Consider the following 223,970-nt stretch of genomic DNA (forward strand, 5'->3'; position numbering starts at 1 on the left):
AGGGAGCATGCAGAGGATTTAGACATAGGGTATGAGAGTATGAAAAAAGTCCATTAAGTGACTCGTCTAGCTTTGCCAAACACAGTCACACCCAACTCGAAGGATCAACTAAGTTCCACCACTTGTTCACGGCCAACTGTGAATAATTAATTTCATGGATCAAAACTGAAATCTCCATTTAAGTGAGTGATTGGGGGAAATCCAGGAGAACGTTTTGTTAGAAGTGCGTTCTCTTTTGGTCAGAAATCACTCAGCTTAGATTTCACAAAGTGAAGGATTTAAACAAAGCCAGTGTGCACAGGTGGCTTAGAGTGAGAAAATGCAATGAACACCCGTTTTTACAAGCCTCAAAAACCCCTAGGTGTATGTTGTGTGCCTCATTCTGGGTTGTGTTTGGACTGTTTTCCTGGCCCATAAAAACCGGCATATTTCAAGAAAAATGTGTGAAGCACAGAGCTTTTAAAGGCCCTGCTGTACTTTTAGAAATTAAACTCCACGATGGTTTCCTCAATTTCGAGTGAGAACAACTTGGGTCGTCTTCTTTACGATGATCATTGTTGACCTTTAGGCGAATGAACAGTGACATAACTGTAAGCACACGAAGATGTGAGCTGAGGCTTAAACCTGCCGTTAATGATGTTTTTTTTGGACTACTTGGAGGGAGCGGAAACAAGCTGTGAGCACAAAACCGACGTGTTATTATGTTTTAAGTTACCTTCTTTGCTAACAGCTTCAAGTCCAGCAGATTTGGAGCGCCATTAGCATTCGTTTATAGTCTTTGTGTCTGCCTGCTGAATCAAAGTTCAACAATCACTCACCTATTAATTCTTTTTACTAACCCCTGAAGAAAGTATGTTGCTGTTTAGTCGCTTAATTCTTGGTTCACCACCTGGTCGCTAACTTTATCTGTCTGCTGTCTGGTACGGCAGGTAGGGTTAGCATGCAGGGAATTTTATTAGCTTTTAACAGCTGCCTGCTGCAAGTAAAACTGTTGCTCAAGAGAGTGGTAAGAGTGAACCAACAATAGTTGAAAGCTGAAAACAAAAGAAGCTGGAAGAATCTATGATGGTCCTGTTATTCTCAGACAGTATGCATGGCATGCTATCCAACCATGTCCGACATCAAGTGTTTGATCTGAATTCACAGGGTGAAAAGCCAGCAGCCGTTAGGACTATTCTCGCAGAAATTCAGGGAAAAAATACAACAGTGAAGGCTCGCCATTACGTTGGCTTTGCTTTTATACACTGAACCAAACAATGCCAGCATGATGCTGGCAAAGTGAGTGATTTTAGATAGCATGCCACCGTTCTGCAAGCAAAAGAGACATGTCAGTGTCGTCGTTTAAAGTGATGTGTGACATATGACAGCGCTTGCTAGGGAAAGTAGCTCCCTGACTTTTTCCTGTTGCTGTTCTTCATCTTTGAGTTGTAACTGCTGGTAACTTCTGCTGCTAACACACGTGACCTGTTACCAAACATCAAACCTCTGTCCCATCCTGTTGGCTCACTGTTTTTACAGACACAGTTATCGCCATGTTGGATCTGTTGCTGTAACATTCATAGTTAAATTTGCTGCGGGACCGTCGTTGCAACTGACCCATCACATTTTGAGACCTGGGAAGTAGACCACAAAAAATCCACGCATAGGAGAAGTTAGCATTTGTTTATTTATGCAATACAGCTAATCTGGATGGTGAATTTCTTTCTGAAGTTTATGTGCTTTTTCTGGTATTTTTGTGTCTTTAAATACTATATTTGACCCCAAAATATTGTTGCCATGATCGAACAAAGCGAATGATTGTAGCAGCTACAGGAGACGCGTTTACCTTAACAAGTCCTCGTTCCCTTTTCTGTGTCTGTACTCGGCAAGGTGCTTCCCCCCAACAATTACAACCAGATGCAAAGTGGGGGTCAAGAGGGGTCAGTCCCTTTTTATTAAAGGGTTTATTAAAAATAATACCGGGGGAGGAGTAGAATCGTACTTCATCATTCTTTTCGTGGCTATTTTTTCTTTGGCAGCGCATGCAGCCATGGCAGGTGCAGACATTCCTCCTCCACTTCTTCTCTCCGTTCCAACCCTCTCTCACTCTCTCCTCACTTTATCCTCACTCCCTCTCTTCCCTCTTATTGTTCCCTTTTTAATTGCAGATATAAAAATGGCCAAATGCTGCCCTTTGATGGGACGGGACATTCCTGGCGTCTCTCAGATGTCTGCGCTGCTTTGCTGTAACCCAACCTCGGTTGAAAGCATTTTCCTGGGAAAAAGAGGCGGCTCGCGATCGACGGGGCACAGGGACACCTGCAGCTCCGGCGTAGCGGCGACTACAGATCAGCCCTGGACGTGACTCAACACCGACCCGGGCGCACAAATGCACGCACACACCCTGACACTTGCATTCACACAGAGAAAGTACTCCAGCCATCGCCTACGCTTCCACACATTCCTCTCCGCGACTTCCCCCACCTTTGCAACTGCCTCTCCAGTTCATTCAGTGATGTCCAGGCTGATGAGAAGTAATACAGTGAAAATGAGGACAGCTGCTCCCATAAACCCTGTCATCAATTTGTCCCGGTCATTAAAATTGTCTGTAATTGGCCTAATTGTGGTCAATCATGCTTTCCAATGGTGCAGAAAAGTGTAGGGTATCCCTTTACAAGAAGAGTGGATGATGTAGCCGGAGCGGGCCGCTCTGCTTCGGAACAATGATTGGTAAGTATAATCTTTGTCTAATCCTCACCGCAAATGGCCTGTTTGATCAAAAGGAGCACAAATGATGCCCTAATGGCACACAGGTTGAAACAGCATGAGGCCGTCTTTTTGAATGTCAGCTATGACTTACATAATGCCCTCCGAACAATGTCTTATTTTTACTCCTTAATCCAACTCCGTACCGCCGGGCTCTGTTTAAAGTCAACATATCACTTGATCAGTCGCAGCGCCTCGCGACAGCAGCCGGATTACATTCTCGGGTCCTGCATGGCGAGGTCTGCCGAGACAAAACAGTTTCAGGTACTGCGAAACTCGATTCCTCCGGCGGGGCCGTCGACTGACACTCGCGGCCGTGAGATGATTGACTCCCAGAATGCCTCTCTCCTCAAACATCGCATTTCTTATGCACACAAACACGGACACATCAAGCGTGAGGGGAATGTGACAGGCGGGCCGTGAGTGACAGCTAAGCATGCTGGGAAGCTTGGCGAAGGGTGTGAGTTTCTAAGGGGAGGTGTGCTGGGGCAGCTCAGGTCGACCGGGACACATGGCTGCGCTGGGAGGAATTTGTATTAAATTCATCCCCCCCCTAAAATTGTTTCCAGCCCGCGGCCATCAAAACGCTGTCAGATCACCGACGCTCTCGGTGTCTTCTCTCCCTCTTATTCTCCCATCACACACACACACACACACACACACACACACACACACAACCCTTTTCGTTCTCTCTCTACTTTGAGCTTTCACTTGCACAAACAGTCAGAGGAAGAAAAAGGAGGGGTGCTCGGGCAGTCTGGCTGTCTGAGCTCTGGTTCGTGTGTGTTCAAGCATGTGTGCCTCGGCCCGTATTGTTTATGTATGCATGAGCCATCAGGAAAGGTCTAACCGCTAAAACGCGGCGCTTGGAATAATTTAGGCGCAAATATGTCTCGTGATTTCATGCATGCTTGGCGGCGGTAATCAATCTCTTTGAAGTGGTGGCCTGTCTCATTTGGAAACCAAATAAATGGGCAATTTCGCTGAGTTGTTTGACATCAGGTTAACTGATTGTGGAAAATAGAAGCATGATTTTGAGTTTTCGTGTCATATCATATCAAGTGGCTCTCTTTGTTGTCTGCGCAGTTATCTGAACTGTAAAGGGAAGCCTTTCAGCACGTTTCAACAACCTCCAGTGAAACTCTAGTTCACATTTGCCGCCACCACCGTCCAGGCATCTGACGTCACTCCTGGAGGATGTTTCCTCAGAGTTCTGGTCCCAGGTCATGGTTCTGGGTCCCAGCTGTGAGCGGTTTGATGGTTGGCTGAGCTCAGACAGCAAAAACAACCTCTCTCCCTGCTTCTCAGGCCAAAGGTACAAGGCTGTGTGTGTGTGTCAATGAAGGAAGGGAGAGGGAGCTCCTATTCACCGCTTCGGGATGTGGAGATGCTGCGTGGGGTTACTCGGGGCGACGGGCCACGCCTGACTGGGGGGCCCCAGTCAAGAGGGTGGAGGTCAATTAGAAGCAAATGTCCTCCATCATGATCGTTCCATTGTAGTGCACGGTGGAGGACTTGATCTGACCCTCGCAATATCACTCTCACTCCATATCACTCTCAATAACCATCATCCATCCTGAAAAAGCCCATAAAATTCAGAAAACCTTTTAAAAAAGCGCCATAGTCCCTGTAATGCAATCCCGTTGTTGATCCTGCGATACGGAGAGACCAACTCAACCGCAGCCCCCCACCATTTTGCTTTTAAAGACGGCCTGCATTGGCTGTCAAAATTGAAAACACTTTCAGAAACTTTTCATTGTTTCCCTTCGGAGCCGCGGAAACATCCAGCATTACTGTAAACAGCAGCTCGAGACGAAATAAGTTCCGTGAGGTGGACGGGTCAATAAAGACATCTCCTTTTCAGCCATCCCCCTTTTATCATGCTAAAGCTCTCAGCACCAAGACACCACGTCTCCTTCACACTTGGACACAATTATGCTTATAAAACTGTCTCTTGGAAAGGCAGTTTCTTACCCAGTCGCCCACACACACATACACACACACACACATGCACGCATGCCTTCAAAGCAAAGATCTACTCCAGATTTGAACTTTTTAAGACCCCTGACAGTTATAAAAACATACAGTATGTTTCTCTGACCCCTGGTGGTTTAGGATACAACTCTTACCATTGACGTCCGTGGAGAAGGGAGATGTTTTTGGCATGACTCTCTCAAAGCAGTGGGATGTGGGACGTAAGTAATACATCCTGCAGTGACACAGTTGCGATGCTCCTGTAGGAAAATATTTCAAAGATTTTACTCCAGAGTGGATGACAAGTACAGCGATATCTGATGTGTGCAGGGGAGACAAAAGGAAGAAAGGACTTCATCAAAAAGGTGAGACTGTATAGAAAAGATGTTGGCAGGGGATATGAAAAGGAAATATGAATTGTGAAAGAAAGGAAGACTGCTGTCAAAGGAGCAGGAATGGGGGCAAAGGCAGGGCTGATGGGATAGATGAAGAGACACAAGAGAAGGGCTCGGGGTGAGACGGAGATGCAGATAGAGTAAAAGAGTCTGTCCGCATACGGTGGATTAAAACCACATGTGTCTGCCTGAGGTGAGGACACCGCAACACTACGCACACACGCGAGGAAGACTCACTCGCACCCACCGGGGGCACCGCACGCCTGTTTTCCAGAATTTATTTCTCCTGCCAACTTTCTGCCGCTCGCAAAAATGTGTCGTCTCCGCCGCGTCCTCCGTCGCTTTCACCTCGCAAAACAAATAAATAAATACACTCTTTTTGTTGCGAGGTCATCTTCCCTCTTACTCGGCCCGCTAACAGAACAATACTTTGGAAAAGCGTTGCCATGACAAGAAGCTCCCTGATGAAACCTATGCGGTCCGAGAAGTCATGGGAAGAGGGCAACGGGGGAAACCGGATGCCCGGGACGCACTGGAGGGCCCGGTAGTGCGAAGTATGTGTACCATGCTGTGAATGTTTCTTGCTCCGGATCTCTTTATGAATTCGATCGTACGTTCTTCACTTCCCTGTTCCCTCCTGAAAATACATTTGTCAAAATTAGTCTTTCGAAGAACTGACTAATTCTTGGATTGAAGTGGTCCAGATTTTACATTTGAATACATTTAGCATCACTTTAATTTTAATCAGCTACACATATATTGACATGGATGTTCATGAATTATACCCCGAGATACCCCGACTTTATACACATCATCTGCAGCAAATGCGTATTTAGGACAGTTGGAAGAGTGAGAGGGAGGGAGAGATGAGAGGGGTAGCTGGGAGAAAAGGGGGCGAGACGGCCATGCTATGGGAAAGTGTTTTGGGGAAACCAAATTAAGGGGAAGAAAGGCCGGACACAAAGGCCTTTGAAAGCGGCAGACAGTTCCCTTGACATGTGCCTTAAAAGAGATGCTGCCGCCGATGCCAAGACGGGGGGAAAGGACAGAGGAGAGAGAGAGAATGGAGAGAGAGCAAGGGAAGGATAGACCAAAAGTAAAAGGGCGACGGAAAGTGAGGGCAAGCAACACAGAAGGGAGAGCGGAAGAAAGAGGTTGAGTTCATGATAGGTGTAATGAGTGAGAATAAAGGCATCAGTGCAGGCAGAGCTGTAGATTTCAGGGGGGCGGGGTGGAGGGGACAGGTCCTCCTCAATATTTAAAGCACGTGCATTGTCTTCCCCAATAAAAACATTAAAGTAGCAGAGGACTTGTATTCCTCCCTGCCTTACTGCGTTATTTTTCATTATGTTCTGAATTTTCACCTTGCGCCTGTATTCTGTTTTTCCCTACATACATAAATAAAGACATTTCCACTATAAACTGATGCAGAAAAGACACAAATCTGTGTATTCAAAAATCACCTGAATGCAGGAAATGTAGTGTCGAATGCTCAAAATCCAAGCGATGACTTCCTCTTCTGTGTGCCAGTCATTATTTACAGTCCAATCAACAACTTAAGATGCATGCAGCAACGTTTCAGCTAATTTCTTTAAAAAGATATCTGCATATGAATTCAGATAAATTAAAATAAACCTAATGGAAAAATAAATCATCATCAGACAATAGCCGATGGGTCCTTTTTAATTTAATTTCTGCCAATGTGTTCCGCCTCTTTTGCTCTCCACACAGACTGGTTTCCCCATGTTTGAAAAAAAATGCAGCTAAACTGCCCTCTTGGATGCCCTTTCAGTGCCCTTTCTCTGAGCTGGTGCCCCACAGCATACATGTGGTGCCCTTTTAATTTTTTCTCGCCCTTGCTCCTCAAACATCGGGAATCCACCACTGGTTAACCTGCTTGCAACCAAAGCCTCAAACGGATACCAAAACCTTGTCCCTTGCCAACAGATTCTCCATTCATATGCAGATATTATTCAATGGTTAATAAAGATTTAAATTTAGTTCAGTTACATTTTATCAGCATTCATGGAAATACACATATCAATTCTGGTTTAGTGTTCCACAAATCCCGTCTTAGATCTGTCTGATGCTGACTGACACAGCGAGTGAGAATAATGGTTGTAATCTCATTGAAAATATAGTTCAATGGACGTGTAGTTTGGGAATCTGTGGAACAGAAATAATCAGTGAACAACAAACACCCACTTTTTTTGTGGCGCTGCCTGCTGCCGATGTCAACAGCAAAATAGCATCATGCTTTTTCTCATGCAGATCCAGCCTCTTTGATGCAGGTCGGCCCCTCTCCTCTCCTGTCTCTCCCTCTCTCCTTCTGCCATTGTGTGCCCCTCAGAATTCACACTGGACTCTCTTACTCTCCGTCTCTTCCTCACACACACACACACACACACACACACACAGACAAACACACACACAAACATGCACACACACACACACACACACACACACACACACACACTCACACACACACATATTATCCCTTCCTTGGGGCTGTGTCTGACTCCGGCATGAAATCAATTTCGGAGCCTGCACCCTCCCACCACCCTTCTCCAGCGCCCATTTTCTCTCACCATGAAGCGAGACCGTTGCTGTGCCAGCCTGAGAATGAGTATACCCCCTCCCCCCCTCGCCTTAATGCCCCCGTCCCAGAATCCTTCAGTGCTGTTGCCCTCGTAGCGCCCGCCGTCGTCATCCAGTCTCCCTTCCTTCATTCCTCGCCGTCACCCACTGTTCGGAGTGGCTCTAGGGCCCTCATCTGTCCACCATTTACCTCATATATGACTGTATTTTAGATTTAAATATAAAAATGAAACTCACACAGATAGATGAGACCACACACTGTGAATCAGTAAAACTATGATTCATTTTCACCCTGAGCATGCTGTTTTACTACCAACTGTATGTGTTGAGTACCTGTATAAATCAAAGACTTACTCAGCTATATAATAAAAAGCTTGCCTTTGATCAGCAAAATGCACTAGTGGGACTAAATGGGAGCCCATTAAACTAGCTCCACATCAAAAAAAAATTGAAGCTTAACAACAGTTTGGCAGCATGAACGCAGCATGAAAAGGTTTGGAATCCCAAAATTGGTATAAAGTGACAAATAGTGAGTAAGTTGAAAGAGGGATGGACATGCAGAGGTGCGGCGGCACGGCTTTTATCACCGTCATTCCCTCCGCCGACGCACACCGCTCCTTCCTAATCTGCACTGACAGAGTTTTCATCGTCTGAGGAGGTGGGGACGACGGAGGACTGGAGGGAATCGGGAGGAGGTGGGGGACTTTCCTCCGCTCTCTCCCCAGTGGCGTTGCGCCCCGAGCGGGCTGCAGCCGGGGCCACCAAGGCCCCCTTTGTGCCGGTTATCACCAAGTGGTGAGTGATGGCACCGCGGCCTCCCGCTCTCAGGAGAGGGAGCGGGAGGAAGGGAGGGGGTGAAGAGGAGAGGGTGAAGAGGAGAGGGTGCACATGAGGAGCAGATTGGAATGTTCCCAGAAGAGACAGAGAGTGCGAAAGAGAGGAAAAGAAAGGAAAGAAAGAGGCTGTAGTTGTATCATCTGGGCTTGTCTCACAGGTGCGCCGCAGGAGGAATGTGCTTCGCTGTGATGACTCAATAGAGCTCGAACCATCAATGAAATAGTGAAGAGAAAAAAAACTCCCAGCGTTGTGGGAATGGTCAGGATTTCACTCATTATCTTTCTAGTTCATCTCATAACCTTGTTTTATTTGACAGGCTCCAATTTAACAAGCTGATGTCATCCGAGCGCTAACTAGACCCGCTGCGTGTTTCCTGCTATGATTTCATGTCTTGACTCAATTATGCTCGCCGAGACGCGGTCGAGAGAGCACTGAGTGACGGACAAACGTCTAGACAAAGAGCAGACGCTGAGACACATCCGAGTCGCTGCAGATGGATCTTGGGAGCTGCCCAGACGATGAAAAGGGTCAAAGGTCAGGTTACCCCCCCTCGCCGCTGCTCTTCTCCCTCCTCTCGTTTCCCGGCCTTGTCCCACACTCCCACCATCACGAACACACCTGTGTCCTCGCTCGCACCCAGGTCCCTATTCTCCCCTATCTCTGTCACACACACAGAAGCATGCATACACACAGATACCAGTGTCACAGACATCTCCCTCTCTCTCTCTCTCTCTCTCTCTCACACACACACACACACACACGCATTCCTTGCCTTCCCAGCTGCCTGTGCACCTGGGCTGGCAGCTGTCATCGCCGTGGTAACTGGCATACAGCTGGCTGTGTCACTATCACCTGGCTCATCTGCTTCTGACAGAGAGAGAGAGAGAAAAGTGGGCAGAAATGGGGAAAAAGATTGAACAGGAGAGTGAAAATGGAGTGAAGGTGTTTGTGAGTGAGACAAAAGAGACGAGGGGAAATAGAGAGAGGACGAATAGATTCTTCATCTAGAGAGACAGCAAACTGAGAGACAAGGACATGCACAAACAAAAGTGAAAGATTATCTTAAAGACAAAAGAAAAAACAGGATACGTCGCTGCCGTCTACAACCACCTTTACGTGCTCCTCTCTTCTGCCTCTCTGTCATTTCTCCACCTGCCCACTAGCGGTCACTATCGAGTTTCCCACCTCAACTCATCACTTCACCCAGTCAACTGCTCACTCAGCTGTTCCTCGTTTGCCAAAAGCCACAAAAGGACAGCTATCAATCACTTCCTGTCAGGATGCCTGTGCTGGCTTAGTGGTTCAGCTGTTAGTCTGGCGACTCTCTCACACCTGAAAAATAAAAAAAAAAGTATTATAACAAATGCTTTCATTCAGGGCAGAGGCACTCAATGGTTTAGTATGCTATGTTGATCAACTACGTGATATTGCAGTGGTGCTGGAGAATCTATGCAAAACAATATCGCTGATTTTGCTGCTTATGCGACATCCGTATTTCTGCAAGTTTTCTGAAAGCTTACGGATACAGACCAACGGTGCAGTACCTCTGGTAGTCATGGGGGGCAGTGAAGCAGTGTTGCAGTAGCAGTTTTAAAAGTGGTGAAACTTTTTGATGAAAGTTGTTAGCGGCCAGGTTAAGGTAACTTGCCATTTTCAGTATGTAGGTTGCCATAGTGGGGAGGATCTTTAAAATGGTGATACACAGCCTGCGATTGGCACCTGAATAGTCAGCCAATAGCAGGCTTATACCCACAGTCTACATCCAGTGAGTCACACTAAATGGCAAAAACAATCACAGCTTAGTGGCTAAGCTAGGTAACCGACAATGTAGTCAATAAATTAGCTTGTTCTGTACAGTGCAAACACTAGCTTACAATAGCAACGGCCACCATCATAACCATGTTGGCACCCCCTACTGGCCTGGAGTACAAATGCCCAGAAATTACTTTAATCAATTAATTAAAACACCTATCGTCCCTGAATTTGTGTTTTTATGACATCCTGCCTCCTGAGTCTGCCTTTAGGTACAAGGTCTGTGATCTAGTGCTAACTTCAATGTCATAGTGAGAGATGAGATATTCACTGTTTCTGGAGTTGTTCTGTATTGTTATTTGGTCAGCACCTGTCAAATGCTTGATGGACATTTACTATTAACACAGCAGAAAAACCACATCACCAGACTCCGGCCTTTATCATTTCAACATATTCCACAGTGTTAGAAAAAAAAGAGCCTCACCCGCTCCCTCTTTAAAAGGTCAGGATCAGGGGTGTAGCAAAACAAGACTTTTAGAGACCCCCTGCATGGGCGGCTTTAATTACAGCTGAGGAAGTGGCGCAGCTTAACGTGAACCACCCTGCTTGGCTGTTACATCCCATGACTCTGAATGAAAGCAGAAAAGCAGTTTAATATCTTTTAATGTGCCTGTGTGTGTGAGAGAGAGTTGCACGCTAGCAGTGTGTGGCAAACGCACCGTGTAGCATATGGGCAGGCATGTCTGCACTGCCTGTTAAGCGGTGGGGACATCAAAAGGTGGGTTTTAACACACACACACACACACACACACACCATTGCCACCCCTCACTATAAATCCCACCCCAAAAGGAGCCATTTATGGGACAATAAGAGCCTATTTATGGGCCCCCAGAAAATGAAGGCAATTCAGAGGTGTAGGATGAAAGATGACAAGGGCTTTCTTGGGGCTAGCTGGTAGCTCTGTGTTTCCTCACAACGTTCTCCTGTGTAGCCTTTGTGCTATGCAGGCTTTCCTTCAAAAATCAGGTCAGTTCCAGGCATAAATGTAACCTGTAAGAAATCATTCGAGTATTTTTTACTGTCGCTTTTGCAGAATGTTTTTATGATTTTCTGAAATGACTTCAGATATCACATTTTACCCCAATCTCGCATGACGTCACTCATTAGTTTTGAAGCTTCTGGTTTGGTCTTACAGCGTTGCCATCTTGGTGACTGTCACAAGGTAGCCATGCTCTAAAGCATACCCTGCTTTATTGTCTATTTTACTCTAAATGGGACCATGATTTACTAAATAAACGTCATGTTGTATTAAAGAAGGCTTGAAACTTTTAATTGAGTCCATAAACTCATCAGGAAACTGTTTACTTAGGTGACAAATCAAGGGAGAAGTATCGTCATTTTCTCATAGGCTTACATACAATCTGACCTCTTTTTGAAACCAGTAGAGTTGCACCCTGTTCCCCATTAGAAGAAATGCAGTTTTAAGGCATTTCCACATTGGCTTTACTTCTCAGACCTGGAAGCACCATCCATATTTTATACATTCAGTAATTTTATCTTGTGGCTGCCGCTGCTGGACGACCTCTCCTGTCCCCTGGAGGTCACAAAACGCCTCCAGTTGAATACATACATAAAGACAATGGGATTAGCAGCATCACACAACCACACACATAGAGGCACAGAAGAAGACACAGACACATCTGCCTCAGACTCACTCAGGTGTGGTGAGATTGCTGGGAAACTGACACGAGACGTTGGGGGGAAATCATGGAAAAGGCCTGTGCCATGCCCTGACTGCTCAAGCATATACAACTGCTCTCTGGCCTGTAGTGTGTGTTGCTGATGGATGTAACAGCACATCAGGCGGAGCACCTCTGGCTATTTTATCTGTCTCTAGGCAGACGCAAAAACACACTTTTTCACTCAACAAATAAAACCGACTTCCACATTGCTTTAAGGTTGCCCAACAATGAGTCAGCTACCTACATTACGTCTGGAAACAACTTCTTAAGGAATCACTGTTCGCTCCGCTCCCCCCTTCTCTTGCTCTCGTTCCTTTCCTCTTTTATTCATTTAGTTTAATAGTCTGTAATAGTTACCAAGTATCATTAAGGCCAACCTCTGTGGCTTCTAACAGCGCTGTAGGCAAGCCAAGTGTTTGTTGTCGGCACTTTATTGGCTTCCAGGGAGGAGGGTTGTTGTTGTTCAGTGTAATCTTGGCACGCCAATAACAGGTTTCAATAAAAGCAGCTGCTTTCTTATGGTAGTTAAGCCGCTCGCCTCCCTCCTCCCTTTTAGAAGAGTATTGGCTGGAATAAATGGAGAGCTACCTGTAGAGAAGACTGGAAGTGTCTCCGTTTGTCCTCACACATCTGCAGTACTTCTGTTTCCCTTAATCTCTCTCTTGTCCGACATCTGAAAGTTCCTTTTTTGGGATTTTTTTTAAAAAAAATGTATCTTTCTCTGTTTTTATCCGTTTCCTAAACAGGTTGCTGAGGTTTTATGTTGTATGCTGTGACTTCAGTCAGTGATAACTGGTTAAGCTTGACCACACTGCCCCCTTTAGGGAACTACCTGCTGTTGCAAGTCAACAAAGCTAGAAAGGCAAAGAGGCAGAGGCTGCTAAAGACAAGGTGATATAAAGGCCATACAGTCTGTAAGTCAAAATAATGTGGTCCCTGTTAGTTGCATCTGCCCTTTTTTGAAACACATACAGCGGTGAACTAATAAGTATGATGCAAATTTGAGGTTATCCAACGAAACGCAGTGAACTAAACTAATAAGTTTCTCACATTTGTAACCAATTAGTCACTGTTCCCACACATCTGCTTTTAAACATTTTCATCCCATTAGACAATGGTGAAAGGAATTATTTACACCAAGACTATTTCTTCATCATGTTATCAATGTTTTAGTAATAAAAACAAAACAAAAGAAAGATCAAGAGTGTTACATCTTGTCCAAGTTGTGCTTTTCCTATTAAAACATTGTTTTAAAGGAGACATATGTTGCTAATTTTCAGGTTTGTCATTTCATTTTGGGTTACTATTAGGATAATTTTAAATGCTTTAATGTTCTAAAGATGTGTCTGTTTTCTCATACTGTCCAGTGCTGCAGCTCTGTATTCCCCCTCTGTCTGAAATGCTCTGTTTTAGCTCCTGTCTCTTTAAGGCCCCCCCTCCTCAATACCCAGTTTGCTCTGATTGGTCAGCTCCCACATGCCTGAGCCAGCACCACTAACAACAACAGAACTGCTGTGCTTAATTAGTTCTTACCTGCCAAACTACCTTCTTGGCATAAATTATGCTAATGTTTCGACAAGGTGATGTAGTGTGATGTCACAAAGTCACAGAATTAAAGGCGGTACTACTGACGAGGCATTTCAGGAGCAGAGTTCTCTGTGGGAGAGAGGAGCTTTGGGCTTTGGGCAGACTTTGGGCTTTTAAACTTTACTTTTCAAACACACTGAAGGAAAGGAACAAAATGAAAAAGCATGATAGGTCTGCTTTAAGCCCAAACTGTCTTGATCAGTGCCAGATCGTGTCAGCATTGATTATAACATGAGAACACAGCATGGATAAAGATGTAGTAAGAAAGGGAGACGAGGGTGAGAGGAAAATTATGTGAAGAAAAGTGTTAAAGTAAGAAAAAAACAGGCAGTGGACCAAGTAAAACGAGGAAACGAGGGGGCATTCGTTCAGTCTGATGTGGTGTTTGACTGGACACGAGGAGAACATTGGGAAACACTTGAAGATCTTGTGTAAACAGTGTGATTGATAGTAAACAGTCATGCAAATATAATACGGCAATAACTACAAATTTCGGTGATTGCAACATTTTCCAGTAACTCTCAGGAAGAAAAGGACACGGGTGAATTATGTCTATAATATCCCTCTGATTATATAACTTGAAGTTGATACAGGGCAATCATTTAGGAGTTAATGGAACTCTGTCCTGTTTATGTGTTTTGTCATCCCTAGTCATTTATGTGAAATAACAATACCGGCCGAAAGGAATATAAATTGTTATCTCACTCCTCTGCAGCATGAGGTTTCTCTGAATACATTTAATCTGTCATATAAAACGACAGACCTGACACAGGTTGAAAGTTTGAATTTAAGTGAAACGCTCCCTGTATTGCGTTCGTCCATAAGATCTCTCATTTTTCTTGGCAGTGGAGTTTGATTTGCCACCGCATTCCACAGTTAAAAGGTAAAGGAGTAAGAGTCCCTGTGTGGCTGAAAGAGTTCCTGTCTCTCATGTAAAATTAAAAAGCACTCAGACAAACATTATTGAACCTCTACTGGAGCATGAACGTTCCATGATGTCTTGGCTGACCCCGACACAGGTTCATGTTTCCTCTCATGGTTTTCTCGGGGGGTTTTGTTTTTTCTCCTCCATCAATCATCCCTTATTTTCGAACCGTCTAATCGTTATTTCAATGCGCAGAGGTGGCACGACGAGCGCAGGGTTCAGTATTTCTAGCCATGCTAGCAGCACGGCTCTATGGAGGGCAATGTCAGTCTGACGGTTGTCTATCACTTTAGTCCAGACTGAATTATCGCAACAACAACAACTATAGGATGGATTGAGATTAAATTTAATCCAGACAATCACGTCCCCCTAATGATGAACTGCAATCACTTCGGTGATCCACTCACTTCTTCCTCGACAATATAAACATCACCAACAGGTCAACATAGACTCTGGTTTATGACTGAATTCCTGCATAACTGATGACATTCTCATCAACTTTAGCTGTACTTTGTATTTAGTGCAATCTAGCATATGTTAGCATGCTAAAATGCTAGATTAAGAAGTTGAACACACTGCTAAAGGTCAGCAGATCGCCATCTATCTATCTATCTATCTATCTATCTATCTATCTATCTATGTCACATTCAGTTCCATTCAGTATGAGGTCAGTGGGTAGTGAAGTGGAACATTAAAACCTTTGTCTGTCCACATTTACGCAGTGGCTCCGTATCTACTCGGTGCTGTTTTTGAAGCCTTAGTTTGAACCCTCTGCTATCAGCCCCCGGGGAGGTGAGTGACAGCTTTTATATGCCATAACACATGTAACTGATATGAATTACCATGACTCATCCAGAAATGACACATCACTTTCCAAAAATTTCGGTTTTCATACACGTCCCTCTGCACTTTTATTTTCCTTTTATCCAAACAGCTTTTTGACATAAACACAAGTTCATTTCCATTGTCCTTGGACCGCTCGGCTAATTTGACAGGGCCAAAGTGAATTCACCAGCGACCACCAAAGTCATCACGAAATGTTGTTTTCATGCACCGTTTCACAGGCATTTACAAGTCAATCACATTGTCAACTGGTCCTGTCGTCGCAGCCCTGAGCGGCCAGATCCCTGAGTGACAATATGTTCTGGTTGCATGGAGTGTATCCTGATGGAAAAGGTCTCCAGTCCTGCCAGTTAACATCCATGAGTTTCCAAGAAAAGCCTCACATTGATCCAGTTCAAAGTAGCAGCTTGTTGCCATTGTTGGAGCCATCTTTGCTAACAGCTGCGCTGTGTAAATCCAGCACCCCATCACTTACGACACTGATCGTGGGCTGTAGTTTGGCCTTTAGATGTAATCATTTGTTTCTTGCACAAGCTGTTTTGCAGGCAGGGATGATGGGATAAGCCTGTTTGACCAGTTGAGGCTTCTGAAAAGGAAATTTTAAGGCGTAAAAACCTCTTGTGTGTGTGTCACGTAGCTAAATCACTGTATTTAAAGTTTCCATGTTTGTTCATAAACATATAAAATACTCTTGGGGGGCTCAAAGTATCTGTAGGTCAATAAGGCAGGCAAGGACTAATATTGAACTCTGGGCAAAATTAGTCATCTGTTTTGATCAAAACCATTTACGATGTAATTTTCTAGTAAAATAACTCAAGGAAACATAATTAATCTTGCCTTCGGTGACTTTTTCCCACTCTAAATGACGCAAAATATGCGTTTGAAAGACAAACAATAAGGTTTTGACTGGGCTGGTGAGGTGGGGGGGAGCTGAGGGGGTTTCCTAAGTCAAAGACGGTTGGGAACCAATGGTTTATATGACAGTATAATCATGGTCATATGGCTGTGACCTCCCAAAGGCATCCAGAGGTTATCCATGATTCACTCAGATAATGAGCCTCATCACTTAGGCTGTCACGCGCTCTCCTCCGAGGCCCGGGCTAATATTTGAAGCCAGCAATGCATCGAGGGGGTTACATGAGCGGTAATCCCATGCAACGCTGACCAGTGTGATACATTACTGTGAGAGAATGAATGATTAGATACTTATTTAGCATAATATTGAAGTGCACTGTACTGTGATCTGGAGCAAAGTAGAAGAAGTTGAACACTGAGGATTATATGGCTTAGGAGTGGTGCAACTTCTCACGTATATTCATTTAAATACACCTTTTCCCTAAAGTGCACCATTTTGCTTAAGGGATCAAGGAAAAGCTACAATAACAACAGCGACTTCACTCTGCGTTATGAGACACCAGGCCTTGAATTCAGTAGTACTTGTGAAGTAACAATAATTAAGTTCTGGTTCCTGAGTAATAAATCAGTCTTATCCATAACAACTGCACAAGACAAATCTAGCAAGTCGATCCAGACTGCCACATTTTACACGTTTCCTTGAAGTAAACATGGCACAGTTTCTTTCTTGATTGATCCCTGAATAGTTGAATGTCCACTTCCTTTAAGATGGAACCTTATCACTTAATGTGTTTGTGGTGAATTAAAACAACATTATGTACCTTTTTTTTACCTTCAAATCAACATTTTCATGGTACAGTGTCTCGTAATAGGGTGAATGGTGTGTATGTAGGATCACAGCGTTACATGTTTACTTCACGATTCAAGTTTTCAACACACAACATTGTTACGACGTAATGACTTTTGTTTGTCGGTAGCACCTACATTACATCTGACAAATTGTTACAGACCTGAGATTTCTGTTATGATGCTAATGTTGCACTTTGAATGCTAACTGAAATTATTCCTTCACATTATTGGAGCACTAAAATGATTTTCAACCCATATCAATGTGCACATGATAATAAAATAGAGTGCAAATATTATTTCTTTCAAAGCTTGGTTAACATGGAGCCTAATATTCTGATTATAAACCCAAAGAGAATAAAAATGCTCCTCAATCAGAACAAACAGGCCCAGCCTGAAGACAATTTCAATCAGTTGAAGAGGGGTAGTTTAAACTTTTCATTGATTATTTACCAGCGTTCCTTTCTACGTCAACCTCTTGATGTAAATGGATAGTGAAGTACATTTCTCGATGGCTTCTAAGGTGAACTGGTCTACAAACTCTTAAAGAACTATATAACATCACTTTTGCACATGTCACACAGCTGTTCTGATTAGATTTGTTGTTGTACGTAAACACCAGACGACATTAATCCCGTCCCATGTAAACAAGTGACCCAAAATCTTCATTCATTGGAATGATTTCTTTAGGAATGAAGAAATATTGTCCATGTAAACATAGCTAGTGCGAGATCCACCAACAGGACCACAAAGATTTCAGTCATATTGGCAGGACAGTCTCTCGTCTTTGGTCGAGATCAATTCTTTAACGATACAGTATGCATTGCAGATTGGCTCTTTGGTGCTGTCTTCATCTTATCACCTTCTTCCCCTTCTCTTCCCTTCTGTTTTTGCTATTTCCTGAGTTCTTTTATGTTGTTTAGAGGCAGTCAGGGCAAAGTGCCACCTGCCCTGGTAGGTGAGCCCTGCAGGGACACAGTCTGCGATGTGAAGGGTCGGAGCCGGCACAACTGAACAGCAGAGTCTCCTGCTGGAGGCCACAGTGTCGACCCCAAGGACTGTAGGAAGGGAACAGGTGGTTCAATTCCTGCTTCATGCTGGAGCAGCCTATCCCGAGTCTACAAAATGGGAAATGTAAGCATATTTATTTGCGTATACTGGCGACCTACATCCTAAAAGTAGATGATTGCTGATTTCTCACCTGTTGAATGCAGCAGGATTGTTGAGGTGGTGAAACAGAGCGGGCTCACACACGTGGGAGGAGCGTCGACACACTTCTACACATGACTGACCCAGGGGACCCAGGTGCACCCTCAGAGCACTTTCTGGTGGCCAAGCAGGGACGGATTTACTGCAAAGTTTCTGGAGGGATTCAAGAAAAAGAAAGTTGAAAATGTGGAGAGGTTGAACTAAGCATGAGCTAAATAGTTTCTCTGTTATCCAAAACCTTTAGCAGAATGGAAAAGCCTTAAAAACGTCTATTATATGTCCAAGAAACTCCAGTGTTGGGTCGGACTATTGTAGACATATAAGCGTCAACGATTCCCAAAAATACAGTGTAACAGGTCTATCCTGTGAGGCTCGACTCTGTACCTGATGAGTGATATAAGCATGAACCCTCTCCAGCATTCCCCCACATGTGAACTCTCGCGGAGTGAAAGGCTTCACCTGCAACAGCACACACACAGACTCTTATTTAGTGCTACTGAAATCAGTCAATCACAATCAAGAATCACAAAAAGTGTGTCTGTATACATTCATATATACCACCTCCATGTGTAGAATGGCTCTGACCGCCTCCCGTACATCAGTCTTGTTGTTCGCATCTACACTCCACACGTGGGGTTTGCCGATGAATGTTTCAGCGTACGGGTGTTGGGAGGAGATCTGTGATCCAAAGTCATTTATTATGATATTTATATTTAATTCAAACTATCCTTTCTTCTCAGTTGAAGGAGATGCCTACCTGTCTCGTGGTGGGCTTGCCTTTGTAGAAGTCATTGTTGTCTGATGAGTGTGGTGGATGAAATCGTGGCTGAAGGAACACACAGCCTAGAGCTATCGCCTCAATGGGAGCTGGACCCTCGTAGGGGAACCCGAGGCCGACAAACACCTGAGGGAAGCAGCAGAGGGAAGGTTATTTTGCATCTTAATGAGGATCCATCATGGTTAAGCTTATACAATATATACACTAGATGCAGATTCACCGGCTCTTATCTGACCTTGGCTCTGCGGAGAAGTCGTAGGAAGCGTTCCTGAGTCAGCAGGCCGTGGTTTGTGATGAAGCTGGGCAGGTTAGAGACGTGTCCTGGAGGCTGGTAGACTGTAGCGTGGGTCTCCAGCTCTTCACTGATCACCCCCACATACTCAGATTTACCCTGATATATATACACACATACAGAAACACGCACATAGAGCAACCAGAGTGTGTAGGCTTCAGTACAGCAAGAATAAAAACACAAGGCTGTCTTTGTGAAATCTTGACTTTCATGTAAAATGGTGTAGTATCTGGCTTCTTGATGCATTTCTTCTTGACTGGGAGGGCCTTTTTATATATGCACTAAAACATTAGGCATTCCTATACTTCACTATATCAGTCATTATACCTGCCACATGTAGTCCTGTTTGCCATAGACGACCGCTATCTTGTCTTTCTTGTAGGCGTCCGCCTCCAGCTCTTCCTCCCTCGCTTCCTCCCTCACTGCCTCCTCGCTCACAAAGCCCAGGAAGGAGTTATCAGGAGTGTGAGCTAGAGATGACAAAACACAAAGCGGTTAGATGATACATGTAAAGATAAATAAATTGCATCACAGATATTGTTCTCAATGTCTATAAGAAAGGTCAGGACTCTGGGCTAGAAAGTCCATTTTGTCTTAAAAATGTCCTAAATTCAGCAGTTGTTTTACCAAAACAACACAAAGATGGTGAATGCCTTTGGACACATCTTCCTTAAAAACAAAACACAAAATGGAAAAAAGATATTACGTCAAAGAGGATCGATAAAATTACAGTGGACATTGATATTACTGAGAACATAAGCCAAAAATATAACGGCCGAGATTAAAATTCTGTGCGAGAGGGAAAACACGCTGTGCAGAATAAATCAGCAGTGAAAGGAAATGAGATGTATAAGAGGTTAAACGTCTGGCTGTTTGGAGAGGCAGCTGCCACCCTGCTGCCCTCCGACACACTGAGGAAGGTGTGAAAGACGAGTATTTACTTTGCTAGGAATGTGCCAGCAAAGGTGTGTGTGTGCAAGCATCTGCAACATTTGTGTGTGTGTGTGTCATTCTCCCCTGTCTCGAGGCAGACAGACTTTTGCCAAATCTCTTACAGAATCTCCCCACTTGTCTCTACACCTGGTTCACCGCCTCACACACTCATCTATCCGATGAGCAGAGATATGCAACAGCGCAGATATGCAACAGCACACTGATATGATCAAGAACATGCAACATGCGGGGGTCGGATAAGAAGCTGTGAAGGAATGAAGTTTCTTGTTTGTATCGGTGTCTTCGCCCGCCTGTTTACAGTTCGGCTTCGTCTGCTTGTTAGTTCAAACCCTTCAATCGACCGTCTTCCTCGCCCCCATTTCAAAACAGAAGCATAAACAGCGGCCCGCAATCTCCTCAAGCTTCTTTCTTTCCATTCTCCTTCCTGAGTCTTTTGTTTCTCTTTCGCTGTCTCTCTCTTTTTCTTCCCTTTTCCCCCCGCCATCAGCTAACAGCCATCCCTCTCTCCCCCTCCGCCGGACAAATAAACAGTGTTCCAGGCTGAGACATGAAGGGTGGCTCTCGGCCCAGCGCGTCCAGCTTGTCTCCATCTCCCGGCAGGGTGGGAAAGATGACAGGGAGAGGTGTTGGAATGAAAGCGCTGTCTGGGCACTACGTTTATTTAACCTCAGACATTAATCCTCTCGCCGAGAAGACGCTCAGAGGGGTGTACGTGAGGGATCAGTGCTGCGGCAGCAAGATATAAATGTGCGTAAATGTGTGTCGACAAGTGCATTGCTGAATCAATCTACTGTGCTAAGTCACCGACACACAGCTGTGTTCTCACACACGTCGAGTCACATGTTCGCATGATTACAGATGTGCACAAACTTACGGAACATGGTCATGTACTGCAGAGGTTGCAGACCCCAGCTGCCCCACAGTGTTTTATATCCATGGCTGCGTGCGTAACTCCCCAAGTTAAAGGCTGGTTCCGTGCCAAAAGAGTCCAGGATTCTGAAGCGACACCTAGAATGATTAAAAACAAAATGTATCCTACAGTGACACACGCTGAACACAAAGAACAAATGGTGTGTAATGCTGCCTTCGATATTTAGTATTTGTTTGGTTTATCTACTCACCCCCATTGGCATGGGGGTGAGTAGATATTGGCCAGATTTTCATTTTTGGGTGAACTGTTCCTTTGAGTGTACCCGTTAAATATCATGGCAAAAGATATTAGAAATATGGAAACAAAAGTTGACATTGTACTTTGGTACTGTACAATGTGAATTATGCAATAAAGCCACAGTGTGCTTACACAAATAAATCAGTGTCACACTGTAATGCAAGTTACATTAAATCATTGAGAACGTTTTTGTGGTTGTACCGATAATGCAAGAAAGCCAGTCCCATGGCGCCTTGAAGGTGAGCAAGGCCGTGGTAGTCAGTATAGATGAGGTCAAAGGTCAGGGGCCTCTGGATTGGACAACTGCCTTGGCCTGGAGCAGCACCTATCAGGCTGGACCAATCACAATAAACACACATCACATCACTACTTTCTCAACGTGATTCAGCATTGATCTCTTGGGTCTCTGCAGACATCCATGAATACATCATATGTCAGTTGTGTTTAAATCCTACTCAATCCAATACACTACTACCTGTGAAGTTGGTGCTGTGAGGTGCTGAAGGTTAAGTTGTGGCCCAGAACTGTCAGACAGGCACTGAGGTCAGCCCACTGAACCAGCTCCCCTAGAGGACCCCCTCTCTTCACCATGGCTTCAAACTGCTGGCCAATGCTCCCAGCCAGGGCTCCGGGATAAAGCAGCACCTAGAGGACGGCAGATGTGGATGTTATAAAGACCAACATTTTATATGAAAAATCAGAGTTGACATGCTGGTTTATACCTTCATCAGGGTCGGGACCGTCTTGTTGCTGCTCTGCCTCATCCTCAGACCGGCCTGTATCCACCGTTCAGACATCCTTTCCACTCTGGACCGGATGAAGTTTACGGCAGGACCACTGCTGTTGCTGATGACCTCATACAGCGGCCTTAAAGTTGTATGTATCTCAGCCTGTGTACAACAGTGGTATGAAACAGTGAGGATGTGCAAAGCATGATAGAAATTATTGTTGGGTAGTGTTTTAGTAAAGTAGACTGGTGCTCAATCAGTCAACATCAGACAGTGATATTTTGTAAACACATTTATTTTTGCCTATTTTTAATTTTAAAATATAGTTGTTAAAGGTGCAATATGTACGAATTTTAGTTGAAAACATTAAAAAAAATATATCCACAGAATGTGAAGTAGTAACAGTTCTGACGATACACCTTGATTATGTTAAAGAGCTATTCACTAAAGTTGCTAACCAGCTAGCTAACCCGCTCATCTCAGGCCGCCCATTCAAAGCTTCCGTGTTAGCAGTTTAAGCATCAACACCCCGGACCGCAAGCTACATGCTAACTAAGCTATCTAGCTAACGGCAGCTACAGTTAGCAGCGATTATCAGTTTCTCTGGTGATATGCTGCCCCCTATTGGCCAATCTCTTTACACATATTGCACCTTTAAATAATGAAATGCTTTATTACTGTTTCTGTGACACTTGTCCTCCACAGTTGTGGTCGTACCTTCTCTGCGTAAGCGTGAGGTTTTTCGTGCCATTGTGGGGAAGAGTGTTTTCTTCCAGGACGAGGGGGACAAAAGTCCTCTATTTGGCTAAGATAAGTCAATATGGAGCAGGTGGTGCCATCCACCCCATAAAAGGCATAACAGGGGTCCGACTGCCAACGGGCCCGCAGGAACTGCCAGAGAGACAGATGTTAAATCAAAATAATTATAAGTCAAAACAACAGCACATGTTTTTGGTTATGTACAGTAATTCATCATGTAGATTAGCTTAGCTAGTCTATAAGGGTCTTTTCATATCCAGCTCATATACTTGGAACTAAATATTACACTTTAAACTTTAAGTGGAGCCACACAGTTCATGCTACCACATACAGCATATTTCCACTTTCTCACCTCCACTTTCTCCGCACACACCGGATACGCAGGATCCATTGGCACCTCGCACTTCTCGTTGGGCCCTATGGGTGAGATATTAACCGTCACACCATTTTTCTTGACGTGGACGTTTTGAATGCATCGTTACTCCACATGCCTGGCTTTAGCAACAAAAAGAACATTGTAGAGTTAATGAAGAACAGTGGATAATAACTTTGATATACAACCTCTCCACTCACAATGAATAGCAGCCATCAGCGCGATGTATGGTGCGGCCATGCGTGTAAGAGGCATTAGTAGAGGCAGTGTGTTCTCAGAGGCCCCTTCCCGTAAGCCCCCCACCATCTCTAGCCAATGTCAATCAAGTGGAATGAACACACACGCTCACACACACCTGACCCACCTGCCTCCTACCAAACATACCCTTTTTACAATGCTAGCCCATGCCAAAATACACAGTGTTTAACTATGTAAAACAACCTAGTAAAAAGGAAAAGAGATGAAAAAAGATAAGAAAACCTGCAGCCGTAGTCGAGGTGTGAAAGCCAGAAAACAGTGATATGCTATAGGAGCGCGGCGAGAAAAAAAATAAAGTGCTCCCTCTGCAAAAACAAGTATATGAGTAGACAAGTTGGTGAAAGGACTCGTGGGTAATTCAGTCGTATTTTATGGGTGTGTGAGGTAATGTGAGAGGAAGAGGGTAGGGGGCGAACAGGCTGGTGATGGCGGAGTGTGTGTTTGTGTGCATGCGGGTGGCATGTGTGTGTGCATGTCGACAAGTGTGCGCCCTCACATATGCACAGTATGGTGTCTGTGTGGCCCGAGCTTTATGAATTCCCCTTTTTTTCAGCAGAGGAGTTAAGCATGTACCCACTCATCCCCACTGCCCACACACACACACACACACACACACACACACACACACGATCGCTCGCGTGCCAACCAGGGTGCGTAACCTGACTTTCACCTGACACCTCTCGGGAGGGTCATAGCATAGACGTAAACTTTTTTTCCTCCCCACGGCCAGTTGACCGACACTGGCTCTGTGGGACTTGTTAAACTTCTATTCAAGGACTTCATCCCCCATAACCACCTGCACCCACTGCCCTTTAACCCCCCCATTCACACCCTCCATTATCACAGCTTGTTAATTTCACTGTGTGGTTAACCTCTATTGAGGCTATGAACCGTGCGTTTGGCTCGGAGTATCGCACTACCGCAGCAGTATACCACAGAAAAGCTTGCAATTGGCCAATTATTGAAGCTGGCAACATGTAGGGGGGGAGGGAGTGTATTCATTTGGTGTACAAGAATGTAGAATCATATTATAACTGGAACAAATCCTAAAATCACTGTTTTTGTGCAGGACAATGAAATGGTTTTGGCACAGTACACAGTAAAATTAAAATTGAAACCCAGCCGATCCTCCCTATCTGCTTTAATCAAATTCTTTGGTTGGGTATGGCCAGCACTTGTACACGACAGGACATGACAAATCTAAACTAAGAAGCCAAATAGAAACTGTTTCCTGAAACACTATCCAGAGAAAAGTGGGTTTCTTTCGCCTTTCTTATCTTTTCCTTCATATCAAAAGCATAAAGGTTGGTAATCATGAGCATGCTATGTACGATTTAGTGAAATAATGTCATGTAGCACCCAATAATGCAAGTATTTACTGAAAATGTAGTAAAAGTCGCACTAAAAGTGATTGAAATTGTAATAAAAAATGTAATATCAACATTTTCACCAATAATGTAACACCTTTCAGTTGAATCCCTTTTCAAAAAGGTTTTTAAAGACTACATATGATATATAGGCTAGGTATCTGCTGGGCTTTACCTGTGTGTAGTCTGAGTTCATCATGCGGTGACGGTGTGTGAGACTGATGGTGATGGTGACGGCTGAGCTGGTCGAGCCTCTGAGACACTCTCTTCAGCTCCCTCTCTACCAGGTGGGCTAAGCCTTGCTGGTCCTGCCTAAAGCTGGAACAGATATCTTCATGTAACCACACTGTATGACGAAATATAATAAACTACATCTGTATTTTCATTATCTTCTGTTTGCATGTTACCTCTGCAGTAACAGACTGAGATCTTCTCTGGTCAGTTGGGTGACGTCTCGCTCTCTGCTCAGCCTCTGCACCTGCGTATTCAACGCCTCCAAGCGGAGAGCCAGCCTGCGAACGCCCAGACCACGCTGACCTATGATGTAAAGTGTAAACAATATGGCACAGTATGTCATGTATGTACAGTATCATATGCTACCGCCTATCATAATGTTTAAGTAGTGATCCTGGGTATTATGTCATAGGAAATCTTGATCTGTCTCATGAAATAGCAGGGTTATGTAATGCTGTTTTCTTAACTTGATCTTCTGTAAATGAATCAGCACTGATGATGGGGTGTTTTCCATGTTCCAGCGGCAACTAATCATTTTCACAGAGGTGAATTTCCCTGAATGACAATTTTATGACGGATAAAGATGGTGTTGAGTCATAATTTCTGACAACCACATCTTTCCTAGAGCTTTGCAGTCATCTCATATTGCTTTTGTGGATTCAGAGACAGCCCCCCCACATGTACAGGCACGTACACCTATATGGACATAGTGAATGCTATGTTTATGTGAATGTTTTCACACCTTCACGGTTAAAGCATTAAGCTCAAATTGCTGACTTCATATGCTGTTAAGGTTATATTTCAACGTGTACAATGACGTCAGGCTATTCACAAACAGCACACTGTCCCAAAAATGTTCAAACTTTGGGGAATTGTATTCAAAGTAATCGTGCGTTTCATTTGGAGCCCCTTCTGCTGGACGACCATCCTTATTTGAGAAAAATGTACGTATGATAGTGAATGACAGAAGAGAAGCTATTTTTTAAATTGTTCCGTGAATTACACTTACGTTTTCCATAAAACGGTTGAAGTATGAGACCTTGAAAGTAAATAATTAAAAAGAGCACACATCCAACAGTCGCATAAGTGATGTCGTCTTGTTCAACGCTCACCAGAACCCATTACCAAAACCTTGTAGACCCAGTCCCGTATATTAGCTAGCTCACTAACCTGACTAACTTAGAGTGACTGCAGTTGTACACAACTATCTTTCTACTATCTTTACGACAAACTGACTTTCTTGACCTGCAAAACTATCTTAAAAATTGACAAAAATCATATGTGTAATTCATGGCACAGTTTAAATGGGATCAAAAATAGAATTCGTCACTCTTCATTGACTACTTACATTTTTTTTTTTCGCAAATAAGGTCCCATGGGGCACACCAGAAGGGTCAGGCCTCTATGTATCCCCTTGACCCCAAGCCACCAGGAAGCTGATTTAACATAGTGGCCAATCAGTGTAAAAACTAATTTTTTGAGTGACACAATCCCACAAAATAACACATTCCATTCGATCATGAATTATTTTATTCCCATTCAATGAAATATTAAGATTAAAATTAAATCGTTATACTGTGAACCTCTGGGACAGTTGAAAACAGTTGTTGGGAAAGACTGCTCACACTGTGCTTTCTCTATTCAGTGAGGCGGGTGGCGTTGGTGGAGTGAGGGTTGAATTGCGGTCATAAGGATCTCCTTGGGAATTGAGGTTTAACCTGCACAGTAAAATCCTGCAGACTGGTGATGTCACTTCATCTCTGTTTGCTCAGCTGACTGTCAGCGTATCACTACTTACATGTACAGGGGCCCGTTGGGTACGGGTGCAATGAAAGATGAATGAGAGAGAAGAGGTGGGGCCCTGGAACAACTTAATGCCAGCTAGGTGAGATAACCATAGCCAAACAATTTCTAGACTCATAAAGGTGTGTATGTGACGCTTATAAAATTGTGTGTGTGTGTGTGTGTGTGTGTGTGTGTGACCAGAAGCAGAGGTCTACACTTGGTTGGTGTAGAATGCGAGTCCACTGTTGGCAATGTTGGGATGTTTGTGTGTGTGTGTGTGTGTGTGTGTGTGTGTGTGTGTGTGTGTGTGTGTGTGTGTGTGTGTGTGTGTGTTACTTACTAGCTATATCACACACTAGACAATATACTATAAGTTATTTCTACAGAGTGTCAGATCACATGGAAACTGAAAGTGTGCAGTACAAAGCTCCTTATTCTGTGTTTTCCAAACACAATAATATGTTTTTATGTTAATATGTTAACACTACTATACATTCCTCACTGTCAGTGCCAACATATTTCTTTTTCATTGACAAAATCCCTTCACGAGGAACATCTGTAACTGTCTCATCACCCGCCACCCCCAGTGCTGGAGTGATCTTTAAATTAAAGATAACTGTAAATAAACTGACTTGGTCAGACAGATGATTTTTCACAGAGATTGGTTGAAAACCGAGCATCTTTTGGTAATAAATTTGAGCTGTAATTAACTGTGTGTGCTGACCAACAGCTTCCCCCATGTGGTGTATTTTCCAACACAACCGTCGCCGGGTGGCTCTTTATACACAAGTCGTGGTGGGTCTCTCAAAGCACAGAGCAATTAGGGGTCTGTGGCTGAGATGCACCCGTGGGTTACATTGTCAGCTAAAAACTATTTTCCTAGAATTTGAGACGAAAATGATCAGGATGTTTGGATAAAAAGTTATCCTCTGGGATTACATTTGAAACTGATGCAGTTGCCACATTGTCCACGTCTTTCACAAAAATTGTTGAGAGTTTATTCTGTCTTAAGTTAAATCTGTGTATTATGATATTATATCCACAAAGCTATATTTACTGACAAAACATTGCTTTGAATTGAGAAAAACAATAAAAACCATCATGAATCAGGATCTGTGCTAGATCATCATTTTTCATTTGGGGTCTAACGCAAAAAACTAAATATCATCAGCAACTATTTAAATGATTCAAACGTTCAAATGCTCAAAACAAAAGCAACATACAAAAACTGTAATGTTTATTTGAGACTTCCTGAACACCTCAAAACACCGAGTGGAGCTTGTTGAGTCTATTTCCAAATTGCTCCTGATGATGTCTAAGAACAACTGTTGGGAGAGGCACAGCACCAGAATATTTCATATTTTTCATTTGGTGCTTGATGAATGCTGATTTTACCAAAAAAATACACTTTGGAGAAGATTGTTGACGACATTTGTTGCTTCCTTGTAAACCACAAAGAAGGCTTTTGCCCAGACAAGCTTGTCTACTGCCCTCTTAAATACCTTGTTTAGCTACAGTTTAAAGAGTATTGTATTAAACAGCAGTATCTATTTCTTTCCCGCAAACCCACAACTATCAAACACATGGGAGGTCCCACTGCGATTGTGTATAAAGCTTTATCTAACATTGGTACTGGTATACACTACTGTTGCCCTATTTCCCATTTAATGCCTACTAAGTTGCTATTTTAAAAGGGCTTCTGTTGTTTACCAAGGTCCTGTCCTAAGCTAAACCATGTGCGTCCATGTGTGTTTGTTACCTTGTTCTTCAGGTGACCTTCCTGCAGGTTCATCGCGGGTCATCTCAATTGGCACCCAGAGGCTCTGCAGCAGCAGGGTGAGCACAGACAGGCACAGACAGAGCAGCAGGCAACCACTAGAGGGCACAATACACAATAAAAAACCTCTCTCTTCAAATGCTATACATCAAGCAGCATACAGTACATCAACTCAAGTAGTAGTGAACTCAAGTAACCAATGACAACTAACTTTAAAAAATAAAAAAAAGCTGCCATTACCTGTTTCATTGAGGCTAGGCTACATGTTAGCCTACTCATAGCTATTTATTTCAACCATTTATGCATTAGCTATTAACCTGTTATCTAACTAACTAACATTGTTGCTAACTAGCTTTAGGCTTTCCTGCTTGCTGGCTAACTAGCTTTCAGCACACTCTGTATTTCAGTTGTTAATGCTCATTTCTGACTCAATATGCAGGTATATCTCTTTACTCAAATCCTTCTGTTTTCTCAGTTGAGTTAAATTAGCTTGCTATGTTTCCACATAGGAACCCCCTCACAACGGCACATGTTCCCCCCAGGGAACTTGATGGAAGACCATGTCCAGTGCATCATATTTTTTCATGAGTGCAGAGTCAGCTCTGTGTGCAACTCCAGATATGTCATTGTCATATTTTTTTAGTAGGTTTAATGGACACATATTGGACATGACATAAAAGGTCACTTTTAAATAAGTTGTGTCGAACCAGCCAGTTATATCTCCTTTTAATTTAATAGATTTGATTTTAAGAGCCGATTTGAAGCAGTAAAAACACGCCGCTTGACTTTGCCTTCAAATACACTGAGAATGTGGAGAAATTGTTCCATGACTTCAAGTGAGAACCCTGGTGTGTCAAAACAAATATCTTGAGCGCGATGTGCCGCTATAGCGTGCCTCTGCTCACTGCTCGAATGGGCTCCCAGCTTCAGTTTAACTGGGGCAAAGAGAGCAATCACTTTGCTCTCACTTTCATCAGGCCAGTAAACCCACCACCCTTACCTGAAGAAACACGGCGTAGCCAAGCTCAAGTACATGCACAAACAGTTTCAAAGCTCTCCTAATGCCTATAAAGCTCCCCATTCAGATCCAGACAAACTATTTCCATTTTATTCCATCAATCTGCATTTCGTCAAAGTTGTCAGAGCACTCGTCACGACATAGCATGTCTTCGGTTGAGGGCATGTACAGTATGGAAAAGTAGCACAACTATAAAACTGCACAGGAGGAATCATATTAAACCAGACCACCACAGAAAGGTATGATTACAAAATAATAAATGACGTTATATATTTATACGTTATATGCTTGGTCACAATGTGAGACCATAGTTGTCAAAATGAGAATGAGAATTGCAATTTTTTGCTTGCAGTCGGTTAAAGTAAAGCCAAACATCACACTGCAGGGCATGACTGAGGTGCATCAGTTACTTCATACTGTGCATTTGCTTCCTGGCCGCTTCCTAGACACTAATCTAATGATGCTGAGCCTTACCTGCGTGGCCGCAGTGCAACATGCATGGCCCTCTGTTCACAGGATGTTGAATCTCACTGTCAAAACAAGGATTGCATAAAACAGTAAGTGCATAATGCTCATTTATTAATGCATTGTTATTTGTTTGGCAGAGAAATACATAATTGCACTGTTGTAACACAATTACATTTTCCATTCAAATATTCAGATTAACGCAATAACAATCCATTTTTTCTATGAATTGGAATTGAATGGTCACGATTTCCACATGAACTGCATCAATATAGCCTGTAGGCATAAATTAATTAATTTCAAGGTAATGTTATCGCCAGCATTTCTGCAAGTGTGTTAAACATGTCCAATAAACTGACAGAAACACTGAACCTAAAAGAAACTAAAACTGTCACCAGGCTGTTATGTGTGTCAATGTGAGACAGATACAGAGATGTCAGCGGTTGAGCGTGGAAGACAAACCAGCACACGCACAACCACACACACACACACAACCACACACACACAACCACACACACACATCCTCACCTCCTCAGCTCTCCGTCCCAACCCACTGGCAACCGTCAGGCCTGTTTTCAAAACACACAAACTCAGAAAAAAAGGAAATAAAGTTGGGGCTGGGAAGTATCTTGCCTCCTTTTTTGTCTCTTTTCGCTTTCTTTCCCTCCTTCTCTGGCCGTGCCTTTTCTCTGTCTAAGAGCCTATGGGTAGGCATCCTGCCGTTGTCAAGGTAACCTGACTCCCCTTTAAGGAAAACAATACCCAGAGTGCTGCTTAGGCCTTTCAAAGATACAATGGAGCCCACGCTATTGGGTGACACAGTTTCTTTCAGTCTCGCTGGCGAGAGTTAAGCCGTGGTTGTGAATTGATCCTCAAGCAGGGAGCTCATTTAAATAGCTCAAATGGTGCAAACCTTTGGCACTGAATGCACAATACAGACAAAAGACAGTACAAATTTAATGACAGTAAGAATATAAAGCATTATAATGGACCCAAGAAAACACCCAGTGGAACCTTTATAGATAACAATTAAAAGTTGGTAAGTTAAGTTGTAATTCTGACTTATTGTGTTGTAACATTATTGACTCACATAACTTAATCAGACAAGAGTAAGCATGTATTTCCTTTGATTATTATTTTGGTTCTTAACGCTAGAATGGAAATGTATGAGAAAGAACCACCTTTTTAAAAGACACGCATGTTTCACTGACCCTCAAAAGTTCTTTATTTTTAGTCGAATCACTGGTAATCATGCATGACTGACGTTTGCACTTATGTGGACGAGCACAAGACAATCTGCACAAACACAATAATTCACCATGATGTAAAATGGTGATATATAATGCAAAATTACTGATAAAGGAATTTAATCCTGCATTATGTTTTTAAAACTGAAATCTAGACATTGTTAAGTGGAAAATTCGTAATAAATTTAACCTGCAAGTTACACTTGTAATCATCTATTGGCAACAAGTGGAGAAGCTACACAGATTGCAGGAGAGCGGAGGCTCCCAGGTCCCTGAAGAGGGCGCCACTGTGCCAAAGTGTGCCAGTGCCAGAGGCTGAACAGGAATGTGAGCAAGATCAGGAAATACAAATGTTTTCTCAAAGCACTGAGACAAAATTAAGAACCGGTGTTGACAGTTTAAAGAGAAAACCTCTAATTTGAGTTAAAGCTGCATAAATTCCTGCTTAGGAGACGGACATAATTCAGGCATGAGTCATAGCAAATTAACTCCACAAAAACTTAGGGAAGGGAGGCAGAAACAAAACTGGTATTGTGATCGCTTTAAATTTGGCCTCTGATCATGAGAATGAGCATGCAACATCAATTAGGAGGACTAAGGATCACACTGCCATACAGCATGACAAAAGTATCCACACCGCTTAACTAATTAACAACATCCCATTCAGACAGGAATAGACAGGAGACATATGTTACTCGGACAAGGATTTTCTTGCTCAGTCAGTTGAAATATATACACATATACACATCAACTTAAGGGCCCAGATGTCATACTGTCCTTCCTTTAACAAGTAAACAGTCACAACATCGAACCCTGATGGGCTGATGCTCCTCGGTGTCCGTTTAGGTAAAACCTCCAAAAGTTGTCCAGGGAGAACGCCACGTCAAACGCATGCAGCAAACACCCTGATAAAAACATGTGTGACGCAGAGCGCTTCAGGAAGTCATTGCTTGTAGTTGCAATTAGACTAGCTGACCTACCTTTTATGGAGACGGACTTACAATAGAGCTCCAATTAAAGATTATTTAAACTATTATCTCTTGATAGTCATTGTTCATTCAACATGTTTTAACATGTTTGTTAACATGTTTTTTCTTATTTTTTGCCTGTTTATATTCATTTTTGTACATTTTTCTGACCAACAGTAAAAAAAAAAAAAACTAAACTAAAAAGCTGTCAATTTTTACTGGCAAATTACAAACAGATTAGCATAGTTGGCATCCATTCAGTTTTTGTTGATAACCCATTATTTAGGCGGGAAGCTGCACAGTGCAACTTGAACAGTTGCAGACTTAGTGCCTGTGAAAATGGACAGTTATCATACAATGTATATTTGCTTATCTACGATATTGGATTCTACCGTGTTAGCATTATTTTAAAAAAGAAAATCAAGATTATATCAAGTTCTATAACTGTCAGGACAGAATGTTTTATAAAATTATAATTAAGCATTTCTTCAACCAGAAAAAAACCCCTCTGTTTTCATTCCCTTAAAGCTGGGGTCGGCTTCAGTCATTATCTCCTCACCAATGCGTTGTAGCATCCTCCGAAACAACGGAAGTAGATGTTTTTAGGGTCATTGTAGCTGATAACAATAATTGTACAATACTGTAATACAGTAAAATAGGGATGTTTTTACTGAAATGGTTACAGCATGATGAAAATCTCATAACATTACAACACTGCCCACTTTATCCCAGTCAAAGTAATTTACCAGAAGTCTTTGATATCTCTCGGCTACAGAGGGGTATTTAATTCTATTAATGTCATTGCACATCTTCTCTGTTTACTAGAGTACAACCTTGTTCTTAAGTGTGCATGTTTAGAGGAAACCACCGGACTAACTGGTCTAATATGTGGAGATGATCAGATCTCACAGTCTACTGTAGGTCTGATATGAAAGAACAGTTGTATGTAGAGTGTGTGTACAAACGAGTGTGTGTTCATGTCTATGCATCTGTGCAGCATTGTGTGTGTGTGTGTGTGTGTGTGTGTGTGTGTGTGTGTGTGTGTGTGTGTGTGTGTGTGAGACAGGAAGATGGGGTGGGGCTGGAGTGATGTCACGTCACGCAGTGTGTGGGAGCGAAAGGATTTGATGAGCATAAACCTCCATAAGCTAGGACCTAAAGGCTTACTGGCTTTGCACCCATCTGTCTGTCTCTCTCTCTCACACACACACGCACACACACACACACTGACGACCATTCACACCCAAATTTTTTGGTCATTTTTCCCCGGTGTCCTTCACAATCACTCACATGCCATCACATGCATGCAGACAAACACACTCTTTGTCTCAGATTGATCCAAATGTCACAGGCTGAAACTAAATATTAAATCATCATAAAGATATGGAGTTCCTGCAGATTATACAGTATATGCTCTGCATACCTCTTGTGACACACTCAAAAGCCAAAGAGATCAGCACAAGCTAGTCAGAGGTTGGGGCGCCACCTTGGCTATGAAGATCTTCTGTATCTTCAAGAGCGGAAAAACACAATCAGTATCATTAAGAAGCCTCATACTGCACAATGACTGATTGCTGAGATGTAGAAGGATTCATCTTTTGACTCAAGCTTCCACCCAAATGCTGCTATATCCCTGGCATAGACTTAAGGATTGACTATCATCTCAGTTTTAAGGTTACACTCTGTAAAATCTGAACATTCAGATGTCTAACTTTGTAACTTTTCTTATAATACAGTCCTAAGAAGGTCACAGTGAACGAGGCCATGAAAAACATCAGCCGGAGCAACGAGACGAGGCCAAACAACATTTAACCCCGAGTTGTTGTGCAGGGCAGTGATGGTTCCACAATTTAATTATCAGTAATAACTGTCATGTGTTGGCCGGTTGCTTTGAGTGCAGGACAAAGGCAGAGTTTGTTGCCCTTGCAAGGGTACTTCCTGTCCTGTCTTGTCCTGTCCTAGTGCCACGGCTTATTTGACAGAGCATGTCTGCAAATAAGCAAGACAAACCAGATACTGTGATCTGTCATGCAACCTCTGCACGGTCACAGAGAAGTGAGAGTTGGCTTCTGGCGGAATATGAAGATATCTGTGCTGGGGTTGCTCTTTGATGCAAAATAAGACATTATGCTTTTGATTGTTTTAATAGAGATTTTATGGAAGTGCATGTATATTTGAATGTGATTTAAGTGGTTAAAAAGGGTATGTAGAGCACTGTTTGATTACAGTATCTGATTAGACAATAATCCAGTTGGTTTTCTTCATTTATTATTCAAATCCTGCCAGTTTTCTAAGAGAAGTTCAGCCACTCTTGTGACCACACTGCACACAGAGGTGGCTGTAGTATGTAACCAGCCCACCTGAGCCCCTCTCATGCGCACAGACGCGGACCGAGACGGATCGGAGGCACTGCGCATGCGCGAGGCAACTTAATATGAATGCAGCCTCACGTCTCAAGACATCTCACATCCAGGTAAGGATAACGCCAGTTTTTCTTGCTCTCAGTCATGTATCGTTTGCTCACCGGTCTTCTGTGCTGTGCGGTAGAGGTAAGTCTTCCTCCCGTCGTCGGCTTTGTGTTTTAAACGCATCGCTCTTCCACGAATTGAAGCCGAAATCTCCTCACGTCAACAAACTCCAAGACAGCCTGCGGACCATATTAATTTGTGGTCGGTAACGTTCATGCTAGCTGCTGCAGCAACGTTAGCAAGCATATTTTTTCTAACTACGTTGTTTTGTTGTTGGTCAGTATTTGCATGGTGTGTGTGTGCGCGTGTTGTGTTTGTCAGGTAGCTAACGTCAGCTTTGTGTGTGTGTGTGTGCGTGTGTGCGTGTGTGTGTGTGTGGTTGAAGTCTCGTTAGCTGCTGACATGCACTGACAGGGTCAGCTTGCAGCTAGCTAACGTTAGCAATGCTAACTTGGCAGCTGTGAATGGAAAAGGGTGCATCAGATTTAGTCGGGCGGTAATGTTAAATACCCTGTGACCCGTGTGCCTCCTCTAACGTATAAGCTACGTGTTATCGCCTCAGCTGGCTAGCTAACGTAAAATAGGTTGTTCGGCTAAAAATACCACGCAGCTTTGCGTGCATTTGCAGCTGTCAGTCCAGTTTCTGTGTACACACCTGTACTCACAGATACTGTAATATGGCATTAGTTTTTCCTATGCTCATATCTTTGTGTTTGCTGAGCCTCCAAGATATAGATATGTCATATTAAAATCCCAGATTCCCCTACAGCAACATTACCTAACCCCGCTGTTCAGTTTTACAGTTGCACAGTTCAAGTTCAGGAAGCTTTCCTTTTAGCTTCCCTTTTCTAGTCAGTGTCTAAAGTGTTGGAAATGTCATTTGCAATAGATCAGTCACCTTACGATGACCTATAGCATTGGAAGAATAATTCTGATTGTAGCTTTTTTTGTGTCTCTAGATTTTGGTACAGGATTTTAACAAAATGCATGAACACATGCTGATGTTGTCATCTCTCATTTACATGTATTGGCTGCAAATGTTGTTAAGCATATAGCATTATGGCCAAAGTGGCAATCATAATATAGCCTACTGTAATGCCATGATAAATACAGTAACTGTTTTAACAGTAAGGCTAAGACAAGATTCTGTTACGATATCCTTGGAAACATCTGTGTCCTTTGACTGGACTTAATCCTTAGCCAGGAAGCCGAACCTAGAAGTACAATCACAAGTATAAGGATACAATTCTGAAATGGGACCTTATGAGTAAGAATGTAAAGTATGACTGAACACCCGCTGGTGTTTTATGAACCATACAGGCCATGTCTGAGGCCTGGCTTTCAGTTCTCATTTCTCTCTTCTCAAAATGTACTTAGAATCGGGTACATATCCTGGTTTTTATCTAAGTAGCTCACTTATTTTATTTGTTTTAAATTGTTGTTTATTATTGTAGATTTTTATTTTGTGCTTCTTGTTTTTTATGATTTCTTTGGGTGTTCTGTTACATTTTATTTATGCAAAGCACTTTATTTTTAAAGCACTTTCCAGATCAAAATACAAAGTTTATTATTATTGTTGTTGTTGTTGTTAAAACAAACTCTTGGTTCCTGTATGGACCATGGCACAGACAGTATTCAGTAGCGTAGACCCAGGCGGTAGGAGACATGTTGTACCAGATACTACTCTACTCTGTAGGACTAGAGCTCCAGCACCCTCAGGAAACAGTATGCAAAGTTAATCAGTTATTATAGGAGAAGTGTCTAAATGATCAGCACTAAGGTTAAAGGGCTTGGCTGGTTGACTGGAAGTAAAAATTGCTCAATCTGACGTCTTACTAAACAGCATTTGAACTTATATGTACTGAATGCAGTCATGCCTCCCTTTGCATGGATACATGATGTATTAGAAGACAATGTTTCAAGGCTTTGGTGTAGTGAACCTTCATCTAAGTGATTCGCAGAAGGCATATATTGCCTGATTCTTAATAAATTGACTAAAATGTCAAAGAGACCTTTGACCAATTCAGTTTCTGTACGCTGAACTATGTGGTCAATCAATCATATTGTGGTTAATTTGATAGATATTGTGATTAGTGGGGATGATCATTTTTGTATCACAATCTTCATTTTCACAGAAAAAACTATTAAAATCAGGATGATGTGACATTTGTTGGAGTCTGTACCAGACTCTTTTCATATATAAACATGTTTTCTTCCACTCAAGAAACAGGTTTTTAGCCAAGGCATCTCTGCAGTACTACAGTACTTCATCATAATTCTGTTTTGTCATACATTTTACCTTTATCGAGAAAATTGCAGCTGTCTGTGATTTGGATATTGCACTTGCATCTCTTCGATTATATTTTGAGTAATTGTGCAGCCCTAGATTCAAGTGTACCATTGAAAAATTTCATCATGTGTCAAAGGTAAACTGGCACCATTGGGTTAACATAACTTCTAAGTAGGACAGTTAATCTTTCTTCAGACTCGCCATGAATGCTTCCAGTTTAAATGCTGGAATGTATTGGTATGCACCTCCATGTGACTTGCTGGACGGCAGTGTGAAATGATGATTTTATGACTGTCATCTTTGGTATATTGCCAGTGATCTTTGGACATGCGTCCACATGTGACTTGTTGAAAAGCAGTGTTAAATGATTTGATGATTGTACGAAAACTGTTCTCAGTACACTGTATATTCCTAGTGATCTTTGGACATGCATCTCCATCCATGTATCGCGTGGTTTTCTTTAGCGGAAACTAATTAACAGTGAATCAGTTTTTAAATGTATTGCTTACAGCGTACAAAAAGTTTACATTTCCCTCAGCACCAGAGATACAGTACCGGTCTGGCCAATTCAATTTACCAAAGATGCATCTCTGCATCATGGGTCATCTATGAACCATACAGGCCATGTCTGAAGCCTCGCTTTCAGTTCTCATTTCTCTCTTCTCAAAATGTACTTTTTATCTGAGTAGCCCACTTATTTGATTGGTTTTAAGTTGTTGTTTATTATTGTAGATTTTTATTTTGTGCTTCTTGTATTTTATGATTTCTTTGGGTGTTCTGTTGCATTTTATTTATATAAAGCATAAATGGTATCACCACACTGTCATATGGTATCGTTATTGCTAAAATAGCTTTGGACTGCATTCCTTTCCAGCTATGGGTTTACTTGATTTGTTTTCACTTCAAAGTGTCACATGCATGTACATGCTTTTTTTCCATCTGAAGATCTTTACAAGAGCATTAATCAAATCAGTGAAATGGGCTAACGTTTTTCAGTACATATTTAATATGCCTAGTTTTTGATAATCGGTTTGAGTAAACTTTTTGAGAAAAAAAAGAGATTTTGGTGTTTAACTTTCTTAACTTGATGCTGCTCAGTATGAAACATGCCTAACTGTAGAAAATGTAAGTGTTTATATGCTCAGATTTTGCAGTTATTTCATAATAACCTAACCCTAACCCACATTAATCTCCTCTTTTTCTCCTTTGTGTCTTCCAGTAACCATCATGGGCAGTTTAGAAAAATAGGCTAGTTATCTGCTGTGGGGAGGACAGAAGGTTAGTAACACCCCGGAGCGTCCCTTCTCTCTTCCCACGCGGGCAGTCCAGCAAGTTTCCAGCACCATGGCCGAAGAAGAATATGGCAGCTTTGTGGACTGGAACCAGATGGGCGATCTGGCCAACAGCAGCGGGCCCACCAAGGTAGACTGTAAAGACCTGAAAGAGTTCAAACAGATGGCCCGGCAGGGTTACTGGGCCAAAAACCACAAACTTCGGGCACAAGTCTACCAGCAGCTCATCAAAGCCATTCCCTGTCGTACAGTTACCCCAGATGCAGAAGTGTATCGTGACATTATGGGAAATGCAGGCACAAAGAAGCCCTCCTCCCACATCCCACTTCCAGATTTTGTGGATGGAAGTCCTGTGCCGCGGTACTGCCTGAAGGCAGAGGCAGTAGCCTCAGCACATCAGATTATCAACTGCGTGGCTGGACAGTTTCCAGATATCTCCCACTGCCCATCACTACCAGCTGTCACGTCAATGCTCCTGCACTTAAGCAAAGACGAAGCTCAGTGTTTCGAGCACATCAGCCGCATACTGGCCTGCAACGAGCCGGGCAAACGACTGCTGGACCAGACTTTCCTGGCCTATGAGTCTAGCTGCATGACCTTTGGTGACCTGGCCAACAAGTACTGCACAGCCGCCCACAAATTGATTGTGGCCACAGCTCAAGATGTGCTTGAAGTCTACTCAGACTGGCAGCGCTGGGTGTTGGGTGACCTGCCTTTCAGCCACGTGGTCAGGGTCCTGGATGTCTACCTAGTGGAGGGCTACAAGGTTCTTTACCGTGTAGCTATAGCCTTGCTCAAGTTCTACCGCAAGCATAAAGTCCAGGGAGGCCAGGGCAGCCAGCAGCCACAGGATTCAGACAAAGTAAGGGCGGACATTCAAGCTTTTGTCAAGGGCATTGCCTCCACCGTCACACCGGACAAGTTACTAGAGAAGGCCTTCTCCATCCGTCTGTTTAGCCGCAAGGAGATCACCCTGCTACAGCTCACAAATGAGAAGTCCCTGCAGCAGAAAGGAATCACTGTCAAACAGAAGCGGTACAGTCAATAACATGATTTTTGTCTGGTAAATTGTGAGCATCTTTCTTTTGCCTTTAATGTAGAAACTAGGACAGTGTTTCGTGTGGCCTTACCTAGCAAATCTACTGCCTATCTAGGATCAGAAAGGACGCATGATCCATCGCATGGATATCTTTCTGGTGTATGCATCTATAATATTTGTAGGTTATCAAGGGCGTAGCATTGTGTCATTTAAGAATTACTCAGCTCTCCTGGGTATTTTCTGGTTTTCCAGTCAGATTTTGGATAATTTTGATATCAAACTTAAAGATTTATGGATTTGACAGAGGCCTTGTGAGACCGACCATGAATTCAAAATAAAGCTGCCACTTTCTTCCTTTTCTTTTGTGTTTGGGTAATCTTATAATAATGTCAACCCACAGCCCTCACTTTTTGCGAAGATGACTTGAATACAGTATATTTACTGATTTGAGATGACAGGGGCACAGTATGAATACTTAAATTAAATTCAATTTAACGTGTCTGTTGCTCTGGTTACATGAAGACACAGTTTCTGGAGTTTAAATTAAATCACAGTGGTATGTGGAGAATGAGAGGAATGTGATGTTGAAACAGGACTATTTTAGACTATTTTGATACAATTTATCCCAAGTGTACACCAGAGAATATAAGATAGATTTCAGTAGATGAATGATGTAATCAGTTTTATTTGCGTCACTGGCTTGAATGTCCTTTTCATGCTTTATACTCTGCCATGCTCTTAGGAATGGTTTAAGTTGCTCTTGCATTCTTGTCTCACATTCTGTTGTTTCCTTCTTGTTTGGTTTGTGCCACGTTTTTCCATCCACCATCTTCTGTCTCGTCTTCACTCCACTCCTGTGTTTCCTTCATTGGTTATTTCACAGTTCTAGGTGGGTTTACACACTCCATCTGCTTCAAATGACTTTAAAGCTTTGTGAACCACCTCACGTTCTGTACCTCTTCGTCTCTTTCTGCGTTGTCTTTAGGCGAAACGTGCAGCTGGCTCTTAACCCTGACACCTTCTCCTCGGAGATTGTCAGTGCCAAGGAGATGCGAGACATCTGGTCGTGGATCCCTGAGCGTTTTGCTCTGTGCCAACCACAACTCCTCTTCACCACCGCTACCCACGGTTGCAGCCTGAATAGGTACACTGTCCAGCGCTTACCTCAATACATTGATCCATCTTTTGGCTGCTGCTCAACGTCAATATTGCAGGCCCTGTTTAGTATCGAGTCTTTGAATTTGCTACGACCAAAAGGCTGGAAAGAAATGCCAGAGCAAAGAAAGGCAAGAAAAGGTTGTATACTTGGAACAAAACTGCAAATAAGAAAGAATTAGCGAGGACTGCTGTCATAAAGTTTCTTAGATTTTTTTAGTGTCCATTTGTATTAGGCAGAACACATGCAACTTGATAAAAGAAGAAAAACATTTTAAGTTTGCACACAGGCATTTCTTTTACTTTTGTGCTTCTAGTATGAAAGATAAAAAGAAGAAAATATAGTCAACATTTATTTTTTTTTGCGGTTTTTTGCCTTAACCTGTTAGACACTTATATTCTGTCTGCAGTAACCAGGAGGCCTGCCTTTACTATCATGCAGTCATTATATCAAGCATCCTTCACCCACCTGTTCGTTGGTTCTATTTCTGTATGGAACAGATCTAATTAGTCTCTAATGAAGTAATTAAGAAGCCACTTAGCTGTATTTAACCAGAGCTTTACCTAAAGGGGCGGTTTGTAAGATATGGCGTGTTGATGTTATGTCTATGTACTGTGTTGCAGAAGACGCACTTCATTTAAACTTGACATAAACTAAATAAAACCCAAGAAAACCATCTTGATTTGTCTTTCCACAGTCACCTCTGGTTTGTTCAAGATAAATACTCAATCCACAGGGTGAGATGTGAAAATACTCCTGCTGTAAATCAGCTCCGTTCTGTATCTCCTGTCTTCATACTGGCATAAGTCGATCTCAGAGGTTCAGAGTTCAGTCTGGTGTCCAGCTGTGTTCACTGGGAGATGGCTTTGCCTCGCTGCCCACTGTGACTCCCACGTGACCTGAGGTCATGGTGCAGGCAAACTCCTGTCAGTCAATCGAACCACTTAGCTCCATGTCTTTATAAGCTCCTTGCTAACAGCAGGTAGTCGTAACATACAAATATAGCAACAAGTATAATGAACAGCAGTTTTGCTGCCCCCTATAGTTTTTAAGCTACCTGGCCATTTCTTATAAATTGCACCTTTAACTGTGCATGCAAACTCAACCCCAAAGTACATGTCTGTTGTAATGACATAATCTATGATATATGTTTAATATTAGATTCAGTAGTGGGTGTTGGAATGAGTTAAACTTTCACATTTTCCTCCAGATTCTACTCACATTGTGAAGGCTACGAACCTACTCTGCTCCTCATCCGGACCACAGATGGCGATGTAAGAAACACACACACAGAAAACAAACTGTCTCATGAAGATGCTTATTAATATGATTGAAAACACTTTCAAAGATTTAATATCATCATGATGTGATAACTATGGGAATTCATAATGATTAATTTCCCTGACATTTAAACATGGACTAGATGACAAGTCTAAAAGGAAGAACGCACTCAGAATCTAAATTAAACACAAATACTTCTAAAGGTTAAATACTTTCTGAAGAGCTACACTTTCTGTTTTGTACTCAGCCTTAGTCAGTGCAGAATTACTTTGATATTCAGGCTACAAAGTGAGGTCAAGTGCAGTCGCAGCAGCGCTTCTTGTTTCAGACTCTTTATCAGTAAAATGTGGAACATGCTTGTAGAAAACTTGCTATTGCTCGTGGTGTCTGCTTCAGGCAGTTATGTACTGACCTACACAAAACTCCACAGTAATTTTGTCCACTTGAAAATAGACTCAAGTTTTATACCAATCCTGAACTGTTTGAATCAGTGACAGAGGTGATAATTGCACGTTTAATTGTCGTTTGATCCCTTTGTTAACCCATAATCGAATCAAAGTCCGAACACTGGCAGCTTACAAATAGAAATCTTCCATGAGTATACATTTTGAGGTGTTCTTTTGAAGAGATAAACCTACTGAAGCTTTTTTTTTGGTTTGCCACAGGTATGCGGAGCCTTCCTGTCCACAGATTGGGAGGAGCGAAAGAGAGGAGGAAACAAACTAAGCTTCTTCGGAACAGGGGAGTGTTTTGTCTTCAGGGTGAGTTCAGTTTTAGTGTTTTGACTTACTTCCTCTAAGCAAAAAAACAAATCTCGTCTTCTTCTGTTGTCATTCATTTAAAGCAGTAGCACCACTATAACCACCAGAGGGCAGCATCCACTCTACTTTTATATGTTCTTGATTACAGTGTCACTGGCCCTGGTTCATCTGTCTGGCTCTCATTTGGAAAAGCCTGCCTAGTGGGTCACAACTGACCAGTCTGACAGTACTATGTCTTCCTCTGTATAACAACCACACCTCATGCTTTTCTGCCAAGCATAACAAATTGGCTAGGAATAGAAATATCAAACCAGCCTGGCTCTCTAATGCCTTCTGTATAAATTATTTACTTGGCTATTTGTGTTGATGCACAGCTGTTGGCTGTGGGAGCCCACACACCAGAAAACAGTCGTCTCACCCAGTAATACCTACGTACACGCAGATCGGAAACTCCTGTAACTTGATCCAGTAGTATCTGTCCTGGTCTTTACCTGACACCTGACGGAAATGGAGACAGTCTGCAATGACTGATGATGTCTATCCAATGTTTTTTTTTTTTTTACGTTTTATTTAATCCTTTATTTAGACAGGTATTCTCATGGAAATCGTGATATGTTTTTCAAGCGAGACCAGTATACAAGAACAAGCATACAGCATAGTATTTGAAACCAGTTCTTTAAAGCTCAGTTTGAATATGTGGTACAGCGACTTGACAGTACTTGATATTGTAAGTACTGTATTCATATGAGACCAGAGAGCAGAGGTAAGAAGGCTTAAAAGAAGAGCCTTATACCACATTTACACCTGGTATGTATCTGGACATGTTATCCAGATAACAAACAATGCAATCTTGCCTTTGTGTTTGCCTTATATCCTCTTTGTGATCAGATCTCTGTCCTTTAGAAGAAAACCTTTTGCATGAGTAGTTTTAGGTGGTGATAAATTGGTCCCAGACTCCCTTTTTAAAAAAATGAGTTTTGGGAATTGTTTAGTTAGGGAAAGTTTATCAACTTTGGGAAACGCTGTCTTTGATAAATTCTTAAATATTTGTCCCCTTTTGTAAATACAGCAAATAAAATACACTAAATTATTCCTTTCTTCATATCAAAAAATATCGTGTCAGTTTGTCCTGGTGTGTTGCAGAACAAGTGCACACAGTCGCACCCACAGTTATTTGTTTGTCATTCATTGCCTGCCCATATTGCCGTCCTTTGTCTTGTGGTCCTGTTGAATAATGATTTTTTCGTGGCAAGGAGTAGACACATGATCAGTAATCGCTTGCTCGCTTTCTAAATTTGACCAACAACCTATATTTTGTGTTAGTTAAAAACAGCTGTTAGTTGAAAACAACTGGATGTTGTGTTCTAATGCCAGCACATTGTAAGTGTGATTCCTTATCCTGATAACATGTCCGGATACAGATTGTATTTTAATGACCAGGTGTAAATGGGGTGTCCCTTCCAAGTAATCAGGTCACCACATGAACTGCCTGATGAAGAATCAGGGGAATTGTTTGTATTATGATCATTTTTTTTGTCACCTTCTATAGCTGTGATTCAGCGAAAGGGGTATTTCTTCTTAAGTAAATAAATGTGCAGTACTGCTCTGTTGAATGTGCAATACTAGGTTCTGTAACTGATGATGAATGCCTGTTTCCTTTGCCAGCTGAAGCCAGAGATGGAGCGCTATGAGTGGGTGGTGATCCGCCACCCTGAGTTAGCATCCTCCACCAAGACTCAGGACCAGGAGGACACAGCCTCCTCTGAGGGCCAAAACGCAGAGAACAACAGCTTACAGCAGCCGGAGAAGCCTGCTGGAGACCTGTCGCCCTTCCTGTCCGCCCGCCACTTCAACCTCAACTCCAAGAATACTTCCATGTTCATGGCTGGCAACTTTGACTCCATCATCATTGGTGAGTGGATTATTACTGTATGTGGAAATTCTGGTCCCTTTGTAAGTGGTGCTTGTCTTTAGATTGATGATATTCTATTACACGGCAGGTAAAGTGGAGTTGAGGATTTTTCAACATTCATCTAAAACATGGGAACACATTAAATATGGGATTTTAGTGTCAACCCTTCACCATATTTAATTCCACATTTTGACTGAACAATGTATAGTAAAACTGTGTGCTCTTGTGTCTGATCAGGTGGTGGTGAAGGCAACGCTCTCTACATTGACTCTGAGCTCAACCACGGGCGCACTGGAAGGTGCGCCACCTTTGACAACCCGCCCCTGTGTGCTGAGACCTTCCAGGTTTCACTGCTAGAATCGTGGGGCTTCCAGGACGCCATGGCCTCATAATAATGTACACATACAAACATGTAGATCCAAACAGAGAGATTCATATTTATGCACACACATTTTAACACTTAAACATAGGTGAGACGCTACAGGTGAAAGCATGTTTTTTCATGCTCGGTTCGAGTTTGAGATTTTGGGCTATTTTGCTCCCATAACATGTCTTGTTTAAGACTACTGAAAACATGTATGCAAACTAGTGCATATTTGATTCAATAGCTTAACTAGATTAGCCGCACTTGCATATTCAAACATAGAATATCAGAAAACTTCCCCAGGTAGAAACACAATTCTCTTCATGATCACCAGCTGGAGTAATTTCATGGTAATGTAACATAAACTTTTTTTTACCTGTTTCATTCACCTGTAGTGTCTTCCCTTTAAGGTGCGATATGTAAGATGTAATTGGTCACCTGTTGAATTTATACTCCCAATAAATAGGTTCAGCATGTCACTGGAGTAATGGCTAACTGCTGATAACTATTTTGTTACACATCCATAACTGTAGCTACTGTAAGCTTGTTAGCTCTGTTAGCTGTGCACCTAGCCAGATTACCAGGGAAGTGTTGTTGTTTACACTGCTAGCACGAAAGCTTTGGACCGGTGGAAAATAGACCCAGAGGTAGATGATTAGCATGCTAACCTCAGGAGATGTCTCTGCAACACAATACACACACGTCTTTGACATAACATCAAAACTGGTATTTCTCGACATTCTGTTTATAATTGTAGTTAATGTTTAAATGTTTTAAGCTAAAATTCTTACATATCGCACCTTTTAAAGCAGAAACTCTTTATATAAAATGTCCAGCAAAGTGTTTAAGGTGAAAGACACAAATATGCAAACAGAGCAAAATCCGTCCTGCAAATTCATATATGATTTTTTTTTTTTATTTATTAATGCAGTTATTATAATTTCTACATGTGAAAAAATATGTGGTATTTTTGTGTTTCTGTTTATTTTTGTATTTACAGATTATAATGGTGTACTAATTATGAAATATGTGTGACTGTTCAGGATCAACTCTAGGTAAAGCCGATTTAAGGTTCATTTAGAGGGGTTTTGATGTCGGCTGTGATTGGTTCATGTTAATGCTGAACTGAAACTATTGAATTTCTGAATGTAAATTCATTCTTAAATGTTCTGTGGTTTAGGTCAATCTGCCAAATTTACTGCATAGGCAGCTCTGCAGTCCTTAAAAAAAAAAAAAAAAAGTTATTCACCGCTGTGTTGTGAGATTACGATTTAATCTGTGAAAACAAGAGTGGGTTCGGTGAGACGTGTTTTTAAATGTTTGAAAACTGTAAGATTAAGAAGTAGCAAAGTTGTCCCAGTTTCACCAGATTTTTGGTCCTGTTCCATTCCCCCACATGATTTTTCTGTAAATATGTCAGAAATCTGTTAAATGAATTAATGTGGTAATGGTATGGTAATGGTATGTTTGTGAATGTCAGTGGTGAATTTGAGTGTTGCCATTTTGCACCATATGTCAAAGCTTCCTTTTGAATGAGTGGCAGTTTCTCCTTCCACAGTGCAAACTTTTTTAAAGAAAAAAAAACTTGAGGTGTTTTTGGTTTACAAGTAATGGGTATAAATGTAGTTTGTTCATCTTTCTCATCTTACCAGTTACATCCGTCCTTTCCAGTGTGAAGATAGTAACAAAAGAAGTCCAAAATTGTTCCCTGCTGGCAAAGTGTTGTTGGGGTTAAACACCCTATTTGTATCTGTATGATTAAACATGACAATACAGCAACATGCTTTCAGTTTCTTGTTGTTTTAGCCACTTCTTTTTTCCTTCCAAATCCATCACATCTCTGTCCTTGCAAAGAGAGGGTTGCATTTCTTCAGACAGTCACAGAAGTGTGCCAGATGCCTTTTTAAAGTCAGCTGACCATGAATCTAACTCTCTAATACCCATCTTCTTGTGCTTTGCTCTACTCCTAGTACATGTAACTAGTGTGCTTGTTCCCAAAATTAAATTAAACATCATTTTGAGTGACATACTGTAAAATGACAATGTTGTAAATTGCATATCTGTAGGTCTGGGTCTGAAAAACTGACTACATGTGACTCGTGCTTCTGTATGTGCGCTGTCTATTTTTTGTTTGGACGTCTCTGCTTTGTGGAAGCTGACAGTGAACGGCATGACTGGAAAATATTTGGCAGAGATGAGTCAGATAAACTTAAAAATATCTGTAAAAACCCTCTCCTTTCAAGAATCAGTTTATTGAAGTCATTGTTTGATTTCTACCAAACCTAATAGAGAAATAGGACTCTTTATTTGCTCAAAGCAGTACAAATTTAGCTACAGATACAGGGACTGTCAGGCATTTCATTAAACACGTCGGTATGAAAGCTTTCCAGGTCAATCGATAGGTGCATTAAAGCTCTATTAAAATGTGTGGACAATTCATTTTCAGAGGGCGTGGCACAGACTAATGCCTGTGAAGAAATGCAGCATCTTGGACGGAAGAGTGTCAGAGTAATTCCTTCTTTACAGCAAGTGCCATTGACTCCCCATTTTCACCGTCTTGCCAGGGCTGTGCCATTCATTCAGGATTCACACTCTGCTAATCGCACATGCACTTCTATATTTAGCTGCTCCTTTGGGTGTTGATCTGGCGCATCTCCTGAAAACCATGCTTTCCAGCCTCTAGAAGTAAGATGCTTAAGTGTTAAACCCAACACTGAGACGGGTCTCTCCTTGACCAGCCCCCACCCCGCAGATAACGAGCGGCTATGGACAGGGGATTAGACGCAGACTAAGGAGGTCCAGACATATTGTTTTGATTTACAGGCTGAATATAACAACCTGGATATTGGGACAGAGAGAGAGAGGTCTCTGCTTCCAAGAACTACCAAATGTTACTGATTACATGTCACAAATCTTCCTTAAGGACTGTATATCTGTTCTTCAAACTGAACTGTAATAATCTTAATTGTTTTTTCAGCCTGATGTCATAAAGGAAAGCAAAAAAAGTGTTATTAATGCAAGGTTAACGCCTTTCCACATCAACCCAGTGAGAATGAAAGAGAAAGAAACCAGCCCATATGGGAAAAATGCCAAACCTGAGAGTAGCTTGGCACAGTGACTTCCTTCACTAAGATGCTGGGAAAGTCTTACACAGACTTGAACTGCATCCTGGTCTGATGGGTCTATCAAAGTAACAGAAGCATGCAAAGATCTAGATCTAGAATTACGTCAACACGTTTGCCTGTGTATCTAGGCCCCCCTCCTGAAAAGCCTAGTCTGCTCTGATTGGTCAGCCCACACACGCCTGAGCCAGCACTGCTCTGTCATATTTTCAGCTTCCAGTTAGCTTTACTTCTACCATGAATAAAGGCTAAAAAAATGCAAATGTGTGACATGGTGACATAGTGTGATGTCATGAAGTCACTGAATTAAAGGCGGGACTACTGACAACACGTTTTAGCCACTTCGGGAGCACCATGGGAGAGAGAAGCTCCCGTTTTTTAACTTCCAAGACCTTTTTACATGCACAAGAATCTATATAACAAACTAAGTGTAAAAACGGTGAATGTCATGCTCTTATCCGCTACCTTTAACAACCCATTGATCAGTGCCACTCAAGGACAAGAGCGTCTGCCTAACCCGTGTCCATCCACCCAAAACAAACAGGAAACAATGTATAGGTACATGAGAGATCATATTACTGCATGTTGTCAAAAGAGCTGGTTGCAAATGTCTGTAGGCAGGAACATCATAATCCAACCCCTACAGAAAGGCTACATCCATATCCACCTAAGTGTTCCGTCAGTCGGGCTGAGCAAGAGACAACAAAGTGACAATCATCTCATTTATTGTGACCTTTTTGTTATCAGTGCATCACTGCGCACACACATCATCCCTGCCTCGAAACGATCTATTCTCCTTGCATAAAGCAACCTTGCGTTTGGCGGCCGGAGTAAGAGGGTTTGAAAGGAAGGAGGCCTGTGATGCTGGTGGAGAAATTGCATCGTGAGTGAAGGGGCTTATGGGGGGAGGGGTCCTGCTCTGGTGCTGACTAGACCAGGCAATGCAGAGGGAGCAGGATGGAGGGATGGATGGAGGATGAGGAGGAGGTGGCATGGGTAGTGCACAAGCTCGCTCTGACTCACCCACACACACACTCCTCTCCCATGGTGTCCTAGCTCCCTCGACCCCTCCTCTTTCTGGAGCTGTGAGCCTGCTGCTTGCTGGGAGCTATACAGTGGAATGGGGGATTCTCGGTTCCCTCCCCCCACCACATACACACTCAAACGTACACACTCAGCCTCAAATTCTCTCACTCTCACGCTCCACGTTGCTGCATATCACAGCTGACTGTAAACCACCCTCTGCAGCATGGTAGAGTCCTGGTGCAAAATGCAGAAATGTGGTTGAACATGTGCAACATTAGGAATTTCAGTTTCTTGGAGAGGCCACTTAAATCAGATGTAGGGTCCTCTTGGAGCCTGACACTCAAATTACACAGTCTAATTCATTACATAATGTAATAAGTCACTTTGGGGGAAAAAAATATTATTTTCTTGTTTTTCTTTCCTTGGATGAAATAATGTAAGAAAAACATTTTTTGTTTAGATTGGCAGTGTCTCCACACCCTCCTGCACATCCCCATCACCCTCCTGCTTTTGAAGGGTGAATGCGTAGATATCAAAGGGGAAGCCTGCAGCGGAGCACACCAAAGTGATGCGTGATAGGGGTGACCTTCAAAAATAAAGGAAAAAAATGTATAAACATAAAATGGTTTCTTTTTACGGAATAAGTCAGTCATCATTTTAAAAACCACATTTCTTGTTTCACACACGGGCTGTGTGACACGGTATATCATTAACGAACTTTGTTTTAGTGCGCCCCCCACACCCAGTCGATGATAGGTTTTATCCGTACGGCCAGTCAGGTGATATTTTCCGCTTCGCCATTTTGTACTGCTGCGCCGGGTATTTATCAGAAGAGTCGTGACTATCCCGTTTACACTGCTAGTTAGGTAGTCAGACGGTTCCTGGTGTAGTCGCTTTTACATTTCAAGCCTGTGGCCTTTGATAGGTTTCGCGAAGTGCGATTTTTGAGTCGACATTAATATTTAATTTTGTATATTTAGTTTATTTTTATACTGTGTGAGAAAGAATGTCGGCCGAAGCCCCCGAATACTCTCCGTTCTTCGCAGTGATGGGTGCCTCTGCGGCGATGGTGTTCAGCGGTAATTATCACACAATTATCACCTTTCGTATTTAAGCTATCTGTCAGTTACATTATGTCTCTGTGTGCATTTTCTGCTAACCCCCTTTGCATTTACGCGATTTCCCACCAGACTGCTTTGAATAGTCAACCACGGTGCGTCTCAGGAAGCTCACTTGTAAAAGCCATCTGCTAGCCTTGCTAACGTTAACGTCGCAATGCTAATCTTGAGCTGTCATTTATTCAGACTTAAAAGCTAGTTAGGGCAGCCACCGACTTTAGTTCATTTTTAACATGGCAATGGTTAGTTAGTACTAGTTAGTTAATACAGCTGTCACTGCTAGCCTTTCTGCTTCAACTACAGACAGCAAAGACTAGTCAAGACTAGTTAGCTACGCTAGCTGATGACGACTACATAAGTTAGCTTTGACGTTAGCTCAGTTTAGTCAAGTTCGCTGTATGCTTTATCTGGAAAAGGACAAAACAGGGAATAATGCTAACTGATAAGAAATGGTGTCGGTCATAATGAAGAAGTACTAATTGGTTTACAGCCATTATAAAGGTTTGAAAATGTATGCCATTTGTTCCTTGTACAGTTTCCTGCGTGTTAGCTTGCAGTTAGCAGGAGGTATATACGTTTAGCTGATTTCCATCATTTCTGCAAGATGCCTCACTATTACTTGCGGGGTTGATGGATTTTAAAAGCAATAGGGGATGAGGGTTAGACGGAATTATTTATTGTAGCTTGCAAGTAGATACCAGTAACCAATGACACTGAATAATTGAATTGACGTCGTCTTGCGTAAACTGACGAAACTGCTTGTCTGCAAAAAATTGCCAACTGTCAAACTGAAAAGGCCACATCTAACATAATGCAAGCTATCTCGAGCTGAAGCAGCTTTTCCTTAAAACTCAAATGACCATTGGAAACAAGGATCAGCTGGTTAACTTCCTTATTGCTCACAGGAATGACACAAGGTCACATGATTATCACATGATGAGACTTCTGACTTGGAATTGCCATCTTGTAATACTGTGCCTGTGAAATGTTAAACTAAATGCAAAGTTAATCAGTTATCAGTGAGTCTTTAAAAACAATATTGCTTATTTTGAGAAAAGATGAAGGGTGTGACACCACTGTTAATATCAGTGTTTGTGAAGTGGCACAGAAAGTGAACTCTGAGACTGGCTTGTTTTATAATTGGTCATGCTAGTTTTATGGATTCTTTCCTATTTAAGTGTTTCTCTTTCCTTAATCCATGACAAGAGCTACATCATATGCCAGTGGTTTGCTTATCATCAGCAAAGGCCCCCATGTGACTTGGGTCACTGGTGGGATGAGTGCAACTCAAATAGGAAATCAACATACCAGTAATTGAACATGTTACAGAGGGCTTTGACCCACAGTAGCTTGGGGCTTTTTGCAAATGCAGCTCATTTATTGTGGTGAATGGTGTTTATAGGTTTGAGGCACATTACACTAGTGAAATACAATTTGTAAAACCTTGGAAATGTATTAGGTCTTTTTCTGACAGAACACAATCTTGTATTATGTCCCCACCTTTTCTTTTGTTTTATCATAAACATTTAAATCCACATGCCCATTACATTGTTGAAAGCTAAGGGATGTTTTAACACATCTTTCAACAGATCACACTGGGCTGTATGGTGATGAGAAATGTCATGAAAAATTTTCAGCTGCATATTTCAAGTAATTCAGGAATTTCTTAGAGAAAATCTGACCTAGTAACTGCTGTTTTAAAGTATTGCCATTACATAGGCCAGCCCTACCCGGAAATGAGAAGCAGCTGGATGCTGAAGCCATCCCTGGTCTTGTCATAGCTCAGGTTTAATTTGTAATGATGGGCAAGGGCAGCGTGGTGGTGGGGGGCCCCTGAAGCTAGCAGTAGTACTAGTCTGTGGTGGTGAACGAGTGACAGCTGGGGAATTAGCTAGTAGGGAGGGGATCATGCTGGCACAAAGCAGGGATGTGGTAGTGGTGGGATGGACGGGGACACTTGATGATTCAGACATCAGCTTAAAGTGATCTTTCAGTGTTTTGTGGAGTCATTGTAGCTTGTGCTTCTGAGATGTTAGCCACCTTAGTGTACAGGACTATTAATGCTAATGTCATTCTTAATTGTCATTTGTAATAAATCTGTCATATTTGGGTGGGTTTAATCCAAATTCATTCTGTAAGATATCAAAAATGATGACAAATTCACAAGCCAAGTGGGTAGATCAAAATTTCATCTGAATGACAGATCTTCTGGTGTCAGGTGATGTTGCATTGTTTTAGTGGTCTGTAGTGGGGACTTTCCTCAGTGATGCCTGGCTCAGAACAGGTGACACTCACAAGATGCCATTATCCATGAGACAAGAACACTCCCACTGGTCTGTTTCCCCCACCCCTTTCACTACACCTCAACAGTCTGTATCTCACACTTTCCTCTCTGCCAGCAGTATCACAATGATAAAATGATAAGTTTAAGGCCCACTTTTATTTTAAGTAACTGACATGACTGATAAATCTGACTATAATGTAAGCTAAATGTTTGCTTCACATCTGGAAAAAACTCTTGCTCTGCATCATCTGCCTTCTCTAGTTTATTGTGCAGCAGGGTTTGTATGTTTTAAATAGGATAGCCCAGTAACTAGTTATTTCATTCATTAATCAATAGTGCTTTCATTTGCTTGACCTTTGGTTCACATTCCGTAGTCTTTCTTGAGCACACACTCTTCAATAGAAAGGTCTTATTGGTGATGGCAGCTATGTGCTCTAGACATCCCTCGGATTCTGATGCAATAGACTGGTCAGCGAGTCTCCATAATTTCTGCATGCCGCCTCATTTTTTACACAGTGGGGGCTGCAGTTGTGTAAGACAGGAAAGCGTTTTTACTACGACCTTCATGATTTTTCTCTTTCGTTCCTGAAAACCAGTGCTTCCCCATTTACACGCTGTTAGGAGCAGGCCAATCTGCTGTCTATTGCGTGGGCATATTGCATGCAGGATCAACCGTGGCTGGAGGCACCTCCTGCTCTGACATCACAAGACGTCACAAGGGCATCCCATACATCCAATATTCTGCAGGGAGGAAAAAAGAAAAGGGGGGAAAAAAGCACTCTACCTAAGCTGAGGGGATTAGGATTAAAACCCAGAGGTTGTGCCTGCACACCGCTGCAGACGCCGTCCCGTCACACATCAAACCTTTAATCGTCAGGACAGAATAATGATGTTTGAGGACTACAGTGTTTCTCTATCAACCCTCACCTGTCACACCTCAGTGAGGCCAAGCTTAGCAAGTCTGAGTCGGAGGATAACGTTACTGACGGTAACATATTACGCTGGTTGTTTATGGATGGCTGAAAGAGACAGCTGCTCAGAAGAGGGCTTAGGTGTTTCCAGAATAATGTCCCAACAGTGTTTTGTATCGCTAAATGACGAGGTTTGTTCATCTTGGTCAGTTTTTATGTTGAACTGCTAAGGGAAGGTTGTGTTTCCTTCCTCATGCATGTGTAAGTCCGCTTGTTTCATGGGATGTACCATATAGTTTGTTAGATTTGAAGATTTAGTCCACCAGCAAAGCATTTGGCACTCGTGTGTTGGCATGGAAAATAGTGCCCAGATATACTCAGACACATCTCTGTAGATATCCAGGAGTGATTTAACCTTGTATTGATAGCATCAGTCTAGTGATAGATCATTCCAAGTAGTTGGGGGACGTGGCTGGCTGCCATGTGCACATTTGAAGATTGGACCACGTCATCTTCTGTCTATCTCCTTGATCCATTTGCCAGAAAGCCTCACAGCTAGTGTTGGAGTTGACCAGAACTGTCTTCAGGCTAGCTCCAACACATTGTCCCAAGAAATGAGAAAACGCAGGGCAGGGCACCTCGGGCTGTATGCACAAGGCTGTCTCCCAAGATGATATCTCAAGAGGCTTTTCACATTTAATCATTGTCAGTATGTTGGCTAGGAGGAGGCAAGATAACTACTGTGAAAGGTCCTAGTTTTTATTTAAGTGCTTTGCAATATAGTTGATGTTTCACCCTGTTACATAAGTTTTACTGACTTAACTGTAATGTCTCCAATCAGCTACTGTTCACAAATAACACACAAGCAGGTTTGATCTATGACATGTTTTGTCAATGCAGTAGAGAAGCCTCAGAAGACAGATAGCTATAGAAATGACTTCAACTCTTCTAGAATTAATCACATGCAAAAGTGTGTTTAATACTGCTGGATAGAGGAAGAACTGCCACAGTATGTACGAACCAATACATCAGATGCTATGCTGTGGTCGGTGTTGACTCTGAGCTTTCACTTTGCCTTGCTTTTGCTGCAGACGAGGAAATAAACCTGTTCACATTAACACACACATGTGTGAGAACAACTTGCCAAACCAGCCTTTGTTGGATATTGCTTAATACTCTCTTGTTAGTCTGTTCGGCAAATATGACATCTATTGCTAGTCTGTCCTTCAGGGAAGAGGATTCCCTTCTTTCTTGCACTTCCTGTGGTTTCTTCCATTTTGATTCCCTATTGCATATTGTTAATCTCCTTGGGGCAGATATTGATGTTAAAACCATATGAATAATCTGTGCTGAATTGTATTTTCATTGTCATTGTGATATGAACATGCAGAAAAATCCCATCACAAAAGACTGCCTGAAAACCCTAACCCGCGATGAATGAGGAAAAATAATTTTATTTACACACACCATGCATTCGAATGAAGTAATCAAACATTTGACCTATCAGATGGCGCCCTGGATACACGGACCATGCATTGTAGGGATAGACCTTTCATAGAGGCCGATATTCTGCATTTTTTCCCATAATCAATATCCGTGTTTTTTGTGTCTGATTTTAAATTAATAAATTACACTACTTTGGCTCTGATGAAGCATCCTCTCTCTGTCTGTAGTCACCACTCTGTTACACCACTCATATCCCACATACAACACTATCTGATTGGTTATATGTCACAATTAATAGCCTATCAACATTGAATAATCTGAATCTGCAAAGTAATTAATAACTAAATTTATCAAACAAATTTAGAGGAGTGAAAGTATAAAGTAGCTGGAAATTGAAAACAAAGATTTTACTTAGTGGCGATCATTACTGTTTTTCTACATTTTGACACTAAGATCCTCATTTTAGCCAAATATGTACTGGGTCCCAATATAGGTTAATCGCCCCCTTGATCGTTATTGATTGGCCCTGAAAAAATAAATATTTGTCAGTTCTCAATGCATTTACACCATTTGGCCAATCAGATGAAGCTCCAGTCAGTCGTTATCTACCCTCAGACTAATTTGGTGGAGAATGCGAGGTTGGTTCACACGATGGCTGAGGAAAGAGATTTAAGCAAATATGGGCGCTTAATTGTTTATTCATGGCAAGTCATAACCTGATCACCATGTTGAACAATGTTACCGTAAATTTCAGGTTTCCTAAACTTGTAGGCCTAGTTGCTGTTCTGTATTTGGTTAAATATGGTTTCTAATTTTAGAACAGGGTGTGATCTTTGATTTTCAGTTTTACTCTCCTCCTGCAGTCAGACTTGATTTATGTGTGTGACGCAGGTAGCACTGTGCTTTCTCCTCAGCGTCACAGCCCAACGGAGCTGACATGCTGATGAAGCTTTTTGTTCTCCTCCTTCCCCATCACATGACAGTGATGTTAGCCAGAGACTAGTGTGGACTGGAGATAGCACACAGCAGATGTTGCATGAGTTTGTACTGCTAGTCCCCCTCCTGGTGCCCATCTTGTTCTGATGCCGTCTCAGGAGATGTGGTATCCTGCTTCCCTAATGATGTCAGCAGTTCCCTCTGTGCTTTAGGCCTAATGAGGCTTTTTTTTTCATTCAGAGAGTGATCTACAACTCTGCAGCTGTCTGCCAGAGTCAATTCTGAAATTACTGGGACTGGAGCAGTTTGAGGAGATGAGACAAAAAGACACACAAAGCTGTTTTTTGGTCGCATAGAGTCTGCGTCAAGAACTGATCAATTATTTCCCCTTGACACAAGCAAAATTCCCCAAGTGGAGCCAGGTTGGATTTTTAAGGGGAACAGAAACTGTAACAGTTGTTGCATCTCTTATTTCACTTCTGCTTCATTATTCAGCTGTGGCCTTTGGTTTCTCTCGTCAGTCGGACAGCCTATTGTAACGTGCCTTGTAGTGTGTCTATTCTAGTATGCTTTCTATGTTTATTTAACTAACAAGGTTATCTTCTGTCTCTTCCCCACCAGCCTTGGGAGCAGCCTATGGCACAGCCAAGAGCGGTACAGGCATCGCCGCCATGTCTGTGATGAGGCCGGAGCTCATCATGAAGTCAATCATCCCCGTCGTCATGGCGGGTATTATAGCCATCTACGGCCTGGTAGTAGCAGTGCTGATTGCCAACAACATCTCAGAGAAGGTCCCCCTTTACAAGTGAGTTCAGCTGATCAATCATCAGACATTTGATTGTCTACATTTCATGTTTTATTCTGTGGCTAAATTAAGTAGAAAAGCCTTATTTAATCATCTCTAAAGTACTAATGATATAGCCCTGCCACTTGTTAGGCTTGGCATAAGCCTCAACATAACTGCAAAGACACTGGTGAACCTTATTATCAACAAAGCCCCAGAAGAGACCAAAACCTTCAGTGAGTTCTTCCTGCTAAGCCACCACCCTGATATTGCTTCACCAGATCCATTAATCGTTAACTATCAAAACACATTGAACTGTTGCTCTGAATGACATGTTACATATTACAGTGAACACAGTAAAGTTTAAGAAACCTGACTGCAGTTTCATTTTTATTACACCTCTGCACATACTCAGGACATAGTTCCCATGTTTACACTGGTCTGTGGTATAGACGACACTACAGGAGTAGAATTGCTGTCTAAAGAAGGAATTTGTCTCCCAATACAGCCACGTGACTTACAATACAATAACAGAGTTTAAAGGCACAGAGGCACAATAAAGATAGAGTAACAACAGCCTTAAATCCTTTTATAATCTTACAGGTTATTAAAGAATATGAGCACATCTGTGATGAATTCACTGTAACTCTTGCGTACATAGTCATTCTTCTTGTGGGTCAGTTTAAAATCTTGTAGGGTAGGAAGTTTTACCACAGTCCAATTATATGGAAAACCACTTGCACAATGCATACAGACATGTATAGTTAAAATGTACTCAGTCACTTAAGTTGGTGACCCATATTACTCAGTTATCTAGTAATTGTCCCTTGTACTGACACCTGTCTCTGTGTTTTCAGGAGTTTCCTCTATCTGGGGGCTGGGCTGAGCGTGGGCCTCAGCGGGCTGGCAGCAGGCTTTGCAATCGGCATTGTAGGCGACGCAGGCGTGAGGGGCACAGCTCAACAGCCAAGGCTTTTTGTGGGCATGATCCTCATTTTGATTTTCGCTGAGGTCTTGGGTCTCTACGGGCTCATCGTCGCCCTCATCCTGTCCACGAAATAAACACCCAAAACATCTCCACTACAAGATCTGTCCTTTATGTTGCTGCTGGAGGAAAAAGTGTAAAACGGGGAAAAAATTGTAAAAATTTCTGCCACACAAGATGAAAGAAGTGAAGGCGGGGAAAAAATGATTTAAAATGGCCCCATAAATATGGTCTTATCTCAACAATGTGTACAGTCGTCCCAATTTGATAGTCAACTTGTAAATGCGCAATGTAGTGATTTGTCTGTCTTGTGTGTGTGTGTTTCAAAACAGTTGTATGATGAAGATTCCTTTTTTCCCTCCACTTATTTCAGGCCTTGAGGCCAGCTGAGGCAGCCTGGCCTGTGGTCTTAGAGAGCTGACCAAAGGGCCGCACAGCTTCCTCTCCTCCCGTATCAACTTGGGAGTTGACACAATTTCTGCATTAATCTCGAGGATCTATTTGTAAAGAGAAATGTATATGGACTTACGATTTTTTTCCACTGATTTTATTTATAAGAAATTGTTCATTGAACTGTTTAATGCAGCAAAAGTCTTTAATTCCCCCAGGATATATTATACATATATATACAGACATATAAATATCTATATAGATAGATTTAATGCACTGTGGGGTAATTGTGATAAGTGGTTGGAATTCCTCTGGATGTAATTCTTGGTTTAATAATTAAGATTGCCTTTAGTATGTTGCTGGTGAAGTGGGAGTTTTGTGTGTGTAGCTGTATTCTAATCATTACGCAAACATTCTCAAAACTTCAGTGTTTTTCCTGTAGTACTGCTGTTTGCATTAAAGGTGTGTGTGCCCCGTGATGGGTCTCACAAGTGTAATTTCCAAATCTCATCTCCTCTCCATCTTATTCACCTCCCCCTCCTCCTCTCATCTGTGGCTGTACTTCATCTCTTTCACATTCCAGCCATTAAAATCCTGCATGGGTTTCAGTGTCTTGTTGCTGTTGGATATGAAGCTGAAGAGCAGGCTAGTTTCAGAAGATTTAATCCAGATCAAAAGCAACTTTAATGTCATGTAATTCATCCAAAGAAAAGAAAGGGGGGGGAAAAAAATCAAGTTTAAATGACACATGAAGACTTGATGGTATCGTTCGTAGCGTGCAGCAGGAATCTAGTGAGATTAGTGCTCAAGCTTGGCCTAGTTTCATGCCAGGACCGGCCCGATTTGATCTGGAGTTTGTTTTCTGAAAATGGAACTGCTGCTGATGCATTTACTGAAGCGCCAATCTTACGATCCTGTATTACCACTGGTATTGAAGTTATCCTGATGTGTCGACGTGTGTGTCACAATCGAATTAAAGAAGATTCCAACTTAGATTTGACTGGCTTCCAAACACACAAGATGTAGTGTTTTCAGTGCTGTTTATTTTGCTGTGACACAATCAAAATCTTTTACAGGCAGCTTGACTTGTCATTTTTTATTAATTTCAAAGTAATGTGTTGGATTTTGCTTAGCTGGTGTTTATAGTGTACTTCCTGTTTCACTCTGCGGTAATCGTTGCACTGTGGTGAACACCCTCAAGAGTTGCAACTGCTGCACTGAAAAGATAACAGCAGACATAGCCTGCATTGTACTGTTGGCAGATTGGATTTTTCTTGTAAAAATAACATATAAAACAAGATAATCGGAAATAGTTTAATATAATGTTTAACTGTACAGGACAATAATGCAACAAAGAGACTGTTACATTTGCACAATCATTGATATTTCTGGCATTATACTGTGCATTTCACAGAGCCTGTGTACTAAAATGTGAACGCAATCCAGAATTCAGAGCAAATAAATTCATGTCTCATGTGGTTTGTAGGCTTTCGAGCAGAGTCTGAGATATACTGCTGATGGCGCTGAAGGTGGCACTGTCAGGAAATGACTGTATGAAGTCTTTGCCCTCCTCTATACTGGTGCTGAGCAGAGGATCCAAGGGCACAGAGCCTGAAATGAATAAGAAATGATCATGATTACTGATCTAACCTGAACCAATTAATACCACACCTGATAAATGATCCACAGCCACCTTATACCTGAAAGAAAAACTCAACTAATGTTCAAATTAATTATAATTAATTGTGAGAATCAAGTGGATGTTAAAGGGCATGTCTGATCAGATACGTGCCTGGCTAAAGCTATGCAGCACTGTCACACACAGCTGCTGTCTCAGTGCCACGGGCTAAGCTGAATTAGCTGCATCATTACTCAAGAGATTGATCAGCACACAAAGCGGATAACCGCTGAGGGAAAACGTTAAATGATCTAATCATTTGACCAAGAATTATTGATGATCATGTATCATGCTTTCACCGAGGTATTTTAAACCCGATGCTGCCACTGAAAACTGGATCGACCATTTTAGCAGCATGGCAGTGATGTAAAATGCCTCCTAAATCATGAATGGAGGGTGAGGAGAGATGTGCAATCGCAGTGTGTTGTGACACCTTGTGGCTGGAAGCTCACATTACATGTAATTCAATCCTACTGATCTTACCCAGGAATATTGATCCAGTCAGCTTGGCCAACTCTTCACCGCCTCCCTTCGAGAATATATTGCTGCACTCCTGAAAAGGGAGAAGATTTGTTAAAATGGATACACTCTGACTACACTGAACTTTAATTAAAGAATTAATGTATTTGGTAAATATATAACTGACACTGCATCAACTGATTTGCAGATGACCTTTATATCCTTCAGTGTCTGTCATGCTTGAATGCACATTAATGTAATTTCATGAGAAGTTATTAGTATTTCACATCTGAATTCTCCACACAATTGTATGAAAGTTTACGTACTGAGCAGTGAGGACAAACAAAGCCGCTCATGTTCTCTACGATTCCCAGGATCCGGACGCCTGTCTTCTTGCAGAAGGTGATCTCCCTCCTCACATCCCCTGTGGATACTGCCTGTAGCCAAAACATGACCAGAAAACCCACATTTGTTGAAAAAATGTCATTACTTTGGTAGCTTTCCAGGAATAAAGATGGCAGGAATGAGCAGCTTTCTAGGTATAAAGATGGCAGGAATGAGCAGCTCTCTAGGAATAAAGATGGCAGGAATGAGCATTATAGTAGTAGTGAACTACACAATTGAGCCACAGTGCCGGTCACTTTGCGTTAAACACACGTGCAGGGTCCATAATATTGTGTATGACTGAAAAGGTAAACAGCCAAAGCTAAATTTAGTGATTTATTTGTCAGTGTTAACCTTCCCCTACGATGTCACCTATACGATTTATGTAGTCTCCTTGCTCCTACTATGGACTGTAGGGTTTCCATTTTGTCAGGTACCTGCGGTGTGGTGACCAAAACGGCTCCATCCACTCGGCTGTGTTTTTTAAGGTTCTCCAGTACCGCCAAATGCTCATCAGACGTCCCTGGTGGCGTGTCCACCAGCAGCACATCCAGCTCTCCCCATGCTACGTCTGACACGAACTGGCCAATCAAAGCTGTAGGACAGGAAAATCAGAGATGGAGAGGATAATGTAGAGAAGAAGGTGAGTTCAAGTGCAAAACATGCAGCACATGGATTTGTGTGTCTCACAATGCTTGTTTATAATATTTTGTTGGTGTAATTCCTTCAAAAAAACAACCATTACAGTCAAAACAGGACTCCAAAAGTGCTGTGACCCAATGACATGTCTAGCATACCATTTTTTTTGGGCCCCCTCCACACCACTGCTTCATCTGGGTCCTCCAGCAGGAAGCCGATGGACATCAGGGCGAGGGTCTTCTCAGCGTCCGTGTAGACAGGCACCCATCCTGAGTCACACTGGTGCACGTCAGGCCTGCCAATGCTCAGCATGCGGGGGATACTGGGTCCACACAGGTCAACGTCCAGGATGCCAACCTGATGAACACATCAGCAACACCACCATGTGGACTACTTAATACATAATATGTGTAGTGCTGCACTTGAATATGCATCATTACAATATATAGTCTCTTTAACAGCTCCTCTGTGTTTTCTAAATAGAATAACAACATATCAGCATGTCCTGATAGTCACCCTGTATTCTGATACACAAACACACTGCTGGTCTTTGAACTCACCTTTTTGCCAGCATGCCTGAGAGCCAGTGCTAACTCTGTGGTGATGGTGCTCTTGCCCACTCCTCCTTTCCCTGACAGGACCAACACAACATGCCGGACCTGGGACAAGCTCCCGTCTTACATGAAAAGGAGAAAAAATGGGTCAGTTCGGCAGCATGAGCAGCAGATACGTGACAGGTTCAAATGTCAGTTAATTACGACACTGCTGTAACGAGAGCTGGTAAACTGAACTGTCAAATAATCCGAAAAATGGGGTCAGAAGGAGATGTCGCAGTTAGATACTGGTGACACATTTCATCACCCGAGTTCACAAGTTCAACATAAGTCGGTGAGAGTTCCTTTGGGATAATCTTTAACATTATTATTTATGTAATAGCTTTTTTCACATAGACAACAACTCTCGGTCAGCGTCGACATTTTGACAGAGCTGAATATTTAAAACGTACGCGTAAATGTTATTAGCATCCGCTAGCCAGTTAGCTAAATTATAAATTGGTAACTATTATGAAACACGCATCAGTTTTTGACAACTGCCATCTCTAAAGAACTAAGATACAGTTCGGTGTACTGCCGAAAGAGCTACAAGTAAGGACGTAACCTCCTAATGAACTTTCAATGTCCGATAACTTGCTCCTACCATTATTTGCTTCCATATTTTGGATGTAAGGATTAAACCATGCACACAGCACCGGGATCTGCTACTTCCGCTAATCGTCACGTGCCACCTAGCCAATCACACAGCGCCTTTTACACTTAAGTCCCGCCTCTATTCTAACGCCGCCAATAGGCTGCCAGTGCGCACCGTGGTGCTTTCAATTGCAACACGAACGGTCTATTTATGGCATATTTTGGATTTTCATGTGCGATTTAGATGTCTTTTAACTTGGAAAACAACGACCTGTGCGAAAGATGAACACCTGGCTCCAGACATGTCTTTATATCTACACATAAAGCTATTTTACTGCATCTTGTTTACCAAATGTTCCCAGATTCATTATAAATACATAAAAAATCATATAGAATTGTTTTTATATCTGCTTTTAAATAGGCTACATGGTGGGCATTCCCCTCTTAGTGTTATCAAATCAGCAGACCACACACTTGCACCGTAGATACTCAGAGGTAAAGGTAACTACACACATTTACATAAACCCCTCCTCCACGCACGCCTCATCCAATAAGAACGCGACAAGGGCGTGGAGAAGTAATGTTTACGTCCAGCTTGCAGAGAAGTGGGCCAGAGTGCAAACTGCACCTGTTTACACAGTCGGACATAGAGACACACCAGCGTTCAAATGAGCCACTGCAAGACGGTGTATAGGAAGACCACTGTAAGGTAAGAGCACAACTGCTGCTTGGATTCAGACATTCATACTCATTCTGTGGCAGATTGAGTTTTAACATGAAGATACAACAAAACACCAGCTGTAGTGTTACATTTGCTTAATACACATACACTGTCTGCTCAGATTTAAACATTCAACTGATGCTATTGTCAAGAATGACTTGGAAAAATGACAGATAGTCTAAGTACACTGATCTGTGTAGTAATGTGTCCGAAATGGATCATAAAGAAAGGAAAGCTTGATGTTCTGGTGTATTTCAATAGAAAGTCTGGACAGTGATTTAATGTGAATTATAAATTCTCAATCATGTCAGTGTCACAGTCCTGCTGCATTGATATCATATCGATCAGAGCACCGGTGCTGTAGTTTGTCTTGGCTGGGTTGTCCAGATGATGCCTGTACAGTATGTAGGGTAAGGACCAATTAAAGTGAGACTATGGCTCCAGACTAACTAATCTAAATCATTGGCAGTTATCTCCTGCACCTGCTTGCAAAGCAGTCACCAGCTGCTGTGTTAACTTAGACATGCTATCAGGTTGAGGTACATATGCTATATATTTTTTCTTTTTAACTCTGTTAACTCTAAAAACAGCAATACATTTTAGAAAAACAAAACACTGACACTGAGGGTATTGATTGTTTTGAACTGTTTACCACATTCACAGTCAGTAATCATTACAAACATTGTTCAGTTCTGTTTTTCATCAATCAATCTGGAGCTCCCTGATTTGAGGTCATAAATCACAGACAGGAGGTTGAAGTTACCAAAAATGTCCCACTAAGAATTATGCTTGTCTTAACTTCCGACTGTGTGAATACAAAATGATCTCGTCATTGGAGTTGCATCAACTTCACTGACTGTTTAGTCTTTATAGGAAACAATCCTGGTTCACTCTGTTACAATGTAATTGTTCCTCATGTCACAGTGGAGGAAACTTTGACTTAAATAACCCCAAAAGTTCCTTTAAAAGTGGTAACTTTACAGTCACATGGAGGAAGTTTAATCATTACTACAGAACCCACTTCCATTCTACGAGAATTACTTCCAAACTTGTCTAACATAATTTATAAACGTGTCAGATTATTATGTAGGAAGGCGTGACGGTCAGTAATAGCAGGGGTGTAAACACAAGGATGTTATAACCATAAATTTGTGATTGGCACACATTGTATTGTGAGGTCAGCCGACCTTGCCTGTGTCTGTCTGCCGACAGACATGCTGTCACAGTGGCAGAGCAGAGGGTTGGGTTAAAAAGATTAAACAAGTGCATGGAAACACCTCCTGCTGCCAACTGTGGGGCATATGGGGCAGGTGGCAACAGGCAGAGAACAGTCTTTAGGTGAATAGATGTGTTTCCTCACGGGGATGTTTGCAGCTACACACTGACACTGACTATGTAGTTTTGGAGAAGAAATTCAAACAATATTAATGTGGTAATAATGCAAACTATGAACACTATGAACAAAGTATGAAACTGTGTTGTCCTTTAAGGTCAGTTTGTTTATTCAGTCATAAAAATGTAGAGAGTTTGTTTAATTTAGTTTGTTTATTCAGAAAAAATCAGTCCTCTGATTCAAAATTTCTCCCCCAAAGCTACGTACTGCACCTTTAAAGCGGTAGCTTTTGGTGTCATATATGCAGAAAGTTGAAGTTTTATTACAGAATCCTTAAAATCCAGTTCCATTCCAGCAGAATAACATCCAAACTAGTCTTACACAGTGAATGAAAGGGTCGGATAATCATGTAGGAAGGTGTGACAGTCAGTAATAGCAGGAGTGTAAACACATGGATGTTATAATCTTAAATTTATGATTGGTACACATTGTATTGTGAGGTTAGGTGACCTCACAATACAATGACAGACATGACAGACATGCTGCCACACTGGTAGAGCAGAGGGTTGGGTTAAAAAGGTTAAACGAGTGCATGGAAACACCTCCTGCGGCCAACTGTGAGGCATATGGGGCAGGTGGAAACAGGCAGGAGAGAACAGTCCATAGGTGGACAGACGTGTTTCCTCACAGGAATGTTCGCAGCTTTACACTGACATTAAGAGCTGTGAGGCAGTGGTTCTCAACGTGGGGTCTCGGGACCCCCTGTGGTCCTTTAGGAGTTTCCAGGGGTTCCCAGCAAATAATTGTTTTCATTATTACTCCATCTTTCAGTAACATAATGTCTTGTGTTTAATAACAGAAAAAATCTAAAAGCACAAATGTAATCAGACTGGGGACAAACTCTAATCACATTTAGTCTAATTTGTGTCAGTTTGAGGGGTGGTTGATGTGAAAATGTTTGAGAACCACCCTTGTTAGGTGAGGAAAGGTTAGTGAAAAACACTGTCGAACAGAGAAAAGCCTATATTGAATGTTGGCCATTCATACTTTTGACTGACCTGCTTTTAGTTGTCCAACAAGATAGGTCACATTTTTCTGATAAAGCCTCACAGTAAGTTGGAAATACAAGGACTTTAACTGTTAGTCCATTTTAAGGAGAAAAAAAAACATTGCACCCTAAAAGTCTTCAGTCAAACCATAAAAGATACCATCTTCCAATAATGCTAGACATGCAGACAACATGTATTTATACTCTGATCTTTGCTTAAAGGTGCACTATGTAGTTTTGGGGAAGACATTTTAATGAGAAGAGAAAGACCTTAGTTGATTCAATTTGTTTTCATTACTGAATAAACCGAATAAACAAACTGACCTTAAAGGACAACACAATTTCATACTGTTTCACTTTGTTCATATTTGGCGGACCCTGCCACCTTTCTAGCTTCAAGCAGTGTACTGGGGACCTTATTTTCCTCTGAGAACAGCTTGTTTATTCAGTTATGGAACAGGTAAATATTTATGAGTTTCTATTATTACCTCATTAATATTGTAAATATAAAAATTCTGAGTAGTGCCTCTTTAAGGATATTTGTCATTCATTTGAGATACCTGTGTGCAGCTCAATCGGTGTTAAATAGGACAACTTATTTCTGTCTCTCTTCCTCAAATATAGCCTGCTAGTTTTAGAAAAAGAGAAATCGGACACGGTATGACTGTTCAAAAAATAATCTGACCTCAATAGTAAAGTAAACAAGCTGTGAACCAGGAGTCCAACACTGACCTTACTTGACACAAATACCAAGCACAAGACCTACTGCACGTATGCCAGCTGGTTGTAAGGCGCCGGGTCTGCTGTCCACAGAGCCGCCATGCTGAGAAGAGGCAGGAACGGCCGGGCTCGGCATCTGGCCTGGAGCGAGACACGGCAGGAGACAGATGCCATGGCAGTGATCCAGACACAGGACAAGGAGGAATGGGAAGGCCAGACAGCGACACAGGTGAGACACCTGGGTTTTTGCTGCTAAGAACGAGGGAAAAGTGGAGCAAAGGAGTGGGAGATTCAGATGGAGTGTATGTATTGTATGGCTGGAGAAAGAAGTAGTTCAATCTAAAGAAAAGGTATGGCCACGTGTAGGATGTATCAGTAGTTTTCCACTGGGACTGTCCCCATTCTGAAATGGCTGTGTGTAAGACATGGTCAGGTCTCCAAAGGGAAGAGGAGGAGGCTCAGTATTTTTGGAAGGGGTCTAATTTTACTTGCTCACACACATGACCTCCCTTACCAATGGGAAGCTGGGGCAGCATTTAGGGAAAAAGCCATCTTGTTAAACATGTCAGATGGGCGATATGGCTCTCATTAGGCTCAGCGGAACACAGAAAGGTTGTAGATTTTTACAACTGAGCAGACATTGAATAAATCCTCTCCACTGGATCTAATTTGACCCTGGACCATGGCCACGTCTGTGGACTTACAAGATGCTGTCTGTGCCGTTTCTGTCAACCAGCTGAGCGACCTGGAGTCCGAGGTGGATTACCTGCCGAGCTCTCAGGCCGTATCTGAGGTGGTGGCCTCGCCCAACACGGTGCCGGTGATAGGGGAGTCTTTCTGCGAGTGTGGCCGAGAGGAGGAGCTCAGCCCGGGCTTCGGTGTCACCTCCGACGACTGCCTCTGTGGGGAGGAGGATCAGGGTGAGCGAAAGCTGACGAAGACAGTCATGTAGCATGTGAACACAGCAGGTTACACTATAACATGGCACAAGCTCTGCAGACGAATACAAGGCCTTGGCAGTATTAGGAAATTATATTACATGTACTATAATTGGCTTTTGTGAGCATAGTTGCATATTGAGCAGTGTCTCATTCAAATTCAGTAAAGCAGATCACAGAAATGACCCAAGAAATAGGTTACAAATAAGAAATCATGTAATCTAAGCTATCCAGCTAATACGGCTGTTTGTGTGTTCATGTGCTCAGGTTTTGACTGGGAGTGGGACGATCACTTCAAGTCCTCCGGAGCCTTCCTCAGCTGTGACAACAGGAAGGTGAGCTTTCACTCGGACTACAGCTGCGGCACAGCGGCCATCCGCGGCACCAAGGAGCTCGCTGACGGTCAACACTTCTGGGAGGTCAAGATGACCTCGCCTGTCTATGGAACTGATATGGTGGGTGTTATATTGGCTGCTGTGGCCTAAAACGCGCATTAAAATGTCTTTAAGTCTCTGTTCGGTATAATGGATGTAATGATCATTGCAAACTCTCATTGTTGGTTATTTGGTTTGGTCTCGCTTTTGATGTTTCCCTGGTGTAGATGGTGGGAATTGGAACTTCGGAGGTGAACCTGGAGAAGTTTAAATACAGCTTTGGCAGCCTGCTGGGCCACGATGAGGACAGCTGGGGGCTCTCATACACAGGTTAGGAACTTTTCACTTCTGTGCCACTGAATTTTATAGGGAAGCACTTTTTACATTACATTCATTTGACAGCTGAAGTTACAAGTCATCTCTCAGATGTAACGATAAGCTTTTAAAATTTAACACATTTAACACACAAAAAAATATAATACAGGGTAAATAATAATAAAATAGATGGTTGTACATATGCAAAATATTTTAGTAATTAAAAATTAATAATAACAATAAATATATACATTCAAACACAGTATTTAAAGGAGACCTATTCTGCTTTTTCAGTTCTTTCCTTACCTTCAGGGTGTTATATAGGTTCTTGTGCATGTAAAAGGTCTTGAGAGTTAAAAAGGTCAAAGTCCACACCAACCTCCCCACTCCATCTACTAATGTAATGTATGATAATTTGTCACCCAAGAATACTTTTTCAGGAGAAGTAGTGGGATAAGTAGGAGTACTTTTACATAGTAGAAAACCCATCTATATCTGTTTAAAGGTCACCTCCAGCACAAAGGGGACAAAGTAAAGTTCTCCTCTCGGTTTGGCCAAGGCTCCATCATTGGAGTGCACCTGGACACCTGGCACGGCACCCTGACCTTCTACAAGAATCGGCACTGCATAGGTGCGTGTTTCTCTGTAATTCAAGCAGGTTTTGTTAGCTACATGAAACACAATTTACTCATGTTGTTATCGTCTTGTTACAACAGGCGTTGCCGCTACGAGGCTGCAGAACAAGAAGTTCTACCCAATGGTGTGCTCCACAGCAGCCAAAAGCAGTATGAAGGTGATCCGTGCCTGCTACACACCCACCTCCCTGCAGTACCTTTGCTGTGCCCGGCTCCGCCAAATGTTGCCCAGCAGCCCGGACGTACTCAACACTGTAGAGCTGCCGCCAGGGCTGCGCACCGTCCTCCAGATACAGCTGGGCTGGGTCTTCACCCTCAGCAGCAGCAGCCCTGAAGCCTCAGAGCAGCACAGGGACCCGCCTGAGGACTTCCCCGAGGAGATGAGCCTGCTGTCGAGCCGCAGCCCCAGCCCCAGCCCCAGCCCCAGCCCCAGCCCGGTGTCCACCCTGAGTGCCTGCGCCTCCCCGAGCCCATGCACCAGTCCACTTCCTGACACTGTCTCGTACCAGTGCCCCTGTCAAATGTCACCATGCACTTGCCACTGCCCTCCGACTCCCCCCAGCAGCGACTACGACAGCTGCTGCTCCGAGCCAGAGGATCACCAGTGCAAAAGATGCCGCTGGACATGACTCAGCAGTCAGAATGTATTTGTGAGTGTTTGGCACACAGATATTCTACCACTGCCATCCAAATCTCCTGCTGGAGACAAGAGCAATCTCATCATTTAGCCAATATTTCTTATTCAACATTTTAAGTGGATCACTTCTTTTTTATTTAGCAAATATATGATATTTAAAACTACAGAGGAGGGTTAAGCCACTGTTAAAACAAATACAAATTGAGGTCTGACTTTTTGTTTTTCAGAATTCTGATTCAAATGTTATTCTCAGAAAGGTCATACAAGTCAGAAATCTGAGAAAAAAAAGCAGAACTTAATTTTTTTTTCAGTGGCCCTAATTTTTCATATAAAACAGTTTTGTCTGTGAATGGGAGAAGAGAGTGAGTGTGTAGTTAGTGAAACCTTTAATAAAGTCGTGTGTTTGGCGACGTGGGTCATTTATTCTCATTTTAGCCAACTTCTATTATGCGGCTGACAAGAGCCATTTGTACTACTCTGCTTTTTCTGTTTCATTTTTTAAAAAACAAATATGTCAGTCACTGTCTTCGGAGGGCCTAATGTTTGCCAGGTTTGGCTTTGACGGAAAAAAAAAATATATATATATATATATGCACCAGAGATCTTGTGTATACAGTTGTTCTCAGGGACTGACTCCAGGGGGACAGGAGATGCTTTTTGATACTGTGGAATTGTCTTTTTGTACAGTAAAATGTGTGTTTTGTAATCGGCATGGCTTGAACATCAACAGCCGTTGTCTTCTTGCTTACAAGAGGATTTGTCTTTTCTATTAAGAGTTATGCTTTCTTACTCTGGAAATTCTCTAAAATAAAAGAAAAAGATGAGAAGTTCTCCTGCTGCTCATTTTTATATACAGAAAGTCCTTCTAACAGAGCATGTTGCATTTATGCATAAACAGAATATTGTTTCAAAATATACAAATACATATCATATAATTAACATTCTATTCGCTGTAGTTCACAGCAGTACTAATAGTGCTTTCTTGGGAGGCGAACTTGATATCTAAGGTCTATTCTTAGCTTGTAAACATCAACATTAATACATTAGCAGCCAAGTGGTCACGGGTGTAATTAGAAACCAGATTTATCCGCACTGACGTCCATCCATCTCGTTCTTAAGTGGACAAATTAGTCCAGGACCAGCTGGCCGTTCTGGGCAGTGAGGCAGCGGTAAACTCTGGCTGATATCTCCGGTCCTATTCGCCTCTCTTTACCTCCACTCTGCACTACAAGACCAGCCAGGAGACCCTTCCTCTCCTCCTCTGACCCCAAGCTCTGGTATGCCTAAAAAACATATTGTCACAAAGCCAAAGAAACAAAAAAAACAACTTTAAAGATGTGTTTTCAAAGCACTGAAAAGCAGCAGTTGCATACAGCGAGTGGTCACAGCGGGGATCCAGGCCACCACCCCTGCTGGTGTTGGTGTACCTGCAGCAGCAGCTGAGGAGACGGGTAGGCAGCGGTCACAGCGGAGGCCACGGCGGGGCTGATTCTGTTCAGCTGCTGGATCTGCCTGCTCCAGACCTGGATCAGCCCCGAGCCGTCCCTCTCCACCCGAGCCCCGCTGGCCCACGAACCGTCCACACAGAAGGGCAGCTCTGCTCGCTCCGTCAGCAGTCTGGAAAAACATGGAAGGATATCTGTATATGTGAAAATGTGTATACTGTGTATATAATCTATATATATATGTTTTTTATCTTGCTTTAGTTTTATCTCATTATATTCTATAAGTGAGGGAAGATTAGTCAGATATTAACGTGATAGTATTAAAGACATATCAATTTCTCTCACTGCTCCACAGTATGAGCAGTTTTTTAATTAGTGAACTATATTAACTTTAGTGGAAAATAGACAGTTAACAGCTGATGGTTATTTTACTATGGATTAAAGTGGCTGCTCACTTGAAAGGGCGCTTTGATAAGGCCTTCGTGACAGCGCACACATGGTCAGTGACCTCCTGCCAGCCATCCAGGAGGACCAGCGAGATGTTCTTGCAGAGCTGTAGGTGCACAAGAACCTGGAGAGGAAAGGAGATGAAGAAACAACGACTCATCTTCTGGCTTGAAAAGTTACAACTCAGCTCATTTACAATCAAGTGTACACGAACGTGTTTATGTCGAGTATTTGCAGTGTTTAAGAAAAATGTAGTAACCTGACCTCCTCGATGTCCAGATGCTCCATCCCCAGTTTGGACCCTAGTGTTCTATCTAGTAAATACACACCACTTGCATTGGTCCTGTTGGCAAGTAAACCCATACAGTATGTCACGTTAGAATTAGTGTTTTATCTCACTTGAGATTAATCAAGCTTATCAAGTTATTAATTAAGAAAGTAACCAGGCTATTAAGTGTCCATCAGAAGCTACAGACACACACATGTACCTGTAATCTGGCTGAGAGTCTGTCACTACGAGTGTGACCACCTTCTTTACATCCCTGTTGAGACACTCCAACAGAGGACTGAGGAAGGACCCGACCCCTCTCTCCTCTTCTTCACTGTCTAGCATCTGTAGTGGCAACAAAAAAATGACAAAGTGACCATCAATTCGGCTGCCATCTTATGAATTTTTTTTTTCTTTACAATGTAATGCTTACTTTCTTCACAGAGACCACCAGGTCCATGAGGTCAGTCAGATCCAGCACCAGAACCACTTGCTCCTCCTCCACAGAACTCTTTCCATCATCTCCCTGCTAAATACAAAACAGTAAAGAAAACATGCAGATGATTACAAGCTGTGCACCCACCAGATGTGCAGCAGATGTAGGAGCAATACGCACAGAAATGATGTTACAAGAAGCATAAGGTGCCTACCTGAGGTAAGTCTCTGGTCCAGGTGATGCTGCGTGGGAGCTGCTGGCTCTGAATGCTGAACCTCCACTCACAGGCAGCCAGGGTGTCCAGCAAGATGTCTGAGCCATCCTGTTGGAGAAGAGCTGGAGAAACACACACATGTGCTTACGGATGAACAAACTTTAGGCTTCTTTTCAGACTATTGTCCTTGTTGTGGAGGTCATAACCTGGTCAGATGATACCTTTCAATGGTCTTTCAATATATCTAATATACATTAAAAATTGACTTCCAACAAGTTTAGTTTTCGTAATTGTATTTTTTAAACTTTTTTGTAAACGACTTGTATTGTATCAATATTGTAAACATATACATCAATGATAACATACAAGCTGTGTTAATATTTCTTAAAACGTTATTTTATAATCGATGGAATGCACATTTCCGACGGCCCGTGAAGGCAGCACCTGGGTCTACGCAGACAGTCAGGCTCTTGAGGCAGTTCTCCGGCCGGAGACTCTTCAGGTGCTCCGCAGCCTCTCTCCTCCTCTGCTGCTCCCGCCTCCTCTCCTCCTTCTCCCGGGCCCTGGCGGCTCTCTGTCTCTCCCTCTCCTCCTTCCTCTCCCTGGCCGTCTGTCTGTCCGCCTCGATCTCCTCCTTGGTGCGGCGTTTTCGTGCAGGACTCGGTGTGCCACGTCCAGCTGGCCTCGGAGGAGACAAAGCAGAAGTTTGACCAGACTTCCTCTTTGTCGCAGACGATGGGGCGGTTTTGCACTTGTCCTCTGGGCTCTGGTCCTCTGTTAAACCTGTGCTGTTTGTTGCTATCTGACTGCTGCTGGGTTTGGTCTCAGAGTCGCTTTCCGCAGAATCAGACACTTCCCATGTTGTAGCTCTGCGCAGCACGGACATTTCACAAGTTTAGGACATAAACAAAACCCTCCAAAACTCCTTGAACACGTCACACACACAACACATGGCTCTAACAAACATTCAGAGAGGTGCGTGTTTTGATCACAACGACGGTGTCCGCTGAGGGACAAAAACTAAAATAAACGCGCTACATATGTCCTACCTTAGCCTCTTACAATGAAAACAGACTTTTTACGAATAAACGCGACTAAAGAGTAAATTAGGTGTCTTTATTTTTTTAGCTGGGTCATTTTACTAAATTACTGACTGATTATTACGTGGGCTCACAATTTTGAGGTATTTTTAGTTTGCTTCCATGTTATGGTAGGCTACTTTATTTCTGGCAATATTGTACTTATCACTCCAATTTATAACTATTTATTTGACAACATTAGGTAGTAGTTACTATGCAGATTACGATCATTTATACGATTACAATATAAAAACAAAATTATTTATTTTTATTATTTCATGGAATTAGTCCTTCTGCATTATGAGTATTTTGGTACTATTCTAATGCAAATACTTTTCTACTTAGTAAGTAGTAAGTACTTAGTAAGTAAGATTTTAAATGCAGGGCTTTTACTTGTAATTGAGTATTTGTACAGTGTGTTATTGCTACCTTTCTAAATAAGAGTATTTGTGAGAACTCCTTCCGCTGTTAATTAGATCAGCAGAAGGTAGAGTAAGACGCAGCAGCTGTCACCAGGTGGACTATGGACACCACAGTCTGTGGCCGACACATGACTTTGTTTTGTGGCATTACATCTAAGGACACACTGATAAAACACTCAATGAGTGGGATGGGATTAAAAAATCCTAAATCTAAAGAAGCTGCTGGCTGCTATGTCATTTGGGAGCATTTAAGAAACACATTTAAAGACTAACCTATAAAAATAAAATATTTTAATCTGAAAAATGTGAACACGCATATATTCAATTAACCAATGCAGTGTCCTATAATAGCCACTTTAATGCTTTTGGTTGATGTTTCATTGTTTCTCTTGGAGGGTTTCAATAGACTTGAGACCCCTTTTTAAATGTAATGTAGTTTAAAAATGCTAGTCAGACAAATTAATAACAGAAATACATAACATACTTGCATAATTTAAATCTATATGTATGTATTTTATGTTATATAATTTATATTTACATATGTTAATTTGAATATTTAAAAAGTTTATTCAAGTTCACAAATGTGTTTTGAAAGACCAATGAAATTTAAATTTTCACTTCAGGCTTCTTTTTCTCTCTTTAAAAATTACATAAAAACAAAAAAGAAAATAGCGTTACAGTTACATTCATAAAAAATATTTTCTTTTATTCTAATTTTACTTTTTCTTTAATGTTTAAAATATAATATAATATAATATAATATAATATAATATAATATAATATAATATAATAACGATTCAGAATTGTTCCTCAATAAAGTTTTCGGATTTTAAAAAAAGTAGTCCGGTGCGGCTGCAGTGACGCTGCGAGCGCAGATTTCCAAACCATCCTCTACGTCATCACGCAACACTACATCTATCCATGTAGTGTAAAGATCTGCGGTGTGCGGGCAGCAGCAGCATCAGCAGAGTTGTAGCGGACCTCAACACAGCCTGCTAGCTCTGCAACATTAGCTTTACATGTAAACAACACTGAAGGATGTGATTTAGAAGCTGTCTTTTATAGCCACTGTCGTTTTCGCTCACTATGACGCAGCCAGCGGAGAAAGGTACGTCTGAATATAGTTTTATTTCCCAAAAATGACTTAGCTTTAGCTAGCCAGACCTGTATGTCGAAACTCTCCCCCCACAAGAAAAACTGGGTCACTGAACTGAACAACTCAGCGTTTTAAACTCCAAGTGTCGTTAAGAGCTCATGTGACTGAACGGGAAGTGACCAAAACGTTGAGGTTAGCAGTAATAGTTTGCTATCTCATGAATATATTATGAAATAATACCTCATTCGCTAAATCATTTACCACCACTGAGCTAATTCTGTCTCACAACAGTGTTTTCCCAGTGAGGTACACATGAAGCACCTATTCACACAGATAAAGGAGATGTCATGGGGTACATCAGCTGACAGTTCAATAAGTGTAATAAGCCCCACTTTTTACTCCACTACATGAACTTGACAACATTAGTTTCTAATTATTTTGCAGAGCCAGATTCAATTTATTCAAAATATGAGTCAACTGATTGATTGATTGAAACTGATGAGATTATGATGTACTATATTGGAGATACTCAGCATTATATAAAACAGTTGAAGTTAGCCCAGTATTTTTATAGGTTTTAAAGCATGTCCGAATATTTAAAGCTTTATTGTGAACTGATCTTTTCAAAAGCACTGTGTTAAAGCTGATATTAAACAGGAGAGATGTATGAGTTTAAGGTTTTTCATCAGAGTACCCGCTTATTTTATGGTTAGAACATATTCCCCTAGATATTAAATGCAAGTCACCATAACTATAAACCAATGCTGCTATTGCTGTATGTAAAACACTGAAGTGTTCGGTGGTGTTGGTATCTCTTCCTGTCCATGCTTTAGACTCACTTTCATAGTGAAGTTAGGAAGCTCATGATCTACTCTTTGTTATTTTTACAGCGTATTACCGCTTCTTGGTGCTCTTCTTCAACTGCCTGCTGACGTTTGGCTCCTACTTCTGCTTCGACATCCCCAGTGTTCTGCAGGATCAGTTCCAGGGGGTGAGTAAGAGGGAGCAGGGGAGCAGCTTAAATATGTTATCAGTATTGAACGATTCCTCTGTATTACCTCAGTACGATCATTGTAGTTTGATGTAGTTTGTGACCCCCCTTCCTCATCTGACAGAACCTGACATGTCCCAATGCAACCGTGATCAATGGGACGGTGGACTGTGTGGAGGGACTGGGGATGAGCCCTCAGCAGTACAATCTTCTTTATGCCATCTATGCTTGGACGTAAGAACACACACACACAGTGACTCTACTGTAAAAAAGACATATGTCTTCATCAGAAAACAGATACAGTTGGGGCTCTTTTCTCAACAGGAATGCAGTGGTGGTGATCATGGCTGGGTTCCTGATTGACAAATTAGGAAACCGCTGTAAGTGTATCTTATCTGCAAATGTGCTTAAACAAACAGCTGACTTATTCACTCATGGTAAATTGATTCTTCTCTCCCCCTCTCTGCAGTTGGAGTATTTCTCTTCTCCTTCCTGTGTGTTTTGGGCTCGTCACTGTTCGCGCTGGGCTCCCACTTCAAAGGAACTCCCTATCTGCTGCCACTGATGCTCACAGGCCGACTACTGTTCGGATCAGGCAATGGATCTCTGACCAGTAAGGCCACCTAACGGAAGTCATACACATAAACTCTTTGCAGAGTGAACCCAGAGGAATGTACCTAAGCCGCTCTCTCTTTTTGCGTCCTTATTAGTTGTTCAGAACCGCATCACAGCCTTCTGGTTCAAAGGGAAGGAGCTGGCCTTGGCTTTCGGTCTGACCTTGGCTTTCTCTCGCCTGGGTTCAGTCCTGAACTTCTTCCTCACCCAGAAGTTTGAGGAAAAATATGGCATGCAGTGGACACTTTGGGGCGGTAGGTGTATGCCATGACTGAATAATGACAAAATGTTCTAAAAAGAAGTTTAAAGGGGGGTTTCAATAGTAGTAGTTAGTTAGTTAGGGGTAAATTGCTAATGGCTACACAACATTTTGAATCAGTCTACTAGATCAGCCTCAGCTCAGTGGCTGCAATGTTTTCCTTTTGGGCAACTTGAAAGTAGGACTTCTAAAAGTGCTTGTTTTTGTCAATTACAAGTTCTCATTGTGTCTGGCAACATTATTAAAAGGATCCCGACACGGGTAGAAGATATAACAAACACTTTCACCAAATCCACCAGATTCTATTTACAAAATAAGTACTTTTAGATTGGTGAAAGACACTTAATGCAAACTTGAAAAAAAAAAAAAAATGAAACTCAGAAAAAGCCTTCATGCTTCGTCTTTCCACTGTTCCAACAATCACCAACCCTGATTTGGTCGTTCACAGTTACATGTGAAAGTATTCTGTCTCTATGTACAGTTTTCCCCTGCTGCTTCTCTATGTTCGCCCTCCCTCTTGCTCCTCTCAGGGTATTTTCATGTCTAATGAGAGTTGGTGATTGTTGGAACGGTGAATTTTATTTTGTTTTTCTCCAATTTAATGGAGTGTGTTTAATGATGATAGAATTTCTGTTTCTGTAAATGGAGTCTGGTGGATTTTGAAAGAGCGACAAAGCAAAACAAAAAAGACAAAAACAAGCATTTTGGGTCGACTTACTCTTGTGGTAAAAGTTGTGGTTTAAATATGCAAAACGTTAGGCCTGGGTTTAAAAAATGTATTTATTTAAGAGTGATTTTCCTTCATGCCACATGGCACATGATGCTCTGTTTTCTAGGTACACTATTGTGCGTGCTGGGCTTTACATCCGCCATCATAGTCAGCACCCTGGACAAGGTTGGGATGAGGCAGCTGGGGCTTGATGGCGCCATCCAAGAGGAGTCTCGCAAAGTGGTACGAACAGAATCTGACCTCAGTTTTTTCTGTTACATGGTCAATAACTTCTTTGTTTGGCAGTGATTGTGTGGCCTAAATTATTGTTTTTTCTCTTTCTCTCTCTCTCTCTCTCTCTCTCTCTCTCTCTCTCTCTCTCTCTCTCTCTGTGTGTGTAGAGGATTCAGGATGTGAAGCTCCTGTCGCTAAGATACTGGCTGCTGGTTCTCACCATTATGTTCTTCTACAACGGCATCTTCCCGTTCATCGCCGATGCCAGGTACGGCTGACAACACCCAGAACATGCGTATTTCTTAGGATAAAAATTATGTTAGACTAACCCCATGTAGCCAAAAAACTGACAAATATCATAAAAGAACTGTATTGAAACGATCGTAGTGCATAAACACAAAAGAAGCATTTATTTTTTACATGTTTCTGTTTGTTTCCTGTCCAGTAAGTTCATTCAGGATAAGTACAGCGGCTACAGTCAGAAGGAGGCAGCCTATATCGCCGGGGCGGTTTATGACAGCTCGCTTGTCCTCTCAGCCAGCGTGGGCATTCTCATAGTGAGTATCTGTAACCTAAATCTGTTTCTGAACCTGCTGTATGAATCAAAATAAAATAAGTAGGTAAGATTGTGTAACGTGATGTCTCTTGTGTTTGTTTCAGGATTATGTGGGCCTGCGGGGCATTTTCGCAGTGGCCTGTGCCGTTCTCACGCTGCCTGTGTTTGGACTCCTGGCCTTCACTTTTGTCCCTCCTCTCGTCTCCACCATATGGCTTGGAATCACCTACTCCTTTGCTGCTGTGAGTTTAGATCCATTTTAATTTTTGACACCTATGCTCTCTCAGACAGATGTCATGAGGTGTTTTTTTGTCTTTGTTTATAATTGATATTTGTCCTGCTTTTTTCTAAACTTAAGCAGATGTGAGTAGATGTGTCTGTGCCTCATATTTAGGAAAAGCACGCGTCTTAATTTAAACCCTCTTTGCTGTCTTCCAGTCGAGCATGTGGCCGTCTATCCCCCTCGTCGTACCTCAGGCGACTCTGGGAACAGCCATGGGTCTTGCCACCTCCATACAGATGGTGGGAATCGGGGTGTCCAATCTGGTTGTTGGACAGATTTTGGGCACCGAGTCTAGGTAGGAAGTACTTCAGAACAGGGACTCATTGCAGATGCTACATGCTGTATGTTAGATCTTGACTGACTGTTAATGTTTTCTCCATTTCCTGCTCAGTGAAAAGAAGATTCCGTTGTGGCGTTGGCAGAGGATGATGATCTTCATGTTGGCCAACACCATCGGCTGCATCGTCACCTCGGTGATTCTCAACGTTGTCGACCACAGACAGGTCAGACCCCCTACACACAGCATGTGTACTGTTTTATAAATCATATATGCTGCCCCTACAGGATGTTGAGTTAATGTTTGTTTTTCTGCAGGGCGGGACCCTGAACAAGACGACCAAGAGGTCAGAGCAGGCGGAGAGAGACTCGGACAGAGAGCCGCTCAACCAGGGAGAGGAAGAGCAGAATGAGGATGACGAGGACGAGGCGGTCAGATCTCGTTCTATCAACTCCTAAGTTTTGTTTCCTCCAATCTCAACACTTCTGTATGTCTTTTGTCTTTTTGCCTAATTTTTCTATATGCACCAGGTTTTTAAATTGAACTTGCTTCACTGCACACCTCATTGAAACCACATTTGTCTGCAGTCACTGCAGCAGATAACTGAGCAGTTTAATGAACGAGGATAAATCTCCGTTAAACAGTATTTACACCCATAAAGTATAAATATATTGTATGAGATGTGAACCAGGTATTGCAGATTTTTCAGTAATACGGGTAAGTAGAAAAATAAAATCCATAGAAAGACAAAACAAAAACTCTAACTTTTTTGAATTTTGTTTTTTAGCTTGTTTGAGCTGAAGCACATTTAATCAACCGTATCATAACTCAGATATCAACCGACTGTGTGAAGCTTACTGAGGTCACTAGATCATTTTGATAACATGTTAAATGCATGTCAGAAAAACATATTGTGTCTGTTTTTTGTATGTTTTTATTTTTTAATGAAGCCTGTATATTTGTACCTCTTATCTGTATGTTGGTTAGAGATTTCACTCTGTACTTTGAAGAAGGGAGTTTTCTCTGTTTTTAAATTGCCAAAATAGCAAAAGTAAAATGTTTTTCACCTTTTTGATGGTATGATATTTGCTACATGTCGTAAGAAATAAACATGATACATGTTTGCTTGGAACCATCCAGTTAGTGGTGTTTGTCATCCCTGATTCTGCACAGCCGGGTTTATTTCAATGGATAAGACATAAGGAGTGATTGATAATGATTATTATTGATCATTAATACATCCAACAGTATCAGTGGGAAACCACTTACATTCGACACAGCTACTAACAGTTTGCCACCCATACAGGGTATTATGTTTTATAGTGTAGAAAATCTTACACATAGAGCGTCTATGATCAATACTTCTTTAATAACAATTATCAAATGACATCGAAACAAAGGGATCGCTCATAGTGATGAACCTACAGAATTACCATAACCTGATCTGCGGCTTCAAATAGCTTTATTTTTTTTCACATTACAGCCAGTAGGTGGAGCTCTTTACACATGTGTTTGCAAAGGTTAACCTGCAGCCTCTTCGGTAAGCACTGGAGTATGAAGACTCCACAGCTGTGTGATACTCCCGAAAGCTTTTAGCTCGTTCAGGTTTTTCCCAAAGTCAACCTTCTATTTTAGTAACTTGAATTTTAAGTAACTAGATTCTTACATATCAGAAACCCTTTTGTAAGTGTGTGTGTATTTAGGGTGACGTGATAACAGTACTTCAGATCACATCCATCATATTGTCAACAACTGGACGGTTGTAGTCTGCATTTAAATAGCTGCCGACAAATGTGGCAACAACACACACGAGTGTAACACATTATACATGTACGCTTATTTTACTTTTATACATTTAAAGGTGCAATCTGTACGAATTTTGGTTTAAAACAGGAATGAATCAAATATGTATTTCTGTAGAAGACATCTCTGTATTGTGTTGAGGAGATCTACTCCCAGCCATCCAAAGCTCCTGTGCTAGTGGTTTAAACACAGACACTCCTCTGGTTGTTCGCCTAGCTGCACGGCTAACTGAGCTAACAAGCTAACATTAGCAACAGTGATGGATGCTTAAGAAGAATACAACTAGTAGCAGGAAACAATTATCCTGGTGATCTATGAACTCTTACATATTGCACCTTTTAATTTTTTTTTTTACCGATGAAAACATTTAATTATTGGTCTATATTTATAAGATAGATGTTTTTTTCCCAGAAAGACGTTACCTGGTAGATCTTTGAGCCCATTATCACGTTTAATCAACAAACATCTGATTAGTTGTCGGCACTGGATTAAAAAAAAAATGCTAATTAGAGAGCGTCTGAACGGATCTACATTGACTTGTCTGACCTTGAATAATGCTGCAGTCCTCAAATACTTTCAGGATCCAGGTCCAGGGTGCCGACCTCTTGTCCCTGACTTTTTGCCAGGTGAAGCTAAGCATCCAGAAGACTGCTGTCCATGCTGGAGGACACAGGGGATTACAATATTTGCACTCATAAGGTTATGAGAGATTTCTGCAAAAAAACAATTCTGTGCTCATCTGGACCTCGTGTTTAGTCATAATCCAACAACAGATCAGGCAGAACATGCTTGTGCAGACATTTACTGGAGATTTAAATAAAATATAACTGCATACTGGATGATACAATAGCTTGTAATCTTCTTAAAAGAGCACCCCAATCACTAGATTACTCGAAGGCTGGAACTCATGTGTATGTGGCTGGAATGGAGGGAAGAAGGTTACCTTATAGAGACTTCCTTGAACTCAGATCCTCTGTTTACCTTGAAGATAAACCCTAAAAATATACCTTACTTAATCTTCTTAGGGGGCGTGTGGCAGGAGTAAGTCTTTGACTGCCTGATTGACAACACACACACAAACACACGCTGAGTCAGTCCCACAGTCTTAGTGCCTGACAGTCACCAGAGGGCTTTAACGTCTTGAGGTTTGCTTTATGGTCTCTCGTCTTGGGTCAGTCTGCAGCCTCAATTGTTTGGCTGAAAGCCTCGACAGCAGCAGCATGTCAGGCCTTCTCAAACTCAGCAGCCTGGGCAGGATCTGCGGCGTCACGCACAGCAATGAAATGGTGGTCTTGGACCGGGTCAAGAGGAAGAACTCTGTCAGGCGTATGTCGATTATAGAAGACGGGGAACTCGCAGAGGTTCTCTACCTTATTCCCAAACAGAGCATGATGGATCAGCTGCCGTTCCTCAACCCCAACGACTACATCCTGTGTGAGAAGTTGGCCAGTATACCTGCAGAGATGTCAGGTAACGGATAGTTTACTTGTGTATGTGGTTGTTATTTGAATGTCTGGTCACTTACATTAAATAATTTGGCTGTAAAATCTTGTGGATGTAGCATATTGTCACAGATTTCCAACAAGGAAAAGGCTGCTTAATGATTAAAGTCAACACGTTCTCAGCATGTTAAATACAAGCCTTTTCTTGTATTTCTCAGAGACAACCAGCAAAATCTTTTGTTGTGTATTTCAGTGAAAAAAAGACTGTGAATGCTGAGGTAAAGAAAGAAATTCTTTCCTTAATGAAGCAAAAATAGACAAAGTATAATATTGCACACACCAACCAGACAAGCTTATTCATCTGTTCAACACTTTGACATTGTCTCAACTTACTCTGCTGCCTCTACGCAAACTTTGCATTTGCATCCAAAACACAATTTCCCCCTGTAAAATCAAAGTTCATATGTATTTGGCAGACTTGACACACCATTTCCCTATTTTTTTAATGCTAAACTAACATTTTTGGTCACACATTGGGTCAATATTGTGCGTCATTTATATGGCTTCACCCAAAAATTCTCCTAAACAACTGAAGCAGATGGCGACTTGTTTTAAAATGTTAAGAGAAGACAATTTAAAGAAATATAAAATGGCTCCATACAGCTTGACCTGTGAAATCAAAGTCCTCATCTGAAGAGGATGCACAAGCTTGATCATGTTTCGAGGGTGTAAATAACATCTTTTCATACATGTACTTGGGGTCTTGGGCCCTTGGGCTCTTTCAGTCTTTTTTTTTACGTTTTAAAACAAGTCCCCATCCACTTCAGTTGTTCAGGAGGATACTGCCACACTGTTTTGCCATGAAGCTTTAAAAATGTGTAGACTACGAAACTTCACTTGGCTCTCCATCAGCATGAGGGTGAGCAGATATTGACTGAATTTTCATTTTTGGGTGAACTTAACCTTTAATGCTATCAACGCTTATTGAGAACCGATATCACTTATGTAGCCCAATGAAGCTTACGTATAGTTTGCTAGTTTAAAAATAAAGCGGAGTCACCACATGCTAGAAAGTGAGCAAATATCAGCAGCAGGTAATGTCATTACTGAGTCATCTGCACTGGACAACAGTCCCACTGTGGAAACACAAATATCATGGTTATTCTCTCTAAAGGAACAGAATCAGAAACACATCTGTATGCAGTGTTTTTAAAATCACTGAGCTGGTTATTCTAGGTGAATGAAGGAAGGAGTTTAAAACTGATTAAACTTGGCAAGTTCGTGTGATTTACCTAAAAAAAAACCTAAATTATTTAAAACTATATCAGCATCACAAAGCACCAGTGCATGTCCAAAATGCAACTGGATTTAATTATTCTCTTGTTCAGCCTGGTTCAGAATCAGGAGAGCACTTAATGCCACTCCTGCTGTCCTCTTTGTTTTAGAACGCACACACACACACACACACACACACACACACACACACACACACACACACACACACACACTCCTGCCCTCTGTGTTTTCGGACCACCCCCTTTTCCCTGGGACCAGCAGTCCTGTTAGTTCCTCTCCTCACTCTCTGATCCGCTGCAGTGCCACAGACGTGTGGAAACCAACTGTCATGAAAGAGAAAGGTAGACATTTTCAATACTGTGTGTGTGTGTGTGTGTGTGTGTGTGTGTGTGTGTGTGTGTGTGTGTGTGTGTGTGAGTGTCCGGTTGTGTACATTGTTTTATGTCTTTCTTTGTGTACTTATGATTCGTTAGCAGCCTGTTATTAAGTTAAAAAGTATCTGAGCTTCATCCACAGTTAGATGTTTGTCAAAGACAATTAACTTTATCAGTGTGACACATTATTGTTCTTAGTTTATCACTTCACACATTTGTTTATTTTACATTATTAACTGCATTTGTGCTGCAATCTCTTTGGTTTTCTCTGTGAGGTTGCATTTGATTGTGTTAAACATCAAAACAAATATTGCTTAAGACTTTGTCTTCGCTTTTCCTGCAAGTACGTATACTATTATCTTGTTTAAACTTCATGTTATTTGTAATTTGGTTTGCCTTGGTGGGTATTTGGCTGTGTGAAAGCTCTGGTAGGTGATTTCTGACAAGAAAACAACATTAATTTATTCTATACTTTCAGTTTTTTTAAGATGTTAAGATTCTCAAACTCTTCCTAAATGTAAAAAAGTGGATTTGTAGATAAAAATTGCAGAGGCCAAGTGGGGAAAAGTGGAAGCACAGCTGTTACCGCTAATCGCAGAGCATCGTGGTTAGGTAACACCAGCATGTGATTTTTGGAATACCTCTGAATGGAGCAGTGTTTCACCGTGATTATTCTGTTTTGCAGCCACAAGGAGGAGATTTAGGCTATTGTGAGTGAACTGATGCTCTTTACTCAGAGTAAAGTGGTGGGAAAAATACTTTCACTCATTTCACTAAACCAGCGGAAGATAAAGGGGAAGCGAGATAAAAGCCTCCTGTCACTTTCCATTCGGATATTGTAGTTCGATGTCCTGAAGAAACTCCTGAAACTGGTCCACCCATACTGAACGGAAGGATGGCTTATTAGAGCATTTATTTAAAATGACATAAGATAAGAAAAGTAAAGACTTTATACAATATACTATGTATTCTTCTAGTGTAATAAAAGTCTAAAAAAATATATATATATAACTCACAGACTTGGATTGCACAGGATCATTTCAATGTATAAATGTAAATATATGGATATGTACACATATGTATGGAAGCCTATTTCCACCAGTTAAAGTTGATGAAAACTAAGCCACTTTCCCATCGTATGTCATAACTATGACATAAAACTGCAAAATTATGGGGGAAAAAGTCATAATTATGGGATGAATGTTGACCTTTTTATCTATGAATTTTGACCTTTTTCTCATAATTGTGATCTTTTACTGGCGGAAATGGGCTTCTGAACTGGCACAGAGTCTTGGATTTCACATGATACAAGCAGGAATTTTCACAGGATAGTTGCCCAGTATGAATATAACTGCACAGGATAAGTCGCCCATTTCTGAAGAGAATATATTTCCACTGAGTGTTCCTGCTGATGAAATCCTGAAATTGTGCTTAAATAAATGTTGTACTCCAAAAGATAATCTGCGATGCTAAAAGCTCTAAATCTGCAAACATTCCTTGCCCGCTTCTCCTTTACCATGACAGGTGCTTGAGAATTACCACGCTATTTATTGATACATTACCAACAATGACACCATCCAGTGTAAAGGAAACACACTTCTAAAAATGATGATATCACATACAGCTTGTAGTCCATATGACCTTGTTGTACTATCAGATGGTTAAATTTAAAGTCTTGTTACTTTGTACTTCAACAAAAATAGAACCAGTCGACTTATACATCAAAAATTCATGGTCCCTAATATAGACACTCCCTCACTCCTTAACCACACAAACACACACACACACAGATGCAGTTTTTCATAGCTGGAGATACCGGCTTGTGTGATTAACCGTCCGTCTCAGGTTTCCCTCCATTTGCTGTCTTTCTAAATCCATCATTTGCTAATACTCGACACCATATCAGCTTCACATTCTGGGAGAGATCAAGAAAGAGCGGACGACATTTTGGACACCACCTGACGACTGCACACATCGGTTGTGTCAAAAAACAGGATAATACCGCGCACATACTGGAACTTTATATTGTATTACGATGCAATACACAGCCTGTCCTATTGAAACACAACTTTAAAACACTGGAGCTGTAATTCTGTGCATGCCCCCATGAAAAATTGCTTGCCTGTATTTGTGTTGGCATCACCGCAGCTCTGTCATTAACAAATATCTGAGGCGTTCTAGGACAAAGGCCAGTTTGGCTGGGTTTTCACTCATTGTTGGCGTGCCGCCGCTAAAAGAACGTCCCCACTAGGATTTTGTTTGGCAGAAATGACACTTACTTTCACAACATCTCTTTTTTCAGATCTTGATTTTTAAGCGATCAGAATCACACACTGTCCTCTGCTGCTCTTCTAATTTGCAAAAGGATGCTGCAATCAAAGCCTTTTTCTCTCAGTCGGCTCAAAAACTCTTTATTTTTTTTTACAACAGCTCAGGGTTAGGGTTAGGGTTAGGGTCGTTTGTTGCATGCAAAAAAATCCCAACCCTGTTTTGAAAGCTTTGTTGTTGTTTGCATGTTAATTCGATTTCTTCCGAGCTAGACATAATTCGATTTCTCCAAGATGCTAGACGGTGGCTCACTCCAAAACTGCACAATCAGTTACATTGAACTTGACTTTTGGGGGGCATGGTCTCATAATCTAATTTGTTATCACATACTTGTTGCCATGTGACAAATCTCTCCTGTTGTGGGGCAGAGTTGGGGCCACATACCAATGCTCCTCGACTCAGTTTTCTCAGTCTGCACAGTTAAGGAAACGTCACATACATGCGGAAATCGCTCTGTTTGGTCACGTAACTTAAGTCAGTGAAGCTGAGATCTGAGGTAGACTTCCAGTGTCGCCGTTATTTGGCTCATTCGTGAATTCGTATAAACTGTACATGGAAAGAAGAAAAGATGGAGCTCATGTGTCCGTTCATCTATTTGTATGCTGCGTGTCCACACGCTGGGAGACGGAGCGCTCTCGACGTGCCACATTCTTTCCTCTCTCTCCTCTGCTAATCACATTGGAGACCTTTCGAGTGGGCTGTGATTAGATTGTACTGTGTGCTGCCATTTAAACATGAAAGAGATGGAACAAGACGGAGCGAGGCTCAGTTTTCTTGCTGTTGTACGAGACAGGGTTTGGCGAACAAGCACCAACACTCATGTAGCACATACAGTATTACTTTATGAGCTCTTTGTGAGGTAATCTAAAGATTACTGTGTGTCTGTGCCAAAGCAAAGCAGGTCTATACATTATTTTCAGTTATGTAACCACTGATGGGACGACTCCAAGTTAATATTGTATTGTTATGAACTGCTCAGGCAGACAAGGATTAACCTTCTGTGTGGATGAGAGAGATTTTTTGATCTTGGATTTACATTCACGCTGCTTGTACATTTACCAGCTGACAGAGACGTGTTTTGACATGAACATGTTTGAGCAGCGTTGAGTCAGTCCACCACCCTGAAATAGAAATACTTGAATTGTACATTCAGTTTAGTTTAGCATTATAAGCATTATTTAAGTTTGCATGGTTAGCATTACATCTGCTAAACAGCAGCATGTTAGCATTGCCAATTAGAGCATGCCAGCGTGCTGATGTTAGCATTTAGCATTAGGTCGAAGCACCGCGGCGACGTTCACGGAGCTGCTAGCATGGCGCCAAAGTGCAAAACATGACATGACATTCCTGTTTGGCTCTGCTGAAATTTGTGTTTATTTCTAATTAAGAAATATTCGCACGCTAACACACCCAGCTAAGTTTAGCCTGTTAAGCAACTTTTGAGTGCTGTTAACCACGTTTAACATGGTAAATGTTACAGCTGCCAAACAGCAGCACGTCGGTATTGCCTTAGAGTGTGCGAGCGTGCTGATGTTAGCATTTAGCGTAAAGTCAAAGTACCGAGTACAGCTTCTATTTCCACATTTATTATAACAGCTGCTATGTCGAATCAACCAAACCTTTAACTTTTTCAAATTTCCTTGCATGATTAAACATTAAAACTTGCAGATATATTCTGAATACAAGCAGACTAGCAGTTTTATAAAAAGGGATCCTACAAGATGCATAAAGATAGTAGTTTAAAAACTGAGCTGCTTAACTTGGCTGTTTTAATGACATTTAAATTTAAATGACTAATTCATTTTTTCTCTCCTGCAGTGCTACACACTGCGGATGGCTGCCATGCGAGCCCTTCAGCGGGGAGGCGGATGATCCAGTGCTTCAGATGTGGGGAGCCGTGCAAGGGAGAGGTGCTGCGAGTCCAGGCCAACCACTTCCACGTGAAGTGCTTTACCTGCAAGGGTCAGTAGTACCATCAATATGTTGCTGTGAGTCAGCAGATGCAGGTTCACTTAAGATTAAGCGTCCCACAATCACACCTCAGTCAGAATAGACCTTTTGGAAACTTGAGAGTAATCCAATGAAGAGAATTCCTCATGTGCAGTGAAAGGGAATGAGGCCTGACGATGCGTTCATCTACAGGCAGTCTGGATTTGATTTTAAATGAAATATCCAAATAAAATATCCATATTTTCCAGTTGTTGATAATTTTAAACACAAGAAGTAACACAAGTGACATTTAGTGACTAGTTAGTTAGTCTTAAATTGAGCAGAATCTGCTGGTTATTAGTCATTTAGCTCCTCTGGTGCCATCAAGATCAATTCATTACAAAACGTCTACAGCGGGCTGTTGTGAGAACCTCCTAGGTCGTCAGACAGTCATTCACCAGAGTTATTTCTGTTTCGTGGAAAACATATTTCCTCAGCAGGCTATTGTCCCCACTAATCGAAACTGACAAGCCTCTCGTGTTATTGCCCTTTCATCGCATTGTGATGGTGTTTACGGGGCCGAGGAAACAAAGAGACTCTCAGAGCTGAGATGGATGCAGTATTTTTAACAGTGGGAAGACCCGGCGGGTTGAAGGGGTCTGTGGGCTTCACAGAATCAGAATTTGCCTTTCTCGATTTGAATGTGAATAAATCTGAATTAAAATAAGCAAAGAACAGATTTTTTTTGTTTTAGTGATCCATAACCGTTTTATGAAGCAATCTGTGGGATCAGAGGAATGTAGCCACATGTTTGTGTTGGTTTTATTCAGACTTTAAAATTGTTATTTCTAAAATAAAACCCATCTTTATTTTGAGTGAGTCGCTGTCGGACAGGAATAGAGCAGCATAAATCTGTCCTTGGCATCTCAGCGCATTGTGTTGCGGCAGGACTGTGGCAGGTATCAAATGACTCCAAACGAGCTGAGAGAAAACACTGCCTTCCTGTCGGTCACTCGTCACTGGACTGATCAGCAAACACACGCAATCACAGATGCACACAAACACATAAACACCTCAGAAACTCTGGCAGACCCACAAGGTCAGACAACCCAAATAGCGTTTATCTCATCGCTTTGATGGATTACGTGGCTGCTGTTAACTACGACAACAGCCTGAAGAAAAGGTGACAATTTCAAACTTGAAATCCATTCAAAGCAATACAAATTCAAGTGATACATGTGCAAAAAGTTACAAATGTTTGGTCCCAAAGCTCAAGCGATGAAAAAAATACACACAAATGTCAGCAAAAAGGCAACATAAGCAAACCAATACACATAAAAGCAAAGAATAAACTCAAAAACCTGAAATTTAAGAATGAGTTCTGGCTGTTATAGGATCAAAATGTAGCAGAGCTTTTTAACGAGGCAGGAAAACAGCAGTGTGATGCCCTGGTAAATTGTCATGGATGGTTTTCCTTAAGCTGCATTGATTGAGAATGGCTGCCTGGAGGGAACAGAAAGCCAACATCCACTCAGTGACCTGCTCCCACAGACAAAAGCAGAAATACACACATTTCCTCACTTTCCTTAACATGGCGAGATGGGGCGTTTTTCCTCATTTGGATCTTAATGAATATAATTAGCCATATTTTAGGTGGCTGGTATTTATGAGTGAGTACACTATGAGACTGTTAGGCCTTGGCGGAGGTGTGCACTCGTATATTGTTGTTTTATGGCATTTTAACATGTATGCAGTTGCACATTTGAGTACAGTTGTATTTGTAAAAGCACATGTATGAGTGTGAATGTACGGCTGCATACTGTGCGTATAAATATATGTATAGTGGTTTATTTCCATGATGTAAAATCATGTATAAAGATATTCTCATAGATATTCTTTAAAATCCTGCTTCTGCTCGGTCGTTAACTGTGAGCATGAAAGCTAATATACCTCAACTCAAACACACCTTTCACTATTTGGCGAGGAACAACACACACGTCACCTTATAAAGTTACGACAAACAGGTTTAACCACATGTGGTTTAGTCTCGGCTGACTTCACAGAAAACAAGGCCAGGTCTAAACCTGGTATATGGTCAGTCTACTAATAGATTGCCAGTGGGAAAACTCCAAAACTTGACCTACCAATGGCGTAACTTCATCACTCTCATTGGGATGTTGAATAAAATGATGGAATTTCTTGTTTTATTTGTGTGAATTCTTGTTCTGCGTGCTGGTTATAACAAACTAGCAGGCCTAGGTTGACTATCACAAGCCACATCCCTCATGTTACACACAAGATAATATACAAATATTGACTATTGCAGCTTTAAAGTTTTCTGTCATCAAACCTTTTCATCTCTTTCTCCCTCTATGTGTGCAGTGTGTGGCTGTGACTTGGCTCAGAGTGGCTTCTTCATGAAGAGCGGTGACTTCCTCTGCCCGCTGGACTTCCAGAGGCTCCACGGCACGCTCTGCAACAACTGCAGGGAGTTTGTGGAGGGGGAGGTGGTCACAGTCCTGGGGAAGACCTACCACCCAGCCTGCTTTGTGTGCACAGTTTGCAAGTAAGTTTAACACGCCCACAGGAAGAATAACTTTTCTTTTCTTTTTTGGATTGTGTGCCATACCTCTGTCTCTTTCTGTGTTTCTCAGACATGCCTTTCCTGCTGGGGAGTGTGTCACCTTCAACGGAAAAGACTGCCTCTGTCAGCGCTGCATTCGACCCGTGTCTCCTGCTCCCAACGACGTCAGCTATCCGAGTAGTAAGAGCAGAAATAACTCTCTGAGCAAAGGACTATTAATCCAGTGCTCTTATCAAAAGTAATTATTTATGAAGTTTTAAAATAGATCAGAGACTTTGATCCGGTGCAGATATAATAATCCCCCTTGCCAGCCTGTATGTTTCATTTATCCTGAGTCACTCAAGGTCAGAGCCACATCTGTCAGCCGACTATATCATAGGAAGATAAACTCTCACGCATTTCTGCAGGTGACACACGTGATTATATGTGTGTATTTAAGGATGCATGGATGCTGGTAGCAGGCCAAACAGCGTCCCTAAGTCCAGCCTTACCTCTTCCTCCTTTACACATTACCTCACAAATTCTGTCGTCCTCCTGGGAAGCTTCCAGGCCAGTGACTCGGAGAGACGGTAGAAGTCAACTCAAAGTGAACCTATCCAGCTGAGAACTATAGATAGAAGAGGGATCCAGACTCACAAAGCCTCAGGATTAAGAGGATCTCTCTGCAGGACTGCGCAGAAGATCAGAAAACACACACAGCTACTAGGATGGATCTGTAATGTTCAGTGTAAACATGTTTATACAGAGACAATTAAGAAGAACTGAGTAATTGAATTAGAAAATGTGAGTAGGCTTTTCGGATGTTCAGTGTTTGATCTAAATGAAAATGTGCGTGTGTGTGTGTGTTTCAGACTGTTCTGGCTGTGGCAGAGACATCAAAAATGGCCAGGCTCTGTTAGCTCTGGGCGGCCAGTGGCACCTCGGCTGCTTCAAGTGTAAAGCCTGCCGGAAAGTTCTGAGCGGGGAGTATATCAGCAAGTAAATACAAGTCTCTTATTTATGACATTAATTCGAGTCCATCACAGCTAACGCACAGATGAAATACACGTGTTTGTTTTGACTTTTCAGAGATGGCCTTCCCTACTGTGAGCGGGACTACCAGATTCAGTTTGGGGTACAATGTGAAGCGTGTCACAAGTTTATAACTGGGAAAGTCCTCGAGGTGAGAAATCCTGAGTGACGAGGAAGCTCCTGGTCTGTATTTGCATCACTTGATACTGAGATACATTTTGAGACGTGCCTTTTTTCAGTAAAGTTCTGTTAAAGGTGCAATACGTAAGAATTTTAGTTGAAAACAAAAAGATCAACAGAATGTGAGGACAGTTCTTACAGATTAGTTTTATCATTTGACGAACTAGTTCATTGCTAGATCGGCCTAACTATGACGCTTCCATCTCTTTCTCGTTATTTTCTACAGGCAGGGGACAAACACTATCACCCCACCTGTGCCAGATGCAGCCGATGTGACAAAATGTTCACAGAAGGCGACGAAATGTATCTGCAAGGTCAGTTGGATTAAGTGAATATACGCGCTTACACTCATTCAAAGTGTACGTAGGTTGTTCACTGTGTTAACTGTGCATTTCTTTTGGCATGCTGTAATTCTTTTTACTGCAGTAAGTAACTTTCCCTGCTTTCTTCACAGGATCAACAGTTTGGCACCCAGAATGCAGAGACAGCAGCAGAACTGAGGACAATTACAGGGTAAGACCACTGATTGAAATCAAGGCATGACACGACACAATATCCAAATAGCTGCAAAAGTATTTTTTGGGGAAAATACTCTGCAAAAAGTAAAATACCTGCATTCAAAACCTTACTGAAGTAAAAGTATATAAGAATTATTAGCAAAATTTACTTAAAGCAATACTGCATTATATGTATGTTGCATTTTACTGCTGTAGATGTTTAAGGTTGAGCTAATTTTTTGCACTTTATAGACTGTTGGATAGTTTAATCTTTGTTTATTAGTAAAATACAAATTTAGAAATGACAAATTTATAGAAACATGACTGTAGCAGGAAGTGTGAAAAAAAGTAACTAGTAACTAACAGGATTTTAAGAATATATATTATACTTATTATATACTAATACTAATTTAGTACATATAATATCAAATACTTTCACTCAAGTGCTATTCGTTTGATTGTCTTCCACTTTTACCGAGGTAGTATTTAAATACATTATCTTTACTCTTACTCAGTCATGACTTTAGGGTACACTGAGTAGAAGTTTACAGTTGCGAAAACTGTAAATTTGTACTTGAGTTTATGTCCTTAGTTACATAAAGCCACTATATCATGCATATAACTTCTCCAAATAAGAAGTTATTATCTATAGCTGGTGTCATTGCTGCTACAAGGAGGATGTGAGTGTGATATGTGTGTAAATGTCTGTCATTTCCCAGGGCAGCAGACCAAAAACACCTTGTCTCGATTTCTTTTACCCCCCACATGAACTGAAGGTCAATACTGTTTGCACTGGTGGCTTTCTCTTGAGTGAGCAGGCTGTAATCTCACATCTCGAGATTAACCGCACACGCATGTTTCACATGCAACATGAACACACTGCTACCTGGGCCGGCCAATTACATCTAGTGTGCTAATGCAAAGAAGCGAAAAGAAGTTAACCTTTGATACACAGAATAAGATTCCTTCTTATGACTTCTGCATCGAAGAATGATGAAGAGAAGCTTTTAATTTGTAGAGCACGTGTACAGTTTTGTATAATGTGTATACATTTCTACATTTCATACAAAAGCTTTCAATCAGTTAGCTGTAGTATATGATGTGTTACTGCTGACCGTGCTGCATGCTTGGCTGTTTCCTGTCATCTACGAGTAGCCGCACAATTTAGTATGCTCTTTCACCATTAAAGGAACAGTTCACCCAGTCATTATCTGCTGACCTGCATGCCGATGGAAAGTCAGAGGATGTTTTAAAATGTGAAAAAACAACTGAAAAAAACATAAAGAGGTATGTTTTGTGGACAATGAAACCTCACCCGACTTTTCATGGGCATAGGGTTGAGTAGGTAATGTATTTAGGTAAACTGTCCCTTTAAGTTCTGATCCAATTTGCAAAACAAGTCTGGCTGATTTAATTGTTCAGCACAAATGAAAGTGGAGATCTTGAGCCGATTACAGTACAGAACAACGCACATAAACTGCATGATGCCAGACTGTACACTGCTGCATTATGATTTCTGGAGATGGCTTATACCCACTTTAGTAACAGGAAACTGTGAGATGATCCAGTTGTGTGTGTTTATTAGAGACGCTGAGCGAAAACAATGGAGGCTGCCTACTGTGACCTGAGCTGAAGCAGAAACCGATCATTCTCAGCATCCTATGACAAAGGGTTGTTTTTTCCCCCTCTTCAGCCCACTAGATCTTCATCTGAAAGCTCCTGCTCCAGGCCGGGTTCATGCACTCCAGGGAGTCCTGGTCGCACTATCTGTGTAAGTCCCGGTGACAACATCTGCTCAGCATCCTCCGTGGTGCACAATTCACCATGGGTTGATTTTCATGTCATTTATCCCTTTATTTGTACAGGGGAGTCGCATGGGCGAAGTGTCTCTGTTTCAAGACGTTTCTTTTTGACAGTAAATGCAGACAGACATTTAGGAAAATAGCCAATGTGTGAGTCTTAAAGGGACAGTACACCTCAAAATCAAAAAATACATATGTTTCCTCTTACCTGTTGCGCTATTTATTTATTCAGATTGTCTTAGTGTGAGTTGCAGAGTTTGGGAGATATTGGCCGTAGCGATGTCCGCCTTCTCTCGAATATGATGGAGGTAAATGGCGCTCAAGCTAACTAAACTAACTAAGCTAGCTATCAATACAACTCAGCAGAGCAGGATGCCATTAATGTTTACATGCCGCACTGTACCAAGCATGAGCTTGTTCGGTAGAAAGAAAACAGTTCCTACATGAAACTGCTCACAAGTCTGTGGCTGTCTTTGAGTAACTTGGTCATGATTAGGGTACCGTTGACATTTTAACCAATAAGGTACAGATACCAGTACCTGGAATTCAGTACCGGCACCCAATGTTAACTTTTTTGGCACTTTACTCTCTTTAATAACAAAAGTTTAGTATCAGTTGTAAAAAATGAGATGCCAAATCTGGTGTAACGCCTGCATTTCTTCAAAAGAGGAAGCTGTTCAAAGACCTGAAACCTGGATATACATACTGTATACTGTATATCCATATATATCCAACCATTATATTGGGTGAACGAGATGGATAAATATTTTTTACTACAGGTAAGAGAAAAATATGAATCTTTTGTTTTAAGGTGAACTGTCCCTTTAATAAACTATAAATCTAAAAATATAAATGCAATTTTTCTATTAATTGATCAACTTCACCTTGACTGATCGGAAACTAGTTTGTGAGAGAGAAATGGGATTTCAATTGTGGTTGAATGATGAAGGGCGCGCAAAAAAGATGTTAAATGTAATCACTGATATAGTGACACAACTCAACCACATATTGAAGAGGAGTTTAGATTGATTTTGGCTCATCAATTTGAATGCATTGACAATTCAGATTGCAACTGATTGTAAAAGTGCTTTCAGTGTCCTTTTGTTTCCTCCGTACCCTGGTGGTTTATAGTGTGTGGAATAAACTTTACCCCCATCAATAATACACCTTAAACATGAGCCTTTTTATAATTATTAGCCTGAGAAATAATGTAGTGAAACAGAAAAAGGCCACAGATTATCACATTAATCTTTCCACTTCATGTGCCAAAGTCATTGTGCTGTTGTGGGATTAAAGTTTCATTCCTCCATGCTGTGATGTTATAAGCAACATTTGACCTTTGACCTGACCTTTCCCATACTGTCTGCTCCTTCTACCTCCCATCCTCTGTGTCCTTCTCCTCACCCGCATCCTCCCCTCTCTCCTCCCTGTCCTGGTCCCAGGCAAAAGTAGACAATGAGGTCATTGATTACCGAGACTTAGCGGCAATTCCCAGAGTCAAGGCTATATATGATATAGAGCATCCTGATATGATATCTTATAAGTCTGTGAGCGACAGCCCCTCTACTATGGACAACAAAGGCAGCAGACAGGACAGGCAAAGCCCTGCAGAGGTAACTGCATTCCACGCTCCGAGTTATGTCCAGTGACATGTTTGTGTGTCTTGGTTTGATTTATGAGTCAAACCAAGTGAGGTCTTGTTTTGTTGTTCTGACATTTGAGTGTTTTTGGCCCAAAATGCAAAGACATTTACTGTGACAGAAGTGTCTTTGAGAGTGTTTTGGAGCAGTAGTGGTTCTACATTAATACAATGTTATCTAAGTCTATATGTAGGCAGGTATACAGGATATTTACTCTCTTACAGTTAGCATTTGTAAAAATATACAGAGGGAATTACAATTAGAGAATGTTTGCTTACTTGTTACGGAGTTGACTGATTAAAAACGTATTTACTTTTTGTTGTACTGTTGAGCATTTATTAATAATCTGTGCCAGGTCACCTGATACTAACTGACAATAATTAGCTGATGGATCCTCTGTAGTCGAGTCCTTTAGTTTCCTTCCTTCCACGTCTCTCTTTATGTGAAAACCTCTTAACTCCAAGTTTGCTGGATTGCAGAGTTAAAGGGTAAGTCCATTAATTTTACATATTAAAGTGTGTTACTACTGTACATGTGTAAAAAGTAGTATAAAGCCTTTTGCAGCTCGAGAGGAAGTTTGTGTAATCTGATAAACTGCCTCCAGTGATGTCACTCAGTGACTAAGTTGCATTGTGGGTAATGCAGTAACCACATTTTGAAAAGAAAGAAAAACGTGAGGAATAAAAAAAGGTGATATCTCTGCCTCTGCTGTATCGATGTTGATCATTTGTTTTTAAACTGTCTGTAAGATCAGTGGACTGCTGCCTACATTACCCACAATGCAACTTAGCCACTGAGTGACATCACTGGAGGCAAATTATCAGATTACATGCAGCTTCCTCTGGAGCCACAAAAGGCTTTATACTACTTTTTTCACGTGTACAGTAGTACTCCTCAAGACCTGTAAACACACTTTGATGTGTCAAATTGGTGGAGTTACCCTTATTAGTTAGTTAGTTACCCTGTTGCATATTATACACACTGTCCTACTATAAAACATTTATAACAAAAGACGCATAAATTAGGCTAGCATAAGATCAAGGTCAAGTTTGGAGATAAGAGGTTTTCACCTGAAGGGACTCTTGTGTATGTTGTTTTTCTGTCTGGTTAATTTTTCTTCTCCTGTCTTTCCAATTCAGTCACCAGGAAACGTATCTGACAGCACAGAGGTAAATATTACCTCAGTTAAGGTAGAAATACTGTGACATCAGGTCACATACAGTTTGGATTTGTTGTGGTGTTTATTTTTACACTGGTTTGTGTCTTTCCTCTTTCAAGGAGAGTTTTGAAGTGATTAAGCGCATACCAAAATCTACAAGTCACGGCTGTTTCGGAGTTCATGCAATGTACAATCGTCATAGCTACACTCCGACTCCATCCAGATCACCACAACACTTCCACCGACCAGGTGAGAAGACCGCTCTGAAGTTCAATCATCTCAGTCTTTTTTTAAATATTATCTTTGCAAAGATATTAACCCACGCTCTTCTCACCTTTTCTCTGTTTTACCACCTTTCCTCTACCCCCACAACTCCTCCTCCTCTTTCCACTTCTTTCGTTATATCATAAAGGGTTGATGCTTTCTCCCTCTTTATTCTCTGGCAACAATGACTCCTGCCCCACTTCCCCTTTATGTCACCACTTTGTTCCCCCCACCAAAGGTAGGAACCCCCCGCTCCTCTGCCAACCTTTTCTGCACCCCTTCTCCACTCCCTATCTTTTGTTATCTTTTCTAATTTCCTATTAAAAAATGCACACCTACACCATTTTATGCTTAACTACAAGGCACAGTGATGAATCCAGTGGCAGGGTAAAAACTTCTACAACACCGAAATAACTAAAAGCAAACTGGTTTAAGGTTAAACGGTCAGAGTTGACACTGAAAAGGATGGCACAGAGATGTGACTCACTTTATTCTTAGAAACACTGAGCCATCTAGTGGTCAGAGTTCAGACACTGTCAGTCGCCCACACTGAGTCTTTTCATATTTATGGGAGACAGGATGAACACAGAACCAGCTAGCTGCTTCCTTCAGATATTTCACTAGTCTTCACCTTTTCTCATGTTGCATGTTTTACCTTTTCTTTTCCCATTGTTCTGCCACCTCACCCACAGCTCAAAATACATTCCTTTCAATAAATCTACACCAAAGTAGGTATTTATAAAACTAGTTTGATTGATTAAATAAGTAAATATTTCTGTGCCTGTTCTTAACTTCACTCACACATTCCTCTACAGAAAAGTCTATTTATAGCAGTGCCGTGATTTTTTTTCAAAGCCTGTTTTAGCGTGTGTGTGTGTGTATGAGATGTGACAAGCTTTGACCGGTAATTGCTGGCATGTTTTTTGTCGTTGGGAACTGAAAATCAGTAAGAAATCTAACAACCAGCAGGGCCTTGATTTCTGTATGCAGCAGTGAGCGCTGCTTTACAACATTTAGTCAATTTGAATAACTGGAATCTGAAAATGATCCTGATGATCAACTCCACAATGGCTGTTTTGTTTAGACAGTACAGTACTATATGACATAAATGTCACCACACCTATTGTACATCTTTTGAACCTTTACTGAATGTTGCACTTAAAGAGCTTTTAACACTTTTTTGAGTAAGTAAATTATGTGCACAGAGGCTCTATTGAACTATAAATGGAGTTTGGTCCCAGTCTGCTTTCCCCAATTAAAAGGGGAAAGGGAATGATTTGGCGCTTTGCTGCTACAGGGACACTACAGTAGGTTTTTACTAACAATGTGTCATTTTGTTTTTGCCGTGTAAAATAATATGAAGCTGCATTCTTTCCTATCTGCAGATGAAGGCTTCAACATGTACAGGAGGCCTCCGATTTATAAACAGCAAGGTACAATAACACATTGTCACCAGTTCATGTGAATGCTGCTTATATTATTGTCATTGTTTGACCTTTACTTAAGTAACACTACAATATAAATCAGTATACAGGCTATATAAGCTATGGGTAAACACCTGGTAAAGTAAACTAGCTTAACCTAAACAATGGCTGCTTAAACGTCACATGTGTTTTGTGGGAAATGCGAGTACATAAATAGAACAGTACTGCGAAGTCGGTCTTTCAGAAGAATTAGCAGAAGGCTAATTAGAGAACCACAGGAGGTATATTTTGCTCAGTAAGTCTGATCTGAATTGGGCTAAGAGCCGAGTCTGGCTGTAAGTCGTCTCACCGCAAGCTAATCTGTCTGCCGTTTCACTTTCACATAGATCCAAATTCCTCCACATCCCCAACATCCTCCTTGCCTCGATACGGGCGCAATGGCCTCAACCCGGTAAGAGCAACGCGACTGATACCTAATTCTCTCTTTAGTATTATTCTATATTACTGTTACTGTAAGTGATTTTCATTTTATACAGCCGGCTGAATTATGGAAATATACATTATTTTGATAACATGGAGTCCAACTAGCTTCCTGGACTGCTTATACTTCACTAGATTATGACACAACTCCATGCTGCAAAATAGTGACACATGCTTTTTATTGCTTCATGTTGTTTTATTGGGAAACAAACTTCAGAAACTATATGAGTTTCGTTAATGGATAGAATTAATGACCCTGAAGATATCCGAGTTGCTATAATAATGTTTTAATGTGTTTTCTTCTCTTTAAGCCACGGTCAGCTGATTTCTCTCGTTACAGCGGTGACAGATTCAGAGGTGATTTGTAGACATTTTTAATCTTATTCATCTATGATGAAAAAAAAAATCAATTCAATTGATGATTATATAAATATTAATTGTCTTTATCGTCCTTTGCCTTTTCCCTTTCAGACTTTAAGGTATGTGAGAAGAACTGAACGGAGCTTTGTATCATGGCCATGCTTCCTTTCCCTGTTTGGTTTACTGCATTTCCAAAGGACTGTCTGCATGTTATATGAAGTATACAATCGACTCAATTTCAGTGCAAAGCTGGATTTTCAGACCTCTTCATTAATACATATATTGCACGGATGACATAACTCTTTAACCCACACATTTCATACGTACACTTCACTTGCTTTGGCTTTTAGCTCGAAGCGACTAATCCTGCCAGGACATTTTCCCATTGCATGTGTTTGCTTCATTCTGTAGCTCATCCATGACGGTCTGCATCCATTAGCAGGAATGGAGAGAGGAGTGTCTATGCCTAATTTGTTGGAACCAAAAGCAAGTATTATTTGCATATTCGTGCTACCATTTAATTTTCTGCCAGTGTGTTTACTAGAGGAGAGTTTTAGCTTAAAAAAAAGAATCATAATACAGTACAAAAAAAGGAAATACAAAGAAATCTAAAGGATAAATTTGCCACAGTCATTTAATAGCTCCATGGAGCTGAGGTAACACACCTTATAACTAAACAGTATATGTAAAAGCAGCCTGAAGGCTGAAGCACTGGTACATCTATCCATATTTGCATGGTACATATGGTACATGATGTTATAACTCTGCCTGGTATCTCAATAGCTCGAAGCCTTTCATGCACAGAAGATTGTGTTCAGGTGTAGCATGTGATGATAAAGCGTTCTCAACCGTTCTTTGTTGTGTCAAGGTCTACCCGTATGAAATGCTCACAGTTGCTAACAGAGGACGAGCGAAGCTTCCCAGGGATGTTGACAGAACAAGACTCGAGGTACAGTAACATGAGAGAAGAGCACTATTACAGTGTGACACTCTGAACAGACTGCACACTAAAAGTGGGGCACAAATTCAAATGCAAAATATTGTTCATTTTATTTTTCAATTAAAAGCTCGACCTTGGGTAAAATACTACCCATACCTTGACTAAATCGTACTAAGAGCAGGATAAATTCCTCAACAGTGGCATCATCTGTCGCTGCTCAAATGTTTTTTCTTAAAAAACAAGATGACCCACAGTATGAGAAATGCACCAAACAGATGAACTGTGCAGTTTACCAATACTTCACCCTGACTTCTTTCTGCTTTCCTCTGCAGCGTCACCTATCCCCGGATTCATTCTTTGAGATCTTTGGCATGGAGATTCAAGAGTTTGACAGACTCCCACTGTGGAAACGGAACGACATCAAGAGGAAGGCAAATCTCTTCTAAACGCTGCCTAATGCATGTTTGAACTCGTGTTAATATGCAGTATATGTTAAGTTCTGATCACCCCTTCTTTGCAAACTGTCTTTTCAGCTACAGGATATGTTGTTTCCCCGTTTGTTTCTGTAGGCTATTGTAGTGAATAATGCTTAAATTATATTACCTCAAAGCAGATATGAACATGAGAACTCAATTTATCTATATTCTTGGAATCAATAATATATATATTTTTTTGTCTTTCCCAAGTCAGCCTGCCTCCCCGGGTATTACGTTCATATTGGACGATTCAACTGAGACAATTCATGCCCAGTCGTCATTAGTGCAGCGGGTAGTGTGGAATTTGTATAGCATGTCGAAAAGTTAAAACTATAGAGAAAGTAACATGATCACCTTTGATGCCGAAGACCAGGCTTTGCTGTTTCAAAACATGTATCATTTAGGAATGATGGTGCAAGACCTTGGGTTATGATCAGCACCAACATTACTGAGAAGAACTAATGCTTGAGGTGGAATTACAAGAACGTATCAACACGTGGTGTAAAGGTGCAATATGTAAGAATTGGCCACATGTTACCATTAGCTAGTTAGCTCAGTTAGCAGTGCAGCTAGCAGTCCAGACTCAGAGCTCAAAGCACCAGGAAAGTGTTTACAGCTAGCAGAGGATATTTGGACCAAGATGAGCCAGGGTTAGCTTGTTAGCATGCTAAACATCCTTTGCGACACAATACATAGATGCCAAAAGAGTCAAAACTGTTCTTTAAGTTTAATGTTTTGTATGTTTTCAGCCAAAATTCTTACATATTGCACCTTTAATGTATGGGAGGATGTTAGGCCAGCTACGTGAAATGTACATAACCTGTTATCGTCGTGCAATTCTGATACCAGATAATTAATGCTTTCCTCAAGAGCTGCATGCATTTCACCCATGTTGTCATTGTTACTCCCACAAGATATTATATTTTTGTTACTCACTTTGTCGCCTGCTGGTTACACAAATGTTTAAGCACAAAACTGAAAAGAGAAGATTTTTTTGTGAGCTGTATTTTTATGTCACTGAATAATCACTGAAATGTGCTTTATCGGACTGTTAAAGGAATATTTAAGATGATTGTCATGACTTAGCTGCGTAAATATGACTGTATATGTGACCCTGACAATGCTGTAACAGCACACCACCTCAAGCGCCCTAAATAAAGTCTTGCACTTCTTACAAGTTGAGTAATGATTACCTTTTTATTGACAGAATGGATGAGTTTGTGCATGAATGATGAGTTTTGAGGCCATGTTTTTCTCCCAGGAGAATCTTCCAGTCTGGATCAACTTGGAAAATTTTAAAAAACGTGACTTCAGAGAACCTGCCCATGTCAACAGACGTTATTGATCTGGTTTTCTATGCATGCAAATTTCAGTCAGACTATTAACTTGCTGAAATCCTAATTACTCCCTGACTTTCCTGTCTCCCTGTCAAAATCAAGAGAAAGTTGGCCCGGACAAAGATAAACTGCTTAATGAGAGCACAAGCAGAGGACAACCAAAGAACATCAACACATTCATGACACCTTGCCAAATGCGACTGTGTTTGTATAGTGCAATTAGATAAGCTACCCATAGTGTTATGAAATAAATGAAGTAACAAGATTTTATAACATTACTCACTGAGTTAAGACAACAGAGCATCTTCAAAACATCACAACATTGAGCAACGCTTCACATTTTCACTCATAAAAACAGCCACATGGTGGAAGAGTTGCAAAACTCCCTGACTTAACTTCACCTGCTATGCATAACTCAGACATACCCACTTGATTTGGCTCTGACATATTTTTACAATGTGTTTTTCTTTCTTTTCTTTTTTTTTTCCCATTTCTTAACTTGACCCAACAATGGACCATTGGAAATGTAAGACCAACAGATGGTGCTGTGGAGCCTGGAATCAAAACATCACTATGTGGTTGCTCTCCATGTTTAAAATTCACATTTGAGAGACTTTGTTTGAGTTTGAATTAGAGCAATATAGATGAGATGTTCTTTTTCTTTATTTGTATCTATCAAAATGCCATGCAGTAGTAGTGGTGGTGTAAAAATAACAGCCCCAAGCAAGATCGATTGGGTAATGTATGCAAATAAAATCATCGTAAAATGATTGCTTTGTTTCTGTTATTTACTCATCTGCTGTTATCAAATTTAGTAAATGTATACATTCTTTTAAAGGTTTTGGAGAATACATTTTAATCAGAAGAGAAAGATCTTGATTGACTGATTTTTTTCTGCCTAAATAAACTAAATAAACAAACTCAGCTTGTTTGCATATTTACCTAATATTTTGAATATTAAAATTCTGAGTTTGTATTTCTTCTCCAAAACTACATAGTGCCCCTTTAAAGTGCAAGAATATGATGTCACTGTGTTTCAAGTCATGTTATGAGTGATACATACAGAACTTTTGAGATATAAGATGACATTGCTGTAGTGGGCTTCTGTTATCCTACTCTCATTTATTTGCACTTTAATGGTAGCTGAGGGGATTATAGGACATGTCTGTGACAGGTCAAATAATCAGTATATCATCTTACTCATTATAGTAGCGATTCAATTCAATTCAAATGGCTTTACTGGCATGACGTAACACTGTACATGTTGTCAAAGCAAGCATTTAGACATGCAGAAGCTAAATACTAATTAGAAAACATACCAAAGCAAATAAACATACTTCAGCAAATGGACATACTACAGTTATCTTCACAAAAGAAGGCCTGAATCAGCTTGTTTATTTTCATTTTAGGTGACAGTTTTTACTGTTAAGCAACCTTCCTTTTCATTTATTTGGTATAAAGGCAGGAATAAGAAATGTTTTGACAAATACTAACCTTTCTTTTCTCCTTTGCTCCCCTGTCCTGTTGCTGTGGATTTTAAAGATTAGCACACCACATAAAACAAACAAATATATCGGCTAAAGAAATAACCTGAATAAATGTAGACCCGCAGTCTATCTTTTCAGCCAGAAATGCAAAAATATTAGCTCAGGCTCATATCAACAACATAACAGTTTCACATAGCAGATAGTTTTTTGCTGTCATGGGCTCTTTAAAGCCCACCTAGCATGAGGGAAAGTATCGGAGATGTTCGAGGCTTTCTATTGGTCGCCAACGAGGGTGTGGGCGTGCCGATGAGTGCGATTGGTCGAGCTCGCTGTCAATCACCACTCCACTCGCTTTCTGAGCACCTCCCCATCTGCCCACCGGACTGGCTGTGCGGGCCAGGCGAGGATTTTCACGAAAACATCCACCGCAGACTGCGCACGGAGGCGAGCGGGACCCGACGCTGTGGATTCAGCGGCGTGACAGCCGAGTCTATGGCGTGTTTAAAGTTGGATAACGGTGTTTGGCCTTGAACGGAGACGGTGAAAGCGTAAAAGAGGTTTAACGGCGATGAGTGCGGTATCACTTGTTAGATAGAAAGACAGACAGAGAGAGGCAGAGAGGGGGCAAAGTGGACTCCCTCCCTCCGTAGAGCTCGTTCCGCCCGATGGAGGATGACGGGACCCTTGCAGTGAGCTCGAGGCCCGGAATGTCACCTGTGCGACGTCAACACCTCGTCGGAGGACGTAATTAAAGAAAAGACCGCGCACACCTGTCCGCCCTCTCGACGACTCTTCTGACAACTTCTCAGCGAGCTTTGTGTGGCAAAACAAAAACAAAAAAAGTTAGCAGGTCAACGTTAGCTGCGTGAGGCGACCCCTCGCGCAAGATGACTATCATAGACACCACTTAACGAGAGGTTATTCACCGCCTCAGGTGAGTCCAGGGGACAGGACAGGTGAACAAACGCGCTGTCGCCTTCTTGATGGACTTCTTTCTTCTCGCGGGTTTGTGCTAGAAAAGTTGTCCTGTTGTGTTTCGCCAGCAGCAGGTCGACTCCAGCTCATTTGGTCTGAGAGAAACGAGCACTCCTTGGACATTTTTTTTTTTTCCTCATCAAGTGTCACCTATTCCCTCCAGCAGCCATGTCATTCAAAGACAACCCCTGTCGGAAGTTTCAAGCCAACATCTTCAACAAAAGCAAATGCCAGAACTGCTTCAAGCCCAGAGAATCTCATCTGCTGAACGACGAAGACTTAAATCAGGTAAACAAATGCTTTTTTGGAGACATTTTATATTTCATGAAAGTGAAATTGAAAGCTGGCTTTAACTTTGATGTTCACATTTCAAACGGGTTTGACATGTGTCAATAGAGCATGAAGTGCAATGGTTGGGTTAATTGGACACAGTTATTTTCTCGCCTGAGGGCCCATATTGACCTTAATTCATGCAGATACAGGCCTCCACCCGGCTCCATGCCTTCCAGCACAGTAGCCAGCTACCAACTGCCTTTGTTGAATCATTTAGGTTACAGTTATCTCTTCAAAATCCTTTTAAAAACTTGCTGTAATATCTCATCCTTTTAGCATTTTGCCTTATTATTTGCCTCATTGATGCCCAAATTAGCATAAAAGTTGACTCCTAAGGCACTGAGGGTGTGTAAACCACAAATAAAGATACTCCACTAACAGTCAGTGCTGGGCTGTGTTGTTGATATTGGCCTGGATGGTGGCTCCAGGTCACACTGAGCTCTGTTGTGATCATTCCTCTTGGTAAGCTGTTTAATGGGATAGGTTAAGTTAAGTCACTTGTACCCAGGTAGGCATCATCTATGAGTAACTGCGTGTCTTCGTCATGGCTGCGTGAGGACTAACATTTGGCTAGCACCCTGCACATTTTCCTCCTCCATGATTAATAGCTTCTGTGTTGGAATGGAAACAGTCTTGAGGTTATTTCTCAGTGGAATTTCTCTCACACTGGCTATCAAACTTTTCCTTTTATGACTAAAAGGTTATCATCTGGTGTCAGAGGCTGAACACCCTGAACAGGATGGCCATGTTGTTCAACGTGTCTTGAAGTCCTGTGAGTCCAATTCTGTGAATATTTACTTCCAGAACTTTTTTTCATCCCTTTAGCCGACCCACCGACTCACCACTCGGAGGCCCACGCAATCATTGCAGTATCACTTAGTCACTTATGATGGGTTGGGGGCATGGACACACACAGATACACTCAAATGACTTCGCTTAACCACTGGAGGGTAAAAAATGACCTAGATTCATTTCGTCTATTCCTCTCTCCCAGGAGGACTTGCCATCCGGGCTGCTGTCAGGTCATGTGAGGAGCGATGGGACATTTTTCTAAACTGTGCACAGTCTCGATGTTCCTCCTTAGGCTTTAGACTCCTTTTTCCACATGCAAGGAGGAGGCTAGTGTCTCAGCATTAGTGTGATTCCCACTCAACCACTCTTTTCCGCAGTCCCATTATCAAATAACTCATCTGCAAGGTGCTTTTCCTGTGTGCGGTCGCCTCTCAGGTTGCCTTTCAGAAATTGGATGTTTCTCGTGCAAGTCTGCACAAACTCTTGACTGTCCAAGGTTACATTTACAGGCTTATGTCTGAAAATTCCTGTTGTGTTATTTTGTTCACAGAGTCACTCAGCCGAGAAATGTGCTGCACCTCCTGTAATCAAAGTGAAAGAGGATTTTATGCTGGATTATACTCGGCTTTACATGGGATGAAGTTATGACTGTAATCAAAACCACTGATAGAGGGACATAGAGGTGCCAGGCGGCTGTAAATGTCAGAGCTTTTCCAACTTGATTTGCAGACCACTGTTCCATAGTCTTGGGAGTGCAGCTGAATTACGTAAGGTGCTTAATTTGTTAAGCTCTTTAGGTGTAGGTGAGATTTGAGTGTAAATAGATTCAGTCAAATTTGCGCTCCTGTGAACACAACCCTGCAGTGGTTATGCAGGACTTCTTTGGCTCAGCAAACAAATGCTGACTACTAGTATGGCTGCAGTTCAAATTTGAACCAGAACTATTTAAGAAAGACTGCCAGGCCAACTTGCATTTCTCAAGTTTGAATTGCAAATCTGTGTAGCCACAGAAGCTCTCAGGCTCTGTGCGCTCTCCTGTTTCTCATCCACTGTTTTTCTTGCTAACTTCTGCCTCTCGCTGCCCCCTCCACCCACCAGTCCACCCACTTAGAGGATCAGAGGGAAAATCATGTGTGTTAGCCTTTCCTTTTTTTTTTTTTTCCGGGACAGCATGGTGCTCTGGGACACGGCCAGCTGGAGAATGTAGCCCGCAGTCAACTCAAGGCAGCTAGTGACTAATACACACTTTTCTGGTGTTAATCTAATGTGTGTGTGTCAGTGCCACATACTGTCTGATATCGGGCCACCATTTGTAGCCTAAACTAGGGACTAGCCTCCAGTTATATCTGCAGCGGATTAAAATGTGCATAATTGAGCTGCTGATCGATAAATTAGTCTGCCTGTTGCAGTGTTTACTTTCAACGCTTTAATTGTGTTTTATCTTCACCAGGCAAAACCTATATATGGAGGATGGTTGCTGCTGGCACCAGAGGGAACGAATTTTGACAATCCCCTGCACAGATCCCGGGTAAGTGGCTCCTTTGCTGGATATGATTATGTTCCGAATGGGATAATGGGTTTTTAACTTCCTTTTAATGGAGGAACTTGTGTTGGAGCTTCATGAAAACAAAATCATAACCTCTTGACCATTTCGCAGTATGTCTCAGGTAGAATGACGTTATTTTAAGTGTAAGCATATAGACATTTAAGTTTAAGTTGTATAAATATCCAAGGAGTATTAGAGGCAGGATACAGAAACCAATATAATCACTCCTGCAATATTGTTTTGTAGAAAAAATGTACCCAATCAAGCTAATACATGGCCCTGCAAATTTGGATGTATTTTAATAAGCTGTCTGTGTTTTTATTGTTCATCAAATTGCTCTGAAAGTGATCCCAAAGGTATTCAGTGTTTCCCACAGAATGGCTGTGTAGTAGTAGACGAGAGGGGCAAAGTGTGGGCTGATTGTCACCTAGTTAATCAATCGTAGATGGTGTCAGTCTCTCAAGCCTGTCAAATGCTTAAATGGGTCGACAAATATTGTTGGCCGACCCGCCCAAGTAAACTGTATGTGTTGGAAACATTGTTATTGTTCGCCTAGGGAATTTTAGTTTTAGTTGTGGTGTGGACTCTGCCATTCTCTTGAGTTAGAACTATTTTTAAAAAGATGTGTTTGTAATTATTGTTAGTTATTGTTCTCGGTGTGGGCGTCAGTTAAAAATTTGTAGAGTTGTAACAGTAATTAACCTTGTTGGCGTCTCAAAGTATGCCGTGTTGGGAACTGAGGGAACTGGGCCTGAAAAGTCCACGAAAAGTAGATGTTTAAGAAGGTGCTGGAGCACTGTTGAAAAAAGGAAATTGGCTTACATAGCCCTTCCTTTGATTTTATTATCCATTCTGGCACTCATTTGACATCTGACAAACAGGAGGTCTGGTTGTTGTGGCTCCGGCCGCTGTGTCATGGATTCAGCAGCTTCCTGTGGGAGGCTTGGCCCTCTATCAGAAGAAGCCTCTTTCTTAGGCAATAATGAGCCTAATATTGACTTTTATTTCACAAATCGTGCTCCCCTAAGCATCATGTAACGGGAGCCCCGCTCTGTTGCACAGCTTCCTTTATCAGCTCCCACATTATACTGTGGTGGTGCATCCCAAGAAGGAGTCTAGAGAATGTGGGGGAGGAGAAGGAAAAGTCCCAGTTCTCACAGCCACACTGATGGCTTCCATATGGGGTTTTTGGGGAAAAGCACCTCTGGATCCTTCAACTCAAACTACTGTCAACAGTCTGCTGCTGCTTTAACATAATCACTGATGTGCTCTGCCTATTCTTGCAATCTTTTTTTTCACTGTAGGGGTATAATTGGTGGCCTGTACGTAGTGCTGAGGTGAGCAGGTTGGTCAGGTTTTGACTGACCAACAAGCAAATAACAGAGAAGAAGAGCTGACACATTGGATGAGTCCTGTTTTAGGACCACTTTAGTCTGACAGGTTGCGGTTGGTTGTTCTACTCTATCCATCAAAAATACTGCAGAATTGATCTTTAGAAGCCCCTCTATCACCTTTTAATGGATATGGCTGTATTGTCCTTCTTAGCATAACCTGTGAGGCCTATCAGTGCCTCTATTGAGACCTTCAGATGGCTTTTAGGTCACAAAGCACTTCTCAATATTTCATGGATTGGGCTCAGTTGGAATCTGAGCCCAGGATATTTAACACTGAGACAAAACGGTGCATTAAGATAAGGGGAGGCAGTGGAGAGGATATCAAGCCAATAGAGAAATTGAGGATGAAGGATGGAAGGAGATAAATGGAGTCTGGTAACATATCATTATGACAAATATTGGCAGAAATGCCTTTCTAACCAAGAGATAAAATGGAATAAATTCTATTTGACCTTGTAGTTTCAGAAATATGATAGGCTTTATCTTTCTCAGTATGCTGGGGTCCACTGTATGGATTTGGTCAGCTGATACTGATAATTACCAGCTTCTCCTGGCCAATACTGATAAGATAACCGATAATTTCACATTTTTGTATATTATAAAGAAATTCTGAGTCCTTCCCTGTAGTTTTACACCTGAGGGCAAGACATGCTGTATCTCACAAGCATAGTAAGCAATGATAGATGATTTAATATTCCTTAGCCCTAATTAGATTTGTTGTGTTAGAAGTAGACTTTTCCCCTCCTCTTGAAACCCTTGCAGAACATGTATTGTAAATTGCCCTTGTGTTGTCTTTCTCCGAAACTGAAAACAACGGCAACAACTCCTTCTTTTGCTACTTCTCCTTCTTCTCCTTCTCCTCATTATTCTTCTCCTTCGTCGTCTTCATGTTCTCTATATATATTGGCAGATGGCAAACCGACTTCAGTCAACGAAAGCAGTTTTACTTCATATTATTGGCTCTATATATCTGCGCAGACGTGGGCATTGGTAATGTTACCATAAATGTAATATTGTGTACTCCTCTGAAAGCCAAGACATAATAAAAGGGGGTTTCCTGTTCTGTTGTCTCATACAAAACTGAAAACTTTTCCACTGAAGCATGACAAAAAATGTATTCCAACTAACTAACTGTGCCAAGAACTGTGTTGGCACTGCATGACAATTGTTGCTCAGAGACTTGCTCGTCCTTTTGTATTTACTGTTTGTCCTGTATGTGTGTGCATCAGTGGTATGGCCACGTCTTAGCCTATAGGCTGATGTGTATAGTATATAAGAATCAATATTTTAATTGGGACATTTATAGATTTTTTTTAACAGGTTCAATGAAGAATCTCTAGCTTTATGAACTAAATATCTGTCCATACATAAACTGTCATGGCTAAAATGAGCTAATTACTCCATAAATAACAGCTTTCAAACCCTGTGCTAAATGTTTGCTTCATCTATTATAAAGTTCTAATGCTGAATTTCTCTTTTATTTTAATACAGAAATGGCAAAGGAGGTTCTTCATCCTTTACGAGCATGGCTTACTTCGCTATGCCCTGGACGAAATGGTGAGTGAAAGCTTTGCTGTCTATTGATTTCCTGTATAATACATCCCATGACAGTCATTGTTTTGTTAAGTACTTTTGACTTGACTAAACATTGGACGTGTTTTGATAGTTTAGGTTGACTTGTAGTTCACTCTAGTATTTTTGGTAGCATTTTGGTTTGTCTGAAGAATAGATGGAGGCTGTGATGGGTTCATCGCCTCAGTGTTAACACCAGTTCTCTCTTACTTACAACAAAGTATTTTGTTTGTGTTAGTGTTAAACACTAAGCTAACCAGCACGGTGGTGACTAAAGGGATGAAGTGACACCGCATGGTGTTGATCCTAGAAGTCATGTGCTTAGCTGTGTGTTTGTTTTAGTGGCTAACGCACTTATTATGCAAGAGCCCCGTGGTTACTTCCTGTTCTGAGAGTAAAACTGGAAAAACAACCTAACACCAGGAAGATGAATGGCTTTTGTGATCTTAATTGGTGCCAATAGTTGAATACTCATAAACCTATTAATTAGACGGTCTCTTTCATGTTTTTGTAGCTCACTCCTTAAAATACTAGGCTATATCGTTCGTCGTTCTGTTATACTGCAGGACAAGGCCGTGCTGAATATTGATTGACCCAAAGCAGTGCTCGACAGTTTTTCTAAACGTGGGATGCGCTTTGAAATGAGGTGAAAGCAGAAGTAGTTGAAACAGCACTTGCTTTGTTGCTTTTGACCCTTTCATACTGTATGTGGCATTCTCTGGCAGAAGAGAGGGATGCTGAGAGGTTTTATGTAATAGAAGCAGCAGGACCTCTGATGCTGTGTAGCTTTGTTTTCTTTGCTGTGCCCTTTGGGGTCATTTCATTCCCCCTATAGAAATGTGTTACATAGCAAGGCAGAGAGGGTATTTTTCTTCTTAAACTAAGAATTTTATCATGCAAAACATGTCAAAAAATACTGTACAAGCCTTGGAAGGACGAGTGATGTGTTTACTGGAAGAGACAATGGAAAGAGGCGGATGTCGTCCATCCATTCATCGGTCTCTCTGGATGTCACTCTTCATCTTTTCATCTCCTCTCTGAATGAAGGATCAAAAGGAGAGAGGGGGTAGCAAGGGTCTGGAGCTGGAAATATCAAGTGACACTAAATATAGAACCTACTTCACACCGAGTGCATTAGAATAATTGTTTTGTGTTGAATAAGCAGCTGTACAAACTTGGCTAACTGGTATACATGTCTGGCACTCATTTTTGTGGACAAAGATGTCAGGTTAGAAGCTGTGAGTGGCAGTATATGATTTTATAAATTTACAGGGTTTTTTTTTTTTGGACAGTATAGGTAACATATTAAATATATTTAGTGTAGAAACATTGTGAAGCTTCTATAAATATTAATATCACCAGAGCAGTGAGTGTATGACTGATTTCATATAGAGAGCCAAAGTCACACCCCTTCCAGTCGAAGGGTGTAGTCTGGGACCTTATTTCAGAAAAAACTTTGTATAGTAGTGAATGGAATGAGACAAATCATGTTTTGATCCCACTTGAATTGCGCCCTGAAGTGCATTACGTTGTCAATTAAAGATAATTTTTCAACTGGAGAAAGTCTCAGTTTGTAATAAAACTAGTAAAAATGGCATTGGTGGCCATGTCTGTGTTGGTGATGTGTTGAGTGAATCTTTTTAATTCACAAACATCATATGCGTAGTTCATGGCACAGCTCAAACGGGAGTCAAAATGTATTTGTCTCTTCCCATTAACTACTGTACAATCTTTTTCCAAAATAAGGCAGGGGCAGGGGCGTGACTTTGGCAATCTATTCATTCTATTCAATCAAAGCCAAGTGGTTGGTTTAATTTAATTTAAGCAGCTTTGAAATTATTACAACATTTGTGCAGTGATGACAAAATTATAATCTAAACTTTATTGCACTATTGATGTGTTGTCAGTTAATCACCCATACTGCTTGATATTGTTTTGAAATGTGATACCTATCTGCATTGTATGCATACCACATGCAGTTAAAATGTTCAGTGCAAAATGTTTCAGATGGCCACAATCAACATTAAATACAAGAAAGACACTGACATTAAGATCAATTTGAATGCTGTATTGTGAATGACATCAGGTCAAAACTAAAGACTGCCAGCTTTCGCCAGTATATCATTGCTCCAGACCACATCAGAGCCCCCATCTGAGAGCACTGGCTGGGGTTGTAGATGAGGAGGTGCCCCTCTGTTTTCCTCTCGCCCTAGTTTTATGGCTCTTGTGTCTTTGGCTCTAACTAAACCCAGATGGGCTGCGGTCCCAATCTTCAGGATGTGGCACGGCTCTGGGGGAAAGGAATGGTTTAGTAAAGGCTTGGGAGAGCCATCGATTTGGGGTTGCCCACCTACGGTGAACACCCAACACTGCACACCACCACCATCATTTTATGCTAAGAGCGGCGGTGGCTTTGAAGAGCCATTATGTGTAAGAGACAAGTGATAAAAAGAAGAAAATGTAGCTGCAGGAATAGCAAGATAAAGAGAAAATGTGTTCTGACTGGAAGGATGGAGAGGATGAATAGCTGAAAATGTTGGCCTGCATAGAAAATGTGCTGCCATGCAAGGCTAATGTGTGAGTGCTGTTTTCGTGGATAGTTCTTGGCATAGGTCTCCAAAGAAGGGACTTGAAATGTGTTGTGTCTAAGCTAGTTCACTGCATTCTAGCACTTAACATTTTATTGGCTGTAAACATGGAAATAAGATAAATTTTCTCACAAAGTCCTCTGTCAATTCGGTCTCCAGTACAAGCTAGATTTTCCCAGAGCAGCCCAACGCAGTTATTTCAGTGGAGCGTTACCAAGGCAACATGTTTTGTCCCATTGTCCATGGTATGTGAAACATGGGACAGTTATTCTCTGTTTTGTGGAGAGCTCTTGCTGTCTCTGTCCTGACTGTATGGACACCGGACAGAACACTCTGGAAGCAAAGCACGAGTGTGTGGGCTGAAGCTGTCTCTAGGCTCAGTCATATGGTGAGCAAGCCTTTCTACAGTAGCTGTAGAAAAAACACCAGACACAGCATTGAAACAAATGTGCAAGGCTGGATTGGACGGAGTTGTAGTTTCTGCTGAGCTGCACATGTTTCTGTGTGTGTGAGTGAATGCACCTGGGACCGAGGGTGCTTGACTGCTGAGGCTATGTCAGGAACAGGTGTTGCAAAGTTCAAGAAACCTTAGATTTAAACTGACCTGAGCTTGAGCCAACACTGTTCAGAGAGGTATTATAATCCGTTGTGGCAAAAGAAGCTAAATGAACAACATGATCAGTGGCTACTCATACACAACAGCATGATTAAGTTGTTTAAGTGATGTGAGAAACACACATACACACAAAAAAGTCCATTAACACCTTGTGGTGAGGGCAGGTATGTGGGTGTAAAGGACTCTCCAGCGGCACAAAGCCACTTTAATGACGTCAGTGCGAGTTAAAATGATCAGCACCCACGCTATAATAACTGCTTCGCTATACGGTCCTAAATACCACACACAGCACCTAGCTTCTGTTGACCTTGCTTTGAACTGTTTGTAACCTATTCTTACTGACACACATACACACACACACACACACACGCAGACACACACCCCTCATCATATGATCTAGATCTTTTTTCTTTGCAGTGTCTCAATCTCTGATGTGGTCTCTGAGCTCACACTGACTCACAGCCTGAATTTTGTTTTACATCCTTGGATTAAGGAGGCTTTTTATTGAAACTCTTTAATTGCTGTTGATGGAGGATTGTGTGCAATATTACCTCACTTTATTTGGAAGACACTGCAGAAAAAAGATGGGACACTTTGTCTTCTCATGCTTGTATGTTAATGTTTTTTAGTGCAAACTGAACAAGCACAGTGTACCTGTAAATAAAATGAGGCAGCCTCTTAGGTTGCATTACACAGAAGGCCCATTCAGAGACACTTGAATTGCATTTGCTTTTAGACTGTCTTGCCTGCAGTCGACTGTCTGTATCACAGCCATATCCCCTGTTATTCAAAGTAGAACATGATGTTCTCATGACGTTTTAGTTGTTGAAGTCATTCTCATTTCATCTTAGCTCAATTAATTTCTTGCGTGTTTACTGGAATTCAAATAGTGGACTCCTGCCCCATAGCAGTGTCCAAGAAGTGAGAGCGTTTTGACAAACTTCCTTCCATTTCCCACACATTTGTGCATTCTTGTAACTTGAGGCACACCATTCGACTGCTTCTCTCCTGAATCTTCCAGACAGGACCATACACAACCTCAGCCCAAGTGTTTGCCCTCAGACTCATGAGACCTTTTGACATGCTGAAACATGCATTAACCCTCTTCCTTTTCTAACCCTGTGAAACATGAAATTGCAGGCTATTTTTAACAATTTTTGAGTAGCTTTTGTCTCGTGTTGGTTTGGGAATGAGGAGAGCTTTCTAGGGGATGGATGAGTGGGCAGGGCCTCTGAGTTGTGTTGTTGCCTCCGGGCACTCTGTGCAAGGAGTAAGTGGAGGCTGACCACCCCACCCCATCAAATTAAGGATACTTATAGTGGGAGCTCCAGTCTTCCACTCACAGCAAGCCATGAGAAACGGAGGGGAAGTAAAGACTGCCTGGAGTAGACAAGTTTGTGTTACAGTATGAGATGGAGAGACGGAAAGGTGAAAGAATCAGAGATGGGCAGATTTGGGAAAGACACGGATGACTTAGATGTTGGTTGCAGCTCATATTAAAAAGACTGTACGTCTTCCATTTTGGATCATTGTGGACTGTTTACCAAGTGTGGGACCTGGGTGAGGCGTGTGTTGGTTTTATAGAGATACGGTGCGTGAGAGTCTTCTTTAACCCCTGCCCTTCCTTCCCCATGTTTCCAGTAGGAACTGATCTGCTGGAATGTAAACAGCCATGGATTACAGTGGGGTCACTGTTCCCATTGCACAAAGCCACAAAACCATGGGAACAGCCATTCATACAGCTTGTAATCATCAGGGTCTACAACACTGTAACTGCCACTCAAACTAATGGCAACCCCACATCCTAAAGCTGACGCCCACTGTAGTGTATTTATAAAGAGCATTCCCATGTTTTTGTTTTCATCCACCGAACTGGGGATTTTTTGTGGATTTTTTGTCCCAGTTTGGAATTCCCAATTCCCTGTGCACTGATGACATTGTCACTGCCATGTGTGCTGTTGGCAGGCTGACCGCAATGAACTAAAGTGCAAGGGTGCAATGGGCAGGGTGCTTATCAGCTCCAGTTTTAACAACCAGCCAGTAGAGCCCCTTTCACACATGACCTCCTACCTAGAAATTGTCTGTACATTACCTGGAGGAGCTGTAATGTAATGTGAATGTGAATGTAAATGTCCAAATCATTTGGTTCAGGCACTAAACACCTCGACAGCTGACGCGTACAAAGTCCAGGAATAAACAGGTTATTAACCAATTAAATTGTTAGACCACTGTATAATTCTGCGGCAGATACACCCAAATACATGAAGCATTGCTATCAATGCAAAAACAGTCATCATTACAGATGAGTCCTCCCCCTCCTCCTCCTCCTCCTCCTCCTGTGTGCTCTACCCAAGCACCTAACCAAGCCTAAACAAACCAAGAGGTGAGAACATGTCTGACAGGGACAATCTCCTAATTTGTGCTAAATGTGTGAAAGGGCAACTGACAACGTCTGTATAATCAGGTCCTCACATTGATCTGAGTTCATGTGTGGAGACGGCTTAGGAATCAAAAGTGCAGTGACAAATACTTTACATATGAGGTAATGAGGTCGCATGAAGAAACTGCATGTTGCACCCGATGGCTGGCTACCAGGTTGGCAGTATACACCCTCCCCAGGCTGTCAAACTATTCAACAGCACTGCAGTGCACAGGGAATAAAATGACTGGTAATGCTTTTTAGACAGTTCCCTTGGCTGGTCCTCTGTGCAGTGACGCATTAGGCCACCTCATGAGCACAAGATCCAGTGTGAACATGTCATTTTGTGGGAGCACAGGTCTTAAAAGCACTGTACCACACCCACTGCTTTCCTGTAAAGTTTTATCAGGACTGTAATGTAGAGGTGTCATCAGAAAACATGGTGCCTTATTATTTCTAGCCTTGTAACTTAAGACAGGACTATATTTATTTTTTCTTTCTATACGCTAAAGCAATTTGTCAAGCCCAACTGAGCTCTAGAAAAATCAGACCAAAACACCTTGGTAGTCTGAAGTGATCATACATCCCTACTTCTAAAGGCAGAGGTTCTTATCCACCAGCTCCCAATGATCGCTAATCAAGGGTCTTGCTGTCCTCCAGTGACCCAGTATGCATGTCCACTTTCCAATGAGACTTGAGTTGACCATTAGAAGGAGAGTATGATTAAGCTGACTACACTGGAAGAAGGGCAAGGTTACATTTTCATTTGATAAATGACCAGTCTTCTGGCCTTTTGATCTGACTTCCCAGTGTATTCTTATCTGGGCTCTTTAGTTTTTGCCTTGGCTTTAGTCACCACATTGTCCCGGATGTGGCTAAGATAATAATCTTATCTCGTCCACTTGTTCACTATCTGAATTCTTCAATCTCTTTAGTCAGAAGTACAGTAACCCTGTCTGGCTCAGGGCCAAGTCTTTAAACTTTAAACTCCAAAGCTTGTCCTGAGTGTGAGCCACTATTCTTCATGGAGCTACTTTGGTCACTTTTATTGTCTTTAAACGTGTAATTTAAAGCGTTTTAGTTTCATTGGTGTACAGACACACACAGTGACCTGCCAGGAAACATAATCCCAGCTGATTTGAAACTAAACTTAAGTGGTGTTTTGTGCTTGTCCTAAACTCTCAAGGATCAAATGTGAAGGACAGGGAGACATTTTCATGCTTTCTCACTAAATCCCCCCTCACCCACTCCTATTCACCATTTATTGTGTGTGTGTGTGTTCCATCGCCAAAAGGCTTAATGAGGCTAAAAATAATGGCTGTCAAATTACACTTATTAAATTCAAATTACAGTCAATAAAACAGCATTGTTCTCCAGCGTGCACACTCAGGACACACAGAAGAGACGACTAAGCTGTTCCCATTTGATTGGATGAGCAGAAAGTGCTCCCATTGACACGTATTGACCTGGAAATGCACAGACAAATTGGTGCAAGTCAGACCAAAATCCAAGGCACTTTGGAAAACCTCTCACCTCAATAAATAGGCTTTTGTCTTCTCTTAACATATCAAAAATGAAAACTTTTCACAGTATTAAACCTCTGGTTATAGGGCTCTACTTAGACCTTAAGTAATGTAAGCTGTAAGCAAGTTGGGAGACAGTCCTACTGGTCAACCCTCCGGTCTATTATTATATTAGTGCTCACTCTTGCGTGAGCCTGCGGACAGGAGCTTTTAACACAGGGCACTAGGTCTATCATCACCTTGAGGAAAATAGTACTATTTCTCTCATAGAAAATGTTTTCTCATAAGGTATCAGTTTTCTGCTGATGTGGGGTTCCAGTTAATGGTGAACTTGGACTCTTTTGATTTTTTTCTTGGTAAAAATGATTGCCATGTTGGGTTGAGCAAAAGGCTTGATGGTGGTCCACTGTTGCGCCATGGTTAGTCCTTAAAAGGCTCCTTTTTTTCAGCATGTCTTTTTACCATCCTTCCCTTTGTACCCTCCTTCATTTTCTTGTTCTTTTTAATGATTTCCAGCTATTCATTATTCAGAGAAAGGCCGGCTCCAGGAGGCTTTGGCTAAACCAGTGTCCACTCTCGCTTGCATGGCCCTCACTTTTACTTTCCCATTACTCAGTCCGATTCACTTTCCCTTCCTTTTACCTCCTCGTTTTCTCTTATTCTGCCACTCTGTCGTATCTCTGCCTTTCATTCCAGTTCTCACTGGCCAATAAATCATTTGTGTTGGAGAGAGCAGCCAGCAGTATTGTGTAACTTCTCTCCCCCCAAACCCTCCCTTGTCTATAAAGCCAAACATTGCCTGACAGACTGCTCGCTCAGTTTGTTCTAAACACTAGACCAGGACACTCACAAAAGGTTTCATTTAAAGCATCAGGGTGAGGGGTTGGCCAGCCCTGAGACAGGCACTAATAAAAAAGTGGGGTAGGTGGGTAGGTGTCTGCATGTGTGATGGTGGGGGGTGAAGGGACACTGAGAGACATTTCCAATTTAGTTTGTATAAAGTATGTTGAGGTAATATTTGTCATTTAAATTTGCCTACATGCTTCGTGGTCTTAAGCTTGTGGGGACGGGTGGCAGAGTTGATTAGTTACATCACTGCAGTAAGACGTCTCAGTTGGATGAAGTCCAGCTGTAAGCTGGCCTGAGACTGGGTGTCTAATGGATTGCTGCCTTGTGATGGCCCGCAGTAGTCACAGCTGCAGTTGCACGTCTTTCAGAGTTGCAACAGGTGCAGGTGTATTGGATGGCCTTTAACCTTTCACCTCAGCTTGGCGACCTGCCAATCCAGCCACCTGTTTAAGTCACGGTTCTGCAGCCGAGATATTTTTAGAAAGAAAGAAAGTGCAGCCTTGGAATTGAGTCTGGTGATGCTTCACATGAGGACAATAACAAGGGTAAAACATATATGCCATGGTAGACGTATTTAGATAAAGAATATTTGATATGCAGGTGAAAAAAATCTCCCACTAGAAGCTTTTGCAACCATTTTTGGGCCTTATTTCATCTGTAGGTCTTGCTTGTAAAATCCACATAACCTGCAACTTAAGTATGTTGGCTTGTTGCTAATTGTTGTTGGGTGAGCCACTCGCTCTTTAATAACCCACTCCAGCTTCCTCAGGACCTGGCCCAAAATTCTCATTTCAAGCAGCCATGGACTGGCCTACATCCAGCCTCAGCACCTAATCAGCTTAGTGCTCTCTACTCAGTGCTTTTTCTCGGTTTTAACGAGAAAGCAACAAAAAATGCCCTCTCTACTTAAATAAACTGCAGTCCTTTTGAAATGGTAAATGGTCGTGCAAGGTGCCACCCTGCTCATCAGGAGCGACAGCATATCCTATCAAAAGCGTCCGACGATATTTCTATGCTCGGCTATTCACATACACACAAAATGATAGAACAGCTCAGTATCTTTACCAAGGATACTTCAGCGTGCAGCTGGGGGATATGGGAGTCAAACCACTTAAATCATGAATAAGCACAGAAGTTATGAAAGGAGCAATAAGCTTTTCTAGATATCAGCAGAAGAGTCACAACTTGAAAACCAAGAAAGCCATCTTTCTTGTTTTCATTAACTTCGAGCTCTTCTTGCATACAGCAACGTAATTGTGTTCAGGTAATACTTGCACATCTTTGGCTAGATGATTACCTGAAAAACACTCAAATATATGCGTATCTGAACCAGAGTATAAACTGTAAATCTTCTCAGTTGTATCTGATTGTTTGTATTCTCTGTTTTTCCATTGATATAAATGAACCTCAGTATCTTTTGAGCTCCGACCAAATATTGTATGTAGCTCTGATTATAACTGTCATGTACTTATACGTCTCTGGTTTAACCTGTATTTATGAATTACTTGGTGTTATTTTTATGAAAAGTTCTTGTCTTTGCTGCGTTGTGCTAAGGCAATATCTGATGATTTTGTGAAATGATTAAATGCTCTTTAGAAAAACATTTATCCTAATGAAAGTAAAGAATGTGAAAAGTATTATTTGTGTATTGGCACAGAAACCTGGGTATTACATTGGTACTAGTTTGAATCTTAACCTGTCCACATACAGAAATCTGAAAATGAATTTGGGTTCTTTTACCTGATGAATCGTCTCTAAGCCTCTAAAGTTATCTGCTGTCAGCACTGTTTGGTCAGGTTCACTGTTAAACCCGCAGACCTGGGCGTGTAGGAAGCTGCTCCTCTGCCCTGTGGAAAAATAGCTAGCTCCAAAACTGAGGTATTAGCTGAATTCCCAAAGGAACATTTTCCTATCCCTCCCCCATTTTCCCTTCCCTTCTGCCTGATGGGCTAATTTGCATTGACTTAGCAAAGCTTTGGCAGATTTTCAGTCATTATCAAGAGTTAGTGGAAGCCTGACTGCAGGTCTTGGATAGTTTCTTCATAGTGTAGACTGAGTTGCAGAAAATGTGTTAATGGAGTGAATGATATTTATATACTGCTGGGATTTTGATTAAAATAGTTTGTATTAGGACCCTGTGACTTTACAATTGCCACAGCATATAATGGGTGTCTATTCACCTTGGCCTAATTTCCAAAGTGCTGTGTCAGAGCACACCGTATGGGACGCTGCAGCAATCCAGACACTGCTGTTTTGAAACACACTGTGATCTTGGAGCAACTGCTTTTTTGCAGTGGAGACTAAAAGTTGATCCACGAGCTGCAACTCTAAGATCTTGTGCTCTATGAGTGAGTGGCACTGTATTTGAGAGAACGTTAAGCTAGTTGAAGAACAACACTGGTTAAAAGAAGTGTTGTAAATTTAAAGCCTGTCCAGTGTGCAGGGCATCCAGTGGTAATCATTATTGGAAAAGGAGCAGCTGCAATGAGCTTATTAGTTTTAGTTAGGAGATAAAGCCGCGTTTACAGCAAGCAGACAACTTCAGTTAATAATTAACACATATTATTTTTACATTTCCATTGGTAAAAGTTGTGGACCATCAGAACCACTCTCTTCTGTTCCCTTTTTCCGTCACCATTCTGATAAGGTACCCATAGCACACATATCCGTGACTTAAAGGTAACTCTAGAAAGACTGCAGTCAACAGAATCCTCATCTTTGCACAAGACTACAGACTACACTCCAGCCTGTTATCTTTTGTCCTGAAAATGCCGGCGTGCAACTATGCTTTAGTGTTTTTGGGGGGGTTTTGAAGAAAGAAAGAAAAGTTGAGTGAGAATTATAAAATACCTGGAGGGCTCTCATTCTTAAACATGTTGGGAAAGTTATTCCTATACAACCACAGACTGTTAGTTCTAACCAATGGAGCACTGACATCTATTTTAAAAATCACTTTCAGAACTGACAGAGCAGAAAAAAAACGTACACTAATTCATGTGCCTCTGCTGTTTGCATTTCAAGAAGACATTAGCCTGATATCTGCAGACAGATGGCTAGCTTACGTTAACTTACCCCACTGCAGGGGCAAACTGAACAAAACAGAATCGGCACACTGTTCTGTCGATTCTCTGTTTACAAGAAGCAATGCCTTGTCAACAAACACCTCTTGGAGTTACAACAATCCAGTAAACTGCAGCAGATGCCTATGTAGATTTGCAAAGTAGGATGAGCTTTTTCAGGCGGAAGTAAAACTGCCACAGTTCCTTTTCTCCCATGGACAATGTAACATGATTTACAGTTGAAGCTCTTCTACAACTTTGATCAGCATATATCTCTTCAGTTAAATCAACTGCAATCAGAAAAAAGTAGATATAAGCACAAAAAAATGTGAAGTACAAGTTTATGCTGACTCCAGAGGTTTCAGCAAGAAAATGTTGTGTTATGTGCCGCTAACGGCAGGTGAAAGCAGTTTCTTTCAGTTTCGCTTGAATTAAGCTAATATTGTGCACTGTACTGTCAACAAACTCAACATCAAACTGTTTTGAATTCGTTATGCTCTAATTCACACCTCTGGACAGCTGGGCTGCTGTGGCTCAGTTGGTAGAGTGGTTGTCCAATAGTCAGAAGGTCAATGGTTTGATCCCCAGCCTCTGTAGGCTCCATGTCGGAGTGTCCTTGGGCAAGACTGAACTACACATTTTTTTTCTGGTGGTGGTAGCCTCTGCCAGTGTATAAATGTGTGTGTGAATGGGTGAAGGGGGACTTTAAGTGGTCGGTAAGACTAGAAAAGGGCTAAATAAATGCAGTCAGTTTTTCCTTCTACTGTGACTTGCTGCTTCTCCATGGCAACGGTGGAAAAGTCTAATAGATATTGTGGTATTTTATTCTCCTCCATGCCAAAATAATTTTAAAACTTGGTTTCACAGAAGCAAAACTTAAATTAAAACCAGTAGCCATAACATAAACTTATAGAATAGGAATGGGAGAGTCCATTGTTTCTACATTCAGTAAAGTTTCTGATATTGATTTTAAGGAGAAATTGAAATGTAAATAAACACCAATTTGGGAATAACCAGCAGCCTCTACCAGTTCACAATTCATGCAAGATCCCATTAGTTAGATATATCGCTCAGTCCTGTTTTAGTAATGGCTATACAGTCTGTAAGGAGTGGAAGGTAATAAACTGAACTAATAAGCAGGAGCAAGCAGACATAATGGAGGTATAGTAGAGACAGTAACATGGAAAGAAGCAGCTTTGATGAATATTAAAGGGTGTTGAATGGCAAAGAAAGGAAAAAGTTACAAGTCTGGGAAACCACACACACTCACAATAATTCTCCTTAGACGGTCTGAAGAGCCAAGGAAACATGACACAACTCGATCGCAGCACCTGTTTCTCCAGCCGGCCCATCTACCCTGTCACCACCCAGACAGAGACTGACTGATTTCTCACACTCTGTCTGTCTTGCAGTAATTCATTTATTATTGTTATATACATTACATAAACACAACATTACTTCTAGTACTACAAACTACTAGAAAGCTCATTTATTATCATTTATTCATCGTTTATTTATTCTACCCCGGAGCGGGAAAGATTTGGCTCACGTAGCTTGAGTACGGTTGCATCTGATTGACCGATAGCACAATATGATCTTCCATTTCAAATAAATCCTGCTGTACTAGCAGAGAGAACTACTCTTCATCCTCCAACTCTCCCTCATCTTCCTCCTCCTCTGCATTTGTCGACTGCTGGCCTCCTAACACAGCATTCAGCCACCCACATCCTCTCACCATTCTCTGAAAGACGCAGCACTGCTACCACCCACAGTCCTCTTTGAAATACCTGGTACAGTTATGTGTGAAATGTGTGTTGATTTCATGTTATAATTGCTCATTCTTCTCAGAACATTGTGCTGAGACAGTGCTCTCGCAGTTAACCTTCACTGCAGTACTGTTGCTGCGTAACCAGGCTCAGAGCTGATGCCTTTACTGTAGCATTCATCTGAACGTCTTGAATGCATACCAGTGGAGTGAGGTGTATCTGAGAATGCCTGGATGACTGTACTTGGCCTTGCAACAGAGATGTCAGATATCCACCATATGGCTTTTTATAGAGCTATATGTTTGTCTAAAGTACAGGCAGGGGTTAGGGTTGATATTATAGCTGAGGCAAAGGTAAATATTGTGTGTGATTGCACTGGCTTAACATAGTCTCTATATTGTGATAAAATTAAAGGACTGTGAGGGAACGTGATGATTGTAATCTTGTCTATGACCAATCTGTCAGCTCTGGTTCCTTGCCTGATTGCTATGTATATCTTTTGTTTGTATGATTATTGTGGACTTAAAAAGGAAAGAGAAAAAGACAGTTTGATATTCCTATGTAGCAGGACGAGAGGTGACTCCATCTGTCTGGCACCTGAGGACATTTCCCCGCAGCTGGTTGTTGGCATGCTCACTGGTATCAAAAATGTGTGTTTACCTCTGTTGTCCTAAGTTGCTAAGGAAAGATTTATTGCATAATTGCTGTTATCGGTTATGAGCAGACTGGATGTTGGACCCCGAAGAGACCTGATCTAGGCCGTGTTCGTGAGTCAGGATGAAGCGGTGCCAGTTCATCAGCTTTCCTCTTGGCTTCCACGTCTTTAATGATCAAAGTCAAATGGCTCTGGATGCAGAGTGAAGAACTTGGAAGCAGTATGAGGATCCTGCTGTTACATGTCTGAGGAAGCGTAATGTAACGAGTGAAGCTGTAACTTTTGCATTTGTCACCACCAAAGTTGGCAGACAAACTGGCACCTAATAACAAATACCAGATGTTGCTGATCAACTTACAGGTGTTCGTAACTAACTTGGTCATTGAGCAATATTTTAGGTGTATTCATGCTGTTTGAAAATGGCTGAGAAATTAGGTGTTTATATGTAATGAAAACCAAAGATGTTGCAATATGTGACTCAAGCACATAGTTAAATGCCAGTTCATTCCCTCATGCTCCTCTGACTTGGGTTTAACGGCTCTCTTGCTTTCCATGACCAGAACTGAGTCCGTCAAACCCAAAAATGTTGATGGCAGAGGAAGAGAATTTGCTTCACAACCAAAAATGAAAGTTAGACAATCAGCCAGCTGCCAAAAGAAGCAAATATTTCTCTGGCTGTGTCATAAGGGAGAATGGGATGTTTTGCTAAGCTGTGGAATGGCCAAGAGAGAGGGAAGCCAAGGGTGCAAAGGCATGCATGCGTGCGTGGAGCTAACTAATTACCATTTTCTCTAAACAGAGCGTTTCTAATGAACACTTTTGTAATGCTACATAACATCTGGACTGAGATCACAAGACATATGAATATTATATGTAAAGGAGAGGATTTTGCATGTTGATGCAATGTTGAACTTGAAAAGAAGCTTTGATTTGAAAGCATTTCGGCCACAATGTTTGAGAGTTTTTTTTTTGTTTCAGTTGTATTTCTTGTTTCTTCCCTGATTGGGTAAACTGGGAATAGTGCCTCCATTGTCTCCTCTTGCACAGCATAATATAGTGATAGAAATAATACTTCATGGAACTGTCTTGTAGCTTTAAAACTACCGTTTTGTTTGTTTGTTGTTGTTTGTTAAAAAGACATAACTGTATAAAATGCTAAAACAAGTCAAATATACTTGGACAACCTGCCCAAGTAAAGTCTCTTCTGTGCAGGAAACATTGTTAAAGAATTGACCAACTAGGAATGTCAGTGGTTTTGGTTTACCACTGAGAATATTTTTGCCTTGTCAATTTCTATACACATGCACACACACACAGACGCACACACAAACACTCCATTAATGGCTTTGCTATTAAACCATCAGAGATTTAAAAGATAAAATAACAAAAATTGTGTGCGCTAAGTGAAGCTCAGTGTGGGAACATTTCTTCAAGAAATTAATTAAGCGAAATGTAAATTGTGTGATGCTACTCGTCAGTTTAGCACTAATACTAGCACTATGCTGCACCTAATTACCAGCTGCTATGTCTGAGGATGGCTCGTAGCCCAAGATTATGGCTGCAAGGAGGGGGTGAGAAAGTGTGACACGTGCCGGTCTGAGGCCATCCGCCAAAAATATTTAGACCAGAATGGTATATCAGTGTGGTGAAGGATTCAAGTACGTCATGTCATCAAGAGCTACTACTAAACATATTGAAAAGCAATTTCAGGAGAAAGGAGGATAAGCTAAAAGACAAGTTAGCCTGGGCAGACCACCGATTTGCTCTCACGAACGAAAGCTGCATCACATCCACTTCATCAGTGCTGCCTGGGAGATGCACTTCAGTGTGCTTCTTAGTCAGTCTGTCCATCTGGCACACGAGTCAACCTTGCTGAGAAGCTCATTTAGGTAAAAGTGTGCTAGGATAAAAGGAAAGCACCTCTTGTTCTTGTACACATCATTTTGTGCTTTTTCTTAAAAATTAACCAGTTGGTTACTGGTTAATGGGTGTCATGCTGTCATAAGCAGAATTAACCAAAACTGTCAGCCCTAGGTAAAACCAAATGATAAAAATGTTAAATATAATAATAAATGTTTTATAATTACTCAATTAAATACTCATATATACTTGATGCAATAGGTGCCAATATTTCAATTTTGGCAGTATAACACACTATTACAGTTATGATTGTATGACAGCTAAAATGACACATCTGGCTACTGCTTCATAATCTTTTCAAATATATATGCCAATGAATATTGTTGCTGATACCATGATGCAGTCTGTGATCACCGTGATACAGACATCACAGGCTGACCTAGAGAAACCAAATCTTTATCTGATTTGTCCTTGTCTCCCCTTGAGACTCTGCTCAATGACTCCCATCGAGACAGCATTCATATTATTGTCTGAACAACTTGCGAGACTAGAATAAGTTTATGCTGTCTTCATAATTTCCATGCTCCGATCACAAAAGGACACTTGTTTGGGCCTCTTGTCTCTCAGTCATTTCCTTGTTGAGGGTTAAGGGGAGGAGTGGCTCTGTGGACTGTGGCGGCTGACAATCCCACATTGTGTGAACCGGTGCTGCTTCACAAAGGGCTCATTGTAGAGAGCGGTGGCCCAGGGAGAGGGGACTGGGTCTAGGCTAGGTGACAGAGAGGTGTGGGTTCGAGGGGCCTGGGTCTGGGGGCTAGAGCCGCGATGGCTGTCCCAAAGCGGGGACGTGTACTGGCGCTCAGCTGACACAGTGCTGCCGGTGCAGGGAGGGCGCACACGTGTGAGGAGTGAATGGATTGCCACACAGCTCCGGTGCAAAACGTATACTGTACTCCAACATGAGCGCCACCTACTTCATATAAGCACTCAGATCTCTCTCTGAGGTGAGCAGCTTTATGAAAATAGGTTTTTAATCAGAGCTGTTGTCAGTCTGATTTATTTTCCGTGTCTGAGAGAATCCGATGCTGTGATTATAAAACTGGGGGGGCTTAAGCTGCTTGTACAACTGTTCCCAGAATTTGAAATATTTTGCTGTTTATCCTCCTCTGACTCCAGCTCAAGGACAAGCCCACATGTGTGCCGTACTCTAGATTTGTTTACTCAGACAGATGGCCTAGCAGTCCAAAGTCATAGTCCACAACCCCCCCCCCCGCCCCCTCTTTTTTCCCAGCTTCACTGCTGTTCTCCTTGACCACCAGCTTGAGACTTAATCTCTCTTTTCTCACCCCATACTGTTCCCACTCTCAGTCCCCAAACTTCTTCTTTCCATGTCTGAGAGTGACAGGGCTCTCAGGTCAAGCTGACGCCAGTCTCTCTGTCCAGTCTGAAGCAGGTCTAGGCCCTCGCCCAGCTGTCCCGAGGTCTGTTTGTCCGTCTGTCTGTCAAGCCCGGCTGTTGCCCCGGCCTCTCACCTCGGTGTCAAGAGCCCTTCGGTTGTGGAGCATTTTAAGGCCTAAGACATAAGAAGTTGAACCAAAAAATAATGCCCGACTGAGTCACTGCTTCTGTGGCACTCTTGTTTTACCTTGGCCTCAGATTCTTCTCTCTCTTGGCCTACTAAGACCATCCTTCAGTTCTCTTCGTTTAAATCTGCTGTGCCAAATTTGACTCTACTATGCGTTACCATGTTGACAGCTGTGAAAGAGTCGAGAATGAAAGTGACATAAAAAGTGACGAAGTAAACGGGGCCTCTCATCTGCCGTCAGGGTGGGATTACCACAAACTGTTGACTATTGACTTCTGTGTCCACATTAGAGAAGCCATCCATAGGCTTCAATTCATCTGTTGCTGACAGGCTATGGTTATGCTTCACAAATTGGGTCCTTGAGTTAGATTTATTCGGTCACGAGCTCACGTGAATGTGATACCTTTTAATTTGGTTTCCAGTGCCATTTCCTAATATATTCCTAGATTTGCTGAAGGCTGTAATTTATCATCTGTGGCTACCTGGTATTTAAAGCGTGGAACCACTGTGGTATTTCGGTGTCTATAATTCTGTCTGTGTCTTTAGTGCAGTGAAAGTAGGGCCCAGAAGCTACCCATACCCAGTGTGCTTACTTATGCAGTACTATGCAGTATTTACTGCATTGAACAAATATAAATCCCTCAGTCAACATAAGCTTATCAAGGCTTTTCCCATTGTTGGGGGAAGTCAACTGGAGGTCAGACTTAGCAAAAGTCAGTTTTCTGAATTGGTAATATTTGTGGTACTGGACTTCTTGAAAGTACTGTCAAGCAAGGGTTTTATTGACCAATGCAAACTAGTTCTAGCACAACACGTTCACTTAGAGCGATGCAGTTCAATGGACTATAAATAGATTATCTTATCTGTTCCAAGTTGAGCTTACATGTCTCCATTCATTGCAAATGAGCCGTGCCCGCATACAAAGCCACTGTGTGCTAACATAAACCTGCATGTGAAACCTCAAGTCATTGAACACATAGTAGTATTATTGTGGGCACGTTATTTATGGCTGACACATGGCGTCCATGTCAGTGTGTGGAGTTGCGTTTACACCTCACAGCTAGGCATCAGACACAGCTAGACAGATTAAACTCACAACCGCTCAGTGAACCCATGAACTTGCACTGTTAATAAATGGAGCAGACCATTTCACAGGTGAGCCTTTCAGGCGCTTTCGAGTGATACAATATACAACGTGGCTGTTAAACAGTCTAGTTCATTTGATGAATAACACAAAAATTAGTATGATTTAATGTCTTTTTGTATGCTCGTGATTGTAGATTCCACCCTATTCTTTGACAGCTTAAAGTGCGTCATTATTACTGTGTTGATTATGGATTTTAGCCTGAATAGAGGGCCGACTATTAAGCCAATACATTGATGTCATGCTGAGTCCATTAAATTGTGAACAATTACCTAATTTCCTGGTCGAAAAGCACCCTAATTATGGCTATAGCTTACTTTCTTGTACAAATAGAGTAAATGAAGTAAAACGCTGCACATATGATGCAATTATGTAATAACAGTCATTGAAATGCTCCAATACATATCACAAGAAACAAAAATATCACAGAGAGCCCTAACAGGAACATTTGGCTGTGCACAGACTGTGTCAGTGTGTGGCATGCGAAGCTTGGCATGAAAATTGATGCTGGGGTGGATAGTGTGAGAAGACGGAACCATGTGGAGGGATATGTGGTGCGGGCACGTCTGTTAACACTTCATCTATGTGTCTCTTCTGTTGTGTCCTCCAGCCCAGCACTCTGCCCCAGGGTACAATCAATATGAACCAGTGCTCTGACGTCATCGATGGAGAGTCCAGGACAGGTCAGAAGAATTCGCTGTGCATCCTGACACCTGAGAAAGAGCACTTCATACGGGCTGAGTGTAAAGAAATTATCAACGGGTAAGACAGGAATGTGATCTGTTAAAGTCTTTATATATGTGATGTATTATAACTGAGGCCTCAGTATGGGCAGTGTGGTTTGTGTTGCTCTCTCCTTTGGTTTGAGTGGATAGAGATGACAGAGACTTGGACAGGGAGAATAGTTGTGCGCAACTGCCTCTGCTGCCAAAACTGCTCTGCCCCCTGCTGTCTCCTTTGAGCTGTGCTTCTCAGAGACTTGTAATCCACACTGCAGTGACACTGCACATTCTTGAACTGTTTCCTCTCCCTGCCTCTCTAGCCCCTCTCCCTGTGTTCACAAACTCCCATATGCCTGGTCACAGATCATAGTACACAAGCCTTAAGCCTCCTAATTACTCCTGTGCATCTCCTCCAGTGCTGCACCTTCAAAAGAGTGTCTCTGCACCGCACTCTCCCTCCCTGGCTGTAGCATACATATTATGGCTATTCTTAGGGAACTGTGACTCACAACACCCACTCTCCGTTATGCTACCTGCTCCATCACTGTACGCCTCCCACTCTCTATCATCTGGCTCCCATGTGTTGGTTCTGGGCCATCGCACAATCATATTAGGCCTTGCAAAGTTGCCATTAACGACAGCCAGGATTTAAAAAATATATACTGTTGTTAAGCTCTTTACAAATGTCTTTTGACTCATTATAAAAACAGTGCTGTGTGGGGACTGCATTTATAACTGCGTCACATGTTTGTATACAGTATTACAGTTCATAGTGTGTCTTTCCACTCTTTACAAAGTGGGTGGAGTAGAAAAGTGTTTGATAATGTATAAGTGTCTATAGACATTGACTTGATCATTCTCATCCAGGGGTTTCTGTATTGTTCTATATATTACAGTAATTTGAGGATTATTGTTAATATTGACAGCTATTTTTTGTTTATACAAGTTATTACCCAGTGTGGAAGTAGAATTTTTTTTGTAGCTTTAAGTGTGGGAGCATTATTTGTGCTGTATAGTAAAAAATGCATTTCGTCTTAACTAAATCCGCTCCGGCTAATTAGATCGCTGTGTCCTCATGAATTGACTTTTTGTAAATCCTAATATTCTTACTCCCCACAATGAGCAAAAAGGCAAACATGAATTATGAATGAATGAAAATGAAATGTTACCACGTTGTACCGAGCTTAACGTGCATTATGTTGCCACCTAGGGGAGTAGACACTGAGAAAAGGTTGTCTTTCGCTGCATTAGCTCAATGCTTAGAGAGTAGAGGGTGTTGTGTAGTTCAGTGTTTTTCTATCTGTTAGTAGTATTAGTTGATGCACAGACTTGTCCCTGCAAGTATAATGGTTTGTATTTTGCAAAGAACTTTGTCCCAGTCATGTATTGATCCACTATGAGTGCAAGGTTTGTGTGGCGTGCTTTTAGTGTCCCAAGATCAACAACAGCTTGACAGTTTAACTTTTCGCAGGTGGCAGGAGGCTCTGACTGTGTACCCCAGGACCAACAAGCAGAACCAGAAGAAAAAGCGCAAGGTCGATCCACCCACTCACCAGGTAATGCGCTTATTCACACACTCCATAGTGAAGGAGAGAGTAGTAACCAACTATAGTCAGATGAAGGTCATGTTTTTGATCATTTTCTTCTGTTGTGTATGGATGGGCTCTTGAATGCTACATAATAACATGCACAAACTAGTGGACTCCTCTGCCTTGATGTGGAGCAGAGAATAAAGAGAGGATGATGTTACAACTTAAGTGAGAATACAGATGAACAGTATTTTGAGATGAGGTTTAGGTGATTGAATATATATAAAATATATTAAAAAATGTGCCATTGCTTCAGAAAGGAAGAACGTAGATATAAATTCATATTTAAGGACCCTAACATTTGCTGTGGAAGTATGCCGTATGGCAGCTTTACATTCAACCTACACAAGCTGTTTCCGCCTCAGAAAGAGAGAGAGATGTATCGTTATTTTCTGCCAGCAACATGATCGACAGTTTCTGCTGTCCACATTTGCATTCTTGAGTCACACAGTGTGTCTGTCTCGATAGACGAATACACTTCATGCCAAATCTAAATTAATTCCGGTGGTCATTGGTAAACGGTAGTTAAAGAATTAACAGTGTTAACATTTGAGTAATTCCAACATTGTAATTCTAGTTGTAGAGATGTAGATCGGACCAAAAACTTTCAAAATATTCCTGTGCAAACAGTCAGCTGTAATGATGACAGCTGCCTGCTAAAATAACATTCAGCAGCGACTTTCAGCAATGTGGCCATGATCCTCTCGCTTATGAATTTGCTGGTGCGCTGTGTTTCATTGTGACGTCCAGCAGCTGCTGTCTCACCTGCCAGGCGTTTGTCCTTTGTCGTGCCCGTTCATTTAATAACCTTGTTTGCCTGGTCAAAACAACTTTTTTTTCCCCCTAAGAAATCATCACCTGTGCATCCTGTGGAAGTGTGTGGGTGTAGGACCATACAATGTCTCAAAGTGTTTAATGAGGAATGAGACATTGCTTTGTGAAATCACATGTTAGCTGAAGCAGAGGCTTTCCTGTTGAAAATGGGTAAAACAAATCAACAATCATCATACCATCATTTTTTTCCCCCAGATTTGAGACGTCCTCATGTCACCCTGTTTCTAACAATGCAGTACTTTGAATTGTGTGTAAAATCCTCTAAATGGAACAAAATGTCCATGATGGATCCTACATTTTCTGCTCACACCCTGTGACAGCCCCGAGGCCTTGCAGTTATTGAGAATGCATGTCAAAGTCTCTTTGTTAGCTCACTTTCCACATTGACCATCCTGATGATGGGACTAGAAAGAGAATTTCTCATTTTAGAGCAGTATGTCTGGAAAGAATCTAGAAATGGATAAAATGATAATATAGTGTATCTACACCGAATGTTTCTAACTATATACCAACTATATACCAATCCACCTTTTTGCATTCAGCAGTCTTAGAGCAAGGTGAGCAGCATCATGTGACATCCATTAGAAACACAAATGCCCATAGGGAATAAAAATGCTCTTTTCATGTTAGTGCCGTCATTTTTCTCCCTGGTAGGTAGAATAAAATGAGAGGACTAGGTAAAGCTTTATTACCGGTATAATGGTTTCAAGATGAAATATAGACATATAATGTAGTGTTGTACGGACCACCCACCGTGGGATACAGTTTCCCCCCTTCCCTACCTCCTTTTTGATGCAAGGCCAAATTTGTGGTGAGTGCACACAAAACTCTGTCTGAAGTTCATTGTCTCGTTCCTCTAATGAAGGTGCCCTGAATCAGTGTGTGACCTTTCTTGGCTTACACCAACAGGCTCATTTGCAGAGGGACAGTAGTGACACAGCGATGACCTTAACTGTGTCCCATGTGACCTCCGTCATTTATGCCTCTTTGTTGTTGTGTTGATCAACAACAGAATAAAATGACAACCACTGCTCTGTAAATGTGTTAGTCTTAACTTCTAACTAGAGATCGACTGATACTAGATTTTTGGGGCAGATACCAATATTATTGAGTGAAAAGTGATCCCTCAAATGTTGTTATACAGACGTTACAAAGATACATATTTAATGTAGGCTGGATATTTTACAGTAACAATAGGAATTTAAAGGAGACATATTATGCTTTGAGTTATTTACTCTCGTTCAACTCAACTCAGACTCAACTCAAAAGTACTTTATTATTCCGTTAGAAACTTTGTTGCGGAAGGACATCAAAAGTGCAGGAGCAGCAATACAAGTTCAGTGTTTTTATATATGCTCTTGTGCATGAAAACGGTCACACCAACAGAAAACACTGCTCCTGAAACGCCTCATCAGTGTTCCCCCTTTTAATTCTGTGACTTTGTGACATCACACTACGTCACCATGTCAAGCATTTGCATAATTTATGCCTAGCGGCTAGTTTGGCACATATGAAGTAATTAAGCACAGCTGCTCTGTTGTTGTTAGTGTTGCTGGCTCAGGCGTGTGTGAGCTGACCAATCAGAGGAGACTGTGTATTCAGGAGGATAGCCTTAAAGAGACAGGAGCTAAAACAGAGCGTTTCAGACAGAGGGGGAATACAGAGCTGCATCTCTGGACAGTGTGAAACCTGAAAATGAGCATAATATCTCACCTTTAATAATTGTTTAATATATTTAGCACAAGCATCATTTCTACATTTTGTTCGGTTTTCATCGATATCGATCAATAGCAATATATCTGTAATAGGCTAATATCAGCCGTACGTTATATCAGTAATATATCGTCTAATAACACTTTCTGATTGCACAAACCTCATTGTATTTTATCTCAGTAAGTGTCTGTTTTTAAGAACGATACTTAGTAGTTCCTCAACTTGGCTGGTTCCGTAAGGCAGAAATGAGTCTTTCTTAATGTGTGAGGGTGATTATTCTTTCACTTCTCATCATGTCAGTTTCTATCATTGTCTCATGAGCTGTTCAGTTGTTCTGGGATGTAAATTTAATATAGATTTTCTAGACCACACTTTTCCACCTGTAAGCTCTCCTCCCACTCTTCCTGAAGTTACTGGAGACGTGATCACCCGTGAACTACTGCAAATACTTGGGCACAGTCACATGTTTGTCTTCTGGGTGGTGCCCCTAAATTGACGGCACCTGACCTTCAGTATAAAGAAGTTTATGACGGGCAACTTATGTGTGTCTCACATTGCAACTGAAAGGAGTTTTTACAGATTCTTGTGTTGGCTCATAAACAACAAAACATTTAACAACTTGTTTAAGTGCTGTACTTTATACATTTGTATGTATTTGGCCCAAATGAGAATTAAATAAATGGCCTGGTTCAAATAAAACAGACAGATGTTTGGGTCTACCTGTATTACTGATAATACGCAATACATAGCAAGTATTAACATCTAAGGCTTTTTGTGATTGGCAGGGTGGAGTAACTCCAAGCCAGTGTTTTTCCACTGAAGACATGAATGGACACCCAGTGAGTTCAGCTCAGCCCAACTTTTTATCCTGCTTCACCCTCTGGCTTTGAAATCACCGCCTTAATAGATTGATATATAGCGATCAATCCAGGTGAAGGGTGAATAAAAAGGACATGATTTAAATAACGGCATGTTTGTGGCAGCCTGGCTGAGGAGATGATGTTTGAGGGTCACTTTGCTTTGGAAATCTCGCTTTCTCCTCTTATGATTCCAGTATGTACAGGTGGCATCAAACTCTGAACAAATCAGCAATGAGTGTTTGATTTTGTTTTCTCTTTGTACTCTTTAATCAAATGAAGATGATCTTTATGATTGTTATCCTACAAATTCTATTACATTATATTCAGCTTCTGCAGATCTGTTTTTTTTTTCTATCCTTCAGTAATACAGGTGGGTTTGCCTTGAATGAACTCTTTGTTCTTTGTCAAGCTGTCAATCTCTTTCTCCTTTCCATGCATCCTCCTCCCCTCTTCCCAGAATTCATTTTACCAATGATGAAAGCAGTTCTCTTTTGTTTTGTCACTGTCATTTCCCTGACATGTGCATATAAAGGAGAAAAAAAAGGCAAAAACAGAATTTATGGACCAGTTACTTCGGCGAAATTTCACTGACTAGTCCAACATCAACACAGGAAGCAACTAACATAGAGAGAGAGAGATCCTGGAATAGAGTTGTATTGTGATTGGCACATGATTTGACACAGTTGAAAGCAGGCATACAATGATGTACATACGCATCAAGAAGTCTGGATTAAAAAAAACATCCATTATTTGAGTTTTCACAATTACCTTTTCTGTATTTAATTCTTCTTTAATCTCTTCCTCCTCGTATTCCTTTTTGTAGTCTCTCTGTGACCTTACCTCCCATTGTATCCTCTCCTCTTCCTATCCACTCCTTCCAACCCGAACCCCCATTCAGGAGCCTGGCCCTGCCAAGGTGACAGTGACCAGCAGTGGAGGAAGCATTCCCTGCCTACCCAGCAGTATCGCCAGCGCTGAGCGAGTCCCGATGAGCCGTGCCACTCTGTGGCAGGAGGAGAGCCGCTGGAGCAGGGCCACCATCCCCTGCAGCCGCAGTGCCTCCTGTATCAGCCAGCTGGGCCAGAGTCAACCCGAATCCAGTATCACTACTCAAGATGGTGAGTCAAGGCCTTAAAATAATGTTGACGAAGTTCCTCAGTCATGCAGGTCATGGTAATTCTAAGTGCTGTATCACAGGCAACTGGACTTGTTTCAGTTTTGTGAAGTTTCACTTCTCATCCAAGAGGCTTCTTTGGTTCTAACTAACTGGAGGGGAGTTGCAGGCTTTTAAGCTCTGTGTGTGAGCTTACAGAGTCGTTAAGGACACATGTGAGCTCTTAAATAATATTGGATATTTTTAGGCTGTATTGCAATTACCAATATACTGTATATCTCAATATTCTGACATCTTCTCAAAAGCACTTCATAAATGTTACAACTGGGTGACAAAATACCTCAATATTGATAATATAACTAGGCCACTTTTGGAAGCAGTTGCTATCACCAAGCATGGTTAACGTTCGACTCCAACTTGACCATCACTCTTAACTGTTAGCAGGAAGTGTAACTTGCTTTGATGAGACACTGTTTTGTGTTCGATATCAGTGGTACTGTGTCCTTGTTTCAGATGCTGGCACAATGAGCACTGGACGCAAGGTGCGAGTGGAAAGTGGTTACTTTTCTCTGGAGAAGACCAAGTCGGAGCCCTCTTCACAGTCTACACAGCATTCTCAGCCACCCCAGCATCTGCCCCTGTCCTCTTCAGCATCCTCCTCCTCTTTAGGAGCTCTCAGTCCCAGGTACAGCTCTGAGTCAGAACCCCAAATTTCCCCTTTTCAACCCTCCCAAGATCCTCTCCCTTCTCCAGGTGCGCTAGTTTCCCCCAGCTACTCCACCATCAGTTCCTCCCAGAGCTCGCTGGACTCTGATCCCAGCGTCACTACACCGACCTGGGAGGGACACAGTGGTGGTGGAGGAAGCACTGGCAGTGCCAGTGGCGGAGGAGGCAGAGTGGGCCGGTCTGGCAGGGAATACGCAACGCTGTCTGATGTGCCACGAGCTCGCAGACTGAGCTACCGCGAAGCCTTCCGCTCAGAGAAAAAGCGCCAAGAGCTGAGGGCACGGACAAGGAGTCCTGGCAGGGAGGAGGTGGCTCGGCTGTTTGGGCAGGAGCGCAGGTAAGAGGTCATGGATAAGTGTCATGCTCGGGACACTGCAAAAAGAAGACTCTGAATACATGTCACATAGCTGAAACATACATGCAGATTCACTGGTGATAATATGACAGTCAGACATGATAAATAATCATTAATGAGCCACTGGCATAGCGTTAAAACATATGGATAGCATGTCAGTTGATCTATTATGTAAAGCTCATGCATTGCTTAAAGCATTCAGCATTTAGCACCACCCTGTGGCTGCTTTCTTTTAGGAACACCTAAGCTTACCAGTGGTTTGCCATTAATGATTTGGGGGGATTAAATGCATGCGATACTTGCTTTTCTATGGATCTCTTACCTTTTTGCTCTGGCTATTTTGCTAGTTTGTTTTGTTGTTTCAATCTTTTCCAGGGGCTTCTGAACAGAGCTTCTCAGATCTAATGCTCAACCAACCCCTCCACCCCTGTCCCAATGCTGTTCCCTGCTGGTCACCGCTGATTCCTGCTTTCTATCATTTCATCTCTGCACTGCCTGGGAGCACACACACACACTGTTTCATACATGCTTGATTTACTTTATATACTGAGCAAAATGGTACTGATGATGGGTTTTACATACAGTTCGATCTCCTCATTGTTTCTCATGCACACACACTCGATACGTACACATTAACAAGTGCAGTGTTTTAAGGTAACAGCGACTGTGTCACCATTGCTGCTCCCTCTGCAATTTGTTTAATCCACCATTCTGGTCATTTTCCTTTTCCTCTAAAGTTTAATCTCTCATCATATAACAAACTCTTTATTCTTTGATATATCTTTGTATTGCTCTGCGGGATATTTCTACCTTGTGTAATGGTGCCAAAGTCAAACTACCTACATATTGTATGTAAATGCCCAAAATAAACTGAAACTACTTGTAACCATTATAGACATTAATCTTGGCTCAAATTTGCTTTCACATCATTCTTTGGTATTGTTTTTATGCTGATTCTGCCACCATCTAAGTATAATATGCTGCTTCAATATTTTTGTAAGAACAGCCAATTTATTTTACTGTTGTGTTTTTAGAATCCTGCATTTTTTAAGCATGATCGAGATAGTGAGTTCAAGACTTTTATGTGAACTGTTTGTGCTGCGTGTTGAGTACATCTTTGTAAGGAATAGTCGCTCTGTGTCTCCTAGGCGTTCTCAAATCATCGGTCGTTTCGAGGAGGGTCCGCATGTAGAGCGCATGGACACGAGCAGCTCCACAGAGCCCTCCGCAAACACCACGCTAATCCAGAGACAAGGCCGCAGCGAGAGACGCTATCTGGCTAACAAACATGTATGCTATTCTCTTTGCTAATCCTCAACAGCTTAATCAAAACAAAGGTGTAATATACTCATTCATTCACAAATTCATTGAATGGCATCTTCACCGCACCAATCGGCTACAACATTAAAAGGACTAACAGGTGAAGTGATTAACATTGATCATCTCATTACAATGCAATGTTCTGCTTGGAAAAATTGGATCCTGGCATTCATGTGGATATCACTTTGACACGCGCCACCCACCCAACACCGGGCAGAGCAAGGACACCTCTCATGGCATCGGCGTGAGGAACATGACCAGAGCTCAAGGCAACGTCCTGGCCTCCAAATTCTCCAGATCCCAATCCGATCGAGCATCCATGGGACATGCTGTTACTTGTCACATCCATGGCTCTGAACTGTCAAGGCGTGACAACCATCGGAAAGTACTGTTGCCATGGGAAGATGTACTTTGGATGAGTGGGTGGCACGTGTAAAGTGGCATCTACATGGCATCGACATGAATGCCAGGACCCAAGGTTTCCCAGCAAAACATTGCATTGTGACGACATGATCAATGTACGTTAGTCCTTTCAATGTTGTGGCTGATCTATATCTGTAATTAGAATTGGACATGATCTCCCTACTTTGATATAGAATTACCTCTAACTTCTGATACTAATTTGATATTTATAGGAGATGTCACTGGATGCAGGAAAAGACCGTTCAGTCCCTGATGTGTCCAGCTCCACTTTTGCTAATTTAAGAAGAGCCAAGTCACTGGACCGCAGAGTCACCGAGTCCTCAATGACTGTGAGTATTTCTACAGTACAGTACCAGTGGACTATAAAATCATGTCAAGGTCCCATAAAATGGTTTTGCGATTCAAGATTGAGATTGAGCATAGAGAAAAGCATGTGATCCCTCACCGCTTTCCGACCTGTCAGTTGTGGTCGGTATTGCATCAGGCCAGCCCAGAAGCACAGCAGCAGAGACTAAACCCAATTACTGCAGTGGGCACCCAGCGCTTTGTTATTTGGTGTGGGTTTTTTTTCTCCCTTTGCACCACCTAAATGCACAAGGATAGATTGACAAAAGGATAATTCAAAAATTGCAATTTCAACATATAACACAAGATGGTTATAAACAAAGAACTACACTCACTGTGTAACAAGGAAAAATGCATTTGTCATGAGACTTTTAAATGGCTGGTAGGCATTTCCAATTTTCGTGGCACAGTATGTGAAATGATATGTATGTCCTCTAGTAATCTTCAGTTTGCACGACAACAATTTTTCCCACAATGCATGTAAAATTCAATAAAAGGTATGTTTATGGAATCAAATAATGATGCACTTATTATAAAGACAAGTGTGCACATCTTTGTGGCATCTAGTGGTGTGGCTGCAGATTGTAACCAACTGAATACCCCTTGTCTCACACTACCCTACGGTGGCGATTAAAAATGCTACAACAATGCGAAAGGCTCTCTCTGTAGATATAAAATTCTCTTTCTGTGGTGACAAAGACATAAGGATTCTTAGATAAACATCTTGATTTATTATTATATTGATGATATTATATTACATTTATTATATATATTATAATGACAAATAATATATTACAAATCCCCCTTAAATCCTACTCACTGGATCTTCAACAACTATTTTCTTTAATTATTATGTTTTTGTGAGTATGTAGGCATAGTTAGACACCCTGATCTACTCTTAAGTTTGTTTGTCATTTTGACTCATTCGTTCAAGCATCCATGAGTTACCTCATTGCAATGTGCGCTAGTCATTCATAAAATTAGCATACATCGTTTAACTTCAATTACTCCCAAACCCAAACAACATTACAACTCCACATATATCTGTACAACATTACATCAGCACTTATTTTCTTCAGTTTCCACAAGTGAGATAAAAGTATCCCTCAAGTTGCTTCAGGTTGCACTGGTGTCTTCCTGGAGGTCTGACTCCTACCACTCTGACAAACTGATCTGAGGTCTGTTCAGAGAGTGCTGCAGGGGTGATCCATTCAGTGTGTGGTTGGTCTCTCTGGCCAAGTTGCAGCTGCCAAGCACCCCCACTCACTCAAACACACACACACCCCCACATTCATGTACACACCACTGCCACCACCGCTGCTGACGAGTATAAATAGCCAGCACAGAAGCAACCGCAGTTGCGCGTATGTCCCCGGGATAGACGGAAAGAAAGATTGTCAACATATGAAGTGAAGGCAGTTAGCCATCAGAATGACTCTCTGCCAGACGGTGACACCACACCTGATGAAGGTCAACAAAAGCAAGGTATTGTTGAGGAAGTAGAAGGCAGCTTTTGGACGAATGGTTTACTTTAGAGTCTATAAACAGACTTGAGCTTGGTTGCAGCAGTTTGTGTTTCACAGGGAAAGTCCAGCTCCCGCCAGTCAGTCTCGTTAGCTGGAGCCACATAACAGCACTTATACTTCTGTAACTGAAGCAGGGACCTAAATGTAAACAAATGCACATAAATGCAAAAGTGTTGGGGGAAATGTCAGTTATGTATTCTGATCACATCAGTGATGAGTACTGACTCAATAACAACTGCTTGTATAGTGAAATTAGGACAAAAATGTTCAACAAAATATAATTTGTTTTGGGACTTATTTTCTAATAATGTGGTTAGTGTTTATTTGAAAGTAAGATCTAAGCGGAATTTCCTTTTTAATGATTTTTAATGAGTTAATCTAGTCGCATCCCATCATATCACATCTCTCTGATCTTTCCTAATTGCAGCCAGATCTTCTGAACTTCAAAAAAGGATGGATGACAAAACTGTATGAAGATGGAATGGTAATTTGCTTTCATTAGTCAGATTAAATGACCATCTGCTTCTTTTCCCTTCTGAATAAGATCGTATTACTCTTACTGAGGGCTGGTGAAATCCAATTAATGGTGTCTTTGTGTCTTTAGTGGAAGAAACACTGGTTTGTCCTGACAGATCAGAGTTTGAGGTACTACAAGGACTCAGTAGCCGAGGAGGTAAAACTTCAAGAGCCTACAGTTTTTGATCCTTATTTTCCCATGAATGATAATTCATTCAATAATAATTTTATTCATTGTTGTTTTTTTCTGTTGCGTCTGTTTACCTGTTTTCCTCAGGCTTCAGAACTGGATGGTGAGATTGACCTCTCCACATGTTATGATGTCAAAGAGTTCCCGGTCCAGAGGAATTACGGATTCCAAATCATGGTGAGTGTTGATTCTTCATGTCATCGTTTGTCCCGTGTCGTTAATCACGAGTGAAGAAGAGAGTTATTGTCTCCACACTTGAGCTCCTCTGTCTCCTGCCAGTCTATAAACAGCCTTAGACCACAGGGGGTGCAACTTTAGGTATCATGTTTTGCCATTTCTCTTTCTGAAATGGTTCTTTGTCTGTCATGACGGATGTCACTTGACTTGTCGTCTCCCTGTGAGAGGCTGACATCATAGTGGTCTAAATCTGCTGCAGCCGTTGCCAGTCCAGCTTGTTTCTCTGATCCCCATGTGCCCTTCATCCTGCACAATATGTTTACCTTGCATTCAGAGGCCTCGTCCTGTCCTTGTCCACTTTTGCATAATAACACTCATTTTTCAAAAACATGTTTGTTTATGGTAGTGTTACTCTCAACTATAATTGCATAATTCTGTGTATCCTGCTGTGAACCGTTGACAGAATACTTTTGTCATATAATCCTTCAACCATTAAACATTTTTAGCACTTGTTGCTGGCAAAATACTTACTGGACACATATAGTTTCAATGCAGTGCTTTCATTATCCATTTAATGTCAGTGAGGATTTATGTTCTGCCACATGTAGACCTAAATTTGCCATACTAATCCTATATGAGGAGAACGTACTGTAGCTGCAAGGTCATTTCTTTTGTTTACATTTGCTTAAAGCGACACCCCCGCTATTTTGTGGAGGAAGTCAGAAATAGAGAAGTGGAGGGGATCGTTGTCTCTCTGGCTGAGAACAACATGGGTTTGGTGTCGAGAAATTAATAACTCCAGTATTTATGTCTGCTCTCTCTGCTCCGTGGTCAGACTGGAGGGCGCTGTTGTTCTGTCACTGCAGCTAAAGCAGTGTAGAGTTAAACAGAAGTTAAAGTCCTGATGTCTGGAAGATTTCAGAGTAACTGTGGTCTTGTAGAAATTAACTTAACTTCCAGTAGAGGTCACTGTATATAAAGTTGAATTATACTCATACTCATAGGATACCTCTGTTTCAAGGGAGATTTCTACAACAGAACAATTTTGTAGAAATTTTATATCTTTCACAACCTAGGAAGACATGTTTTCAACTAAATTGTGCAATTGTTTGTGTAAATGTGTTTGTTAACCTCAACTCGTTATTTAAAGCCAGATGCTGCTGACATTAAATTATATTTATAAAAATCCCAAAACTTTCAAAATTTCATGTTTGAGTTATTGGTCCAAGTAAAACTGATGATGATTAAGATAAGGCAGCCTAATGAAAACACCTACATTAGGTAGATGCTTGGTAAATACATCATATATTCAGTCTATATGCCTTTCAACTGAACATAGACTTTTTGACACAGCAATGTATGTTGAACTACCTATATGTGTAATAAAGCAATGGCCCTGAAGGGTCTAGTGCATTGAGTCTCCAGGACAACAACATATTGTTTTCTGCATGAAATAAATGGCTTAACATCAGATTTGATTGTTGTAAATGGTTGCCTCTGTTGGACTTTCACAACTACATAATCAAGCATGTCACAGCTAGCAGAGTGGTATGTCAATTTGATTTCACAGTAAAGTTGTTTGTACTGCACAGTAAACAAAAGCATCCTCTGTTACTTGTGTCACTAGCTAAAATGGTGTGAAACTTGTGGGTGTAGTGACGGGCCAAAAATACTTGCTTCTCCTTAGCTCCGTGTCCGTGTGATGCTTTTGGTGTTAAATGAAAGCTTTCAAAGACTGAACTCAGTGTAGTGTAACAACATAACAAAGTAAAGCAAAGAATAATAAAGGACAAGGATGTTTTGTCTCATTTCACAGAATCTTTTTTAAACATTACTCTTCTACAGATAAAACAACATTCATTCATTCATTTGAATGCTTCTGTATGCAGCTTCTTTTTTATGTGCATATCTGTTCATTTTGGTTTAAACACAGGATATCTGCACAGTTGCAGGCTACATTTATATTATCAGTATTATACTATTTGTTGAATTCGATTCCAGCAGTAGCTTACTCCAGAGCATTGTAAAGTTGAAAAATCTAAATGTATTAAAAAAAGAGAGACATAATCATTTCCAGAATTCACAACATGTTTTTATCTAACAAAATATTCTGCTTCAGTCCATATTTTTTGCCAGCTGGCCTTTTTAAAAACAACATTTTTACTGCATTCATAAAGCTGTTTGCTCTCCCACTTATCACACACAATGGGAGGCATACAACTGAATTAACAGGGTGGTCCAGCAGCAACTGCACTATAAATTGCATTTGAAAAACCACAATGACAAAACACTGTTTCAGCTCTACAACTATAAAAATGTAGGGTTTTGTTTATTTTTTTGTTTATTTGTTTATTTATACGTTATTGATGCCAGAAAATATGATAGGAGACATTTGAAACTTTAATCGAAAACCTCAATAGAAGCTTCCAATGTAAAAAACGAAGACATTTGGTAAAGCCGTAGTAGTAGTAGTAGTAGTAGTAGTAGTAGTAGTAGGTTTTAAGAGGCTTGTACAAAAACATGTACTAAGATGTTTGTGTCAAAAAGATATTTTTAACAACATGTTGTCTCATCCCTGTCAGTCATTTGAACGAGATGCCTTTCTGCTTTCAGTGTAAAGAGGGAGCGTGCACCCTGTCGGCCATGACCTCTGGAATCCGTCGCAACTGGATTCAGGCCATAATGAAGAATGTGCGACCCACTATCGCCCCTGATGTCACCCGGTAATACCCAAAGAGGATTAACACTGTCACCACTGGCAGATATAACAACTGCTTTTCTCACTTATTTTATCTTAACCCCTCTCTCCTCCTCCTCACCCTCTCTTTCCTCCTTTCTCTTCCTCCCTCGACCGGTATTTTCAACCTGCTTCCAGGAAAAACATCTCTCTGAAACTATCCGTTCTGAAGCCCAGGTTGGAGTGCTTGTGTGTCGATCTCCCCCTCCCTCTAACAGTGATGTTATTGCTCAGCAATGTCAGCACTCTGGCGTGTTTGTCGTCCCACCCTATGTCATGTGATTGTTGAGTAATGTCTCCCTGTGCCACTGTAGAGACACACACTGCAATCACATCAACATACTAGAAATAATCTACCCAAGACTTATTTTAGTGATCATTGTAATGTGACTGTCCACTGAGAAATGGTCACAGAACAACAACAAAACCACAGCTGAAGGAGAAAAGAGCGAATAGAGAGAAACGATGGTATATAAAGGTTTCTGGAACAGTTCACCTGAGGATTTTTTAACCACCTAAACATTTATTTTTGTCTTTTTTAAAGCTGAGTATTACCTTTCACGTGGCTCATCACATGTGATACTGTATACACGCTCTGACCTGCATTTACTGAGTCACACTCCTTACTCTGCCAGCTATCTCTAAGGGGAGAATGTGTGATATTTTTGGTATTTCTGCATAGACGCCTCACAGACACCTCTTTCTCATTCTTGAGCTCTGTCCCTTCTCATTTTACCCCTGACCAACACCTCATGACACCTCCACTCAAGGTGATGAAAATAGATTATTATATCAGGTCACTTTTAAAAGATGCTCTGCCCGTTAACACTAGCACCAATCAGTGTGCAGTTTACTGCAAACACATTCTTCACATTGAGATGTTATAGAAATTACACTACCATAGCTAGTAGTGCTGCTTCCACTACCAAGCTAAAGGGGGGCATCAGGCTTACCTCAGATCATGTCTGTTAACACTAAAGCTGCTTTCAGCCTAATGCAGTGTGCCATATAAGCGTCTTGATGTGGATGTTTTTTCACTGATTTTTATCATGCTTTGTGCACAATTAGACGAGTCTGCTCTGCCAGGAATGTATGCATTGTTGTTTGTCCAGCAAAGTTCTATGTAAATGTGAAGCTTGAGCTGATGTAAGTGTAAAAATAAATCATTGTGTTCTGTCAAAGCCGTCTTAGAGTTCTCTCTTAATTTTTTGTTTTCATTCAGATCCCTCCCTGAGGAGAAGATAAAAGTGATGCTGGAGCCATGTCCACAGACCACCACTGAGCCAAGCCCCAGTCCTGAGGCCCCCAGGTCTGACGTCCACAGACAGCCAGCTGGCACTAATGCCCCTTGCTCTGAGCCCCGGAAAAGCCGCGTTCGTGAGCGCAGACGAGAGGGTCGCTCCAAGACTTATGACTGGTCTGAGTTCAAAATGGAACAAACGGGAAAGCCGCTGAAGGAACGAGCAGACACAGTCGACCTCAGCTCATCATTCTCAACAACTTCCTCATACTGTTCTCCCTCCTCTTCTCCTTCCTCACTAGCGTCCTCTCCTGTCTCTACCTCCTCCCTCTTAACCTCTTCTGTGTCAGGCGCTCACCCGCCATCTATGACAGAAGATGCAGAAAAGGAGAATGTCAGGAGGGGTAGCCCTTCACATAGCACAACCAGTGCAAACCACATGCCAAATACTGTTACAGTCACCATGACCTCCACGCTAAACACTACATCACCGGTACAGCCATCAACACCTGAATGCCAAGAGCAAGGAAAGATGGAAGTAGACCATCCTGGTAGTGGAGATAGGAAGGACAGCAGAACCTCAGACGTCCAAGAAGAGATTGAGCAGCGGTGGCATCAGGTTGAGACAACACCGTTAAGAGAAGAGAAGCAAGTGCCCATCAATACTGCTTTAGCAAACTCTGGAAACGCTGACAGACTGCCTCCACATGAGCTTGCTGCGCTGCTAGACAAAGAGGTGTGTTTCCTCAGTGTGATCACAAACATAATAATGGTGTCACTGCATCTTGCGTCGTTCATTCATAATTTCTTGTCTGTCTTTCTTTGTTCAGTTGGGACAGAAGCAGAAGGAGCTGGACCGTCTACAGAAGCAAAACAACCTTTTAAAAGAGCAGTTGGAAAACGCTCTAGGGAGAGAACATAGTGCCAGGGAGGGCTACGTACTGCAGGTACTGCATTTACCATCCACCATGCAGGATCACTGTGTGTTTGACACCATATACAAATAGCAGAGCAACGTGAATTTTCACAAATAAACCTTGAAAATGTCAATGTTCAGAATGGTATTAAGGTTTACAAGATAGTTTACATGTACTGGGCAAACATGCGGTGCAGTAAATGTTATTGAACAGTCAACTGGCTACTGTAACTTGTATAATATTCTACTAACAGGTGTGGGTGCTTTATATTCTGAAACTGATATGCATGGTTGTGGCATTCTTAGCATGAGTTTTCACTAACTGTTTTTACGGAGTTTCACATCTCCTGGGAAAATAATTGGTTTGATCTGATATGCTTAAGGTAAGAAACTTGATCAAGAAGCCTTGTGCTGTGCTTTTTCTCTCTGTTCATTCATGCTTTCTCTGTGTGTCCTTTCCAAGCTTGATCTCTGCATGCTTTTTGGTGTTCAGAGTTGTCTACTGTAACTAATTGCTTTTTCACGTTGTGCAGTTCTAAGTTATTCATTTAAGTCATCACAGAACCAGACTTCCATTTTGTTGAATCACATCATTAGTAGGTCTGCTTTTGTTTTTTGTTTTTTTTGTTTGTTTTTTTAAATCACCGTATTAGCCACACACAAAGTTTTCAATTTCCACATCACCTCTGAAAAAGCACAGTGGAAGCTTGGAGAAAAAAAAAAAAGCAAAATCCAGATTGATATCAAGAAAGGAACAAACTTATTTTCCTGATAACCCCTGAGATGTGGTTCTCCGTTTATGGTAAGTGACGTAAGGTGATGTCATTAATGAAACTGTCTCATCAATCTTTTTCAAGAGTGCAACGCCCCCTTCCTCTTCACCAAACAAAGTGCCATATCAACGATTGCACACACTTACTCAAGATTTGCAGAGCGAGTTGGAGACCCAAAAGCGCAAGCAAGATCTCGCTCAACATCAGATTCGGACACTAAAGAGAAGCTACACAGAAGCACAGGATGCTGTAAACCGCCATGAGACTGATATACAGGCTCTGCAGACTAAACTAGCATCTGCAATGGCTGAAATCTTGGCAAGTGAAGAGGCTGTGGCAAGAATGCGCAATGAGCTCAAGCTAGAGCAAGAGCGTTCAAAGGAACAAGAAGAGGAACATGGCCGTAGTGAGACCACCCTACGAGCCCAGCTAAAGGACAGTGAGGATCGACTCCGTGAAGTAGAGGCCAGTCTCTTAGAGCGAAATCAGGCCCTTAGGCACCTGGAGCGCCAGCAAGCCCTGCAACGAGACCACATGAGAGAGATACAGCGGCTGCAGGAGAGGCTGCAAGAGGTGACTGCTCGACTAAATGCAACTGAAGAAGGTCAGGCCCTGAAGGAGGAGCGCTTGAGAAAGGAGCAGAATGGCATGCTAGAGAGTCATGAGAGGGAAAGGCAGAATCTGTGTAGAAGATTAGCTGAGGCTGAAGCTGCACAGAAAGAGATGGAGAATAGAGTACTAGAGGCTGAGCAGCAGGTGGAGGCCCTGTTAAGAGGGAGGCAGGCCTTGGGAGGGAAAGAATGCAGGGAGGAAATGCTGAAGTTGCAAGAAGAGCTTGCTCATAAGACTGACATGGTTGAGTCACTGAGGGAGAGTGTGCGTAGGCTAGAAGAAGAGAAAGGCCATCTCACCTGCCGCTGTCAGGAGCTTCTTAACCAGATTGCAGAAGCAGACCGTGAGGTGAATAAGCTCCGCACTCGTCTGGAAACAGAAGAGGCTGATTACAACACCCTGGAGCACTCGTATGAGAGAGCTACCCAAGAGTTTCAGAAAATGAGCCAGTTCCTGAGAGAAAAAGAGGAAGAGATCCGACAAACTAAAGAGATGTATGAGAGGCTGATGGAACGCAAGGAAGCCGACTTGAAAGAGGCCCTTGTTAAAATGACTGCACTTGGCAACAGCTTGGAGGAAACAGAACAGAAATTGCAAGCTAAGGAGGAGCTTCTTTGTCAAATGAGTCAAAGCCTCTTAGATAAGGTAGAGCCCTGTAGTGCTGAAAAGGATCTTAAGGCCAAGCTTGTGGTTGCAGAGGACCGCATAGCAGAGCTCGAGCAGCATCTCAATGCTCTGCAGCTGGGCTATGCTGACCTACGCATGGAAAGGCAGCAAATCCCTGAACAGAGCAAGAGAGGAAGGCTGAAAGCATCAGTCTCCTTCTCACCAAACACAGATCTTCAACTTTCCTTTGACAAGACATCCAAGACGGAGAACTCCCCAGATGATAAGGAGTCTCAAGCGAAGAGACCAAGGATACGTTTTAGCAGTATTCAGTGCCAAAAATACATGAATCTAGAGGGCATGGACACTAGTACCTTTGCAGACACAAGTCAAAAACTTAATCAGGACATAAATGAAGACAACCATCCAGCTGATGGAAACTCTGATACCACATTCCCTCACAGCAGTGACCCAGAGAAGTTTATCTCCATCATCCATGCCCTAGAGACTAAACTGCTGGCCACTGAGGATAAACTAAGAAGCCTCACACAGAACCTAGAAGAGCAGCGATCCGTCCAAGCAGAACACATCTCCAAGATTGATCTAAAGATGACTGAAACAAAGGCTAACCCTGATAAAGAATTGAGTTGTGGAAGTGAGATACAGAGTAGTGCCAGTAAGCATTATGCCAAGGCCCTGGTGTGTGTGGAAAGTAGTCGAGAGAAAGTTAGGTCTATTCTCAGTGACTCTCATGAAAGCACTGATTCAAAGCTGCACTCATTGTCAGAGATAGAGAACGAGTTGTTCAATGCATCGCTGTACATCAGACAAGGACAGAAGACGTTGGAAGAGCATTCACCAGTTGTCCCTCAAACTCAAACACCAGAGACTCTAGATAAAGATGCGCTGCATCTCTTTGCCAAAACTCTGTCTTTTGAGGCAGTAGTGTTGAACAAGATGGCTTTATTAATACAGACTTCAAAGTCTGACCTCCTACAAGCTCTTGCAGAGATATGGGAGGACATAGAGAATATTAAAAGGAGTGACAAAGACTGCTTGGCTGTAGTTTATGCTGATGTCTTGACTAGAAAGTTGATGTTGGAGAGTGCGTTCTGGAAAGAACTGGAGAAAGCTGAGACAGATGTTGCTAAATCCAAAGAGGGCAGTGTTTCAGCTGATGTAGATGTTGATAGCACCGTTATCTTTAACACCTTCATTAAAGCAGAACTAGCCTACTCTATTCAAAACCTTAAACATTGCTATGAAGAGAAATTCATAATACTGAAAAGGGAGTTGACTGAAGCCCGAAAAAACCTACATCAAAGGGAAATGGCCCTGAAAGCAATTATTGAAGCTTCCAAAAGGCCTGATTTGAAAAGTGTAATAAAGGAAGTGAAAAACAACTTTGGGTTTAGTAAACAGAAGTTAGCTGACATTCACCCCCCTGAACTTGCTCCCTACATGGAGCAGATTGAAATGGAAGAGGCTAAAGATTTGGCTGAGGAAATCGTAGACAGACACTTGGCTGGAGAAATGCCTTCCTGTGGTGTTGACTCGGTTGAATCATTGCGAAATGCTCACGAAACCCTGGCTAATGAGCTCCAGAGACAAGCAGCAGTCCTCCATAAGTATGCTCAAGAGATAGAAAGTGGTGGAAACCATCCTGGACTGGCTAAAATGATCCATGCTCTTCTAGGGCACCAAACCTCACATAGTTTCACAAGTACCTCTCTTTGTATGCGCGAAGCCCTAATCCAGTCTCAAGTGGCTTATGTGGCATGCCGGCTACGGGCCATGCATGAACAAGAATTGGGCTGGTGTAAGCAGACGGGTCAGAACATGGGTGCTCTTGTCCAGCAGCATGCCCGCAATGTCAGTGTAATCCAAGAGAAATATGAAGCATCCTTACAGGAGGAGCGCCTGAACTTTACGCAAACCGTCGGCACTCTCCAGAAGGAGAACCAAACTCTGAAGAGTGAGATCAGCAAACGTGTGGACCAGCTCTCCCAGCAGCAGGAGCAACTGGCTCTCCTGGAGGAGCGATTCAAGAGGGAGACTGAAGAGCTGAAGCAGAGGCACAAACAAGAGCTAAGCCAAGCAGAGAAAGGTCGCACCTCAACAGAGTTGGCCCTCATGGAGACCACAGCCGACAGTCAACGAAAGCTTGAGGTGCTGCTGGTGGACATGGACACCATGGAGGAGCGGCACGAGAGTTATGTGAGGAAACTGGAAGAGCAGTTTGAACAGAGGATCTGTGAGCTCCAGCAGCTCCACAAAGAGGAGCTGGAAAAGTTACATTCCCAGTATATGGCAAACATTCAACGTGTCCAAGAATACCAACAGGACAAAAATGATCCTGATGGTTCTCATTCTGATGAGGCCGCTACACCAATGGAAGAGGAGGAGCAGGGGAAGGGGGAGAACGTACAGGACATGTCAGAGGGGGACTCCATGGTGGTTCTGAAGGATCGGATTCAGGAGCTGGAGACTCAGATGAACACCATGAGGGACGAACTGGAGATCAAGCACCTGGAAGGAGATGTGGCCAGCCTGAGAGAGAAATACCAGAGAGACTTTGAAAGTCTTAAGGTTTTTGCTCTTTCATTTTACCGTAGTGCATTCATTTATATAATAAATGAGAAAGTAGTAGATATTTAGTGAAATAGTTCATCAGTCTACTAATATGCGCAAATAATGCACAGATTTGGAGTTGGGAAATGGTGTGATTAATGATTATTTTTAGATTCATGAAACCTGCAACCTAGATTGCATCAGTTCGCTTGCAAATTATAATATTCTTTTTAATTTTGGCTTTCAGGGATGTCCCAATCTTTCTTTTTCATTTTTCACAATACAAGCTCTTTAATGCAGACTCCACAAACTCTGAAATCTGTTTTTATGCCTCTGCGCCGGCAAATATGGGGGCCAGAGGCATTATTTCTTTTGATTGTCTTGGGAATTTCTTCAAATTTGGTACAAATGTTCACTTGGACTCAAAGATGCACTGAGTAGAATCTGGTGGCAAAAGGTCAGAGGTCAGGTCATTGGCCTTAGCTGATGCTTAACTGAGAATGGTCATTATTGTATTATGACTACTAAACATCAGCATGTTGGCATTGTCATTGTGAGCATGTAAGTCAATAGCCTTACAGAATAAATGGGCCATTTAGATATAAAGCTTTACATTGAGAACATGAAACTTGCATCATAGTTTGAGACACAATACAGATATAACAGATCCCTCAATGTTAATTATCAATTGTGCAATGAGTGTCAGTGTAGATCTGTTGTGGGCAGCATTTAGACAGTCTCACATCTTTGTCTTAAGTATGAAGTTCTAGTTTTCAAACTAACAGCAGCTCGTCAGCAAAATGATGCACCTGAGAAATACTGCTGAAAAACAGACAATCCAGTTTTTTTTGTTTTTTGTTTTTTTTATCATGCAGCTTTTTTTGCATCACTTGGTGGTCCCCATTGACATCATTAGATGAAACTGCAGACTGCTGTGCACTGCAGACTGCTGTACTGTTCATGAATTTTGGTACTGAAAGCAGTATACGATAAACATGCTGAGCCTGTCGGGTTGGGATATCCCTCGTAGTTAAGTAATGAAGCAAAGCAATCTGTTGCAGGTTGTCACTACTTAAACGTGTGAAATGTCTCTCTTGCCTCCAACATTGCTTCTTTATTTGACCATCAATAGACACACCATTCCCCACATTTTATAATAAAAGGAAGTGCAGTCTATAATGACTAAAATGTAGCTGCAATTTAACTGAATCTCACTGCTTTAACATGGTCTCTTACAGTACTAACTTAGCTGGGCTTTGGATCATGAAAAGCTTGCATGGCTTCTATCACTGATTTTGCATGACACACAATGTAGCCTAGTGAACCATCAATAGATACTGCACTGAATCTATAGTCACAAATTCAAACGTAGGTGATAAGTGCAAAATGAATTTTGTGATGACAGATGACCCTTTTCTTTCCTGTAGGCCACATGTGAACGTGGCTTTGCAGCAATGGAAGAAACCCACCAGAAGGTAATTCAAGACATCCAGAGGCAGCATCAGAGGGAGATTTCCAAACTAATGGAAGAGCGAGAGAGACTGTTGGCTGAGGAGACTGCTGCCACAATCGCTGGTAAAGAAAATTGTATTACCACACACAGTTGCTAACATTTAAACAAGTCCAACATACAGAAATGAAGTGCGTCTCGTTTGTCTTTGATGTAGCTATTGAAGCTATGAAGAATGCACACAAGGAGGAAATGGAGAAGACACATCGCTCCCAACTGAGTGGACTGAACTCTGACATTGATGAACTTCGCTTACAATACGAGTACGTTTTAATGAAAACTGTTAAATTTTAAATGGGAAGAATGATATTTCCTGCATTTGGTAAACCTCAAATGAGAATTCCAGTTGATATCATGATGGTCTGACTGTGTAGGGAGGAGCTGCAGTCCATCCACAGAGAACTGGAGGTGTTGTCAGAGCAGTACTCTCAGAAATGTCTGGAGAACGCTCACCTGGCCCAGGCACTGGAGGCCGAGAGGCAGGCCCTCAGGCAGTGTCAGAGAGAGAACCAGGAACTAAACGCTCACAACCAGGTCTGAATACACACATGTGCACGTGTACATTCAAAAACAGCTCTGTCTACCGGTTACAACACCACTTTATTCTGTCCAACAGGAGTTAAATAACCGACTGACTACAGAGATCACTCGGATGCGCTCCTGTTTCAGCGGTGAAACAGCGCTGTCACCACTCACACAGGGCAAAGATGTGTACGAACTGGAGGCAAGTAAACACAGCATACACACACACACACACACACACACACTTGCTCTTTAATCAAATGACTATTTCTCTCCTTCTTGTAGGTGTTGCTACGAATTAAGGAGTCAGAGATCCAGTATCTTAAACAGGAAATCCACTCTTTGAAAGACGAGCTGCAGTCTGCTTTAAGGGTAAGCAGAGCCAATGTTTATATATTGCAAACAATGTTTTGAATGCATGAACCTGTATCGCATGTCTTATGAGTCATACCCTAATAACAGTACTATTTTATTTGAACAGGACAAGAAATATGCCACAGACAAATATAAGGACATCTATACAGAGCTCAGCATTGTGAAAGCAAAGGCTGACTGCGACATCAGCAAACTGAAGGAGAAGCTGCTCATTGCCACAGAAGCTTTAGGCGAGAGGACTGTCGATGGAACGGTCACATCTGGATATGGTAAGTCATTATTTACCTGCCATTGAATCGACTTAACATATCAAACCTGATTTTTATATTTATAGCTTTTTGTCATATGGACCAAGTGTTTGTTTATAAAACAGAGCCCCAACCGTGCTGTTGCAGCTCAGTTTCGGTTTAGCATTTTAAATAATAAAATTATTGGGTGTTTTCAAACATTTCTACACACCTTGGCACTTACTGTATAAGGCAGATTAAGCCATATATTAAAAACCATATTGCATCTAACTGGTAAATAATAACAGACACAAAAAACTAAACATTTTGCCATTTATGATTTTTTAAAAATCATTTATAGAAGTATAGATCTATCTTCTCAAATGTATTATAATCTCTTAATGTGACCTGTTATCTTATGTAATAGCTTTTGTTACTTCTCATACTGATACCTGGCACCTACCATGATTCTGCACCATCATGTTATTGTGGTAGTAAGCTGATACAAACAAACTTTTTCATTATTGTGTTGAGTTAGATCTAGACAACAGTGCCATCATGTGGCCACACAGGGAAACACTATAATGCCTGTTATCACTTGCAACCAGCAATAACAATTTAACACTCTAGGAGGTGAGTGCCTAATTTAATATAATGAAATGAGTGAATGTGAACTGAAGTCCTCGGTCGCTATTGACATTTAAGGGTTAAGACGCCTTAGCAATGTAGCTCTTAGTTTGGGTATGTATCAGTTCAAGGCTGTTGGATCCTGTCATGCTACTTGATGTTAATAATAATGACATGTCTTCATTGTGTCTTTAGATATCATGAAATCAAAAAGTAATCCAGATTTCCTGAAAAAGCAAGCCAAGCAATCAAGAGGCGTAAGGTCAAAGGTGAGTGACAAGTTTAATTGTATCATTTCTAGATTATAATTACAGTTTTTCCTTCCCTGATTATCTCAAATTAAAACAGTCACTGTAAAGCTCCCATCTCAGTTTGCTGTGTGACGTGATGCTGAAGCTTTTGTCGTGCAGACGTTATCACTGTTAACCGCTCAGCCACCACGTGTTGTAGAAATGTGCTCCACAGTCGGTCGGTCGGGACGTTTTTTACGCTTGTCCTGTAAGTTTGTCATCTGTCTGTTTTGTCCGTCAGTCTGTCACTGAACAGGTCTCATGGGACAGCTGACACTCCCATTGTGGGATGATTCCCCCCCAACCCCCGTCCCAAGATGTGCTGTAGGTATAGCATGATGTAGAGCAAAGCATGTGCTTACCACCCTTGCATGATCACCCCTCTCCCCAAACCCTTCCTTTTTGCCCCAACCTGCACCACCAAAGCCGATTGCAGTGTCCACCCCTCAGTTGAATATCACAAGTTGCAGAACCAAAACCCTTCCTTGTCACAGTTCACTCCCGTACATTTTGGGAAATACTTATTTGTATTTTTGAGTGTTGTAAGAAAATTGACACCAATCTTACATCTGTGGGGTAAACCTGAAGCTACAGTACAGCAGCAGCCTAATAGCTTAGCCTAGCACAACAGGGCTGTAGCCAGGCTGGGTTAAACAAACATTAAGTATAGTTTAAATATTACAAATTGTGTTTTCAAACAAAAGAGATGCAACATGTTAATTAGTGATGTTTAAAGGTGCAGGTAAGTGGCCTTTTTTTTTTTTTTTTTCTTTGGACAGAGCCAGAAATGCAACCCCCAAATTTACAGTAAGCTGACGGGCAGAGGTCTGTTATAGTTTGTGAACACCAGTGGACTTATGAACTAGGAATCTCCAGGACATTAAATGGACAGATAAAGTCACTCTTTTTTTTCCAAGCAACATCAGTTGCACCATTGTTTTGCTCCGTCAATATAAAACTCTCTGTAATTGTTGTCTTTTGTTTGTGTGTGTTCAAACCCTCTGTGTTTAATTTTGTGTATTGTGTAATTACACTCGTGTGGCATGATCATATTCCTGCATAACCACTTTTTCCTGTACTTCTCATATTGAGATTTAAAGGGACAGTTCACCCAAAAAGATTACATATTTTTCCTTTGACCTGTAGTGCTATTTATCCATCTAGTTTGTTTTGGTGTGAGCTGCAGAGGTTTGAAGATATCATCCGTAAGAGATGTCTTCCTTCTCTTGCATATAATGCAAACAAGCCCTAAGAAAATACATTTTCTCGACAGCAATGTTTCTTTCCAGAAATCATGACCCAGTTTTTCAAGATAAACCACAGACCTTGTTGTTAGTAGAAGGAACAGAAGGAAGTATACATCTACACATTGCAAGAAGCTAGTCAACGAAGCTGACTAACCTAGCTTACATTACAGCTCAGCCTTGGAGGATGCCATTAAAAAAGAAAATGGTTCCTACTTGGAGAACTGACTATATCTTGAGTAACTGGGTCATGATTTCTGGAAGAGACATTGCTGTTAAGATGTCGAGGCTGATATCTCCAAAAGTCAGCAACTTATAACAAAACAATCTAGATGGGTAAAATGCAGTACAGGTTTTTGGGGTGAACTTTCCCTTTAAGTATGTCATCCAGAGCAGAAACATGCCTAGGATTGACAGCTGACTAGCAGAAAAAATAACCATTTTCTGATGTGTGTTTTTTGTTTTTAATCCTCTCCACATTCACTTTTATCGTCTATTTACAATAAATGACTTTCTCTCTCTCATCTTCAACAGAGCCTGAAAGAGGGACTGACTGTGCAGGAGCGTATGAAGCTTTTTGAGGCGAAAGATTCCAAAAAGATTTGAATATCAAGAATCTGACGTTTCTTTTCTCTGCTCTGACCTCAGTTTGTGGTCAGATTGCTACGGCCGTGCCAGCATCAGCTGAAACTCTTATAGGAAAATGGAAAAAAATCAATCAAGGTCAATTCTCAATGTGGACCTGCTGCTTCCATGCCTCTGATAAGTTGTCATATTTTTTTTATTAATGGAAAACAGTTTTATTGAATCAGTCCTGTGTAAAGCTTCTTTAAAATTAAATACATAGATGTATAATCTGTCCATGTTGGAGATGTGTCAAATAAGCTGTGAGAGGGATATACGACAGCATTTTTATTGATCCTTCAGAATGCCAAAACAGACAGCAATACACAGTATGAATAATATATATTTCCCAATATGAATTATTAAGTATCTGCTGTATTTTATTATTGTTACAGTTTCTATATCTAATAATTTTTAAATGTGTTTAATGTTGCACCAGTTCTGTTGTACATAACTACTGGATATATGTAAGAGTATGGTTTGCTATTGATTGTTGGGGCACCTGCTGTACTATAACTATGGTTTGATTGATAGTGGAAATCAATGTGATGCTTAACTTGCTTGTGTATGAGAGTTTTATAAAATGGAGTGTCTGTGTGTGAAGCAGGAAAGAAGGGGTGGGATTGCACTTATCACTTGACTACTTGAGGAATCTTTTATTTTTGTCTCAATTTGGTGTAGTGACTTCAATCAGTTATTGCAGTGCAACCAAACATCCTGACTTCTGTTAAATTTAGTAAACAACCGTGACTTGTTAGTGATACTGGAATTTTTTTAAAACCTGGATTTGTGTTTGCTCAGTTTTGACTTTGGTGTGACAATATCATCTCAGAAAACTTAAACTATTTAGGACTTTGCATGACTGTACAGTATCTTTTGAATTGCAGAATGATCATGTTGCCTCATTTTCCTACTTTATGCTTTAGTGTGGAACTCTTAACACTAATAAGCTTTGCTTTGCAAGTCCTACTGTTTAGGTGTTGAGATTGAACTGTTTTACTGTACGCGGCAGTCTTGAAGCACTTGGCCCAGTCCCTGACCTCTCACTGAAATCTAGTCGTGCCTCAACTGAGTGAAGAATATTAAACATCCATGAAACCTGTGCAGCTATGGATACACACTGTATAGTATTCAAACCACGCCTTGTACATATGCCACACGGAAGACTTCTGTGTTTTGTTTTAAACTTGTACCTTGCTCACTAGCTCTATATTAAATATATATGAATATTTTTTATTTTCATTTGAATGTATAACGTCAAATAAATGAAGTGTTTGGAAATCCTGGAGTATTTTTTTTTTTTATGTTTATTATTGCTGAGTTAGCCATAGATATATATTCCATATTTATAGTGTTAGCTAACTGAAATAATGGTGGTAATTTTTTTCTTTCTACTGGAGGCTCCTGAGTCACAAAAAAGGTACTCGAGTGCAGCAGACTGTCTGCCAGGTGATGTTTATTAAAGTAATTCATCAAACCAACCAGGTCAAGTAAGTAAACAGCTTACGTAGATGCTAAATATAGATTCTCTCTTCTTACAGTACTTTTCCAACAGTGCAGTAATGCAAAAGGAGCAGACTTAAGTCATTTTCACTTCTAGCTTTATATCATATCGTACCTATCTAAGACACCATTTAAAAAATAATCTAAAACAGTTGAGTTTAGTCTAAGTGCACTGTGAAACACAACATCCATGAGCCTAAAAGTTTACAAGCCATATACACAACATTTGACAAACCAAAGAAAGAAAGAAAGGTACTTGCAGTGAAATTATAATAACTGCCAACTTCAAAATTGTCATGTGGAGAACACCCACATATACTGTGACACAGAGACAATGCACACTTCACTTGGCAGTGGGAAGATCCTGGGGGAAAGTACCCAGCTGTATCGTGGGAGCACTTTTTATTCGGAAACAATGAAGTGTGAACATGAATTTATTGAGTTGTCTGGTACAAATCCTTCACTCCAGACTCTATGACTCAAACCATACAACAAAAAAGAAAATACCACAATATGCATACTTGTACAAATGTATCCAATCTGTTTTTGAAACTGTTACCACATCTTCTGGCAGCGCGTCCCATGCTCTTACAGCACAAAGTGTGAAGTTTGTTCAAAGAAACACTCGTGGGGTAATTTGAAGGAATTCTCTCTTAACTCACACCTATTTTGTCAAAAGTGGATGACATCAGCAATGATATCATATATTTAATAAACAACCCTGTGACCTCAATCCTGTGTCCTTGATGTCTCCGCTTACTAAAGTAAAGGTACACAACAGTGCGTCTACAACAGTGGTGACACCAAGGGGTGGCCAGGGGGGCCCAGAGCCACCTTCATACAATTGCTGGTCCTGTAATATATGCAAAACTGGCCTACTTGAAGAACAATGAATATCATGTATATACAGTACAGATATACAACACATTAAACAGGATTGTGGTGAAATTGTGCCGGTATTACGCACATCAGATAATTTGCAACATTCACCGTAAAATAAGAATCAAATGTGTCTCAGAATAGGATTCCTTCACTCTCATATGTACATATTTTTCGACTAGTCTATATGACAACAGCATAAATCGAATTCCTGAAATGCAGTTTTGGCCTTTATAAGATTTTCAGTGGCCTCATCTGATCTAAAAACAGTTCTCACCAACTGCAAGTCATTCCAATACAACAACTTGCCATTTCTTATTTGATTGGATTGGTTGTACTCAGTTATTTTTTAGTATTTTATCATCATTGCAAGTTACAACTTGTGAAAAGATAATTTTAGGTATGCTGAAACTGTTATCATTTGGTCTAGCCAATCAGTCGTGCCAATTCATCATCTCCTCCTCTCTCTCCCTCTTCCCCGTCTTTCAAAGCATCTACCAGTCTGACCCAGAAAGCGTCCTGCTCTTGTGGTTCCTCGGGCCACAGCAGGTAGGTCTTCTTCCGTACGATTTTTCGTAAGCGCGTGTAGGGAGACAGACAGTGTTCGGGTATCTCCTCCAGGAACACCAGCAGCAGGACATCACTGCCATCACATAAGAGCCTCAGACTGGCCAGCTGAAACTCCATGGAGCACCACTCACTTCTCAGGAAATGACGTGTCACCACACAAATGGTGTGGCGGGAGTTGTAAATGGCCGCCTCGATGTTCTCCAGCACTGCAGTACCGGGGCGGAAGTCTCTATGGTGGAGGCACAGTCGGAGCCTCGGTGCACCGGCGGCTGGCCTTTCTAGATTTGGCACCAGTTGCTCCATCACCCAGGCCTCATCCTGAGAGCTGTAGGAGATGAATGCATCATACTGGAATCTGACCCCTGCTGCCCCCTTACGTCCACGGATTTTGGCCCTGACGATGAGCAGCAGGTAGCGCAGAGTAGGGCCCTGTGTGTGCCAGGCCAGACACACACATACAAACACAATGTCCAACACAGAGAAGGTGATGAAGAGAGTGAAGGAGACCTCATCATAGGAGCAGGCCTTATCATCAAACTGCCACAGGTAGGGAGAGGATCTGTTGTTGTCACACTGCAGGTCGTACAGGTAGGACACCTGGAGGGAAAACAACAACATTTGAGCTGTTAAAGAAAGCCATGTAGTTTTAGTTGATACTGTCTGCAGCTTCTGTTACCTGTGTCTCAGTGTTGTGGATGGCCCAGGTCTTGAACCAGGCGTTAGCACAGGAACAGGTAAGTGGGTTTTCTGTGATGTCCAAAGTACGCAATCTGAAAACACACAAACACCACGAGTGACGTTTTGATCACATTTAAATATATGCCAGTTCAGGTAAAGCCCCAGCAACTGCAGTCGACAACAGAAAAAAAACTCACCAGACTCCCTTATAAAATCTCTCAATTTTGTGAATTGCTGAATTAGAAGAAACTTAAACTTTCTGAAACACTGTCTTTGATTAATACTTAATTATTTGGGCCTTCTTGGAAATTCGGCAAATGTTACAGGCTGGCCACACAGGATGCTTGTTAAGTGCGTGGCGGCTCCGTGGCTGAGCTGCTGATGCTCACTCACATGGAGCATAAACTGTTAACAGAGACTCTGCAGTGTAGTTCATCTATATTCACCACTCTGCTAAAACTCCTCGTGGTCTGAGGCCATGGTAAAGTTTGATGTCATTTTTGTGACATTTACACTTACACCACAGATGTACCGGTTGATAACACTTGACAGACAGCATGGTGTGAGATGCTCTTTTCAACAAGTGAACACAATGTATTGTCTGACAAGCTGGCCTCTGTCAACATATTATATCTTGTTTGCTTAATCTTAACAACACCCAAAGTTTAAAAAGTTGTAGTGGTTGCGTGCTGGACTTTATCTGGGCCGGGTGCAGTGACCTCCTGGTGTCTGCTAGTTGCTGTGAGTTGCACTGGAAGTTACTGTGCCTGGCTGAGAGGTAATCTGGTTTGTTTTTTTACTGATATTTTATGGATCCAAAAAGTGCAATATATCATGTTAATTACTGAGCTTTAGAAGGGGTGATTTTATTACTGCTAGACAATGCTAGCTGTGGGTTACCCCCTGTTTAAAGGCTGCTGCCATTAGCTTTATTACCATCAGAGTGATATCTTCTCAACTAACTCTTTACAAGAAAGCGAATCGTTCCTGCTTGCTAGACGTTTAAGTAGCTCTTCTACCTTGGCAGAGCATCCAGCATCGTTTTGTCCACGGTATGGAGGTGATTTGCCTGGAGTTTGAGAATTTCCAGTCTATTATCTGGTGGCAGCAGGTTAGCAGGAAGAGCATCGAGGTCTGCCCTGTAAAGAGTCAGCTTCTGAAGGTTCTTCAGAGGGGACAACGTTGCACTCAGGTTGGTCGTTTTCATAACCACTCCAGCTATGTACAGGTATTTCAAATGGACCAGAGGAACAAAGGCATCAGGATGGAAGTTGACCTTGATGCTGTGCCCGATGCCAAGTGAGATAAGTCTACGTGGACCCTGGAAGAAATGCGGTCCAATGGTGCCAATGCCTCGACCTCCGGGACCCTGGTACTCCATCTGCACATACTTCAAATTAGACGTGGAAGACAGACAAGTAAACGGATTAAACGTCAGACAGTGCATCACTCTTCTCAATTACTGACTCGAGCAAAACACATACCTCCAGGGAAGTAAGGTTGATGAAAGGAGTCTCATAGGATTTAAAATGAAGGCGGTTGTTGTACAGAACAAATTTCTTCAAATTCACCAGACCAGATAGAATCGGTGGTGTCAGCCTCTTGATGCGGTTCCCACTTAAGTCCATGTAACTAAATGACAGATAAACGTGTTAAATAAATGGACAGTGAGCAAAGTTGATGAAAGATGACTGTGCAAGCAGAGAACACTCAATACCTGAGACTCGTCAGGTCTTCGAAGGAGCCTTCCTCAATGAAATCAATGATGTTCAAACTGAGGTTGAGCTTCGTGAGCTTGCGCAGCTTACTGAAGGGCTTCTTGGAGATGTATTTCAGCAGGTTGAATTGCAGGTAGAGCTGCTCTAGCTTAGTAAGGGCGCTGAATACCTTTGGTGGCAACTCTGTGATTTCATTTTTCAGGAGAGAAAGGCGGGTTAGCCTCTTCAGAGGGACGAACCAGTCGGGGTCGATGTCACGAATTTTGCTCCTGTCGAAGCTTAAGAAGGTGAGGTTGGTCAGATCTTTGAATGTGTCCCGCTGAATGACGACCTTGTTTTGATTCAGCTGCAGCGTTTTCAGCCTTGGGTAGCCATTAAATGTCGTACGTGATATCTGCCTCAAACCACAGTTGTTGAGATAAAGTTTGCTCGTATTCCCCCTCCCAATAGAGAACTGAGCAACATCCCCAAAGTTGGCATCGTTGATAATGACCATAGGTGGAGTAGCGCAGTCCAGCAGGCTGGTGTTAGTCTGAGGTAACATGGATCCTTTCAAGTCAACCTGTATCGGATTAAATGCATAATATTTCTTTTAGATTTATTTATTTTAGCATAGCAATGAGATGCTGAATCTCAACAAGTGGACGTACCTCTATTCCCACAAGCCGGTCCATTCCTTGTAGCAATCCGCAGATAGTCAAAGGAGATTTCTCCACAAACAGAGAAAATGCCACCCGAGAGAGATTCTTCTTTGTCTGTGCCGAGAGTCCCAGCAGCTCTTCTGCTTTAACTCGCTGACAAAGAAGACTCTTCAGCCCGGGGTTGGAGGCAAAAGTATCCGCCTGCAACTCCAGCTTTGAGTTGTTGGAAAGCCGGATGTACCCGAGGGCCGGGAAACAGCTCACATTAACTCTCTGGATGAAGTTTGCGTAAAGATCGAGCCTCTGAAGAGTGGAGGATCCACCGGACTCTCCACAGCTGAATGCCTTGAGCCTGTTCAGAGACAGGTCGACTTCTTGAATCGCTGGGAGGGAATTAAAGATCACTGGAGAGAATGTTGCAAGTGTGTTGTGGATCAGAATCAGGGTTCGCAGCTTGGGGAGTCCGTCAAAGGCATTGGAGTGGATGTGTGAGATGTTGTTGCAGGTGAGGTTGAGAAATTTAAGGACGTCCAGGCCATTGAATTCTCCTCCTCTGAGAGAGACCAGCAGGTTCTGGCTCAGGTCCAGGTGTTGGAGGCCATGCACCTTACTGAATGAGCCAGGTGGGATGATTTGGATCTTGTTCTTGGACAGGTTGATTGTTGTTATGTTATCGGGGATCATGCTAACGACTTCAGAGAGGTTAGCGATGTTCCGGTTGAAGCACCACATGACGTCGACCACGGGGAAGTTCTGAGAACAGCCTTTAAAGCCGAAACCGCAGCAGGCCGAGGTGTTGAGCAGGAGCAGGAACAGGATGGTTAGCATCATTTTTACTTCTTAGCTTCCCTCGACTGCATTGAGGTCTGAAAATAGGTCAAGATAGAAAAGCCAATGCATAACGAGGAAGTTAGAAATTAATTTCACCAGAAATCTGCACTGACTTTTTATTCATTTTACGCTATTAACGTTGATCTGATAGCGAACAGTTCCTTATTTATATATGTAGACGCTCTGTAAGGGGTTTCTAACTGCTACTAGGGGAAGTACCTGGTTCTTAAGCTGCCCACTGCCTCACTATTTTCAAAGGAGCTTTTACGTGGAAACAGCGGCCTGCAAAAATGCTTGGGGAGGGAAGCTGGTAGGGGGGAAGGTGATAATTCTCAAGTTCATCACAGGGAGTGACCCCTCTCACCTCGTCACATCGTTTTAACATTGTCAGATGATACAGTGTCATACAAATATCGACTAAAGCTGCTTCAGTTTTTAGGGGTTTCTCCACTGTAAAACATAATGCCTTCTTTAATTAATTCTTCTGTCATTTTTAAGTTCTTGAACCATCTTTTTAGTCATCTCATTTTCAATTTCTTTCAATCCGACGTATAGTTTGAGCGAACCACATTCCTTAATTCGAAATAACATCCATTCTATATAAACACAACATCACTGAGCCATATGAGCAGCCAGAGTTGCAGTGAATGGTCAGAGTCAAAGGAAATCTGCCCTTGCTTTGTTGAAAATCTTTTACCTCTATGCCCTTCATAATTGAATGGTTAAAAATCAATTGTTACAATATTGAATGAATGTGATTACATCTACAGAACTAATTATAAAAAACCTGTTGTCTTATACTTTTTACAGCATGTTCTTTTTCTATGGTATTGCTTTACTTATTCCATCCTGACTCTGTGGCTTTAATTATTTAATTAAAACATGTAAGTTATCTTAATTTTATATTTGAACTTACCCTTTTACGCTCCTCTCATGCTGCTTTACTTCTCACAACTGTGCTGCCTATTCTAACTGGCCTCAGTTCTCTAAATGTGTTCTCCTTTTGAGGAAGGATGTGTGTATACAGTCACTGCAAAATGTAGTTCTGGCCGGTTATTTTTGATAATGATCTGTAAAGACGCACTGGTGTGATTGAATGTGTTGGTGTCAGGTGACTGAGAAAATGTGGTGCAAAGATCATTGCTGTGAGTTTTAAATTCTTTCTTTTCTTTGCTTTGCTTTGCTTGTTGGTAAGTGCTGACTGTCCCATGCTGTCCATCTGGCTCTAAATCATTTGTCCACATGAGGGAGCTATCTACTTGGATCCTGATTTTAGTGAAGCCAACAGAGATTAACATCTAAAACATCCAAATTGGCATTTAGCAAAAACCCTTAAAACAAGTCAGTGACATTGTGCCGATATTGAGATTTCTTTTTCTATTGTCGACAGTTGTTATGAAACTCTTCTGTTGTTTTGTTTATACACAACTATTGTAAAATTGTAGCATTTTTACAGCTCTGCTTCAAAGAGAAAATTGAGAGATCTACAGTATCTGAGAAAATGACAAAGCACAAGAATCAGAGGGTATTTTTCTTTTTTTAATAAATAAGTACTTGCTGTAGTGGTCTGATGTTTCTGTTTTACAATGAGGTTATATTGAGAGGATGGACGGATAGATGTTGATCCCACATCTACATTTAAAAGAAAGACACTTCCTTTAATACGAGCTTCTTAAATGTTAATATTTTCTGGTTTCTTTAGGCCTCTCTATTACAGTAAACAGAGTTTTTTTTGGTTGTGGACAAAACAAGACATTTGAGGACATCATCTTGGGCTTTGGGAAATGCCATTTGACATTTGTCATCATTTTCTGACATTTTCTATGAAATTATTCTTACAACTAATCGATTAATCAAGAAGTAATCAACAATATTATTAAATAATTAGCATTAAGTTGCAGCCTTTATTAAATTATATATATGAATATTATACATAACCCTAAAATTCAGATTCGCAATTATTTGCTTGAATTAAAGCCTTCTTTATGGAGCACAATGAGTAAAATAAGAAATGTGATTTTTGTGATAACTCAATTCAGACTTTCAGCAAATATCAACTCTAAATTAAAAAAAGTTAAAAAGATCAGATGGGCATTTTGACCTCTTCAGGTTGAACATCCAATGTGGCCGCTCCTGTTCGAGGCAGCTGACCTTTGCTGCCGTGTCTTGAGTGTGAGGGTGGTGAATGGATGCGGGGCAGCCCAGCACTAGGTGACCATCCTGGGGGCGACAGGTAGTCTACGTGGAGCTCAGCCCTGGAGCCCTGACCTTTGAAGGTGGGGGGGGCTCCTGGATCCACAAGCAGAGGCACAGGTGACCCCACTGATGGGAATTTGGCTTAAGGAGCTGCTTCACCTTTAGCACAGCCACCCGACTCTGTCAGGGCAGATAGAGGAGGGTCAGGTGGTGCTGCCACTACGAATCCGTTAGTCGCTTATTTAGACTCTAAATGATTGTGATGATGGCATTTAGCCTCCTGGGCTTTCCAGCGGGCATGTGCTGCAAACTGATAAATGTAACTGATTTAAACAATTTGACCAAATTCTTTTATTATTTTTGTTTTCTGTTATTTATTTAATTATTCCACATTCATAAAAAGAATGAAACTCTTTGTTTTTTACTCAGTTTATTCAAAGAAATACAACGTGTATAATACAATTTATCGTCATCAAGTGAAATGATGCAGTCCAACATGACATCATCCATATAAAACCATTTACCCTTTAAAACATTTTACTTACATTTACTGTATTTACAATATATACAAATCCATTCAGAGGATTGTCTCTCCACATGATTTTAATGGACTTAACTGTTCAAACGATCCTGATGGAAATTATAATAAGTGCTGATGTTACATTTTTAGAAGAATCTTATTGTAACAATCAATGTCCGTAGTGCATTTGTAAGACTTTTCCTTCAAATATTTTCATTCATTCTCTATATATAAGGTGCAAAACGTTTGAGGTTTGTGTGAAGTTAAACTGAGGAAAAGAGTGACAGTCCTCACCCGGTCAGTGAAAATCAAAGACATGTCAGTAACAATGAAGAAAACTGCATTTGAATAACTGTATGAAGAACAGAAGTTTAATTGTCAGTGGCTGTCAGAGGGCTCAAAGGACACTGGGCTTCTAGTCGCTGTATGGATGGGGGTCTCTTTGGGGTTTTGACAGAGGATGGGATGTCGGTGAACACCACCGATCGGCCGTCAGGGCACAGCAGGACGCTGGAGTCCGCCTCACACTTGGTGGTCCTGCTCGGCCACAAGGCCTCAGCGGAGCTGGGCCTCATGCCAAGACCACCAGGAGAGAGCACCTCCGCGTTCACCATCGACGCCTGACTCATCTTGATCAGCATGTCCAACGACTGCTTCCGACTCTCTAACGAAGCCTTCATCGCCTTCCTCTCGTTCTCTTCCTCCTCCTTTTTATCCTCCATTTCCTCCTCCTCCTCCTCCGTCTCTGTCGTGTTGTCTTTAAAGCTGCTGTCCTCCACCGTGCCGTGGTCGCCAACCGAATCTGACGAGCCCCTCTTCACTGACAGGTCAAGAGGCCCGTCGCTCTGTCGGGCCGTTCGCTCTAACGCCAGGTGGATGTGGGAGAGCTCGCTGCGGATTTTGCTGAGGTGTTCCCAAAGGTGGCGCTGGGCGGGAAGGTCCTCCTTCTCCAGGTGGGAGATCTTGCGCTCGGCCTCCTGGTACTCCTGCAAAGCCTTGGAGAGGTCACTGAGGAGGGCAGCCACTGACTCTGAGGCTCCCTCCCCTGTTGTACGGGCTGCAGAGGATTCCTGGGAATTGGTTCCTCCAGAGGAAGGAAGAGAAGATGTTTCACTGGTGGGACTGGTGAGAGGATCGTTGTACCAGAGTTCAGTGGGCCGGGACTGAAGATGAGCATCCTGTAAACTGAGAAGGGGAGAAATTCAAGACTTTTCCATTCATAAACCCTAACCCTTAATCATAACATCCCTGTCGGTAATTACATGATAAAACAGTGATTGTCAGAAACTTTCTAGAAATCCTTACCTGCCATGGAAGAGAAGTTTGTCTGCTGCCATATTAAGAGTCGATGCAGTCTGAATGTTCTTCAGGAGGTCCAAAGTGAAACCCATGGCCGGCTTCTTCTCCGTAGGAGTCTCGTGGTTCCCCAGTGGGGCCCCTGTCCTCTTGAGGCCCCAGCTTGCTTTACCTTCCTTGGCTGTAGCCTGAAGTTTCTCCCCCAGCCGGTAGCCCTGATCAGGGGAGTCTCTTTGAGGTGACACCCAGCCAGCAGGGGAGACCGCGGTGGTCCCCGGCCGCAGAGCAGGCACTTTCCAGAGGTTCACTTTAGGCTGGAAGCCAGACAGGGAACTCGCTTCTAGACCGTTCGGGGACGTCTTGAGCACTTTACCGGCGTCACTCTGACTGGAGGCTGGTCCGAATGTGTGCTCACACAGGAAGGGGTAGTAGAGACGAGGGGGGATAAGAGCTCTGTCGGTGATGGTGCTGGAGGCCGGGTGCATCAGCTGAGCAGCCGACGCCAGGAAAGGGAGCTGGGCGAGCTGTGCGTGGGTCTGGGCGGCGACACCTGTGGCAGCAGTGGGAATGGCGGAGTTCATGTAGGAGAAGAGGCTGGGGCTGATAGGGTAGCCAACCCCGAGCATTGACAGGTTGAGTCCAGTGGGATCCTGGTAATCCACCAGGTTCGGCGGGGGAGGGTAACAGGGGATTGAACCGCTCACTCTGGGCTGAGCACCATCAGCTTTGGCCTTAGTGTGGCTGGACGCTAAGAGCCGCCACTGCTCCGACAGCAGGCCGGGCGCCGTTAGACACGTCTTGGACAGCTTATAGTGTTTGAGTTGGGCTTCTACCTCGACTGATCGCGCTCGTAGAAGCTGATCTTCCAGGGAGAGCATGTCAGCCATCAGAAGCTCCGACTCTGGCTGTTTATGTTTCTTGGCAGGGATCTCTGCGGCGTCTCCTCTGCCGTTACTCGAGCTCTCCCTCGTGACCTCTACTCTCTCTCCTCTTCCTCCTTCCTCCTCATCTTCCGCTACCTGGCTTTCCCTGTCCTCACCTTCCTCCTCCATCGCTCTTTGTTTCCTCTGTCTCTCCTCGGTCCCCGTTACCTGCTCAAGCTGATCTTTCCCCGCAGCTTGAAGGCCGTGCGCCTGCTGAAAGGGTCGCAGCTGCTCCGGATGCAGGATGTTTCCCTTTTTATACGGCCAGTCCGACTCTATGAGCAGGGAAAGGGAGTTCTTGCACAGGCTGTACTTCATATGGTTGTACAGGTGGGACTTCTCCATGCAGGTGAAGGGGCACTGGAAGCATTTGTAGTTGTAGGGTTTGCCCCATGGCCGGGGAATGTAGTGAGGCTTCTTGGGCTTGCGCTCCTTGTGTTTGCTGGCAGACGTCACCTTACAAGCATCGTCCTTGGACATGATTGAGCCTTGATATTTATAAAGAGTATGTGAAGGATGATAATTCAAGATAGATTTTTAGGTGTTCTCTCTTTTGTGCCAGGGTGCATTTCACTGGAGTTTTTCCTCAGTTTGGTCGATGAAGAAGAGTATTCCTTGAACCTGAGAAGACACAAGACAGTTTTGTGTGAATGAAGGTGATCACAAATTTAAGCAATATCCTTAAAATTTCACCTCCATATTTGTTCTGAAAGATTGCTCGGTAAGAAATCTAAATATCCCAGATGAAGTTGCTTGTGCACTGAAGGGTGCTATATATTATTATGCACGTATGTGTATATTACAAGAGCACATTTGTTGTCCGCCTAAGCTGAGGGTTGCCACTAACCTAACTGCAGGGAGGCCCACGCTGCTCTGTTCTCACTGTACCTGCCACTACTCATTAGTTCCACTGCAGTACCAGTGGCTAGCAGGGTCCAGGGCTGGGGGGCAAAAACGAGTCCGTCACAGGGGGCTCTGCACCTGTGCAAGGGGCCCCTCACAACACTCCTGCTTGAGTTTAGGGCTGGACCCTCGGAGGGCGGCTAAAGGCGCAACGCGGCCAGGCTGAGGGTTGCATGGAGGCGGGTGTGGAAGGGAGAGAGGAGTAGGGGGTTTGAGGCCTGGTTCCTAATGAGAGCCTGGCGTCATGCCTATAGGGCGTCATTAGTGCCAGGTCTGGGATCTGGGTCAGGACATGGTACATAAGTTCAACTGCTCTCCTATACTCTTGTCTCATCTTTCTACCTCTGCAGTTAAAGTCGGGTCAAACTTTATTACTCAATTAGCAATAATAACATAATTGCATCATTATAAGGCGTAAGGGTGTAAGAATTTTAAAGACTGAAAGGGGCACTATGTAGTTAAGGAAAAGAAATTCAGAAAGGTAATACGTACAGTACTGATAGGATGATAATAAAAACGCAGGAATATTTATCTTCTCCATAACTGAATAAACAAGCTGTTCTCAGAGCAAAATAAGGTCCGAGAACACTGTTTGAAGCTAGAAAGGTGGCAGGGTCTGCCACATATAAACAAAGTAAAACAATGTGAAATTGTGTTGTCCTTTAAGGTCAATTTGTTTGTTCAGTTTATTCAGTTGTGAAAATGAAGAGTTCTTTATTTAGTTTAAGTATCACAGATTTTTCACTACTGTTTACAATTTCAGCCCAAAAACTACATTGTGCCCTTTTAATGGTGATCGACGATTAAATATTTTGTAACTTTGTAAGTAACATTTGTTTTTACCGTTGATTACTTTCTTGATTGATCAATTAGTTGTTTGGTCTATAAAATGTGAGAAAATGGTAAAAAAAATAATAAAAATCCCGGTCAGTGTTCGTCCGCAAATGTCGTGTTTGGTCCACAATCCAAAGATATTCAGTTTACTGTCATAAAGGAGTAAAGAAGCAAGAAAATAATCACATTTAAGATGCTGTCGAAGAATTTAGATGTTTTATTCTTTAACAAATTATTCAAGCCGATTTGTCGATTATCGGAAATGGTTGGCAATTAATTTAATCGTTGACAACTAATCAAATAATCATTTTTTTTACATTATTTTTATTACTGACATAATTTTATGTAGCAAGCTGCTTGTTCACCTGCATTTCTGCTTTTAAACTCATCTATTTACTCAAGTAAAACTGATCACTGTCTCTCTTTTTATTTCCCTCCCTCTTCATCATTCCACAGCATTAGTTTAATTAATTTCCCTCTCTTCTTTAATCACCGAAAATAACTGTAAGTACCCAACGATAAATGCTTTTTTCATCTGTGAAATTACAGAAACTTTGTGATCTTTTTAGACTTTAAGCCAGGCCGTCGGGTGAACCCTGCGGTGGAAGAAGATGTGAGGAGGAGTGCGCTCCTCAATTTAAAACACTCTGCTTTGAGGCTTTTATTTAGTCTTTTTTTCCCCCTCAGGTCATTCACAGATGAAAGTCTGTGTTCAGGGTCCAAAACTGGAGTAAAACTGAAGACTGCTCATGACAAAGTTTTGAGATAAGGGCCAGTGAAGCAAACACAGGTGATGGATGGCCCGTTATGTTGAGAGACAGCAGACAACCTCATCTATAAAACCCTCAGCATGATGGCTGATGATGAAAGACACAGTGAGTGTAACACAGGATGGCAGGCTGTTGCCAAATGCTCTCCCAATTGGACCCCAGAATTGGCTCGTTTAGCGGCCGACCATTTGATTGGCTCACTTGTCCGCCCCGAGGCTCTGACCTGGGCTTTGAGCTCATAATGGGGCCTAACAGCTGCTGCTACCATCCAATCAATAAAAATCATTTTTACAGTAGATTTTTTTTCCTCTTCTGGCCACTGCTATCCACTCGCTTCTCCACACTGACTGTGCACTTTGGCCCCCCGCTGCCCCATATCCAAACCCTGCGGTCTTGTTTTAAGCTTTTAGGGCTGATGATCAAACATGCCTATAACCGCTTGAACATCTATTGTTGCAATTAAGGAGGTTCACCACACTAAAAGCTTTGACAAGTTACATGCAACAGCAACCACACCACTGGCAGCCAGTGGGACGGGCTCTTTGTACAGTATGCACACAAGGACTTTAACTTAAATTGTGCTTTTCAAACTTTAATTTAAACACTTTACCTAAGATGGTTGTCAGGGTGATGAGCTGGTTGTCTGGAAGAGAATAAAAAGATTGTAAATTTATTGTCACAGTCAGTTTAATGTTTAATCAAAGCTTCATTTTCAACATAATAAGGCAGAAACACGTTTATTTGTAACTCAATTTGATATTGCAACCAAACTACTTTATAAAAAACACATTTTATAATAAAGTAAAGCCGCAAATCTATTGTATGTATGAATAGAAAAATGATTCAATGGCATTTAAATGTGACAGCAAACATCAGATGATTCTGCTGGAAAATTAATACAATTTTATAACAATACCACATTCTTAGTTACAGGAAATGCATTAAAATCACATCTTATTATTCTATATTGCATTTGTAAAACTAGTGGAAATGCAGTATGTGCATTTTAACTTCAAAAGTGCTTATATTTAAATAAAGGCTACTATATTTTTTTTTACAATTTTGTGTCCATAAAACAAAAGGCAACCTCATTTTATTTTTTTTAAAAACTACAAAATAAAAGACGTGCAGCACCAAAAGCAATGCTCTCACTGCATGCAGACGCACCACAGCAGGCCTCTCCTTAACTTCTTTTATTAAATATCACCTAATCTTAGCAAAGTAAGCTGCCTGCATGCCACCAGCTACCTGAGTAGAGTAGAGAAGAGATGTATGCATCCGTACCTGGAGAGGCAGAGAGCGTCCCGGTGAGGCTGGCTGTCACTCCTCTGCAGCGGCACTGAGAGGGCAGCGCGTCCCGCTCAAATAGGAGCGCAGGAGCGACTGTGGAGATATATATTGACTGGGAGCATTGCCCGCAGGCGCTACAATACAGCAGCTCCCCCCTCTCCTCCTCTCCTCCTCCCCTCTCCTCCCTCTCTCCCCCCTCCTGGATTGTCAAACGCGGTCTCTACCTTGCAGCCAGGATGCAATATAGCAACTTACACAATATTGGCAAAGGTTAGGTTGGTGGTTTCTCCTCATGACGGAGGATGGAGATGACATGTGTGCGTTCCTCTCGTGAGGTCGCTGCGTGTGTTTTTATTGTTTTTAAAGAAGATGGAACCGGAAGCTGAGACAATTAAGTGTTTAATTAGGCTTTTTTTGTGTGTGTGATTGTCCGATTATAGGAGCACCCGGGTGAGGGATAGAAGTAACTGACTGGACTTCAGTTGTTCTTTATGTTGCATGTATTATGTTAATGTTGAGTCAGGATTTGTTTTGAACCATTTTAAAATACGTAAACAAAAAAAGGTTATTCATGAAACACCACAGTCAAGTGCTGAGATCTTTAATAGGTTCCCTTCGAAAACAGAAAAACAAGCAAGCAAACAAAAAAAAACACTTGTCTGTCAATCAATGTTAAAAATAAATAAATAATAAATGTTTTCTGTCAACATTCACTGGGAAAGGTTAATATTTTATAAAGATAATGACATTAATATGAGAAAATGATTTTTTAAAACTGAGCTCTGTTGAGATTAATTGTTTGTTTCTTGACAAAATATCAAAATATGTGACGTACAGTGTATAAAAAAATAAGCATAGTAATAAAATCATTTCCATTGTGGTCCTTTGTTAAAGTTTAATCTATCTATCTATCTATCTATCTATCTATCTATCTATCTATTATTTCCATCTGAATGACACATTATTGAATGATTACTTTTTACACAAGAAAACTAAGTCGATGATCACAGCACCACAAATATCTATTTAGTGTCTTGCTTGCGTCTCATAGTTTATGACAATAGTTTCCATATTTTGCAGCTAATACTGCACACTGCCTTTTCTCCTCTTTTCTGAGCAGATGGATAAACTCTACTCTCTACTATTGTTTATTTTTTCCAAGAAAAAATCTCTTTAACCCTTGTATTTCTCACGGTATAGTAAGAAGTGAGATTATCTCAACCCTTCTTTGATGACAAGGTGAAAATATCTCTCCATCGTGAGAAAAACTTTAATTATTTGGAATTATTTTATATAAGCCTCCAGTTCTCTGTTCTGCTGCTCTACACAGCGAAGCATTTGAATACAGACCACCGTCCCCTAGTTTCATCTATTCATGGTCATAATATTTGCCTTTGTGATCTGCAATGCGTCATATTAAAAACTCTTCTTAAAGGAGCTTTTCTTACAGTAAGAATAGGAGGACATCAGACTATATGTGTGGATTTCTGTCATCACATGTCTGCACCTGTGTGTGTGTGTGCGTGTGTGTGTGTGTGTGTGTGTGTGTGTGTGTGTGTGTGTGTGTGTGTGTGTGTGTGTGTGTGTGTGCACCTGTGTCTGCATGCCTCTCTAACACTGTCTAACACAGTGAGCATGCAGGTTAAAGTCAGCCAGTAGTGTAGAAGTGTGTTTTGTGGGTGGCTGGGAGCTCTTCACTCCGCCTGCATCACCAACAACATGCAGGCAGCCGGGTGTGGAGTGGGTGTAGAGGGGTGAGGAGGGGTGAGGAGGGTGTATGGGGGTAGGTCTTTGGCTCAGCCTCCTTCTGAAGGAAGTGTGCTGGGGTTCAGAGCACTGGATGGGTGACTGACATGAGCTGTAGGATCACATCCACAGACGATGACTGACATGTGTGTCCTCTGTCAGCTCAGACTTCTCTTTGTCCTCTCCCACTTCACCTGTCTCTCTTATTTATCCCCTTTGACTCCCCTTCCTCTTTCTTTTCTTTTCTCTTCGCCTCAACCTCTCAATCCCCACTTCCTCTTCCTCCCCCCTTCCTCCGTCCCGGCTCTCTTAGCCCGTGGCGGGCTTTGGGTCAACTCCAGGTTCTTCATTTCCCTCCTCTGGCTGGGTGGGAAGAGCGCATGCGAGCCCCCTTTGAGAAATGTCAGTGTCCGTGTGCTGGGAAAGTCGGGGGGCCTTCACGAGCCATCAGACCCGCTGTCACATCGAGGCGGCCAAATGGAGACTGACAGGCCACTCCATAGAGCCTAACCATCTGTACCAAATGTGACAGCAGGGGAAAGAGGATGTCTGGTAAATCAGGAGGAACGACGGGAGCGCTCTATGACACGGAGGAGGAAGTGGAAGCAAGAGAGAGATCCTCTGCTTCTTAAGGCGTGGGGGCACATGGGAGATAATGTCAGTTATTTTTTCCTGTTTCTCTACAGCTACAGAGACACTTGGGAGACAGTGTCAGTTTCTCCTGTTTAGTGTTGGTGTGTTAAGTGTCGACTGACTCCTTCAGTGGTGCTGCTTCCTTCAGCCCTTTTTGTTATTGTTATATGTTACATGTTAAAAATTCAGTCAATGAAGAAGATCTCTCTCTTCTGATTAAGATTTCTTCCCCAAAACTACATACTGCACCTTTAATGTTGATCTTGTTTATATTCTTGGCATTATAGTTTGGATTTAGTGGATTTTGGATACATCAGTGAAACAACAGTTTCTCTCAGGATTGCCAAGGTTGTTACTCCTGTTTTATTTAATCTCATCTCGTCTTTATTGTCAGTGTGTAAAACAACAAAACAGTGAAGCATCTCCCTGAGCTGTGTTGTGCAGAGTATAAGATACAAGTAGGAATAAGATGGAATAGAATAAAATAGCCGATTAAGAATAAAGTAGTTTCTAAGAATGAAAAGGCATTTAAAAGGATTGTCTACACGTCCTCTGCAAAATAGAATGAAATAGTTACCCAATAAAAAGATAGAAAAGTAGTCAGTGCATCTTATCTTATCTTAAAAAATATCACTGCATTTATTACAATATAGCTGTAGCCAGATAACACGTGCCAGATAAATCAAATGTCTTTGGTGCTACATCCTCATACTGTACATGCGCTACATTTATTGATACTAATCAATGGACACTATTCAAAAATAAAACGTTAGTTTATCTACTCAGTTGCCCATCTTCAGTCATATGTCATCAACTAGTCTGATTTTATTTCAGTCTAATTTCACTGTATGAGTGAACTAATAAAAAAACGACCAGTTCCGATTTAAATGTAGTTGTAAGTGAAAATGTGATAAGTGTTAAATGTCCACTTGTTCACCGTTCTTCCACATCATCTTATTATAACGAAATGACTCTGCAAATTGTCGTCTGTATTAGAAAGTGTTCCTGCAAATTCATGTATCCATCAACTGAACAATGATTTTCAGCTGTGAATCATCCTCACCTGCTGAAACGAATGTAACAGCGCCTTGAAGTTCAAAACAGGATGTTGGTTTTGTGGTTTATGGAGGGTTTTTGCCACACAAACATGCCCAACGTGGCCACATGTAGTGTGATATATTCAATCATTCATCTTGAAAACTGCTACAATTGTAAATGATGTCACCTTAGAAATAATAATGGTGGTAGACACACACAACAGTAAAATCTTGATTTGCAGTTGGTAGATATTCCTGCTGCTGATGCACAATGCTGTCTGTTCTTTGTGAGTATCAGAATATTACAAACAAACTATTGATGCTACTCTGTACAATCAAAGCTAACACAGAAATATGGCCGTTCTTCCATTTTCATTTTATTTATTTGGAGGGAAGAAAAGACTGTTAACTGTTTACTGGCTGATCTGTAATCTCAACTTTGGTTAATTATAAAGGATTGTTTTATTTATTTACTTACTGTGGAAGGACAGGAACAGCTTTAGCCTGTGTTTAATGATAAAATTAAATTAATATTTTGTGACAAATAATTGATGTTGTCAGTGAGTAGCTGTGTGTGAAGCAGGATATTACACAGGGCCTTGAGTTGGGTTGTATTTTTCATCTTTCTCATTTGCTTGTATATTATCTCTTACTTAAGAAACACACTTCATACTCCAAGCGTAGAAGTGCAGTCTAAGTCCAAATTCAAACCGCAATGTTCGACTTCAGCGGGAAAAGTAGGAGTACGGAGAAGCCGAGACTTGCAGTGTGAGCGCAGAACTCTCCTGGCGAGTTAAGAGAGTTGAGGGTCCTTATGGAGCGGCATCTGGGGAGGCTGACAGGAGCACTCTATTACCACTCAGAGAAAGGAACCTGAGGGCTGCAACAACACCGCTACCAGGGAGATCCAGCTGTGCACATGCCTCCGAACACACACACATACACACACAACCCAACCCATGCAAATTAAGGAAAAAAAAAATCCTCAACGCACACGTGCATCCCCCATCCGACGAGACGGACTATAGAGAGATATCCAGATAGGAAGACGGGTGACTAAACAGTGACCTCTAACCTCAGTGAGTCTCCGGCTCTTTCCACCGCCTGAGTTTTAGGCCTGAGGTAGAATAGCTAACAGCTCCTCTCTTAGCCTGTGCTGCTGGGCACATTAACTAAACTCATATCGCTCTCAGCCACTATCAATTATTCACCAACCCCCCTCCCGTCGTTCCCCTTTTTCCCCTCTTTCCCCTCGTTTTCAAAGGAGAACAACTCCAACAGCCATCCCCAGCTTTATACAGACAGCCGCAGCGACAAAACAAACCTCGTGCCCCCGGTGACTTCCTTTGGTTTTCCTTCAGTGTGTTTTATGACTTCAAATTATCATTATAATCTTGATAATATTCTTTAACATGCTAATAACTGTCTTACATCATTGTTGCAATAATACAGTTAATATACACTGCAGCTGCTCCATGTATAATTGAGCTAATTTTTCACATTTCTGGTGTTTTTTGCTTTTCCTTCCAGGCACTTCAGCAGTCCCGGAGCAAGTGGAGCTTCAGTGTTTTGCTCAAGGACACTTCAGCAGGATGGAAGCTCACCATACGACCTCCAGCTGAACAAACTCTCTCAAACTGCAAAGCCGCTCTCCAGCCTAAACGACGAAGGTCTCGATTTTACATGGCAAAATGTCTTTTTTTTGGTTTGTTGTCTGACTTTGTTGCGCTGTAAGTCTGCACAGGTTGTTCAGTTATGAAAATTGGCTTGCTTTATGACGTTCCTGTGTCTGAAGGTCTCGAGGTCTGAGGATCCGTTGTTTTTGTGCTTCCCCATTCACTGTCCCTGTAGGAAGCAGTGCAATGCATCCTGGTAGAGGCTCAGCGGTTTGTTTGTGTTTTGAGAGACAGGGTGTTGCGTTAAAGTTGAAATTTGGCAGTTATGCAAATCAGGGGCATCTGGCACAACACGACGCCTCTGGAAACTCCTGAAACACTATAAAAACTAACCGTCATCAAACTAAAATCAAAACAGATTTCTGCACCTGCGTGACTCATTTCTCACCCAAAATGTCTTCATAATTAAATTTCGCTGAGCTATTTTTGTCAGAGAAAGTTTCCAAACGAGCCGCCATGTTGGTCCGGTTGGAAATCTCACAATGGCAGCCGTTTGTCCAGTCAGGTGCAGCTAGCAAGTTTTGTGCACGGTTGCCAGAGGGTGTAGTCTGCTTTGGTCAAGCTAGCAAAGCTGGGAAGCGTTGCATGGCCTTGCGGCAAACTACGCCACTGTGGACACATAGGGCATGTTCTCCATGGAGCAGAGGGGGGGACCCTCCTGAAACCACGAACATTGTCTAGAACAACCATGATCAGCTCCGGCGGCCGCGCTGTAGCTACAGTGCGGCGCAGTCATGCCCGCTGGAATGTGGGGGTTAGATGCTACATGTCCACTAATTACAAAAGGAGCAGCCTGCAGGTAACTAGCTTAGCATAATGACTGGAAACATGGGGGAAATGGCTAGCCTGGCTCTGTCCAGTGGTAGAAAAACAAATCTGCCAACCAGTAAAACTCACTAATTAACATCTTACATCTTATTTGTGTATTTAAGTGTAAAAATGACTAATTATGGGTCTACTGGGGGTTAAGTGCGGGACTAGAGCTAGAGTCTCTGCTTGTTGCCTGCCAAATTAATGGTGATGACATGGTTACAGGAAGTCACTGCTCCCGGATAGAAACCCCGACCGTAACTTTATCTGAATTATTGAGCTTTTGAGGTGATGGTTGTGACCACTGAAGAGAGGCAGGTTGGCTGTTTCCTTCCATTTCTAGTCTTTATGCTAAGCTAAGTTGGCCAGCTGCTGATTACATTTACCGGACTGACATGAGATTGGCATCAATCTTCTAATCTAACTATTGGCAAGCAAGGGAATAAGCATGTTTCTCAGAACTAATTCCGTCAAAGGTCATCGATGGCTCATCCAAAAGTCCCGACAAAATAGACAAGTGTCCTTTTCGGAGGTGAACTGCCCCGACAGTATGTCATGGAACAGCGCTGGGGGCACACAATGAGACATTTTCAGCTTCACACTTAAATGAACACACAAAATTATACAGAGGAGGGCTGGACAGACGCTGGCTGTTTTCCAAGGTGAAAACACAGCCTTGAATGTGAGCTGGGTTGATATCTGAAAAGGGCAGATGTGAAGGTTTAGTCATGACTGGACATATGACTCGGTGGATTTTTCTCTGCAGAGATCTACGCCCTTCTCTGAGTCTCGGATGAGGATGCGACTCTGCGGCAGAATCAGTAGGTGAGAGGGGGCTTGTTCCTATCCGTCTGTCAGAGGCATTCATTTGGAATGAGATGCGGCTGATGCCTAACATTCACTCTTTATCATTCACATATCTGCGAGTGTGTGAGCAGAGGTGAAGTTCACACCGACGCCTGTGCTGTGGGTCACTGACGGGAAGCAGCTGGTGCCTCGGTCGCCCTCTTCTTTCGCTCATTGTCTCACTCTCTGCCCTCACGTTTCCACCAGCTGCCCCCAGACGCACCCGCAGGAGGCGGGGTCCCTCTCGCCGAGGCACCTGTGGGTGTCACCTGATGGGGGAAAAGCAAGTGGAAATGAAAGGAAGCAGCCGAGTCTGTCAGAGCGCATCAGCACTGCTGTCCATCACGGCGCTGACCTTCAGGGTGTGTGCGGGTGTGTGCATGTGTAAGTCTATCAACAACTGACCCAGTGTGTGTGTGTGTGTGTGTGTGTAAGTATGTGCATATTAAGTCACTGACCCACAGGGAGTGTATGCGAGTGTGTGCATATGTTTGTTCATCAATGCAGGGTGTGTGAGACCATGTGTGTACATTAGCGCCTTGATCCCAGTGAGTGAGTGTGTCCGTAAACACATAGACCTCGAGGGTGTGTGTATGAGTGTGTGTGTCTATCTCAGTGCAGTGATCTGTGTAAGATAGCTGCAGTAGCTGGTAGGTCATTGACAACCCTCTGATTCTGAAACCAAAGCTCCTGACCTCACTCGCTGTCCTCACTTTGAGTTCTGACAAATTCCCAGAGAAGAGAGTATCCGTGTCCAAAATGTGAACGCTAATGCTCAGCAAATGTCCATATGTGTTGGGACCACAGTACCAGCATGTCCTCTTGCGGGGACCAGGGCTTTTATTCCCTCAGCAACAGGGCTCAGCGCAGCACCACACTCTGGGGACCAGGGACAAGAGGATGGTGTCAGCCAGTTTCCCAGCTGCAGCCAGGCCCTCCCCATTTATACCCCAAAGCCAATGGCCCCTCACCTCCTCCTCCTCCTCCTCACTCCCTCCTCACCATCTCTGGGTTTGACTGAGGATGGGTGTGGGGTCACGGGCAGCAGCGGGGAGAGGGAGCAAGAGGCTGCACTGCGCTGCTAACTCCTGGAGGACGGCTGTTCGGCTCTGGCTGTCCAAGCGGGAGGAATTGAGGGAGACAGGGACCAAAGCCCGTCAGCTCCATCCCTTAGGGTGCCTCGGCCTCCCAACTACAAGTCCATGTTTTAGCAAACCATATGTTCACCCTCTCCCCCACCCAACCCCCCCACCCAGTTAGCAAATAAACAAGTCAGGAAGCCATAGCTAGAGGGGAGTCTTGTTTCCCTCTCACTGGCTGTCGTTCTCGCGTATTCTCACCGCCGCTTGCAGACTCTCTCCTCTCACGTCCAACAATTTGGAGCTGTGGTGCACAGTAGATGGGTGATGGAGAACGTTTCATATCTTTTTCGTTTTTTTTAATCATCTTTTATTTTGAGTTTCTTTTTTCTACGTATTTTTGATTAAGAAACTTTTGACTTCTGTCAGGTTTCATATTTGGAAAATAATGCAAATGACATTTTTAGTTCAAATTGGACAGTTCTGCACCACATGATGTACATCTAATGTCAATGCAGCAAGTAGAGTATGTAGCAAGGCAAAAAGTACGAGTGTGGAGGTCGGGGTGGTGAACAATAGTGTTGTAACTTCCATCACAGATCTGCACTTACAGGAGCAATATGTAGGGGCAGCATATCACCAGAGTCCCTGCTAACTGCTGCTAACTGTATTCTCCTTACACAGCCATGACTCTAGTTACTTTTAGCTTGTTAGCTCAGTTAGCAGTGCATCTAGCCTGACTATCGGGGGAGTGTTGGTGTATCTTTTAACACCAAGTTTAAAAAGTAGCCAAGTATCAGTTTATTATGTAAGTTATGTAAATGATGTAAAATGTATAATGCATGTCCATAATAAACAGGAAAAGCCATGCTAGCTGCTCTGTGAGCCTGTACTTGAGCAAAATGCTAATTTAAGCATGCTAACATGCTCACAATGCACTCTGTGGACCTCTGGAACGTCTCATTTTTCATGTCACATTGCAATCCACCAATTAAAAAAATATTAATACATGTAAATTGCTGCAAGTTGTTACACAGAGCCCCCTCTAATGTTAGCTAATTAGCACCATGCACAAAGGACAGCTGAGTCATTAGTTTTGCAGGTATCTGATTATAGAGGAAAAGTCAGGGATATAAAACAAGGATAGATCATCTGGGCACCATGAATATCAACCAAATTTCTAAATGTAATGGCAATCTATCTAATATAGATAACATATCTATCTAATAGCTACTGAAGCTACTTCAGTTTTGACCAAAGTGGTGAAGCAACTAACCAACCAGTGCCATGCTGCTGCAGTGGCATGCACTCTTAAATCTGGAGGATTTTGAAGGAACCATTGCTCTCTCCGGTAACATTAAACCCTAAGGACTCACTCATTTAATATAATTTCAGTAAAAATTAACCGAGTTGTCTGCTTCAGTTTTCCAGGGGGTGAATGTAAGGCCGTCCCAAACAGATGGGCAGCTTGTGTACTAGGTCCGGCGAGCCAGCCAGTCCTCCCTTTGGGCAGCAAAATTGTCCAGAGATGGACAGCTGTGCCCAGGGCAGGGCATATAGGAAGTGAAATCACACACAGTATTTATGGCTCCCTCGGGGTCTGGCGACTCACTGACCTGGCCATCCAGCAGCAGACAGACAAGCAGACAGTCGGCTGTCCAAAGTTTTTCACAAGGTCAGCCACCATCCAGCATCCACTACACTTTTTTCAGTGTATTTTATGTGAATAGTTTTAGTTTATTTGTAAAGCACCGTTTTTTTTTGGGGATGCATCGCTGCAACAAAGGGCAACCAGGGACGTTGTGGTTTTATCTTCATATCTATCATTAAGCACCGTATAAAAGGGCTTTACAGGGAAATAAAACATTAAGACAGACTTAGCCAAGTGAAAAGAAACCGAAAGGAAGGAAAAGAAAGATGAGCACAAGCACTAAAAACAGCCGAGAAGTCCAAAAGAATATGGAATAAACTGTAATATTGGTTGCAATCGTGCTTTGATCCATACACATACATTGCAGTGGCCCGTCTTTATGTACAGTTGCACACAATCCATGCGTTCACCTGATCTGATGATGCAGTAATCGGAGATTGATGTTGAATCAGAACGAGCCTGGGCGAGCTCGTGGAATTTCTGACATCCTGATCGCATCTTTATAGATTTTGTCCTCGTTGATTTCGTCATTGGTTTGATAACTCCGGTGCACACACACACACACACACACACACACACACATACACACACAAACATGAACACACACACATAGTGACATGACAGCCTGCCTCACTGACTGGTCCATTGAGTCATCAGTGACCTTCCGTGGGATTGGAGTTGCCAGGCCAATTGACCAAATCACTGATCTTTAAAAGCGGCTCTGCGGGCAGGAGGGGAGTTGAGTAGCACACACACACACACACACACACACACACACACACACACACTCACACTCACTCCATCCACCTCACTCTCTAATCAAGGAGCAGGCAGGCAGGACTCTGGGTCGCCGCAGCGACACTAACAAGAGGCGACAGCTCCTCAGCGCTCGGGGCAACGACCAGCTCGGCTGTCGAGACCGCGGAGAGAGTCCGCCAGGCACGCACTGAGGCAAGGTTTGCTGTTTTGGGAGGAGGAGGAGGAGGAGGAGGAGAGATGGAGGAGGGGAGGGGGAAGAAGGAGAGCGAGCTGGTGGTGTGGTTGCGTGGGGAGTTAATGAGGAAGCATGAATCTAAGAAATGATACACTTCTTCCTTTGATGCTGTCACTCACTCTTCTGTCTTCTAGTGCACATTTACACATTTCTACATTTGAGATTTAAAAAAAACCCACAAACACAAGCAGGAGCATCAACGCGCACGCAAGCACGCAATCTGAACTGACGCGCACCCTCACCAAGCCATCCAGCCCTGGGGCCTACTTGCAGAGTGCAGTTGCCCCCACCCAACCCTCCCCAAGTACACCCCCTCCCTCCCTCCCTCCCCCCTCACCCCTCATCCCCCATCTCCTCTGGAACACAGTTTAACTTCTGTCATTAAGATGAAGCAAGTGAGTCAGTCCCGGAGTGGCGAGAGGATGTGACAGGCTGGTAATGGACAGGACAAAGAGGAGATTTATGAAGTATTAGTAAACCTTAATAATTCACTAAACGAAAGACCCCGGGAGTCCCCCCCACAGACCCCCTGTCTCTGGCTGTCGTCCCAGCCCTGACGTCCCCTGGTTCTCTCTATCACAGCGCCTGGTAACAGTCAGAATCAAAGGCAAGAGGAAGCCAGAATGACTTAACCGACTGACGATATCAGTCGGGACATTTTCTTCTGTCTCTGTCTTCTGTCAATACTCCTAAAAACTGTCATTTAAAATGTCATTACAGTTATCATATCGTTCTAATGTGTATTGAATTGAACCTCTCAATGAGAATTCAGCCTGAATGAGTCTCACTACAAAGTGCATTAAGGAGCTGTCTGGAGTTATCGATTATGTCACATGATCTTCATCCGCAGAGAGTTTTCCCAGTTATTATGGATTTGTAGATATTCAGATTTTCATTTTCCAATTGATGTAATGTTTGTCCCTGAATACTGTGATGTGCTCATCCTGCTGCAGACAACACCGACTGACAGCATGACAATGATAATAAAAAGAGGCGGAGATCCTCGATCGGGTCTACAGCCACTCTGTGAGGACATAAATAGCTGGACCAAATTTCACATTAGTGCATCCAATGATTGTTGAGACATTTCGCCCATTAACTGACAACAACTTGATGTGTATATAGGTGGCTGGTATCTATGAGGTAGACGAATTTGATGCAGATTCAAGATCTGGTGAGCTTAAATTACGGTTAAGATGTAATGGGTTGTTTACAATTTAGAGTGATACAGGCGTGTCCAGTTTGCAAAGTTTTACTCTGCCCATCTGGCTCGAATTGTGAAAGAATTGTTAATAATTTGCGATTCAACACATTTAAAGAACATAAAGAAACTGGATAAATCAATTCATACTTATTTTTGTTAGAAACAAGCCCCACTTTGTGCGGACTAAGCTAGAGGAAGACTGAGGGGGTCTCCAAATCATTATTCAACTTCTGGGAACCATGAAAGTCATTTTTGCCAATACGTCTGTCAGATGTTGAGATATTTCAAAGGATCAGTGAAAACTGTTACAAATTTTGTGGTAATCCATCCAGAAGTTGTAATGAATGAGATGAATTTCTCTCTAAAGATAAATGTTAACTTCACTGTGGTGTTGATGGAGGGGATTTAAAAAACATGAGGTTTCATCTTCTGGGGACCATGAATGTTTTAATCAGATTTCTTGGCAGTTCGTCCAACAGTTGTTGAGATATTTGACTAAAAACTAAAGAAATGTCAACCTAATGGTGGTAAAAGTGAAACCTTTGGGGGTCATCAATGTCAGTAGGGTTCATCCTCTGGGCACCAAGAATGTTTGTACAAATATAGATGGCAATCTGTCAAATAGTTGTTGAGATATTCCACCAAAAACTAAAAATGTTAATAAGATGGTGGTACAAGGGGAAACGTCAGGGGGGTCACAGACATCAGTAGCGTTCATCCTGTGGTGCCCAGAGGATGAACACTACTGATGTCATGAATGTTTGTCAAATAGTTGATGAGATATTTCATTTTGAACCAAAATGGTGTACCACGACTCCCCCCCTCACCTGCCTCGGGAGCAAACAAAAGAAGAACAAAAGCCACCGTCTTCAAATTTAGGGTACCTCCCTCCACCTCCACCGGCCACCAATTAACTATGATCAGAGTTGAGCAGGTCACAATCAGACAGACAGGCGGCCTAAAGGAAAACACACACATGGATAAGCCTCCTGCGTCCCAGCTGCTCCACCACGGGTCCATCATCAAACAAACAGCGTGGAGTTAATTCCCTCTCTCAGCAGCCATCTCTGTGACGACTGCAGTCATGGCTGTGAGTGGCAGGGGCAGTCATTAGATCCCTAGATACCCCCACTGGCTGCTCTTTTTACCCTCTTTATGTGTGTGTGCTGAGTGGTGGTGGTGGGTGGGTGGGTGGGTTGGTGGGGGGGTTACAGAGGAGCAGTGACGGGTGTCAGCACTGAGCCTTGGTCCAGTCTGCCGTGGCCTTGTGTGACAGCACCGCTGCCTGACCAACCCACCCCTGACCCCCTCTCTCCTGCCTGCATCGCCCCGAGAGACGTGGAGGGTGATGGGGACTGGCACCGCAGGGGCCTCCCTGGCTGGTGCCTTTGCTGGTGGTCTCCGTGGCCTATTAGTGTCTTGCTATGGGCCTGTCAGACTGACAAAACAGGGGCCTGTCAAATTAAGTAGGGGCTGAATATCGGAGATATGTATTCAAACGCACCAAGGGGAGATGGTGGCGGGGAGGGCTGAAGAGAACCAGGATGAGGCAACCACCGGTGCTAATGTCGACGCTAAGTGAGAGTGACAGGTTGAGAGTTGATCGGAGGGAGAGGACAGAGAGAGAGGAACAGTAGCGGGAGTTGATAATGGTGGCTCGGTTGTCCTGAGGAGACTTGTTAAGGGCCAGTCCAGACAGAGCCAGACAGCCACCATTCCCAAGGATCTGAACGCAGGTAAACTGCTCCAAGTTTGGCCCAAACAGCTTGGAGTTACAGCACTTTCACTTAATGAGATCAGACTGATGAGCCCTGTGTGCAGGTGTGTGTGTGTGTGTGTGTGTGTGTGTGTATGCTCCAATGAAGCATCCCAAACCACAGAAGTATTTACTGGAACAATAACTATTTCCTCTTTTTTCCGGCACACGTACCCAAGGCTCTGCTGAGTGTCGTGTAAGACATGCACGTGAAATAAACAAGCATTTATCCGGACACCGAAGGCATCTTGCACAATCTTTTCTTGTCATTGCGTCGTAACTCCAACTTTTCCTCTCTTCACTGTTTGTCTTACTTCACCTCTGGAGACACGTTGGTTACTTGTGCTTCAGGCCAGGCCATTATGAAGCCACACACAGTCTTACCTGCACTAAATCTCAATAATATTGAATGTCACTGCGCATGGAGTTACCGGGAAAACTTCTCTGAGCCGCTCTGAGCCTCGTCATGTGTTCAGCTCTCTGAAAAAGACACTGAAACACAGGGGCAGGTGAAAGATCAGCAGCAGGATTAAGTGTTACGGCCGTCGTGTGACAAAGCCCTGTGTGAGCATACATGTGTGTACGTTACAGTGGCTGTGTGTTTGGGAGAAAGGGCTGCGACTCTCCCTCTCATGTCGCTGCGCGTTGCTGAGACTGAGAGGCTGATGCACAGTGGCAGCTCCCCCCTCGCAGCCACAGGCCTGCCCAGAGCCACTGCAGATGATAGTTTTAATTGCTTTCAATCTTTCAGGCTAGTCCCTGCCCAGTGGCACAGAGTGCTTGTGTGTGTGTGTGTATGTGTGTGTGTGTGTGTGAGATGGTGTTTTTCTGTCGAGCAGTCATTGTCTGTGCATGCTGTACACATATGTGGTGTGTGTTTGATGGATGTGTTTGTCCATTATGAGAGGAAAATGAAGAGAGAATCGAGGCCTCGCAGTGATACATCTGACGCACACTTCTGCAGAAGAAGAAGAAAAGAAAACATATGTTTATCAGACTGACGCCACTCTCAGGCCCACATGCTCGACGCAGGTGAAATAGCAGAGCGGGTGATTAAATAGATCCCCCCCCCCTTTTCCATAAAGGTTACGTGTGTTTATAAATAATAAAGTTCAGGGTTTTCATGCAAAGACCTCAAAACACGCACTCACATCCTTAAAAGCATTTTAGACGCGGTGAGGTACAAAACCAAGCGATCAATAATTCAGAGGGAACGTCGAGATGGCATAACAGAACACAGAAAACAGCCTGCAATTAAAATGACAGTCATTTATTCCATATGTGTGAATGGAGTCGTTCCCAGCACCGCGACTAACAGCTACAGTCAAACAGAATCTGGAGCAAGTGGAGGTCGCCTGAAACGAGGCAGCTGGAACAACAACAACAATCTTTTCTTTGAATATAACTGAGAAAGATATAAGATAAAGATATACATTATTATATTACAAACAGTGGTGTGTTAGTCTTGTTGCTGATGGCGCTGGACAGAACATGGTATTCATTTCTACACTGCAAATCTTATCATCTAATCTTCTATACATTTAAATAAAATCCTTTTAGTTCACTTTGTGATGGAAAAAGTCGAATAATATAAGGTTTGCTTTGGCCCACCAGATGTTTCTAGTGATATAATGATATAATAAAACTAATCAAAAAGGTATAATATGAATCACTGTCTGTGTTATTTTATTTTTTCTGGGGAATGTCAGGTGTAAATATGTAGAATCCCTAATTATGGATCATTATTTTGTGCAGGAAGTCGGTCAATTAAAGGAACTTGGGACCCCAGTCGGGGGGAGGTGAAAAAATAACTAGGGAATTAAGAAAGATTGCCCTGGCATCTTTTAAATCTGTTCTTCAGTAATAACACAAGAGAGAAAACAATTGAGACCAGACTTCTCTCTTCTTCTCACTTGCCTGTCACGGCTTCTGTTAAAGTATCATTTTGCATCTTAACAATGAAATAAATACAGTGGATTTCAGCTGGTCTATATAGTTTACAGACATGTAACTCTCACTTCACATGACTTGAATGAACCTTTTTGTTAAACTTTATTTCTTATAACATCTTATTGAGCAATAGATTAACATTTCAATTGATTTGTCTATCTTTTGTTTGTCTGATTTATCATTATTTCTGTAATTTGACCAGTTATTCACATATGTATTTATCTGTGAAAACATTTTACCGTCAATTACTCATATTTCTTATTTAAGTTATAAACACTAATGAAATTATGTCAATGAAGTGCATGAATTACCCCGACCTTGTTAGTATGCAGGATTCAAGCCTGTTCATCTGTTCATCTGTACCAATAAATGTTCGACAAAAACAAACAACAAAAATACATCCAAATAAAAACCATTTACATTCTTTAAGTGGAGATTCTGTTTTCGACGGCGTGAAAGTAACTAATGCATCTGCACGACGTTACTTTACTCGAGTAGCTCCATTTTAATTTAAGCTACTTTCAACTCCACATCAGACATAAATATTGTACTTTTTAACTTCACTACATTTATTTTGAAACTTTATTAAGTTACTTCCCAGATTCACATTGTTAATGCAAATTAAAATCAAAAATTACATTTTGATGTATTATTATAGGTTATATAGAAATCAGCCCCACTTTAACTGCAGTATGAGAGTGATACATACATGAATGTGTCAGTGATTATAATCCAGTCTTATATGTAATAATTTAATAATAATTAACTAATATAACTAATATATGATTATGAGACAGGTTTTTCTGCCTATTAAGTTGCAGAAATTGATTAATTAAATGATTAAGTTATTATTACTGATGATAATAGTTTTAGATCAGAGTCATTCATCCAACACTGCTTTCTGAGAACTGAGTGCCAATTTAATACAGATGATACATGCTAGTTTGGATGATCTATGGTCTGTGACACAAGGTATGTGTGTCTTCTCCTCTACTCGTTAACGTTAAGACCAAGTTCAGCCAGTTCATTACTGTAGTTTCACAGCACAAGAGGCTAAATCATTAGATTATGAATAACAGATTCTTTAAAACTCAAGAAATATGAATAATATCCTCCAAGAACATTTCATCACTCTGCTCCTACTCTATTTAAAGCACATGAGTGAAGACCTTACAGCTGACGTGCTCGTCTGACAGTTTTTGTAACAGGACTGATCCTGTTGACCTGCTCACACCTCGGAGCTGCTGCAGAACATTCACCCCACGAAACCGCAGAACATCCTCCACTGACCTACTCCTGAAAAACATGCCATCCATTTACAGTGGGGCCCATGTACAACAGCCCCTTCCCTCCCTGATTTCCCTTTCACATCCACACAAACACACACTCTCTTCATACACACACACACACACACATCTGGCCGGGGGGTAAATTAAGCCCTAACATTCCCACAGAGGCTAATCTCCATCCATTTAGAGGGCTGTAATATTTAATCAGGAGGCCCTGGACCGTCTCCCAGCGCCACACGCTGTGGCACGGTTCATATGTTCACAGGAGAGGCCAGCCCAGAGGCGACGGAGGGGAATTCACTGCTAAAAGCCACAAAGCATTCAACCACAGAGCCTCTCGCTCTCCTCTGCTCTCCACGTTCCTCTGGGGTGGAGGAGGCAGGAAAGCACCGAGATGGATCGGGAATTTTGGCTGGACGTTTGCAGTGTTTTAGCTAAATATACTGTAGGATGAGATATTTATTTATTTATTATTCCCTATTTCTTCAGAAAAGCAAACCCTGCAATGTTATTATGCAATGCCAAGCCACTAATGCCTGTGTTACTGTCCTATGAATATAACATGGACAATGTTTTTTTTTCTATTTTTTTTTATATAAATTAATTAAATCTACATCATACTGCATCAGATCCAAACTAAGAGGTTCCTGCAGGGGATGGACAAAATAACGTGAATAATTTCCAGTGTAATCCAGCTGATGATTATATTTTACTTGTTAATATTGATTATGTTTTAAATGTGACCTAAAGTGTTCCCAGAGACAAAACTGACATTGTTAAATTGCTTGTTTTGTCTCACAAACTTTCAAAAATTTTAAAAAGTTGAAATTCCAGTGATATAAATCTAAAAAAAGAAGCAAATATTCGGATTTTAGAGGCTGGAAACTGCACATTGTTGGCATGTTTGCTGAAGCTTTAAATTAAAACCATACTGTACCTTATGATTTTGTATCGCACTCATAAAGCTCCTGGAGTCCAATAGACAGGATTTCCAAAATCAGCACAGCAGACTCTTGTAACTTGAACTTGTATATAAATTTAAGTTTATATGAGTACAGCTGAAATTATTATTTGATTATTTGATGAGTTGATTAGTTATTTTTCGTGCAGAACTATTTCACCTGTCCAGATGCTTTTCCTTTTAACTCATATGTATTGATTTTGAGGTTTGAGCTGTTCGTCGGACAAAACAATGACAATAATCATTTTTTGTAGTTTCATACAAACGGTTAAAATTAGCTCCACTTCAACTAACTACAACATCATGATATAAAAGTATAAGGAGTTGTACAATACTTTTAATACTCCCAAGTACATTTTCCTGATTGTACTTACATACTTTTGCTTAAGTAGCATTTTCAGTTCAGGCCTTTCATTATAAAAGTGTCTTTACAGTGTGCTATTAGCACTTTTACCCAAGTCAAGGACCTAAAAAATTCCTCTTCCACTGCAAACGGGTCAATGATGTTACAAAGAAAAAAGGTTTTCATGTGCATATCTGGCAAAATACATTGTTTCACTCCCAGAAACTTTCTCCAGGACCACAGAAAACATTACAAAACAAGTTTCACAGATGGAGTAGTACTCCTCATGAGGTGTTAAACTGATTTAGTATGTAAAGTTTGTGTAATGCCCCATTATTTTGCTGTCAAATGAGTAATTAAGTAATTGACTAATCATTTAAGCACTAGATGTAATGCAATAACACCACAAATGATTGAATGCTTTTAAAATGAGCACAGAGAAGACATCTCAACAAAACCTAAAGTTATTGTCTCGTCAGGTGTTCCTGTTATTCTGTCCAGTCCCTGTACACCTTCAGTGTTCCAGGCTTCCTGACAGTATGAAGTGCAGTATGCTCAGAGCTAGACGGTACAGTGTTCGCCGTCCTGCCCCGAGGTCTCGCACTCCCACACTCTCACACAGTAAAGGTCAGGTCTCCACCATCAGTGTGAAAAGCCGGCACTGAAAAGGGTAAAGTCCATCTGTGTTTAACCGTTCAGGACTGCTCACTGTTGTGTGTGTACAGTACATACAGTGGGAGCTTGACCCGACCTGCAGTGAAAAAAAAAAAAAAAAAGTTGGCAACTGCTGTGATTTTTGTGTTTTCGTAAACATAACATTTGCGTTGCTAAGTGTCGATTGATAAAAAAAAACAAAAAAACGTGTCGAGTGTGTGGCCATTGCAACGCCTGCCGCCTGATTCAGACTGACTCTAATGGGAAGGCCTGGTGAATTTTTCATACAGCCCAGAGGGGCAGGACGAGCGACCATACTGGCAGATTACAACCTCTGAGAGAGAGAGAGTGAGAGCAGGAGAGTGACATTCAGGTCGCAGCTTCAGCCTCCATCAGGCTTTTGGTGAACATTGTCTCAGAAAATATTGCATTTTTTTGTCTGTACTTTTACATTGTTTAATTGTATTGTAATTGTACTCTTTTACTTTGCTGTTTTTTTTTACAGTATTACTCTGTAAAGCACCTGGAATTGTATGAAATGAGCTATACAAAAGCCTTGAATCAAACTTGAATAGAAGTCAATCAATCTTCAGCAAAACAACAAGACAAATATTTGAATAAAGTCTGCTGTAGACTCTTTTAGACCTCTAATGTGGCCGGAAACAATCATGAGTGAGCACACCACACAAAGCAGACTATAATCTGTTTGACACGCTGACTATTAAGACTGAATTTATGCCTTTTTAGCAGCTCAGAAGAGTCTCTGTGGTGAAAGAAGTGTTTGCAGCAACTATAGATTGACTCAGTCTGAATAAAAGGGACGCAGCCTTCACCTCCCTCTGCTGTATGTTCCCGTCTTGGCTTCGTTAATGCATGATTTCACAGAAGTTGATTGAAGCATGTAGGTTTTCTGACATATCTTTGATTCATCAAAACACACCAGACATCATTTCAGTGCTCTAAATCTGATCAAATAGAGCAACTTGATCCTGATGTGAACAAAAGAAGCAGGCTGAATAATGCCCAAGATCTCAATTTAATGGGCTGAAATTTCTGCAAGAAAGCTCTAAAAAAATTACCCATCTGTTCAATGCACACATGCCACGGCTCACTCAGATAGCTCGTAGCACTGTCTTGCGTATGCAAATATGTTTTGCCTGGAAATCTATTTGGAGTTGCTCGAAGGAATCCAGAACGGCCCTCCTTCTGTCTCCCCTCGCCGGCTCACGCGTGGCTCCCTCTTGCCGTCTATCTCCTCTCGCGTGGAAAACATTTTCACCAGCTCCACACGCACGGACATACAGTCAGTGGCACCGCCTCGCCTCAGACAGCTTAAACCACCATGGGCCAATATGCAGATCTCACAGGCCCACACTGGCGGCCCTGTCTGCGAGCAGGACAAGGAGCCCTGCAACTGTTTGCTCAGTTGGATAATACATGCAATACAGGGACACAGAGGGAATAATTATCCACTCTGTGAAGAGCCCCGGCCACTGATTCTGCCCTTCTGTTACTTTAATCCTTCTTTGGTGCAGAAACAGTGGAGTGTGTGTGTGTGTGTGTGTGTGTGTGTGTGTGTGTGTGGCCCCAGAAGATGAACCTGTCTGCGAATAAATAGGTAAAACGGTTGTGTTTATTAAAGAGAAAAATTGATTTTTTCCAACATTTTCTTTGCAAGAAATGATTCTGTGATTCAAATTTTTTGAGTTGAACCTTCAGATGTTTTTAAATTGAAATGACTGAACCATTAAAGGCCCTCAACCAAGTTAAACCTTTCTAATTTCATGTGTATGTTTGAAGGATTAGTACCCCTCTTGGGCAGAGATGCAAAAAGAAGGAAATAACAGACCATGTGTGTGTGTGTGTGTGTGTGTGTGTGTGTGTGTGTGTGTGTGTGTGTGTGTACCAGAGGGCTGAGGGAAGCCAGGCTTGGGCAGATGGTCCACAAAGGTGTTACCGCACAGTGAGTGGGCACTGCGATTGATGCATTGCAACATCCAAGAAGGTGGAACATTTGGCTGCTGACCCGCAGTCAGAACTCATTGGCCCTGCCTTCTCCTTATTTAGCTGCTGCGAGAGAGCCGATGGGTGATTTGGTCGGAATAAACACACACACACACACACACACACACACACACACACACACACACACACACTCGGAACGCAGCACTTTCCCACCCTCAAGGGAGCCTAGCTGCATGGGCTGCGCGCTGGAAACTTCTCCCTCGTCTCTGCAAGGAGGTCACGATGGTGGTGCAGGGCAGGGAGGATGAGTGCACGGAGCCATGTAGACGAACAGAGACGGCACAGTGGAACTCAGGGTTACTGTGTTACACTTGGATGGAGAAGATCTGACCTTGAGCGTATTCTGAGAGGGCTTGTTAGTAGAGCAACTCCATATGACTTGATTTCTGCAAGTAACATGTAACCATTCATCTCGTTCAGTTCAAGTCAATTTTATTCATATAGCCCATTATCACAAATGTGCCTCGAGGAGGATTCACAATCTGCACAGCATATGACATCTTAACCTAACCCATCCTGAGAACCTCGATGTAGAGAAGGAAAAACTCCCCAAAACTGCTCTCACACGGGGAAAAAACTGTGGTGACGGTGAGGGTCAAAACATTTCGGAAACACTACATTTCACAAAACACAACAACATTTTAGAAAGTACAACAATATATCAGGAAACGCAGCCAAATTTGGGGAAACATGACGACATCTGACAAAACACAACAACATTTCAGAGAGCTTAATAAAAAAATCACAAATCACAATGTCATTGCACAAACCTCATGTTTCAGAAAACACGACACAAAGACATTTCAGATTACAGAGGAAGGTGGGACAATACTTTTCATTTGTGATTGGACAGAACCAAAGTCTCTGGCCACAGTTTAATGTCATTTCAGGTTTGTACCGTGCACTGTGAGGAACCTCAGGAGGAGCAACAGAGGAGCGATCCCTCAAAATAGAAAAATGACAGCAGGGACAGTAAGTAGTGACAAAATAATAGATTGTAATCACACGAGAAGAACGAGGATCCAGGAGGACGTAGAGCGACTTCCAGGTGCCGCCACACGGACCTGAGCCACATGACGTCCTCTCCGCCATGAACACCTGGAGAGATGACAGACGACACAAACACACAAGAGGCAGAGCTCAAACACACCATTCACACAGACAGAGAGAGACAAGAAGACATTTTACATCTCTTAAACATGGTTTACTGAGGAGGACTGGAGAAAGAAGAAGAAAATAGACGAATCTCTTTCATTCGGGTTGAATTCGTGCTTTCTTGGTAAAAAAAATTAAAAATGACTGATGGAAAAGTGTCTGATGCATTTCTCTATCTGTGTAGAAGCTTAGTGTCTGCTTTCTCCTCTCCAGCCAAACGAGTGAAATTAATTTTGAAAGATTCTTCTATTTATTCCTAAATAAACATAAATTACATTTAATAAACCCCTTGTTGGAATTATGTACACAAGTGATTATTCCCGTAAAAACGGTCCAAAGGAGAAAAAGATGATTAAGAAAAGGAAGCCGAAAGAGTTCAAAGATGAAATATTCTCTTTAATTACAAACAGTATTAGTCATGCACATGGCAAGATTTTTATTTCAGACCCAAAAGCGTTCTTACATCAGTTGAAACATGGAAAATTCATGAGTGAGTACGTTAACCGAGGGCAACATTATGGCAATGGATTTTAAACACGATAATTGCTGTTTGTCTCTGGGTGCAGTTAAATCACTGAGTCTCCAGCAGAAATAACACATCTGCCAGTTTGCTGTTTTAATAACCTTCACATTTTTATCATCGGTCTCACTGGACAAGCTAATGAGCACTAACTGCATGCATGTTATTGCATTTATTACAATATGTTCAAGACTGTCAAAATAAAGAAGATACTTTGGAATCAACTTTTGTCTGTAATAATCTTAATTCTGATTTAAAAGGCCTATTATTATAAAAATCTGTTGAAAATTTCAACATAATGTAAGCTGATGTCTTCTGGTAAATACTTGTAAATAATAAGTAGATAAATTCAAATTGATCAGGATTGTAGCAACTGTTTTATTTTCTTAACATTTCAATCAGTTATCGGTGGCCTTGTTAATAATCTGTCAGATCACATTAGCAGATGGGAGCCTGGTTGTGCTTCAGTTTAAGGAGTGTCTGTTTGATGTGAACAAGTAGAGAGCGCCACCTCATGGACACATCTGGCACAACAACGTTTTAAGAGCCAAAGTACTTTAATGCAACTTTATACTTTTTTACTGTGCAACATCTCAGAGGCAGATATTGTACTTTCTACTCCACTGCACTTATCTGACAGATAGTTACTTTACAGATTACATTTCTTCATAGCCTTCCTGTCCAGTGAAAAGTGTCTATCCCCAAATGTGGTGATGGTGAATTGTTTGTGAAGGGTTTCTTTATGGGCTGAGAAAATTCTCCTACATTTAAAGGCGCACTATGTAGTTTTAATAGAGATATTCTAACTCAGAAAGGTAATATTAACAATATTAATAAGGCACTAATATGAATTCATTAATATTTATCTCATGACTAAAGCAACAAGCCGTCCTCAGAGAAGAATAAGCTTGAATAAGTTTGAAGCTGAGAGCTGGCAGGGTCCACCAAATATAAACAAAGTAGAGCAGTATGAAATTGTGTTGTCCTTTAAGGTCAGTTTGTTTATTAAGTTTATTCAGTCATGAAAATCACTCATTGAAGATAAGATTTTTATTTCCTGATTAAAATTACTTCCCCAAAACTACATAGTGCCCCTTTACGATAAATAAACTGCTACTTAAACCCCTCTTTGATTAGCTGGAACATGTCATTTTTGTGGTTCTGACAGGACAGTGATGAACTGTCATACATATGATCATCTTATCGGTCATGATGCATGGCTGTAGATTAAACTAGCCAACAGTATATAAAGAAGTTAAATGAGTTCAACCTTTAACATCTACAGCAGTAAAATGCAACATACACATTAATGCATATTTCTTTGAGCCCCCTTCCTCCAAAATATCCAGTCTACTCTGATTGGTCAGCTCTCACACGCCTGAGCCAGCACTGTTAGCAACAACAGAGCAGCTGTGCTACTGTGCCACTGGGCATAAATTAGGCAAATGTGTGACATGGTGACATAGTGTGATGTCTCAAAGTCACAGAATTAAAGGCGGGACTACTGACGAGGCGTTTGAGGAGCAGCGTTTTCTGTGGAAGAGAGGAGCTTCTGTTGGTGTGGGCTTTGACCTTTTTAATTTTCAAGAACTTTTACATACACAAGAACTTTTATATAAACAAAAAAGCCTATTAGGTCTCATTTAAGTAAGGTTACGAAGGCAGGACTTTCAATTGTAATGGAGTATGTTCACAGTGTGGTATTAGTACTTTTACTTAAGTAAAGGATCAGAATACTTTGTACGCCACAGCTCACAGCAATTAAAGAATGAAGCTTTGAGACACAAAGGAGTTACTGATGTAAAACAACTGACTTCTGTGTTCAACAAACTATTGGCTTTTGTTGCAAGTGCATTTCGCTGCTGAAAATAGTTGCAGGCTATAAATGGGAGGATATTCAACCAAGCCCAAAAACACTGCGCCTTTCGACTCACTTTCCAACCATCACTAGGTTCCTCATGCAATATTCAAACAGAGAATTGTGTGCTTTCATCGAAGAACAGTTGAAGGGCCCTAAAACGAAGCAACAGTGAATCTAAGAAAGACAACCACATATATCAGTATCAGTCCGTCACACATCTCTAAAGCCTCATCTCTCTCTGCAATCCACTCCACAGGGAGTCAGTCATCATCCACCACCATCACGTTCCCGTTCAGCTCATACTCCAGAGTGCCCCAGTCGAAGATGTTGCCCTTGGGGACCTTGTGCCCGTAGTGCCAGGCCTGGATCATGCTCCTGGAGAGCACAAAGTCCCACATATTCAGATCGGTCACCTCTCCTACGAAGCTCTGCACGGCCTCCAAACCCCCCAGGTGTTTGTCCGGGTCCTGCCCCAGGAGGACGGTGCCTTCTGGACGGATGGTGTGCCCCGGTTTGTAGACCTGGTAGGTGCTGCGTTTCCCGTCCACCCAAAAGGCAGCCAGGCCGGTGCGAGACTCCCAGGTGAGGCAGAGGCTGGTGCGGAAGGTGGTGAGGGGTGGCAGGTGGAAGAAGGTGCCGTCACCACTCATGTAGAAGGAGATGCGTCCATCCTTCTCACGCCACACGTTGAGCTCGTCGTAGTCAGCGGTGCGGTAGGCGAACAGGATGATCTGCCGCTCCTCCGGGAGTTCGGTGGCCACACGCATGCAGAGAGTGAAGGCCCTCAGCCCCATCTCCTTCTGTGGGATCAGGGCCACGAAGCTGAAGTCCGTCTCATAAGGGAAGACCAGGACTTTGTCCGTCAGACCCACTGGAGCAACACAAACAAAAGGACAACACTGCTCAAACTGAATGTGGGCTACATCTAAAGAGGACATCTGTGCATAAATACAAGTTAAATTATCATCTTTCTAAATTAAATTAGTTTTTTTAACTCATACCTTGGGTGGCTGAGGAGAACCCAAAGACACTAAGTACAACCACAGCAAACCTCACAGTGTTGACACTCTGCAAACACACACAAGACATCCATTATTATCTCAGAATATGAAGTCCTATCAGTCTCTGAACAAACAAGATACACCAGAGGCCAAAATATGTGAAAAGTTACAAGAGGAAACAGCTTTTCTCACCATTTTAATGCTGTATTGTTGTCCCTCGATGTTGCTAACTCAGTCCCACTTGCTCTTGTCCCGTGCCCAGTCCTCTTCCCTCCTAGCACAGGCCATGACGTCAGCTCTGCAACCGATCCTCTGACAATAGGCCCGGTGTGTGAGGGCTCAGTGACACTGTGCTTTTCGTGTGACTGATGCGAACAAACACAACTTCACCTACGGTATGTGTTTGCGTGTGTGTGTTGTGATAGACGGACAGTGTTTGCATCAATCTTTTGTAACCACATGTGAGATTTGTGATGTTTAGTACTTACAAGGCTCTATCATGAGTTGAATTGTGACATCACTCTGCACTTGAATGAGTAACCATGGGTGTTTGTATTAATGGTGCAATATGTAATAATATTAGTTGAAAACACCCAGAAATTATGTGAAATGTGAAGAAAGAATGTCGGCAAGGAGACATAGGTTTTATGCTTTGCCAGACTGTTTCTGGATTTTTTCTATGATGATATATTAGCTGATATATAACATATAAATTACATTCCATGTATATATATATATATATATGGAATGTAATTTATTATTTTATATATAAATATTTATTTTATTTATCATTATAATTATTATAATTATATAATAATTATATACATTTTATATATAAATATATACATTTATATATATATATATATGGAATGTAATTTATTTTATATATAAATATTTATTTTATTTATTATAAATAATTATAATAATTATATAATAATTATATTCATTTTATATATATATACATTTATATATCTATATATATATATACATATATATATGTATATATATACATATACATATATATATATATATATATATATATATATATATATATACACATATATATATATACACACACACACACATTTTTATATATATATATAAATATATATACACACATTACATTAAAAAATCTCTTGCTTTTTAAGAATTTCTATCTAAATACTTACAGGGTGGAACAGATTACAGTTGAATATGAGCTATTTTCTTGTTAGCAACCTACTCTATGTGATGTGATACTTTCTTTTTACTAATTTGTTAAAAAAATAAAAGCTTCAACAAATATGCATTTTTAGCAGGGCGCATGTTATTGATTGCACTACAAAAGCTGTTTGCTTTGCTTTGTAGCATAGCTGCAAAATAATTTAGTGGGAAACCATTTGATTCCTGCGAACAGATTTCTACTGAACAGCGGTACATTTGTCATCATACTTGGAATCTCTTTAATGACGATTCTGCGTCAAAAACACAACCACAAACAAACTCAAAGTTCACGGTTTAATGGGGACAAATGAAAACTGAACCAAGCATTTTATGTTATCAACATATCTACATTTAATACAGTTTCTCAAGCTCTAGGATTTCTCAAGAATAAAAGAACCCTAACTTTGTCAAGAAATAAAATCTGAGATACACAAGCAAATTATTTACACTGCCCGCACCCCGACACGCACCACCGACAGGCCCAGTTCATCACAGACACACATTCGGCTGAAAAACCTGTAAACTAATAGCGCTGAACTGAAAATGTGTTTTTGCAGAGCATGCGAGCGAACCAGCACGCCAAAACTTGGACTGAGGTATGGATGAGATAAGATGGTCGTAACTCTTCCAGCATTTCTAACAGAGGATTCTGGTACAGCGATGCTAGCGATCCCCTCAACAAGACACGACTTTGACTTTCACGCTGATAGTCTGTTAAAATAAGCTGCTGCGACCATGTTCTTCATTACTGTGACACTGTGAGGAGAAGGTGCATGAAATTAACAGCATCAAGGTGAGGCAAAAAAAAGACAGCCATCTTCTTGCCTTTGCAAAAGGAAAAAAAACAAAATTCACTTCATGCTTGATGTGAGCGTCCACAGTCATTCCAGGCGAACAGCACGAGCCAAACACGACGTCCAAGCACATTTTTGTTTCTATGATTGACACAGACAGCACGGACCATTCTTCAAAGCAGATTTAAGCATCAATCCAAACACCTGATGTCATCTATCAACACTCAAACATTTTCAATTAATATCCAGCAATGTGAAAACTCTTTTTTTTTTGTACGCAGCGGTCATTTCCGTTCATATTCTGCATCCAGTTCAAGGCCGCTTTTCATGAAAACCGTGTAATTGTACTGATAAAAAACATTTTGAATTACTGTAGGTCAAGCCTAAACCTAAAGAGTACATTATGCATACATTCAAATTATTTAAATTGTCTGTTATGGGGTGTGATTGATATGCAAAGAGGGGAAAGAAACAGCTATAATCTACTGAAATTCTTACAGTATGTTGACATGAGGTGGGTATGCTTGGAACGCCACTCAGAGGTGAAGAAGGGACCCTGCGACTACGTTTCAACTATCGTCATGTAAAACTTTGCGTACAAACCTCGTTGAGTACAGGTTTTTGGCATTTTAGGTCCCACTTCAGCAAAATGTACATTAAGAATTGGGCTCCGATGTTTGATGAAAAAATGACTACGAATACTGGAGTAAATGCCAAACAAAAGGCCAATGTCTTAATGGATTCAACCACCGTGTGTAATCTTTTTTATATTGGTGGCTTCTGTGAAACACTGGAGTGCAATGCTGATGCTTTCCAAGGATTGTGGCACTCAGAGAAGAGAGAGAGAGAGAGAGAGAGAGAGAGAGAGAGAGAGAGAGAGAGAGAGAGAGAGAGAGAGTAGGGAGGGAGCAAGAGAGACCTGAGAACGTGGCCCCTTATTTTGAGTAAAGAAAGGAGTCTGGCTTGAAAGACTAGGAACAGCATGACGGGGAGGAAGAGAGGAAGGATAGAGAGAGCAGGATGAAGGAGGTTTTAAAGGGAGCTGCAGGCCATGAACAACGAGCCTCGGGAGTTTGGAGCGGGAAAGTTTTACAGCAAAGATAAAATGTGGGGAGGAAGAGGCAGACCGAGATACGTGGCTCCCGTTTGGTAGTCCATATTGTGGCTTTTCCCGCTTGTGTAAAGTACATATCCAGGCAAGGGGTGATCTGTTCTCTACAGTCTCGTGTTGTCCAGGCTTCGTGTTGAGTATCGGGGTATGATGGAGACATGGGAGGCGGGGGTCCCTTCAGTAGTCCTCCACCCAGCCGTTCTCCTGGATAAAGGCATCGATCACCTCCTTCATGGCCAGGTTTGGGATCAGCTGGTCCTGGGTCAGGGGACTCCTGGTGACTGGGTCAAAATGGCCCACTCGCTGCAAAGAGAGAAGGTCGTGTTAGCAGCTGTGGGTGAGGCAAAATATTATGCAAATATGCCCTCTGTACAAACATTTTAATCACTGTAGACAGACTCAAGGCCTCGTCTTTCCAAGCCCTTTGTGAAAACAATTGTAACAGAAGAGAAGAACAATGTATTTGTTTGGTTGCAATCACATCTTCCATTAATATAGGAACAATATCTTTTCCTGAGTTTGTTGCATTTAAAACTGAGGTTGTTAAGATTGTTGAAACCAGCAAGAGCAAACAAAATTTTTAAAGTATCCAACTAAAAAATGTCCACCCCCTCCATTCACACCTTCCTTTCAAAACACATGAACGCACACTATCTGACTACACAGACACAGACTGGCCTGTAGCTCCCACCGGCCAGCTGGGAGATGAGTGTGAGCTGCTAGTTTGCTACTTTCATCGAGCTCTCTTAGCTTTTTTTAGTCTAATACATGTAGAAATTAACAATTCTTGTAAATGCCGCAACTATTTCAACAAAAGCAGAATAGCTGTCAGGAATTGATCTCAGTCTGAAAAAAGCTACCCGGCGCTTCAGTTGCTGCTCACTGCTGTAGGTGTGAGCTGACGAGGCTCTTACCTGTAGGTGCTCTTCGATGTCCTTCCGATCATAAGTGATTCCACTGGGTGTGATGCAGGGTTCCCTCATCAGCTCAAAACTGATCTTCCCACACAGATAATCTGGAATCTCCCGCTTCTGAACAGACGACAGAACACAGCAATACTCAGACTGATGTAATGCAAGAGGTACATGGATATGATCTCAAAATTGCCACTAATGCTGTCACATAGCTTAAATCTTTTTCTGGTCTTAAAGGCTTCATTACAGTTGAATGACAAACTCCTGCTTGGCAATGCAGCTCATGTTGTTTTCTCTAAAACCACATGATCCACTCCAAATTTAATTTAAATATTCTCTCAAAGCACTTATGCTAATCTAAAAATGTCTTATTGTTGAAGTCAAGGTACTTTATATTAAAAAAACATTTTGTTCATCAGGATTTACCAGTGCAAAACGTTCTAGCACATACAGAGCACTAGCACCCTGTTGTCAGCCAGTGAGGTGTTATTACATGACAACTACCTCCATTCAGTCAACAACTATCTAGAACGAGCCACAAGCCCTGGCAAAGAAATAGTGATGGTTACCATAGAAATAGCTTGGGATGGAAATAGCACCTGTCTGTCTAGAGAATAGGTGCAGTTCTCACATATGCAATCATTTATGGTAGCGGATAGGATGAGCACACAACACAGGAGCAGTGGAGACAGATCGTTCACAAGATAAACAGAAACACATCTGAAATGAACCATCTTAACTGCACACTCTGAAAGTGTGCTCCCGTCTGTTTCTCCTGTTGCTATGACCATGATAAAAAAACAAAAAAAGATGGTGTAAAGTAGGTGTACACTGTTAGCAAAGATTCACTGTGTCCTGTAATGGATGACAGCGACCTATCAGGGATGCATCCTTGCTTTCTGTACAGTGCATATGCTGGGATAAACTCCAGTCCAGTCCTTCAATACTAGGAATAAGTGGGTATGGGATAAATGAATACAATTACAGGCTACAACATGTTCAATTAATCGTAATGATATTAAGTGCATTTTTTATACTCACTTTTCTTTTCTCATCCACTTGAGAGAAAAGCTCATCCATGTCCATTAGATACTTATCCTAAGTACAGTCAGGAATAATCAGTTAGAATATAGAAATATTTTATCTGTTCATTAAAAAAGCGTGACAAGCAAATCCAAGAAGTCCAAGAAATATGTAAAACGTACATGTTTTGATGAAATCTTGGCAGCATCGCCTCCGTTTTGATTGTCGTCCTGTTTCTCTTTGTATTCTTCTAGTTCTCTGCATGAGTACAAAGTTATGAGAAATTATCCCTCCATCGGGAACAAAATAATGATGTTACCCACCTGACAGACTCATTCATCAAAAGATCATAACCACACATCTACGCATGCTGGATACTCGACTGCCACACCACAACCGCCTCACCTTTCCTTCTCAGCCAGTATGAGTTTGGTCAGATAGGCGTGTAACTCGTTCTCTTGGTTGATGCGCTTCTCCTCGATGCTGTTCCAGCGTTTCTTCTTGGCAATGCGCAAGGCGCTGGGGATGTCATCTCCAAAATTCAACCTCTGTTCTTTAGCCAGATTATAAGCTGCAGAAGAAAAAACATTGGTGGTTTAATAACACGACGCGTTTCCTACAGTTTTCTTTCCTTCTGACATCCCTTGAGGGCATGGCAACAATTTAAATATATAACAATATAATATAATATAACACTTTCATACTTTTCACTGTAGAATATTATCATTTCAAAGATTTAATCCCTGACAAAGCATGCTGTAATACATCCCTGCGAACATATCCTGTGCCTCAGAACAGAAGTGCTAAAATACAAATTTAATTATTACAATCAACATTTTGAAAAAGTTACGGCTGATTCTAGGACCAGCACTTGAACCACTGACAGCAGAATGGGAGAATGACAGAATTTAAAATGAAAGAGATGCCTGATTCAAACATAAATGAGGAAATACATGACTAATATTGTGCAACATATGAGCAAGCTTCTTCTACACAATACAGCCAAAACGTTGCAGAAGTTTCCCATCGTTTGAGGATTCTGCTCTGACCTTTCTGCAGGTTGCCAATGGCCTCGTCGTAGTTCTCCAGCTCCAGGTGACACTGGCCCAGGAAGAAGTGGGCCTTCACTGACTGGCTGTCCAGCTCCAGCGCGTGCTTACAATCTGCCAGAGCCTTGTCATGCTGCTGCAGCTTCACATGGCAGAGAGCCCTGTTGGTGTAGTACACTGCCACAGATGGGTTACGGTTCTGGGAGACAGGACAGGACAGACCAGACAATGCACATGCACAGTAACGTTATGGCACTGTAGACATTCAGGGGGAAATCCATCCTTTCCATTTTGCTATGAACGGCACTATTGTGTTTTAATGTGTTTTGATTGAGGTATTAGGCATTTCTTTAACAATGACTTCTACTCACAATAGCTTTGCTGTAGCATGTAGCAGCCTCCTGGTACTTGCGGCAGAGGAACAGCCGGTTCCCCTGCTCCTTCAGCTCCTGCGCGGTGGAACTCTTCTCCGGGCTGCCGGCCATCTTCTCCACCGGCTCCGCGGGGCCCGCCTCGCCCTGCTTCCCTATCCTGTTCCCCGTCTCTTCGGCTGGCTAGCTGACAGGTTCAAGAATGCCCTGTCCCTCCTGGATCACACAAACCAGACCAGAGACACAATACATGTGAAGTTAACTCAACATTCACGGCGTTCATTCACTGCAATGCACCTGCAATGCGCGTCTTGGGCGAATTAGGTGCAGTCCTTGATGCCACCCAAAAAGGCATTCGTTTTAATTCGCTGAGTGTGCAGCCAGCTCTGAAATCCAGCGAGGTGGCTAGACTGTCGGCGAATTAACTATTCATGTGACGGACATCGTTGGTGACTAAATGAGAGGCAGAGCTAGCAAGCCAGCCGTGAGAAAACATCAGACAGTCGAGGTCCATATCGTTAGCGCAAGCCTTTTAAACTGTAACATTACACCGCTGGCATACAATGATAGCTAAGGGTTGTAAACAAGTAACGTTAATATGACGGCTAGTTTGCCAGACAAGCATTTGAGATGTAACTGATGCCTCAGCAAACATACAGACAAAGTGACAATGTCGTTAACTTTATTGACAGGAGAAACAGGAGATCGGTGCTCAAATGTTAGCTAGCTAGCTAAGCTAGCATTATAAGCTATGTTGTCGATGTTAGCCCGTTGATTGGCTAAAAAGACAGTCTGCTTTCTTAACTGTAGTCACAAAATTACACATTTAATCAGCAGCTGATTGGGAAGTTAGGACTATGACTGTAATAGGCATGAAAAAGTCGTGTTGGCATTTATCTCAACATTTACCTGAAAGCCGCTCGGCAACCTCAGAAAACACAGATGAGCTAATGCTAGGTTAGCTTGTTTGCTACACAGCCTATTGCCCTAAATTCTCGCTACTTCCGCGCAAAATGGGTTTTGTTTCTGGGATCAGCGGCCTTACCGTATAGAAGGAATCTTACATCCAGGTGAAACAGGTTTTATATGATTTCATATCAAATCGTAATCGATAATTTTCGCCCCATCCGAGCTGTCTTGACAGGTTGTTGTTATGCTGACGTCAAACACTTACGCGACGCCGACGGAAGCCGAAAGGACCTTTTTTTTCTGACAGAGAAAATGCATGAAATGAGCGAAATCAGAGGCCTCGATGGAGCAAAAATCTGTAAAATGTTCTTTGGTCATACAAATTTCAGTCAATCAATGACGATAATGTGAAATAAAGATAAAATACTGAAATAAATATAAATAAAATACTATATTAAACGTATGTTAAATTTCTGCTGCCTTCAATTTCAGACAGCTACAAAGCGCCACAACACAAAAGTGATCACCAGCAGATGGCGCTCTATAATCAAAGTAATCAAAACTCCCCACTATTTTTGCTGCCTAGAATAGATACTGTGGTCGCCTTAATACAATTATTTTGAGGAATGAGAAACTATGAAGGACTATCACCAATAAGCGTCAGACTTATCAAACAAAACCTGAAACGTTGGGATTATGTTTTCTTAAATGTACAGTTTACCTGTGACTGACTGAAACTGTGACACCTGGTATATGAGGATGATTAAAGCAGCACATGCCAAAATGTTTCAAATACTTTATATCACAGATAATACTTTTTGGCCTGCAAACTCTGACACTGCATGACAGTTATCCGTCCATTTGTGGGAGGTATGCTCAGAGAAAGGTCAGACTATGATCAAGAATTCAGTATATATTATCAGGGACATCCCACCCACAGAGAGACTGAGCCACACACAGACAGATCCATAGATGACCTTTACAGGCCTTTATAAAGACAAAAACATTCAAGTTTAGCCGTGGAGGAATTAGCAGGGTTGTGCCTGTGGACAGGGTCACTTTCATCCCGGCCTGTTGGGCCTCGCAGCGTGTGAAGATTAGGGCACATCCCCTGAGCAAACACACTGATAAATGTGTGAAGGGGGCCGTTGAGCTGCAGACCCACCAGCGCAGTGTGTCCCCAGCTGTGTTTACCCATCTCCGCCAGTCTGGTCCCCTGATCCCCCAGAACACCCACCTACCCAATCAGCCCCCAGTCTCATCTCCGTAAAAGTGGAGTTTTAGACTACAGACACAGTCTGATGAGGACAAACACACTAATGCTGCAAATCAAGACTGAGAAATGTGAAACAGTAATTAGATACTATCTAATTGTATTAGTGAAAAAGCAACCAGATAAAACTCATAAACAAAAGATGCGCAAGGCCAAACATCTTCGCTGGATAATCATATGTGTATTATTAACACAATATCACTATTTCATTTGTTTTACATCACGGTTGTCATGAATATCGTGATTTCCAACACCCCTTATTTGCATGTTTGCAAGTAAGCACATATAAGTTGCACAACAACAACCTCTGTCACTCATTTTCACTCAGGTTCGTGCTCTGTGTGCTCCAGAACCTACGGACACTTGACTGTACGCTTGCAAAGAATCTTTTTCTGTGTTCAAAATTTCCCATCATGCATCAGGATTGAGACACAGTTAGGACGTATAGGATAGGACGACTTCGAGTTGTTTTAACTGACACAAATTCACAACCGACATATTAATAAAGATGTTATTTAATAGTATTTAAATTTTTGTTATTATTACTGATATGAGCAAAGTCGTGAAATTTGCTCAATTTATGCCAAAATCTTCTACTTTATCCAGCTTCCCTTGGTCACATTATTTTGTGTGTTTGCTTCTAATACTAAGTATATCAAAGTATTTACTCATCTCTAAAGATAATATATTTTCTAAAGATAATTTTCCTTGGAAAAAAGACGTGGAAATGCAACTTCAATATAATATCAGTGCATTTCTCTGCAATAAATAATGCTTATAGATACAAGTTTTTACAACAAAATATTCTGTCATCATTCTGGAGGAAGTTGTGAGTAACTGAAGCGATTAGCTGACTGTTGGGAAGCATTATAACGAGAACAGACGCTCCACACTGTGATGGTTCAGTGAATGCTGTTTGAAGTGCTCACTGCTTACGTTTAAACTGCATCACCCTCACCCACCAACTCTCTGCCCTCTCCTCCTGTCCAACATCCCAACCGTCATCCTCCGCCCTCCCCCCCATCAAACCCAACTGCTGCCCGCTGCACCACGTTGGCTGAGCTTCCAGTCACCTTGGCAACAAGACCAGGAAGTTGCCCGGCTCCTCTGGCACGGCTGAAAAGCTGCCACTTCCTGATTGATTCTGCTCTTTCTTTCTGCCCGTGTAGTCGTTTTCCCATTTGGCAGTGTGCGCGGCTTTTCAGCGCCAAAGCGTCTGAAAAGAGAAAAAGGCTGAACACACTCTCCTTAGCGTTAAGGGAAACCTCAGGTTCAAATGGGTGAAACAAAAGCGGTATTTATCCACAATGGTGGCCCTTTGTTTGGTGGGTTTGCTCATTTTGAGGAGGGGAAAGGCTCATAGACTTATTGCAGTTTGTTCAAGTGGGTCTGAATGCAACATGTGCACAAAAGTAAAAGAATAGTTCCACTGTCCCGACTGAAAGAAGATGGAAATGCAGGAAGTTATTGTTTGAATTTACGTCTCGACTGATTAAACAACTTCTTTTAATGAGACAGAAGAAAGGTTGCCGGTGCATTTTGATTATTAGAGTCAGACGTGTGCGTATATTGTCATACTGTCAGTTTAAATCACTTATGCCGCTGTTTATGAGTAATAAAAAAAAAAAAACAGCTCTCCCGATTCACACAAACACATACAAACCTGCCTTCACACTCTTTAATTAACCATCACACTGTGACACCAAAGAAAAGTGCTTATTCAGACACACAGATGCACACACATGCCTGGCTGTCAATCACAGTTTGCCTTCTTTACATTCACATGCTCACGCCTATTATCTACTCTTGTGCCAAGACACAGATACCAACTGAAACTTTGTCCATCCAGTATTTAAAGCTGCTCTCTGTACTCACACAGAGTGGATCTGCATCGGCAAAGTAACTTTAAACTGATAATGTTTTCCTGCCTTAACTTCCACTGTGGTTAAATCCTGCTCAGAGAACGCTGCCTGACCTGAGCAGAGACACATTTTTACCAGTGCAACAGGAAGATAACCACCACAGAGAGTTTTATTCAACTAAGATGAAGTGGTCATTGCTTGAAAAATTTAAATCTCAAACTACAATGGCACTCAGTAGAACACATACCTCCACCAAGGCCCAACAGTCCCCTTTAATTCAATAAAGCCTAATCCACGCCCTAATCCTAATGTTTAAAGCTGCTTAACCATAATTTAAGATCACCAGATCGATCTGCATCAAATTAATCAAACAATCTCAGAATGACAGAAAGTGAGAAAATATTCCTGGATGTGTCCTTTTTTATTCGGATCCACATTAAAAGTTACTGGGATCTATTCTGGGTCAAGACACATCCTTAATCCAAGCTTAACTGAAATCAGTTCAGTAGATTTTGTGTATTCCTGCTGACAAACCAACCAATGAACCAACAAATGGACACAGGTGAAAACATAACCTTCTTGGCGGAAGTAATTAATATAATAATACAACTGAGTTTTATTGTCTTCCAAGTGGATGCAGGCTGTTCTTCTCTTTGTCCTGTATGGACACTCGTCTGGACATGTCCAACTCTGTTCTGAAAAGTGGTGGAAAAAGTTCAGCAGCGTCCACATCAGATGGAAGTGGGATACACTTAATTTACTCGGGGGTATTTTACTTATGTAAACATGTATTTACAAGTTACAAGTGAGGAATAATTGACTTAACATGTGCCCAAAATAACATTTTAGAGTGTTGACATTTTGACATGTAAATGGAAGTTTAAACAATTGAATTTGCAAGGTTAGACATTTTACAAAAGAATATTTATACAATATTTATAAATACATAATAAGATCATTTAAATGTGTACATTAATAAACAATAATAATAATAATAATAATAATAATAATAATAATAATAGGTTTAAAAGACTATTTCTAGTACTGACTGTCAAGGGACGCAACTTTTAATCCTTGGTTATAACACGTGCAAATGTTTCCCAATTACTTCATAATGACCTATTTTCAGTGGAAATATGGAAACAATAAAATTAAGTTCACTAAGTTGGTTTACTTTCTCCTTTTCTAACTGATTATCCGTTGTGAATTACTCTGCAGCTTTCCATTTTGTAATGCTAACTTACAAGAAAGTTATTTCAACTACAGCGAAGTACTCTTCCTTATAAAAAACTCTAAAATATACTGCATTTGTACTAGTAGAGGTAAATGTTATGAGTGCATTAGCTGCTGATGGAAGCTGCAGTTGCTCCACATGCAACACACGTTACAGGTTATATCACAGTATTCAGCAGAACGGTTTTCTTCTGGTACTTTCCTCCAGTCCGTTAACGAACAACTGACTGTGTAAATGTGCCTTTATGTCTGCATGCCTTAACTCTAAACCACTGGACGCCAGAGTCGACTCCTTAGGTTAAGAGTTAAATGAGGGATGTCCTGATGCGAACCTAAAGGCGAGTAAAAGAAAGGGCAGAGATACCCGAGGGTCAGAGGTCAGCCACACACCTCTGCAGCTCCGATTAAGCTTCCTCACAAAAGGGAGGGGGTGGAATAACTCAACTCAACTCTAAAAAGAGATAGATCCATCTCCTTCATGCAGAGCTCAGAGTTGGCGCTCACATTTCAAACTGCAAAGTAAAAAAATTTGGATGTAAAAATGCAAATAAACAAAATCTTGTGCAAAGGATCGCAGAATTTGAGGAGATATCACGATAAAAAGTTGCACAAAGTAAAGTTGCACATGTGTATGAAGCAACTTCATACAGCTGGTTGATTTTTCTTTTTTCTCAGTCTGTCTGGATCCCAATAAAAACATCTTCAGTGCTTTTTTTCTGGTTTGAGGCCTTAAAAACAGCTTAAGTAAACTGAAATCAAAGAGTTTGTTTTGGAAACCTGCAGTGTTAGTCCAAAAATCTTTTACACCCTGGGGGGTTAACAGCACACTGGCTGAGACACCCCCACTGCACACACACCATGGATTGATGTGTGACGGCTGGGGGTGGAGGTGGCCGCTGTGTAGCTTGTATAAGTGGCGGGGGAGAAGTTTTACAATGGAGTTTTTGGAGGGAAATCAAAACTCTTGTGCCTGAACGATTCAGGGATGTGGAGGGAAAACCATCCTCTCCTCCTCCGCTGCTGCATTTATATCAAAAATCAAGTTAACCATTAACGTGACAGACAACTGCCTCCAGATGGAAACAGTATTTGTTTACTGATTGTTATTAATTGCAGGCTGCAAAAGACAAGATTGAGTTTTTTTTCAAATTATAATGAGATTTGTTTTAGTTGTAGGCCACCTCATCACATTATCAACTCAAAGGCAATTGTTCTGGTGAAGCTCATGCAATCTGATGACTAATCAGTGTGTTTTTCACTTAGAAAATCAATGGGGATCTTCACAGGAGTGAACGCCACCAGCAGAGGCACCAAGAAGTTACTTTCCCTCCCTGCAGCTCCACGTCCCATCCCCCTGTCCTCCCCGAATGTCCCCTGAGGTCATGCTCTCCAGGGTCACCAAACCACACCCTGCCCCGACCACCGCACACCATCCCCCAACACTACCCAAAAGAGCTAAAGCAGACATAATGAGCTATGGGCTAATTGTGTGTGTGTGTGTGTGTGTGTGTGTGTGTGTGTGTGTGTGTGTGTGTTGGCCAGACAGAGGTTTGTTTTGGGGGTGGTGTGTGTGCATGTGTGTGTGTAACAGTGCACAGTCCCTCAGGGGGGATCAGGAAGAGGCTTGTGTTATATGTGACTGACAGGCCTTCACAGAGGATAGTCAGAGCAGTCAGACATGTGAGGAGTGAACAGTGGGACACACACACATTATGAGACCGCTGCTTTCAGATTTAATTTACATGTTGCTCAGAGTCGTACACCGTGAATACAAACAGCAGGTACAGACCTATAAAATCTATTCTTCCCTGTTAACGTGTTGTTATTTGTGACATTTTTCAAGTCAAAATGATGAACTTTGATGAACGTTGACACTTGAGTTCTATCATTTTACCAACAGCGAACCGCCTTGATAGTGCCGACCTTCGAGGGACCAGAGTCGAAGAGATCACTGTCAGTTAGCCAGCTATCTTTAACCTTTAACGCATTTAACCCTTTTTCCTGATTAAAATGATATATAACACTCAGTACAAAACATTGTGTTGAAAGCAACAATATGTAACTTTCTGGAAAAAGATGGTTGTTTGTCAAGTCTCATCTCCGGGTCATCAGATACTGATGCTTTGCGTTGGCGTTGGACCTGAGCCAATGACCCGGGGACTGATGTTAATCAACTAGTTTTTTCCAGAAAGTAACATATTGTTGCTTTAAATGCTGTTGCCAGCATTACTGTCAGCACCAGCTGACAACAAACACTTGGCAGGCTCGTTAGCTCTGAGAATGAGACACTGGTAAGAGTAAACTGTCTGTGTTGGAGAGTGACCGGCTACAACCTGTATGTTCCTGGCTAGCCGTTCGCTGGCTAACTGCAGCTAGCTCCATTTGGGAGGACCGGACATGCGTTTGTAGACGGCATTTAGTCACTCCTATGAACTTTTTTTCTTAATAGCAAACATAAAGAGAAACATGTCTTTGAATACACTACTGAAAAATCGAGCACATAACTGACACAAATCAAAATAGAATAGGCTAAAAAACAAAACAGTTAGTGGCGGTCCTCAATAAGTTCAAGGTCCACTGCCAACTGTTGTTCGCATTTTTCCTTTCCAAGTTCACAGCAAAAAATCTAATAAAACAAGGAATCTTGTTTTATGAGTGAAAAACAAATCCCTGCAGCACAGAGTTCTTTAAAAAGTCATTGTAATTCACTTGAATTATCATCATTTGTGCCATTTCCAGTGTTGTTAATGCTTCAGTTTAAGGCCTGCACTTCAAAAGCAAGACATCGCACTGCATTGCATTTGCTTTTGGTAAACCTATTCTACATGGTGCAGACACTTTATTTCTTCTTGGATTGTGGCAATTTGTGAAGGCGCCGCCTGAGTAAATTTAGAAGTCTCGAAAATCAAATAAAATGGCAGTAAATCAGGCTGTGCTTTGGACAACTGCCTCAGCAACTGTGCTGGTTTGGACAAATATAAATACTCGAAGGATCAAAACCGATCATTGTCATCTTCACTAGACAGAGACTGTGCAACCATTAGTGGAAACCAAGGTTGTCGTCTATCCAAAGTTTTGTCATCTCTCTTGTCTGGATGGAACAAATACTCGTCCCTTTACTCTTCCCGCAACAATCCGGCCATTTGTTGTCATGTAAAGTTGCTGAAAGCAGCTTGTCTTGATCTCAGAAGTGTGTAGTCGGCAGATCCCAAATTGGACGGTAATCAGATCAGTGCGAGGGGTTTGACAAATGACCAGTGACAAGCACTGGACCCTGGAGGATGGGAGGGGTTAGCAGGGGTCAATGCTGGGGGTCAGAGGTTGGCTTTTCAGAACCGCTCAATCGAAGGGCCATTAAATCCCATCTTTGTGTGATTTCTCAGTGAGGCGCGGCGGTTCCATCGGATGCCCTCGGTCTATGCACTACATGCCCAGTTAAAGCTACGGGTCTTGGGCCCCAGCGGTGAAGGTGTGACTGCTCGGTCGTTCCCTCCGGAGACGAGGACTTATAGCAATCATGTGCAATCAGTGGAGTGGTTTGCTTGTCATTGGTTGATGCAGAGCAGAACACAGAGTGAAATTCATTGTTAGAGGCTACTTTGAGAGAAAGTCTCGTCTTCACTTCTTCTCTCCGGCTCGTGCATAAGCCGTCCAGATTCCTTCTCGGCTCTCAGAATTAAACCTACAGACAAAATTCTTTTTTCAGTCCAACTATTCTCCCATAATTTCGTGAAAGTGCCTGCAGCGAAGCTCTTTATCAGCGATATGAATGAGACAGGCTTTGTGATGCTATTTTAAGATTTCTTTTCGCAACTCCTCAATGTGTGTTATCTCATGTGTAAAGTATGTCGTCTCTGGGGCGTCCTGTCCCTAGCTTTGTTTTCCTACGCCTGCCGTCCAAATTTCCATCACAAACATCTCACCCTGAGTGACCCTTTGCTTTCTGTCTGCGAAGAGGCCCTGATTAGCCCGCATACATGTGCAGATAGGCCCAAAATCCTTAAGTCGGGACTGTGTATGAATGCGTGTTTTCGTCTGCAAAAGTATGAGCGGGTGCAGGCGCTCATGCATATGTGTGCATGCATGAATGTGTCGAGCAATTCAGGACTATCCTCCATGCTCTAATTATTCTGCGAGTTCCCTTTTTGCTCTTTTTCCCTCGCTAGTCCGCACTTCTTCTTCTCCGCAGGACGACACAGTTCAGTGCAGAAAGAAAGAAACCACCTCTGTTGGAGAGTCACTCAGTCAGAGCGCAGACTTGGTTTTGTCTCTCCTCTGCCAGCTTCCTCTGTTCATGAGTCGTGGGTCAGATGAGGCAAATAAAGCCAAATAACCGCATGGAGCTTCTGATGTAAATATTTATTGTCTCTGGTATGCTCTGCAGAATCTCTAATATCCTAAAAACAGAAAAGCAGGAGCTGATGGCTACTTCACTACCACCAAAGGTTTGTTTGAAATGTGAACAATTAAAACATTAATGTTGCTGAATGTTTTGTTTAATCCTTTTAAAGTGAGAAACCAGATTAACAACATTAACTCCCACAATATCTAACATTGAAGTGTGAATACTTTCTCGGGCTGAAGTAAAACATAAATATAAAATGTTTACAAAGTATTTAACAAAAGTTAAATTACTGTAAGAAGGATGCTACTAACCAAACACAACTGACAGGCTACTCAAATCCTGTGTTTTGTTAGCAAGAGGCAAAAGCTGAACTTAACTGGCTAACATAGCATGTGGCTATCGCTGTCTAGCCTGTTAGCTTAAATGGCTACCTTGGTGAATAAATATCGAGTGAATTTTTTTTTTCTGTCTTACCCTCCAGCTGACGTTGAACAATGGAGTACATGTTGAACTTAGCGTCTTCTGCTGTGCTATTTCTCAATTCCGAATGTTTTCAAAGACATTTAAAGGTGTTGTTGATAACATTCAGCCGCTAAATGTGGCATTGCATCTCCCCCTTACATTGAATCCATGTTACAACACCGCAGTCGAATCATCTGCCCCCTCAAGTGGTTGCCGGTTTGGTGTAGCTAACGTTCCTAACGCCAGCTAGCTAACACTAACTTTGTGTTAATGGTAACGTCGCTGCGATAGGTAATGCTAACATTGGTAATGCTTGCTAGCTTATGTCAGGGCAGGACAGTATGCTGGGTGCATACTGTAGAAATCTTCAATTTTTTACATTTTTTTTTTTTTTTCAACAAACTGGCAACACGGGTGTCACGTCCAACGGTGTCGTACTATCGGCTGACAAACCTTGTTAGAGGCTGGAACCAACCTTCAGAATTTTTAAACAGACATAAACAAAACAATCATTTTGGACTTTAAAATAAAAATGTTAAAACCTTTAATCACAACCATAATAATGTTTTTTAAGGACAAGAGAGTTTCATTCTGCACATTTCTACAAGTTCTGTAGATTTCTCATTTTTTTCAAATTGACTACATAAAAATGTTATCAATATGACCTAATGTGTGGGATAAAAACACACACACTAGCATTGCTTCATTACAATAAACCCCACAGAAAACGATGGTAAACCGCCACAGATTCATCCCACCTGTTGTATACATTCAAATACACCTGTTATCATGAGGACATATACCCCAAGGGATAGGTGATACGATACCCCTGAAGTAAGAGGTGTGTGGGGGTTGGGTTTTTACTCAATGATGGAGCCGGGGCGACGCCAAATTTTGGCGGTCCCCTCGAGGGTTTCCCCCCAACAATGGCTACCTCATTTGCAACAGATGTATACGTTTTTAAAAGGCAGGTTCCATTGATGAGCCGGAGGACACTGAAGTGCAGGTGCCCAGAGAGCAAAGGGGAGGGCAGCTCGTGTGCCATGGAATTTTTAAAAAATGAGATGAAAAGGGCACTCGGGGACGAGGCTGCAGGTCACCGAGGAGTCTGAATGGCATTGATGAAAGATGGTGGGACATAAAAGACGCTGAGGATTCAGATTCAGAGCACAATTATGGTCCCTATTCAGAGATTTTAATTGTCATCTGGAGGCTGAAATGTGAAGGTTCTCAGATTACTGCTAAGAAGTGCTAAAACTGCCAGAAGAGTGATCATTAAATTACTTCTTAATCTCGTGCATTTAAGAGCCTTAATCCTGTTATTCTTATCCTCACACCGAACCACTCTTAGATTTTATCCTTTGGTGTTTGCATTTTATCCAAGTTGAAGATCATGGAGTCATCATCCTGGAAAAGGGAAAAGCATTGACCTCAGGTGATTATTTTCAGTTTTGTGTGAAGCTAAAGCTCAGCTTCGTCTTTGGTTACAAACTTCACAGCATCCAGCTTTGAAACTATAACTCATTATTAACTTTATCACCTGAAACTTAATACACTGAGGCGACGTCGAGCGTAATTCCGATCACCCGCCAGATTTCAAATCTACACAGGAACAGCTGAGATTCAGCACCTGTTAAGCTCATTATTAATTCTGTGATATGATGTGAAACGTGATACGTCGTAATGTAATCTTATCAGTGAGCAGGACGGAGCGCAGGGTTCGAGGAAGAACAAGGAGCTTCTTGTGCATGGGGAGGTAGCCGAGGGGGTCATAGTATTGGCATGTGTCTATTGTCTGAGCAGGCTATTGTATAGGGGGGTTTAAAGTTTAAAGTCTGTGTATGTGTATGTGTATGCGTGTGTGTGTGTGTGTGTGTGTGTGTGTGTGTGTAGGCAGGCTAATTATATTCTGCACAGCCAAGGATGACCTAGCATGGCCAAACTCAATTCACAGAGCAGGATGCAGTGCAGAGGAGGAGGAGGAAATCGAGGTTCAGTCAGGCAGCTAAAGAGAAAAAAAACTGACCATCCATTCTTTTTGTTTCTTCAGTTTGTAGCATACTTACTTAACCCATTCGAGCATCAATTATCAAATGACAAAGTTATATTTTTAATATTTGTTTTGAGTGAAAGTGAAAACTCATGCCAATAAATATTTTTTCAATATTTGCTCATTTAAAGGAGTTAAGTATCTGCGGTGGACACCATCAACTGTGTAAAAGGCGATTCAAAACTGTTATATTCTTTTAATCTCCGAAGCCACGATAGATAAAAAGACATATTTTAACTAAATAAGATGTTGGAAATACTTATATCCAAACCTTCAAGTGGAAGTTATCTGTATTGGGCCTATATTTACGTAAATTATATCATGATTTTAAAAAAAACATATAAAATTAAGCAGAATCTAAATAGAAAACCAATAGGCAGAATATATATAGGCCTATATTTTTGTCAGTACCTACTGAGAAGGTCACTTATGTCTGTTCTGAGTGCATATAAAAGGAACAGTTCGAAATTTTGGAAAATAAGCTTATTTGCTTTGCTATTTTGCAGAGAGTTAGATGAGATGATCAGTATCACTCTCATATCTGAGCCTGAATGTTTAAAATGAAGCTGGCGCCAGCAGCTGGTTATCTTAGATTAGCATTAGGCTTGAAACCAGCTTACTGACTGATAGATGACGTTTCAATTTACCATCCATATGTGCATCGGTGTCTTTTACACTGGGGACATGTTCCCCACCACTTTTACAAAGCATAATTTGTTAAAATGTTGTGAGAAAATATGTGGCACCAAGAAAAGTTAACTAACAAATGAAAACAGCCGACTCTCTCTACAGTAGATGTAATTATCGCTCGATTGAAATGGTGTTGAAGTTGTGCATTTGATGCAAATGGATGACTGTTACTTGGTCGCTCAGTGTTACTGACCCCAGTACATTGCCTACATTGCCATTTAAAAAATGTCTCTTCGGCTAAACTCTCACATACAGTATGAGAGTGGGTATAATCACATTTCCCAGAATATCAAACTATTCCTCAAATGTCTTAATATTTTTAAATTGTATCATTATTTTTTGTTTCAAACCAAAGCTCCATCCCCATTTAACTTAATGGATGTTTTTCACACACAAAAAGTTTATTTTCAGAACTGAACGCAGAGAGAGCCTTAGCCTTATTAAGTGACAAAGTTTGCCTTTTAGTTCCCGTTTGACAGGAAACCATCTTGCTTTCTCCGTAACTGATGTTGACAACTGGCACAGATGTAGAAACTGATTAATATCCACATTAAAATCATATGAAAAGTTTTTGGGTTATTTTAAAAGCCATGCATTCCACAGCATCTATCAAAAGTCTGTCGCAATCCGTCTTGGCCGCCAAAATTATGCATCTGCCTTGACCGCCAAAACACATCTCCTTTGTATTCCCACTCATTGTATCCAAATAAGGGTATTCAAATGTGGATGTGGTCGAGAGCGACAACATCTGTCTCTCCTGTGGACATATGTAAAACACTATACCTATTGTGAATTTTGGAGGGATCCTGCTTCTTGTTAAGTTTCCCTCCAAATTGATCCAGCCAATTAGAAGAAGTGTGGGGGGTGGGAGAGCCGCAAATAAGACGGACGGTGGAGAACCCCTGTCTGACCCCCAGCTGGGCTCCAACAACACTGCCTATCAAAAACCCACCAGGCCCGAGGGATGACCATCCCACCTCTGGGCTGCTGATAACAATACTCTCATCTGGATTTCAAACAGTGGGATTAAGAGATGCTCTGTTAATTGCAGCTAATGAGAGTCATAAACGTGGAGTGAAAGGGGCTGGAGACGGCAACTTCTAAAGGCCGACGACTAAAGTGGGTTTCCCTCCAAAAACAAGACACACAAAACCATTCACAGACCTGATTTTGCAAGTAAATGCCTGGCAAATCATGACAAGCTCACCCACACACGACCATGCTCTAATGAGGGGATGCAGCGTCTATAAAGGGGCACTGCACATGCTTGTTTCAGTCTGGCTGCAATCTAAAGCTGTGGTGCTGGCTGTAGATGCTTTGTAGTCTAAATTTACCCCCAAACCTCACGTACCGCAGGAAGCTTCCTGTGCAGTCTGCGGTGTTTTCATTTGACTGTTTTTCATCCCTGCCTGCCCGCAATGAAGCGCTGACAGTCAGATGTAAAATCCTCTGTGTTAGCTCTGGCAACATTGCGTGAAGGACCACTTAAAAAGAGTCTGGCCTGTTTACCCTCCGGCTAAACTGTTCCCTTGTGTGCTTTTGAATACTGAGGAATGTGAGAGTCAACGCAGAGGACATCAAGGTTGGCTGCAGTATTGACGCTGTCGCTGTTTAAAGTCAGACACCATCATTATCTGCTTACACTGAGATAAGAGACTGGATCCAAGCGCTTTGTAGGGATTCAATCAGTTTCAGGCCTTGAGCATGATGAAACATTTTTTTATTAAGGTAGCAGCAGTTTAAGAGGAAGAAATTCAGACGAGCTGTGAGGTTCAGACGCAAAAATGGATTTCTTGACACTACCATAAAATGAGTTAATGTAATTGTTTAAGGAAATAAATTACGTGCTGGAACTTTGACACAAAAAAGGCTTTAGGTAAATGTACATGCATCTTAAAGGTGCACTACGTAACATTTTAAGACCAGTATTGTTGACTGACAGGACTTCTAGACGGGCAATGTGGAGTTTAAGTGGAGGTCATACATCTACTACATTAATGATGATTAACTGATGACTAATGATGATTTGATGCATCATTAGTTCCTGTTGAACACATTAAAGCTGCTGTAAGTGTCATTTTCTTATTAAAACGGGTGTTAAATAGCACTATATTCTATGTATAATCGCTGTTATAGAGTGTTTGGTCAGCAACACTTCTCTCCTCCCCCCCGCTCATGCATTAAAAGGGAGAAGAAATTTTCTGGTATCCCAGCCCCCTTTACCCAATCAGAAAACTCAAAAAAACGGCCAACCTGTCCGCTCACAAACATGCTGGTACTCCGGCAATGGCAGAACAGGGAAAGCTACCAATTGTTGTTAATTCATGCATTAAATCATCATGACTCATGTAACAGTTAAGCTTTACTTCAGTAAATGATTTGTGTACTTATTATAACATGTAACCAAAAATTCTTTATCTGGAAAGTAACTAATAAATGTAGCTGTCAGATGAAAATAGAATATTTTCTGTGAAACCTACTGGGGAAGATGTATTAAGTAGCATAAGGTAATAGTAAAGTACAAGTACTTGAGTAAATGTTCCACTGAAGACAGAAAGTTTTGATATTCCTCAGTCAGTATTAATAATTGTATTTTGGTAAACGTCAGTTTGACACAATGAGTTATGCACATGAAATAGGTTTAGGGAAAAGCAGACAACCCCCAAACACTGGTTTGAGAACTTCCTGGATTTAGGCACAATAGACAGAGAAGTCCATTTTAGACACCTGCAGCCTCTTCCCTCCAATTGCTAATGAAAAGTCCCTAGGGCACCCAGCTGTGACCTCTGACCCCAGACTCTATAATTAGGTTATATTTGGAGCTGCTGAATGCAAAAAGTGGATTTTAAATGCGTAGACGCTTTAAAGCTGATTTAAAGGAACTTCCTCAAAGCACTTTTAAAAAATAAATTTGTCACGTGCAAACATACAGATGACAGTGACGACTGAGAAGACCCTGTGTGCAAGAGACAGAGGAGAGAGTCGCTGCAAATGTGTGAGCGATTACTGCAGAAACTGTGAGACTTGATCCCAGCTGACACAAACAAATCTCCTGTGTTTTGTGTCACTCTGACTGAATCATGAGATCATTTATGTGAATATAGCAACACGTGGGCCGTAGCCTCATGCAAAAGTTATGTGAGATCCCAACGGGGAAGATTAAAGCACACATGAGAGCAGTGTGACAGTGCAGCTAAGTGATCTATTACATGTTTAGAAAAGCATTAGAGCGCATTCTCAGGGTGTCTCTGCGCGTTTCCAGCTGCGTTTGCCATCAACCCTCTCTGACACTGTTTATCTGCTATAGGGCCCTCTTGTATTCAGTTTCCTGCTGGGCTTTACGCTAACACAGACACACAAACCGAGATGAGAGGCTCAAAGAGAAATCTACTGTCATACAAACAAACACATACACAATCGGGATCCTGAGAAAGTGCAATGAGAGAGCAGGTGTCAGTTTTCACATGCGGCTCTCACGGGGGCTCGGAGGGTGAATATCAGTTAGTCCGACCTCCTCGCGCTGGTGCTTCTCACAGCGGCAGAGCAGGAGCTCTTCACCTGCATGGAGAGGTGGGAAAACGCCAACTTCACTGCTCTCACTGACTCATCACAACACAAACATCCCACATCTACCTACGCAGCGTGTCACTGTTAAAACTCACTCACAGCTCACTGATCGAAAACTTTGGCCATTATTCAAATGGATGCAGATTTTATTTGTTTGTGAACCAGCAACAAAATCCACATGCCTTTAGTAAATGTTGTGCACTTACTCTGACTCAGTGATGGAATGTAACTGAGTACATTACTCCTAGTACAATTTTGAGGTACTTCCATTCTCTACTATTTTATTTTTACGATACCGCGTGATACCGACAGCATTATACTATCGGCTGAAAAACCTTGGTAGAAGGTCTGTCGGGTTTCTTACACAGAGATAAACAAAACAATGATTTTGGAACTGATGAACATTTTGAAATAATTCATTTACAATCATAATCATGTCTTTAAGGACAAGAGATAATATAACTCTGCACCTTTCTACAAGACATATTTATTTTTTCCATAACCGAATAAACAAGCTGGTTTCAGAGGAAAACAAGGTCCCCAGAACACAGTTTGAAGCCAGAAAGGTGGCAGGGTCTGCAAATATACCTTACTAGATACAAATGTTTATTCAAGCACTATTCATGTGGGTGACTTTGAGTTTTCCAAAAGTTATATTCCAATTTCTTGTTCAAGTATGACGTGTTGGTACCTTTTATAACACTGCTCAACTCAGAGTCCCAGACAGAAATAATCCAAGTTTCTTTTTTTTTGCACTGTTTTCATCTTTATAGCTTCATTTTAATACACTCATCCAGAAAATGTATGTTTATGTCTGTCACTCTCTTCATTATTCATTTTTTCTTTTGTTCAAAAGATTCTTTTTTTATTGAATTTCAAACAAGTAACCAAAATATATACAGGAAATGTGTAGGGTGCACCACAGACATGAGAAGTGTACAGAGCACATTGTGTAATCACCACTGGGCCCATCGACAAACCGAAATTCAGAAATATATAAAAGGGAGCTTTGTCCCCGGAGCAGTACAGGAAGGTTACATATTTAGAAATGAAAGAAAGAAAAACAAATGAATTAAAGAACGGGGCAGATTCATTTTCTCATTAAACCCTAAAATAGAAAAACAATTGCATGAGTGACCCTGAGCCACTTCAACATTATTTCCCATGACAAAACCAACCAGGCGAAACACAAGACAAAGCACAATCCCGTGGCTGCAACTGCATATTTTCCGCCACCCTGAGCGTAGGCTGATTATCAGAGTATCCCGACAAGGTCTTAGATCTCATTACCAGCAGATAGATGACTCTGTGCAGGAAAACAAACAGCGGCGATGTCAGATCAACTGGATTAGCACTGAGGTGCCATGGGAAGCTGCTGAAAGTTCTGGGAACGGGGACATCTCAACTTCTCAACGCTGACCAGGTCGTCCTCTGGTGTTTCAGCCGGGACACCAAACTTTTTTGATCAGTACACAACCTGTAGACTCCATGGGCCTTCTCTCTGGTACGGAGCATGTCATGAAAAGTAATCACTCCCATTCATGACCAAAGGATTTGGTGCTGCAGCAGGATTAGGTTTCTAGATGTCAGACATGTTGGACCTTTGATAAAAGAGACTACTGATTTTGTAGTCACTTTCAGAGAGGCCTTACAAGCCTCTTATAATAAAATATGTGTAGAGTCTTTTTGTGTCTGAGACAGCGAGAACAGACAGCGAGAGAAAAGTACACAATGTCAAGGTCCCGTAAATGCCAGCAACACCACACTGTCACTACATCCTCCCTGTGTTTGCACACACACAAACACAGACGAGCACAGCACACCAGGTAAATAGACACAGCACTGACACATGCATGCAAACTCTCGTATGCGTACAGCAGCGGTGTTTGAAGACGCTCTCATTGGCAGCCAAGCGGGAATACGGTGGAGCCAAAACTCTACGGGAATCTGCAGGTTCAGTGGTCAAAGTATGAGGACAACCAGACAGTGTTTCATTAGAGTGAAAGATGGCATTGTTCTGGGTGCAGGATGGAAACAGCCAGGTCTGACGGTTCACACACACACACTGACCTTTAAAAGTAACTAATTAATAGTCTGGAAGCTGTCTGATTGCAGCTCTGCACTCAGAAGTATAGTTTGTGCAGGAAAACACAAAGATACTGTGACACCAACGTATTAAGGATGAAGGATTTTACTTAATTAACATTTTAAGGTTTACAAATACAATTGTTACATCTAATTTGCTAATCTAAAATCGTTGTTTTAGATTTGTATTTTTTCTTTTTAACCTTTGGACAGAGCTGGGTGAGCTGTTTCCCCTGTTTCCAGTCTTTATGCTAACCTAGCTTTAAGCTAACATGCTGCTTAGTGGACAAACGTGAGAGTGGTTTCAACCTTCTCATCTGACTTGCGGCAAGAGGGTTAATAAGCGTATTTCACAGAACGTTGCACTTTCTTTTCATTTATATACTCTGGTAACAACTCTGTGATGACAATAAAACTTGCAATGCTTTATTTCTAATTCTCCATCCAATATTTTAGTGATGAAAATCCTCAGTAACTGAGAGTCATGATGTTATAATAAAGTGAATAACCACATCAAATGATTCATCTCAGTGTGTTTGAACTGTAAGATCAGTCCATTATACATCCACATGAAAGCATTGACTATGATTCTGGCTGGATGAGACTGTGGTTCAGGTCATACCAGGGTCACAAAGCATGTGTGTGCGCTATTGTTTTACTGGACGCGTGTATGAATACATGCGCACTGATGTGTTTGACAAAGTGTGTAAATCCGACTGTCCAGGTCTGAACACTGCGCACACGTGGATGCTATGACATATCTGTGAAGTCCATAACTGAGTTTAGGCACTAATGTATTCATGTGTCTTTGACCGGGTCACCCCCCCCTGTCGCTCGGCACTTTAAACTCTGCTGCTTTGAGCTGCCCTGCGGAAAACAAAGCTCCGTCCCGCCGCAGACAATAAAGCAGCTGGATTTCTGCACATGTGCCTTTGTGTCGGTCTGAGGGCTTGTCATAACTCCATCGGAGGGGCCTAGACTTTCATCACACACACATGCACGTACACCGAAAGTCACTGGCTCGGTTAGATGGATGGCAGCATTAGCACAAAAGAATATTTGATTTGGTTATAAATACCACAACATGAAAGAGAAGCTCAGCGGGGTAAAGGCCAGAGGGCATGACAACCAGAGGAGTCAAAATCTTCATCATCATCACCATCATATATGGCACGTCTGAAAATCAGGTTAGCATTACAGAACTGTGACCAGTGCTTTATGTCTCCTCTTTTGCCTTTTTGGTTTGATTTAGTCTTTGTTTATTTCAAGTCTCATGAATATATCATATATATTCTAACATTTCAGAAGACTTTGAAATGGTTTGGGTTGTTACAAAACAAAATGTTGCAGAATTAAGCACATTTAAAGGCTACTGATTAAATCCACACATGAAAGGCTTTATTATACGCAACTTTGGTGGATTATCGATGTTAAAAAATGACTCTTTGGTCCTTTTTTTGACATCCTAACAACCATGACTTCAAAAGAAAGCGGGAATGAAAGAAACATTATTAAAAAAGTTGAAAACCAGCATTTTTCTGCCATAAAACCCAGCATCACAAAGCATTTTTATGGTGTATTTAAAGTCCCCCTCCACTCAAAAATGTGTTCTGCTTATTGTTCCTCACTTGAATGTTTGACCTTCACAGAAAGAGTTTGGCAATAAAAGTTTATTTCTCAGCCTCATCTGTTGAAGAAAGTTTTTGTTTGTCACCTTAAACCTGAGGTCAACACCAGGACGACTATGTGACATCACAACTCGGTTAGGAGCCAATCATGGTATGGTATGCAACTTAATTAAGGATTAAGTGGAAGTCTAATGCCTCCAGTGCAGAGACTGAGAATGGACTTTAGAGTGATGTATGATAGTTTCCGAGGGAGATTTAGGTATCCAGTAGCTTGATGACATGTGTAAAACATCATTACGATGATACAAAAAGGAAAAAAAATGAATAAAAAATAGTATATAAATAAACACACCGCAGTGAAGTAATAGTCTCTAACCACTGAAATTAACTACCACAGAGAGCTGTCATTATAATGGAGTTAGTGCAACTGTGCGCTGTAATTAAACTTTTAAATGAAAAAGATTTTTATATTTATGAAGTTTTTTAAGGAAATAAAGGAGATTTTTTACATCAGTAAATAAAACCATATGATGTACAAACTATTATTGTATGAAGGGTATTTCATAAAAAAGAGTATCCCTCTTAAGGACATTTCTACCGGCCATTTCTGTGTAAAGCAAACTGGACCTCACCTCATATTAATATAATTACTGGCCTGGCTGATGTCGTGGCAACTGAAAATCCATCACTTGTCCAGTGCAGATGAGAGTTGGTCAAAACACCAAGTTTGACACAATATTTATTGAGGCGGTCTCTCCTCATCTTTTATAATAACCTAAAACAATACTCTGCAGCACAGTCACAAGACTGCACATGACTTCACTTAAAGCACCATTACAACCCGCTCAACATCCGCCTCACGATACACATATAACTTCTTATACACTTCGACCATTGTTGTGTGTCATACTACTTTCAGAAGAGGCCTCACAAACCCCTTCAGGATGAACTCTTAACTCAGCTCCTTATGTTAATTTTCACAACATGTACAATACATCTATTCATACCCTGCAACCACATGACTGTCACAAGATTTCACCCCATATACATATTAATGTTGCATCTATATTTGTATATATATATATATATATATATATATATATATATATATATATATATATATATATATATATATATATATATATTTATATTTGATCACAATCAGTGCAGATTAAATACAGAAATCTAAAAATGCACTACCCCTGATGCAGCATGCACTGTGTCTACAGTAACTACATTGATCAAATAAAGTAAAATGTGCAATATTAACCTCTTAAATGCAGCGGAAAGTATCACGCAAGCAAAATACAAGTACTTCAAGATTGTATTTAAGTACAGTACCTGAGTAAATGTACTTAGTTACATGACATCACTGATTTTTTTATTTCTTAAAACATATCTGAAGAGTTTTTAAAATAACAATCTTTAGTCATAGAGCACA

General features: G+C 41.8%; 13 protein-coding genes across 18 annotated transcripts; 6 read left to right on the top strand and 7 right to left on the bottom strand.

Annotated features, from left to right (window-relative positions):
• Positions 1 to 17,816: 17,816 nt before the first annotated feature.
• Positions 17,817 to 30,883, bottom strand: LOC311250350 (alpha-1,6-mannosylglycoprotein 6-beta-N-acetylglucosaminyltransferase B-like). Its single transcript, XM_084341991.1, has 18 exons — positions 30,794 to 30,883; positions 30,275 to 30,330; positions 28,765 to 28,880; positions 25,394 to 25,523; positions 25,162 to 25,304; positions 23,341 to 23,405; positions 22,947 to 23,120; positions 22,224 to 22,391; positions 21,977 to 22,146; positions 21,703 to 21,834; positions 21,208 to 21,341; positions 19,707 to 19,849; positions 19,323 to 19,478; positions 19,067 to 19,213; positions 18,871 to 18,987; positions 18,694 to 18,768; positions 18,302 to 18,462; positions 17,817 to 18,218 (listed from the first exon to the last, which is right to left on the bottom strand). The coding sequence occupies exons 2-18, from the start codon at positions 30,298 to 30,300 to the stop codon at positions 18,020 to 18,022; spliced, it is 2,256 nt and encodes a 751-aa protein (XP_084198117.1). The 5' UTR covers positions 30,301 to 30,330; positions 30,794 to 30,883; the 3' UTR covers positions 17,817 to 18,019.
• Positions 30,884 to 34,876: 3,993 nt separating this feature from the next.
• tbc1d24 (TBC1 domain family, member 24) lies at positions 34,877 to 46,826 on the top strand. Of its 2 annotated transcripts, none has more exons than XM_084342457.1 (7): positions 34,877 to 34,953; positions 38,458 to 39,565; positions 40,555 to 40,713; positions 41,936 to 41,999; positions 42,672 to 42,767; positions 44,433 to 44,679; positions 44,917 to 46,826. In XM_084342457.1, exons 2-7 carry the CDS (start codon positions 38,583 to 38,585, stop codon positions 45,069 to 45,071), a joined length of 1,704 nt encoding a protein of 567 aa, XP_084198583.1. In that variant the 5' UTR covers positions 34,877 to 34,953; positions 38,458 to 38,582; the 3' UTR covers positions 45,072 to 46,826. The 2 variants fall into 2 exon arrangements, with proteins under 2 accessions (XP_084198583.1, XP_084198584.1); XM_084342458.1 differs by lacking the exon at positions 34,877 to 34,953 and adding an exon at positions 34,958 to 35,029.
• Positions 46,827 to 50,057: 3,231 nt separating this feature from the next.
• On the top strand, positions 50,058 to 59,038 carry atp6v0cb (ATPase H+ transporting V0 subunit cb). The gene is made up of 3 exons (XM_084341687.1): positions 50,058 to 50,270; positions 56,508 to 56,691; positions 57,528 to 59,038. Exons 1-3 carry the CDS (start codon positions 50,198 to 50,200, stop codon positions 57,730 to 57,732), a joined length of 462 nt encoding a protein of 153 aa, XP_084197813.1. The 5' UTR covers positions 50,058 to 50,197; the 3' UTR covers positions 57,733 to 59,038.
• A 307-nt stretch (positions 59,039 to 59,345) lies between these two features.
• Positions 59,346 to 62,490, bottom strand: nubp2 (nucleotide binding protein 2 (MinD homolog, E. coli)). Of its 2 annotated transcripts, none has more exons than XM_084341686.1 (7): positions 62,403 to 62,490; positions 61,766 to 61,881; positions 61,364 to 61,562; positions 61,004 to 61,161; positions 60,509 to 60,619; positions 60,207 to 60,276; positions 59,346 to 59,656 (listed from the first exon to the last, which is right to left on the bottom strand). In XM_084341686.1, the coding sequence occupies exons 1-7, from the start codon at positions 62,416 to 62,418 to the stop codon at positions 59,517 to 59,519; spliced, it is 810 nt and encodes a 269-aa protein (XP_084197812.1). In that variant the 5' UTR covers positions 62,419 to 62,490; the 3' UTR covers positions 59,346 to 59,516. The 2 variants fall into 2 exon arrangements, with proteins under 2 accessions (XP_084197812.1, XP_084197811.1); XM_084341685.1 differs by lacking the exon at positions 62,403 to 62,490 and adding an exon at positions 62,212 to 62,245.
• Positions 62,491 to 62,997: 507 nt separating this feature from the next.
• Positions 62,998 to 69,520, top strand: spsb3b (splA/ryanodine receptor domain and SOCS box containing 3b). The gene is made up of 7 exons (XM_084342441.1): positions 62,998 to 63,101; positions 66,308 to 66,443; positions 66,951 to 67,134; positions 67,420 to 67,607; positions 67,754 to 67,856; positions 68,347 to 68,472; positions 68,558 to 69,520. Exons 1-7 carry the CDS (start codon positions 63,061 to 63,063, stop codon positions 69,103 to 69,105), a joined length of 1,326 nt encoding a protein of 441 aa, XP_084198567.1. The 5' UTR covers positions 62,998 to 63,060; the 3' UTR covers positions 69,106 to 69,520.
• Positions 69,521 to 69,941: 421 nt separating this feature from the next.
• Positions 69,942 to 72,905, bottom strand: eme2 (essential meiotic structure-specific endonuclease subunit 2). Its single transcript, XM_084342440.1, has 8 exons — positions 72,368 to 72,905; positions 71,924 to 72,045; positions 71,707 to 71,802; positions 71,494 to 71,618; positions 71,270 to 71,348; positions 71,014 to 71,129; positions 70,541 to 70,730; positions 69,942 to 70,396 (listed from the first exon to the last, which is right to left on the bottom strand). Exons 1-8 carry the CDS (start codon positions 72,807 to 72,809, stop codon positions 70,241 to 70,243), a joined length of 1,326 nt encoding a protein of 441 aa, XP_084198566.1. The 5' UTR covers positions 72,810 to 72,905; the 3' UTR covers positions 69,942 to 70,240.
• A 1,478-nt stretch (positions 72,906 to 74,383) lies between these two features.
• mfsd1l (major facilitator superfamily domain containing 1-like) lies at positions 74,384 to 79,576 on the top strand. The gene is made up of 13 exons (XM_084341600.1): positions 74,384 to 74,532; positions 75,411 to 75,511; positions 75,636 to 75,745; positions 75,836 to 75,891; positions 75,981 to 76,124; positions 76,222 to 76,380; positions 77,222 to 77,337; positions 77,496 to 77,596; positions 77,774 to 77,885; positions 77,989 to 78,126; positions 78,323 to 78,462; positions 78,559 to 78,670; positions 78,762 to 79,576. Exons 1-13 carry the CDS (start codon positions 74,511 to 74,513, stop codon positions 78,900 to 78,902), a joined length of 1,452 nt encoding a protein of 483 aa, XP_084197726.1. The 5' UTR covers positions 74,384 to 74,510; the 3' UTR covers positions 78,903 to 79,576.
• A 3,707-nt stretch (positions 79,577 to 83,283) lies between these two features.
• Positions 83,284 to 101,586, top strand: LOC311250264 (actin-binding LIM protein 1-like). Its single transcript, XM_084341861.1, has 20 exons — positions 83,284 to 83,326; positions 87,506 to 87,649; positions 89,999 to 90,182; positions 90,271 to 90,380; positions 91,052 to 91,178; positions 91,269 to 91,362; positions 91,618 to 91,705; positions 91,846 to 91,904; positions 93,582 to 93,659; positions 95,133 to 95,303; positions 96,470 to 96,499; positions 96,609 to 96,738; positions 96,902 to 96,991; positions 98,139 to 98,186; positions 98,564 to 98,628; positions 98,969 to 99,014; positions 99,129 to 99,136; positions 99,429 to 99,503; positions 99,886 to 99,966; positions 100,290 to 101,586. Exons 1-20 carry the CDS (start codon positions 83,314 to 83,316, stop codon positions 100,401 to 100,403), a joined length of 1,755 nt encoding a protein of 584 aa, XP_084197987.1. The 5' UTR covers positions 83,284 to 83,313; the 3' UTR covers positions 100,404 to 101,586.
• A 2,064-nt stretch (positions 101,587 to 103,650) lies between these two features.
• Positions 103,651 to 156,498, top strand: LOC311250747 (myosin phosphatase Rho interacting protein). 4 transcript variants are annotated; one of them, XM_084342744.1, is made up of 26 exons: positions 103,651 to 104,520; positions 106,808 to 106,885; positions 109,789 to 109,854; positions 128,544 to 128,695; positions 130,127 to 130,211; positions 134,550 to 134,769; positions 135,279 to 135,828; positions 136,995 to 137,136; positions 137,802 to 137,918; positions 139,888 to 139,944; positions 140,065 to 140,133; positions 140,254 to 140,343; positions 142,957 to 143,066; positions 143,219 to 143,257; positions 144,303 to 145,056; positions 145,151 to 145,267; positions 146,094 to 149,816; positions 151,226 to 151,373; positions 151,466 to 151,571; positions 151,683 to 151,842; positions 151,925 to 152,032; positions 152,116 to 152,202; positions 152,312 to 152,474; positions 153,255 to 153,328; positions 153,591 to 153,673; positions 155,128 to 156,498. In XM_084342744.1, the coding sequence occupies exons 1-25, from the start codon at positions 104,401 to 104,403 to the stop codon at positions 153,621 to 153,623; spliced, it is 7,368 nt and encodes a 2,455-aa protein (XP_084198870.1). In that variant the 5' UTR covers positions 103,651 to 104,400; the 3' UTR covers positions 153,624 to 153,673; positions 155,128 to 156,498. The 4 variants fall into 4 exon arrangements, with proteins under 4 accessions (XP_084198870.1, XP_084198869.1, XP_084198871.1 ...); XM_084342743.1 differs by lacking the exon at positions 153,591 to 153,673; XM_084342746.1 differs by lacking the exon at positions 153,591 to 153,673 and having other exon boundaries at positions 103,652 to 104,520; positions 135,279 to 135,450.
• A 1,340-nt stretch (positions 156,499 to 157,838) lies between these two features.
• Positions 157,839 to 162,037, bottom strand: LOC311250210 (uncharacterized protein; the record flags this gene model as incomplete). Its single annotated transcript, XM_084341786.1, has 6 exons — positions 157,839 to 158,766; positions 158,846 to 158,939; positions 159,867 to 160,237; positions 160,332 to 160,479; positions 160,565 to 161,127; positions 161,216 to 162,037. The coding sequence occupies 6 exons, from the start codon at positions 162,035 to 162,037 to the stop codon at positions 158,026 to 158,028; spliced, it is 2,739 nt and encodes a 912-aa protein (XP_084197912.1). The 3' UTR covers positions 157,839 to 158,025.
• A 3,031-nt stretch (positions 162,038 to 165,068) lies between these two features.
• prr35 (proline rich 35) lies at positions 165,069 to 170,127 on the bottom strand. The gene is made up of 3 exons (XM_084341496.1): positions 170,090 to 170,127; positions 166,059 to 167,593; positions 165,069 to 165,938 (listed from the first exon to the last, which is right to left on the bottom strand). The coding sequence occupies exons 2-3, from the start codon at positions 167,450 to 167,452 to the stop codon at positions 165,125 to 165,127; spliced, it is 2,208 nt and encodes a 735-aa protein (XP_084197622.1). The 5' UTR covers positions 167,453 to 167,593; positions 170,090 to 170,127; the 3' UTR covers positions 165,069 to 165,124.
• Positions 170,128 to 192,953: 22,826 nt separating this feature from the next.
• LOC311250817 (C-reactive protein-like) lies at positions 192,954 to 196,250 on the bottom strand. Its single transcript, XM_084342884.1, has 3 exons — positions 196,153 to 196,250; positions 195,961 to 196,027; positions 192,954 to 195,830 (listed from the first exon to the last, which is right to left on the bottom strand). The coding sequence occupies exons 1-3, from the start codon at positions 196,153 to 196,155 to the stop codon at positions 195,220 to 195,222; spliced, it is 681 nt and encodes a 226-aa protein (XP_084199010.1). The 5' UTR covers positions 196,156 to 196,250; the 3' UTR covers positions 192,954 to 195,219.
• Positions 196,251 to 197,443: 1,193 nt separating this feature from the next.
• Positions 197,444 to 203,616, bottom strand: stub1 (STIP1 homology and U-Box containing protein 1). The gene is made up of 8 exons (XM_084342102.1): positions 203,471 to 203,616; positions 202,426 to 202,641; positions 202,055 to 202,253; positions 201,411 to 201,576; positions 201,188 to 201,263; positions 201,024 to 201,080; positions 199,983 to 200,099; positions 197,444 to 199,371 (listed from the first exon to the last, which is right to left on the bottom strand). The coding sequence occupies exons 2-8, from the start codon at positions 202,537 to 202,539 to the stop codon at positions 199,246 to 199,248; spliced, it is 855 nt and encodes a 284-aa protein (XP_084198228.1). The 5' UTR covers positions 202,540 to 202,641; positions 203,471 to 203,616; the 3' UTR covers positions 197,444 to 199,245.
• Between the last annotated feature and the right edge of the window lie 20,354 nt (positions 203,617 to 223,970).

This window comes from Pagrus pagrus (genome assembly GCF_965226575.1).
Source record: "Pagrus pagrus genome assembly, chromosome: 21".
Taxonomy (NCBI): Eukaryota; Metazoa; Chordata; class Actinopteri; order Spariformes; family Sparidae; genus Pagrus; species Pagrus pagrus.

What these genes read in the sequence shown, in the direction of transcription:
- eme2 (XM_084342440.1), bottom strand. Translation starts at nt 72,809, where the DNA reads ATGTCCGTGCTGCGCAGAGCTACAACATGGGAAGTGTCTGATTCTGCG. An exon ending in GGACCAGAGACTTACCTCAG is followed by an intron (nt 71,803 to 71,923) that starts GTAGGCACCTTA and finishes TTTTGTATTTAG; the next exon opens with CAGGGAGATGATGGAAAGAG. An exon ending in GACTCTCAGCCAGATTACAG is followed by an intron (nt 71,349 to 71,493) that starts GTACATGTGTGT and finishes ACTTGCCAACAG; the next exon opens with GACCAATGCAAGTGGTGTGT.
- stub1 (XM_084342102.1), bottom strand. Translation starts at nt 202,539, where the DNA reads ATGGCCGGCAGCCCGGAGAAGAGTTCCACCGCGCAGGAGCTGAAGGAG. An exon ending in CATGCTACAGCAAAGCTATT is followed by an intron (nt 202,254 to 202,425) that starts GTGAGTAGAAGT and finishes CCTGTCTCCCAG; the next exon opens with AACCGTAACCCATCTGTGGC. An exon ending in AAGTGGATGAGAAAAGAAAA is followed by an intron (nt 200,100 to 201,023) that starts GTGAGTATAAAA and finishes TCGTCTGTTCAG; the next exon opens with AAGCGGGAGATTCCAGATTA.
- LOC311250350 (XM_084341991.1), bottom strand. Translation starts at nt 30,300, where the DNA reads ATGCATGTTGCACTGCGGCCACGCAG. An exon ending in CGGTCCCGACCCTGATGAAG is followed by an intron (nt 22,147 to 22,223) that starts GTATAAACCAGC and finishes GCCGTCCTCTAG; the next exon opens with GTGCTGCTTTATCCCGGAGC. An exon ending in CTGGCTTTCTTGCATTATCG is followed by an intron (nt 21,342 to 21,702) that starts GTACAACCACAA and finishes TAATCATTCTAG; the next exon opens with GTGTCGCTTCAGAATCCTGG.
- tbc1d24 (XM_084342457.1), top strand. Translation starts at nt 38,583, where the DNA reads ATGGCCGAAGAAGAATATGGCAGCTTTGTGGACTGGAACCAGATGGGC. An exon ending in ATCACTGTCAAACAGAAGCG is followed by an intron (nt 39,566 to 40,554) that starts GTACAGTCAATA and finishes CGTTGTCTTTAG; the next exon opens with GCGAAACGTGCAGCTGGCTC. An exon ending in GGGAGTGTTTTGTCTTCAGG is followed by an intron (nt 42,768 to 44,432) that starts GTGAGTTCAGTT and finishes TTCCTTTGCCAG; the next exon opens with CTGAAGCCAGAGATGGAGCG.
- atp6v0cb (XM_084341687.1), top strand. Translation starts at nt 50,198, where the DNA reads ATGTCGGCCGAAGCCCCCGAATACTCTCCGTTCTTCGCAGTGATGGGT. An exon ending in TGCGGCGATGGTGTTCAGCG is followed by an intron (nt 50,271 to 56,507) that starts GTAATTATCACA and finishes CTTCCCCACCAG; the next exon opens with CCTTGGGAGCAGCCTATGGC. An exon ending in GAGAAGGTCCCCCTTTACAA is followed by an intron (nt 56,692 to 57,527) that starts GTGAGTTCAGCT and finishes CTGTGTTTTCAG; the next exon opens with GAGTTTCCTCTATCTGGGGG.
- prr35 (XM_084341496.1), bottom strand. Translation starts at nt 167,452, where the DNA reads ATGTCCAAGGACGATGCTTGTAAGGTGACGTCTGCCAGCAAACACAAG. An exon ending in AAACTTCTCTTCCATGGCAG is followed by an intron (nt 165,939 to 166,058) that starts GTAAGGATTTCT and finishes TCCCCTTCTCAG; the next exon opens with TTTACAGGATGCTCATCTTC.
- LOC311250817 (XM_084342884.1), bottom strand. An exon ending in GTTCTCCTCAGCCACCCAAG is followed by an intron (nt 195,831 to 195,960) that starts GTATGAGTTAAA and finishes GTGTTGCTCCAG; the next exon opens with TGGGTCTGACGGACAAAGTC.
- LOC311250747 (XM_084342743.1), top strand. Translation starts at nt 104,401, where the DNA reads ATGTCATTCAAAGACAACCCCTGTCGGAAGTTTCAAGCCAACATCTTC. An exon ending in TCACCGAGTCCTCAATGACT is followed by an intron (nt 137,919 to 139,887) that starts GTGAGTATTTCT and finishes TCCTAATTGCAG; the next exon opens with CCAGATCTTCTGAACTTCAA. An exon ending in AGCTGCAGTCTGCTTTAAGG is followed by an intron (nt 152,203 to 152,311) that starts GTAAGCAGAGCC and finishes TTATTTGAACAG; the next exon opens with GACAAGAAATATGCCACAGA.
- nubp2 (XM_084341685.1), bottom strand. An exon ending in TCAGGCATGCTGGCAAAAAG is followed by an intron (nt 61,563 to 61,765) that starts GTGAGTTCAAAG and finishes TGTGTTCATCAG; the next exon opens with GTTGGCATCCTGGACGTTGA. An exon ending in TTTTGGTCACCACACCGCAG is followed by an intron (nt 60,620 to 61,003) that starts GTACCTGACAAA and finishes TTTTGGCTACAG; the next exon opens with GCAGTATCCACAGGGGATGT.
- mfsd1l (XM_084341600.1), top strand. Translation starts at nt 74,511, where the DNA reads ATGACGCAGCCAGCGGAGAAAG. An exon ending in GACGCAGCCAGCGGAGAAAG is followed by an intron (nt 74,533 to 75,410) that starts GTACGTCTGAAT and finishes TTATTTTTACAG; the next exon opens with CGTATTACCGCTTCTTGGTG. An exon ending in GCAGTGGACACTTTGGGGCG is followed by an intron (nt 76,381 to 77,221) that starts GTAGGTGTATGC and finishes TCTGTTTTCTAG; the next exon opens with GTACACTATTGTGCGTGCTG.
- spsb3b (XM_084342441.1), top strand. Translation starts at nt 63,061, where the DNA reads ATGAGCCACTGCAAGACGGTGTATAGGAAGACCACTGTAAG. An exon ending in CTGTGGGGAGGAGGATCAGG is followed by an intron (nt 67,135 to 67,419) that starts GTGAGCGAAAGC and finishes TCATGTGCTCAG; the next exon opens with GTTTTGACTGGGAGTGGGAC. An exon ending in CTGGGGGCTCTCATACACAG is followed by an intron (nt 67,857 to 68,346) that starts GTTAGGAACTTT and finishes ATCTGTTTAAAG; the next exon opens with GTCACCTCCAGCACAAAGGG.
- LOC311250264 (XM_084341861.1), top strand. An exon ending in TAACTGGGAAAGTCCTCGAG is followed by an intron (nt 91,363 to 91,617) that starts GTGAGAAATCCT and finishes TATTTTCTACAG; the next exon opens with GCAGGGGACAAACACTATCA. An exon ending in TCCGATTTATAAACAGCAAG is followed by an intron (nt 98,187 to 98,563) that starts GTACAATAACAC and finishes ACTTTCACATAG; the next exon opens with ATCCAAATTCCTCCACATCC.